The sequence below is a fragment of the Lithobates pipiens genome, unplaced genomic scaffold, assembly GCF_037356315.1.
Source record: "Lithobates pipiens isolate NorthernLeopardFrog02 unplaced genomic scaffold, aLitPip1_a1.2 Scaffold_19, whole genome shotgun sequence".
Lineage (NCBI taxonomy): Eukaryota > Metazoa > Chordata > Amphibia > Anura > Ranidae > Lithobates > Lithobates pipiens.
This window is the reverse complement of record NW_027507764.1, coordinates 340,503,176-340,791,533: the sequence shown is the minus strand read 5'-3', so window position 1 is coordinate 340,791,533 and position 288,358 is coordinate 340,503,176. Positions and strand designations below refer to the sequence as shown.

The 288,358-nt window shown below is 43.4% G+C and overlaps 1 protein-coding gene and 1 long non-coding RNA gene across 2 annotated transcripts; one reads left to right on the top strand and one right to left on the bottom strand.

The window, feature by feature from the left end:
• The first annotated feature begins 73,945 nt into the window (after window positions 1-73,945).
• On the top strand, window positions 73,946-185,939 carry PXDC1 (PX domain containing 1). The gene is made up of 5 exons (XM_077492121.1): window positions 73,946-75,766; window positions 124,246-124,337; window positions 141,861-141,978; window positions 159,435-159,546; window positions 184,427-185,939. Exons 1-5 carry the CDS (start codon window positions 75,511-75,513, stop codon window positions 184,542-184,544), a joined length of 696 nt encoding a protein of 231 aa, XP_077348247.1. The 5' UTR covers window positions 73,946-75,510; the 3' UTR covers window positions 184,545-185,939.
• A 30,491-nt stretch (window positions 185,940-216,430) lies between these two features.
• Window positions 216,431-250,494, bottom strand: LOC143998304 (uncharacterized). Its single transcript, XR_013277835.1, has 2 exons — window positions 250,168-250,494; window positions 216,431-216,810 (listed from the first exon to the last, which is right to left on the bottom strand). It is a non-coding gene; the product is annotated as an uncharacterized LOC143998304 (long non-coding RNA).
• Between the last annotated feature and the right edge of the window lie 37,864 nt (window positions 250,495-288,358).

The window sequence follows — 288,358 nt, the reverse complement described above, 5'->3', positions numbered from 1 at the left end:
GGTGAACAGCGGCACTTTGTAAAAGTGGTGCTATTAGGAGCTACCTGAATCTGCCACGCGTGTCGGGAAAACTACATGCCACTAACAAATTTATTTAAAAGGCCATATTACCAGAAAAGTGTGTTCTGCATGTAGATACATGTTAGATTTCACAAAAATAATTTTGAAAATGCATTCAAAGCCACACAGAGATTAGGGAATCTGAGTTCAGGATTCTGATGTATTGTGTTTGTCTCAGTTCAGATTAATCATGGACCTTGTACATAAATAACAGGTTGGAATGTGACAGCGCTGTGGGGATGATGTCATCACACATTCTGTAAATACGACTATGTAAACTATGCAGCTAGGCTGGATCTGCCTGTTTGTATAGAACACTGGAGCTGACTCTAGGTAGCCCAGCTCAAGTGATGACATATTTTTATATCCCTCTCTTGGCTATAAAAAATCTAACATATAACCCCAATAAAACATAGTAAAAACAAAATCTTGTGAATAACCACTCAATGTTTATGGTATCCCCTGTGGCTCCAAGAGATACTAACATGACAAATAAGGGAGAAATTGGGATCAATGTATTAGCGCGGTGGAAAAACATAACTACCAACTGGTTTAACAGGTAATAAATCTGTTACAGGGGGCACGAAATTACCCGTATATACTCGAGTATAGGCCGACCCGAATATAAGCCGAGGCCCCCAATTTACCCCCAAAAAAACTGGCAAACTTATTGACTCGTGTATAAGCCGAGGGTGAGACATGCCTGTCCATCCCTGTGTGTGTGTCCGTCCATCCCTGTGTGTCCGTCCATCCCTGTGTGTCCGTCCATCCCTGTGTGTCCGTCCATCCATCCCTGTGTGTGTGTGTGTCCATCCATCCATCCATCCCTGTGTGTGTGTGTGTCCATCCATCCATCCATCCCTGTGTGTGTGTGTGTCCATCCATCCATCCATCCCTGTGTGTGTGTGTCTCCATCCATCCATCCATCCCTGTGTGTGTGTGTCTCCATCCATCCATCCCTGTGTGTGTGTGTCTCCATCCATCCATCCATCCCTGTGTGTGTGTGTATCCATCCATCCCTGTGTGTGTGTGTCTCCATCCATCCATCCCTGTGTGTGTGTGTATCCATCCATCCCTGTGTGTGTGTGTCTCCATCCATCCATCCCTGTGTGTGTGTGTCTCCATCCATCCATCCATCCCTGTGTGTGTGTGTCCATGTGTGTGTGTGTGTGTGTGTGTGTGTGTGTGTGTGTGTGTGTGTGTCCAGCCTACCTGTGTCCCGAGCCTGTGTCCCGAGCCTCCGTCCCGTGCCTTGCCTCCTTGCCTCCGTCCCGTGCCGTGCCTTGCCTCCTTGCCTCCGTCCCGTGCCGTGCCTTGCCTCCGTCCCGTGTCGTGCCTTGCCTCCGTCCCGTCCCGTGCCGTGCCTTGCCTTGCCTCCGTCCCGTGCCTTGCCAGGATCGCCGCTCTTCGTCGGCGCCTCGGCGGCCATTCTAAAATTCAAAAGCCGCGCCTCCGCCTTCGCCTGTGATAGGCGGAACACTGAATTTCCCAGCAGCCTGTGTTCCGCCTATCACGGACATCGTCTCATCCTCGTCCGTAGTACGAGGATGAGACGATGTCCGTGATAGGCGGAACACAGGCTGCTGGGAAATTCAGTGTTCCGCCTATCACAGGCGAAGGCGGAGGCGGAGGCGCGGCGTTTGAAGGGTAGGGAATGTCCGCTGTCTGTCTGCTCGACACGCTGATCGAGCAGGCAGACAGCGATGACTCGAGTATAAGCCGAGGGGGGCACTTTCAGCCTCAAAAAAGAGGCTGAAAATCTCGGCTTATACTCGAGTATATACGGTATATTATTTTGAATTTAGTTTAGTTACATTTTAAAGCTTAACTCCACTTTATGATAACAACTTTTAAAATTGTCCTCCAGCAACCTTAAAATAAAAGAAGCAGCTCTGGCTCCAAAACTTACCTTCTCTCTGGTGCTGTCCTTTGCAAACTCACTTGCACTGCAATCAAGGATCTGCCCTCTGTCAGGCTGAATAATGCCCAGCATCTGTCCTTTTCTAGGCCGAATAATGCCCAACATCTGTCCTCTTCCAGGCTGAATAAGACCCAACATCTATCCTCTTCCAGGCTGAATAATGTCCAACATCTGTCTTCTTCCAGGCTGAATAAGACCTAATATCCTCTTCCAGGCTGAATAATGCCCAACATCTGTCCTCTTCCATGCTGAATAATGGCCAACATCTGTCCTCTTCCATGCCGAATAAGGTCCAACATCTGTCCTCTTCCAGGCTGAATAATGCCCAACATCTGTCCTCTTCCATGCTGAATAAGGTCCAACATCTGTCCTCTTCCAGGCTGAATAATGCCCAACATCTGTCCTCTTCCATGCTGAATAAGGTCCAACATCTGTCCTCTTCCAGGCTGAATAATGCCCAACATCTGTGCTCTTCCATGATGAATAAGGACCAACATCTGTCCTCTTCCAGGCTGAATAACGCCCAACATCTGTCCTCTTCCAGGCTGAATAATGCCCAACATCTGTCCCTTTCCTTGCTGAATAATGCCCAGCATCTGTCCTCTTCCAACCTGAATAATGCTCAACATCTGTCTTGTTTCAGGCTGAATATTGCCCAGCATCTGTCCTCTTCCAGGCTGAATAATGCCCAGCATCTGTCCTCTTTTTAGTCTGAATGATGCCCAACACCTGTCCTCTTTCAGGCTGAATATTGCCCAGCATATGTCCTCTTCCAGGCCGAATAATGCCCAACATCTGTCCACTTTTTAGACTGAATAATGCCCAACATTTGTCCTCCTCCAGGCTGAATAATACCCAGCATCTGTCCTCTTCCAGGCTGAATAATGCCCAACATCTGTCCTCTTCCAACCTGAATAATTCTCAACATCTGTCCTCTTCTAGGCTGAATAATGCCCAGCATCTGTCCTCTTCCAACCTGAATAATGCTCAACATCTGTCTTCTTTCAGGCTGAATATTGCCCAGCATCTGTCCTCTTCCAGGCTGAATAATGCCCAGCATCTGTCCTCTTTTTAGTCTGAATGATGCCCAACACCTGTCCTCTTTCAGGCTGAATATTGCCCAGCATATGTCCACTTCCAGGCTGAATAATGCCCAGCATCTGTCCACTTTTTAGACTGAATAATGCCCAACATCTGTCCTCTTCCAGGCTGAATAATGCCCAGCATCTGTCCTCTTCCAGGCTGAATAATGTCCATTGCCCAACATCTGTCCTTTTCCTGGCTGAATAATGGCCAGCATCTGTCCTCTTCCAACCTGAATAATGCTCAACATCTGTCCTCTTCCAGGCTGAATAATGCCCAACATCTGTCTTCTTTCAGGCTGAATAATGCCCATTGCCCAACATCTGTCCTTTTCCTGGCTGAATAATGCCCAGCATCTGTCCTCTTCCAACCTGAATAATGCTCAACATCTGTCCTCTTCCAGGCTGAATAATGCCCAACATCTGTCTTCTTTCAGGCTGAATATTGCCCAGCATATGTCCTCTTCCAGGCTGAATAATTCCCAGTATCTGTCCACTTTTTAGACTGAATAATGCCCAACATCTGTCCTCTTCCAGGCTGAATAATGCCCAGCTGAATAATGCCCAACATCTGTCCTTTTCCTGGCTGAATAATGTCCAACATCTGTCCTCTTCCAACCTGAATAATGCCCAACATCTGTCCTCTTCCAGGCTGAATAATGCCCAGCTGAATAATGCCCAACATCTGTCCTTTTCCAGGCTGAATAATGCCCAACATCTGTCTTCTTCCAGGCTGAATATTGCCCAGCATCTGTCCACTTTTTAAACTGAACAATGACCAACATCTGTCCTCTTCCAGGCTGAATAATGCCCAGCATCTGTCCTCTTCCAGGCTGAAAAATGCCCAACATCTGTCCTCTTCCAGGCTGAATAATGCCCAACATCTGTCCTTTTCCTGGCTGAATAATGCCCAGCATCTGTCCTCTTCCAACCTGAATAATGCCCAGCATCTGTCCTCTTCCAACCTGAATAATGCTCAACATCTGTCCTCTTCCAGGCTGAATAATGCCCAAACATCTGTCTTCTTTCAGGCTGAATATTGCCCAGCATCTGTCCTCTTCCAGGCTGAATAATGCCCAACATCTGTCCTCTTTTTAGTCTGAATGATGCCCAACATCTGTCCTCTTCCAGGCTAAATAATGCCCAGCATCTGTCCTCTTCCAGGCTGAATAATGCCCAACATCTGTCCTTTTCCTGGCTGAATAATGCCCAGCATCTGTCCTCTTCCAACCCGAATAATGCTCAACATCTGTCCTCTGCCAGGCTGAATAATGCCCAACATCTGTCTTCTTTCAGGCTGAATAATGAACAAACATCTGTCCTCTTCCATGCTGAATAAGGTCCAACATCTGTCCTCTTCCAGGCTGAATAATGCCCAACATCTGTCCTTTTCCTGACTGAATAATGCCCAGCATCTGTCCTCTTCCAACCTGAATAATGCTCAACATCTGTCCTCTTCCAGACTGAATAATGGCCAACATCTGTCTTCTTTCAGGCTGAATATTGCCCAGCATATGTCCTCTTCCAGGCTGAATAATGCCCAGCATCTGTCCTCTTCCAGGCTGAATAATGCCCAGCATCTGTCCTCTTCCAGGCTAAATAATGCCCAGCATCTGTCCTCTTCCAGGCTGAATAATGCCCAACATCTGTCCTTTTCCTGGCTGAATAATGCCCAGCATCTGTCCTCTTCCAACCCGAATAATGCTCAACATCTGTCCTCTGCCAGGCTGAATAATGCCCAACATCTGTCTTCTTTCAGGCTGAATAATGAACAAACATCTGTCCTCTTCCATGCTGAATAAGGTCCAACATCTGTCCTCTTCCAGGCTGAATAATGCCCAACATCTGTCCTTTTCCTGGCTGAATAATGCCCAGCATCTGTCCTCTTCCAACCTGAATAATGCTCAACATCTGTCCTCTTCCAGACTGAATAATGGCCAACATCTGTCTTCTTTCAGGCTGAATAATGGCCAACATCTGTCTTCTTTCAGGCTGAATAATGCCAACATCTGTCCTCTTCCATGCTGAATAAGGTCCAACATCTGTCCTTTTCCTGGCTGAATAATGCCCAGCATCTGTCCTCTTCCAACCTGAATAATGCTCAACATCTGTCCTCTTCCAACCTGAATAATTCTCAACATCTGTCCTCTTCCAGGCTGAATAATGCCCAACATCTGTCTTCTTTCAGGCTGAATATTGCCCAGCATCTGTCCTCTTCCAGGCTGAATAATGCCCAGCATCTGTCCTCTTTTTAGTCTGAATGATGCCCAACACCTGTCCTCTTTCAGGCTGAATATTGCCCAGCATATGTCCTCTTCCAGGCTGAATAATGCCCAGCATCTGTCCTCTTTTTAGTCTGAATGATGCCCAACACCTGTCCTCTTTCAGGCTGAATATTGCCCAACATCTGTCCTCTTCCAGGCTGAATAATGCCCAACATCTGTCCACTTCCAGGCTAAATAAGGCCCAGCATCTGTCCTGTTTTTTAGGCTGAATAATGCCCAACATCTGTCCTCTTCCAGGCTGAATAATGCCCAACATCTGTCCTCTTCCAGGCTGAATATTTCACACTTTTTATTTTGCGCTTTTCAATTTGTGCTTTTCAGTTTGTTTCTGAACGGCCGTTCGTCAACCGGACATGTGTCAGAAACCATGAACCAGACCGAGACAGAAGTATGATTAAATTACACTTGTTTATTAATAAAAAATAAAAAGGTAAATAGAGTAAGCGTAGTCAAAGCATAGCCAGAGTCCAGTAACTGGATGAAGTAGTCAGCCAGTCCAGAGTTCAATAACCAGATCGGGTAATCAGCCAGACCAGAAGTCAGGGATCCAAGTGGAGCAACAGCAAGCAGGATAAGGAGCCAGAAGGGATGTCAGCAAGCCAGTCTTTAAACAGAACCGCAGGAGATGGTTTCTTGTGATGTGACCAAGGCGAAGGCAGAGATGAAGTGAGCTGGACAGCTTTAAGTAGGCAGGTCAGACGAGCAGGATCAGGGACAGCTGGGTAACTGTGGAGAGAGATGAGAGCTGGCAATTAGCTGAACAGCTGAACAGCCAGCCCAGAGAAGGAAGGGCTAAGCCAGCCCTGACAACATGTTGTGGAATCAGAGGTGATAACGTGTATTATTGGCCTTAGAGTTATTGATTTGACCAGTTCAGCCCAGGAACAGGAGTAGGAGGATTTCTTGGACCAAAAATTGGTTGCTTTATTAATTGTAACCAATTATGTCATATGCCTTTGCTGCGGGAGCTCCAGGAGAATAATCCAGATGATTTTCGGAATTATCTCCGGATGACGGACCCCTGCTTTCACTAACTCTTGGCACTGGTAAACCCCTATATTAAGAAGCAGGACACGTGCATGAGGCTTTTATTTTATTTTTTGGTTGAATAATAACGATTTGATTTGTTATATTTTCTATATTTTTGGATGCATATTATGCACTTTTTGGTTAAGTTCTATTGTCAGATAGGATGTCTAATTTTATTAATGTAAAATTGACAAGGGACACCAACATAGTTTTATCTTTGATCTTAAAGACTACAGGATAATGGTGTTGTGGTAACTTCAACTTGCCCAAAAAAAAATTAAAAAATTAAAAAGCATAATAATATTATTCTTGATATCACTAGATAAAACAAGCCTTTGAAAATTTGTTTGCAATAACTCCAGTAGTATCGCCAGCAAAGCAGCTTCATTAATATCCCATTAAAGAAGAAGAGAATGTGCGCTGCATGTTGAGATTTCATAATTTGCCAAGTCACGAATGTTAATTCTCCATTACGAACGCTAGTTTACAAGACTGCTTCTGGCTCGTCCTTGCTTCAGAGCATGCGTGTTTGTACTTTGGACTTTTGTCCCACGGCCTTGTGTACACACGCTCGGAAAATCCGACAACAGACATTTGTCCGTGGAAAATTTTAAAGCCTGCCATCCAACAATTGTCCGCGGAAGAAACCGACAACAATTGTCCAATGGAGCGTACAATTCCCATCGGAAAATCCGATCGTGTGTATGAGGCTTTATAGTCGTTATTTCAATATTAGAAAATCTAATTCTGTATTCGTTCCCATAGAGTAAAACGTTAAAACGACAATATTTGGCTCCCTAAATGGAACTGTGCATCATAGATGAAGCAACCACTTGTTAAACTGAAAGAATTTATTAACCCTTTAAAGTCTACATTTTTCAATGAGTTAGTGTGACTCAAAATGTGCGCTACCAAACGGTGGAACAGAACATTAAAGGGTTAAAACACAGTAACACACTGCATAAAATCTGAATCTAAGCCTTCTAGCAATATAGCAATATGTCAAGAAGACAGCAGATCATATTTTAATATAGTGGTAGTAATATATTGAAAAAATACATATATGTATGTACCGTATGTGTTTTTTCGAATAAAGCATTACCCAATACAACTGGCCTATAAGTAACATATAGTAATTATATTTGTAAAGATAGTTTACACCCCAGGCGTATGGTGTTTTTTTTACAACTGATGTTTATCACTTCACTCATCTCACTCTATAAGTGTAAAAAGACTAAATCTTTTATTTGCAAATATATTTTTGTGGCAGAAAATACATTGTAAGTGTATTTCCTATGATTTGTAGGATATTTTCTGTAACAATCTCATTAACATTCTCAGCAATGTACAGTATATACCTAGATAAGAGATCAGTGAGATTGATTGTTTTGCCAATAATTAGATACAAATGTCAAATACATAATGCGAATGGAACAGATCAATTATCAGGGTTAGATATACAGTACTTGTTTGATTTGCCATCAGTGGTTCCACTTCATGGGAACAAGCTAGAAGCTTACCTTATTCAGGAAAAAGGCTATTAAAATGGAAATACTGAGCTCAGTTTTTTTTTTATAGCAGCTTCTGTCTGACGTGTTGCTGTTGGAAATAGATTTCTATATAGTTTACACCTAGTAAAGGCCAGAAAAAATTTAATCATAAAGCTTCAATTATGTGTTTTATTACCTCTTCTGGAATAAATGTACATTTACATGGTAAGCATAATAGTACAAGAAACAGACAAAAAAAAAAACAGGATGAAAAAGGGAGATGGCTGTTTGCAGCTTTGTTACCAGCACGCAGCAAACACTTGGAAAATAGATTTCTTAGCTATACCAATGTCACCTTTAATAGATTACTAGTGTAAATATAATAAGGGGGGGTTGCAATTTCTTACCTCCATCTGAAAATCCTAGTTGCCTGACTGTAATACTGGTTAGTTTGCTTTGGCACGTACACACAACCGTTTTTTCCGTCAAAGTAAACTCTGACGGTCTTTTGGACGGAGTTCTGCTGAAACGGACTTGCCTACACACGATCACACCAAAGTCCATTCGTTTAGAACGTGATGACGTATGACGGGACTAGAAAAAAGAAGTTCAATAGCCAGTAGCTGCCCTTGCGTCATTTTTGGTCGGAATAGCATACAGGCGAACGATAGGAATTGATAGGAATTGATTCCGTCGGAAAGATTTAAAACATGTTCTATTTCTAGGTCCATCAGAATTTTTTTTTTTTAAAGTCAGATGAAGACCACACACGATCGGAATATCCAATTAAATGATTCCGTCTGACCTTTTCTGCCAGAAAGTCCAGTCGTGTGTATGCGGCAAAAGTCTGCATACACATGCCAGACCAGCAATTCAATATTTTGAAGCAAAAGTGTTAGCACGACAGCCAGGCAACTTGTAGTTTCAAAAGGTGAGCTAACACATAGCACCCCACCCAATATTTCTCCTATGATATGTTTTATTTAAACTAGTACCTCTACATTTACTAAGCAGTGTTAAAAGAGAAGTATGAGATTTTTTTCATCCCATAATCATACTTACCTAGGTGGATGCAGCATTAGTGCAATGCTGCATTTGTCCCCTGCTGCCTCTTCACTGGGAACCGAGCCACCAAACACCGCCAGTGGATCGGTTCTCTGAGCTTCCTGAGCGGAGAGCTGCTGACTGTCAATCGGCAACTCTCCTGCTCTGCTCCTCCATGCTCACTGAAGCGCTGAGCTGTGGAGGGACAGGGATCGGCCATCTCATTGGCTCACTGAGAGGCTGAGACAGCCATCAGTCCAGGCATCTGGCAGATCCAGACTTCCAGGGTCGGGATGACACAGTGCCTGGACTTATCTTGGTGATGTCAGCAGAGAGCGGACTTCAGACCGCTCTCTGCTGAAAACGGGTCACAGGAGTGCAAAACCAATTGCACTCCTGTGCCCCCATAGGAGAAGCCCAGCCAAACAAGCTCAGGCTGGACTTCTCCTTTAATCCTTTTGCTGCCAGGCCCTGTGTTCCATTTTGTACACTCAGGTGGCCAGACCATTTTTGCAATTTTTCCTTTGCTTTTTTATTTTTCACTTATAGCTTACAGAGTTTGTCAAAGATCCCGCTAGCCATATATTTTCTGAAAGCACATTAACAGTAGAATAAAAAGAAGGTGCTATTGATTTTTTAGACCCAACGGTATTTGCGCAAATGTTTATCAAACCAATATATTTGCAAAAAAATACACTAAAACCATTATTAGCAAATGAAAACACAGTACATTTTACAAAACTCCTACTAAATATAAAAGCCTAACCTGTATTGAGTTAATAAATAACAAATATTTGTAACTTTTGTGAAATGGTGAAAATTGAACAGACGCAAAAGTGTAAATATCCACATTTCTCAAATTCTTTTTCCTCAAATTTCCCTTATTTTTCCTTTGCAGCTTTCAGAATTTGTGAAAGACCCCCAAAACCATATATTTTATGAAAGCATATGACCTCTAGAATAAAAACAAGGTGCTACTGTTTTTTTTTAGACCCACAGTATTTGCGCAAATGTTTATCAAACCAATGTATTTGCATAAAATATACTAAAACATTATTAGCAGATAAAGACACTGCTAATTACAAAATTCCTGCTAAATCCCTACTAAATATAAAAGCTTAACCTGTATGAAGTTAATAAATAACAAAACAATTTAATTTCTACATTGTGTCCATTGGCAAAATGGGGAAATTATGAAATCAAATGTACGCAAAAAATTTAAATATCCAAAATTCTCTAAAAATCTGAAGGTTTTCATTTTTCCCTTACAGCTTTCAGAATTTGTTAAAAAAAAGGCCACAAAACCATATATTTTCTGAATGCATATGACCTCTAGAATAAAAAGAGGGTGTTACTGATTTTTTAGACCCAGCGGTATTTGCGCAAATGTTTATCATACCAATATATTCACAAAAAATACACTAAAACTATTATTAGCACATAAAAACTAATTTTACAAAATTCCTGCTAAATCCCTACTAAATATAAAAGCTTAACCTGTATTGAGTTAATAAATAACAAATGTTTGTAAATTTTAAATTGCGCCTTTTTGAGAAATAGGGAAAAACGGAAAACGGAAAATCAGGAAAGCAAAATTACGGTAAGTATTTGACATAAATTTTCAGTTTTCCTGACAGATTCCATGGCAGCCTACGTGTGGGAAATACCTCGCCAAGACACACCCGGGTGGGCAAAAATGCTGCTTAACAAAGATTTATTTGACACCGTCAACTGACAAAACTTTAACTCCAAAGTCAACTGAGGATAGAGCCGCTGGCCCTGCATATCACGTCAGGAGCCACATGGCGAGAAGCTGCCCATGAGGTAGAAAGACTTCTGGTCGAATGCGCCGTCACCGCCTGAGGAGGAGCCAAGCCCTTTTCTCTGTATGCCCACTGGATTGCTTGAACTATCCATGACGGAATTGCCCTGACTGATGCTCTAGTGCCCTTGTTCTTCCCACAGAACAGAACAAACAGGAAGTCCGACTGCCGGAACGGAGCTGTAGCTTCCAAGTAGAGCCTAAATGAGCGTCCAACGTCAAGAGGATGAATTTCCGAAGAATCCGAGGATCTGAATAAGGGTAGAGAGATTTCCTGATTTTCATGAAAAACCGAAGTGACCTTAGGGTTTGACCCCAACATTGGAACTAGGACCACCCTGTCCGGAAAAAAAGTTAGAAAAGGCTCCTTGACTCCTAGAGCTTGAATCTCTGACACTCATTTCGCCAAGGTGACCGCCACCAGGAACGCTGTTTTCAAGGTGAGTTCTCTGATGGAAAGAGCCTTACTGAGCAGAGAAAATAAGTCCAGAACTAGAGGCAGATCCCATTTAGGGAATCTGGGTTTTTTCTGGCGTCTCAATCTCACTGCGCCCTTGAAAAACTGCTGGATAAGGGCATGCTTGGCCCACTGAACGCCTGTAAATGCAGAAATAGCCGAGACTTGAACCCGAAGGGAGCTAACTGACAAGGGTAAGTCCAAGCCTGATTGCAGGAACCCCAACACGTCTTGAACTGTGGGTGAAACGTAGGAACTGGTTCTGGAGGACACATAAGATACAAATTTGGCCCAGATCCGTTCATACACCTTATTAGTGCTTCTTCTCCTCGCACTTAAGAGGGTGGAAATGGCTTCCTTAGGACACCCTAGTGCTTCCAGCCTTCCCCTCTCAAGAACCAGACCTTCAACTGAAGGTGAGCCGGACATGGATGGAGAACCGACCCCTGGGAGAGCAGGTCCCGTCTGGATGGAAGAGGAACTGGGTCCCGAAAGCTGAGGAGGGATAGGAGAGGAAACCAGGGCCTGTTGGGCCAATACGGAATTATTGCCAATACTTCTTCTTCCCATCTGAGTCTCTTCAGGAACTGGAAGATAATTGGAGTTGGAGGGAAGGCGTATGCCTTGTGGAACCGCCACTGCTCTGTTAGGGCATCTATCCCGTAGGCCTGCGGATCCTTGAACCTTGAATAGAACCTCGTTAGCTTCCTGTTGAAACGAGAGGCGAATAGATCCACTTCTGGAGACATCCCCAGGGATAGAACCCACTGAAACTCATCTTCGTGAAGGGTCCACTCGTTGTTGTCCCAGTGGACTCGTGATAGAAAATCCGCTTGGACATTGAGGACTCCAGGCACATAGGCTGCTGTTAGGTTGGCCAGGTTCCTCTGGGCCCGACGCATTATTGGATCCACTTCCTTCAGCAGAGACCGACTTCTGGTGCCCCCTTGCTTCCTTACGTATGCGACCGCAGTCGTATTGTCCAGCCTGAGGACTACGGATGCACCCACTATCAGATGTGGAAATGCCAACAGCGCTAGGAAGGCTGCTCGTAGTTCCAACACATTTGACACTATTCCCTGAGAGGGAAAGTCCCAAATGCCCTGAGCCACTTCCGAAAGACAATGTGCCCCCCAGCCCTTGTTGCTGGCATCTGACGTTACTGAGATCCATTTGATTGGCAGAAGAGAGTGACAATTCAATAGGTTCTCCCGACGAAGCCACCAGAAGAGGGAACCTCTCATGGTCTGAGTAACCTCGATGGACTGGGCCTCTTCTCCCGACCATTGACGAAGAAACCCCATTTGAAAGGGGCGCATCCTCCATTGTGCCCACTTCACCATCGGTATAGTAGACACCATGGTGCCTATGATCTTTTTTTTTTTTTTTTTTTTTTAAATCTTTTTTTTATTGAATTTTCAGTGTCATCCAAAATCGCCCACGCAGGGGCCAAACATTTCCCACACAGGGGTAAACTTCCAAATGCGGCAACAGGCCACAACAAAGCACATTACAAAACATATACCCTGCCTCTGATGCGGCAACCGACCGCAACAGGGCAAATTAACACAAACATAAACTTGCCTATCTATACCCCACTGTGGGGAGAGGATATTGTAGGATAATTCGTGCTAAGTATTAAAATGACTGGATAAAGTGTCATAGGAGCAGGTGGGTCAGCCTATAACCATACTACATCCATACCGAACTATGGGTTATTTACTACATCTGTTGCCGTTGTGTTATCATCCAGCCAGCAGTTCCACACCTTCTCAAATTTCTTTGGGCAACCCCTGTTCAAGTAGGTGGCCCTATAGAGGGGTAAGCTAGCGTTCACCAGGTTTTTCCAGAATTTAATAGAGGGGGGAGACGATTGTTTCCAGGTCATGGTGATGGCCTTGCGTGCATAGTAGAGCAACAGGGATATGAGTGTTTTCCTAGCCCTGAGGATCGACATTTGTTCCACCAGCCCCAGCAGGCAATATTTAGGATCGCAAGGAATATTAACCTCAGTGGTCTTAACTATCACCAGGAGAACCTCTTTCCAAAAGCATACAATCGCTGGGCAAGCCCAGAAAATGTGAATGAAGTCTCCCGGCTGATAGGAGCAGCGCCAGCACTCCGGGGAGTGCGTCGGCGACATCTTGTGCAGTCTGTGGGGCGTGTAGTGGACTCTGTGTACAATTTTGTATTGGACCAATTTGTCCCTGGCTGAAACCAAAGGGGAGAACGGAAAATCCCAAATCTCCCTCCAGTCATCGTCATCCAACTCCGGTATGTCCACCACCCATTTCCTGCGGAGGGAGGACAGCTCGGGGACGGCAGCAACCAGTAGGGACCTGTAAATCTGAGACATGGGTTTCTCCAGGTCTTTTACCCGAAGGATGGACTCAAGCTCAGAGTACTCCAGTACGACCGGTTGTCCCAAAAATTGACAGCGATAAGCATGCGCGACTTGAAGATAACGGAAGTGGGCCCATGTAGGCACATTAAATTTGTCACGCAGGATATGAAAGGGAGCAAGTTCCCCGTTGAGAACGACATGTTCGAGCGTCAGTATCTTACACTTGGCCCAGGCCTGAGGGTCCGGGATGGTATTAAACTGCGGAAGGCCAGGATTCAGCCACAGGGGGGTGTGAGGAGACCAGGAGTTCGGCAGGGACGCCCTCAGTGCCTCTCCCGCCCTCCACGCCCTTAAAGTGGTGCGCATAGAAGGGGTGAGGCAGTGAGGCGTTTTTGGGCCCCTGAAAACCAACCCCCTTAAGGCCTCCAGAGACCCCACTATAGCTGCCTCCAAGACCGTCGCAGCATTGGTCAGGTCCGGCTGCAGCCACCAGTGGACGGTAACAAGCTGGGTAGCTAGGAAATATTTGTGACAGTCGGGAAGAGCTAACCCTCCACTGCCCACAGGCCTGGTGAGCGTGGTGTATTTGAATCTGGGGGACTTGGGTCCCCAGATGAAGGAGAGAAAAAGTTGTTTCAGAGAGTTAAAGAAGGCTTTAGTCAGCCATTGTGGGGAGTTCCTAAATATGTATGTAAGTTTGGGAAGGACCTTCATTTTAAGAAGGTTTATGCGGCCAATAAGAGAGAGGGGGAGATTGCCCCAAGCCTTTAATTTGGGCTTGATTTCTATCAGAACAGGTTCAAGATTGAGCCGGACAAAGTCCTTGGTCTCTCTTGAAATGACAATACCCAAATAGGTAAACCTATCCACCCATTGAAGCGTGGTGGAGGATGGTGAGGTCCTGGCCCCCTCGTCCACCGGAAAGAGCTGAGATTTATGCCAATTCACCCTCAACCCAGTGAAGGCAGAGAAGGCATCCATGATTCCAAGTGCGCCCCGCAGAGAGTCACCGGGATCATTTAAAAAAAGCAGAAGATCATCCGCATAGAGGGCCACTCTCTCCTCCAGCCAGCCCACCCGAAGACCACGGACCTCGACCGAACTCCGAAGAGCCTCAGCAATAGGTTCCATGGCTAGGGCGAACAAGGCCGGGGAGAGAGGGCACCCCTGCCTGGTGCCCCGCTGCAGGGGGAACGAGGGTGACAGGGAACCATTCAGTTTAATGCATGCCGTAGGACCGGTGTAAAGTGTACGTATCCAGGCAATAAACCGCAATGGAAAACCCATTCTTCTAAGGACCTCCCACAGATACACCCATTCCACTGTATCAAATGCTTTCTCCATATCAAGGGTGGCAATAGTCCTAGTACCTTGATTATCATGGGGGGCATGAATGTTAGAAAACAATCTGCGGATATTGATGTCAGTGGACCTACCTGGCATAAAGCCTGTTGTGCCTATGATCTTTAGGCAGTGAAGAGCACTGAGACGAGATGAGGAGAGAGCCAGGTGGATCCTGTCCCGTACTACTGCAATCTTCTCCTTGGGCAGAGAGAGGGTACCTTTTGCCGTATTGAACAGGGCGCCGAGGAACACGAGAGACTGTGTAGGAACCAACTGGCTTTTCTCTAAATTCAGGAGCCAACCGAATTCCTTGAGGGTTGCGATGACTTGATCCCTGTGATTCAAGAGACAATCCTTGTCCTGAGCGAGAAGAAGCAAATCGTCCAGATAATGATGAATCCGGATTTTTCTGACTCTCAACAATGCTATGACTGCTAGAAGGACCTTCGAGAAAGTGCGAGGGGAGGTTGACAGACCGAAAGGAAGGCAAGTAAACTGTAAATGAAGCTGGCCAATGGAAAAACAAAGAAACTGCTGGAACTCTGTGGCCACCGGGACGTGAAAATAGGCGTCTTTGAGGTCTATTGAGACAAGCCAGTCCCCTGGCTGCACTGATTGTTGAATCATGGACAGCGTTTCCATTTTGAATTTTTCCTTTCTTATGAAGCGATTCAGACGCGTCAAGTCTATTACGGGTCTCCATGTACCGTTCTTCTCCTGGACCAGGAAAAGAGGAGAATACATTCCCATGCCGCGCTGGACATCTGGAACAGGAATAGCGGCGCTTTGATCCAACAAAGATTTTATGTAAGTTAGAAGAATTTGTCTTTTTTCTTCTGACTTTGGAATGGATGTGGGAACACACTTGAGTTTGGGGACACTGCTGAACGTCCACGTGTGCCCGGAGGAAACCGTCTTGACGGTCCAAAAGTCCTGGATCAAGGCCGCCCAAACGTGCCGAAAGTGGAACAAACGTGCTCCTACCCGGACCGCCTGGACGGGCTCGATCTCAAAAGGACTTAGTAGGCTCCTTTTCCCCCATCGAACTGCCCTTTGCAGATTTTTTGAGAGATGTCTGTCTGGACCTCCAAGATCTGGAAAATTCCTGTCCAGGCCTGTAAGTGCGTGCCTCCCTGTCACGATCTTGATCCTGCTTCCTAGGGAACGATCTTCTTTGATTCTGCAGGTGTCTATCCTGGGGGAGAAACCCCGACTTACCCCCAGTGGCTCGAGTTATAGCACTATCCAGCTTATTGCCGAAAAGGGAAGAACCATCAAAAGGAATACGGCACCAAACCTGCTTAGAAGCGGGATCGGCTAGCCAAGGACGGAGCCATAGGGCACGCTTGGCAGTTACAGATGAGAGCATGACTCGAGCCACCAGACGGATAATGTCGATTGAGGCCTCTCCTAAGAAGGCTGAAGCCAGTCTCAGTTCCTGAATGGGAGAACTCTTGGCCAAATCTTCAGAAACATTCCTGAGTGTTTCATCAACACTAACGGACCAAACTTCCATTGCTCTAGACAGAGCCGCTAAAGCCAGGGCCGGCTTACAGGCCATGCCAGCCGTAAGATAGATCCTCTTAAGGTTAGAATCAATTCTCCTATCCAGAGCGTCCTTAAAAGAGACTGTGTCCTCAAGAGGAAGGGTCACATGTCTGACCAATCGCATTACCGCTGCGTCCACTAGAGGGAAGATTCCAAGTTTTTATCTTCTTCCTCCTTAAAAGGGTAAAGTCTCTGAATCTTAGATAGAAGAGAATTATTTTTCTCTACCTTACTCCACTCATCCGAGATCACTTCTCCCAGTTCTGAGAGGAAAGGGAAGTTAATACGCTCTTTCTTTAATTGCTTAAAAAACTTTCTTTGTTTTGCCGGGGCCACTACCGGCTCTTCCCAGTTCAGTGTTTCCTTAATGGCTTTGACCAAGGGAGGGAGTAGGGCAAAGTCAAAACCTGAACCAGACTCTTCTTCCTCAGACTCACTCTCTGAGAGGACAGCAGACGGGTGGCTAGGCAACGAGGAATCCCATGTGTCCTGGGCCTGAGCATCCCTCCCCGGAGACCTTGGAGACTCTATGGGAGACAACTGGGGGACTTCAAATTTCTTAAGACTGTCTTTAACCAATCTTTCCACCATAGACCTTAGCTGTTGGTCAGAGTCACTCCTTTCACCCGTCGCTTTAATATAACAGGTATCACAAAGGGACTTGTCAGCAGGAACCTGCGTCTTGCACCCCCAGCATACACCTTCAGCTACGTGACTTGGGCAAGCTGTTGAAGGGCGGGAAGATTCCCGGCTACGGAGACTGGTTCTTGCAGGAGAATCATGTCGTCTGGATCTGGAAGAGGAATGCCGGCGGTGGGACTTAGACGAGTCACTTCCTCGGTGAGAACTACGTCATTGAGTAGACCTAGAAGGGCTGAAAAGGTAGAAAAAACCAGCAGTGTTCGTGGAACATTCCCTAATGTTCCACTGCTCCCCCCCCCCCCCCCGGCAGGTAACCCAAAAAAGGTACCTTCTCGGGGGTGCATGCGCGGCGCGGAGCGAGCAGGACGCTAGACTCAGGAGCTCTGGGGACAGCGGAGATTCTACATCACTCCCCGGGACAATACTGCTCTCCTATCAACCCCAACCCCAAACTAACCCCTTCGTCCCGAGGGATCATTTGTGCATGCCGACATCTAAGGAGGGCAAGCGGAAAACCGCTCAACGCTCTCTTACGAACTATTTGCTCCGGGTCACTGAGAGACAAGAGATGTCCCAAGATGGCGCCCAGGCCTCCACAGACGCGGATGCCCCGCGCACAGCGAGCTCTCATGCAGGTACGGGGGATGCCCAGCTAACGAATGCAGACTTGGAAGACAGTCTAGCTAACATGTATGACAGGCTAGCTAGGAAATTCCAGGCGGAATTGCAGAAATCAACCAGTACACTGTCTCAAGAGTTAGCGGCCCTGGGAAACAGGACGGATCTCTTAGAAGTGAAACATGATGAGCTTCACTTAGCTTATGCGGACCTCCGAAGGGACCATGAGATGTTGGGAGACATGGTTGTCCAGCTCCAGAATCATTTGGAAGACCTGGACAACCGCAACATAAGGAACAATGTTAGGGTGCGGGGGATCCCTGAATCGGTGACCGATCTCCCAGCTACGATCACAAAGTTGTTCCAACTCCTCCTTCCTAACTAGCCAAAGGAATCATTTATTTGTGATCGCCTGCATAGGGCCTTGAGGCCTAAGCCTCCCCCGGAGAAACCCCCCCGGGACGTTGTTATGTGTCTTAAAGATTTCCTTATTAAGGAGGAAATCCTCAGAGCTTCCCGTAATACCCCGCGTATTCATCTGGATGGGATAGCTGTTCAAATCTTCCCTGACATAGCTCCCGCTACTCTGGAGAAGCGGCGACAAATGAGAGAAATCACCTCTGCGTTACAGACAGCTCAAATACGTTATCGCTGGGGGTTTCCATTTAAGCTTATCGTCCCACTTAATGGATCCACGCCACCACAGTTGCAGAGGGTAGAGAAGTTTTAATGAAACTAGGCCTATTGGAGAGACAACAAACGCCCAGGCACCCGCCAACACCTTGCCCGTCACCCATTTGGGCCACCCCATCGCCCCACAGGGATAGACGTTCCCGAAGGCTACAACCACTACCTGAAATATGATTACACAATGGACTGCCCGGACTTCTCGCTGATGTCCAGATTTCCACGCAGGGATTTCAGTAGTCATCATTGGGGCATCTGGCCGGATTTCTTCAGTTGACTTACCTGGATCCCTCCCTCCTTTTTTTTTTTTTTTCCTCCTCCCCCCCTCCCTCCCCCCTTTTGCTTTAGCCAATCGGGCATGTCTACAAAGCAACTCCAGAGTCTCCCTGTCCCCGGAGATGTTTTCTTTTTACCTGTACTTCCTTCTTTTTTTTTCCTTTTTTTTCTCGGCCTCGCGTCTCCCCCCCCTCCATAGTGGTCCTCCACTCCCTGCTCGGTCCTTTTTTTTTGACCGGTGAACTTCTTTTTATTTTTTCATTGTCTTTTGGTAGGGAGTGAATGGAGCAGGTGGATGTAGGGGCCATAGGGTCCTATGTGTATACTTTATTGGTCTGGATGGGTTCTCCTCCCCAACCCCAGAGTTATTTTATTTTTGTTGTTGTTTTATTTGTTTTTATGTTATACTGACCGTAATGATTGCCCTGGAATGTGGATAGATATGCTTACTGTTTTTGGCTTTTCTACCTGGTGGAGGTCCGGCTCTGACCACATCCTGATAATGCTTTGCCTTAACATGAGTAGGAGTAGTTCCCTGGGCACTGGACTTCTCTGGTCGTATTTTCAGAGTAGCATACCTACTTACTGGATAGCATGGGTCTACAAATTATTTCCCATAATGTGAGGGGTTTCAACTCCCCACAAAAGAGAAGGAAAGCTTTCCGCCAATATAAGCGAATAGGCGCGGATATTATTCTTTTACAAGAGACCCACTTCTCTTCCGCAGCTTGTCCTAAATTCTTTGATAAGTCCTATAAATTGCACTACTATACCACTTTTGAGTCCAGGGCCAGGGGAGTTGCGATCTTTATCCGTAATAATATACAGTTTGAACCTTCCCATGTATATAAGGACCCTGATAGCAGGTTCCTTATTCTCCAAGGCTTGATACAGGGTAAGGCTGTGACGGTAGCTAATCTGTACGCTCCAAATTCTGCGCAAGGTACTTTTTATAATCTGTTTTTACGAATTTTGGACAGATATATCTCCCTCCATCTGATTGTAGGGGGAGATTTTAACTTAGTGGCCAACCCTTCGCTAGACAGAAGTAAACCAACACACTGTGCTAAAGCGTTCCCAAAACAACTTAGCAGATCATTGGATAGATTACAACTTATTGATACCTGGAGGGCGCTGAATATTGGCGCCAGAGAATATACTCATTATTCCCATCCCTACGACAGCTACGCTAGATTAGATTACATATACACTTCCCCCATATTACTGGCTAACTCGGCTCTTGCGACTATCCACCCATGTCCCTGGTCTGATCACCATGTGGTTACCTTTCATACCTCTCACATTGGCCTTTCCACTGCAACGGCCTCTTGGAGGCTGAATGATTCATTATTGTCGGATCCTGAGATATACACCCGCGTTGCGGGCCTCCTAGAGGAATACTTCGACACTAATGACACGGGTGACGTCTCCCCCCAAGTACTTTGGACTGCTCATAAAGCAGTTCTCCGTGGCCATCTGATTGAAATCGCAGTCACCAAGAAAATTTAAGAAAAAGGGGAAATTGAAAAAAGGGACTGGAGGGTAACCAACCCCCGGGACTTTTTTAACGGCACCAAATATATTTGAACGATAAGTAAAATCAATGAAATTTTTATTTAGCGTACAAAAAACATTTTTTCAGACGAAATAGACAATTACATCCATTTACATACAAAGTAAAAGGTACGAGTATACAAAAGTTGGTATATGAGCCTACAAGACTCCATAAGTTACCACATTCATATACGATTTAAACTGCATTGTTTCTTTCCTACATGTTTCGCTCTTCAGAGCTTCCTCAGGACAATTGCAGCATACAGCAATCAATAGAAAACTGAAATTATACAAAAAGATTTATTTGAAAATACAAATACACAGATTATTCTATACACACAAAACCCCAAGGGGGCACAAGAGGTGTCTACCCACATAGGTTGACACATCTAATTAGGTTAATCTGGTGGTGGATTCATTCATATCCAACATATTGGTTGGAGAGGAGCGAAACCATCACCCTTAAAGTATTAAAACACAAGGGCATAATTTACACATCGATATTAGGTAACATATTGATTCTTAGAGAGGGAACAACCAAACCATTCCTATGAATGGCATCCCAGGATTAAGTACAAAGAATATGAAATATAATTCTCCTTCATGGAGATTGCAGATAGAATTGTGAGAGATCAAAACCCAAAAACAAAAAAAAACAAAAAATATGTATATAATAAAATAAAATGAAATAAAAACTAGAATATTTGGTAAACTGATTGCAAAAACTTACAGACAAGGAACCATTACGAAAAAAACTTGGGAATATTTACATGTTCCGAATCCCAAAACTCCAACAATGTATGCCCTTCCAAAGGTGCATAAACATCCTTCGAAACCCCCGGGCCGCCCCATTGTGTCAGGACGAGGTTGTCTGACTGAGCATGCAAGTGCTCTAGTCGACGACTTCTTACGTCCCTATGTGGAGGATTTAACATCATATCTACGAGACACCTCTGATTTGTTGCGGGCTCTGGATGGGATCTCGCTATCGGAGGGGACCTGGCTAGTGACCTTGGATGTAGAGGCCCTGTAAAATTCGATCCCCCATGATTTGGGGGTTCGGACGGTTGAAAGCTTTATTATGGAGGATGGGTGCATCCCTCCCAACTACAGGAAATTCATTCTAGACCTCCTTTATTTCATTCTCACCAACAACATTTTTATGTTCGGGCGCTCCCATTACCTCCAGGTGCAGGGGGTTGCTATGGGGACCAAGTGTGCTCCCTCATATGCCAACCTGTACCTGGGGGGCTGGGAGTGCCAGATCTTTCGCCAAGACAATCTACAACGATTCTTTGATTTGATACCAATGTGGCGAAGATTTATTGATGACATTTTTTTTTGTTTGGATGGGCGGTGAGGAAGATCTGGAGACTTTTGTGGACTTGCTGGGAATGAATTCCTTTAATTTAAAATTTACCATGGAAAAGAGTCTCTCCAGGATAACTTTCCTTGATGTGCAAATCTTTACCGATCTGGGGGGGGGGGGATTCAGTCCACTCTCCACCGAAAGGCGACTGCGGCAAACTCCCTTTTACATACATCGAGCTCACACCCGTCCCCTCTGATAGCGAGTATCCCATACAGACAATATCTCCATCTAAGACGGAATTGCAGCAATCATGAGGATTTTGTTTCAGAAGCTAGGGAATTAAGACTACGCCTCCGTCAAAGAGGTTACAGCAACAAAAGCCTTAAAAGGGCATACATACAAGCTAAGAAACAAAATAGGGCTTCTCTAATACATAGTCATAGACCATCTAAGACTATCGAAGAGGTTAGATTTATTACCACATTTAACGAACAACATTTGCAAGTTAAAGGAATCCTTCAGAGATATTGGTATCTCTTGAAAGGGGATCCCCTCCTAGCAAAACATCTCCCGGAATATCCGGGTATCACGTATAGGAGATCACGATCTCTAAAGGATTCTCTAGTACAAAGTCACTTTTCCCCTCCTTTAACCACTTTCAGACCGGACCATTTTGCTGGTAAATGACCAGAGGTCTTTTTACACTTTGGCACTGCGCTGCTTTAACTGGTAATTGCGCGGTCATGCAATGTTGTACCCAAACAAAATTTGCGTCCTTTTCTTCCCACAAATAGAGCTTTCTTTTGATGGTATTTGATTGCCTCTGCGATTTTTATTTTTTGCGATATAAACGTAAAAAGACCGCAAATTTTGAAAAAAAATGATATTTTCTACTTTTTGTTATTAGAAAAATCCAATAAACTCAATTTTAGTCATACATTTAGGACAAAATGTATTCAGCCACATGTCTTTGGTAAAAAAAAAGTCAATAATTGTATATTTATTGGTTTGCGCAAAAGTTGTCACATCTACAAACTAAGGTACGTTTTCTGGAATTTACGCAGCTTTTAGTTTACGACTGCCTATCTCATTTCTTGAGGTGCTAAAATGACAGGGCAGTACAAAACCCCCCCAAATGACCCCATTTTGGAAAGTAGACCCCCTAAGGAAATTGATAAGAGGCATGTTGAGCCCATTGAATATTTTATTTTTTTGCCTCAAGCGATTGAATAATGACAAAAAAAAAATTTTTTTTTTTTTTTTACACAAAGTTGTCACTAAATGATATATTGCTCACACATGCTATGGGCGTATGTGAAATGACACCCCAAAATAAATTCTGCTGCTTCTCCTGAGTACGGGGATACCACATATGTGGGACTTTTTGGGAGCCTAGCCGCGTACAGGGCCCCGAAAACCAAGCACCGCCTTCAGGCTTTCTAAGGGCGTCAATTTTTGATTTCACGCCTCACTACCTATTACAGTTTTGAAGGCCATAAAATGCCAAGATGGCACAAAACCCCCACAAATGACCCCATTTTAGAAAGTAGACACCCCAAGCTATTTGCTGAGAGGCATGTTGAGTCCATGGAATATTTTATATTTTGCCACAAGTTGCGGGAAAATTACAAACTTTTTTTTTTTTTTTTTTTTTTTCACAAAGTTGTCACTAAATGATATATTGCTCATGCATGCCATGGGCATATGTGAAATGACACCCCAAAATAAATTCTGCTGCTTCTCCTGAGTACGGGGATACCACATATGTGGGACTTTTTGGGAGCCTAGCCGCGTACGGGGCCCCGAAAACCAAGCACCGCCTTCAGGCTTTCTAAGGGCGTAATTTTTTGAGTTCACTTCTCACTACCTATTACAGTTTTGAAGGCCATAAAATGCCAAGATGGCACAAAACCCCCACAAATGACCCCATTTTAGAAAGTAGACACCCCAAGCTATTTGCTGAGAGGCATGTTGAGTCCATGGAATATTTTATATTTTGCCACAAGTTGCGGGAAAATTACAAACTTTTTTTTTTTTTCACAAAGTTGTCACTAAATGATATATTGCTCACGCATGCCATGGGCATATGTGAAATGACACCCCAAAATAAATTCTGCTGCTTCTCCTGAGTACGGGGATACCACATATGTGGGACTTTTTGGGAGCCTAGCCGCGTACGGGGCCCCAAAAACCAAGCACCGCCTTCAGGCTTTCTAAGGGCGTTACAGTTTTGAAGGCCATAAAATGCCAAGATGGCACAAACCCCCCCCCCCCAAATGACCCCATTTTAGAAAGTAGACACCCCTAAATTTAGGGGTACACTAGTGAGACTAGGTAATAAATGGCGGGTGCCCTGAAACTATAAAAAAATAACTAACCAACCAGCGTCACCTGTAACAGTTATATGGTGATCACTGGTGAAAGGGTTAACTAGGGGGCAATCAGGGGGCTTTATGCGGTAGTATATGGGGGTCCCTGGCGCTATAAAAAGCTGCGGCGAACCTAAATACCTACCTGCCTAACTAGCGTCACCTGTGACACTAATACAGCGATCAGAAAAACGATCGCTTATTAGGCTGGGTTCACACTGGAGCGATGCGGGAACGCCACGAATGCGCGGCGGGTTCCCGCATCGCATGCCTCCCGGCGGCAGTTCACACTGCCCTATGCGAACTGCTGGGAGTGTCAGTGAAATGTTAATGACACCCCCAGATCAGTTCGCATATCGCAGTGCGATCTGCAAACTTGGATCGCATGGTGTGAACACCCATGCGATCCGATTCTGCTGCGGACCAAAAAAAGGGTCCCGTGCGAGTTTGCGGCGGGTGCGACACGAATTCAGCCATACTATCTGTATAGCTGAACTCGAATCGCACAGAGATCGGATGTGATTTGCACTGCAGTGCGGTGCGAATCACATCCGTTCTCATAAACCGCTGCAATGTGAACCCAGCCTTAGTGACACTGGCGACGGGGGGTGATCACGGGGTTAAACCTTTATTGGGGGGGTTAGGGGGGTACCTTAGAACTAAAGGGGGCTAACCCTAACTGCCCTAACAGTTATTAGTCACAAATGACACCTGCCGGGTGATCAGGGGGTTAAACCTTTATTAGGTAATAAATGGCGGGTGCCCTGAAACTATAAAAAAATAACTAACCAACCAGCGTCACCTGTAACAGTTATATGGTGATCACTGGTGAAAGGGTTAACTAGGGGGCAATCAGGGGGCTTTATGCGGTAGTATATGGGGGTCCCTAGCGCTATAAAAAGCTGCGGCGAACCTAAATACCTACCTGCCTAACTAGCGTCACCTGTGACACTAATACGGCGATCAGAAAAATGATCGCTTATTAGGCTGGGTTCACACTGGAGCGATGCGGAAACGCCGCGAATCCGCGGCGGGTTCCCGCATCGCATGCCTCCCGGCGGCAGTTCACACTGCCCTATGCGAACTGCTGGGAGTGTCAGTGAAATGTTACTGACACCCCCAGATCAGTTCGCATATCGCAGTGCGATCTGCAAACTCGGATCGCATGGTGTGAACACCCATGCGATCCGATTCTGCTGCGGGCCAAAAAAAGGGTCCCGTGCGAATTTGCGGCGGGTGCGGCGGGTGTGGCGGGTGCGGCGGGTGCGGCGAATGGCTGAACTCGAATCGCACAGAGATCGGATGTGATTTGCACTGCAGTGCGGTGCGAATCACATTCGTTCTCATAAACCGCTGCAATGTGAACCCAGCCTTAGTGACACTGGCGACGGGGGGTGATCACGGGGTTAAACCTTTATTGGGGGGGTTAGGGGGGTACATTAGAACTAAAGGGGGCTAACCCTAACTGCCCTAACAGTTATTACAGTCACAAATGACACCAATGCAAAAAAAAAAAAAAAAAAAAAAAAAAATGACATTGGTGTCACTGTGACTGGGGGGCAGGGGTAATTGGGGGGGTGATCGGGGGGTAAAGGGGGGGTGTGAGTGTGCCTGGCATGTTCTACTGTGTGTGGGATGTGTTGGTGCAACTCACTGATCCGCTCTCCTCCGTGTCGGAACGAAAAATACCGACACGGAGGAGAGAATACATCACTTCCTCTCCTGTGTTTACATTACAGGAGAGGAAGTGATGTCACCGGGGATTTCCATTCGTCGGGAGCGATCGCGAGGGGGTGGCCATGAATGAATGGCCGTCCCCTCGTCCGGGATCGCTCCCGAACGAAAACCGACCGCCGCAGGCACCGGGCGGGGGCCCGATCGGGCCCCCGACCCGCGGGAGGCAAAGGACGTACATATATGTGCTTATGCCTGCCCGTGCCATTCTGATGACGTAGATCGGCGTGAGGCGGTCGGCAAGTGGTTAAAGGTGGGTCTCAAACAAACAGGATGTACCCCTTGCCACAAGTGTGGCTTTTGCAGATATTTATATGCGTCAAAATCTATACGTCTGCCAAATGGTCATTTATTTAAGCCCAAATTTGCTGTGACCTGTCAATCAGTGGGGGTGGTGTACATTATGATCTGTCAATGTAATGCTTTCTATGTTGGGAAGACAAAGCGTCCCTTCTTCCACCGCATCAGGGACCATGTGTCCCTGGTGCGGGGGAAGAAGATGGAAACTCCAATCAGCCGACATTTTGGTTTATATCATCAGTTCAATGATAATCTCATGCACTTCTTTCCTTTGGAACATGTTCCTCCGGGAGAGAGAGGGGGGGATTACAATCACACTCTTTTACAACGAGAGACTCGATGGATATATAATTTGGAGGCCACCCGATCTCCGGGACTCAATGATGCAATTAGTTTCAAACCTTTCCTTTAATAGAAAAGGAAAAAAGAGAAGGGAGGAAAAACTCATTTTTTTTTTTTCTTCTCTGTATTGATATATTGCAAATAAATACATTGTACCAAACAGGCAACATACTATTGTGGATGTTTGATAGCTGGCGGACTGTGGTGAGGGCTCCGTGTCTGAAAGGGACCCTCCAAATATCCTTTGCCCCCTTGGGTCTGTACGGGCACCCCGGGCGGGTCCGACCTATAACCCTTTCTAACCAGTTAGGGGTTTGATCAGCCCGCCCCGTTTCTAAATGTGAGGTTCCCCTTCCTTTTTTGCCGGTCTGTTGCAAATAATTCTTTTTTTCCATCTTTTGAAACCAGGGATACATGGGGATTGACTATTTTGTCGGCCCATTTTCATCCCTGTCTATTTGCACTTTGATCCATCTGAGAGGAAGACCAGGGCATATTGCCCTCAACCATCATGGTCGCCTGTCTCTGACTAAATGTCAGGCCATTGTCAGAGTACAGGCATCGATGGATCATTATTGGCAAATTTCCTGACTTTGGCCAGATTCCAAAATGGCCGACGCGCTGTATGGACGTGATTCACGTCCTCCGCGCATGCGCATTCGACATCTGTACACGCGCGAAGGGGATCCTCCCTATAGGTGTGCCCGCAGCCCGGCGGTGACGTCAGACGCCGCCGGCTGGAGGCACGAGTTATAACGTGGGTCCCGGTCAGTGTCATCCAAACAAGCGATGGAAGCTGACGCGTGGAGCTGCCAAACGGACGGAGAAGCACTTAAATCTTCCTGACTATATCACATTGCTCTATTTAACAGGTAGGAATGGAATGGTTCTGATGGGACTAGACGGATGTTCCTGAAGTTCAAGTTCAGAGCTATGCATTCTATACTTTTGGGATGGATATACAATACTGATGGAGATATGGCTTTTCTTTTTACTCTTTCGTTTCATAGACCAGCACAGAGAAATTTCTCGTGTTCAGAAACATATTTTGTTCAATTTCCATCTGACAATACATGGTATTCGTTGGTACCGGGCATGTTTAACTGGTTCTAGTTCAGTCACCGTCTTGGTATCACCAGGTATGTCTGTAACATTGATTGTGCCATTTTGAAATTATATTTAAATGGCCTAGATATATTATATATATGTTTCTCGTGCCTCTGCAGATCCTTGGGGGGAGGAATGGGGGGTCCCTAACGGTGCTCTCGCCGCGATCCGCCTGCTTGATGATAAAGGAGGAGAAGACAATTTGTCCTCACTTAAGCACTAATTGATGCATATAATATGTTAAAACAACGACAGATGATTATATTAACTTATCAGATATATGGGGTAAGATGTTTTTCTTGTTTTTGTTTGTTTCATTTTTCTATTCTAGTTTTTATTTCATTTTATTTTATTATATACATATTTTTTATTTTTTTTTGTTTTTGGGTTTTGATCTCTCACAATTCTATCTGCAATCTCCATGAAGGAGAATTATATTTCATATTCTTTGTACTTAATCCTGGGATGCCATTCATAGGAATGGTTTGGTTGTTCCCTCTCTAAGAATCAATATGTTACCTAATATCGATGTGTAAATTATGCCCTTGTGTTTTAATACTTTAAGGGTGATGGTTTCGCTCCTCTCCAACCAATATGTTGGATATGAATGAATCCACCACCAGATTAACCTAATTAGATGTGTCAACCTATGTGGGTAGACACCTCTTGTGCCCCCTTGGGGTTTTGTGTGTATAGAATAATCTGTGTATTTGTATTTTCAAATAAATCTTTTTGTATAATTTCAGTTTTCTATTGATTGCTGTATGCTGCAATTGTCCTGAGGAAGCTCTGAAGAGCGAAACATGTAGGAAAGAAACAATGCAGTTTAAATCGTATATGAATGTGGTAACTTATGGAGTCTTGTAGGCTCATATACCAACTTTTGTATACTCGTACCTTTTACTTTGTATGTAAATGGATGTAATTGTCTATTTCGTCTGAAAAAATGTTTTTTGTACACTAAATAAAAATTTCATTGATTTTACTTATCGTTCAAATATATTTGGTGCCGTTAAAAAAGTCCCGGGGGTTGGTTACCCTCCAGTCCCTTTTTTCAATTTCCCCTTTTTCTTAAATAATCTTTAACTGGGATGTGGCACCCCTCTATTATTTATACGAATATGACCATTAGCCTTTTTCTATACATATCTTTTGTCTAGTCACCAAGAAAAGGCAGAAAAGTGCACAGATTCGAACGCTCACCCGTGACTTGCAAAAATTATACCAGTCCCACTCATGTACACATTCGCCGGATACCATGCAGTTAATCAACCAAAAGAGAGCCGAGTTAGACACTATACTCTCAGAACATACAGAGAAAACAGTGGGCTGGTCTAAAGCTAAATTTCTTTTACATAGTAACACGGCCTCTAGTATGTTCTCTCGCAAACTTCATCAGTCTTTACAACCTTCCCACGTTTATAAATTAAGAAATAACTCAGGCCAAGTCTTGATCCTGGGATTGGACATACATAAAGCGTTTGATAGTATTTTATGGCCATATCTAGATAGAGTTTTAACTAAATTTGAGTTTATGGGAGAATTTGTAAACGGATTTAAGGCACTATATCATAGCCCTCAAACTAGAATAAAAATCCCTGGGTGTTCATCTGATTTCTTCCCTTTAGGCAGAGGTACCAGGCAGGGCTGTCCCTTGTCTCCCCTAGTCTTTGCCCTGGCCTTAGAGCCCCTTGCCAGGGCACTTATAACTAACCCGAATATAGGAGGGCACTTGAAGGAAGAAGGGGAATACAAGATTAGTCTCTATGCGGACGATGTCCTCCTGTTCTTACCCAATCCTCTAATATCATTACCCAACCTTATTGAGAACCTAGGTTCCTTCCAGAAGCTTTCAGGATTAGCAGTTAATTTATCTAAATGTTCAGCCCTCCCTATTAATTTTACCCGTCCGGAAATTTTAAATCTCCAAAACGCATTTGGTCTCCCCTTATCTAATCGTACATTGCATTACCTTGGTATTCACCTGGCCCCTACACTGAAAGACACATATAATGCTAATTTTCCAGTTGCCTTCTCTGCAGTTAGGAGATGGCTGAAATTGTGGTCCACATACCATATCCCCTTAATGGGTAGGGTGGTGGCCGTTAAAATGTCCATTTTGCCTAAATTACTTTATTTTTTTAGAGCCCTCCCCCTGTATATCCCGCGCCAATCCCTTACGTTGTTACACCGAGATATTAACGCCTTTATATGGCAAAATAAAAGGCCCAGGTTTGGGAAGCCCCTGTTGCATCGACCTCTGCCTCAGGGTGGACTGGGTTTACCAGATATTTGGATGTATTACCTGGCAGCTAGGTTAACCCAAACAGCTCAGTAGCATGCCCCTAATCTTGGGGTACCGTGGTTGAAATTTGAAACCCAGTCCATACGCCCGTACTTTCTCCCGGGCATCCTGTGGCAGGAGGGGATGAGGCCGGGGGACCTAGCCCCCCTAAATGCTATTGTCAGTCGCTCCTTTTTTCTTTGGTCACTCTACCATTCTAAATTTAAACTAAGCCCAAGTAGACCCCGTTTGGCTTCTTTTTTGGGGGATAAGAGGTTTCCCCTGGCCTTTGAGGCCCCCGGCTCCTTTAGCTGGTGGGTTCAAAAATCGTTGATCACCCTACAGGCTCTCTGCAATGATAGCATCCACTTTACCTCTTTCTCACAACTTCAGACAAGATACGAGATACCGAGGGGGGAGTTCTTTAAATTCCTCCAAATCCGCCATTTTTTTCAAACACACTATAGCGTAACTCGAGCCCACACTAATGCACAATTTGAAGCTATATGCTTTCGTCACTCTAGGGACAGAGGTATTATTTCCACTATATACAAATATCTCATTGAGACTCAACAACCAGAGAAATCTAGAGCTATGGGACTATGGGAAGCTGATCTGGCCACCGAATTCTCACTGGAGGAGTGGCGTGGTATGCTCCTGAATAGGCATAGATGTTCCCGTTCAATGGCTATTAAAGACACTGTGGTGAAATTACACACGCGATGGTACCTCACCCCAGTGAGGGTTTATAAGTTTTATCCTTCGGTCCCCGACCTGTGCTTTAGGGGCTGTCCTGAGCCTGGCACCTTGCTCCATACATTTTGGAGCTGTCCTCAACTTCAACCCATCTGGGATCAGGTTTCGGCCTTGGTGGCCACCATCATAGGGTCTAATGTTGAACTGACAGCTGCACACTGCTTACTATTTGCCTCAATCCCGGGGACTACCCGATCCTCCCAAAGGTTAATTAATACATTATTTAGCGCCATCCAATGGGCGGTGGCACTTCATTGGCGCACACCCTTGATTCCCTGGTCTCAGGTTCTCCGGAGGATGGATTCTATCCGCCTCATGGAGCGGATCCACCATACACTCCTGGATTCTATGCACATACATACCGCCAAATGGGCCAAGTGGCCTACAAGTGTACGGCCCGAGGGGATGATACTTCTTCCCCCCCTCCCTCGGGAGGACCACTGAGTGTAAGTCGGTCCTGGACACCTTTTTGGGACATAATAGTCTCCCTTGCCTTGATCTCGCAGCCTACTCCACCAGGCCATTTGACATTCTCCAACACCCGATGTTTAGCGTCTACTAGCTGCTACAGGGTTGAAAGATAACATTAATGGTTTTTCCTTTTTCCTTTTGATGATACGGTCAGTTATTAGAAAATTAGTTCATTGATTTGTTAACTTACACAGATAACTCCGATAACTTAGCACAGTGCCTTTGGATGTGTTAAGCACGAACTCAATGCAGAATGTCTATAACAGAGATTTTTTTTTTGGATACTGTATTGTCTCAACACGTCTGTAATATACTATTACATTGTACACTGATGCTGCAATATATATACGTGCATTACTGTGTATATTGTTCCTCACCCAATAAAAAGTTTGTATTAAAAAAAAAGGTACCTTCTCCGAGAGGGCTGGCCACTAGCAGGCGGTGAGGCATCCAAAGGATCCATCAGGGCTGGAGAAAAAACAGCCTAATTTAAATACAGAAAACAGCTAAGGAGGCAGAGAAAAACTGATCCCATCAAAGAAACATACCTAATACTGAAGAACCAGGGCTTAGGAATGGTGCTGCAGGCTTCACAAACATCCCAGAAACACTGCAAGCTGTTTTCCGTTTTTAAAATTGCCGCCTTAATGACGTCACGATTTTCGTCATGAAAAAGCTAGTGCGCATGCGCGAAGCCCGCATCGCGCATGCGCGAACCAAGCCTCGTCCTCGCGCCGGTCTCACGCATGCGCAGAACGACCGAGCGGCGAACGAGGAAGTAACTGGGCGGCTGGAATGAACGGAAACCAGCCGCCCAACAAGCCAGATACACCGCAGGGCGCTGTATGGGGAAACGAAAGGGGCACTGCACAAGAGGAAAAAACATACAGAAATGACACATAAAGGCTGCCATGGAAAAGAAACAGCTCACCACTCCTGTAGACGGACACCAGCCGAGGTAGGTCCCCACACATGCCGGACTTCTGGGAGGAGGGGGGGCAAAAGTCACCTGCTAGTAGCTAGGCTCACGACTAATCACGCGGCTTCACCTGTCAGTGACCAGGCATACACCTCTTCAGTGCCTCTTCCATATGCCCCTTTTCCATACTCCGCTAGTAGCTAGAGCTTATTGGAAATTTGCGATTCCAAGTCGCACGGCCGGTCCGTATCGCAGAAAAAAATACAAGTCTTCAGGGTAAAAAGACACATGTTAGGTCCTATGTAGGAGGACAAAAAAAGAACACGGCCTCTGGCAGGGAGCAAAGATTTATGGGAGTGTCGTCCTATAGGGTAATGGAGGCGGGACTAAACCCACACGTAGGCTGCCATGGAGTCTGTCAGGAAATCTGAGATACGCAAACGTTTTAGAAAATCTGGAGGTTTTCTTTTTTCAGTTACAGCTTTCAGAAAAGACCCCTCAAACCATACATTTTCTGAAAGCACATGGCCAGTAGAATAAAAAGAAGGTGCTACCGAATTTTAAGGCAGCACGATATTTGTGCAAATGTTTATCAAAACAATATTTTTGCTAAAAATACACTAAAATCATTAATAGTGCAGATAAACACAACATAACTTACCAAATTCCTGCTAAATTGCTACTAAAGCATCGTTCAGATGTGGCATACTAAAAGTGTATGCCCAAGGAGGGCCATGTTTACCTGAACAGGGGTGCACAGGTGCACAGGTGTTCCATGCATCGCCGTACAGGCAGTCCCATTTATGTCAATTGGGATGCAACGGCTGCACAGGCATTGCTGCTGTTCCAAATCTGACATCCGTGTGGGTACATGACCTCGAATGCTGACAGTGTGAGCTCAGGTACATGCATGCGCACCTACATAGATGTAAAATTGGGAGCAACAGCTCTGTTGGTGCAGTTGCTACATCCCAAATGACATTAATGGGACTGCCTGCACAGAGATGCACGGAACACCTGTGCATCACTGTAAATGTACGCTGTGTTTGCCCTTTGTGAACAAAGTCTTAGCCCACGTACACACGGTCGGAGATTTTGCCAACCAAATCCGTCGGATTTTGCCTGTCGGATTTAGTCTGACAGATTGTGTCTGAAACTGTTGCATACACACGGTCGGGCCAAGTTGGCGAAAAATCCGATCTTTCAGAACGTGATGACGTAATTTCGTTACGATGGGACTACATTCAGGCTAGTAGCCAATAGCTTTGATGTAGGAATTTGATCTGAGCATGCGTGGCACTTGGTCCGATCAAAATGCCCTACACATGATCGGATTAGGTCCGCCCGGCCCAGTTGGTCGGGAAATATTTCCAACATGTTGGAAATTTGGATCGGACGGAGATTCGGACAGATGCATACCACACACAGTCGGATTATCTGACGACGCGGTCCGATAAGACTCATTCCGACAGATTCTCCAACCGTGTGTACAAGGGCTTAGGCCCCTTTCACACAAGCACACCGATCAGACCTGCCTGTCCGTTTTTTAGGCAGGCCCAATTGGGCCACCCATTGTTCTCTATGGAGAGGCTGATGTAAATGGATATGTCCGTTTAATTTACACTTATGTGTAAATTACATGTGTCCGTTTACACTCTCCTGCATCCAATCAAGTCCAGTCCGCTAAAAACAGACAGATGGGGATTCCATTCCCCATACATCTAGCAGATCAGATGGTATCTGGTGGAACTGAAGATGCGGTCTGTTTCCATCTGATCACCCCATAGAAAATAGCGAGCTGTGTCCGTGTCCTCTCTGCATCAAGGGAGCGGACGCTTACCTGTCATCCGCCAGCTTAGCGGGGATCAGCAGACAGATCCCCTGCTGAGCAGGCAAATCTGCTTGACAGAGTCTGCTCCATCTGAAAGGGGCCTGTCATGGTTATGCAATAGAGTTCGTCTGCTTACCTGTCTCCATGTGTTCATTTCTAGAGACCAGCTGACCCTCACCTGACTGCTTTTATAATCCATCCTCTGGCATGGCTCCACCCTAGTTCCTATCAGAGAGCTCTATATTAACCTGTGCACTGCAGGCCAGCCCTGCTGATCAACCTTTGTGTGTTAGCTTTCTGTTACCTGACGTGTGCTCTGCTGTTATTCCGTTACCGACTTTGGCGTGTCCTTGACCATCCCTGTTTTCCTGTGATCCTGACCTTTTGGCGTGTCCCCGACTACTCCTGTCTGCTTGTGGCCCCGACCTTGGCTTTGTCCCTCACCATCCCTATCCTCCTGTTGCCTACTGTGGGTGTGAGCTGGGGGACCCTGGGGGTCGCGACCTGGAGCCAGTTGCAGCCAAGTCCATCCTCACTACTCGAGGCTCTGGTGAACACCTGCTGGCTCTTAGACTTTGCGCCCCAGGGAATCTTACGCTCTATCCCCAGTGGGATCCATCTTGGTGTTCTGGCGCCCTGCCTTCCTATCACCTTGACCTCCGTCAGCAGCAGTCAGCCATAGGGTCCACAACCTTGCGGTGCACTCCTAATCCCTATGGTGTGCATCTGTCACCTGGCCTCAAGGTGACCTGACAGGGCCTTACCAGGAGCGGCCGGTCCGTTAGGGGTGCTGGAGCGCCACTCCCCTGCAGGGTCCCGGACTCGTATACCTTTGCATGAGTTTTTTTTTTTCAAGCCACATGATTAGAACCTGAGGCTCTAATTGGATTGAAAAAGGTTGGGCTCGAGGCACAGAGCATTGCACCTGAACCCATCCACTTGTGAAAATAGCAAATTAATATTCGCTATTGTCTTCTGGCTTCTCCTCCTGGCCAATCAGGATGGATCGGATTGGCCGGGAGGAGAAGCTGAGGAAGCCATGGAAGGGTGGAGGCGTCACTGTGGAGGGGTGAGTGTGGGCGGACCTGGAGGGCCTTACTATGTTTTTTTTTTTTTTTAATATTTACTTTTTACATTTTTTTTTTACAGTTCTTTGGTGAGGTATCAGAGGTCTAAACAGACCCTCATATCTCTATTTCTGAGACAGAGAAAGGGACTGAAGATAGTGCCATTCTCTGTAGCTCTTTACTTGAATGAATGACGAATCTGTATAGAGATTCCATTCATTCAGAAAATTACACTCTGATACATAGTAACACTCGCGGATACAATGATCAGCCTTCAGTGAATATAGGAGCGATCGCTGCCTATATTCACTGTACTGCAGGGGGGGGCTTAGAAAACACGTTTACTAAGCCCCCCCAAGCCCCAACTTCACCCCCACCCGCACCGCTCCCCTCCCCCGCACCGCTTTCCAAGCTGGCAGATCACAGAGATCTGTGCAGGGAAACGCTGCAAGCGGTGGGAGGGGAAGGAGGGATGCGGAGTGGCCATGGATCAGTGGTGCAGGGGCACTTGGGGGGATGATCTGACCAGTGGGGGAGGACACATTTGGATCCTTTGTCACCCAAAGTTTGTGACATTTCATCATGGATCTGCTTCACACCTTTTCCTTGGAGATACAAGAACTTGATTATGGTCCTATGGTGTTCCACATTGATTTTTTCTGGAGCTACTGCCATGTTCAATTTGGACCTGAAAAATAAAGATAAGGTAAAATCATAGGTAGTTGATTTTTGCACCATTGAATATAGACAAATTAGCCAGTACATCCTGAAATTTATAATTTCCTTGCTCGATTTTTTTCTGGGTAAGGCTCAATACTTATCAGCACCCCTTCGTATTAACCCCCTACTCACATATTCAAACTGCTTACTCCTACACACATGCAAGACATCATCTCCCCTACTGCCCCCCACTTACAGATGCAGGTCCCCTGGTAATGGGGTACTGATCTGAACACATCTTTCTGTCCAACTCAATCCTTCCCCTGCACACACACCTCTTGTCCAGCCATGGGCTCAGAGACACAGGCACACAGACAGCTGCTTGGTGCAGCTCACAGTCTGTTCATCTTTTGGCATGCACCCCCACTGTTGCCATGGTACTCATTTCACTGGTCCACACACACTGCCACATGTACAGTAGCACACAGGTCACAGGCAGCCCCTGGTCCCAGCTCCCTATCTGCTGGCTCCTTTTATCCTGACACAGCTTACTGCCTCCACAAGCACCAACTAGGTGGTATCACCCCATTAGGATTAGGCAGTGCTCCAGATGAAGTGCTAAGTAACTTTATAAAGCAGGTGATGCTACACTTAAAATAGAGACAAACTCAGCAAAGCTTTGCAGGAGGGAAAAAATCCCTAAAATGCAGGACTGTCCCCAGAAGCTGGGCATGTCTGGTCACACTAATATAGAAGTATTTATTGCAACTAAAGGTGTGACGGGCCGCCTAGCACCCTGCTTGGGTGCTTCCACCAAGTTACAGCGTCCTTAACTCTGCAACCAGTAACCAGGTATTATAGCTGAGCATTGAACCCAAGAACTAGATGACATTAGTTTAGGTGCAAACTGAAACTCACGTAAGTTCACACAGAATATATACCATGCAAAATCAGGTTAGCGCTTGGTCACATTACCCAAAAAAAATGAAAACTGTAAACAGTACATCTAACAGTACATCTAATGAACAGCCAACATAAACATAAACAGTAATCTAATTAAATAGTAAGCTGATTAACAATTATTCACCTAGACCAGCCTAGGTGACTCAGTTCAGTGCCCACCCAAACAGTTTGGCACCATTTCCCCAGAAAGAAGACCCAGGCTGTCCAAATCTCATTATCCAGCTTTGTGTCATCTGTCCACTAAACAAGCCATCATAAGACAAAACTTGTACAATGTTCCAGCAATCTGAAAAACTGACACTTACAAAACTGAAAAACACATTTATCTTCATAGATTTATTGGGGGGAGATTGTTGATAAATATTTCTGTCCCATGTGGTGGAGCTTTTCCAACTCAGTCTGCAGGAGGACTACCATATTTCCTCTGATCATTAACCTGTACTAGATTAATATTACACCTTTCCATCCACTCCAGAATGGCAGCTTTATTGTCTTTATTCAGAGAATTAATCCAAGCCTCGCTCTCAGTGTTTGTCACTTTGTTGTTCATCATTAGAGAATGATCTGTTCTCTCCATGGGATCAGAGGCTGAACTGAGCTCTTTTCCATGCTCTGACCGGGAGAAGCAGGAAAAATCCCTGGTATCCTCCATGGGCCAATAATCAGTGGATAGAAGGTTAGCCCCTTATCCCCTATAATAGCCCCAGATGGGTTTGTCACAAAAGGTAAAACCCTTTGGATAGAGTGGAAAGGTATTAGAACACCTGTCATTTTTTTTGTTCCTGTCCGTGCCCCCATTAAGAAGATTCACCCTCTCTATTTATCCAGTTTACTGTTATCATCGAAAGTGAAAGTAAAAGAAAATCCCAAATTTTCAGTTGACATCACAAGACGAATATAGGGGGAAAATTCCAATAGACACACTAGTTCTGGTGACCTTCGTGTCACTTTGGAGGGTATTCCTCTCACTTCCTGTTTTTGAGACAGAAAGTGAAGGGAAATCTCCCCAATGGAACGCAGATGGCAAAAAATATCCAGTTTATTACTCTACTTGGCTCCTATTGCAATACCAAGTATTATACCTCAATACTACATTTACTCTTGGCCCGTTATTTGCATCAAGCACCTATCTGTGCTATGCTTAACTTATCATTGTTTCCATTTTTTCCTCTGTGCCAATATCATAGGTGCCTTACTATCTTACCCTGCGGCCCTTCACTTACCTCCGTCTTGTGCTTTATCGTGTTGCTCTTAATCCATAGGCTTTCAATCAGTCCACATTCTGCATCAATATATAATCTCCTGAGGAAGCACTAACCATGCAACATGTAGAGCAAATTATTACTTGAACAGCAATATACCGCCTACCCATTTGTGAACCACATCCTTGGATTTTTACATATTATGGAATGATTTCTACTCATCCTCTTGTTTTATTGTAGATATCATTGGTTCTATCAGTAGCATTACTATGTATCGTGTTATTAATGTGGATTTTTAGAGATCATGTATTTTTATGTGTTCATATTAAAATAAACTATTTTTGTATAAAATAATTGTTGACTGTGCCTAAAAAGTCCAAGTCCCATTCTCTTTTTTGTTATTCCAAATTTCAAGGACATGGCACTCTATACTGATGTTGTATCCACAGTACCACTCTGTGGCTTGATACAATTAACAATTTCATTACATGGCAAATGAGGTTCAATGTAGAAAAATGTGAAATAATGCATTTGGGTGGCAAAAATATCAATGCAATCTACTCACTGGGGGAGAACCTCTGGGGGAATCTAGGATGGAAAAGGACCTGGGGGTCCTTATAGATGATAGGCTCAGCAATGACATGCAATGCCAAGCTGCTGCTAACAAAGCAAACAGAATATTGGCATGCATTAAAAAGGGGATTAATTCCAGAGATAAAATGATAATTCTCCCGCTCTACAAGACTCTGATCTGGCCGCACCTAGAGTATGCTGTCCAGTTCTGGGCACCAGTCCTCAGCAAGGATGTACTGGAAATGGGGCGAGTACAAAGAAGGGCAAAAAAGCTAATAAAGAGCCTGGAGGATATTAGTTATGAGGAAAGGTTGGGAGCACTGAACTTATTCCCTCTGGAGAAGAGATGCTTGAGAGGGGATATGATTTCAATTTACAAATACCATACTGGTGACCCCACAATAGGGTTACAACTTTTTTGCAGAAGAGAGTTTAACAAGACTAGCGGCCACTCATTAAAAGTAGAAAAAAAGAGGTTTAAGTGACCACAACATACAGGGATATACAGTGTAATACTGACATATAATCACACACATAGGTTGAACTTGATGGACTTGTGTCTTTTTTCAACCTCACCTACTATGTAACTATGTATTCCACTTAAGAAGTTGCCCACTTCTAAGGAATTGGCTTCCATTTTTGCTCGGGAGATCTTTCACTTACATGTGCTACCCAAGGTGATTGTCTCGGACAGGGGTAGTCAGTTTATGTTCCGGTTCTGGTGAGCCTTTTGTGCAGAGTTATGAATTCAGCTTGCTTTCTCCTCTGCATATCACCCGCAGTCTAATAGAACCATAGAACGAGCCAATGAGTACTTTGCTATATTTCTGACCACTAACAACTGGTCAGACCTCTTACCGTGGGCAGAGTTTGCTCACAATATCACCTTAAATTCTGCTTCCTGATTGTCCCCATTTATGACGAACTATGGTTTCCAACCTTTCATGTTGCCTGACTCATTTGTTCCGCAGAGTATTCCTGCATTAGAGGAGCATCTCCGTGGTCTTCGTTCCACTTGGGCACAAGTCCAGGAGGCTTTGCGACATGCTAATAGGTACAGACTCCATGCTGACTGCAGACGCCTGCCTGAGCCTTCCTACCAGGTTGGGGACAGGGTTCGGCTGTCATCCCGCAACCTCCAACTTTATGTTCCCTCTCTGAAGTTTGCACCTTGGTTTATTGGGCCTTTCTGTATTCTTTTCAGGATTAACCTAGTGGCTTACGCATTAGACCTTCCTTCTAATATGTGTATTTCGATGTATTTCATGTCTCCTTATTAAAACCTTTGGTCTGCAACCACCTTGGTGCCTTGTCCTCACCCTGTACAGGTTGAGAACCATGAGGAGTATGAAGTACAGTCCATTGTTGACTTCCGTAGGTTCCGTGGGTGCATACAGTACCTGGTGCATTGGAAAGGGTACGGTTCGAAGGAACGCTCTTGGGTCTCATCCTCGGATGTACATGCCCCTGTCCTCCTCCATGATTTCCATAGATGTTTTCCCCTCAAGCCTGGTGGTCCTCCGAGGGGGAGAGGTCATTGAGGAGGGGGTACTGTTAGGGCTGGACTCAGCCCTTCCTTCTCAAAACTGGCCGCTCAGCTGTTGGCTAATTGTCAGCTCCTATCTCTCTACAGTGACTCACCTGTTGATCTCTGCCTTCACCTTGGTCACATCTCTAGAGAAGCTCTCCTGTGTTCCTGTTGCTTGGCTGACATTCCTTCTGGCTCCAGATCCTGCTTGTTGTTCTCCTACACAGTCTGCTCACATATTTTGTAATAAAAACATCTTTGCCATTCTGAAGCTTCCCTCCAACCACTTTGCATATTATTTTATATATACTGTGATTCTGTATTTGCCAAATATGCTCCAGAAATCTCCTTCCACTAAGTCTGGCTGCATCCATTTTAACTGTGGGCAGCTGAATCTACTGCCTGTTCACTTTCTGGATTTACACAGACACACAGAGGCAGACCTTCAGCTCTGCAGCCCTGCAGCTTTCATTGGCCCTCTTATTATTCATCCCCCTCCCTTCCTGGCAAACTTTCACAAGAGTGAGAGAGAGAGAGAGAGAACTGTGCATGATGTCATAAGCCTAGGCTAATGACCAGACAAGAAACAGAAAGTGGGCTGTATAAGGTATTTACTGGCAGAAAAAAAATGTTTTACTATCCAAAGTTAAAACAACAAGGGTAGAAGATTTAACCACTTGCCGACCAGCCGCCTTCAGTATACAGTGGCAGGTCAGCATGATCTTAGCTGTACATCGGTCCCTAGCAGGTGCGCGCGATACACAGCAGAGGTGCCGATGCTCATGACCAGTGGTCGCGACGACCACCAGCCACGAGCGATCGTGGGCATGAGAGGCAGAGCAGGGACGTACATCCCAGTTCTGTGAGGAGAGGAGAGAGAGATCATGAGTTCCTATGAGCTGGAAACCACGATCTCCTATAGTCAGTCCCAACCCCCACAGTTAGAAAACACACATAGGGAACACAATTAACCCCTTGATTGCCCCTAGTGTTAACTGCATTCCCTGCTAGTGACATTTATACCGTAATCAGTGCATTTTTATAGCACTGATTGCTGTATAATTGTCAATGAACTCAAAAGTGTCCAATGTGTCTGCCATAATCTCGCAGTCTAGATAAAAATCGCAGATTACCACCACTAGTAAATAAATAAATAAAAATGCCATAAGTCTATCCCCCATTTTGTAGATGCTATAACTTTTGTGCAAACCAATAAATATACGCTTTTTGTGATTTTTATTACCAAAAATATGTAGAAGAATACATATCGACCTAAACTGAGGAAAAAAATAGCTTTTTAAAAAAAAAATGGGGCTATTTGTTACAGCAAATAGTACAAAATAGTGTGCTTTTTTTTCTCAAAATGTAAGCTTTTTTTGTTTATAACGCAAAAAAATAAAAACCACAGATGATCAAATACCACCGAAAGAAGGCTCTATTTGTGGGGAAAAAAAGGACGTCAATTTTGTTTGGGTACTGCATCGCACGGCCGCGCAATTGCCAATTAAAGCGATACAGTGTCGTATCTCAAAAAATGGCCTGGTCATCGACCAGCCAATTCGTCTGGGGCAGAAGTGGTTAAAAGATTGAAAGTTTAAAAAATGACTGAAGGTCAGCTTTAAGCAGAAAAAGGTACTGCTAGGCTACATGTGATCTAAACTGTACTGAAAATAGAATACCACAATATGTCATGTCTGCAAAACTGCTGACTGAACACTTAAACATCAACCACATCCTACACAACTGTACTAGTAATCACTGAGTTTGTTTCTATGTTAACTTCCTTTTCAAGACACCAACATCAATACACAGTACCCACAACAATGTATGTAGGAGCTGTATAGGTTTAGGGCAAAACACCACTGTAGTTTTATGTCTCCATTTACAGTATACTTCAATGGATGTAACCAGGGCTAGCCACAGACATGAGATAAGTGTATATTGTCTGGTTAGAAATTCTGTCCTGATTGCTATTGTTCGTCTCTTCCATAATCTATGCTGACAACATTTGTCTGTGCTATTTCCTTTCCTCTCTGTTCATATAAACTGGCTGGGTCAGAAAAGATGACTTTGAAAGTTTATGAATTGCTGGGCTGCCCTTGAGGAATTGACCCTAATAGCGTTTAGATCATGCCAACACATCTATAGGAAGGCTTAGGTGTATGCAACTTTTGTAGCTACACAAGACACTGCACCTACCCTCCTATGGGTCTTTGGCACGTTCAGTCATACAAAGATTGTTCCTCTCACAATTCTATCCTTGCACAAACCCATACCTCCCAAAATTTTGAGATGGGAATGAGGGACACCTAACGCAAAGGTATGTAGGCATAAGACACCCCTCCTGCCACACCCCCTCAAAGGAGAATTAACCCAAAAAAAAGGTTAATTAAATCCACAAGGGCCTTTTTTTATCACTATTATTCCTTTATATTGGCTTTTAGAAATTACAAATGCAGCAATTTAGAATTTGGATGAAAGGTTTAGCACTGGGAAACACTTTTTGAGAAATAAAAATGGAATTTATATACAACTATATCGATCAGACCAAAATGAAGGGGAAAGAGGGACAGATGGACATTGCTCCAAATCAGACACATTCCCTCGAAATCAGGGACAGTTGGGAGCTATGCAAAGACTTGGGTTTGGTTTCTTACAACTTGCACTCCAAAACTCATTTTGGAGATAGGATCACCCCAGCACCCAGCCTAGCCCTCTTTCCAATTGTGATATGATTCCAATGCCCACTCCTGTTTTTTTGTGTAGCACCCAGCCTACTCCTCATCCTCAGCCAGGGTTTCTTATAGCACCCAATCCACTATCTATCCCAGATGGGGCAAGATGTGCAGGGCATCCTCTAATGCCTGCTCTACCCCTTGTCCTATGGGTGGGTTCCCAACAGCACCCAGCCAACCCCACATCCAGCAAAGTACAAGAAGTAGATGGGTCTTACTAGTAATGTTAAAAATGTTTCCCCACTCATCCAAATGGGCTCTCCAAAGTGCTAATGCCCACTCCTCATCCCACAAGGGACAGGACTAATAGATACTGTATGTACACTAAAATGATGCCTGCAGAAGGACAACCAAATGAAATGCTAATTAAATATGAAACAGAATGGCATACTATTGTAAATATTGTACTCGTGCTCAGTGCAAATCTCTAACTTTGTATTGGTGCTCAGTGCAAATATCTAGATATGCGTTGGTGCTTAGCGCAGAACTCTAACTTTGCACCAGTGCTAAGTGCAAAACACTAACGTTGCATGGCCACTCGGTGCAAAACTCTAAAGCTGGCCATTCACTAATCAAATTTTGGCTAATTTCTGCCAAATGGGCCAAAATTTGTTCCATGGGTGGCCCTATTGGCAGTAACTGGGTTGACAACAGTCAATTTTTGAATTGTTGAAAGAACAGAGCCAGCATCCAATCAGATATTCTGATAACTATGGGTGTCATTTGTCAGGATACAATAGCTAGTGTTTAGTAAATATGGGGAAATTAAGTGATTTTTCTCATTCAGTCCGTGAGGCTAAACTAGAGAAATCTAATCATGTATGGCCAGCTTAACTTTGCATTAGTGCTCCATGCAAAACTCAGCCTGCCTTGGTGTTTAGTGCATAAGACGTGACCACTGATCACAATTTTGAATGCAGCTTTGAGTCACAAAAAAAGCTATTTGCTATTTTTAATGCATTGCCATGGCAAGCTATTCACGTATTCAGATAAGAAAACCAAAGACAGACATACACAAAATCTCTCAGTTCTTTTTGGCTGGACTTTAAGGCACAGGAATAAGTCTTGTACAGAACATTCCATTAAGTCTGTAGCTTTAAATCTCTTGAGACCTGCCATATTTTTCAAACACATACACGTCTAAAGTCTTAGAGGGACTAAGATCTAACTCCTATCTCAGAATCCAAGTAAACACTCAACTCAGTAACACATTTAAGCAGTATTAAAGCGCAAACCTAAAATGTAATATATTGCTGCTTACCAATCATTAGATGTGTTGGCTGCATTCGTTTTCTTATTTAGGCATTTTCTCTCTGCTTTCACCGGGTGATCTGGCCAGTAACACACCTCCTGTATTAGACCACTTTCACACTGGGGCACTTTTCAGGCGTTTTAACGCTAAAACTGGCGCCTGTAAAGCGCCTGAAATGCACTTCTTAAGCCAACCCAGTGTGAAAGCCCAAGTGCTTTCACACTGGGGCTGTGCGCTTGCAGGACGGGAAAAAAGCCCTGCAAGCAGCATCTTTGGGGCGGTTTGAGAGCGGTGTATACACCACTCCCAAAATTTCCTGCCCATTGACATGAATGGACAGCGCTGCCGAAGCACCTGCAAAGTGCTTTGGCAGCACTGCAAAATGGGTGCTAGTAATCCTTTTTTCGGCTGCTAGCAGAGGTTAAAAGTGCCCCGCTAGTGGCCGAATAGCGCCGCTGCAACAGCGATAAAGTGCTGCTAAGATTAGTGGAGCTTTACCGCTAAGGCCTGCACTGCCCCAGTGTGAAAGGGGTCTTAGAGTGGCCCCACTCTGGGTGAAGGACCACAGGGGGCACATCAGCAGCATTGGCAGTCGGGGGGGGGGGGTGGATGTGCTAAACCTTGAGTTAAAATTGAAGCCAAACTCCAGCTACTACTTTATAAGGAGTTACAGCAAACTGTTTTTTCTTTTTCGGGGGGGCGGGGGGGGGGGGTAAAGGTTTACATAAATGAATAAAAGATAAACATTGTAAACACCCCTGTCAGTGGTAAATGGTTTATCTCATCAATGCAAACTGATACGTTTGTAGGAGAGCTTGTACTTTAAAAAAAAAAAACTTACTGGCCGGATCACCAGTTGAAAATAAAATAAAGAAAGACATTACACCTAAGAATTGGTAAGCTGCAATATAATGAATGCTTCCTTTTGGGTTTAATACTGCTTTATATGTGAATAACACCACTTGCCTTTAATCCCTACTATCCATACTAGCTCATTCCTCTCATCCTGTACAGCTCAGTGTGGTGACATCAGGATCTTGAACTCTAGTACCTTTGGGCTGATATCAATCCACCCCATGGTACTGAGAAATTCAGCAATAGCTGTGTAGAGGGATCCGTTACAAAAGTGGCCTGCGGTGGAATCTCTGGGGACTTCTCACTTCTCACTCTAGAGTTCTGCAGAACTACAAATGAGAAAGCCTGCTTTAGAAGGATTATATTCAGCAATGGATGCCTTTAAACAGACATAAACAGAGAATGATGATCGGTCTCCCTGGAAATCCTGATAATAATAACATTGTACAGCACACACCCATCTGCTGACTTGTCTAAAGCCTAAATTCCACTTTCTGAGTAACATTCCAGACATATCCCAGCTTTTCTACAACACCAAGCTAGTCACACTTGTTTTATTATAATCCTGGGAAAACTGCCTGTTCCCTGCTACGGGGGAATATTTTCGCTTTTGTAACCGTCAAACACTAATTACAATACAATGGTTCCTTGAGAAAGGGAAAATCAGGAATTCTAGCTCAGGAAAGAAAACTTCCTGTGCTGTTGGGGGACTAATGTCCTACTGTATATTGGGAAGAAAGAGTGTTATCCATAGGTAACAGTGGAAGCAACCATGCATAGCTCCCAACAGTCCCTGATTTGGCGGGACTGTCCCTGATTTGGAGGGACTGTCGCTGATTTGGAGCAATGTTCCTCTGTCCCTCATCCCTCCTCATTTGTCCCTCATTTTGGTCTCGTTTATATAGTTGTATATAAAATGCACTTTTTATTTATCAAAAAAGTGTTTTTCAGTACTAAACCTTCCATCTGATTTCTAAATTGCTGCATTTGTAAATTCCAAAAGCCAATATAAATAAATAGTAGTGGTTAATAAAGCAATTGTGGGTTTACCGTATATACTCGAGTATAGGTCGATCCGAATATAAGCCGAGGCCCCTAATTTACCACAAAAAAACTGGGAAAACTTATTGACTCGTGTATAAGCCGAGGGTGAGACATGCGTCCATCCCTGTGTCCATCCCTGTGTCCATCACTGTGTCCATCACTGTGTCCCATCCATCCCTGTGTCCCGTCCATCCCTGTGTCCCGTCCATCCCTGTGTCCCGTCCATCCCTGTGTCACGTCCATCCCTGTGTCCCGTCCATCCCTGTGTCCCATCCATCCCTGTGTCAAGTCCATCCCTGTGTCACGTCCATCCCTGTGTCACGTCCATCCCTGTGTCCATCGCAGCCTACCTGTCTCTTTGCCTTCTGCAGCCTCTGTGTGCCGTGCCGAGCCGTGCCGTGCCGAGCCATGCCAAGCCGTGCCATGCCGAGCCGTGCCATGCCATGCCGAGCCGTGCCATGCCGCACTTCTCCTCCTGGTCTGACAGACGGCGGCCATTCCACTGTTCAAAAGCCGCGCCTCTGTCTGTGATAGGCGGAACACTCAATTTCCCAGCAGTCAGTGTTCCGCCTATCACGGACATCCTCTCATCCTCGTCCATAGTATGAGAATGAGCGGATGTCCGTGATAGGCAGAACACTGACTGCTGGGAAATTGAGTGTTCCGCCTATCACAGACAGGGAGGCGCGGCTTTTGAATAGTGGAATGGCCGCCATCTGTCTGCATGACACGCTGATCGTGTAGGCAGACGGCGGTGACTCGAGTATAAGCCGAGGGGGGCACTTTCAGCCTAAAAAAAGAGGCTGAAAATCTCGGCTTATACTCGAGTATATACGGTAACCAATTTTTTTTTTTTTTTGTAGAATTCTCCTTTAAGGGGGCGTGGCAGGGTGTGTGTCCTATGCCTGCATACTTTTGCTGATAGGTATCCCTTATTCCCATCTCAAAAAGTTGGGAGGTATGCATTGTCATTATATTGTTTCATTTGGTACAATTCATCAATACTAGTTTCAGCATCCAAAATGTAAATACCCTTTAATACCTCTTTTTGACACTTGTGGTTTACAAGTTAAAATCATCATTTGCTAGAAAATAGCTTAGAACCCCTAAACATTATATATATATATATATATATATATTTATGGTTGGAGCCCTCCGCTGTAAGAGATATGAAAGAACACATAAATACGTCACAAGACTAACAACATAAAATAGACCTGAATTGTGCCCTTGGTCTGCTGTAAGGTAAGCCCTGGTGAGCTGGGCGGTGAGCCCTGCTCTGCTGGGCGATATGCCAAGAGAAGGCCGCATACCTTAAGAAAGTAAATGGATGTTTCTGTAGAGAAACGTGTTTTAAGTGAAGTACTCTAAGAAGGGAAATGGGTGGGTGGGTACCTTGCACTGGAACCGACACAGACCGTTGTGGGTGGTCTGATTATATACCCTCCGGGCTCCTCCCATAATTACGGGCCACCATACTGGCCCTCTTATTTATGGTTGGAGCCCTCCGCTGTAAGAGATATGAAAGAACACATAAATACGTCACAAGACTAACAACATAAAATAGACCTGAATTGTGCCCTTGGTCTGCTGTAAGGTAAGCCCTGGTGAGCTGGGCGGTGAGCCCTGCTCTGCTGGGCGATATGCCAAGAGAAGGCCGCAAAAGATTTGGTGTAGGGAGGTAATTATTAATTTATGTACAGCAAGACACTACGGGGCAAAGTTTCTGAAGGCTCAGGACATTTCTACTTGTGGATTGGAGATGTATCGAGTAAAGCAGGTGGATTCCCGCCTGCCCATCTTTGATTGCGTGGACTGGGACCCCGTTTCGTGAGGCTGCTGCTGCTGCTCCAATGCGAAAGAATGTCCAAGAAAATGACCAAGGTCCTGGCCTAATGTGCTCAAAAGGAACCTGACGTGACTAATGAACTGGTTGCTGCCTGGGGTACTAATCGAGAATGGTAGTAATGGGCTGTCCTGCGAGGGATCAAACATATGGGCCAAAAATTGATCTAGGATGGACACGGGGCACCAGGCTTTGAGAGTTTGGAAAGGTTTTAGGTCAACCCCTGGACCGGACTATTGTGTTTTGGACACGCTGAGGAGCAAGATGAAGTCTGATGGCGTGTGAGGTGGCGTCTATGTAACACTTTACAACTGGGATGGTGACAGTATTCACTGGGGCGTAAGAAGCTGTAGAAAGCCAGGTAGATGGCTGCTTGAAGGACCAGGCTGAATTTAGCCAAAAGGGGAATGTGACAGGATGAAAGACATGTCTCGGAATATGGCGCTGGTGACGGGTAGCCGTTTGATACTGATTTGGGGTCATTGCCTGTGAATACCACACAACATGGTCTTGACCGTATGGGCGGCGAACAAGACGGTTTGTTAGGATCTCATAAGGGGATGAAATACTGGATGTCAGCTGAGTGGGATCTAAGGTATTGTGTGACAATGCCAACTGTGTGCGGTGGCATAATATGAAGACCAGGATGTGATGGAGAACTCTTGGTATTGCTCTGGGGTTTGAGGCTAGTAACCTGACATAGAACCTCTAGGCTGCACGGTAGGCCTTCAGGGTGTTGTGAGATAGTGAAAGATTAATAAGGCAGGTAGCGTCGTGAAAGTGTTGTTTGAATCCGAGGTTAGCTACGACCAGTGTGGGATAAGAGACATGGTCGGGTCGGTTCCAGGTTCCTGTAAAAAATAACGAAGCAAAGTTAACGGGTAGTGCGTCGGCCAGATTATTGCATTTGTCTGGGATGTGGACGCATAGGACGTTAGATTGGTGCTGTGGGGATAGTGGCACCAGCCTGCACAGGAAGGCCACGATGGCCAGCTACTAGGACCTCCTTTATTGGTTTATTGGCTTGGTTGTCTGTGGCGAACGTCACTGTTTGTCCTGCCCAGTTGTTGCACCAGACTTGAGCTGCTGCGACAATGGGGTAGAGGTCGAACAAAGAGGAGGACTAACTGAACCCAGGAATCAAGAGGATTTCTGACGACCATGGCCCTATAAACCCAATTTGACCAAAATTGAGGCGAGGACCTGTGGAGGCTGCGGTGACCATGACTACCTGAGATGAAGAGAGAGATGCTGCGAGAATAAACATTGGCATGCCATTCCAATTTGTGAGAAATTCGACTCTCATGGGCAGATCTGCTATAGCTGGCACATCTTAATTTAAGGATTTAGTCAGGGTCTTTGCCTGGAAGAGAAACACTAAAAGATGGGAGGTAAAAGATCCCCTTGAGTCTGGCTGCTGCCTTGGTTGAAAATGAGCAGTGATAGTCAAAGGATGGGCACCCTGCGTACTTGTGACCTGCTGCGTGCAGATACTGGTCCAATTCTACCCTCCTGTTGGGGTTGCTCTGCCTAGCATGTCTCTGACTGTCCCCAAGGCCCGCACAAACTCTGTGACAGTGAGCTTGCGATTAAGTAAAGGGTCTCTGGTCTTCAGGATGACGGAGACATCTCCCTGCGAATATGATTTGTTCTAGGCCAAGTTGTGTACTGCTATGAGGAGGGATGCTAAGTTAACGTCGTTGTCATCCAAGATGTCCTCCTAGATGCCCTGCTAGGACAAGGTGTGCAGGGAAGACGATGGTGCAGAAGTTGGGTGTATCTGTAAGTGAAGGTACGGGAATGACGGTGGTGACTGGAGCTGGTAGGGGCATGGCTGGGCGTACCTCCAGGGCTGTCACTCTGCTTGGACTTCGGCGACTGCTGCTGACAGTGTGGTTACCCAGGAGTGCAGCTGAGTAGTCGCAAAGAAGATAGACTGAAGTGGTGCCTGGAAGGGCTGCCACTGGTGGTGGAAACAGTAGCCTAAAGGCTTGGTTTCCTGGCTGCAGCAGGGTAGGATTTACTCCTGCGACACCGTTCTGTTATGAGTTTATATATATATATATATATATATATTTTTTTTTTTTGTTTTTTTTGTTTTTTTTTTGTTTATTTGTTTTTTATTGGTCCAAGCTCTTGTGAGACTAAACCGCCGCTTGCTGAGCCTGTAAAGGGTGATGGCAGGGCTGAGGCAAAGTCCTCACTGTCTTCCTGCGACATGGCGTCAACTAAAAGCAAGGGGGGGTATGTTTGAGGTAAGTTGCAAAGGTAGGAGCGGATAGTTGCGTTGGGTAGATAAGATGAAAGGCGGAAGGAAACAAGAAGAATAGGACAAGGAACGACAGCCATAGTGACAGTTGGTTTGCGCTCGAGCGCTGTTGAGTGTGACTTTAGAAAACTCAAAAGAATGCGTAACAACCGAGGTGAGCCAGGAGGTGACTGGCTAGGTAACCGATAGCTCGGGTGTCAGTCTGTGCTCGGCACAGACTAATGAACCAGAGCGCCCCAGGGCGGACTGGGGTGGGTAGCTGAAGTCTGGTATACTAAGTAGGAATGTTGCGATCTGTAGTTAGTTGACGTGGGTTCGGTCTACTAATGCTTGCACTGCCAGCAAGTATGGAGATTAGGCGACCTTGTCTGCGTATTGAAGGCTTGTGCTTCGAAAACAGAGTGAAGTGCACAGAAGTATGTGACAGTTGCTAACGCCTCAGGAGCAGGTCAAATTCTGTATGTGAAGTAAAAATATGTAGTGAAAGAGTGTTTAAGAGAAAGGGGGAATCCCATTGAACTACACACCTGACTTTATGTCCTAGTTGTGAAGTCGACTGGTTGGTGGTCGAGAACTGAGTTGACCGGGAGCCTGTAGTAAGGTGACATGAGAATTTCGTTTTGACGATGGGGATTGCAAAGAGCTGTTTGGGGCAAAGCTGGCCCCCTGGTGAAGATGCAAGCCCTCGACAATGTTTTTTTTTTTTTTTTTTTTTTTTTTTTTGGGAGATACTGTCCAAACCTGGTGCAGGGTGGACTAACTGGTGTTCTAACTGGCCTAAAAGGGGAAAGCGACAGAGAAAACGATGAGCAGCCATGTTGCTACTGGAGACGATGAGTGGCAGTTTGAACCATTTGCTGAAATGCTTGCAGCGATTGCAAGGAAGCGGCCTTATTTGAATTATAAATTGAATTATGAGGTGAGAATGAATGAATGAATGAATGAGGTGAACAGCTGTGTTGCTACTGGAGACGATGAGTGGCCGTATTAAGCTATTGCAGAGATGCTTGCAGCGATTTGCAAGAAAGCAGCTTTATTTGAATCTATAAATTTAATTATAAGTGTGTAGGAATGAGGAGAGCAGCCGTTTTGCTACTAGAGATGAGATTTGAAAGGTGAAAGCAATGTTTTGCGGATTTATAAGTGTGTAGGTATGAGATGAACAGCAGTGTTGCTACTGGAGACGATTGGCAGTTTTGAGCCAAATGCAGAAAAGACTTGCAGCGATTGCAAGAACGCAGCTTTGTTGAAAGGCGAAAGAAAGGTTATAGAGGAAATGTGATTATGTAGGAATGACCGTGCGCAATACTGAGCAAATTGGTGGAGAGAATTGTGTACGATCATGTATGGATAGACTGAGAAGGTCAAATGTAAGTACTGCTGAATTCGTACAGTCGATGTGACTAGTTTGAACTGGGCTATAGCTATGGAATAGTCTGCGAAAGATTTGACTCATTTGAGTCGGTGATGCAACAGGATTCGGCTTGGTTGTTAGAGTTGCGTTTGGCAAGGACTGGAATCGTTGCGCCGACGCTGCGACTAGACTCGAATCCTCCGTAGATGCGACTGAGAGGCTCGTATATGGGATCCGACCGTATCGCTGAGGATATGGCTGGGTTCGGATTGATTGAATTGTGATGGTGGTTGAAGGGGCTGGTGATTGTCAATGATCCGAAACATAGAAGCGAAGTTGCGACTAGATTCAAAACAGCCGTAGATGCGAGGTGACTACAGGGCTCGTATGACAGATCTGCCCGTGTTGCAGATGATATGGCTGGGTTTGAATCGACTAAATGGTGATGGCGGTTGAAGGGGCTTGTGACTGCCAAGGATCCGAAACATAGAAGCGAAGTTGCGACTAGATTTCAAATCGGCCATAGATATGAGGTGACTACGGGGCTCATATGACAGATCTGACCGTATTGCCGATGATATGGCTGGGTTCGAATCAACTAAATGGTGATGACGGTTGAAGGGGCTTGTGATTGCCGAGGATCCGAAACATAGAAGCGAAGTTGCGACTAGATTTCAAATCGGCCGTAGATGTGAGGTGAGTAAGGGGCTTGAATGTCGGATTTGACCGCATCGACCGTGAAGTGATCGGCTCGAGTAAACCCGCGTTGGGTAGAAAGGATGAAATACATGAAAGATGACATAGACTTACGGTGGCGTAAGTGCGACTTTGCAAAACGAACATGATAAGGTAACTATTGGAGTTTAGAAGAGCGGTAACAACAAAGTCCTACCTGCGACAGCGAGTGTGTAGCGGTCCGAGCGTGGGACAATCGATGAAGATATACGACCGATCTCGAAGGTACAACTACGTGGACATGCAGTGAGTTGGCAGAGTCAGCCTCTGCAATGCATTTGACACGAATCAGCTCAAAAAATGTATGAGATGAATCTGATATAAATTGGCAGTAAGGAGTATCTGATACGAATTGGTTGTAGAGTGTATGCCCTTCCTTACTGTGAAACCAAACACCTATCAACCACCCATCCCCCCAGGCTAGTCAAGTGCAGGTAAGACATCAGGTGGGTTTAATTACACCTCAATCAGCCACAGAAACCCATACAAACAATACCTGTTTATCTCAAAAAAGGATGAGAACAGTGAATTTTATAACCAGTGAAGCCTATGGCGAGTGATAACGAGGAACAACTGATAGCGACTCGGCTGTGCCGAACAACGTCGGGACATGAGTGTCAACAACTCAGAGGTAGGTTTTGCAAAAGGGGTGCAGGATAGTAAGCATGATAAGCCGCAAGTTTGCACATGATATGAAAAGATTCGGATACTACTTATCTGCGACCATGAGCGGGAACCGCCGACGAAGACCACGAATGAAGAAGCCGAAGTGCACCTACGATTGGACACACAGATAGACGACCGTGAGGGAGCTGAGAAGAGTCGGCCCCTTGATGTGCAGTACCTTGCACTGGAACCGACACAGACCGTTGTGGGTGGTCTGATTATATACCCTCCGGGCTCCTCCCATAATTACGGGCCACCATACTGGCCCTCTTATATATATATATATATATATATATATATATATATATATATATATGTTTCAGACACCCTAAAGAATAAAATGGTGGTCATTGCAATACTTTATGTCACACCGTATTTGCGCAGCATTCTTACAAGAGCATTTCTTTTGGAAAAAAATACACTTTTTTTAGTTAAAAAATAAGACAACAGTAAAGTTAGACCAATTTTTTTCTACATTGTAAAAGATAATGCTACACTGAGTAAATTGATACCCAACATGGCACACTTAAAAATTGAGCCCGCTCGTGGAATGGGAACAAACTTTGACACTTAAAAATCTTCACGGGTGACATTTAAATGTTTCTACAGGTTACCAGTTTTAATTTACAGAGGAGGTCTAGTGATAGAATTATTGCTCTCGCTCTAACGATTGCAGTGATACCTCACATGTGTGGTTTCATATCGATTACACGATCAAAGGTATCCCAGCACGATCGAGTCCGTGGGTCCCGCGGGCATGGTCATGGAGCTCGGGGCAGGCTCGGTGGCGTGCACGGTGGGCAATTCAAAGTATCGTACAGGTACATTACTTTGCCCAGCCGTGCAATTCTGCTTACGTATATGTGCCGACAGCGGTTGGCAAGTTGGTAAATATGAGATCTGGGGTTAAAAAGATTTTAAAGTTTGAATTTAGTTCTTTAACCAGTATTTTAACCAGTCGTGGACATTGTACAAAAACTTACTTGAAGTACACAGGGTGTATAGTAGACCTTGTATTTCTCCCCAACTGCCACTTCTCCTATTGCATTTGCTAGCAATTCCTGGCTGTTGCTGTATAGATACAGCAACTAGTGCAGCAGCTGTTGTCAAAAATGTACTGCATGCATGAGCTCACACTAGTGCGATAGAACAATGGTATAAAAATAAAAAAAATAAAAATCACAATATTGTGATTTTGAAAATAACATGGAAATCACAATATTTTCAATGGTGCCTAATCACATCAATGATACTTAACACGGCGGGATTTTGGAAAAAGTCCCTGTACTACCTTGGTGCGATTTCAACATGATTTTGGGCCCATAGAATATGCAAACCACATCCAAGTTACACTACATCACACTGAAAATCAGATCAAAATTGGATCGCAGCACTGTGAACCTAGCCCAGGACCGATCCTAGGATCACAGATGCCTGGGTGCAGAAATATTTCTGGCGCCCCCACATGGGCATAGTCATCTTACTAACATCTTACTTATTTACAAATGTTAAAGGTTCAGGGAGGCTCCTCCAGTCTCGGGCCCATCACTCAGCCTTTTTCCCCCCACTCCACCCCCAGAAGTCCACCTCCCAGACACACACCAGATCAGGGGAAGGGGTGATGTGGCTCTACTCACCGGATCTATATTCTTAATTAACAGTTCCCCTTTAAGCGGCGGAGGCGGACACCCTCCCCTGTTATTTCTAAGATTCTCCTCCCTCACTCTTAATCGCCTCCTTCCGCAGGTCCCGCACCCCCAGAATGCGCTCATCATCCGCACACCCTCACTTCTACTTTATGATTACACAGGAGGCAGCAGTCAGCGTGTCCGCTCAGTGTGCCGGTGCTACCAATACCACCGGCCTCTTTGAGTGTGAGGGCCCCGGACAGGAAGTGACACCTGACTGGGATAAGGGTGGCACCCCCCTCCATGTAGAATGGGGATTTATTGTTAATGAAAGAGCAGAGTACTGCATGTCTTCATATACAGTATAATAAACTAGAACTATGTGCACACATTCCTGCCCATCTTGTACCTGATGAGGTTGTATACCTCCTTGGGGTAGCAAAGCGACCTCAGAAACTCCATAGCTGGGGAATTGGGATGATCCACTCTTTGCGGTCACCACATCCACACGTTCCTGTCGCTTTTATAGTAGCCCCGCCCTCACCTGTGACCATGGGCCAATCGATGTGTGCAGTAGTGCAGTAGTAAGCAAGTAGAGGTGTGGCCTGCTGCTTTCAGCAACAGCTGGTCAGGGCTCTGCAGGTTTAATGGCTGGCTGCAGCCATACACAGGGCCAATCCTGGGCATCACAGTGTGTGTGCCAGAGAAACGCGAAGTGCGACGGTGCCAGGCCCAGGGAGGCAGTGCTCGGCTGAATGTGAGTGACACTCACAGAGTGCCACTTGAGCTTCGGTGCCCCCTTCTGCCTCAGCTCATGGTGTACCCTGTTCACCCGTCCAGGATCGGCCCTAGCCTAGCCTAAAAGCAAAGCTCCAGTCAAGTAACCTTGCCTAGGCAAGGAAGAGAAGAGGAATCAGGCAAAGATGTCACTAGTTTGCTGCAGGCAGGAAGGATCACTTCCTCATTCTCTTTTCTCTGTCTTTGTGACAAGAAAATCAGATTAAGGCATTGTTTTAGGGGGAACTGTGATGTTTCTTCTATGGGAGGAAATGTAGACCAGTAAGTGTTACATTTACATGTTAACTAGCATGCATTCATTAACCATGAAAGTATATCTGATTTTAGGTCCAGCTGATTCTAGGTCCAACCACAAAATTGTAGTTTCCTTTACTTCTGCAGAATATGCCAAAAATCTTATCTGTGCACCAAAATCTGTCAGCTCTATGTATTTATATCAAACTCTGCAGCATATGCAGGACACACAAGATCCTAAATATCTGATTAAACTCTGTGCAAGAATAGACACTTGTTCATAAGTGCGATAAAAAGAATAGTGATGCTTTTGTTTTTTGAAAATTGAAAACATTTGGCCGTGCCCACAGCAAGATTAGGAAAATTCAATGCTTACAGTACACTACATTGGAGACAAACATTCTGAAGTGTTGAAAATGTTTTGCTTCCGTGTTATTGCTAGTTGGTAGACATCCTCCAAAATATATACCTTCTTCAGGTGTGGTTGATATTATTCACATATAGTGATGGCCGAACGGTTCGCCCGGCGGTCGTTTCGCGGCGAATTTCCGACTTTCGCCGTCCGCGGGTTCGAACGCCTTTTTCCGTCGTTCGCCCCGGCGGACTTACGTGTTTAATGTATACAAGAACTTTAACCTTTCGTGACACGTTTATCATGTGTTACAGGACAACCAATTGAGACATGACAGCTCATGGACACTTGGACATTCCCCCTAACCTATAAATACACCCGATCCGGTGGCCATTTTACATTCTTTCTTCTGTCACTGTAGGGAAAGGATCCTGTGTGGAGTAGGGACAGAGAAAACGCTAGCTATTTGGTACACAAAAGTTCTTTTCAGGACTGGTATAGGTGTTAGGTCAGCAGCCTGAGTTTCTTTTGTCAGTTTAGATAAAGGGACAGAGCGCTGTATGCTGCTATTTTAGGGACAGCTCAGCCAGATTAGTCTTTCTTCATCATCATCATCATCATCATCATTAGCTGTTACTATCAGGTCCACAAAAGAGCTGTTCCAGCTAATCGTTCCAGCCTACTCTTTTTTGCCAATTTGTATAGGGACAGGCAGGAAGCAGTGTGTCAGGCAGTGAGGATAATTTTAAAGACTTGCTGTTACTATTAGTTCCACAAAGGTTCTTTTCAGGACTGGTATCAGTGGTACGGTAATAGGCTTGTACACGTATAATATTCTTTCTTCCAAATATAGAAAGAATATTATACTTGACTGCTGCCCTTCTGCTGCAGTCTGCTAATCATTCACAACTCACTTGTTCCACAAAGCTCTTTATCAGGACTGGTAACTTGGTCTGTCTAGGGTGCTACGGTACATAGGCTTGGGTGCGGTACAGTCTGCTGTTCTGTAAGGACCGCTATCGGTCCACAATAGATAGGGTTGCCGTGCACTACTGCTGACCGCTGCCCTATACTGCAGCAGTCCTTCAGCGGTATAGGGACTGACGCACAGTCTGCTAAACACTAATACACAACCTGCTTGGTCCACAAAAGTTCTTATAAGGACTGGTAACTTGGTATAGGGTGCTACGGTACATAGGCCTGAGTGCGTTACAGTCTGCTGTTCTGTAAGGACCGCTATCGGTCCACAATACATAGGGTTGACGTGCACTACTGCTGACCGCTGCCCTATACTGCAGCAGTCCTTCAGCGGTATAGGGACTGACGCACAGTCTGCTAAACACTAACACACAACCTGCTTGGTCCACAAAAGTTCTTATAAGGACTGGTAACTTGGTATAGGGTGCTACGGTACATAGGCCTGAGTGCAGTACAGTCTGCTGTTCTGTAAGGACTGCTATCGGTCCACAATACATAGGGTTGCCGTGCACTACTGCTGACCGCTGCCCTATACTGCAGCAGTCCTTCAGCGGTATAGGGACTGACGCACAGTCTGCTAAACACTAATACACAACCTGCTTGGTCCACAAAAGTTCTTATAAGGACTGGTAACTTGGTATAGGGTGCTACGGTACATAGGCCTGAGTGCGTTACAGTCTGCTGTTCTGTAAGGACCGCTATCGGTCCACAATACATAGGGTTGCCGTGCACTACTGCTGACCGCTGCCCTATACTGCAGCAGTCCTTCATTGGTATAGGGACTGACGTACAGTCTGCTAATCACTAACACACAACCTGCTTGGTCCACAAAAGTTCTTATAAGGACTGGTAACTTGGTATAGGGTGCTACGGTACATAGGCCTGAGTGCGTTACAGTCTGCTGTTCTGTAAGGACCGCTATCGGTCCACAATACATAGGGTTGCCGTGCACTACTGCTGACCGCTGCCCTATACTGCAGCAGTCCTTCAGCGGTATAGGGACTGACGCACAGTCTGCTAAACACTAACACACAACCTGCTTGGTCCACAAAAGTTCTTATAAGGACTGGTAACTTGGTATAGGGTGCTACGGTACATAGGCCTGAGTGCAGTACAGTCTGCTGTTCTGTAAGGACCGCTATCGGTCCACAATACATAGGGTTGCCGTGCACTACTGCTGACCGCTGCCCTATACTGCAGCAGTCCTTCAGCGGTATAGGGACTGACGCACAGTCTGCTAAACACTAACACACAACCTGCTTGGTCCACAAAAGTTCTTATAAGGACTGGTAACTTGGTATAGGGTGCTACGGTACATAGGCCTGAGTGCAGTACAGTCTGCTGTTCTGTAAGGACCGCTATCGGTCCACAATACATAGGGTTGCCGTGCACTACTGCTGACCGCTGCCCTATACTGCAGCAGTCCTTCATTGGTATAGGGACTGACGTACAGTCTGCTAATCACTAACACACAACCTGCTTGGTCCACAAAAGTTCTTATAAGGACTGGTAACTTGGTATAGGGTGCTACGGTACATAGGCCTGAGTGCGTTACAGTCTGCTGTTCTGTAAGGACCGCTATCGGTCCACAATACATAGGGTTGCCGTGCACTACTGCTGACCGCTGCCCTATACTGCAGCAGTCCTTCATTGGTATAGGGACTGACGTACAGTCTGCTAATCACTAACACACAACCTGCTTGGTCCACAAAAGTTCTTATAAGGACTGGTAACTTGGTATAGGGTGCTACGGTACATAGGCCTGAGTGCGTTACAGTCTGCTGTTCTGTAAGGACCGCTATCGGTCCACAATACATAGGGTTGCCGTGCACTACTGCTGACCGCTGCCCTATACTGCAGCAGTCCTTCAGCGGTATAGGGACTGACGCACAGTCTGCTAAACACTAACACACAACCTGCTTGGTCCACAAAAGTTCTTATAAGGACTGGTAACTTGGTATAGGGTGCTACGGTACATAGGCCTGAGTGCAGTACAGTCTGCTGTTCTGTAAGGACCGCTATCGGTCCACAATACATAGGGTTGCCGTGCACTACTGCTGACCGCTGCCCTATACTGCAGCAGTCCTTCAGCGGTATAGGGACTGACGCACAGTCTGCTAAACACTAACACACAACCTGCTTGGTCCACAAAAGTTCTTATAAGGACTGGTAACTTGGTATAGGGTGCTACGGTACATAGGCCTGAGTGCAGTACAGTCTGCTGTTCTGTAAGGACCGCTATCGGTCCACAATACATAGGGTTGCCGTGCACTACTGCTGACCGCTGCCCTATACTGCAGCAGTCCTTCATTGGTATAGGGACTGACGTACAGTCTGCTAATCACTAACACACAACCTGCTTGGTCCACAAAAGTTTTTATAAGGACTGGTAACTTGGTATAGGGTGCTACGGTACATAGGCCTGAGTGCAGTACAGTCTGCTGTTCTGTAAGGACCGCTATCGGTCCACAATACATAGGGTTGACGTGCACTACTGCTGACCGCTGCCCTATACTGCAGCAGTCCTTCAGCGGTATAGGGACTGACGCACAGTCTGCTAAACACTAACACACAACCTGCTTGGTCCACAAAAGTTCTTATAAGGACTGGTAACTTGGTATAGGGTGCTACGGTACATAGGCCTGAGTGCAGTACAGTCTGCTGTTCTGTAAGGACCGCTATCGGTCCACAATACATAGGGTTGCCGTGCACTACTGCTGACCGCTGCCCTATACTGCAGCAGTCCTTCATTGGTATAGGGACTGACGTACAGTCTGCTAATCACTAACACACAACCTGCTTGGTCCACAAAAGTTCTTATAAGGACTGGTAACTTGGTATAGGGTGCTACGGTACATAGGCCTGAGTGCAGTACAGTCTGCTGTTCTGTAAGGACCGCTATCGGTCCACAATACATAGGGTTGCCGTGCACTACTGCTGACCGCTGCCCTATACTGCAGCAGTCCTTCATTGGTATAGGGACTGACGTACAGTCTGCTAATCACTAACACACAACCTGCTTGGTCCACAAAAGTTTTTATAAGGACTGGTAACTTGGTATAGGGTGCTACGGTACATAGGCCTGAGTGCAGTACAGTCTGCTGTTCTGTAAGGACCGCTATCGGTCCACAATACATAGGGTTGACGTGCACTACTGCTGACCGCTGCCCTATACTGCAGCAGTCCTTCAGCGGTATAGGGACTAAGAGTTTTGTCACAGGGTGATTTAAAAAATGACAGGCAGAGGAAGAGGCAGGCCCTTCCGCAGGGGTGGTAGGGGTAGGGCAGGAGCAACAGCCTTGAGCCAAAGTGGGAAGTTGCAGAAGGTGCGTTCAATTACTTTAAAGGACGCACCAGACTTGGTTGAGTGGCTCACTCAGCCTTATTCTTCTGCACCCTCCTCATCCTCTCGATCTGCACCCTCTTCTTCACTCTCTGCTATGTGCACCCCCAAAGACACTACCACCAACAACACCACCACCACCACATACCTTCCGCTTGAGTGCAAATGGGGGCCTTCATGCTCCAGTGTTTTAATAGGGACCCCCGTATAAAAAGCATGAGGGTCAAGGACCAGTACTGGGTGGCAACGTACTTAGATCCCCGGTACAAACACAAAATGGCGGAAATGTTACCGCCGTCGCAGAGGGCTGTCAGAATGCAGCACTTCCAGGCCTTGCTTCGAGAAATGCTGCATTCTGCTTTTGCGTGCGCTGGCAGAGGAGCAATTCCCACTCCCAGAGAAGGATTTGCGGGTACCAATCCAACAGCGCCTGCAAGAAGAGGCCGGTTTGAAGATGTGTTGGTGACTTCGGATATGAGGTCATTCTTTCAGCCGACCCATCGACAGGTGTCATCCGGATCCAGCATCAGGGAACGCCTAGACCGTCAGGTGTCCGACTACATTGGGTTAACGGCCGATGTGGACGCTCTGAGGAGTGATGAACCCCTAGACTACTGGGTGGGCAGGCTTGACCTCTGGCCAGAGCTTTCCCAATTTGCAATCGAACTGTTGGCTTGCCCCTCATCCAGTGTCCTGTCCGAAAGGACGTTCAGCGCAGCAGGGGGGATTGTGACCGATAAGCGTACTCGCCTAGCTCACGACAGTGTTAACTACCTCACATTTCTAAAAATGAATGAGGCATGGATCTCGGAGGAATTCAACACATGTGATCAGTAGACCATGTATATGTCTATAAACAATTTTTGGAATCAAGCACACAGACCTTCTTAATTCATTTGGCTCACTTCCCTGACCCAAAAAAGCACACCGTACTATATGCCCCTACCCTCCTCTTTGAAGAGGTTGAGCGGTGTCATATTTCTACTGGGGCTGCTTATTATGAGGGGTTCCCACCATCCCTGTGCTGTGCTGACTTCCTCCTGGGTGTTCTTATTATGAGGGGCTCCCACCATCCCTGTGCTGTGCTGACTTCCTCCTGGGGGTTCTTATTATGAGGGGCTCCCACCATCCCTGTGCTGTGCTGACTTCCTCCTGGGGGTTCTTATTATGAGGGGATCACACCATCCCTGTGCTGTGCTGACTTCCTCCTGGGGCTGCTTACGGTGCTGCTGTCAGCGCTGTATGTCACGGAGCTGCTGTCAGCGCTGTATGTCACGGAGCTGCTGTCAGCGCTGTATGTCACGGAGCTGCTGTCAGCGCTGTATGTCACGGAGCTGCTGTCAGCGCTGTATGTCACGGAGCTGCTGTCAGCGCTGTATGTCACGGAGCTGCTGTCAGCGCTGTATGTCACGGAGCTGCTGTCAGCGCTGTATGTCACGGAGCTGCTGTCAGCGCTGTATGTCACGGTGCTGCTGTCAGCGCTGTATGTCACGGAGCTGCTGTCAGCGCTGTATGTCACGGAGCTGCTGTCAGTGCTGTATGTCACGGAGCTGCTGTCAGCGCTGTATGTCACGGAGCTGCTGTCAGCGCTGTATGTCACGGAGCTGCTGTCAGCGCTGTATGTCACGGTGCTGCTGTCAGCGCTGTATGTCACGGAGCTGCTGTCAGCGCTGTATGTCACGGAGCTGCTGTCAGTGCTGTATGTCACGGAGCTGCTGTCAGCGCTGTATGTCACGGAGCTGCTGTCAGCGCTGTATGTCACGGAGCTGCTGTCAGCGCTGTATGTCACGGTGCTGCTGTCAGCGCTGTATGTCACGGAGCTGCTGTCAGCGCTGTATGTCACGGAGCTGCTGTCAGTGCTGTATGTCACGGAGCTGCTGTCAGCGCTGTATGTCACGGAGCTGCTGTCAGCGCTGTATGTCACGGTGCTGCTGTCAGCGCTGTATGTCACGGAGCTGCTGTCAGCGCTGTATGTCACGGAGCTGCTGTCAGTGCTGTATGTCACGGAGCTGCTGTCAGCGCTGTATGTCACGGAGCTGCTGTCAGCGCTGTATGTCACGGAGCTGCTGTCAGCGCTGTATGTCACGGTGCTGCTGTCAGCGCTGTATGTCACGGAGCTGCTGTCAGCGCTGTATGTCACGGAGCTGCTGTCAGCGCTGTATGTCACGGAGCTGCTGTCAGCGCTGTATGTCACGGAGCTGCTGTCAGCGCTGTATGTCACGGAGCTGCTGTCAGCGCTGTATGTCACGGTGCTGATGTCAGTGCTCTGTATTACGGTGCTGCTGTCAGTGCTCTGTATCTCCTGCACCCTCTTGTTTGCCTACCCTGGTCCCTGACCTTCCCTCTCCTCCATTGCCTTCATTAGCTCCATAGTCCTGAATTGTCAGAACAATTTCCCAAATAAAAAAAAAATGCTTGTAGTTATCGATCCCAAATTCACCTCATACATGTATTATGCTATTGTCCAGGTGGTGGGACTACGTGCTACCCCCTAATAATTACCCCGTGGCCGCAAATTCGACCTAAAGGTTTGCGAAATTCGCCTCCCATTGAAGTCAATGGAGCCCGCGGCGAACGGTCGTTTTCGCGAACGTTTGTGCCCGTTCGCGTTTCGCGTTCGCGAAACGTCCCGTCGGAAGTTCGTCCATCACTATTCACATACAGTATATCACAAAAGTGAGTACACCCCTCACATTTTTGTTAATATTTTATTCTGTCTTTTCTTGTCTTTTCAGCACTGAAGAAATTACACTTTGCTACAATGTAGTGAGTGTATAGCTTGTATAAAAGTTACAATTCGCTGTCCCCTCAAAATAATTCAACACACAGCCATTAAAGGGGTTGTAAAGGTAAAAGTTTTTTCACCTTATTGCATTCTTTGCATTAAGGTGAAAAAACATCTGACAATACCAGCCCCCCTAGCCCCCGTTTTACTTAGCTGACCTCTCGAAAGTCCCGTGCTCGCCCCTGACATCCTCTTCACCGCTCAGCCTGGCCGTTGATTGGTTACAGTGGATGGATTGAAAGCAGCACAGCCATTGCTGCTGTCAATCACATCCAGTGACGCGGTGCGCCAGGGGCAGGGCCGAATGATACAGTGAGCAGCTATGGCCACTGGCTGTATCACGGGAGTGAGCCCACAAGCACTCCTCACCATGCGAGGGAGCTTGCATGAAGGTGTGGAGTCCTTGTGGGGGGGAGCTGAAACAACCGCCGAGGGACCGCAGAAGACCAGGTTTGGGGTCACTCTGTGCAAAATGAGCTGCACAGTGGAGGTAAGTATAACATGTTTGTTATTTAAAAAAAAAATGTTTTCTTTAGTGATCCTTTAATGTCTAAACCACAGGCAACAAAAGCAAGTACACCCCAAGTGAAATGTCCAAATTGGGCCCAATTAGCCATTTTCCCTCGCCGGTGACTCGTTAGTATTACAAGGCCTCAGATGTCAATGGGGAGCAGGTATGTTAAATTTGGTGTTGTCGCTCTCACTCTCTCATACTGGTCACTGGAAGTTCAACATGGCACCTCATGGCAAAGAACTCTCTGAGGATCTGAAAAAAAGAATTGTTGCTGTACGTAAAGATGGCCTAGGCTATAAGAAGATTGCCAAGACCCTGAAACTGAGCTGTAGCACAGTGGTCAAGACCATAAAGTGGTTTAACAGGACAGGTTCCACTCAGAACAGGCCTGGCCATGGTCAACCAAAGAAGTTGAGTGCACATGCTCAGCGTCATATCCAGAGGTTATCTTTAAGAAATAGACTTATAAGTGCTGCCAGCATTGCTACAGAGTTTGAAGGAGGTCAGCCTGTCAGTGCTCAGACCATACGCCGCATCAAATTGGTCTGCATGACTGTCGTCCCAGATGATGCACAAGAATGCCCACAAACAGTTTGCTGAAGACAAGCAGACTAAGGACATGGATTACTGGAACCATGTCCTGTGGTCTGCTGAGACCAAGATAAACTTATTTGGTTCAGATGGTGTCAAGCATGTGTGGCGGCAACCAAGTGAGGAGTACAAAGACAAGTGTGTCTTGCCTACAGTCAAGCATGGTGGTGGGAGTGTCATGGTCTGGGGCTGCATGAGTGCTGCCTGAACTGGGGAGCTACAGTTCATTGAGGGAACCATGAATGCCAACATGTACTGTGACATACTGAAGCAGAGCATGATCCCCTCCCTTCCGAGATGGGGCATCAGGGCAGTATTCCAACATGATAACGACCCCAAACACACCTTCAAAACAACCACTGCCTTGCTAAAGAAGCTGAGGGTAAAGGTGATGGACTGGCCAAGCTTTTCTTCAGACCTAAACCCGATTAAGCATCTGTGGGGCATCCTTAAACGGAAGGTGGAGGAGCGCAAGGTCTCTAACATCCACCAGCTCTGTGATGTCGCCATGGAGGAGTGGAAGAGGACTCCACTGGCAACTTATGAAGCTCTAGTGAACTCAATTGCCAAGAGGGTTAAGGCAGTGCTGGAAAATAATGGTGGCCACACAAAATATTGACACTTTGGGCACAATTTGGGCATTTTCACTTAGGGGTGTACTCACTTGTGTTGCCAGCGGTTTAGACATTAATGGCTGTTTGTTGAGTTATTTTGAGGGGACAGCAAATTTACACTGTTATACAAGCTGTACACTCACTACTTTATATAATAAAATATATAATAAAATATTTACAAAAATGTGAGGGTTGTACTCACTTTTGTGAGATACTGTAAGTAATGTTAGTATGATGAATGAATTTAAAAACTTGGGGTTAGGCTACTGTCCTCCTAAAGTTTGTCACCTTAGGTCTGTGTTCAGGGACATTACTGTAAATCACATGGTCCTATTTCACAATTTTAAGGAGGCTTAGCACTCTGCATTATTAGAAATGGGTTTATATTATATCCCTGATAACAGCTCTCCTAAAATTGGTGGGCAATAAAAATGTCTGGTATTCAGGGCAGAAATTACCTTTATAGTCAGTGCAAGCATGCCATCTTTATACCTTACTGGTCAGGGTATATTCCTGTTATTCAATGGAACAAAGATTAAAGCAGAACACCGTGAACACTGGTTTTGTATTGTCATCATTACTCGCCATGGACTGTGCCAGAATTACCATAGTTACATTTTAAAATAAATTATAATCACATGTTCCTTAAAAATACATTTTCATTTCAGGTTATGTGACCTATGGGAGGAAAGTAATGGTACCCATACATCTCTTTCTACTGATATGACTATCACTTGGTACTACATTGCAGGAAGAGGACACCCCCTTTACCATGGCTGCCATGGTAACAGGGATCATTAATTAGCATCAAGGGGAAGCAGAAGAGGTTCAGTTGAGTGACTTTTTCCAGAGATTCACTGCACAAGATTTAATTAAAGACATGAAGCTGGATTTCAGATGTAAAATATAACTGAACTGCCCCCTGAAAGCCCACCATGATTTGTATCCTTACTCCATGCCTTCAAGCAGCCAAAGAGCCTATTATGGCAGTAGTTATATGTCCATCTGTTTTCCCTTTCCACAAGTCTGCGCCTGTATGAAGGCTTTGTATTTTTGCAAATGAGCTGTTTAGTTTCCAAACAATTATTAAAATATTTCAAATTAATTATTTTCTGACCACAAATGCATACTTTGGAAAGGGATGCATTGTTAAAGTTGAAAGTATAGAGAATAATAACTGGTTTTACGCTCTTGAACCTACAGGTATTTATAACAACATTTTTTCTTATACCGAAAGTGTCTTTTGGTTTCAACTGAAAAACATGTTAAGCAGGAGAAAAAAAATAATATTTTGTTCCTTTTTAGGTTGCCAGAAGGAGTTTTTAGAAATGTTTTCTCTCCTGAAAGCTGAACTTTGAGCACAAACTAAACACACATATATGCAAACCTTCCTCACTAAAATATTCAATAATCCTGTTTAGCCAGTCTTTTAAGTTTCCCCCATTAGACAGCAAAGTAAGGTCAAGGACCTCACTTATCATGATTGCACATTATCAGCACAACTTGGTCACTGACCTGCCCCTAATTTGCTGACTGTACAGTAAAGTATCCCCACCACACTAAGGTCACCATCGGTGTGCTGTCCTTTCCCCAGGTTTTCAGTTCTCATAGCTACACATAAAATTATTGATTTAGAGTAGGGGTGCTCAACCTTTTTGAGACATCTGCCTGGTAAATTCCTCTGCAAACTTCCATGCCCCAAGATAAAAGAATAAAGTACATTTTTTTTATTAAAAAAAATAAAATTAAAAAAGAATAAAGTTTATACTCAAACAATCCAAGTATGGTAATGCCAAACATGGTCTGAAATGCTGGAAGGGGTTGGGTGTCACTGTTTGTGTGGGATTTGTTTTGTGGATGTCAGGGCTGGGCTCAGCCCTTCCTTCTCTGAGCTGACTGCTCAGCTGTAAGCTAATTGCCAGCTCCTATCTCTCCACAGTTGCTCAGCTGTTGATGATATCCTGCTCGTCTGTCCTGCCTACTTAAGCCGTCCAGTCCAGAGGATCTCTGCCTTTGCCTTGGTCAACATCACAGAAACTGTCTCCTGTGATCCCGTTCAAGACTTGCTTTGCTGACATCCCTTCTGGCCCCAGATCCTGCTTGCTGTTCCACTACATTGATCCCTGACTTCTGGCTTGGCTAACTATCCATTCCGGTTATTGAACTTTGGCTATGTTTTGACTACGCTTGTTCTTTTTACTTTTATAATTAAACAGGTGTGATTTAACTGTACTTCTGTCTCGGCCTGATTTCATGGTTTCTGACAGTGGAGTAGGTTATTGGACTTAGTTGACTCGGGGCCCTGTATGTAGGGGATGAGGTTTCTAGAAGGGGCTAGGGAGAATTGAGGGAGGTTTAAGGGTTCTATGGGACACTGTTGGAAGTTGGGGGAACTATGGAGCTCTAGAGGCTCTGCAGCAGGCTGGGGAACACTGGTCAGTGCCGAGGAAGGTTAGGGGGCACTCTGGAGTTTGAAGTCTCTCAGGGTCTAGGGTTGCAATATAGGCCACTATGGGAGGTTGGGGCCACTAAAGTAACTGGGAGGTAAGGTGGGTAGTCAAGGGATCTGCAGACAGGCTGGAGATCCAGGAGAGGGAAGACTGCAGACCATTAGATGAGAACCACTGTTTTAGAGAGCTATTGGGGTTATACACAGTTCAATACAGAAGGCATAGGAGGGCCCTGCTTATGGAGCTTACAATTTAAAGGGAAGGGAAGGTGGTACAAGCAAACAGCTACAGGGGGGGATCTGATGGAGATGACTCAAGTACAGTTTTTTAGGTGAAGTAGGCATCCCTGAATAAATTTGTTTTCAAGGATCACCTAAAGGCAGACAGGGTAGAAGCTGACCAGACATAATGGGGTAATTCCAGAGTATGGGAGAGGTTCTGGAAAAATTGAGAGGTGAGCATTGGAGCTGGTAACAAGGGAGCTAGAGAGCAAGGTGTCTTGGGAGGAACGGAGAGGAGGATTTGAACAATATCTGCAGGTTGAGGTTGGTGATTTAGGTTGGAGATTGTATATATTTGGCTAGTGGAAGCCAATGAAGGAATTGGCAGAGAGGGACAGAAGTCACGGATTGGTTGATAAGATGTATAAGTCTAGCAGTAGCATTCATAATAGACAGTGTTGGCATGTAACAAAGTTGTCTATTGTTAGATTCCTAAGCCTTCTGGGAAATCACCTTTTGAGGTGATTTACTGTATACAATTCCATGTATGCAAACTGTACATCCTTGGATAACTTTTGCATCATAAGGCTTACTAGACTAGAGAATGTATGAATAAAAGCATATCATAACTAGCAAGGCTGTACTTTAGGTACCTTAACTTATAATGATTCATAATTTTCTTTTGCCTAATGGCCTCACAAATCCTACAGTCCATTAAACTACAGATCTCCATTCTCATCTTTGGCTGTTGTCAGTCCATGTGGCAACAGGAAATTGGTCCTCAGGCTTGCCTGAAAAAATAGAACCATCTGGTGCATCAACAATAACCACTGTCTCAGCAGATTAACTGCGTTTCACTACAAGCTGGTAGCTCCTTTCTGCTGTTACAACACAGACACTTTCAAGCAGATATGGTTGCATGTACTATATCATCACATAAGTGAAAGTCATATAAAATCCACTGTCACTATTTAAACAAAACAATCTATAGAAACTAGTTAAATGCCCTGTGAAAAGCAAACAGTAAAAAAGGACTATAAGGCCATGCTATGGGATTGTTAACTTTCGAAAGCCCGTTGTTATGTGGCAACAGTGATGTACCGTTATATAGAATATTGAAGATTAAATCGGAAGGGTTAGAACATCTGTACGATTTTTATTGGTTTCAGTATCCCTTAAAATATCGCCAATGGAGACACAGTGATAAAAACACCTTATTTAGAGGATGGACAAGAGTTAGTGGCAATTTTATTTTGCTCTTTTCATATCCTTTTCATACTCTTTGCACACGTTTTATCTCACTCATTGGCCCACTGGCTATGCTTACCAGAACAGGAAGTAAGGAAAACATCCCGGGGGGGGACCCAGACAAGAGTAAATACAGGCATACCCCACTTTTAAGTACACAATGGGGTTTATTTACTAAAGCCGGAAAGTGCAAAATCAGGCTCACTTCTGTATAGAAACCAATGAGCTTCTAACCCCAGATTGTTCAATTAAGCTTTGGTAATAAAACCTGGAAACTCATTGGTTTCTATGTAGAAGTGAACCTGATTTTGCACTTCCCAGCTTTAGTAAATAAATCCCATTGTGTACTTAAAAGTGGGGTATGCCTGTACTAGACAAAGCTCCAAACTACTTTTCCATTTTATCCATAGGATAAGGAAAAAAAAAGATCTTGCCATATGCAATGTATACCTTAAAAAAATGATAAAATGGTATTGTTTTTCTCTATAAATACTTTTTTTGCCTTTTTTAATAACTCAATACTGCTGATCTTTTCCAGCGTTTTCTTGTCTACAGTACTTGCTACAGCATTGGTTGCACATCATTGCTCTGGGCTTGCTCCCTGATAGTGACAATAGTGGACCAAGAATGTGCAAAGTGTGTTGGCACATGTGTGTAGTCTTTAACAGAGAAGCATGTCACAGGGTGACAATGAAGGAACACAGTTGAGAGACAGTATACACCTTATAACTGGAAATACCTGAACAAGGTCCTTGATTGCAGGACCACCATGTCATTTTTAAATGAAAGCTGTAGATTAAAAAATATTGAAAACAACTTTTGAAATTACTTTAACATGTTAAAGCATAAATTACATTTTAGTGATTTATGTAATATGCACCGAACTCTAGGCTGGTCTAAAATTTGACCATACAGTGGTCTTTAACTTTTGATAAAAAATATAGCCACACGTATCAGTGATGTTCATGTTCATGTTCCAGGTAATAATTAATTTTGTCGGTATGGATTATTGTCTTACCCAACACACATATTTCTGAGAAGGTGAAGAGCAGAATGAAAATAGACTTTGTTCATATTATGCTTGGGCCTGCCAGCTAACTTGGCACCGTTGTTAGCTGCTGGCTTAGTTATCCCTATACTTTTAGGGACCTCAGTGTCATCAAGAATAATGCACCGCAGATATCATGGTCATAGAAGACATTATGATGTATAAGAACAACTTTAACAAAATTAGAAAATTGCCTTTGACTTACATTCACCGGCCGCTTTATTAGGTATACCTGTTCAATTGCTTGGTGATGCAGATTGCTAATCAGTAAATCACATGGCAGAAACTCAATACATTTAGCATCTAGACGTTGTGAAGCCGACTTTCTGAAGTTCAAACTGAGCATCAGAATGAGGAAGAAAGGGGATTTAAAGTGGCATGCTTGTTGGTGCTTGACGTGCTGGTCTGAGCATTTAAAAACTGCTGATCTACTGGGATTTTCACATACAACCACCTCTAGAGTTTACAGAGAATGTTTCGAAAAAAAAGAGAAAATATCCAGCGAGCGGCAGTTGTGTGAACGTAAAATCCCTTGTTGGTGTCAGAGGTCAGAGGAGAATGGTTCTAGATAATAGAAAGGCAACAGTAACTCAAATAACCACTTGTTACAATCAAGGTATGTCGAGTACCATCTCTGAAAGCACAACACATCGAACCTTGAAGCAGATGGTGCTACAGCAGCAGAAGACCACACCGGGTGCCAATCCTGTCAGCTAAGAACAGGAAACTGAGGCTATAATTCGTAATAGGCTTACCAAAATTGGACAATAGAAGATTGGAAAAACGTTGCCTGGTCTGATGAGTCTCGATTTCATCTGCAACATTCAGATGGCAGGGTCTGAATTTGGCATAAACAACATGAAAGCATGGATCCATCCTGCCTTGTATTAACAGTTCAGGCTGGTGGTGGCAATGTAGGGGATACTGTATTTTCTTGGCACACAATGGGTCCCTTAGTATCAATTAAGCATTATTTAAATGTCATGGCCTAACAGAGTTTTGTTACTGACCCTGTCCATCCCTTTATGACTACAGTGTACCCATCTTCTGATGGCTACTTCCAGTCAGATAATGCACCATGTCACAAAGCTCAAATCATCTCACAACTGTTTTCTTGAACATGACAATAAGTTCAATGTAATTCAACGGCTTCCGCAGTCACCAGATCTGACTCCAATAGAGCGCCTTTGGGATGTGGTCAAATGGGAGAATTTGCATCTCGAATCATGGATGTGCAGCCGACAAATCTGCAGCAACTACGTGATGCTATTATGTCAATAAGGACCAAAATCTCTGAGGAATGTTTCCAGCACCTGGTTGAATCTATGCCACGAAGAATTAAGGCAGTTATAAACAGGACTTCCATCAGGGGCTGACAGCCGATGCAACTGTAAGGGGCCCCGAGGCCCGCCTTGGCCAGGAGAAGGCAGGAACAGGTGAAGGGGAGCCGTGTTGTGCAATACAGAAACGATCTCTGCGGCTTCTACTGCTCTGTGTCATTGAGCATAGACATTGAGCTCTTTACTGCCACCTCTGGCTACTATATGCCCCTAAATGCCCCTTTTACATTGGTGGTCAGGGAAGAAAGCTCCCCTTATCTAGATGGCCAGGGACAAATGTCCCTTTTACAGTGGTGATCATGGAAGAATGATCCCTTCATCAGATGGCCAGGGACAAATGCCCCTTTTACATTGGTGGTCATGGAATAATGCTCCCCATATCTAAATGGTCAGGGATAAATGCTTCTTTTATAATGGTGGACAGGGAAGAATGCTCCCCTTATCTAGATGGCCAGGGACAAATGCCCCTTTTACAGTGGTGATTGGGGAAGAATGCTCCCCTTATCTAGATAGTCAGGGACGAATACCCCTTTTACATTGGGGATCAGGAAAGATTGCTGACCCTTGCATTGTTGATCAGGGAGGAATGCTCCCTTTATCTAGATGGTCAGGGATGAATGCCGCATTTACATTGGTGGTCAAGGAAGAATGCTCCCCTTATCCAGATGGTCAGGGACAAATGTCCCTTTTTACATTGGTAATCAGGGAAGAATTCTCCCTTTCTAGATGGTCAGGGACAAATGCTGCTTTTACATTGGTGGTCAAGGAAGAATGCTCCCCTTATCTAGATGGTCAGGGATGAATACCGCTTTTACATTGGTGGTCAAGGAAGAATGCTCCCCTTATCTAGATGGACAGGGATGAATACCGCTTTTACATTGGTGGTCAAGGAAGAATGCTCCCCTTATCTAGATGGTCAGGGATGAATGCCGCTTTTACATTGGTGATCACAGAAGAATTCTCCCCTTATCTAGATCGTCAAGGACAAATGTTCCTTTTTACATTGGTGATCAGGGAAGAATTCTCCCTTTCTAGATGTTCAGGGACGAATGCCGCTTTTACATTGGTGGTCAAGGAAGAATGCTCCCCTTATCTAGATGATCAGGGACGAATAGCACTTTTACATTGGTGGTCAAGGAAGAATGCTCCCCTTATCTAGATGGTCAGGGACGAATATCGCTTTTACATTGGTGGTCAAGGAAGAATGCTCCCCTTATCTAGATGGTCAGGGACAAATACCACTTTTACATTGGTGGTCAAGGAAGAATGCTCCCCTTATCTAGATGGTCAGGGACGAATAGCACTTTTACATTGGTGGTCAAGGAAGAATGCTCCCCCCATCTAGATGGTCAGGGACAAATACCACTTTTACATTGGTGGTCAAGGAAGAATGCTCCCCTTATCTAGATGGTCAGGGACGAATAGCACTTTTACATTGGTGGTCAAGGAAGAATGCTCCCCTTATCTAGATGGTCAGGGACAAATACCACTTTTACATTGGTGGTCAAGGAAGAATGCTCCCCTTATCAAGATGGTCAGGGACGAATATCGCTTTTACATTGGTGGTCAAGGAAGAATGCTCCCCTTATCTAGATGGTCAGGGACGAATATCGCTTTTACATTGGTGGTCAAGGAAGAATGCTCCCCTTATCTAGATGGTCAAGGACTAATACCGCTTTTACATTGGTGGTAAAGGAAGAATGCTCCCCTTATCTAGATAGTTAGGGACGAATGCCACTTTTACATTGGTGATCACAGAAGAATGCTCCCCTTATCTAGATGGTCAGGGACAAATGTCTTTTTTTACATTGGTGATCAGGGAAGAATGCTCCCTTTCTAGATGGTCAGGGACAAATGTCCCTTTTTACATTGGTGACCAGGGAAGAATGCTTCCCTTTTAGATGGTCAGGGAGAAATGTCCCTTTTTACATTGGTGATCAGGGAAGAATGCTCCCTTTCTAGATGGTCAGGGACAAATGTCCCTTTACATGGTGGGTCAGGAAAGAATACCGACCCTTGCATTGTTGATCAGGGAAGAATGCCCCCCTTACAGACATTTAACCCCCCGGTGGTATTCCCGAGTCTGGCTCGGGGTGGAGATTTTGTACCAAAAGCGGTAACCCCGAGCCAGACTCGGGACCGCATTGCTGACTGCAGGGAGAGGTTTACTTACCTTGTCCCCTGGATCCAGCGATGTCCTCGTACTGTACGAGCGAGCCGTGTCTTGCTCGATCTATCACGGAGCCAAGCTCCGTTCCCTGCGAGCGTTGCGACGCACGGGAATGGAGAACGAAGCCAAATTCAAAAAGTTAAACACACACATTACATACAGTATAATGTAATCTTACAGATTACATTGCTGTATGTAAATATTTCACATCCCCTTTGTCCCTAGTGTTCTGCCCAGTGTCCTGCATGCAGTTTTATCTTATAAAAACTCTTATTTATACCTGGAAACTGGAGATTGTCCATAGCAACCAAAACTGTCCCTTTACGTCAAAAATGATTTTAGACCAGCTAGAAAACAGCGATAATAAATTATAATCACTCACAGAATTGAGCGATAGCGATTGTGGGGAGATCCGTCATCAAATACTGAAAAGTAATGACAGTGACAATTCTGCAACTGAGCAAATTTCAGTGTTTTTGATTTGATTACATTATTGAATCATTTTTATTATTGTTATATTATTATTTGGTATAATTATTTATAGTTATTTATTATATTATAATTTATTATTTCATTTTTCAAACTTTATCATACCCGGGATGTCTGCTAGACTCTGGTGTGGACAGATTTAAGTGAGTTATTCCTAAGAATTACAGGACTACAATATAAAACGCCAAATTTTCATGCAAAATAACTGTACCGCTTTCAGCACCTAAAATCTGAAATAATCGTACCGCCAGGGAGGTTAAAAAAGAATATTAGTTTCTTTCTGCTGGCTCTGCAAATGATGTGAGCCCCAGAACTGTGTAGGCACTATCAAATAGGAGGTCTATCAGCCACAGTTTAAGGAACCCCCAACAACCTCTGGAGGAACCCTTGGGTGGGTGAGAATGAGTGCTGTAAATATATAATTAGCTGCCTTGGCATACAAAGACAGATCTATATACTATATAATCTCACTCACACATGAAAATAACATCATTTCCATGCACATTAGCTTACTCATCTCCTTTCAATCTGAGTCATTCATGCACAATGTATTTGCTATTGTTTCTTGCTTTCTTTGCATGATTTGAATGTAGAGGAAGGCTGGTGATGTGTTGGCTGGCATGTGCCAGTAGTGGTGGGTAGGGAGTGTGATGGGACTGAGTGTGATGGGACTGTGATGTGAGTGTGGAGTGATCAGCATTCCTGACATTGTAGAGCGGATACATAGCAGTGCCTGCCTCTGTCTTCCTGCCAGTGATCAGCATGTAGGAGAGGGAGGTCCAGTGACTGAGTAACACAAGACATCCACAGTCATCCAGGGGGTGGGAGTGAAGAAGTAGAAGCGGACACGTAGCTGCCTGCCATCGCCCTCATCTCCCAGCATCTTCCCCTTTGCTGCGCCTTCATCGGGCATCTTCTACCCACTCCGAGACACTTTATTCCGCCTGCCTGCAAACTTCACCTCGTCCTATGGAAAGTACGATTGGTCGGGACTCGTAATATAACGGATCGAAGAGTGGATGTGTCTGGATGCGGTGCTGGGAGAAGCCCCTGCAGATGGAACTTCTCAGACAAGTTAGAAAGTAACAGAACAATAGCTGATCGGGTGGCACCGCTACTGCACATGTAACCGATACGGATCTAGTTACATGACGATCTAATGAACCCTGGCACTGTGGACATCAGACATCTGGGCACGTCAGGGGTAAACTTAAACCCTGGCACTGTGGAGATCAGACATCTGGGCACATCAAGGGGTAATCTTAAACCCTGGCACTGTGGAGATCAGACATCTGGGCACATCAAGGGGTAATCCTAAACCCTGGCACTGTGGAGATCAGACATCTGGGCAAATCAAGGGCAATCTAAAGCCCTGGCACTGTGGAGATCTGACATCTAGGCACATCAAGGGGTAATCTTAAACCCTGGCACAGTGGAGATCTGACATCTAGGCACATCAAGGGGTAATTTTAAACCGTGGCACTGTGGAGATCTGACATCTGGGCACATCAAGGGCGATCTAAAGCCCTGGCACTGTGGACCTCTGACATCTGGGCACTCCAGGGGTAATCTTAAGCTTTGGCACTGTGGAGATCTGACATCAGTACACATCAGGGGCAATCTAAAGTCCTTGCATTTTGAAGATCAGACATCTGGGCACATTAGGGTCATTCTAAAGACGTGGCACTGTGGAGTTTTGACATCTGGGTACATCATAGGCCACCTAAAGCCCTGGCACTGTAGAGATTGGACATCTGGGCACATCAGCTGCAATCTAAAGCCCTGGCACTGTAGATATCAGGCATCTTGGCACATCAGAGGCCATCTAAAGCCCTGGCATTGTGGAAATCAGACATTTGGGCACAACAGGGACTATTAAAGCCCTTGAACTGGCGAGATCAGACATCTGGGCACATCAGAAGCAATCTAAATCCATAGCACTGTAGAGATCAGACAGCAGGCCAATCTAAAGCCCAGGCACTGTAGAGATTAGATATTTGGACACATCAAAGGCCATCTAAAGCCTTGACACTGTGGAGAGCAGACATCTGGCCCTGGCACTGTATAGACCAATCATCTTGGCACATCAGGGTCCATTTAAAGCCCTGCCACTGTAGAAATTAGGCATCTGGCCTTGACACTGTGTAGATCAAACATCTTGGCACACCAGTGACCATCTAAAATATTGAAACTGTAAAAATCAGACATCTGGGCACATCAAGGACCAATTAAAGCATTGGCTCTGTAGTGATCAGACATCTGGACACATCAGGGACCATCTTGAGAAATCCTGTTGGGATGTGGGTGCCAGGGTCTGCAGGGGGCTGAGGATGGCATCGGTTGTGTTTGAGGGCACCTCCCTGGTGAACATGTTTGTGAAGGACTGCTGGGTTAATGGGATCAGGAGACTTATTATAAACCGGAAAGGTGACGAGGAGGAATTCTTCGAGATCAGGACTGAGTGGTCCGACAGGAATATTTTGTATTTGCACAGGAGTTACTCAGACTTGGGGAGGCTCTTTAAGAAGTTGCTTGAATCATTTCCTGAAGATCATGGGGAGCTGTCACAGTCGACTCTGCTGGAAGGTTGGTCATTTGTCAGGAAGGCCACACAGTAGGACACAGTCTTATCTGTGGCCGGTTAGTTATTTGTAAAAAGCTCATTGAGCAATGGTGAAGGCAGCTTGTTATTAGTCACAGTAACTGGAAAGCTACAGGTTTTTTTTCCAGAAAAAAATAATAATAATTTGTGTTCTTTGCAGTATAAAATAAAACAATGCAATTTAAAAGTATTTGTTACAGTTGAAGCATTGCCAGGCTACTTTTCCTGCACACAGCTGTACAATAATTAATACTGTTGGCGCTATATAAATCGTGTATAATAATAATTAATATCTCATGGTTGCGTGATCATGTGCAATTTTCCACAGTTTATGTTCTGTTGATCTGTTGCAGTTTTTTTTTTTCTGGACTCTTCAGTACTCAAAACCACACGATATTTGACTACTTGCAGTTTCCCTTTTAAGAGATTGCTACTACTAGGCCTCATATACACGTATGGGGAACTTACTAAAACTGAAGCAGACAAAATCTCAAGCAGCTGTGCACAGTAACCAATCAGCTTCTTTCTACGGCTTGTTCAGTTTCCCTTTAACAATGAAAGCTAAAAGCTGATTGGTTTCTGCGCACAGCTGCTCCAATTTTAGTAAATTCCCCTCGTGGTATTTTAGTGCCAGCTGCAGAAAGCATACAGCACATCTGGATTCACAGGTGGATGCAGAAAGTTGGAAACCTTTGACAGGCTGAATACGGCCGCAGCTGTCTATGGGCGTACAGATATGACAACGCAAAGCTATTATTTCCGGTTAAGGACAGATTGCCCCTGGATCCAAGCTGCTTGCGTCCCGGGTTATCATCTGTCTCTGACCACAGGTAACAGCTCCATGTGCAATTGCACTGGCAAACACTGGCAGACATCTTGATTAGCTGTCGCCCTGTCATTGCTTTGTACACCACCCACCTCTGAATCCAGCTGCAGCAATCCACTGAATTCTTGCCGCAGCTGGCAGAATCCAGCATATTTCTGCACCCAGGAGTCCACAGGAAGTACAAATCAATGACAGGCTGCCAGACCCTGCAGCTGTACGTTTGTAACCACACAAGTTAATGGTTATATACATGCAGTGACTAATGACGTGGACACGTGGCTGCTGAGGCTGTATGCGTCACCTGTGGACTCCTGGGCATGGAAATGCTCTGGTTTCTGGTGCTGTAAGTGCAAATGCAGCCATATGTATGAACCCATACTTCTAAGAACTGGCTTTAAATTTTGATACATAGGGGGTTATTTATGAAAGGCAAATCTACTTTTCACTACAAGTGCAAAGTGCACTTGAAATTGCACTGAAAGTGCACATGGAAGTGCAGTCACTGTAAATCTAAGGGGTAGATCTGAAATGAGGGGAAGCTCTGCTTATTTTATTATCCAATCATGTGCAATCTAAAATGCAGTTTTTTATTTTTCTTGCATGTCCCCCTCAGATCTACAGCAACTGCACTTCCAAGTGCACTTTCAGCACAATTTCAAATGTACTTTGCACTTGTAGTGCAAAGTGGAGTTACCTTTAGTAAATAACCCCCATAATGTATGTAGACAGGAAGTGACTGGAGAAGATCAGCAGCACTGAGATTGAAAAAAAGATGCCAGTGGCCCTTTATGGAAAAAAAAAAACATGGAAATTGTTTATATTACACAGTGCTTTCGGAAACAAAATGTCACTCTGATTTACATTATTAAATGTTAAAAAAATAACTGTTAAAAAGAACACAATGTTGAAACTTGAACATTCACAATTGTTCACAGGAACAATTCAGTGAATAAACACACATCTTTAGTGTTGATGACCAAGATTCAGACATAAGACCAAACTCTGTAGCTCAGCCATGATAGTTTTGATATACATATGAACCAACCATCACCAATCAGAATTGCTTGCAACCCTGGGGTCCTCCAGTGGTTGCTGAGGGTTCCTTGAGCTTTAGCCGATGGACCTACCAGCTGCATGATACCAGTGTTCTATTTGGCTGTCAATAAGGCACTTGAATGGGTCACTTTCGGTGGCAGTACCACCCATCGAATGTGGCATGCTATTTAATTTTGCCCTGGCCACGAAGCAAAGCATCACAGCTGTAATTGATACTGTCAAGGGAATGTAAAACCACAACGTAACCACCTGCTTAGTGTAGCATTCTGACCACCCATGTGCGGGGCATTCCTCTTACTGGCCACCACTGTAAGGAGAATTTCTCCCACTGACCAAAAAGACTTGGGTTTACTAAGGGTTCCCCAAGACCTGAAAATTATTTTAGGGTTCATCAGGTAAAAGAAGATTGAGAAAGGCTAATGTAAATGAAGGAAATACTATTTTAGTGGACCGGAACATGTCACAATGGATATGGGCAGTGAAAGCTAATAGAGTTGGTGACAGTCAATTACGCTGTCAGATTGTCCAGTAATGCTTGTTTATTGGACATGAACTAATTCAGATGTGGATCAATATCCAGTGAGGAAGACTAATGAAAGCGTTTCTTAACCCAAAAAAAATAAATAAATTGATCATGCTCCTTTAAAGCATGATATATGACACAGTGCTTATCCTGTGTCATTTGTCCCCCTGTAACACCTAAAAACCTGGCTGATCCTGCCAGTTTCTCCCCATCCCTCTGTAAACTGACCACGGTGAATCATGGCTGCTGAGACCAGACACCGTGGTCGGTTTACGTGCCTCTGTCATCAGCAGCATGCTATCTGCTCTCCTTTCTGTTCCTGTGTCCTCCTCCCCCCTCCCCTTTGTCTGTGTGTGAGCCGCCCCTCCTGCTGCTCTCATAACATTAACCTGTATACACCATCAGCACTGCTTCCTTTTGCAGTGTCCCCATCTGTGAATGATTTATAAATATAAATGCTGTAAATACCTAATTTAAGAGCCGAGATTGCGATCACATGACCAGCCAGCTCTCCTCCTCTCCTCCTCCCCCCTCCAGACTGACATCAGCAGAGGAATCTCAGCCCCACCCACCACCTCTCTCAGTGGAGAAAAGGAGAAAGCTGGCCAGTCATGGGATCGCATTCTCGGCAGTGAAAGTAGGTATTTGCAGCATTTATTTTTTATAAATCATACACAGATGGGGTTACTACAATAGGAGGCAGTGCTGATGATGTATACAGGTTTTTTTTTTTACTGAATTTAACTGCTAGAATAGAAGATGAGCTACTTCTTTTTTTTTCCAAAATTTTTTGTATTGAAATTTTTATTACAAAGGCATATAAAATAAACACCAAATAGTTAAACAATATAAAATTATCATTGGAATGTTACATGCACATGGATATATAAAATCAGGTTCTAGTATTGACTGTTCTTTCAAGGAAAAACAAAATGTACTGAGTCTCATCTCAGAAGATGAGTTACTTCTATTTTGCACAGATCACAAGTTTAGTCTGTGGGGCTGGTGCACACCAGAATGCTGTGCGAGAAAGGTGCTTTCCGGTCCTTTTTCTCACACTGCGCTCAAAACGCACTGCCTTTGTGATCTTTTGCAGGTACCAATATATTCTTAACGACACACCAAGCACAGATCGCAAAAGCAGTGCGTTTTGGCCACCAAATCGCACGGTACCATCGTACCATGCAATTTTGTGCTGTGTGTCTTTTAAAGGTGGTGCTTGCACTACTTTTTGTGCAGTCTCTGCACGGGAACATGCAGGAATCACACAAGAACACAGACCGCGTTCCTGCGTGCTTCAGGTGTGAACTGGTCCTAAAATCATGATACATCGTGATCGTGATAAAGCCTAACAAAGATCTAATGGCAAAACCAAATGTATGGTGTATGAAAAGCCTTCTATTTGCATCCTTCAGTGGATACCTACAGGCATACCCCACTTTTAAGTAGACAATGGGGTTTATTTACTAAAGCTGGAACGTGCAAAATCAGGCTCACTTCTGTATAGAAACCAATGAGCTTCTAACCCCAGCTTGTTCAGTTAAGCTTTGGTAATAAAACCTGGAAGCTGATTGGTTTCTATGCAGAAGTGAGCCTGATTATGCACTTTCCAGCTTTAGTAAATAAACCCCATTGTGTACTTAAAAGTGGGGTATGCCTGTACAGTGTTCATAAATAATGGGTGCATCTTTAGTTTTTTTTTTTTTATATGAAATTATGCTATGCTAGTTTGCCAAAGCATTGCATTTGACTTGTAAAGGCTATTAATGAGGGTAAAACTAAAGTAATTAATGGAAATAAAAGTGTACAGTAGTTGTTGCCCTTATGAACCAATCCTGTTCTAGCAATCGTTGCTAGAAAATATAGAAAACATGTAAAACACAATTTGATTGCTGTGTACTGTATATAAAAATTGCTTTATCTTTAAAAATGATTGTGAAAAGAATACCTGGCTACTCCAGATGGAGTAAATCATAGTTAAGTATTTACAGATGTGCTCTTCCATCTAGTTAAAGTAACAGACTTGCTTCAACAATATATCACTTCCTGCTTTGTAGGCAGCAGCACTGTATAGTCTTCTATGTTAATTGCTGTGTCTTAACTATTGCTTTTTCCTGAAACCTTCTGAAAACAAAAACTAAATGGCCTATATGGGCTTTGTGGGACATGTTAAAAGGAAATAAAATCAAATACAATAAACAGAGTGCGGTACAAAAGTGCAGTTTATGCTTTAGGCCTGGATTACAGTGGACATTTAGCCTCAGTGCATGAGTCTCTGGTGTTTAGCACAGATACATGGGGCTCTGGAGTTTATTAGTGGGTGGAAGGTACAGTCACACTGTAAAGATTTTTGGTAAATACCGCGCTGTCACTGTAATAAAAAACAGCTGCCAGCACCACAAATGACAATTGTAAATAACAGAAGATATGTGACAGGGGGGTTTATTTACTAAAGGCAAATCCACTTTGCACTACAAGTGTACTTGGAAGTGCAGTCGCTGTAGATCTGAGGGGGACATGCAAGGAAAATAAAAACAGCATTTTTTGCTTGTACATGATTGGATTATAAAATCAGCAGAGCTTCCCCTCATTTCACATCTTCCCTTCAGATCTACAGCGACTGCACTTCCAAGTGCACTTGCAGTTCAAAGTGGATTTGCCTTTAGTAAATCAACCCCAATGTGTGGCGCTAAATACAAATGGTGTTAAGCCAAATGAAAATAACGAATATTTAGACATTAAAAACATATGCAAAATATACTTGAATGTATAGAACAGGGATATGCAATTAGCGGACTTCCAGCTGTTGCAGAACTACAACTCCCATGAGGCATAGCAAGACTGACAGCCACAAGCATGACACCCAGAGGCAGAGGCATGATGGGACTTGTAGTTTTGCAACAGCTGGAGGTCCATTAATTGCATATCCCTGGTGTAGAAACATATCTTTATATGTAAATATAAAGTGCAAAGTTATCCACGTTATAAGTACACACTAAGAAAAGTGGTTAAAAGACCACTCTAAAAGGAGTGGTTAAAACCATGAAATGTAGTCCAAGACAGTAAAAAAGATAAATTGGTGACAAAAACGTGTTGTTGAAGTATTGATCTCGATGAACTGGAAATCAACATCCAAATATGAACATAATAGTGCGTTAAGATAGATAAAGGAAGCCACCACCGATAAAACAGCGACTTACCCAGATGTGTAGACTCAATAATGGATGTTGAAACACTGGAAGTTAGTAATCCTACTTTCCTCCAGGGGACACAGGTCTTGAGAAACGGGACTTCAGAAATGTAGTCCGTAGCATGAGTTTGCAGATGTGTGACCATAAATTAAATAGAAAATCCCACATAGTGTGATTCTGCTTAACAGGGAATTTATTAAAAAAGGTAAATGGAAACACTCACATTTAAGTAGAACAACAAGCGCTTGTATAACAGGACTGGTAAAGCAATGGGAACATTGGGTCGAGCCTACAGTTTCTCGAGACCTGTGTCCCCTGAAGGAAAGTGGGATTACTAAGTTCCGGTGTTTCAACATCCACACACGCTGACATTTCCAACCATTGGTGTATTGTCACCGCAAAGCTCCGATGACTCATTTGGCATATGCCTTATTGAGTCCACACATTCTGGTAAGTCTCGGTTTTATCGGTGGTGGCTTCCTTTATCACTCTTCACGCACTATTATGTTCATATTTGGATGTTGATTTCCAGTTCATCGAGATCAATATTTCAACGACACTTTTTTGTCACCAATTTTTTTTTTTTTTTTACTGTCTTAGCCCTTGTACACACGGTCGGCCATTCCAACAACAAAATCCGTCGGATTTTGTCTGACGGATTTTGTCCGAAACTGGTGTTGCATACACACGGTCGGACAAAGTTGCCGGAAAATCCGATCGTTCGTAACGTGATGATGTTATTTAGTTATGACGGGACTACGTTTAGGCTAGTAGCCAATAGCTTTGGTCTAGGAATTTGATCTGAGCATGTGTGGCACTTTGTCTGATCGTAATTCTCTACAAACGATCGGACAAAGTCCTATCGGATCATGTTGTCGGAAAATTTTATAGCCCAGCTCTAAAACTTTGTCGGTCGGATATTCCGACGGAAACAGTCCGATGGAGCCCACACATGGTCGGATTATCCGACAACACGGTCCGATCAGACATTTTCCGTTGGAATGTCCGACTGTGCGTACAAGGGCTTAGACTATATTTCATGCATTTAACCACGTCTTTTAGGGTGGACTATTAACCACTTTTCTCTTTTCTTAGCGTGGACTTATAACGTGGATAACTTTGCATTTTATATTTACACACACACACACACACACGTGTGTGTTTCTACACATTCAAGTATATTTTGCACATGTTTTTAATGTCTAAATATTAGTTATTTTCATTTGGCTTAATGCCATTTGTACTTAGTGCCGCACCTTTTCACATATCCTTAGGTACAGTCACACTGCCAGCAGCCTGTAAAAGAGACTGACAGCTGCAATGGCTGGTTAGAGCACCAACCAGTACTTACATTTATGGCATTATGTGCACAGACACGAATACCAATCTGCACACAGCCATAGCGGCTTTCAGTCTCTCGTAGACTTTTACAGGCTGACGCTAATGGGGCTGGATGGTAGTACCTTCCATCCACATATAAACCCTAGAGCCCCAAGTATCTTGGCTAAATGCCAAAGCCTCATGCACTAAGGTTAAATGCCAAGAGTGCTAGAGGCCTTATTGGTTACTGTGGTATAGTGTGGCAATATACATTGTTGGATTGTTAGGTGGGGTTAGAAGTGAAGGGATGTTTGTCTGAATCCAGGCATATGGAGGATTTTAAGGCCCTGTTAAAGTGTTTGTTAACCCAAAAGAAAAAAAGAAAATGCAGATCCTGGTCCCCTAAAGCAGTTTAAACAACACAGTGCTTGTGCTGTGTAATGTGCCCCCTCTAAACTGTAAAAAAAAAAACCTCCCTGAACCTGCCACTTCCTTTATCCCCTCTCTGTACTGACCATGAAAATCAGGGCTGCTGAGCCCTGAATACCGTGGTCAGAGTGCGTCCCTCTGTCATACACAGCTGTCCTCTCTGCTCTCCTCTCTCCCCCTCACCTCCCCCTCTCTCTCTGTGTATCTGGCTAAGCTCCCCCCCACGCCGCTATTATTAAAAATAACAAACCTACAATGGTCACTGCCAGCCCCTATATTAGAGCCTGTCATACCACACTATGTAAGTCATTGCTAAAAACAAGCATTGTAATTACCTATTTAGCAATATCTTCAGGTTGGTAACGTGACTCGCCGCAGCTTTACAACTCCGAGACAGGGCTTCTGCGGGAGGCCACTTGATCTCCCCAGCTGACAACAGAGGGAGACATCATTGTACCTGCATACAGAGATTTAAAAAGCATTTCTAGGCAATAGTTGAAATATTCAGTTTTCTTCTAAGGCCGCGTACACACGAGAGGATTGTCCGTCCAACTTAGTCCGCTGAAACGTGTAATTTTGTCCGTCCAAACTTGGTTTCAGCGGACAGTCCGCTCGTGTGTAGGCAAGTTGGACGGACTAAGTATGGCGCATGCTCAGAAAGGATTTACACGCCGAAGGTTGCATTGCAGTGTATTGGACGTCGTATTTCTAGTCCCGTCGTACGTGCTGTACACGTCATCGCGCAAGCTTTCAGCGGACTGTCTGTTCATCGTGTGTGGTCAAGTCCGTTCATTCAAAAGTTGGACGGACTGTCTGTCGGATTGTCTGACGAATTTAGTTGGGCAGACAATCCACCCGTGTGTACGAGGCCTAAGGCTATACATTAAACACTGTTTCTGGACTGGGTTGTGCCAGGGACATTGGCGGCCCAGGCCGCAATATTTGGTTGCTAGGTTACTGGTGGCCTGGGCCACACAGTGGTTTGGCTGCTAGGATGCAGGTGGCTGGGTTGCACAGCCTTATTGATTGTTGTGGTGCAGATGGCCAGGGCCATTGCCTCCATGATTGAGACCTGAGACGGCCATGCTCTGGCTGTACCAAAGTCAGTTAGTTGACTTTGTTTACTTACGATTAGTAGGAATTCCAGCATCTCATTTACCTCCAGACTTCCAGGACATGTTTTCCTGATCAATGGCTGTGACGAATTTCATAATATTGATGTTTTTTTACATCTGGCTATCTGAATGTGAAAGTCAGGAAGGATGGGTGCGATGGGTGTTTCACCATTACAGCTGGCAAATTCTAGGATTACTAGGTCACAAACAAAATGGAGTAGAATGAATGGGTGCAGAACAATAATGTCTGAATAAAAACAAAATTGAAGTACTGTGCAGGTAGGCTATGATGTGAGATATCAGGCCATTGCAATGCTTGTGCAAGTATCAAGTGGATTAGGAATACCAAAGGGGACAATACAATAGTAAGCACTCTCTTCTGTAGAAATCACATAGGTTTTCCAGGACAATAGGAGCCAATCACTGAAATAAGTGGAGGACAGAAAACACATTTTCCTTATTGAAGGAGTTGAAAAATACTGTAAATGCCTGGAGCCACCTCAAGTAGCTGATAGAGCAAGGCCAGATGTCTTCCTGTATATTGTTTACATAGTCAGTCTGGTTGAAAAAAGACACTAGTCGATCCAGTTCAACCATTAGGACATGGGGACATCAGCTTGTCTGTGGCTAGCCTACGTTTTAAAAACAGCAGCAGTATTTAATTTTGGATGCACTGTGGCAAAAGCTTTTTATTCTCATCACTAGCCACTACAGAATGTGTGATTGAAGGCGAAAAGTAGTCTCACCAACAGACCCATGCCAGAGGTGGATGCTGCCTGAGGCGGCCATGTTTTCTGCCCCCCTTCTATAATTAGTTGCTAGGATGCTGTGTTATATGGCCTCATTGGCTACTAGGGTGCAGGTGGCCAGACTGCACGGCAACACTGGTTGCTAGGATGCAGGCGGCTGTACCGCAGAGTTTTGTTGGTTGTTACGGCTCTGTCTCTCTCTCTCTCACTTGCAGGGAGATCATTGGTCGGCATCTGTGCATAGATGTGGATCGCAGTGTAGCTTACAACTTGATGCCCCATTCCACACTGTACCAGCATCTCTTTTGTCCCCACCATGAGTGCAGGGCAGGCGGGGATCTGTGAGAGCCTCCAAGAGGAAAGCTGTCCTTGTAAACACAGAAGGCTTTTGTGTTTACAAGTGACAGCGGTGAGTAAGGAGCGGAGGGTGAGAGCCAGAGGTGGCAGAACAGATGCCACATTCCGGTTAAAAAAAGTCCTGGGTGCGAGGGCCATATGAAATGGCCTGGTGGGCCAGATTTGGCCTGCGTGCCTTGTGTTTGACACAGGTGTTCTAAATGAACAGATGCAGAGTGACTGGACTGAAAGTATACATTACTATGTTCCAACAACAAAATGTACAAACTGTGCAGGGACAGTAACAGCGAGGGCCTGGCTAGACTGTAATGGTAGTCAGGAAGGCAGTCTTGAACCTTTTATGGCACATAATATGTTGCCCCTAGTAAAATAATTTGTGGTCACCTGTATGCAGCTCCCGGTTAAAAATACTGCCCTAGACTATGGACCATGTTGACCTTAAAGAAGACTTTTTTTTAAAATCAAAACAGGGCATTAAATACCTAATATTCGCATGTTTTACAATTTGAAAAATAAACACATTTTTGTAGGTGAGATGCTATTTCCAAAAAAAAAAAAAAACGAACTTCAAAAGCCCAGAAGATTTTAATAACTGTCATAACAGTTGATGGCTTCTTGCACTGCATAATTACTGTCCTGGGACCCGCAGCCACCACTCAATCGCCAATTAAGATGAATTCCAAGATGCAGCTGTATATGGTTGTGTGCTGGGGGTTTGCTTAAAGTACTAATACAGATTTATGTTCCGAACGCAGATAGCGTGCTTTTGGCAGAATACGCCACAGAGCATATTTTGAGCCTGGCAGCATTTAAAGTATGTGTGTTGCATAATAACTGGCACCATTTTTTTGTTATTCTGATGGTATAAATTCTGCCTGTCCCTCAGCAAGTTTTGTATTTAAAGTCTTGTGTGCATTTTGTTTTGTTTTTTTGCATTTGAAGTGGACACCTAGAATAAACATGGGAAGATGTTTTTGATGGTTACATAAGCAGTTCTTAACTTGGTCATTAAGTGACAAATTACAACTGTGTTGGTCTTTGGGAGCTGCTTGGTGTGGGAGAGTGATTCTTCAGCAGGTTTTTATCAAAAGGAAATAAAAAAAACTAACTGCTGATTGCTTAGATTGGAGGCTTGCTTTCAAGGCTGACAAGATGTAACTCTACTCTGTCAGCGATATGATGTTCAGTTGCAGGGGAGTCTGGTTCACTTTCACTAGGCCACCGCCGCTAGGGTTGCCACCTCATCCCTTTAAACCCGAACACATGTGAATTACACAGGTTCTAAGGCTAATTTAATGCACATACGGCACTTAGTGAGTTGAATTACCAGCTTAATTAGCCACAGAACCTGTGTAATTCATATGTGTTCGGTTTTAAAGGGATGAGGGGGCAACCCTAACCGCTGTACGCCTGTGTGAGTGGTGAATTTAGGTGTAAGGCATTTGTCACCCCCCCCCCCCCCCCCGTAATGTCCTGTGTGAGAGTAGCCATAGTGCCAGTTGTTTATGAGAGAAGCGGGAGAGATTAGGGCTCATTTATGCAAGCATTGCCCTGTGCAGAGCAATCCGTGTTGAATTGCTTTTTGGAGGGCATTTGACAGGTAGTGAGGAGGCGATATGGGCTTTGGGCAGGGATAATTTTTGCTGTGCGCAATGCATTGCAGCCACAGCATGTATAAACCCCAAACGCCTTACTTTGCCTCTTGGGGCTGGTAAAAACATGTCTCAACTGCATGTTTTTGCCCCCCTCCCCCAACCACAAATGTAAACTTAGCCTAAGTTGGTAAACTGTGCTTTACTTTTGTGAATTGTAGCTGTGGGGTACAGTACATTTTTTATGTGTACCCCCCCCGTGTTCTTAGGTCTTAACTAAACTTAGAAGTCCTTGTTAGCTCCACTATCTGTGTCAGCAACACGTTTGATTGTTAGCTCTTGGGCAGTCACCCCCTGTGCTGCTTTCTTGTGTTATTATTTTTGAGGGTTTTATTTTGTTGATTTGATGGCCCTTTTTTGCTGTTGACCCATCTGTAACACCCCTCCCACCTTTTTGCTGTAATGATTTTCTTTGGTAGTGATGGTGGTGGGGGACATTGTATAGTTTTCATCCCTTGTGGGTACATTGGTTTTCCTTTTGTGTTTACGTTGACTTTTTTTTCAAGTTTGGGGTGCCCAAAGTGCAGCATTTACTTGCTGCATCCTTTATAAGAAAAAGAAAAGTGCCCCAAAGCAACCTCACACTATCACCCACACTCCCTGCAAAAAGCAACAGGAGGCAACAGTGGTGCACTTGGGGCAGATAGAGGGTGATCAATTCCACAAGGTGTTCCCTCTGCAGATATTACGACTAATAAATTAACTTATGATGTGTTTTCTGAAAGGACTGAACACTTTTTTCTCTTATACTTGCTCCTGCCACTGCTGCTTATGCCAGTATAGGGAATAATGGTTCTGCTAAGTACCAACATTGCCTCCTCCTGGCATCTCCCCTTCTCCTTCTTCCCTTTACCAAAAATACAATAAAAACCCTAAAATCTATTTATTTTTAAAGACTCTTTTACTTTTTTCTCTGCATTTGGCCCTGTTCTCACTGATACAAAACAGTCCTGTCACTGGCAAATTTTTACGCGCCTGTATCTAAGTGCAGAAACTATACATTTTGTAAGAAAAAAAAAACGCTGCTTAAGTATTGTGTCTCCCCATTCAGGCTTGATCTGTCTGCTGAAAAACTGTCCTTCCTCCAGCCAATTTCTTCCTAACCCTACATGAGGGATGTAGTTCAAATATTTGGGAAAAAATATTATTGAGGAGATGGTGGTGTGAACTTTTTTTTGCACTCTTTTTTACACATTTTTAAACCTTTTTATATGATGCACTGCAGTGCTGCAAAAAAGGGAGCCGCCTAACTGTGCCATCAATCTGTGGTGTCACTGATTAAAGTGGTACTAAGACCCCTTTCACACTGGGGCCATGGCCCCATTAGCATTAATGTGCAGCTCGTTTTAGCGGCGCTTTAGAGCTGTTTAAGTGGCGCTTTTTCGGCTACTAGCGGGGAGCTTTTAACCCCAAAGAAGGTGTTAAAAACTCCTTTGTTGCGACGCTTTGGAAGCACTTTTCAGGCTGCACATTCATTTCAATGGGCAGGGCGTTTTGGAAGAGCTAAATATAGCGCTCCCAAACCACCCCAAAGATGCTGCTTGTAGGACTTTTTGGAACGTCCCGCAAGCACACCGCTCCAGTGTGAAAAGTCACACTTGAATGAATAGGAGGCAGTTTTCAGGTGCTTAGCAGAGGCTATTTCCAGAGCTAAAGCGCCTGAAAACCACCCCAGTGTGAAAGGGGTCTAAAGGTAAAAAGTTTTTCTTACCTTAATGCATTCTCTGCATTAAAATAGTAGCTTGGGATTTAAAAAAAACAAACATTTATACCCTCCTAGATGGATGCAACATCTGTCCTCCATTGCCTCTGAGAACTGAGCTACCAAACACTGCTGATCGCTCAGTTCTCGGACTTCAGTGAGCAGAGAGACGGTGACTGTCATTTACCACTCTCTGCTTTGTATCTCCAGTGCTCACTCAGGCTCTCGAACAGCATGCTAAGAGGCTGAGGCAGATGCCGGTCCAGGCATCTGGCTTGATTACAGCATTAAAGTGGGGATTTTTACAGAGCTGAATGACGTCAGCCGACAGCAGACTTTAGCCTACTGTTGGCTAAAAACAGGTCACAGGAGTGCAGAATTAAGTGTACTCCAGTGACCTACAGGAGAAGTAGGGCCAAAAAAGATTTTGCCTGAGCGCGTTCTTGATCCAGTGATGTGCACATGAACAGTGGCTCCCTGGGCTCTCTCCCTCATCATTGGCTTAGAAACAGCAGTGGGAGCCAATGGCTCCTGCTACTGTCAATTACAGCCAGTGAAGAGGGAGCAGAGAGTGGGCCCAGCAGTGCTCTGTGTGTCACGGCTTACTATGGGGGGCACTCGACTGGGGTTAGGAGCCAGGAGCGCCAGTGGGGGTGCCCAAGAAGAAGAGGATCAAGGTTGCTTTATGCAAAGTCATTAGACAGAGCAGGTAGGTTTAACCTGTTTGTTATTTAAGAGAGCTCCCAAACCTGTAACTTAACATTTTTCTCATGTTGGTTAGTGCAGGAGCAAAGTTCAAACTTCACTTTTATTTAAGACACCTTTCACACTGGGGCGGTGCCAGCGATGGCAGTAAAGTGACGCTAGTTTTAGCGGTGCTTTTAACCCCCGCTAGCGGCCGAAGAAAGCACCATGTTGGCAGCGCTGCCCATTCATTTCAATTGGCAGGGCGTTTTCCTGCACCACCCCAAAGATGCTGCTTGCAGGACTTTTTTTCACGTCCTACAAGCGCACCGCCCCAGTGTAAAAGCACTCGGGCTTTCACACTGGGGAGGCATGAGAGATGCTTTACAGGCGCTTTACAGGCGCTAATTTTAGCGCTAAAACACCTGAAAAGCGCCCCAGTGTGAAAGGGGTCTTAAGGTTAACATTAGTCATTTTTTTTTTAAGAATAAGAAAGAGATTACATTTCTGTCTGTGACTCCAGTGCGGTGATTTTCCTTCATTTTCTGTCCCTGTGACACCAGGCCAAGATATAGTAGGGAATGAATGTCACCGATACAGGAAGGCACAGGTAGCATTAAAAACTTCGGAAGACATTCTACTTTAATTCTTCCCAAACTATACTAAACATATGTTGTGTCCCCTTCAGGGTGATTTCTCATCTCTGCTTTTTCAAGAGAGAGTTCTTGCACGTGGGGCTTTTACAGGCATCCTCTATGTCTAGTATAGTTTCCTGACGCTTTCTCCACCTGGGGGCCGTGCCTGCCACATACAGTGTGCCATACAAGTGAATGGCTGTATGTGGCCATGCTCTTGTAAATGGCTATGCTTATCTGCATCAGTGCTTACCTACGCATGTGCAGCAATGTGTTTTCCCAAACACAGAACTTTCACATTCGTAAAATACGTTGGACACACATGCAGGGGCAAATGCTGATGCAAAGAATCATGGCCAAATACAGCCATTCACTTGTATGGCAGGCTTTACACGCCAGGTGTGGCTCCCTGGGTGCAGATAGTGCACAAGGCATCGAAAATGGTCTGTGTGCATGAACCCTTAGGAAGGAGAAATCTCCCTAGACTGCAATATGAACCTGACAGAACCTTTCAACTTTGTCCAAAGCTAACGTAAATGTACTACAGGTATACAGTAACTATGAAAGCTTGACATTTCAATAAAAATTGATTGAAAATTGAAATATAGTTTCTGGGCCTTACCAGCACTGTTAAATAATGCAAAAGTCCTGAGTTTTATTTCTAACATATTATTGCACAAAATGGGAATATGCTGCTTGTTAAAGCGTATCTATGGTGAAAATGCAAAATCAAATATTCATTTGTATATTGTTTTTCAATTATTTCTAGCCTATCCTATTAATCTGAATGATTGTGAAGTATTTAAACTTATGCAGACCCTCACACATTTACATCCTTGAATTCACTATGTCCTGTGAGTAAGCGCTGCTGTGTCACACATTATACAGAGCCTGCCCTCTGAACGACAGAGGCGATGAGAAGAGGAGTTTCAGGAGGCGGAGTCAGTACAGGAATCACTGCTTGCAGGCAGCACAAAGGGAATCCAGGAAGCTGTGGAAAGAGATTGCCGGTGTTCTGTCAAAAGAGCCAACTCCAACCACGTCACTTCCGGTGACTCTCCAGCAGCTGTAATTGGAGATTTAGATGAATTGGCTCTTATCACAGAACACCGGCAGCGTATACACAGCGGTACATGACGAGTAGGCTGTTTTGACAGAACTCCGGGTAAGGAAAAAACATTGTCACTGCCTTTGAGGCAGCCTTGTTGTTGGTTATTGGCATGGGTGGACTAACAATGTTTACTATCGTCTACTGTACTGTATACGCTGCCGGTGTTCTGTCAAAACAGCCAAGTCTGCAAAATCTGCAATTACTGTTGCTGGAGAGTCACCAGAAGTGACGTAATTGGATATTTTGATGAGTTGGCTCTTTTGACAAAACCCCGGCCGACAGGCAGCGATCAAAGCATTAGGCCTCATGCACACTGCTGCTCCTAAACTCACATTTAGGAGAAAATGCGACCGTGTGTATGCTCCATTGGTCTTTTGCTGGAAGAATTCCAGCCAGCAAAAGATTGAGAGCATGCTCTCTATTTTTCAGTCGGGAAAAGTTCCTTTCCGAAAATGCGATCATTTGTATGCAATTCGGACGTGCAAAAAATCATTCATTCTCAGAAGCATTGAACTTAATTTTCTCGGCTCGTCGTAGTGTTGTACATCACGAAAAGTTCCGAGAACTTTTGTGTGATCATGTGTATGCAAGACAAGCTTGAGCGGAATTCCGTCGGAAAAACCATCCAAGATTTTTTGGATGGAAATTGCGCTTGTGCGTAAGCGGCTTAAGTGGTTGATTTACTAAAGGCAAATAGACTGTGCACTTTGCAGATGCAGTTGCTCTCTGCAAAGTGCAGTTCTTCCAGAGCTTAGTAAAAGAGGCAAAGCTTCACTTTGCAAAGAATACCCAATCACGTGCAAGACAAATAAAAAAACGCATTTTTGCTTGCACATTATTGGATGATGGAAGTCAGCAGAGCTTCCCCTCAGTTACTAAGCTCTGGAGGAACTGTCTATTTGTGTTTAGTAAATCAACCCCATAGGCTTTTACCAGAGTTTAGAGGCAGCAGAGATTAGAGGCAGTCAAAGCTCCTCTCCTGAGAAGAAAAATTTTAAGGAGAGAAGCCTTTGGGCATAAGAAACGCCACACGTGCCTAAATGCTCATAAATGCACCTAAATGCTAGATGCTAGGCATGTTTAGCATTTCAGCATTTATTCATTTCAGTTTCCAGAATAAATGAAAATTCTGGCCAATGAAATAAAGAAACTGGCAGACACCAAATGCTGCTAAAGTCTGCTAAACTCACCTAAACTGGTTTTAAAAAATGCAGCTTAGGTGTGTTTTTAACGCTGATTTTGTCCAGTCAGAATAAACAGCGTTTACAGTAAACCAGTGTGAATGAAGCCTTAGGCTACTTTCACACTGGGGTGCTTTTCAGACGTTTTTGCCCTAAAAATAGCGCCTGTAAAGCACCTGAAAAGCGCCTCTCAAGCCACCCCAGTGTGAAAACCTGAGTGCTTTTACACTGGGGCGGTGCGCTTGCAGGACAAGAAAAAAAAAGCAGTGGATACACCACTCCTAAAATGCCCCTGCCATTGAAATCAATGGCCAGCATTAACCCTTTGTTCGCCCCCTAGAGGGGGTTAAACGCACCCCGCCAGCAGCTGAAAAAGCACTACAAAAATAGTAAAGCACCACTACAGCTAGCGGCTGCCAACATCCACCCTCCCCCCCCCCCCCCCCGCTCCAGTGTGGAAGTGCCCTTAGACCCATTTCACACCCAGGGTGTTTTCCTGGCCGCGATAGCATTAAAAACAGCGCCTGTAATCTGCCCTCAAACAGCTGCTCCATTGTCTCCAGTGTGAAAGCCAGAGGGCTTTCGCACTGGAGTGGTGCGCTGGAAAAAGTAAGGAAAAGGGGACGTCAGGAAAAGTCCTGCCAGCAGCTTCTTTGGAGCGGTGAAGGAGCGGTATGTTTACCGCTCCTCCACCGCTGCTCCCCATTGAAGTCGAAGGGCCAGCGCAGCAAAACGCCACTATTGCTGCACCTTACGGGCAGTTTTAACTCTTTCTCGGCAGCTAGCGGGGGGTTAAAAGTGTCCTGCTAGCGCCCAAAACGCGGCGCAAATCTGACGGTAAAACGCAGCTAAAAATAGGTGTGAAAGGGGTCTTAAAGTAAGCTTTTATTGCATAGTCTATATAACTATTGTTTGAAAGCGTGGTGTTGTGACCATAGAGTTCCTTTAAAATATGACATCCATCTATCCATACATAAAAATTGACTATTGCTCTACCTTGCTAAATTTGTCAGGATCAAGTCTAATGGTAACCTCTGACCTCCGCCTGAACCATCAACCAATGTATTTTAGAGGTAATACCTCCAGGATAGGCGATGAGCCCCTGATTTCCAGAATAAGGAGCAGCGCTGGGGTTGTCTGCTGAGCCCATAAGGATGTATGCTCATTGGATACAAGTGAGCATGGATTAAGACAGTCTTTATGGGGGACTGATTTATGAACAATTCATTTAAAAAAAAAACAACGTTATTGCTGTCTGTATCCTAGGTGTATTTAAGATCACTTCCTGTTAACAAGTGGTACAGTCACCAAAACAGGAAGTGGGGGGAATTGTTGTAGACAGTAACTTTTTTCCACTAAGAAAAATGTTTTGGCTAGACTTCTGTTTTCTTACTGTAACAAATGTGCCCTTATGCATCCTTAGATGACTTATTCTGGGCTCTGTACGAGGTTCTCAAATATAGATATTATCATTGTGTTCATTTGGTTTACTTACTCCCAGCGCCATGAATGCATATAATGTGGCATTGGCATAACTGCTCTCCCTACGTTTCCTTATGTTATTTTCAGTATATGTTGGTTTGCATTGGCTGAGCATGGTGCGTTAGATTAGCCTCATTGAAAGTGACACATTAGATTAGCCCTGGTGGTAAGGTTAGAACTAATGATCCTAATATACTAAACTGCTACAGAACAGTTTGCTCTGCTGTGATAATAAAGCATTTATTATCTTGTGAAATGTTACTATGCCACAGTAATGCACAATGATTATTTATCTGTTATGGATTCAACTTCTTTTAGTTCAGCATTTTGTGTCTTCATTCTTTTTACGGAGCTAGACAGAACGCAATGTATCTCTATGGCTGGGCAGCAATGTTGCCAGCCTAACAGATTGAAATTTACTGACATGACACCCAAAATTTACCAGTTTTTACTGGCATTTCCAAAAGTTACAAAAATTACAGTTTTAAGTACAAATTTCACTACTTAGGCTACAAACAATTACAATATGTAATTAGTAATGCGATTTAAGGTAGATAATAAGGCAAAAAACATATTTCTTATTTTATTTTCGATATAGTAATAGCTCAGGGATAGGAAAAATGCTCCAAGGTTGCCCAAAAAAAAAATCTAGCCAGTGGGTGGATCAAGCCTGCCTTTATTTGCACAGCAATAAAACCTTGGGCATCGTAAGGGCAAACCTTTAAAAATATGGCCCTCAATGGAGAAGACAGCCTTTTTTATTGAAGGTTTCGCAACACCCTGGGGTTCTCTGTGGATTCCTCAGGAATGTCGTGGCAAAATGCCTAAAAAATGCTCCAAAGCTGGCCAAAAATTGACAACTAACTGGTGGGTGGATAAAGCCTGCCTTATTTTTGCACAGCAATAAAACCTAAGACTCCGTAAGGGCCAACCGCTGGCCTCCTAACAACCGATGATGTCATCGATTCATAAGAAGCACCTTGTTATTTGCTCCTCCAACAGCACTGGTGTCACATTAGTTGTGTGAAGAAGAGAAATGCTGGATTGCTGGAATACAATCAGTAACAGCATGCAAAAGAATATCTGCATTGTAAAAATAAATCCCCTTCAATGCTGGGTGTCCTACATGTTTGGAACGCTGCTGCGTTATGCGTGATACATTTTAAAATGGATTGTGCATCATTTTTAATGGGAGCCTTGACAGAAACAAGGAGGACAGACATTGGTATAGCATGACCTCCCTGCAGGGAAATGGTGTCCTGCAGGGGCGGACTGACCATTTGGGCACTCAGGCACTGCCCGAGGGCCCCATGCCACCAAGGGGCCCCATCAGGGTTTCCAGCCTCAATAAAACCAGGGACTGTATGTAAAAATCTGTGTTTTTTTTTAAAATCTCAAGATTATAGCTGCCCCACCTCTCCAGTACCTTTTCAGTGTGTGTATGTGTATTCTGTGTGTGTATATTGTGTGTCTGTGTGTGTATACTGTATGTGTGTGTGTGTATATACTGTGTGGCCCCATAATCTATTGCCTGGGGGCCCTATAATCTCCTATTGCCTGGGGGCCCCATAATCTCCTATTGCCCAAGGTCCCCATAATCTTCTCTTATTACCCGGGGGCCCCATAATCTCCTATTGCCCGGGGGACCCATGAGTTGTCAGTCCGCCCCCGGCGTCCTGTAACTGTAGCCAGACTTTGGTCATGAGAAAAGTGTCACAATATTTTTTATTTAACGTCTAATGACCTCATCTCCTTTCTCCGGTAACCCTGAAATCCCTCAGTCTCCTTCTCTTCATTGCCGTTTTGGACTTTGATGAGCACATTTCTCTTGGTTTCTTTTTAACACAGTCCCAAATTGCTGTTGTTCCTCTTCTATCGCCCTGAAAGCGATCCGTATATTTGGCAGGGAAGCATCAGTGAGATGCCAGATGCTGACAGAGAAGCTCTGTGTGCGCCCCGTAGTGTGCCTGGGGATGCTCTTTACTCCTAACTTCAACTTTGCCCCATAAGTCTTTTCAGTACTGAAAGTTATTGTCTCTCTCCACCCAAGCAGATGTTGTGTGTAATATTTATAGCTAAATGGCATTAGATCTATCCAGCCTCATTGGATAAAGCGATCTGCTTCAATGGAGAAATGTCAGGGAATTTTATTCTGCATGCCCTTTATTCTAGTGGAAACAGGATCTGTTTTGCTGATTGTATTTTGATCCTGTGTTTTTTAAACAGGTCACATAGAAAGTAGTGTGCATGTCCCCTAGTGAGTATAATGTATACTGTGTGCCTTGTTAGCTAAATAGTGCGACTGGACAGACTGCCGGTTTCCAGTTCTGGAGATACAGCAACGAAACACGTTTGTTAGATATGGTCTGTATCAGAAAATCTAGAATATTTAGATTGAAGAACTGAGACTTCTTTCATCAGGGCCAGCGATAAGCATAAATTGCATTTGCAATGGACCCCAATGAAAAGATAAAGCATAAGCACTTATTCAATAGTTTATACAGGCATACCCCACTTTTAAGTACACAATGGGGTTTATTTACTAAAGCTGGAACGTGAAAAATCAGGCTCACTTCTGCATAGAAACCAATGAGCTTCTTACCCCAGCTTGTTCAATTGAGCTTTGATAATAAAACCTGGAAGCTGATTGGTTACTATGCAGAAATTAGCCTGATTTTGCACTTTCCGGCTTTGGTAAATAAACCCCATTGTGTACTTAAAAGTGGGGTATGCCTGTATTACCGTAAATATTATTATGTAAAAGTTTTTATGCACTTTCAGCAGTTAATATACTCACCTACTGAGTATGCAGCTTCTTCATCTTTATATCCTTGCCTAAGTTCCAGCTTAAGCTGGTGCTATAATCAATGCCCTAGGTCTCCTGTTTCAAGATGGCTCCTTTCTCTTGCAGCATTCAATATGGCAACCCTCGTATGCAAGGTGTTGGGTTTCCTTAAGCTATGTGCATCTACAGAAACACGCAGCTGCATAGCTTAGGATGGCAAGGCACTCCATTGCCCCTCCTTCTCTTCCCACTTTTCCAAGATAACAGACTGCGCTGTCCACTCGAGGGATACCACTTTAGGCCCAAGCCTTTTCTGGCCCTTTTTGTTTACAAGTAAAAACCAGTATTATTTCTTAGAACCTGCAAACATTATATCTTTTATTTAGCAGAGATTCTAGGGAATAAAATGGCGATTGTTGCAATTTTTTATGTCACATGCGCAGCATTTTTTTTTAATGCAATTTTTTGGGAAAAAATACACTGTAATTAATTTTAATACAAAATATATAACCTAATTTTAAAGTATAAAAGATGATGTTACGCCAAAGTAATTAAATACCTAACATGCCACACTTTAAAATTGCGCACACTTGCGCAATTGCAGTGGAATGGCGATAAATTATGATACTTAAAAATCTCCATAGACGCTTTAATATGTTTTACAGGTTACCAGTTTAGAGTTACAGAGGAGGTCCAGTGCTGAAATGATTGCTCCCGCTCTGATGTTCGTGACGATACCTCACATGTGTGTTGTGAACACCGTTTACTTATACATGTATTTGCTTCTGAGTGGGAGAACGGAGGGATGAGGGTGCTTTTAGTTTTTTTTTTTCTTATTTATTTATTCTTTTTTTACACTGTCCCTTTCATTTTTTTTATTACTTTTATTCCTATTACAAAGAATGTAAACAATGTAATAGAAATAAGGGATAAGTCATCCCCTCCTGGTGGCCAGCCTTTGCCAATGACGAATAAAGGCTGTTCACTTAGCAAAGTGAAAGTTCACTTACCTTAAAGCGGGAGTAAACCCGCTGACTTTTTTTTTTTACACCTGTAAGGGAAAAGGCATAATGAGCTAGTATGCATACTAGCTCATTATGAAATATTTACCTTAGAACGAGGCGCGGGCATCTCACACGGTCCATGCCGAGGTAGCTGACATGTTCCCTCGGCGTGTCTTCCGAGTATCGCGGCTCTGGCGCTGTGAGTGGCTGGAGCAGCGATGTCGTTGCGGGAGTTTTCTTCCCAGCGAGGTCTGGCTTCTGCCGGACTTTCAGCTGAGAATCCCCCGGTGCGCATGCGCCGCTGAAGTCAGCAGCTCATTGCGAGGGGAATATCTCCTAAACTGTGCAGGTTTAGGAGATATTCTTTTTATCTACAGGTAAGCCTTATTTGACTCTACAGGTAAGCCTTATTTGACTCTACAGGTAAGCCTTATTTGACTATACAAACGCTTTAAAGTGGAGGTCCACCCAAAAGTGGAAGCTATGCTTATTTGACTCTTCCCCCCCTCCGGTGCATCATTTGGCACCTTTCAAGGGAGTGGGTACCTGTCTTTGACAGGCACCTGTCCCAACTTCTGGGAGTTTTTCCCCTGCAGCCGGGCCATTCAGAAAGCGCAGCATGCTTCGCACATGCCCAGCAGGGGACTGGCTGTGAAGACACAAGGCTTCACTGCCGGTTTCCCTTACAGACAATGGTGGCGGCAGCACCCAAGAGCCAATGGAAACACCGGCTGGATTCCAGAACAGGTAAGTGTTCTAATATCAAAAGTCAACAGCTACTGTATGTGTAGCTGCTGGCTTTCAATTTTATGCTTGGGGCGGGGGGGGGGGGTGGGGGGGTGGAACTCCACTTAGTTGAATAAAGTAAGGCTATGGTCAATGTAATCATCCAGTCATATGTAAGCATGTTTTTAACTTGCACATGACTTAAGGGATGTTATGGTCAATGTAATTATCCAGTCATATGTAAGCATATGTTTAACTTGCACATGACTTAGTAATTAAAGTGAAAACCGTGGGGGAAGATTTACTAAAACTGGAGCCCTCAGAATCTGGGGTAGCTGTGCATGGTAGCTAATCAGCTTCTAACTTCAGCTTGTTCAATTAAGTTTTGAAAATCAATCCTGAAAGCTGAGTGGTTTCTATGCAAAGCTGCACCAGATTTTGCCCTCTCCAGTTTTAGTAAATACCCTCCCCCCCGTGGCTTATTGGTTAGCACTTCTGCGCTACAGCACTAGAATTCTCAGTTTAACCACTTGAGACCCGCGCTATAGCCGAATGACGGCTACAGCACGGATCTCCTTTGCCGGGACTACGGCGCGCTCTGTGATCGGAGAGTCTATGAGACTCGCCTGAGCACCGATCCGTGCAAGGGGTCGATCCCGACCCCTTATCACGTGATCAGCTGATATAACGGAGCCGGTAATCGGCTATTATTCCTCCTCGCGCTGACAGCGTGAGGAGAAAAAAAAAAAGCCGATCACCGGCGGCCGTGATCGGGACATCAGTCCCGATCACGGCCAGCCCTGCCAGTGCCCACCTGCCCCCTGCCAGTGCCCACCTGCCCCCTCATAACTATACATAATAAAAAATTAGTGCCCCCCGTCAGTGCCACCCAGCAGTGCCCATAGTGCCACCCAGCAGTGCCCACAGTGCCACTCAGCAGTGCCACCCAGCAGTGCCCACAGTGCCACCCAGCAGTGCCCACAATCTGCCTCAACAAAGGTGCTGCACCCCAGTGCCACATATCCGTGCCCATCAGTGCCGCCCATCAGTGCCTAGCAGTGCCACCTATCAGAGCCACCTATCAGTGCCACCTATCAGTGCCCATCAGTCTCATCTATCAGTGGTACCTATCAGTGCCCATCCGTGCCACCCATCCGTGCCACCCATCTGTGCCACCCATCCGTGCCATCTTATCTGTGCCCATCTTTGCCCATCAGTGCCGCCTTATCTGTGCCCATCGGTGCCACCTTATCTGTGCCTATTAGTGCCGCCTTAACTATGCCTATCAGTGCCCACCAGTGCAGCCTATCAGTGCCCACCAATGCAGCCTATCAGTGCCCACCAATGCAGCCCATCAGTGCCCACCAGTGCAGCCTATCAGTGCCGCCTCATCAGCGCACTTCAATGAAGGAGAAAAATGACCTGTTTGCAAAATTTTATAACAAACTATTAAACATGATTTTTTATTTTTTTGCATCTTTTTTTGTTTGTTTAGCAAAAAATAAAACTCCCAGCTGTGATTAAATACCACCAAAAGAAAGCTCTATTTGTGGGAAAAAAATGATAAAAATGTAATTTGGGTACAGTGTTGTATGCCCGCGCAATTGTCATTCAAAGTGCATCAGCGCTGAAAGCTGAAAATTGGTCTGGGACTGAGGGGGGTTTAAGTGCCCAGTAAGCAAGTGGTTAAATCCTAGCCACGATACTACCTATATGGGATTTAACTGTTCCACACATGGTTGCATAGGTTTCCTCTCCACACTCCAAAGACACACTGGTAAATTAAATGGCTCCTGTCAAATAAAATTCACCATAGTATGTGCATGTATACATTCAAGATTCAAGGTAGGGGCCTTCGATTGCAAACGGTATATGCCATATTATTATTATTTTTTTTTTTTTACAAAAGTAGAATTCCCATGAAATGCTGAATGTCAGGCAAACTGATAAATACACAGGTAGGATACATACAACAGTTGTGCCAAGAAATTTGTACTTCTATCTATCCTGTCCTGAGATTTATACAGCTTAGCCCTATCTAGCAAAAAAAAAGGGGAGGGGGTTGTGACCTGAGTCAGTTTCACTTTCACTTACAGGTTTCGTCCCAACCCCTACTCTGAAAGGAGAAGTAGCAGACTGATTAACTCATTTCTATTTAACTCTGCTCTCTAGTCTTATGAACACTTATAGCAGCCATTCTCAACCAGTGTTCTGTGGAAACCTGGGGTTCCTCCAGAGGTTTCTAGGGGGTTCCTTGAGCTGTGGCTTATGAACCACCTTTTTGATGGTGCCTACAGAGTTCAAGGTTCAACATCACTTAGCAAAGCCAGCAGCATGACACCAAATATATTTTTAGCTGTCTTTAACGGTGGCATTCTGAACACCACTTTCTATTGACCACCAGTATAAGAAACATTGTTCCTATTGACCCTTAATGAATTGGTTTTAGAAGGGTTCCTCGAGACCTGAACATTATTTCTGGGGTTCCTCTAGGGCTAAAAGGGTGAGAAATCCTGACTTAGAGGGTCAATAAAATATGGAATTTGACCAAATATTTGCCCATAATTGTATCAGTGTTTTAACTGTAAAGCCTATAGCCACGTATCATTTTTTATTTAGAAATTTAACAAGTTAAAATACTGGTAGAAGTTATAATATCCTGCTTATAATAGTTGATTTCATACTACATATTCTAACTTTTGCCCCAGTAAACCCTGTTGTGACTTTAGTACAGTTCTATAGCATGCAGTGTATAATTAACACATTGTGTTTTTTTGTCTGGAGGTCCTCACATGTGTCTGGTCAGTGAGTATGGCTCCATCAACAGCTTTGTAAAATAAATGAAATGGTGCAGAGAACTGTCTGCCACATGTATGTATGTTCCATTCATCCCTAGATATGAGATGCATTACAAACTGCTCTTTCATGTGAAAAGTCATTTTTTAGCTATATTATCTATAGGTCCAGGATAAAAGCCAGCCATCGCATATGCCTCAGGCAAACACACTTGGAGCAGCGACCGATTGTACACATCAGAGGCCAAGCTTGCTGTTTCCAGATGTGCTGCCTTTTTATTGCTTATTCATCAAGGAATAGTTTGTGTGGGATCAGAAAGCTCCAATAGCAGTAAAAACTCTTAAAGGAAAATGTAGTGTTTCTAGTATCAGGTTGATAAAGATTATATATATATAAAACCAAAAGTATTGGGACACCGTCCTTTACACACACATGAACTTTAATGATATCCCAGTCTTAGTCCGTAGGGTTGAATATTGCGTTGGCCCACCCTTTACAGCTATAACAGCTTCAACTGTTCTGGGAAGGCTGTCCACAAGGTTTAGGAGTGTGTTTATGGGAATGTTTGACCATTCTTCCAGAAGCGCTTTTGTGAGGTCACGCACTAATATGGACAAGAAGGCCCGGATCGCAGTCTCCGCTCAAATTCATCCCAAAGGTGTTCTATGGGGTTGAGGTGCACGCCAGTCAAGTTTCTCCACCTCCATGTCTTTATGGTCCTTGCTTTGTGCACTGGTCCAAATCATTTGGTGGACAGTGGATTATGGTGTTCAAACAGAAGACAAAAAACAGCGCCAACCTAAGTGCAGTATTTCAGATCACAGGTATTTATTCGTAAAGTAATACACTCACTCTCTGTCGGAATAGTTCAGGCACATCACGTTTACGTGGAAAAGAAGTTTGTGGGGGACATCACAGGGCTCCCGGGGAGAAGCGGTCCTCTTTTTTCTGTTGGTTCCCGTCCGGTGGCGCCGGTGGTTCCCAGCGTCTCCGGCTCGATGTTGCAGCGTCACGGAGGTCAGCTGATGGGTCGTACAGGGTCGCGCTGTGATGACGTTGTTGTATTGATTGCATTGATTATGGTGTTTTCTGTTAAGTTTATAGACCCTAAAATTATTCTGTGTGCAGTATATCAATATGCAAAGTATCTTAAAGTAGATTTATACAGTTTAGGAAGTCTAAAAAATGTAACATTCTTAGACAGATATGCGACTTTAGGGTTCATTCAGTGCAAGTCATACTAACAGCGACACTAGTAGTATTGTTTTACACCAAAGTGATTTGCTATTGGGGGATGATATGTTGTGCTAATTTCTTGCCACTGGACACAGCATTAAATGGCTTAGGACCTGGTACATCAGGTGACCAACTGACCATAGACTTAGGTAAGTTTTGGGAGAATATATACAGTATCTCACAAAAGCGAGTACACCCCTCTCATTTTTGTATATATTTTATTATATATTTTCATGTGACAACACTGAAGAAATTCCACTTTGCTACAATGTAAAGTAGTGAGTGTACAGCTTGTATAACAGTGTAAATTTGCTGTCCCCTCAAAATAACTCAACACACAGCCATAAATGTCTTAACCGCTGGCAACAAAAGTACATACACCCCTAAGGTAAAATGTCCAAATTGGGTCCAAAGTGTCAATATTTTGTGTGGCCACCATTATTTTCCAGCACTGCCTTAACCCTCTTGGGCATGGAGTTCACAGGTTGCCACTGGAGTGCTCTTCCACTCCTCCATGATGACATCATGGAGATGGTGCGTTCCTCCATCTTTCGTTTGAGGATGCCCCGCATATGCTAAATAGAGTTTAGGTCTGGAGCCATGCTTAGCCAGTCCATCACTTTTACCCTCAGCTTCTTTAGCAAGGCAGTGGTCGTCTTGGAGGTGTGTTTGGGGTCGTTATCATGTTGGAATACTGCCCTGTGGCCCAGTCTCCAAAGGGGAAGGGATCATGCTCTGCTTCAGTATGTCACAGTATATGTTGGCATTTATTGTTCCCTCGATGAACTGTAGCTCCCCAGTTCCAGCACCCAGCCCGAGACCATGACACTCCCACCACCATGCTTGAATGTCTTTGTACTCCTCACCTGGTTGCGCCACACATACTTGACACCATCTGAACCAAATAAGTTTATCTTGGTCTCATCAGACCACGGGACATGGTTCCAGTAATCCATGCCTTTAGTCTGCTTGTCTTCAGCAAATAGTTTTCAGGCTTTCTTGTGCATCATCTTTAGAAGAGGCTTCCTTCTGGGACGGCATCCATGCAGCCCAATTTGATGCAGCGTGTGGCGTATGGCCTGAGCACTTACCACCGACCCCTTCAACCTCTGCAACAATGCTGGCAGCACCCATAGATCTATTTCCCAAAGACAACCTCCGGAAATGATGCTGAGCATTGTGCACTCAACTTCTTTGGTCGACCATGGAAAGGCCTGTTCTGAGTGGAACCTGTCCTGTTAAACTGCTGTATGGTCTTGGCCACCATGCTGCAGCTGAGTTTTAGAGTCTTGGAAATTTTCTTATAGCCTAGGGCAGTGATGGCGAACCTTGGCACCCCAGATGTTTTGGAACTACATTTCCCATCATGCTCAAGCACTCTGCAGTGTAGTTGAGCATCATGGGAAATGTAGTTCCAAAACATCTGGGGTGCCAAGGTTTGCCATCACTGGCCTAGGGCATCTTTATGTGCAGCATCAATTCTTTTTTTCAGATCCTCAGAGAGTTCTTTGTCATGAGGTGCCATGTTGAACGTCCAATGACCAGTATGAGAGAGTGAGAGCGATAACACCAAATTCAACACACCTGCTCCTCATTCACAACTGCGACCTTGTAACATCAACAAGTCACATGACACTGGTGAGGGAAAATGGCTAATTTGGCCCAATTTGGAAATTTTCACTTAGGGGTGTGCTCACGTTTGTTGCCAGCAGTGTAGACATTAATGGCTGTGTGTTGAGTTATTTTGAGGGAGCAGCAAATTTACACTGTTATACAAGCTATACAGCAAAGTGTTATTTCTTCAGTGTTGTCACATGAAAAGATATAATAAAATATTTGCAAAAAATGTGAGGGTTGTACTTTTGTGAGATACTGTATATATGCTCTATATATATGCTCTATATATATATATATATATATATATATATATATATATATATATATATATATATATATATATATATATATATATACAGTGCCTTGAAAAGGTATTCATACCCATTTTGTCATGTTACAACCAAAATCATAAATGTATTTTATTGGGATTTTATGTGATAGACCAACACAAAGTGGCACATAATTGTAAAGTGAAAGGAAAATTATAAATGGTTTTCAAATTTTTTTACAAATAAATATGTTAAAAGTGTGGGGTGCATTTGTATTCAGCCCACAGAGTCAATATTTTGTAGAACCCCCTTTCCCTACAACTACAGCTGCAAGTATTTTTGGGGATATCTCTACCAGCTTTGCACATCTAGAGAGTGACATTTTTACCCATTCTTCTTTGCAAAATGGCTCAAGCTCTGTCAGATTGGATGGAGAGTATCTGTGAACAGCAATTTTCAAGTCTTGCCACAGATTCTCAATTGGATTTAGAGCTGGACTTTGACTGGGCAATTCTAAAACATGAATATGCTTTGATCTAACCCATTCCATTTTAACCCTTTGACTGAAAGTTTAGGGTCATTGTCCTACTGGAAGGTCAACCTCCGTCCCAGGCTTATGTCTTTTGCAGACTCTAACAAGTTTTCTTTTAAGATTGCCCTGTATTTGGCTCCATCCATCTTCCCATCAACTCTGACCAGCTTCCCTGTCCCTACTGAAGAAAAGCATCCCCACAACATGATGCTCCCACCACCATGTTTCATTGGTGATGTGCAGTTCGTTTTCTGACACACACATAGCATTTTGCTTTTAGGCCAAAAAAGTTCAATTTTGGTCTCATCTGAACAGAGCATCTTCTTCCATATTTGCTCTGTCCCCCACATGGCTTCTTGCAAATTGCAAACGGGACCTTTTATGGCTTTCTTTTAACAATGGCTTTCTTCTTGCCACTCTTCCATAAAGGCCAGATTTGTGGAGTGCACGACTAATAGTTGTCCTGTGGACAGATTCACCCATGTGAGCTGTGGATCTCTGCAGCTTCTCCAGAGTTACCATGGGCCTCTTGGCTCCTTCTCCGATTAATGGTCTCCTTGCTCGGCCTGTCAGTTAAGGTGGACGGCCATGTCTTGGTAGGTTTGCAGTTGGGCCATTCTCTTTCCATTTTCAGATGATGGATTGAACAGTGCTCCGTGAGATGTTCAAAGCTTGGGATATTTTTATATAACCTAACCCTGCTTTAAACTTCTCCATAACTTTATCCCTGACCTGCCTGGTGTGTTCTTTGGCCTTCATGATACTGTGGGTTCTCTAACAAACCTATGAGGGCTTCAAAGAACAGCTGTATTTATACTGATATTAAATTACACACAGGTGGACTTTATTTACTAATTAGGTGACTTCTGAAGGCAATTGGTTTGACTAGATTTTAGTTAGGGGTGTCAGCAGGACTTTTTTTCTCAAAAAATAAGTGCTGGAACTCAACCACGACTCCCCAAAACCCCTCCACCCACACACACTCTCCAAATCACATCAAATAGTGGGTGTGGTCAGTCAAATTTAATGAACAGTAGAAGGGTCTCAAAGGGGCATTAAATACCAGCTTTGCATTACACACAGAGTACAGAGCTGCCACTTGTAAACACAGAAACTGGACTTCTGTGTTTACAAGTGATTGTGGTGAGCAGCCCCCCCCCCCCCCCGCGCCAAGGGTCTGAGACAGAGTTCCCTCAGGAAAAAAAAGCCTGGGGTAGCAGAGTAAAGGAGCTAAACACACTTTTCAGATATTTATTTGTAAAAAAAAATTGAAAATCATTTATCATTTTCCTTCCACATCACAATTATGTGCCACTTTGTGTTGGTCTATCACATAAAATCCCATTATAATACATTTATGTTTTTGGTTGTAACATGACAAAATGTGGAAAATTTCAAAGGGTATGAATACTTTTTCATGACACTGTAATAGTCTGTTTGGGCCTTGATCTGTGGTTCTGTAGTGTTATACTCTGAAGGACATTCTCCTCTCTGCTGCTAATAAAAGCTGTTTAATACTTATTACTAGCCATTGTGCTAGAGAAGAGAATTTGTGATTTTTGGTGACCATGTTGGTCCAAATTTATTGTAAGAAACCTTTGCTGAGGAAAATATAGGCACTGCCATTGCAAGAATACTACTGGTTGTCTATGGCTCCCATAATGGGCATTACTGTGGCTTAGTGGTTAGTTTATGCCTTGCAGCACTATGATCCCTGGTTTGAATTCTGGTTCGGAAATTACCTGCATCAAGATGTATAATCTCCCTGTGCTTGTGTGCGTTTCTTAGTTCCTGGCACACTCAGACATGCTGACAGGTTAATTGGCTCCTTTCCAAAGTCAGCTCTACTATGTATGTAAGATGTGGACCTTAGATTGTAAGCTCCTTCAGGGCAGGGACTAAATTGTTGATGCTTTTTAAAGTAGAAATCCAGCCTAAACCGCAGATTTGCTGCCACCCCCATTCTAAGCTGTATACTAACTATCCTGTAAGCCCCAGTTCCCACCGAATGCAGCTTTGAAATCGCGTTACTGCAGCACAATTTCAAAGCCGCCGATCAGTGCGATTTCATGTGTGGCTTGCCGGCATCTGTGCAATTTCATGCACATCATGTCAATGCAATTCACACATGAAATCGCTAAAAATAGTACGGAAACCTTTTTTTAACCACTTCAGATCCGCGCTATTGCCAAATGACGGCATTAGCGTGGACCTACATTTCCGGGACTACGTCTATTGACGTCGTCCCGGTTACGAGCGGCCTGCGCGCCCCCTGAGGGGCGCGCGCGGCGCGCTCTGTGATCGGCGAGTCCGTGAGACTCGCCTGATCACCGATCCGTGTAAGGGGTCGATCCCGACCCCTTATCACGTGATCAGCTGTCAGCCAATGACAGCTGATCATGTGATAAAACGGAGCCGGTAATCGGCTAGTATTCCTCCTCGCGCTGACAGCGCGAGGAGAAAAAAAAAAAGCCGATCGCCGACGGCCGTGTTCGGGACATCAGTCCCGATCACGGCCAGCAATTCAAGCGGACACCTGCCCCCTGCCAGTGCCCACCTGCCACCCGCAGTGCCATCCTGAAATAAAGTAAGTGCCCCCCTGTCAGTGCCACCCAGCAGTGCCCATAGTGCCCACAGTGCCACCCAGCAGTGCCCACAGTGCCACCCAGCAGTGCCACCCACAGTGCCACCCAAAATCTGCCTCAAAGGTGCTGCACCCCAGTGCCGCCCATCAGTGCCCAGCAGTGCCGCCCATCAGTGCCCAGCAGTGCCGCCCATCAGTGCCCAGCAGTGCTACCTATCAGAGCCACCTATCAGTGCCACCTATCAGTGCCCATCAGTCCCATCTATCTGTGGTACCTATCAGTGCCCATCCGTGCCACCCATCCGTGCCACTTATCCGTGCCACCCATCCGTGCCATCTTATCTGTGCCCATCTTTGCCCATCAGTGCCGCCTTATCTGTGCCCATCGGTGCCGCCTTATCTGTGCCTATTAGTGCCGCCTTAACTATGCCTATCAGTGCCCACCAGTGCAGCCTATCAGTGCCCACCAATGCAGCCCATCAGTGCCCACCAATGCAGCCCATCAGTGCCCACCAATGCAGCCTATCAGTGCCGCCTAATCAGCGCACTTCAATGAAGGAGAAAAATGACCCGTTTGCAAAATTTTATAACAAACTATTAAAACATGATTTATTTATTTATTTTTTTTGCATCTTTTTTTGTTTGTTTAGCAAAAAATAAAACTCCGAGCTGTAACTAAATACCACCAAAAGAAAGCTCTATTTGTGGGAAAAAAATGATAAAAATTTCATTTGGGTACAGTGTTGTATGACCGCGTAATTGTCACTCAAAGTGCATCAGCGCTGAAAGCTGAAAATTGGTCTGGGACTGAGGGGGGTTTAAGTGCCCAGTAAGCAAGTGGTTAAATTGGTGCAAGTCAGAGTCGCACCAATTTGACCAGCTCCATGGGCACAAATAGGGTGTGAAGTGTCATGCGATTTTGAACTGTCAAATTGCATGACAATTCGCACCGGTGTGAACAGGGGCTAACGGAAAGATGTGCATACTTGCCTAACCTAAAGGCGTACCAGTCCAGTCTGGTGTTGTGATCTCCTCAGCAGCCAGCTTCACGGTAGAGGAGAGAGCAGTGGGAACAGCTGCAGTGCCTGAGTGGTGAAGTCACCCATAGACTTACTATGGGGCATCTCTTTTCTACTATCTCTCTTCTCCCCTGAAGCTGGGACCCGATCACATGACAGGACCAGAATGCCCTTGGATTAGGAACAATACACATCTTTCCTATACAGGGTAATTAGTATAGGGCCTAGAATGGGGGAGGAGGCAGGTTTAAGCTTAGCTCGGTTTAGACTGGACTTCTACTTTAAATAGCTGTAATAAATAATCATTTCTCAGTAACTGACTTGGAGGGAGCATGGAAATTAGAATGAGAGAAATCAGAGCTCTTGTTATGTGACAGCCAGGTAACGAGCTTTTTTAGAAGCTGAAGTCAGCAGTTGCAGGCTTTTATATTTTCGTAGTACTGATTTCATTTAGGGCTCCTTCACATTTGTGCCTGTGTTTTTGTACCCATCTGCGTTTCATTTTCAGTAGGTCCTTAAGGGGTGTCCATAAACCAAAAAATGCACCTGTCTTATTTTGTTCAGTGCGTTAAATTATGTGTGAACTTATGTGGGGGTGGGGGAAAGAGAAAGCACAGCCTGCGCCTCCTTCCGACTCTCTCCTCCTCTCCTTGCTGCTTCCAGCACTGGGATGACAGAAGTAGTGATGCCTCTGTCACTACTCCTGTCAGCCTTATAATAGAAGGAACTTGTGGCTCCCCCATCCCTACAATACACGGTAATCCCAGGGCAGCTGTTCCCTTCGGCCCACCCCTTGTCCAGGCCCTGAATGCAGCACATGTGTTTCTTTTTGCACTGATGTCCAATGCAATTGTTTCATCAGTATATGCGTGTTGGGGTGCCATTGAAAATTAATGCAGCGCAGCTCAGCGCACATACACAGCATGAAAACGCACTGAAGTGTAAATGTGGCTGTAAAGATCAGGGTTTTCCATTGATTCATTCGGGACCTGAGATCTGACTGTGTATGACTACCTATCCTGGAATTACTTAGGTTCTCATTTTCTTCATCAACTTTCAGTAAAGGGAATTTTGCAGGGACTGGACAAGATACTATATTTATTTTCAGTGAAGCTATCTTTTTGTTTTCCTTTCAGCAGACCCATGCATCATTTAATGAGCTAGTGGCTTTCAGCTGTTGCCAAATGTATGATAACTGAACCTGCTTTATAGCTTACTTCAAAGGTAATGAATAATTTAAGTAAGCTAATCTACTCTTCAGTAAAAAGAGAGTTTGTGAAACTTACATAAAAAAACTGTTGCTTTTTTAAGTACGTTGTATATGAGAATTTATACAAAATTTAATTTTGTTGGAAACAAAACTTTATTTGTCTGAACGAAGACTTGCTTGTTCTGCCCATATCGACTTTGCCCTCCAGCTACTCTTGTTCAGTTTCCTGTATTGTACTGTTGTGTTTTATGTTTTGTCAAGCACTGAGATTTGGGTTATGTAATGGTCCTCACTGTTTTGTTAGACATATATGGACCCAAAGTATTCAGTAAACAATTGCATCTACTGACATCCCTATTACATATTCAAACTTTCAAATTCAAAATATTGGACTTTCAAGGGACCAAAAATGTCTCAAAACTTATAATTTATAAAACTAAAAGAGCTTTATTTATAAGCGACATAAAACACACTTCATGAGTGAAATAAAAGAAGTTTTGCCTCATATCTTATTAAACGCCATGTTGAAGCCCACATACACGATTTACAATTGAATATTTATTAGCTATACAATACCATTCCAAAGTATATCAACTTTATAATAACAACAATGATGGAAGACCAGCTGAGCAATAGACTTTACATGTTTGTTAAGGGGATATCAAGGGGTATCAGCTGGTGACCAATCTAACATATAATATTAACAAGTAAGATACATTTGTCATCAATACCCATACATATAATTTTTGGAGAACATTTCCCTTTGAATGAATTTCAGGGAAGATACTGTATATGTATTAGATGACAAATGCATCATTACTGTTATATCTTAGATTGATCACCAACTGATAGTCCTGAAGAAATTGAAATCTTCACAACGAAACACGTAGGGTCTACCATCATCATTGTTGTTGTAAAGTTAATATACTTAGAAATGGTATTGTCTAAATAATAATTGTAAATGGTGTATGTCAGGGCTTGAAAAATTTGCTTTGAATCTAGGAGCCAGCTAAAAAAGTTAGGAACCAGTTTTTTTTTTAACTAACAAATCTTAAGGGTGAAACATGTAACATGCTCCCAAAGGTGAACTTATCATTTAACTTTTCCTTTAACCACTTCGCACCCAGGCCAATTCTGACATTTCTCTCCTACATGTAAAATTCCTAATTTTTTTGCTAGAAAATTACATAGAACCCCCAAACATTATATATGTTTTTTAGCAAAGACCCTAGAGAATACAATGGCAGTCATTGCAACTTTTTATCTCGCACGGTATTTGCGCAGCAATTTTTCGAACGCGTTTTTTTCAGAAAAAATACTTTTTCATGCTTAAAAAAAAACAAAAACAGTAAAGTTAGCCCAATTCTTTTGCATAATGTGAAAGAGGAGGATACGCCGAGTAAATAGATACCCAACATGTCACGCTTCAAAATTGCACGCGCTCGTTTAATGGCGCCAAACTTTGGTATTTAAAAAATCCCTATAGGCGACGCTTTACATTTTTTTACTGGTTACATATTTTGGGTTACAGAGGAGGTCTAGGGCTAGAATTATTGCTCTCGCTCTAACGTTCGCGGCGATACCTCACATGTGTGGTTTGAACACCGTTTTCATATGTGGGCGGGACTTACGTATGCGTTCGCTTCTGTGTGCGAGCTCACGGGGACAGGGGCGCTTTAAAATTTTTTTTTTTATTATTGTTAATTTTATTTTTATTTTTTTAGTTTTACACTTAAAAAAAATAATAAAATTGATGACTTTTATTCCTATTACAAGGAATGTAAACATCCCTCGTAATAGGAATATGGCATGATCGGACCTATTTACAGTGAAATATGGGGTCAATAAGACCCCATATCTCACCTCTAGGCTGGGAAGAATAAAAAAAAAAAAAAAAACGATCCTGGCTTCCTAGCCAGATTGACGCCGTTAATTTGAATACAGAGGCCGGGCGTGACGTCATAACATCGCGCCCGGCCTCCGAACGATCATAGAGACTCCGGGGACAATCTAGTCCGCCGGAAATCTCTATGATTACTTGCTGGGGCCGGCGAATCCTGTGACTGACTCACCGATGGAAACGGTGAGTCGGTAGAAGCACGGGAGGGGGGGCGTCCCCTCCCGCCGCCCGTAATAACGATCAAGCGGTGGAACAGCCACTATGATCGTTCTTATGGTGCAGGGAATCGCCGGCTGAAAACGGCAATATCTGAATGATGTCTGTGGCCTCAGGCATCATTTAGATATAACCACCGAAACCCCATGACGTCAATAGACGTAGTGTGGGAACCAAGTGGTTAAACCATTTACAGCCAGAGGCATTTTTGCGTTTTGTCCACATGTTTAAAAAATCATTTTAGGCCTGAAGATTACATAAAACCCTCTACCCAGCATCACTGTGTCGGTCCTGGGCCTGCAGGTGGGCATGGGGACGGGGGGCTCACGCAGGGTGTGGGGAACATTCAGACAGCAGCCCAGGCGCCAGCACAAAACTTCTTGTCACCCTGGCGCCTGGGGTTTGTCGAAGCCCTGGTGTATGTGGACTTTAAAAGAAAAAGTTTGGGTTTAATAAAAAATAAAGATTAGATTTGTGTTCTCCTAGGTGGGTGCAGTATCAATCCAATGCTGCATCTGTCCCCCGCTAGCTTAAAGACTGCTGATTGCTCAGCTCATGGTATTCAGCCTGAAGAGAGTTGGGGACAGTCACCGGCTCTCTGCTTTGCTCCTCTAGCACTCACTGGAGCGCTGGGCTATAGGGGGGCCGAAGCGACCAGCTGCTGGCCCAGATATCTTGGTGGAACCTGGACCGGCTCTGTGAGGAACTGCACTCCTGTGATCCCCAGGATAAGATAAGCCAAAATAGCTATTCTTGTCCTTTACTATGGCATTTAATAAGACATGAGCAGGAAGTGTACCAAAATGTATTTTATTTCACTCATGGAGAATGTGTGTTTAAATTTATAAATAAAGTTTTTCTAATTTTATTAATTATACGTATTGAGATATTTTTGGTACCTGAAAGTCCAATTTTTTGAACTTGTAAGTTTGATCAACGGAGTTTATTGGGTAACTACCCAATTTCTGATCAAAGGGAGAATGGAAGTTGATGATGATGATCTACTAACTTGATGAGTATATCTGTCAGGAAGGTGTTGGCATTAGTATACTAGTATAGAGCAGTGCAGATCCAGTATTAAGATGTCAAATAGCCCAACCACTAACTGCATTGAGTTTGCATGTTTTCCCTGTGTGGATTTCCTCCAGGTAGTTTAGTTTCCTATCACACTCCAAAGACATGCTGGTAGGCTTATTTGCTTCTGTCTAAATTGGTGTGTATGTAAGAATGTGAGTTAGGGATCTTAGAGTGTAAGCTCCTTGAGGGCAGGGACTGATGTAAATGTACAATATATAATATGTAAAGCACTTCATAAATTGACAGCGCTATATATGTAACTGTAATAAATGAAATAAATAAATAGCCACAGAAAAGTGGATAGTGACAGAGGAAGATACATTTCATACCAGAAATGTTTTTTTTTTTTTTTTTTTTTAGGCATCATAGTTACAGTTGTGCTCATAAGTTTACATACCCTGGCATCATTCATGATTTCTTGGCCATTTTTTAGAGAATACGAATGATAACACAAAAACGTTTCTTTCACTCATGGTTAGTGTTTGGCTGAAGCCGTTTATTATGAATTAACTATGTTTAACTCTTTTTAAATCATAATCATAACAGATACTACCCAAATTACCCTGATCCAAAGTTTGCATAACCTGGTGATTTGGCCTGATAACAAGCACACAAGTTGACACAAAGGGGTCTGAATGGCTATTAAAGGTAACCATCCTCCCCTGTGATCTGTTTGCTTGTAATTAGTGTGTGTATAAAATGAGTTTCTGGACTCCTGACAGACCCTTGCATCTTTCATCCAGTGCTACACTGACGTTTCTGGATTCTGAGTCATGGGGAAAGCAAAAGGATTGTCTGCGGGAAAAGGTAGTTGTACTGTATAACTACCAACTACCTTATCTGCGGGAAAAGGTAGTTGAACTGTATAACTACCAACTACCTTATCTGCGGGAAAAGGTAGTTGAACTGTATAACTACCAACTACCTTATCTGCGGGAAAAGGTAGTTGAACTGTATAAAACAGGAAAGGGATATAAAAAGATATCCAAGGAATTGGGAATGCCAATCAGCGGTGTTCAGACGCTAATCAAAAAGTGGGAAATTAGGGATTCTGTTGAAACCAAACCACGGTCAGGTAGAGCAACTAAAATTTCAGCCACAACTGCCAGAAAAAATTGTTCGTGATGCAAAGGAAAACCCACAAATAACTTCAGATGAAACACAGGACTCTCTGAAACCATGTGGTATGGCTGTTTCAAGATGCACAATAAGGAGGCACTTGAAGAAAGATGGGCTGCATGGTTGAGTCTTTAGAAGAAAGACATTGCTACGCAAATGCCACAAAGTATCTCGCTTACAATATGCCAAACAGCACAAAGACAAGCCTCAAACCTTCTTGCACAAAGTAATTTGTAGCGATGAGACCAAAATTTAGCTTTTTGGCCACAACCATAAACGCTTCATTGGGAGGGGAGTCAACAAGGCCTATGATGAAAGGTACACCATCCCTACTGTAAAACACGGAGGTGGATGGCTGATGTTTTGAGGATGTGTGAGCTACAAAGGCACAGGAAATTTGGTCAAAATTGATGGCAAAACAAATGCAGTATGTGATCAAAAAATACTGGAGGAACATTTGCATTCATCAGCCAGGAAGCTGCGCATGGGACGCACTTGGACATTCCAACATGACAATGATCCAAAACACAAGGCCAAGTTGACCACAGCAGAATAAAATGAAGGTTCTGGAGTGGCCATCTCAGTCTGCTGACCTCAATATCATTGAGCCGCTCTGGGGAGATCTCAAACGTGCAATTCATGCAAGACAGCCCAAAAAATTACAGGAACTGGAGGCTTTTTGCCAAGAGAAATGGGCAGCTTTACCATCTGAGAAGATAAAGATCCTCATCCACAAATACCACAAAAGACTACACGGTACAGACGGTCCCTGGGTTACAAACAAGATAGGGTCTGTAGGTTTGTTCTTAAGTTGAATCTTTTTGTAAGTTGGAACATGCAAACTTTTTAAGTGTAGCTCGAGCCAAAAAAATTATTCTTAAGCTTTTTGGATAGCACAGGGAAAGGTTACTGTCCCAGTAACATTTGTTTTGCTGTCTGCCCCTGTGCAGAAGCACTTTCTGTCCCAATGACAATTGCATTTAGAAAATGTTGTTGTGGAAACAAGCCTTGGTGATAAAGCATCAATGAAGGTGCCTTTTTCCCATAATAACTCTTACATGAGTGAATGTCCTTTCCTAGGGGTAGATTTCCTCTCATTTCCTGTTGTCTCACTCCGTTTCTAAGTAGGAGTCGTTTGTAAGTCGCATGTTTGTAACTAGGGGACCGCCTGTATTAAAAAATGGGCTATGTAAACTTTTGATCAGGGTCATTTGGGTAATTTCTGTTGTGGCTATGATTTAAAAAGAGTAAACACAGTTGATTGATAATAAATGGCTTCAGCCAAACACTAACCATGAGTAAAAGAAACGTTTTTGTTTTATCATTCATATTCTCTGAAAAATGACCAAGAAATCATAAATTCTGCCAGGGTATGTAAACTGTATGTAAAGGCCCGTACACACGATTGGACTTTTTGACAACAAACATGCAAATTAACTGTTTTGGAGCAACATCCGACCGTGTGTACGCTCCATCGGACAAACTTTTTCGGTTTTCATCAGACTTTTGTTGGCTGGGCGAACTGACAAACTTTTTGACAACATAAGTCCGATGGAGCAAAGTCCGATCGTGTATACACAAAACCATCAGACTTTTGTACAAAGTACAAACACGCATGCTCAGAACCAATGCAAAAGATTAGACAACAATACAGAAGTTGACCAAAGGTGGCGCTGGAGTACTTGAATGTCCTCTTCTGAAGTGTCGTCAGTACGTTGAAACATCACTACGTTTGTGTTTGTTGCCTAAAAAGCCAGATCGTGTGTATGCAATACAAACTTACGGCCAACGCCCTTTGTACAAAAGTCCACGGGAAAGTTTGTACAAAGTCCGATCGTGTGTATGAGGCTTTAGATGACCTTTAATAGTGTAACTCCAGCCAAAACATTTTTTTTATTTTTTAAACATTTTATTTTTTATTTCTTTACGAATCCTCAATTTTCCTTCACTTCCTGCCCCGTGACAATGCTGCCAGCAGAAAGCTAATAAGAGCCAGTCAGCAGTAGGTACTTTTATAGCAATAGCAGTAGTTGAGACCTTCCCATAATGTATAAAAATAGTTTTTTTGCTGTTGTGTCCATGCTATAAATTTCCATTCCTGGCCTGGTGACAGCAGGATTGAGGAGAGGTCATCCTGGCGTAGCTCTGAATAGCAGTAAAAACCTGACAGAGGTTTGTACCCTTACACAGTGTATTGAAAAACTAAAAAATGTTTGGACTAGAGACATACAGTGAATGCATAGCCAATTTTGTTTTTAGATGCAATAGCGTAGGAAAGGGTTAAAACCAATGCCAATGCATTATTCCTTTGTCTCAATGGAAAGATTTGCCTTCAGTTTCTGCCCTGCAGATGAAACATGTAGTGCGAGCATGTCTGAAAAATGTTAGGGAAATTCTTTCTTTCCCCCCTGAAAGATTTATCTTCACGTTTTGTTCTAGTGAAATCTCTAAAATGTTGGATTTCCCATCATTTCCTGTGTCTGTGATAGTGTGTGTGTACCTATAGCCATAGCAGACTGCATGGCTGATATGGGTCCCAAGGGTAAGAAGGGGGCCCCATTAGGGAAGTTGTCTAATATCAGCTCCGTTCCGGGTTCATCCGAACATGATTTCAGATCGAATCTGTTGCCAAACCCAAGCCCATCCCTGCTAGTCACCGATTTCCTTTGCATTCCCCCTATCTGTGAGTATATTAATTGCCTGGTTATCTTGGCCAGCACTTTGATATTATCCTATATGCCTAACACAGTGCTCCCAAGGCTGTGATAGGCAAATTGATTGTCTTCTCAGCTAAAAAGCATAAAATATTTGACATTTACAATTATCACCAAAAAAACATAAAATTTAATTTTTTTTTGTTTGTTTAATTTATACGAAACCATGATGTCAAGCACTTTCTGGCTAAGGTGGTTAAAAGGGGGAGAGGTTTTGAATATACACCGAAGCCCTAAGATTTTATACTCTGACAAAGGTGCTGTAAAATACTGGTGAGCTACTGTGGACTTTGAGAATTTAGGTTAAAGGTTAATTCCTTGCAGTGCTGCGCCATCTTCTCTGGTTGCTCTATCCAAGGGATTGGTCTCTATTATACTGACTGTTAATAGCTCTCCTGTTTCCTGTCCTTGATGTAGAGCAGTGGTCTCCAAAATGTGGCCTGGGGCCAGATGCGCCCCTTTACTTGTTTTTATTAGGCCCTGGAGGCACTATTTCATTCACTGACACCAATGAAGGAGCACAATTCCTACCAATAACACAAACAATGGGGCACAGTTCCTCCCAATGTCACCAATAATGAGGCCCAAAGACACCAATGCTGGGGTACAATTTCTCCCAATAACACAAACAATTGAGCACAGTTGCTCTCAAAGATGGGGCATTGTTTACTGCTACTGATGCTGGGACATTTTCTGCTCACGCTGGCCACAGTCCAACCCCCTTAAAGTCTGCAAGACAGTAAACTGGCCCTTTTTTTTAGAAAGTTTGGAGACCTCTGATGTAGAGCATACTTATACTAGGCAAGGTTGCCATGTAAGTTGCCAAACTACGTTTTTCCCGCTCCTCACTTTCTCGCTGGTCTGTGATCACATTGTGTTGTGCCCGAGCATGCTCATGTCATCACTACTGCCAAGAAGAGCATAGTGATCCCTGCTTCACTGCTCTGTGAGTGCTCAGTGATCTATGAGAGTTACATGCTTGGGTATGGTTTAGCATCACACATAAGAATACTGTGCCACAGTGTATGTTAACCATGTTCCAGACCACCTCTTACAAGCGGGCAAGGGCACAGTACATTGGACCTTGTTTGAGCACAATACAATGCAAATACACTACTCAAATAAACTTCTCAGACATGGCATATTCAGCCTACTGTGAGTATGCCCTTAGAAATACATTATATTACCAAAAATATTGGGATGCCTGCCTTTACACACACATAAACTTTAATGGCATTTTAGTCCGTAGGGTTCAGTACTGAATTGGCCCATCCTTTGCAGCTATGACATCTTCAACTCTTCTGGGAAGGCTGTTCACAAAGTTTAGGAGTGTGTCTGTGGGAATGTTTGATCATTCTTCTAGAAGCCCATTTGGGAGGTTAGGCACTGAAGTGGATGAGAAGGCCTGGCTTTCAGTCTCTGCTCCAATTCTTCCCAAAGGTGTTGTTTCGGGTTGAGGTGCAGGCCAGTCAAGTTCCTCCACCGCAAACTTGCTCATCCATGTCTTTATGGAGCTTCCTTTGTGCACTGGTCCAAATGATTTGGTGGAGGGGGATTATGGTGTGGGGTGGTTTTTCAGGGGTTTGGCTTGGATTCTTAGTTCCAGTGAAGGGAACTCTTAAGGCATCAGCATACCAAGACATTGTGGACAATTTCATGCTCCCAACTTTGTGAGAACAGTTTGGGGATGGCGTACTGCGCACCAGAGCACAAACAAGGTCCATAAAGACATGGATGAGAGTGAGATTGGGGTGGAGGAACTTGACTGGCCTTTACAGAGTCCTGACCTCAACCTGATAGAACACCCATGGGATGAATTAGAGCAGAGACTCAAGCCAGGCCTTCTCGTCCACATTAGTGCCTGACCTCAGAAAAGCGCTCAAGGAAGAATGGTCAAACATTTCCATAGACACACTCCTACACCTTGTGGACAGTCTTTCCAGAAGAGTTGAAGCTGTTATAGCTACAAAGGGTGGGCCGTCTCAATATTGAACCCTATGGACTAAGACTGAGATGCCATTAAAGTTCATGTGTGTGTAAAGGCAGGTGTCACAATACTTTTAGTAATATAAAGAGGTCATGGGGGGGGGGGCGCCTTATCAAAATTTTGATAGGAAGCCAGATGAATTGTAGTTACGTTCTTGCTCTGTGACCATGGACAACAAGATAAACAAGGAGGGGGTAATCTACATAGCTGGAACACAGGCAGCAATAGTAACATGACAGGGATTTACCCTATCCCTGCGCTATTCAAAGCAAAAAAAACGTTTTGACTGTACATGTACGATGTGGTTACCATGTCGTGGGAAGCTTCCAATTACTTACAGAATACCTAGTGATCCTTTAAAGATTTTTCTTCTAAAATAATTGTTGGAAGCTCCTGTTACCACCATAACTGAGGCTGTCTTGCACACATTACCCTGCAAACTGTATTTACACACTGTCCTAGGTCAATAACCATGCATTACTGTGGATATATATGCAAATACTACTTGCTTTTTTCATATGTTAATAGCTTTAACAGCATGAGCCAATCATGTCCCCTGTTATGTTTGCACAGGAGTATGTTAAAGTAGAGCTACACTGCATCTGAGCACCACAAACCAAAAACACTATTTAATTAATTGTTAATATTCAAAGCAAGCCCCCCATCCCCATCTATATCTCTATTTCTAGCATTTCTGCCCGTGGCCATCTTGAATAATGGTAGATGATTCATGTAACACGAGAGGGTGTTCCTAGCTAAGAAAGCCCTTCCTCTCCTATTGAAGACTCCTGGGATGTATGACCTCATTTTCCTAGGCCAGGAAGTAACTGAAGAAATGTAAAAGAAGCAAAAATTATATACTTTCCGATGCATTTACTAATGCTAGGAGCATAAGAATTACTGTATTTATTGGCGTATAACACTCACTTTTTCACCATGAAAATTGGGTGCAAATAGTGTGTGCGTGTTATACGCCAATACTTCAATTTTAGCTGCCTTATTTAAAATGTATTTTTTTCCCTGAAACTTCCCTCTTAAAATTAATGTGCGTGTTATACGCCGTTAAATACAGTAAAAATAGTCAACGTTGGTTGAGAGAGTTTAGAGAGTGAAGTTCTGCTTTAAGATTCTGGTTTATAAACTTCTAAAATAATGGCATGTAATAATTTGTTTGTGGTCTTATGTATGCATGGGAAGACCCAGAACATGCTATTACAATTTGGTTATGCACAGTGGTTAGTATTTTTAATGAGGTATGTCAGAATTAGCATTATCTACAGGCCATCCTAAACCTTTACCTCCCGTTCTCCTACTTTAATCTCACCTGGACTCAAGGGACGGTTACACAGTGAAATTTGTTTTCACACGCTTAGGCATGGAAAACTCTGTACAATATTTTCCAAGGGAGTTAGATTACCATTTCGACAGAGCAAACATAAAAAGAAAGAGCTAAAGTTGTAGGAAAATATATGAATGCAAGCCTTATCATTATAGTCTTCTTTTTTTCATTTTCTTTGTTGGCTTGTGTACAGAAGCGTTGTTAACCTGAGTTTAACGAGAGTTTGAAAAGCTCATAAAATACAACTCAGCAGAGTCTTATTTCCCTTATGGTACAGTGGATGCCAGTCATGGTGGCTGCATTTGACCTACTTTGCATTGTGATCCTGCGATTTTCATCCTCTGTGGTGGATCCTACCGGAGATGTTGTTTGTATTGCAGGCAGTGCCTGTCAAATGCAGTCTTTTGCATATGAAAACAAATGCAATTGTTGTGCTACATTGTGCTACATTCAAATCTAAAAGTTGGCATTCAACAGCAATTCCATGGACAGCTTCCCCTACAGGGCTTGTACTTGCTAAGACACTGGAGGCCACCATAACCAGTGACTCTACTCTGGCCCCAGTGAGCTGCCAGCCGGGCAATTTCCTGGCCGAGAACTGAAAGTGAACAAATTGGTCCTTGGTATGGACACTCCAGCCTCAGTGCCACCCCAGATTAATGTCCCTGTACCCAACAGATATTTGAATCTGGAATAGGGGGAAAACACTGCGCTAGAATCAAATGTACATAAAAAGCACAGCAGCCAACACTTAAACAAACAAAGTTCAACAAACAAAAAGTAAAAAATAGTGTAGCGCTTCTAAAGTGATAAATGTAATCAACATGTGTTAAAAGAATGATCATATAACAAAGATCATATAAATATTGTAAATGAACAAAATAAAGTCCATAGAGTGGGTGTAAGCTTCCGTGGAAGAGCTGGCACAAAGATGGTCAGACCGTATCAAAATAAGAGACAAATCCTATTAAACGAATATGTCCATGTACATCAGCTTGTCTGGAAACAGATATTTGAATCTATCACCTGCTCTGACATTTGCGGTGTGGAGGAGCAAGGACATTCTAAAGAGTGCTTATGATATTTTATGAATATCCCAGATAGTATGTCTTCTGCAATAAAAAACTTCCTTCTCACAAAATTTTCAATCTATGCTAAAGTTCTGCTTTAAGTCAATCTATAAATGAATATAAGAGAAAGAACATTTGCGTTGCAACACGGAGTTTACCATAGTAAAACGATGTGATTGACTTGCTAACTATACCAGCAAATCCCAACCAAATATTGCAATGCACACACTGCGCTAACACACTAAGGATTTACAAGTCCTTAAGCTTAAGGCTTTTATAGTTTAATTAGTACAGTTCGTCATTGGCTTCAGGCCAAAGCATATGCTTTCAATTAGGTTAAACTGCATTAGATTGAAGTCAATTCAGTGCAGTACACTTATTTGTAACACGTGGTCACTCTTGGCTCCAGATTACTATGGTCAGTGCTGTGGTCTAACAAATTACACAACAAATGGCAATTACATTCTTTCAGCCTAAACAAATGATATTCATATTTTATATTACTTTTATATGAGAAAGTGGATAAGAAAGTGGATATGTATAACATGTGTGTTGCTGATTTGACTGACTGTAATGTTTATCATCAAGTCAAGCAAGATAAAGATCAAAGGGGTCTTCACACTTTAAAACAAAACTTAAGTTTTGCTATTGTTGTTATCATAACTTGAACTGTCAGATATAGGCTCGGCTCACACTGCAGCGATACAGGAACTTTGCGAATCCACTGTGGGTTCCCGCATTGCATGTCTCCAGGCGACAGTTCACACTGCCCTATGCAAACTGCTGGGAGTGTCAATTAAAAGTTAATGACACCCCCAAAATCAGTTCGCATATGGCAGTGCGAACTCCAAATTCGCACAGGAATCTGATCGCATGGGTTTGAACGATGCAATCCGATTCTGCAGACCAAAAGAAGGGTCATGTGCGAGTTTGGGCCGCATGCGATGCAAATTCAGTCATACTGTCTGTATGGCTGAAATCGCATTGCACATAGATCGCATGTGATTTGCACTGCAGTGCGGTGCGAATCACATCCGATGTCAGACATTGCACCAGTGGGAACAGGCCCTAAATAGCTAGAGTGTAAGGCAACATACAAGAAAATACAATCGATGGAACACTTATAAAAGAATATAAAATAATTTGTTTAGCCATTCTGTAGGTTTACATAACAATGCAATTCTATATAGCTACTATATTAATAACTAGAGAGGAGTAATGCACCAGTATTTACAGCCTCGAGGACCCTCTAGCTTCCTATGTGACTCCCACTTCTAGAGGTTCTCCTTGTGATCCACTACTTCCGATACTCAATTATCACTTGATAATGTTCTTTTGAACGAAACTAGTCAGGAGGAGCTACATCAGTGACTTTTATATGCAATTTTACCCCTGCCTTTTTGTAAGTAGTTTTAACCATCATTAAAATGTTTGGATTTTTAATTACTACATCATGAGTTCCTCATTTGTCTCTCCCTTTTGCTGAGCCCACTGTTGAATATCCTGGTTGTATGGTAACCCATCCTGGAATCTTGGCTCCTTATATCCATCCAACCCATGGGGATACTGGGATAAAGTGTAGCCAGACCCCCATCTTGGGGTCAGAGTAGCTGGTAAGCGACTTGAGAGGGGGGTGTGCACTTTTGGGTGTGAAGATTTTGCTATCCACACTGAAATATGGATTTTTGTTGATACACATCTTTTTTCTGATGGACATTACTGGATTATTATGAATGTTTTTAACACATTCTTATTTAAAGTTTGTGGGATATATGAATATATTACTTGATTGATTTATTGTTATGAATTTATGCCAAATCACCTCTTCCCTCACCGGCCAACGCTCTGCAGTATCTCACTTGTCTGCGAGGGAGCAGTTATGCATACACACCTTGCAGAATTGGATAGCAAGGGAACAGAAGAATATTCTCTTATGATTGCTAGCATTATGCAATACAATATACTATTATCTATATATTAAATGTTTCATCTGTAGATATGTCATCTGTTTTGCAGAAAAAAAAATATTGTTTTGTTTACAGAGCTCAATAGCTCAAATTCAGATTTACACACACAAGTGAATTAGAGAATTGACATCACTTTCTCACTTCTCTTCCATGCTTGCTTTGTTCATACAGCTCCTTACAGACTTCAAATTAGCGAGGGAAAGAGATATTAAGAAGTGCACAGATTCTGCTGTGCCCTAGATACAAAACACGATTTGAAAATGTAAAAACTTTAAAACAAAAATAAAAATTGACCCATAACCATAATAGTTTGCCTCTAAGCAAATGGTCATCCTTTTTTTAGAGTATTCCTTAAAATCTAACGCCATGTTTTAAGCAGATATTTTTCACATTCTGTGGTCCAGCCTCAGCCCTCTTCTGGGTTGAATGACACCTAGCTTCATTTAAACAACCGCCTGTGAGTCCAGGGCCAATTGAACCCTACTCCTAGGGGTTTATCATCACTGCACCCTGTGCTCACAGTACATTGCTGTAAAGAATCGCATTGGCATAATTACATCTATGCCATTGTCTTCAACAGTGAACACAGTGGCCTTAAAGTGATTCTAAACCATTACATATATCCAGTGAAGTGACTAGCCTTAGGGTATACACAGAGATGAAACACATCCTACATAAGTTATACCTGTTTATCTGCAGTCTTATTTTCTTTACAACCTTTCAAAGTCCAGAATTTACAAATCTTGTCTGAGTTGTCAGAATAAAAAAGGAGGGGAGTGAAAATACACTCGGCAGAGTTCAGTGAGGAGAGCTTTGAGAGCTGATTGGAGGGAAGGCATACACCTCCTTTCACACAACACACAGGAACAGAGCTGAGGCTGTCAATTAGCTGGAGGTCCCTCCTCTGTCACCTTTTTTGTCTTGGTTTCATGAAAACTTGTCAGAAGTGACTCATGCTGATAGCAGAGGAATGAGGCAGCAGACAGAAATGACACTAAGTGCTCTTAATTGAGATAAGTACACTATAGAGGGATATGCTTTATTCATATTTCATGTCTGAGGTTTTCATCCTCTTTAATGTACAGTGTAACCAATTAGTGTTTTCATGCTTACTTGATTCAACTGCTGTGAAGTTAAATACGGGTATTATTATGGGTTACTTTATTTAACACACCATATTTGCTTTTGCTTGCTTGCTTTTGCTTGCAATAAATTAAACTTTCTTAGAAATAAAAGAGAGACACATTTAACAACATTCTTAACTCTCACTCTCTCTTTTTCAGGACTCATCACAATAAAAGATGCCCATGAAATAGAGGCAAGACTGAACGAAGTTGAAAAACTGCTGAAGACTGTCATAAATATGGCTTGTAAAGTAAGTATGTCATATACAACATTTCAATTTATTAAAAAGTGATAACTGAGTGAAGGTATAGTATATTTTATGTGCTTATCCTGCTCTATTCATGAGGTATTTTCATTTTTAAGACACATTTTTGACCAAATACATTGTCAGGTAGGCAAAGGTGCCACATATTTCTAAAAAAAGCTTTACATATAACACTTGGCTTTTCCTTAGATTGGCATATTCTCTTTAAAAAAAGGGCTCCATAAAATGAAAAAACCTCCAAAAGTCAATGAGAATATCTTAGGGGTTGAGGATGACTGGGGGCTAAAAGGGGGGTCTATAGGTGGTTGATAAATGATGAAAGGTCAATTGGGGTAAAGTAATCCATGAAGGTCTTTGTAGCACTCGATGCTAGTCATTATTCTCAAGGTGAGGTGATTAGCCACAAGACAGTGTTACCCATACCTCTCAACTTTTTGAGATGGGAACGAGGGACACCTATTATCAAAAGTATGTAGGCATAGGACACACCTCTCTGCCACGCCCCCTTAACCTCCCTGGCGGTACGATTATTTCGGATTTTAGGTGCTAAAAGCGGTACCATTATTTTGCATGAAAATTTGGCGTTTTATATTGTAGTCCTGCAATTCTTAGGAATAACTCTCTTAAATCTGTCCAAACCAGAGTCTAGCAGACATCCCGGGTATGATAAAGTTTGAAAAATTAAATCATAAATTATAATATAATAAATAATTATAAATAATTGTACCAAATAATAATATAACAATAATAAAAATTATTCAATAATGTAATCAAATCAAAAACACTGAAATTTGCTCAGTTGCAGAATTGTCACTGTCATTACTTTTCAGTGTTTGATGACGGATCTCCCCACAAATCGCTATCGCTCAATTCTGCGAGTGATTCTAATTTATTATCGCTGTTTTCTAGCTGCTCTAAAATCATTTTTGATGTACAGTGACAGTTTTGGTTGCTATGGGCAATCTCCAGTTTCCAGGCATAAAGAACAGTTTTTATTATATAAAACTGCATGCAGGACACTGGGCAGACCACTAGGGACAACGGGGATGTGAAATATTTACATACAGCAATGTAATCTGTAAGATTACATTATACTGTATGTATACTGTTTGTTTCACTTTTTGAATTTGGCGCCGATCTCCGTGCCCGTGCGTCGCAACGCTCGCAGGGCACGGAGATCGGCGGTGTGATGCATCGAGCGAGACACGGCTCGCTCGTACAGCGGGGAGACAACGCTGGATCCGAGGGAGAAGGTAAGTAAACCTCCTCCTGGATCCAGCGACGCTGTCCCGAGTCTGGCTCGGGGATACCGCTTTTGGTATGAAAAATCCACCCCGAGTCAGACTCGGGAATACCGTCAGGGGGGTTAAAGGAGAATTCTACAAAAAAAATATTAGTTAAAGCCACAAGTGTTTTTTTTTTTTTTATTTATACCACTACTATATTCCTTTATACTGGCTTTTGAAATTTACAAATGCAGCAATTTAGAAACTGGATGGAAGGTTTAGCACTAACATCTTTTGAAAGATAAATAGTGCATTTTATCTAGAAATACAGTATATAGCTAATACCAAAATGATGGACAAGTGAGGAGGAAAGAGGGACAGAGGTATTTTGTTCCAAATCAGGGAGAGTCCCTCGAAATCAGGGACAGTTAGGTGCTATGGTATTACCCACACCTTTTCAGCAAGCTAGCATTGACGGCCTTGAGTGGTTCCTATTCATCATTTGTTGTTACTGTCCTAGCTATGTGTGTTTCTGACCTTCCACCCTTCACTTTTTGGGAAGGAAGTACATTCCATATACTTTCCTTTACTGAATGTACCCCCAACCTCGAACTCTGTTGGCGAGCCAGTGAGAACACCTATAGTGCTAGGAATGGTTCCAAAGATGTGATTGCTGTACATTTACAAATAATTCAGCATTGTAACAACCATATTGTCAGCTGCTGATACTAAGTGCAAATGTCAATGATATTAAATAATATTATTATTTAAAAAAAATTCATAGCACTAATATTTAAAGTGGTTGTAAACCCTCCCCCACAACTTTGTCCCATGTAAATCAGCATTAAAAACCTTAATGAACACTGCTTGTAGATATCTCCTTACTTGCTTAGTATTGTTGTAATCCTTTTTGTTCTTTAGAATGAAGTCACTGACCATGCCCAGATCTCCCCTGATTTACGGCACACTCTATGTCTTATCTATCTGTTATCAGGACTTCCTACGGCACACCATTGATATCCCAGCAGGCTGCAGAGTCATTCAGAGCTTCCTTCTACATACCATGTGACATGCCATGCAGTGTAAACTTGGCCGTTACTGCAGTCTTATCAGCTGAAGCTGATAAGACTGGCAAAGGCAGACATTAGACATCAGCACAAGTAAATACTATGAAATAAAACAAGTCAGCTATGAACAGGGAAGCAGGGTTGCCATAGAAACATTGGATTGAGAAGGAGGCTTGGTTAACAGTACAGGAAGTGCTCAATGTAAGGGAGGAAATACACTCCACTGTGGACTCAGAAAACAATACTTAAGATGGTGCTGCCTAACCCCTGGAAACAAGTTTTTTAAAGTTTCTTTAAACAGTAAGTAATATGCGATTTGAGCTGGATTACAGTGGCTATAGTTTGATAATTACTTATTATAATGGACTAAATGAAAAGAAGCATCAGAGTGGGAGAGTTTACTTCCTCTTTAAAGCAGCATTTATTAAATTAATTATATAAAAATGAATTCTTTTCATGTAAATGTTTGGGGGTTATCAAACAATGTAAAACTTTATGAAGGAGTTGATGTCCCAATGAGAACACAAATAGCGATAAAAAACTGAACGTGGCTTAAACCAATCCAAAACAAAAAAACAAAAATTGGTTGAACATCGCACATCACAGAACTACCTATGAAATTGTTTTTGGAAAGTTCCTGGGCCACAATTAAAAAGCTTAATTCCCAGAAGAGGATCTAACAACCTACTTTCACTTCATCCGATTCTTTTTAATGATTTCAACTTTGCACATTTCCTCTTGAAATGCTGCCTTGTTCAAACAAAATACATCTTTTGATGTGAAAAACTGCAAGGACATTAAGGCCTGGTTCACACATGTGCGGTGCGAATTGAAGCTCTGGTTTCCCTGTGAAGAGAAAAATCAGTTCAGCGTTTCACGTCAGTTTTTGATCAGGATCAGGTCAGGATTGCATCAGTATCAGGTCAGGTTTAGATCAGGATCAGGTCAGTATTTTATCCAGTTCACAACGGAATGCATCTGCGAATCAGATGCGTTCCCATAGAAGATAATGTGCTTGCAATTCGCACTGCAATGCCCAGAATACGCACATGTTTTTTAAGCAATGTAGAGTGTGAATGTAACACACATATGTGAACCAGCCTCATTCAAATGAACGTTGTAAGCTGTATCCAACCCGCATAGGTGTGAATCGAGCCTAAGGCCCCTTTCACACTAACGTCCCGTTCAGGCCCGCCTGTCAGTTTTTCAGGCGGACCTGAACGGGTGCTCCATAGAGCTCTATGGAGCGTCGGATGTCAGCGGTGACATGTCCGCTGACATCCGACCCGCTCCGATCCGAAAAAGTGTGACGGAGGAAAAAGCTATTTTTCCATCCGTCTGCGGATCGGATCGGATGACGACGGGCACTGCGGTCCGTCGTCATCCGATCTCCCATAGGGGAGAGCGGCGCTGTGACAGGTCCGTCCCTGCACAGTGTGCGGAGACAGACCTGTCATCTCCCTGCTCAGCGGGGATCGGCGGAGTGATCCCCGCTGAGCAAACGGACATCCACGGGGCGGATCAGAACTGATCCGCCCCGTGTGAAAGGACCCTTATACTTTTCAGCTTAACCACTTCAGCTCTGGAAGGTTATAACCCATTCCTGACTAGAGCATTTTTTGCAATTTGGCACTGCGCTACTTTAACTGATAATTGTGCGGTCATGCAACGCTGTAACCAAACAAAATTGATGTCCTTTTTCCCCTACAAAATAGAGCTTTCTTTTGGTGGTATTTGATCCCTGGGATTTATATTTTTTTTTGCATTATAAACAAAAAAAGATTTTTTTTTTAATTATATTTTCACATTTTTATTATAAAGAATAAACTAAATTTTTGTCATGCATTTAGGCCAAAATGTATTCAGCTACATGTCTTTGTAAAAAAATAAGTGTATATTTATTGGTTTGCGCAAAAGTTATAGCTTCTTCAAACTATGGTAAATACAGTATACTGGAATTTATGCAGCTTTTACTTTCTTACTGCCCATCTCATTTCTTAAAGTGCTAAAATGGCAGGGCAGTACAAAACTCCTCCATAATTACCTCTTTTTGGAAAGTAGACACTTCAAGGAATTTGCTGAGAGGCATATTGAGCCCATTGAATATTTTTTTTTTTTTTGTTTTAAAAAATTACAAAAAAAAGCCACACACAGGTGCCGAAAAGCAATCACCGCATTCAGGATTTCAAAGGGTGTAAATTTCTCATTTCACTTCCTCACTACCTATCACAGTTTTGGAGGCCCTGAAATGCCAAGATAACAGGATTGGGTTTTTTTTTTTTTTACACAAAGTTGTCACTAAATGATATATTGCCCACACATGCCATGAGTATATGTGGAATTGCACCCCAAAATACATTCTGGTGCTTCTCCTGAGTATGGGGATACAACATGTGAGACACTTTTTGTCAGTCTAGCAACATGCAGGACCCCAAAAACGAATCACCGCATTCAGGCTTTCTAAGGGCGTATATTGCTTATTTCACTTCTTAAAGCGGGAGTAAACCCGCTGACTTTTTTTTTTCTCTGACCTGTAAGGGAAAAGTCATAATGAGCTAGTATGCACCGCATACTAGCTCATTATGAAATACTTACCTTAGAACGAGGCCCCAACAGCTTGTCCGATCCACGCCAAGGGAGCTGACATGTTCCCTCGTCGTGTCTTCCGGGTATCGCGGCTCCGGCGCTGTGAGTGGCCGGAGCCGCGATATCGTCACTCCCGCGCTTGCACGCGGGAGATTTCTTTCCGGCAGAGGCTCTACTGAATAACTTTTTCTTTGTCACAGTGTTTGCGCAGCGATTTTATAAACGCAATTTTTGGGGGAAAATACACTTTTTTGAATTCTAATGCACAAAAACAAAATATATTAGCCAATTGTTTGGTAAAATATAAGAGATGCTCTTATGCTGAGTACATTGATACCAAACACGACATGCTTTAAAATTGCGCACGTCTTTGCAGTGGCGACAAACTATATACATTTTTTATATAAATTTTTAAAAGCCTTTACAGGTTACCACTTTAGATTTACAGAGCAGGTCTACTGCTAGAAATACTGCCCTCAATCTGATGTTTGTGATGATACCTCACATGCATGGTGCATTTTTTGTTTACATATGACACAAGACCGATGCTTGCGTTCGTCTTTGCATCAGCGTTTGCTACAGACACAACATCTTTTTTGGGGTGCTCTTTGGGTAGCGGTACCAGGGTGGACATCTGGAAAATGCCTCTCATGCAGTTACAACATTGCATCTGGATTGGAAAATTGGCCGCAGTACCTTTTGGACACAAAAGGGCTGTGATGATCTCTTCTTGGAATTTTAGAAAGCATCCACCTCTTCCTGACGCTTTGTATAGTACATAAGCATTGAACAGAGCCAATTGGAATAAATATACTGACACTTTCTTATAGTAGCGTCTGGCCTTACGGGCAACAAAGTACGACCCCATCACCTGGTAGTTGAAGTCCATGCCTCCCATGTTAAGGGTGTAGTCGTTGACACAAAGGGGCTTCTCAACAACACCAGTTGCTGTTGCAGTTTGGACTGTCGTATCTGCGTGAATTAAAGACAGAACGGAAACGTTCTGTTTGTCCTTCCACCTCACTGCAAGGAATTCATTACTTCTCAAGCAGGCTCTCTCCCCCTGTCTGATTTAGGAATTTACAAGCTGTTGGGGGTACCGCCCTGCAATTATGCCACACAGTGCCACATGCACCAATTCCAAATTCAATAAGGTGTCAAAAAAGTGGCACGCTTCTGAAAAAAATTGGCAGTACCCCTTTCCCAATAAGGGTGATACCAATTCCCAAACAATCTTGCCGCTGCTCCCTATGTAGTCTGGGCAATCACGGGGCTCCACGCTGCTCTTTTCTCTCAAAAAACAGAAAAGTCCATGTATAACCTGTTGCCCTGTCACAGAGCTTATATATTTTGCTTGCTGGGGAGAAACTGTTTAAAAGCAAGGGTGCCAGGAAACTTAATCAGGGACTAATCTACGCAGACAGCTTGTTGGGGCATATATAAGGCTGAAAATTTTTGTTTCAAGTGGTTTACAAGGGGAACCGATCATATTCATGGTCACCCCGAGGACAACAGAGTTCATTGTCATTGAAATGCATAAACCGCAAGATTTGCTCGTATCTAGTCCTGGCCATGGCAGCAGAGAACACGGGCATATGATGAATTGGGTCAGTGGACCGATATGACCGCAACTCATTCTTTATGGTAATGTAATATAAATTGCTTTGGTTGACAATGGATCCGTCCAGATCTTCCGTGAAAAACAGCTCAAATAAATCAAGGGGAGTTAAATCTGCTGTTTTTCACCTGAATTCCAGGTTGGCCAGTGAATGGAGGAAGTACGGGCATTGCAGAATCTGTGGGCTGCCAATCAGGATTTGCAAGCGCATAAGGAAGGGCACTATGGGCTCTACGAGACTGTGTTTGAATTCTTAGTGGCTGCGGGACACTATTCGTGCTAGCCACCGCACTAACTTAAACTGCACTTAAGGGACTCGCCGTGTCACCAAGTGTTACTGCAGCGCTGGTTTGGTGTTCGGCAGTTCACCAGAAAGTAGAGTGGCACTAGTACCAACACGCTGCTACATATGAGAATCATGCAATTGTAGCACCTCAGCAACATGGGAACAGGGTCCGCCTGATCTTAGCAGGGAACCCTACTCCATCATTAGAGCTACAGTGCCTTGCGAAAGTATTTGGCCCCTTGAACTTTTCAACCTTTTGCCACATTTCAGGCTTCAAACATAAAGATATAAAAATTTTATTTTTTGTGAAGAATCACCAACAAGTGGGACACAATTGTGAAGTGGAACGAAATCTATTGGATTTTTGAAACTTTTTTTAACTAATAAAGAAATGAAAAGTGGGGCATGCAAAATTATTCGGCCCCCTTGCGTTAATACTTTGTAGAGCCACCTTTTGCTGCGATTACAGCTGCAAGTCGCTTGGGGTATGTCTCTATCAGTTTTGCACATCGAGAGACTGAAATTCTTGCCCATTCTTCCTTGCAAAACAGCTCGAGCTCAGTGAGGTTGGATGGAGAGCGTTTGTGAACAGCAGTTTTCAGCTCTTTCCACAGATTCTCGATTGGATTCAGGTCTGGACTTTGACTTGGCCATTCTAACACCTGGATACGTTTATTTGTGAACCATTCCTTTGTAGATTTTGCTGTATGTTTGGGATCATTGTCTTGTTGGAAGATAAATCTCCGTCCCAGTTCTAGGTCTTTTTCAGACTCCAACAGGTTTTCATCCAGAATGGTCCTGTATTTGGCTGCATCCATCTTCCCCTCAATTTTACCATCTTCCCTGTCCCTGCTGAAGAAAAGCAGGCCCAAACCATGATTCTGCCACCACCATGTTTGACAGTGGAGATGGTGTGTTGAGGGTGATGAGCTGTGTTGCTTTTACGCCAAACATATCGTTTTGCATTGTGGGCAAAAAGTTTGATTTTGGTTTCATCTGACCAGAGCACCTTCTCCTGTTTGGTGTGTCTCCCAGGTGGCTTGTGGCAAACTTTAGACGAGACTTTTTATGGATATCTTTGAGAAATGGCTTTCTTCTTGCCACTCTTCCATAAAAAGGCCAGATTTGTGCAGTGTACGACTGATTGTTGTCCTATGGACAGACTCTCCCACCTCAGCTGTAGTTCTCTGCAGTTCATCCAGAGTGATCATGGGCCTCTTGGCTGCATCTCTGATCAGTCTTCTCCTTGTCTGAGCTGAAAGTTTAGAGGGACGGCCAGGTCTTGGTAGATTTGCAGTGGTCTGATACTCCTTCTATTTCAAAATGATCGCTTGCACAGTGCTCCTTGGGATGTTTAAAGCTTGGGAAATCTTTTTGTATCAAAATCCGACTTTAAACTTCTCCACAACAGTATTACGGACCTGCCTGGTGTGTTCCTTGGTCTTCATGATGCTCTCTGCGCTTTCAACAGAACCCTGAGTCTATCACAGAGCAGGTGCATTTATACAAAGACTTGATTACACACAGGTGGATTCTATTTATCACCATCAGTCATTTAGGACAACATTGGATCATTCAGAGATCCTCGCTGAACTTCTGGAGTGAGTTTGCTGCACTGAAAGTAAAGGGGCCGAATAATTTTGCACTCACCACTTTTCAGTTTTTTATTTGCTAAAAAAGTTTAAAATATCCAATAGATTTCGTTCCACTTCACAATTGTGTCCCACTTGTTGGTGATTCTTCACAAAAAATTAAAATTTTATATCTTTATGTTTGAAGCTTGTATAAAAATGAAGAAAACCGCGCTAAAACACCGGTGGGGGTTGGAAATCAAAAAGGATAGTGATAACAATGGCTACAGACAAATACTAATTGTATCACTAGGTTGCTGCCACCCACAAGGAGAGAAACTCCAATTGGGGTTTCCTCCAAAAAATAGAACAATATGGTAACCGGGGTAGTTGGCGCTACCTACAAATAAAACTCCTTACAAATAGAGTGAAGAAAAATCCTTCTGCCGGGATTCCTCAAATCCTATAAGATCCTAATTGTTTCCAATAGGATCAAGAAAAACGGCAACAGAAAACAGTTCCTACTAGAATCTATTACAATCATAAAGATAGTCTAATGTGTATCAGCCACACCCTACAGAGTAAGGTCGGTATATATAAAAAATATATATATAATCCCGAATAGATCATGTATTCATCCTAAAAAATATATATATAATAAAAAAAGGGGTATATGCCAAAAAGTGCTGCTATTATGCGATTTTCCAAGTTACAAGCTACTCAAATGTAAATATGTTTGAAGCTTGAAATGTGGCAAAAGGTTGAAAAGTTCAAGGGGGCCGAATACTTTTGCAAGGCACTGTATCTGTCAGGGTGCCACTGATCAAAGATATTGATCCGTTCAGACTATACTAGTAATGGAGGTGTATAGTGTGTGTGTGTTAGTGTAACTGGCAATCAAAGGGTTTTCATTTTTATTGAATATGTGGCGGGCAGTTTGATGCTGTCTGGGATTGACGCTAACTAGCGTCACCCGTGACATTAATACAGTGATCAGAAAAAAGGTCTGTACACTCTACTAATGACACTGTGACAGGGAGTGAAAAGGCTAACGGGGGTTGGCGATCAGGGGTTAAATGTGCCTAACTGTGTGTTCTGGTGTCAGTGTAGTGCTTTTACGCACAGTAGATGTTCTGTTCTCTCACTCTGGATCTGAAAAGGACTTCTGTGCCTGTGTTTACATTACACAGGCACAGGACGTTCTGCCATTCACCAGACCTGATCAACAGGTTCAGGCCATAAATCATTGTCCTGGACCGGATGCTTGATTGGTTCTGAATCAAATCCAATTACTGCGTGCCCCCCTACCCACTAGAGCAAATCAGGTACAGGTACCTGATTTCACGTAGACCGGCCGCCCTGCAGCAGTAAATGTATGTGAGGCGGTCTGGAACAGGTTAAAGTTACATTGCTAAGTATTAAAAAAATGTGTACAGCTGTGGTATTTTGGAGTAATAAAGTGTATGTAAACCTTAACAAGGAATGTCTCCTTTTTGCCGCTATTTGGTATTTTTGTTTTTTGTTAAGTTTTTTTAAGTTTTTTGTTTTATCTGTTTGATAAATACAAAAGGTAAATTTTAATTTTGGGCCAGAAACCTTGAGAACTGATAACTTCCTTTGCACAGGGTAGGGTTATGGAGATAAGTAGTTGGGGTGTGAGGAATTGAGGAGAGGTCTGTGTCCTCTGTAATGCATTAAAAAATTAAGTTGGCAGGTCTGACAACACGTGCTTTGGAATTCAATGTAAAAAATACATTGAGGGTTATTTTGGACTGGTATGGATTTTAAGGGGAACCCCCACGCCGGAAAAACCCTTATCTGAGCGCACAGCCCGGCAGGTCAGGAAAGGGGGTGGGGACAAGCGAGCACCCCCCCTCCTGAACCGTACCAGGCCACATGCCCTCAACATGGGGTGTTGGGGGATTTGGGGCAGGGGTGCCATGCGCCCCCCACCCCAAAGCACCTTGTCCCCATGTTGATGAGGACAAGGGCCTCTTCCCGACAACCCTGGTCGTTGGTTGTCGGGGTCTGCGGGCGGGGGGCTTATCGGAATCTGGAAGCCCCCTTTCTCAAAGGGGCCCCCAAATCCCAGCCCCCCACCCTACGTAAATGAGTACAGGGTACATTGTACCCTTACTCAGTCACCTAAAAAGAGTGTCAAATATAAAACGCAGTACACAGGTTTTTAAAGTAATTTATTAAAGCAGCTCTGGCGTCGCTTCTTATTTCTTCTCCCCTTAAGTTGTTCTGCCTCCTTCACTGATGTGTTCTGCCTCTGCCACTTCTTCTCCCCTGTCCGGGTCTTCTCCGCTCTCCGCTGATGTCTTCTAGCCCTCTCCATTTTTATTTTTGACACTTTTCTTAGGTGAATGGATAGGGGTACAATGTACCCCATACTTATTCACATAGGTTAAAGGAGGCTTCCAGATTATGATAAGCCCCCCGTCCACAGACCCCAACAACCAACATGGGGACAAGGTGCTTTGGGGTGGGCAGTGCACGGCCCCACCTGCCCCAAAGCATCCACCCCCCCATGTTGAGGGCGTGCGGCCTGGTACAGTTCAGGAAGGGGGGGGGTGCTCTCTTATCCCCACCCCCTTAAAATCCATGTCAGACCGAAGGGCCTGGTATGGTCTTGGAGGGGGAACCCATGCTATTTTTTTTTCATTTGGCGTGGAGTTCCCCCTAAGGCCCGGTTCACACCGCTGCGATGCGGGAATGCCGCGAATCCGCGGCGTTTTCCCGCATCGCACACCTCCCGCCGGCAGTTCACACTGCCCTATGCGGACGGCTGGGAGTGTCAATGTTATGTTAATGACACCCCCAGATCCGTCCGCATATCGCAGTGCGATCTGCCGACTCGCACAGGAATCGGATCGCATGGTGTGAACCACCATGCGATCCGATTCTGTTGCGGACCAAAAAAAGGGTCCCGCGCGAGTTTGCTGCGGGAGCGCTGCGAATTCAGCCATACTATCTGTATGGCTGAACTCGCATCGCTACGGAGATCGGATGTGATTTGCGGTGCGAATCACATCCGGATCTCCCCCCGCAGCAGTGTGAACCCAGCCTAAAGCTTCATACCAGACACAAAGTTCCTGCATGGTTGCGATCAAAGTCAGATCCCCATTCATTAAAGTCGGACTGATGTCGGACTTCAAGACGCAGGGCAAAGTCGGATCCACAGTCGTACGACTGTCGTGTCATACCAGTGTGAACCCGGCCTTTTTGTCTAAGCTTAATTGAAAAAGCTGTAGTAAGAAGCCGATTGTCTACCATGCACAGCTGCACCAGATTTTGCACTCTCCAGTTTTAGAAAATCAATCCCAATAAACATTTCCACTATTTCAACTTTGAATTATCTCTGTTTCAAGACATGTTAGTCTCTGATTTTTTGGGATTTGTATGAGGATACTTTACATGCAGAGCACCCTTGGGGCTATATATACAGTTTATATATTTCTATATTGTGAGACACTGGCTGTCAGGATTGTGGACAGTAACCTAGGTTTCTCACTGACACATGGTGAGGGTTATGGCCGATGTGTAGAAAACAAACATTTGGTTTTCTCAGAATCTTAATAAGTCCTGATCTGAGTCTTTGAGCTTGGGTCTTTGTAGAGCTTTTTGGTGGGAAAAAGAGTCCATTCCTATGTTCACGCCTTACCTGGTAGCCAGCCATCTTTATTATCTGAGCTGTCCATCGGCCTTTATGTATGCAAGTTGATTGATGCTTCTGGCTCTCTCTCATTTTCCCGTCTGTGGGAACCTGCTACCATGTGGAAAGTTGTTGACTAGACACTAAAAAGGAATGGAAACTACCTGACTGATTTGGGAAACCCAGTGGTGCCCTGTTAGTCTGGAGATTACCTGCGTTTAATTAGTGGCTTAGAAGAGCAGATGTTTTGTATGTTTTATGCTACAGATTTTCTGTACAAAGCCCGCCTACATTCAAACTGTGTTTGTTTGCTGCCTTGTAAAATAAAAGTGCAGGACAAAAGTATTTGGACTGTTTATGGATGTCCCGGTCTCATGCATGGTTTACTGCTGCCAGCACTGGTGAATAGTGATGGCCGAACGGTTCGCCCGGCGGTCGTTTCGCGGCGAATTTCCGACTTTCGCCGTCCGCGGGTTCGAACGCCTTTTTCCGTCGTTCGCCCCGGCGGACTTACGTGTTTAATGTATACAAGAACTTTAACCTTTCGTGACACGTTTATCATGTGTTACAGGACAACCAATTGAGACATGACAGCTCATGGACACTTGGACATTCCCCCTAACCTATAAATACACCCGATCCGGTGGCCATTTTACATTCTTTCTTCTGTCACTGTAGGGAAAGGATCCTGTGTGGAGTAGGGACAGAGAAAACGCTAGCTATTTGGTACACAAAAGTTCTTTTCAGGACTGGTATAGGTGTTAGGTCAGCAGCCTGAGTTTCTTTTGTCAGTTTAGATAAAGGGACAGAGCGCTGTATGCTGCTATTTTAGGGACAGCTCAGCCAGATTAGTCTTTCTTCATCATCATCATCATCATCATCATTAGCTGTTACTATCAGGTCCACAAAAGAGCTGTTCCAGCTAATCGTTCCAGCCTACTCTTTTTTGCCAATTTGTATAGGGACAGGCAGGAAGCAGTGTGTCAGGCAGTGAGGATAATTTTAAAGACTTGCTGTTACTATTAGTTCCACAAAGGTTCTTTTCAGGACTGGTATCAGTGGTACGGTAATAGGCTTGTACACGTATAATATTCTTTCTTCCAAATATAGAAAGAATATTATACTTGACTGCTGCCCTTCTGCTGCAGTCTGCTAATCATTCACAACTCACTTGTTCCACAAAGCTCTTTATCAGGACTGGTAACTTGGTCTGTCTAGGGTGCTACGGTACATAGGCTTGGGTGCGGTACAGTCTGCTGTTCTGTAAGGACCGCTATCGGTCCACAATAGATAGGGTTGCCGTGCACTACTGCTGACCGCTGCCCTATACTGCAGCAGTCCTTCAGCGGTATAGGGACTGACGCACAGTCTGCTAAACACTAATACACAACCTGCTTGGTCCACAAAAGTTCTTATAAGGACTGGTAACTTGGTATAGGGTGCTACGGTACATAGGCCTGAGTGCGTTACAGTCTGCTGTTCTGTAAGGACCGCTATCGGTCCACAATACATAGGGTTGCCGTGCACTACTGCTGACCGCTGCCCTATACTGCAGCAGTCCTTCATTGGTATAGGGACTGACGTACAGTCTGCTAATCACTAACACACAACCTGCTTGGTCCACAAAAGTTCTTATAAGGACTGGTAACTTGGTATAGGGTGCTACGGTACATAGGCCTGAGTGCAGTACAGTCTGCTGTTCTGTAAGGACCGCTATCGGTCCACAATACATAGGGTTGCCGTGCACTACTGCTGACCGCTGCCCTATACTGCAGCAGTCCTTCAGCGGTATAGGGACTGACGCACAGTCTGCTAAACACTAACACACAACCTGCTTGGTCCACAAAAGTTCTTATAAGGACTGGTAACTTGGTATAGGGTGCTACGGTACATAGGCCTGAGTGCAGTACAGTCTGCTGTTCTGTAAGGACCGCTATCGGTCCACAATACATAGGGTTGCCGTGCACTACTGCTGACCGCTGCCCTATACTGCAGCAGTCCTTCATTGGTATAGGGACTGACGTACAGTCTGCTAATCACTAACACACAACCTGCTTGGTCCACAAAAGTTCTTATAAGGACTGGTAACTTGGTATAGGGTGCTACGGTACATAGGCCTGAGTGCAGTACAGTCTGCTGTTCTGTAAGGACCGCTATCGGTCCACAATACATAGGGTTGCCGTGCACTACTGCTGACCGCTGCCCTATACTGCAGCAGTCCTTCATTGGTATAGGGACTGACGTACAGTCTGCTAATCACTAACACACAACCTGCTTGGTCCACAAAAGTTCTTATAAGGACTGGTAACTTGGTATAGGGTGCTACGGTACATAGGCCTGAGTGCGTTACAGTCTGCTGTTCTGTAAGGACCGCTATCGGTCCACAATACATAGGGTTGACGTGCACTACTGCTGACCGCTGCCCTATACTGCAGCAGTCCTTCAGCGGTATAGGGACTAAGAGTTTTGTCACAGGGTGATTTAAAAAATGACAGGCAGAGGAAGAGGCAGGCCCTTCCGCAGGGGTGGTAGGGGTAGGGCAGGAGCAACAGCCTTGAGCCAAAGTGGGAAGTTGCAGAAGGTGCGTTCAATTACTTTAAAGGACGCACCAGACTTGGTTGAGTGGCTCACTCAGCCTTATTCTTCTGCACCCTCCTCATCCTCTCGATCTGCACCCTCTTCTTCACTCTCTGCTATGTGCACCCCCAAAGACACTACCACCAACAACACCACCACCACCACATACCTTCCGCTTGAGTGCAAATGGGGGCCTTCATGCTCCAGTGTTTTAATAGGGACCCCCGTATAAAAAGCATGAGGGTCAAGGACCAGTACTGGGTGGCAACGTACTTAGATCCCCGGTACAAACACAAAATGGCGGAAATGTTACCGCCGTCGCAGAGGGCTGTCAGAATGCAGCACTTCCAGGCCTTGCTTCGAGAAATGCTGCATTCTGCTTTTGCGTGCGCTGGCAGAGGAGCAATTCCCACTCCCAGAGAAGGATTTGCGGGTACCAATCCAACAGCGCCTGCAAGAAGAGGCCGGTTTGAAGATGTGTTGGTGACTTCGGATATGAGGTCATTCTTTCAGCCGACCCATCGACAGGTGTCATCCGGATCCAGCATCAGGGAACGCCTAGACCGTCAGGTGTCCGACTACATTGGGTTAACGGCCGATGTGGACGCTCTGAGGAGTGATGAACCCCTAGACTACTGGGTGGGCAGGCTTGACCTCTGGCCAGAGCTTGCCCAATTTGCAATCGAACTGTTGGCTTGCCCCTCATCCAGTGTCCTGTCCGAAAGGACGTTCAGCGCAGCAGGGGGGATTGTGACCGATAAGCGTACTCGCCTAGCTCACGACAGTGTTAACTACCTCACATTTCTAAAAATGAATGAGGCATGGATCTCGGAGGAATTCAACACATGTGATCAGTAGACCATGTATATGTCTATAAACAATTTTTGGAATCAAGCACACAGACCTTCTTAATTCATTTGGCTCACTTCCCTGACCCAAAAAAGCACACCGTACTATATGCCCCTACCCTCCTCTTTGAAGAGGTTGAGCGGTGTCATATTTCTACTGGGGCTGCTTATTATGAGGGGTTCCCACCATCCCTGTGCTGTGCTGACTTCCTCCTGGGTGTTCTTATTATGAGGGGCTCCCACCATCCCTGTGCTGTGCTGACTTCCTCCTGGGGGTTCTTATTATGAGGGGATCACACCATCCCTGTGCTGTGCTGACTTCCTCCTGGGGCTGCTTACGGTGCTGCTGTCAGCGCTGTATGTCACGGAGCTGCTGTCAGCGCTGTATGTCACGGTGCTGCTGTCAGCGCTGTATGTCACGGAGCTGCTGTCAGCGCTGTATGTCACGGAGCTGCTGTCAGTGCTGTATGTCACGGAGCTGCTGTCAGCGCTGTATGTCACGGAGCTGCTGTCAGCGCTGTATGTCACGGAGCTGCTGTCAGCGCTGTATGTCACGGTGCTGCTGTCAGCGCTGTATGTCACGGAGCTGCTGTCAGCGCTGTATGTCACGGAGCTGCTGTCAGCGCTGTATGTCACGGAGCTGCTGTCAGCGCTGTATGTCACGGAGCTGCTGTCAGCGCTGTATGTCACGGAGCTGCTGTCAGCGCTGTATGTCACGGTGCTGATGTCAGTGCTCTGTATTACGGTGCTGCTGTCAGTGCTCTGTATCTCCTGCACCCTCTTGTTTGCCTACCCTGGTCCCTGACCTTCCCTCTCCTCCATTGCCTTCATTAGCTCCATAGTCCTGAATTGTCAGAACAATTTCCCAAATAAAAAAAAAATGCTTGTAGTTATCGATCCCAAATTCACCTCATACATGTATTATGCTATTGTCCAGGTGGTGGGACTACGTGCTACCCCCTAATAATTACCCCGTGGCCGCAAATTCGACCTAAAGGTTTGCGAAATTCGCCTCCCATTGAAGTCAATGGAGCCCGCGGCGAACGGTCGTTTTCGCGAACGTTTGTGTCCGTTCGCGTTTCGCGTTCGCGAAACGTCCCGTCGGAAGTTCGTCCATCACTACTGGTGAAGCATGTGGAATTACATTGACAACTATTTTACAGCCAATTACTTCAAAGATCAAATCCTAATTATACATCTTAGGTCAGAGATAAAGCATTAAATATGAATTTTACCCATATCATAAACATTACAACAAAGGCACCTTTAGGCCCCTTTCATGCGGGACGGAATCTGTCCAAGTGGATCCGCCTGCTCAGTGGGGGATCTCTCAGCTGATCCCCACTGAGCAGGCGGATGACAGGTCACTATGCAGAGTGGACGCGGACACAGCCTGCTGCTCTCTATGGGGCAGTTGGATGACGAATGTATCCCTATCCATCTGTTTTTAGCACACTGGATAGGATGCCAGCGGGTGACAACGTATGTGTCTGCTGACATCTGCCACCCCATAGAGAATAATGGGTGGTCCTTACAAATGTTTAGCTATGGCAATCGGCAAACAGATACTTATAGATAATTGCAGGCTTTTTATTCTTTGCCTATTAATTTTTTTCTTCCCATTCTACTTATGGTGGCCATCACTAAGGGCAGATGAGCCTCCCTTTACTTCCTGGATCTCTGTGTTTGTCTCCATCAAAATGTGACAGGAACTTTCCAAGTTGCAGCTGTGAGGCCAGGGTTGCATCACCAGTGCCTCACTCAACCTGGAAGTGGAAGGAGGCCTTCTCAAAAAGGGCCAATTTATAATTTAAAATAGTCATCATCTGACATTATCCATACTCGTTTTTACTCTTCAATGGGAGCTTTCCACACTTTCACAATGTTTTGTTTGGGGGGCTGTTAGAATAGACGTCATAATATCAGTATTTCATGATTTAACAAATTGCACATGCCGATGTAGCGGTATTCTGAAGCAGTACAGCAGTGTGTACAAACAATACCAGCTCTTCATTTATTTATTCAGTCATCTAATGCATACATATGTCTTTCTCTCTCTTATTTTTTACAGTATTCAAGATCAGAAGTTGTCCTCACTTTCTTTGAGAGGTCCCCTCTTGACCAAGTGTTAAAAAATGATAATGTTCACAAGATTCAGCCAAGTTTCCAGAGCCCTATTAAAATATCTGGTAAGAGGATTTGCAGTTTTGGATATTACTGTATTTTTCCAGAACTGCAGTACAAAGAGCTGTGATGAAATGCAAGGTGCAAGAACCTAACCAATCAGAATTTAAAGGATTGATTTTGATTTGATACTGTTGGTTACAAGACTTTCTTTTTGTTTTTTTGAATATACAGTACCTTTATATCTACAGTATGGTATTCATTTTAATGGTTTATTTTGCTGTACATGTATAAACTATACTAAGTAAACCTCAGTTCACTGTATATTGCATCCCCAAATTATAAAACTGAGTAATAAAGGTCAATTGGACTGTAATTGTTCAAATACCTCCCAAAATCAGAAAGTTCTATTAGAATAGTAAGTCTTTACCCTTCTTTGTTTTTCCTAAATTGATCAAGTTTAACTGTGCTCTTTATTTTTATATTTTTTTTGCTGCTGTCATTTTTTTTAGCTATGAAGAAAGTACCGTAATATTTAAGGATAGATTAACTTCCCTATTTCTCTTATTTTTAGTTTCAGCTTTTAACATGCCAGCACCCATAAATCATAATGAAGTATTCTAATGTTTGCATAGGTTTTGCTGCATGTGCTGTATTATGTTGTCGCATTTTAGGTACAGGCAAAAACATGTACAAGTTCAACTGAGTATTGTGATGACAAAAATGCACAAGCAGAGAATATCTTCAGTGACCACCACCTTTTGTCTTTTGCCAACACATAGATCTGGAGATATAGGCATCTAAAGGGTATATGCAAATTTGAGCTTGCTCCTGCACCTCCTACCTCCCAAGCCTCCTTATAGGTCCGTGAGACTCATCACACTAAGGGCCCATTGGTCCTGCCTTGAGGTGCGTTAAGCTAGGGTAGCACATTTAGTTAGAATGAGTTTTGACAAACCTCAATGCATTAAAAAAAAATCACCTGAACTATTTTTGTCAAACACATCACCCCACATTCTCATTGATGTAAGTTGTGGTGAACTAAAGGGCAATTGCATTTTTTTTATACTGTATATGACTATCAATGCACATAGTCCATAGGTGTAAATCAAGTCTAAAGCACCATAAAGCAAGAATATGTTTTGTGCATATTTGGTGCTGAAACTAGAAATATACAATCACTAATACCTCCTGGGGGTTTGGGTACAGAATGCTGTTTCTTAACAGTTCCCTTTCTATCGTTTTCACTTTTAGAACACAAACATTTATTAAAATGAATACCATATATCAGAGTTATTAACCTTTTCACATGGGATGAGGATGATGTTGACATTGGGTGGAGTGGTAGGAAGCTGGCAATGGGGTACCAGGAGGCATGAAGATGATGATGACAGTGGGTGGGGTGGTAGAAATGTTGGCAGTGGGGTACAGGCAGGATAATGTTGACAGGGGATGTTAGGAAGCTGGCAGTACAGGGGGTACAGGGGGATGATAAGGAGTATGATGACAGGAGGTAGGATGGTGGGATGCCAGGTACAGAGGGATAATGATGATGAGGATAATTATGATGACAGGGGGTCAGTAGTTGGCATCATCTTCTGGTGGAATTGCATACATATCGCCAGGGCTTTGTGTGCGAGGTCACGGGCAGCCAGCAGTGGAGATTTTTGGGGTGTCCTTGGTTAGTAGGTGATGTCATGGGTTGCTGTCAGTGTCAAGCGACAGACTGGTTTCTCAATGATCGTCAGGCTCTAGCTCAGGCAGGTCCTCCATTACAGACTGTCAATCCTGGAAAGCAGATTAGGGAGCTGCTCAGCTGCAGCAGGCATTATCCGGGCTCTTCACATGGCAGGAGACCTGCAGAGTGGGGGGGGGGGGCAAGGAGAGGACATGGAGCCTCATTGACCCTGGGCCCTCAGGCAGTGCTCGAGGGTTTGAATAGTCAGTCTGCCCCTGGCTGGGAAAACCAGTTGCGGGCAGCTGCTTTAGTCCCCACATCAATGACTGGGCCCAGGGCAGCTACCCCTTTTGCCCCACGTTAAAGATGGCCCAGTACATCCCTACACTCCATCTGCAAGATTATCAAAATCATCATCACCAATCCTGTAAGGTTCCAGCATGACTATAAAAATAACAAAGCCCGGTTCACATCTGTACGGGTCTGCATGCATCGTTTGCGGGGGCACGGAAGCCCATTCATTTGAATGGGCTGCTGTGCCTGTGTCTCCCACGGGGAAAAGGTCCCTGCACCTTTTTTTTAAATACCGTTGCACAGAAAAGCAGGAGACTGCATCATGTTTTTCAGTGCCTGAGGGTACCAGTGATGCCGCGTACACAAGATCGGACTATCCGGTGGACTTAGTACGGTGGACTTTGCAGCAGAGGTCCGCCGGACTTTCCAAACGAGCGGACCTGCCCACACACGACTGGACTTTTCCGGCGGACAAACCGCCGGACTATGGCGGGACTTTTGGAATTAACGGACTTGGCCACACATGAAGAAAAGTCCGTTCATTTTGAACGTGGCTCCAGGTAAACAGGACAAGTGCAGGAAGTCAATGTCGCTGCCTCCATCGGCGAGATTGACACCTCGCTGGCCCCGTCACCTGATATGGACTTAAAGTGGAAGCCCTACTCCGAAAAAAACGGCGTGGGGGTCCCCCCAGGGTCCATATCAGACCCTTATCCGAGCATGCAGCCCCCTCCTCCGTACCAGGCCGCGTGCCCTCAACATGGGGATGTGCTTTGGGGAAGAGGGGGCCCTGAGGCCCCCCACCCCAAAGCAACTTGTCTCCATGTTAATGAGGACAAGTGCCTCTTCCCGACAACCCTGGCCGTTGGTTGTCGGGGTCTCTGGGCAGGGGGCTTATCGGAATCCGGGAGCCCCCTTTAATAAGGGAGCCCCCAGATACCGGTGCCCCACCCTATGTGAATGAGTATTGGGGTACCATGTACCCCTATCCATTCACCTGGTGAAAAAAAGTGTAAAGAAAAAAACACAACACGTTTTAAAAATAATTTATTGGATAGCTCCAGTGGACTTCCGTCTTGGGGGGTCTTCTCGCTGGACACCTCTGCTATCTTCTGCTAGTTCTTTTACTAGCAGAGGAGCCCGGCTTTCTTATTCGTTGTCACCCTCGCCGTCCGGAGGTCTTCTTCCAAATTCGGGGTCTTGTCCCCCTCTTCGGTTCTTCTTGCCGGGCCTCCACTATCTTCTTATAGCTCCTTTACTAGCGGTGGCCCGGTCTTCTGTCGTCTCCGCCTTCTTGTCTTCTCTTCTTCTTCTCCTTACTTGAGATGTTGACTCGACGCTCTCTCTGGCCGCAATGACAGGGACGCGTTGTGCGGCGACTTATATAGGGACAAGGGGCAGGGTCACCGGGTGATCTTCCGGGACTGTGACATCATAAAGGGGCGGGGTCCAAGTCCGCCGAATAGTCTGATTGTGTGTACGCGGCATAAAAGTTAATAGCACCTCTGCATGTTTTCTTTATAGCACTGTGTTTTGTAGTGGGAATGCATGTGATTTACATGATGTCAACCTAGCAAAACAGCTTAAATTAAATTTGCATACAGATACTTAATTTTAACATTTAGATAGTTAGGAATAGAACAGCTGAAAGAAATTCATAATTTCAACATACTTTTAATTTAACAATCCCAAATGAAAAAGCTACCTACAACTTGCAAGTTTTTACAAGTGAAATTTTTTCTGGATCTATTGTGGTTATGGCTATTGTCGTGTTACTCATACATCATCTAACACAGTAAGTTGATTTCTCTACTTTGATTTCTTATTTAATAAAGCAGAGAATCCTTTTTTCAGTTTTGCTTTGGATCATTTAGAGATCCAGTCCTATATCCTTAAAGCGGACCTTCAGTCATTTTTTCAAATTTCCATATATCAAATCTTCTGCCCTTGTTATTTTAACTTAGGATAGTAAAACATTTTTTTCTGCCAGTAAATACCTTATACAGCCCACTTCCTGTTTCTTTTCTGGTAGTTAGCCTAGGCTTGTGACATTATTATTATTTTACATGATTTATATAGCGCCAACAGTTTACGCAGCGCTTTACAATGTAGGGGGGGGGGGGGACAACACAATTACAGTACAGTTCAATACAAAATGTACAGGAGGGCCCTGCTCGTAGAGCTTACATGCTAAAGGGAGGGGGTGGTGGTACAAAAGGTAATAGCTGCAGAGAATGATTTGATGGGAGTGGCTCAGGGACAGTTGTTAGGTGGGTGTGGGATAGGCTTCCCTGAATAAATGAGTTTTCAGGGATCTCCTAAAGTGGACAAGGTAGGGGCTGATACTGGGTCAGGGATTTCCAGAGGATGGGAGAGGCTCTGGAGAAGTCTTGAAGGCGAGCATGAGAGGAGGTTACAAGGGAGCTTGAGAGCAGGAGGTCCTGGGAGGAGCGGAGGGGACAATTCGGGCGATATCTGCAGATGAGGTTGGTGATGTAGCTGGGTGCGATGTTGTGGATGGCTTTGTATGTTATGGTTAGCATTTTGAATTTTACACGGTGGGGTAGGGGAAGCCAGTGAAGGGATTGTCAGAGAGGGGCAGCAGTCATGGATCGATTACTGAGGTGTATTAGTCTAGCAGCAGCATTCATAATAGATTGAAGGGGGGATAGCCTACGCAAGGGTAGGCCATTAAGGAGAGAGTTACAGTAGTCAAGGCGGGAAATAATCAAGGGGTGAATGAGATTGCTTTGTGGTGTCATTAGTCAGGAAGGGTCGAATCCTGAAGATATTGCGGAGATGAAGGTGGCAGGATTTAGCCAGTGATTGGATATGGGGGCTAGAGGAGAGGTCAGAGTCAAGGATTACACCCAGGTCCCAGGCATGTGTGGAGGGACCAATGGTTGTGTTGTTGATATTAATGGTGAAGTCACAGGGGGAATCGTGAAGGAGGAAATCTAAAAATCTCAGTTATAGAAAGATTGAGTTTGAGGAAGTGGTGTGACATCAATACTGATATGTCATTCAGTAAGTTTGAGATCTGTTAGGAGATCGAGGGGGTGAGTTGAGGAGTGGAGAGATAGATCTGGGTGTTGTCGGCATAGAGGTAGTATTGGAAACCATGGGAGGTTATCAACTGGCCCAAGGAAGAGGTATAGAGCGAGAATAGGAGGGGCCCAAGGACGGAACCTTAGGGTACCCCGACAGAAAGAGGAAGGTGAGCGGAGGAGATGGAGTTGTAAGTGACACTGAAAGTGCGCTGAGATAGATAGGAGGAGAACCAGGATAAAGCAGAATCACATAGGCCAAGGGAGTGCAATTTTCTGAGGAGCATCAGGTGGTCAACTGTGTCAAAGGCAGCAGAAAGGTCTAAAACTATGAGTATGGAGTAGTGGCCGTTGGTTTTAGAATTTATGCACAGCTCTCTTTCTCACTCTCCTGAAAGTTTGCCAGGAAGGGAAGAGGGCCAATGAGAGCTGCAGAGCTGGAGGTGTGCATCTGTGTGTTTATGTAAATCCAAGAAGTGAACAGGCAGCAGCTTCAGCTGCCCACGGTTAAAATGATTGCAGCCAGACTCAGTGGAAGAAGATTTCTGCAGCATATTTGGCAAGTACAGAATCACAGTATATATAAAATAATATGCAAAGTGGTTGGAGGGAAGCTTCAGAATGGCAAAGATGTTTTTATTACAAATTATGTGAGCAGACTGCAGTTCCTCTTTAAGCAGTCTCTTACCATAACCCCAAGGGGTTTGGATACCCCCAGTTAGGAATCTCTGCTGTGATAAAACAAAAAGTAAGCAGAAGATTCAGCAGTATAAAATTATAGAATCTTGCACATTGCCACTTCTGTACGTACCGCCTACTGGGCCCATTAATAATTTTGGAATAAGCTTTTTACTGAAGGTAATTAATCTTAGGTGCTAACGTCTTCATCAATTGTTCCATTAAATTTGCCCAGGTTTGCGACAAGGTTAGTATAAAGCAGAACTAAAGTCAAACTGTGCCCATCGCATCACAAAAACATACCTTATCTACAGTCTGGGCACAGAGCTGAGAAGAGGAAGGATCAGTGTGCAGACACAGTCAGCCAATCAGTGGCTCTGCCTGCAAAAAGATTTGGCACTAGGACATGCACCCCCATCTGCGGTTCTCTTCCAGATTTAGCAGTTACAGCCATTACAGCTGCTAAGTATTAGGCCCCTTTCACATGGGGCGGATCCATTTTGAGAGACTCTGCTTGCTCAGCGGGGACCGCTACGTCTCCGCTCACTGTGCAGAGAGATGGTCCTGTCAGAGTCCCATTCTCCTGTATGGGGAGATCGAAAGAAAACGGACAGTCTGTCTGTTTTCATCCAATCCCACCCACTGGACAGGTGCATACCTCCCATTTTGAGATGGGAATGAGGGACACCAAACTTATGTAGGCATAGGACACGCCCCTTGCCACACCCACTTAAAGGAAAATTAACAAAAAAAAAGGTTAATTAAATCCACAAGGACTTTTTTTTTACAACTACCATTCCTTTATATTGTCTTTTAAAATGTACAAATGCAGCAATTTCGAAAATTGGATGAAAGGTTTAGCACTGGGAAACACTTTTAGAAAGATAAAAAGTGCATTTTATATACAACTGTATGGATCAGACCAAAATGAGGGACAAATGAGGGGGAAGAGGGACAGTGCTCTAAATCGGGGACAGTCCCTCGAAATCAGGGACAGTTGGGAGCTATGTCACGTGTCCGCTGACATCTCCCTCCCCATAGAGGACAATGGGTGGCTCGATCGGGTCCTCCTGAAAAAACGAACAGGCCTGTGAAAGGGCCCTAGAATACTGCAATCACTGAGCAGCAAATGATATCACCTGTGATGTATTTCAGTTATCTTGCAAACCTGGCCTGTTAGGCCCCTTTCACATGTGCGGACCGTATGTTCGTATTTCATCCATCCGTTTTCGGATGAAATACGGACATACATGCATCCCTATGGGATAGCGGGTGTCAGCAGATGAAGATCCGCAGACACTCAATATCGTCCGTCTCCGCTATGGTCCGATTCTGCAGACGGAGGAAAATCCTATTTTTCTATCCGTCTGCAGAGCGGATCGGATGAACGCGGACAGACGGTCCGTGTTCATCCGATCCCCCATTGAGGAGAGTGGAGATCTAACAGGGCGGTCCCCGCACAGTGTGCCGGGACCGCCCTGTCATCCGCCAGCTCAGTGGGGATCAACCGAGCGATCCCCACTGAGAAAGTGGATGTTCACGGGGTGGATCATCACGGATCCGTCCTATGTGAAAGGTGCCTTAGTGGGCCCGAGGACAGGGTTGATGACCACTGCTGTAGAGGACAGCTGAGGTTGAGAAAAACTGGTGTTTAATTGTGATATTTAAAGTGACACTAAAGGATATTCTTATTCTCCAAAAAGAATCCATACATTATGGCTCTGTAATCTGTTTTTCATGAAATCATTGCTTACTGTGTTTTTCTACTTCCTTGTTATGGCCTCTGTGGTCTCCAGAACCTCTCCTTTTCCCTCCTCACTTCCTTTTTTTGGAACAAGCAGTGCATGTTAGTTGCAGTCACGTACATTGCTCTATACACACTATAAATCCCATAGCCCTTAGTCCCTACTCAGGAGCAAGAAAGAGAGGCTGTGGCTATGTCCCTACATACAGTGGCAGCATGGAGAACGGATGTGGCCACTCTGTAAGAGGAAGTTGGCTCACAGCACCAAAAAAAAAAAAAAAAGGTTTGGCGGAGGCTGAGAACAACAATCTGTACTTTGCTAAGTTAGGAACATTTAATTAACATTTTCTCTTTTTAGACCAGAGTTTAGTGTGACTTTAAGTGCCACTGCAAAGCAAAAAATATAGGAAAGCAGAACAGTAAAAGTTTTCTCTATCTAAGTATATTAGTAGTTCATTAGTTCTGCTTTAAGCAGTATGTTCTTATTTGCTGTAATAATTAGATGACCCTTTCACACTTAATTTAGAGTGAGCGTGTGCATTTGTGTTAGAAATTGTATCTCTTGTGTTATGTTGCCACCTAGAGGCAAAGTCATTTTTTTTCCATGCAAAATAAAAAATAGCCTTCGAACCTTTTTTATTATGGGATTTTTTTTTTTTATTGAAATACCGCATTAAATATTTTACAAATTTGCTTTTAAAACATTGATCATATTACACCTGTTTTTAAATTGGAATATCTTAAAATTGTGAGAAAACTCAATATTAATGGCCCTTCCTGAAAGATGAAATTTTTCTTGGGTTGGCATTCTTGCAGGATGCAGGTAGGATCTCCTTGGTGTTTGGGGTATCAGTGTATGAAGCTATACGACTCAGTATATAGATGATGAAGGCGTACTTGCTTAAGGATAGAATGATTGCAGACTGCAGCACTGGTTAGATGACACTGCAGTAATCATTCACTTCAGTGGTATCCCTGGATAAAATATTTATGTAGAGGTGGGTCTTTCCACGCTGGTCTGATGGCATATATGCATTCATTGTTATGCATCTCTTCCCTTACAGACGTGTTTCTCATATCCTTTAAGTGCCTGACTATTCAGGTTTTCCAGATTTTATAGTAATAGCATGTCTGTAATAAATAGTAACACAGAAGCTTCAGCTTGTACCTGCTGATCTAAAGAGCATTATGTAAAGCAGGAATTACAAAGCATTTTAGGAAGTTCACGTGTTTTTTTTTACAAGCCCTCAAAAGAAACCTGTATATGCCATGTCAAGCCATGAGTGGCCATACTACAGCACCCTTCTGCTCCAACCTGTGAGTGCTAAATATTTATCTTAATAGACAAGCTGCCTGAAGGTTTAAACAAGCTTTTAGCAGGTTAAAGCCTCGTACATACGGTACGATTGTTGGCCAAAGGAGCGTCAGATTGTTGTCAAAAGGGAGTGTACCAGGATCATGTCTTGCAGACTAACGTTACACAATTGTCGTGCCACGAACGTAGTGACGTACTACGAGGAATTTCAGCTCTTGAGCACCAACCTTTGGGCCCCTTCTGCTAATTTCGTCTTTGGTGAGCATTGATTCCGAGCATGCGTGTTTGTACTTTCGACTTTTGTGTGACGGATTTGTGTACTGATCATACGAAAATCAGACGTGGAGCTGTCGTCCGCTCAAAATTTACTAGCCTTCCGTCCAAAATTTGTTGGTCGAAAATTGCAAAACAATTGTTTACAGGAGCGTACTAATGCCCTGTACACACGGTCGGCCTTTCCGACGGAAAATGTGTGATCAGACTGTGTTGTCGGAAATTCCGATTGTGTGTGGGCTCCATCTGTCTTTTTCCGTCGGAATTTCCGACACACAAAGTTTGACATCTGGATCTAAAATCTGGATCTGGAACTAAAATTTTCCGACAATAAAATTTGTTTAAATTCTGATCGTGTGCATACAATTCTGACACACAAAGTGCCACGCATGTTCAGAATAAATTACAAAACAAAAGCTATTGGCTACTGGCCTCTTTATCGTCCCATCGTACGTGGTTTATGTCATCTCGTTCTGAACGATCAGATTTTCCAACAACTTTGTGCGACCGTGTATATGCAAGACAAGTTTGGGCCAAAATCCGTCTGAAAAAAATCAGACGGATTTTGTCGTCGGATTGTCCTACCATGTGTACAGGGCATAACAATAAGAATTTAGGACAACATTCTGTCAACAGATAATCCCCTGCCAACAAACGAACCGGCTTAACACTTGCTTTTAGTGGCTTTAGCATGTGCTTAATCTAGCACAAAACCTGGCATCAGTTCTGTTACTGACCCAAAGCAAGTTTGCAGATCCAAAAAGTTTAAAGGGTAACTCCACTTTTATGGAGTCAAAAAATTAGCATATTAAAAAATAATAATATAGCTTATACAATTGTGACTCAAGTCATACTGTAGTTGAATGTTATTAAAAATGACCTTTCCTTTTCAATCTGCAGTGTTGTCATTTTCTGTAAAATGTAACATGGCTACCTGGAGGCGTTCTGTACACACAACCCCAGTCCTCAAGTACCCCTAACAGGCCATGTTTTTGGAATTTATCTTAGATAAGATATCTGTCCAAAATACCAATCTATTAACTCTGATTTAAAGCACCTGTGCAAGATAAAGGAAAACCTGCAAACATGGCCTGTTGGGGGTACTTGAGGACAGGCTTGAGAACCACTGATGTACAGAACGCCCCCCAGAAATGTCATTTCCTGCTTGTGAGATTGACTTACTGATTTCCCCAGAAGTCTGCACTAAGATACAAATAAGATTTTTGGCATCCCCTGCAACAAAAAGGTCCTTTATGGTGTGATACTCCCAAGGGGAAACCATGTCTAAAGGGATGCAGACCCTGCCAATTTTATCATGGGTGCAGCAGCTGATAATTATAAAAGCACTCCCAGACAGGTTCACTCTGGACCTAGACACAGGCAAAGAAACAGTTATTCCTTCACAATAACAAAAGGTAGGAATCTACAACAAAGTTTGTTAAAATCCCTGTAATCACCCAGATAGAGGGGGATGTTTTTTACTCAACAAAAGTGGAGGTAATCTTTAAGATAAGTCAGTGACTCAGAGTACTGAAGCAATGGGCATAGAATGACAACCAACTAAAATGTCCACCTGCTTACTTGCAGGTGAAATAAGCATGCAGCTTAAAGAGGTGTTCCACCCGGGGAAAAAAAATGTAAAAGTCAGCAGCTACAAATATTGTAGCTGCTGACGTTTAATATATGGACACTTACCTGTCCAGGGAGCCCACAATATCGGCACCCCAGCCGATCTTTGGATCGGCTTTTGGGTGCTGCCTCCCCCATCTCCACTAAGACCCCTTTCACACGGGATTTCCAATCAGGTCCGCCTGTCAGATTTCCGGCGGACCTGATCAGACACTCCATTCACCTCTATGGGGCGGTGGATGTCAGCGCTGACATGCCCACTGACACCCGCTGCTATCCGCACTCGCTGCTGTTATAACCTTTTGTACCACCTGCCCCACGCTATTAGATTGTAAGCTCTTCTGAGCAGGGCCCTTTTAATCCTCTTGTATTTTATTGTATTGTAACTGTATTGTCTCCTTTTTATATTGTAAAGCGCTGCGTAAATTGCTGGCGCTATATAAATCCTGAATAATAATAATAATCTAATCCTATCCGTAAAACCCTATTTTCAATCTGTCTGGCGGATCGGATGAAAACGGACAGGCAGTCTGTTTTCATCCGATCCCCCCATAGAGGAGAGCGAGGTTTTATGCACAGTGAGTGGAAGCGGACCTGTCATCCGCCTTCTCAGCGGAGATCAGTGGATCGATCCCCCGCTGAGCAAAGCAGAGTCCACTGAGCGGAAAGCCCATGTGAAAGGACCCTTAGAAAAACCGTCAGTGGCCCGGCAGCGGAGGAAAGAGGAGGGGAGCTGAACTTCCGAAGGGGCAGCGCTGTTTCCCAGAAGGGGTTTAGGGTACCTGTCAAAAACATGTACCCGTTTCCACCTCCCCCCTGAAAGGTGCCATATGTGGCACCGGAGGGGGGTAGGAAGCAGATGAGTGGAGGTTCCACGTTTGGGTGGAACTCCGCTTTAAGAGTCAGATAGTGGCAGTCTCAGTCACAAGGGCTTTTTGGCTTACCAGCAGTTTACCTATGAAGAGCAAGAAAGCTATAGATTTTACCAAGCTATTTGCAGGTTTTGTGCAAGATTAAGCATGGCTTAAAGCTGCTCAAAGCAAGCGGAAACCTGCTAATAGCTTGCTTAAACCTTCAGACGGCATGTATATTACAATCCGTATTTAGCACTCCCAGACTGGAGAGGAAGGGTGCTTTAAAGACTTTAGTAAAGCCAATGAAGACTTGACATGGCATGTATAGTAAGCAGTATAAGGGACTATTCTCATTTGTCTGTTTTGATAGAACAGAACCCTTGCATTTTGCTGAATGATGATTCATGTCAGGCAGAAATCCAATTCTTTCCTGCAGGGCTGGTTCACATCTATATGTTGCAGTTTAGTGTGAAAGACAAAGGTAAACTCCATGGGCCCATTCATACCTATACATATGCATTCCCATGTGTGCTGCATGCACACAGAAATTGGGTGAAAGCCAGCATCAATATTTGCTGTAAATAAGACTCTTTAGAATAGCCATTGCAAACTGCATTTAGCAGATGTCATTGTCACCTATGTTTCTGCAAAGTGACAGTTTGACAAGGTTTGATTTGCAATTGTGAACTGTGTAATTTAGGATGTTCCAAAGAGGCATTTTAATATAAAAATCAGTTACCAAATAATGATAAACATGAAGGATATATTTATTTCTTGTCTCACTGAGAGGCTGCAGTTCATCCAGTACAAATATTAAAACATTTTTATTTTTAAGGGATCCAAGTATGGATAAACTCTTCATTACATTTTCATGCCACTAGGTGGCATGATAGGTTATTACAAGAATGATGTTCCACTGTAATTATTAGTTGTTGCTGGTTTAACCTGGTTATAAATAATGTTCCAGCATTTATTATATTAAGAGCTTCACCGGGGGAGATTTTATAGTTTGCAATGCAACAGAATTCATGGCGATAAATCCGCCAGGCAATGCTAGCTGCCTTTCCCCGCAACAGCTATAAATTGGCATTGGCATTTAAGTGTTATAGGCAGGTGCACGATGCAATAGTAGGTCAAATATAAAGAAAAAAAATACAACCCAAACTCTGCTGCGTAGAATTGAGTTTAGGTTGTAAAGCACTGGGAACTTCTTTCCTTTTAAACGTATGTTGAAATAAAAAAGATTTAATTTCTCATGCAATGGTATGATTGTTACATTTAACAGTCATCTTGATAGAAGGATTTCATTTTCAGAAACCGATTGCTCCAAGGGGTGGGCAACCTTGGCACTTCACCTGTGGTAAATCTAGAAGTCCCATCATGTCCCAGCCTTTAGGAATAATTCCTGTGGCTTTCAGATTCTTCCAGTTCATTCTGGGACTTACAGCTCTAAAACAGCTAGAATGGCAAGGTTGCATAACTCCAGTCATTTCAATCTACGGATGATCATTTTCATGGAGAAGAGACAAGCCTTCCTGGCATCCAATTAGATTTGATCTTTCTCTTAAAGCGATAGTAAACATAGGCATTGAAAACATTTTTTAAAAATCCACTGCATGGCAATAGCATAATGTGCTAGTATGCATCGCCTCCTTCGCTGGTCCCGGCTACCTGGAGCCACGCTCAAAATAAGCAGACTTTTCTCCGAGCGGGAAAAGTCTGTTCATTTCAAAAGTACGGCGGACTAGCACATACACGGCCATATTGTCTGCCGAAATGCGAGTCCGGTGGACATATTTAGGTGCAAAACTTCTTTCTTAGTCCGCCGGAGCCTACACACGGGCGGATTTTCCACCGGATTGTTTGATCGTGTGTACGCGGCTTTAGTCATAACCACATTACAGACATAAAACTTTGAAATAAATAGTAGCTCTAATGATCACAGGCTCCACCCATTGATTGTCTTAATTAACCACAGGCAATTATCCAAAAGAGAGAATCAGCTGCAATACATATGGGGTGATCCATGTGTATGCCACTAATTTTCACTCACCTTGTAGTGACAATATGCACATGTATGTACACACACGCATGTACACACATGCATACATTTATACACATATAGACATATGCATAAAGAAACACCCCATAAAATAAAATAAAAAAATAGAAATTAATAATCCAGGTATGTGAAAAAAAAAACCCAGAAGAGAGAAAGGAAGAGAGAGAGATAGGAGGCTCTGGGGAGAGGCATTCTAAATGTAAGTGCAAGTCCAGATCCCATCTCAGGTTTAATCCCTGGGGCGATCTAGTTTTTAATCTAAAAATCCACCATGCTTCTCTCCCCATTAGCCCTTTCTCCCTATCACCTCCTCTGGCCGAGTGAGACAACCGTTCTATTCCTCTGAAGCAGAGCCTCACCTGCCATGAATATAAAAAAAAAAAAATATTAAATGGAGCTTCGAGGGTCGTAGCTCGGCGACCTGAGGTCACAGATTTTGGGGCTCCTACCCTCTATGGTTCCGGAGATGTGGGACTCCTTGTGCGGTCTGTCAGAAGCTACATACAGAGTGACCAGTTTTAATACAAAATGACACACTTTGTTTGCAGTTTACTGAGAGGCTGAGCTCAAAGTGCCTCTCCTCACTTCTGGTCAGAGGCTCTGAGCTTAATGGGCAACTTGGAGTCTTGGGCCAATGGTAAAGTGCCATTAGCCCCAGCTGTCCAATAAAAATGCTGCAGTGGAGGCACACCTCTCACTGCAGTGTCATAGAAGGTGCATTTGTCTAAAAGACAAATACTCCCTTCCAAACCAACCCTCTTATCTACAAGGAAAAAAAATGTGTTTATGGGTGTAAGATTTACCCACAATCCCATGCTTCACTCACACAGTTAAGAGGGAGAATGAGAATCTGCTGCTGTTGAAAAGGTACTGTTATAATCAAGCTAAATCATATATTATTATGCTATATGATAATCATTTATTATTTATCTATTTACTGTGAAATTACTGGTTTAAAGTTATAACTTCAAACTTCAGTAATTTGTCCGTTAAGCTACCTGCTTGAGTACAGTTTTTGAAAATATAGTAAATTACCTTAAAAACAATATATAATAATTATTTTTATATTACTTATGATAATTAACCCCTTGCCACCCAGGCCAATCCTGACCCTTCTCTCATACATGTAAAAATCATAATTTTTTTGCAAGAAAATTACTCAGAACCCCCAAACATTATATATATATTGTCTTAGCAGACACCCTAGGGAATAAAATGGTGGTCTTGCAACTTTTTATGTTACACGGTATTTGCGCAGCAATTTTTCAAACGCATTTATTTGGGAAAAGAACTGTTTCATGAATGTAAAAAACAAAACAAAAAAAAAAACACTATAGTTAACCCAATTTTTTCATATAATGTGTAAGATGATGTTACACTAAGTAAATAGATACCTAACATGTCACACTCATGGAATGGCACCAAATTTCAGTACTTAAAAATCTCCATAGGCGACCCTTTTTAGAGTTTAGAGTTACAGAGGAGGTCTAGTGCTAGAATTATTGCTCTCGCTCCAACGATCGTGGCGTATGTAACATGTGTGTATCTGATACTCTGATACTAGCCAGTGCCTCACCAGCCACTAACTTCACCGTATGTCCCTGTTCTTTACTCTATCCAAAATGTAAAAAAAAAGTTTTACCTTTAATTACCTTTAGATTTACCTGCTAGCAAGAGGCCACATACTCTTCGTGGCCCTTGAGGACTAAAGTTGAACATAAAGATATTAAAAACTTTCTCCACAAAAAAATAAAACTAATGATAATGATCACTCCCTTTTATTGAACGAGCTTGCAACTACAGATAAGTGCAGTCATTTTCAGCAAAATTTATTTGGGCATAACATTTCCTCAAAGCGAGGTCTCTAAATTTCGCTCACTGTGTTATTTAGGCGAAAGTTACTTAAAAAACTTCCATTATGACAATTTTTTTTCATTTAGGGGGTGAGTTTTTTGGGGTATGTATTTGGGATAGTTAATTTAGTATTCTTTATATTTGTGGGTTTGTTTTCTTTTTGTTTGGTTTTTTTTGTGTGTATTTGGTCATTGTTTTGATGCTGTTGCTTTATGTTTTTTATCTTTTATTATATCTTATATATCTATATATATATATATCTATATCTATATCTTATATTTCTCCCAGTTTTTGTTTTTGTGAAAAAAATAAAGAGCCTAAATTGGGAGAGGTTTTTTTGGTACTTATATAAACAGGTTCAAAGTAGTTAAAGGAGCTTTTGTAACCCTGAGGAGTTACAGACATACCCCACTTTTAAGTACACAATGGGGTTTATTTACCAAAGCTGGAAAGTGAAAAATCAGGCTCCCTTCTTCATAGAAACCAATGAGCTTCTAACTTTGGCTTGTTCAATTAATTTGGTAATAAAACCTGGAAGCTGATTGGTTTCTATGCAGAAGTGAGCCTGATTTTGCACTTTCCAGCTTTAGTAAATAAATCCCATTGTGTACTTAAAAGTGGGGTATGCCTGTATTTAAAGATGATTGTCCCATGAGGCTAGGTTCACATTATTGTGATTGTAGAGATTGTGACCGGTTCTCTATGGAGCCGTTCACACATATCCGTGGCGGCTGTGGAGCAACTTGCACAGGGGTTCTGTATGTCTTTGGCTCCTTTTCAGGGTCAAATGCAGGCAAAAATTCAGTCCTGATTCATCCCTGAAACGGCTGCAAGCTGCATCCGGCATCAATGTGAACCCAGCCTTAAAGTGGAGCTCTAGTTGTTTTTGTGTTCATTAAAAGTCAACAGCTACAAAAAGTTTAGCCGCTAACTTTTAATAAGCACACACTCACACACATCTGTCCCAGGATCCAGCGATGTGGTCACCTGAAGCGTTGCTTCTCTCTGGCCCTTCTCCTCTGTGCAGGCACCTGGCCATGACAGCTTGTGGCTTCACAGCCGGGCGCACACTGCGCATGTACGAGTCGTGCTGTGCCTGCTGAATGGTCTGTCAATCTTCTGGAACCTGTGAGGTGTCCCAGAAGAGTACAGGGAGGAAGGAGGAGAGAAGAACTTCCGCTCAGACCGCATAGGCAATCCGAGCAGAATTTGGGAGCAGGTACCTATCAAAACTAGGTACCTGCTCCCCCCCCCCAAAAAAAAAACATTTACCCACCAAATGAAGGGGGGGGGGGGGGGACTCTGCTTTAACAACCACCTTCAATTTGCTTTCCTCATTAATTCCAACGCACTTTGTCAAAATCGTGAAGTTTTTCTGAAATCTGCTGATTTTCGCTGACCTTTATGTAAATTATAACACTCAATTTTGATCATTGTTATTTGTAAGTCTTTAGGCAAAAGAAGACTTTTGATTTCTCTTTTAGAATTGCAACACAAATGTTTCCAGTTGCAGGTTGCAGGGTTTAAAGTGGAAGTAAACCCATGGATTTAAACAGTTAAAAAAAAAGGCATGCCGGGAATGCTAACTGCACATTGGCTGTGCTCTCAGCCAAACTATCAAACCATCCAATGGCTGGTGTCATAACGAATCACATGTGCAGCACCATAGCAGTTGAAGATTAAACAGAGGCAAAGATGGCAGCTTCCTTGGCTGAAAACGATAGGGGAGTTTACTTCCACTTAAAATCAGAGGACCTGTTTTTCATGCAAAAACTAAATTGTACATGATAGTCCCTTTACTTAAAAATACCTTTATTATTCCATAATTCTTTGAAGTAGTTCCTTATCTGTTCTGATTTATGGCTAATCTATTTAATAGAGTTACCTATATACATATGGCAAGGGGCATATCTTTCACAAGTTCATGCAACATACTACTCACACACATGACAACATCGTGCATTAGTGCCTGACCGCGATTTTCACAGTCAGGCACAGAATAGATTGCATATTGCTTTGAGTAATTAAAGAACCAGAAAATTATCATTTTTATTCTTCAACATGTAATTTTGTCTCCTTCTTTGTCCTAATAGAAATCATGCGTTCCAATGGCTTCTGTTTAGCCAATACAGAAACGATAGTCATTGACCACAGCATTCCCCATGTAAAGGATCCTGACCTGGACATAGATTCAACAGATCCCTTGTGAGTATCTTGCTTGTACTGCAGTAAAATGAATTCCAGGGTTTGCTTGCTTGCCGGGATATCTTCTTACCAGACTAAACTCGTAGTAATGACCTTACCTTGTCATTTTACTTCCTGGTATATGAAAAGCAGTCACTCTACCTAGAATTTAACTATATTAAAATGACAACAGTCACATGTGGCCACAGATGAAACAAAACAAACTTTGCCGCTTAGATTTGAATAGGTGTTATTTTTTTTATAGCATACATAGAAAAAGAACATAGGGCTTTAGAGCAGTTAAACAATTTCTTTAAAGTTACTTAAAGTGGATGTAAACCTGATTCATGAAATGTGTCCTGGGCACATATATCTGCAGTGTTTTCTTATGTCTCTTCACAGCACCAGGTCCCGTGGCTTTCTCCTGCTCCGTTCTTCAGGAGCGACATCATGACGTCACTTCTGGTCCATGTTTTATATATATATATATATATATATATATATATATATATATATATATATAGCAAAAGATCACATTTTTTTTCTGTATCTTTTGCTTTTTAAAGGTAAAGGAGAGATCTGGGGTCTTTTTTGACCCCATATCTCTCCATAAAGAGGACCTTTCTACCTTATTTCTATTACAAGGGATGTTTACACTCCTTGTAATAGGAATAAAAGTGATCCAAAAAATAAATAATTAAAGGGACAGTGTAAAAATACGTTGGTCACGCACACATATGTAAAAGGTGTTTGCACCACACATATGAGGTATCGCTGCGAATGCCCATCGGGGGTGGAGATTCTGTTGCTGATGTCAAGCAGCTGCGCAATCCTGGGTCGGCAGTGGCTTTCCATGTGACTTATACTGGATTCACTGTTCTGGATTGTATGTTGTTTTTATATGTATGGGAAAAAAACTATTACATATTGGAATCTTCTCTGAGCTCTTGGTGAGCTTTATTTACCCTTACCTGGAGTACACCAGGAGGCGCCATTGAAGTTAACATACAGCACTGGTTCCTGGGAGATTTCCATGTATGTTCTAATGTTATACATAAATAAGCCAAAGGATGGTAATAATATAAAAGGCATTTCAAGGTTTTGGTAATAATGACATGCTGCTGTCAGTAGGGCAGAGGACTGTGTCAGTAGGACAGAGGAGGGTACAGTAGGGTAGAGGGCAGTGGATGGTGTCAGTAGGGCAGTGGATGGTGTCAGTAGGGCAGTGGACTGTGTCGATAGAGCAGTGGATGATGTCAGTAATTTTTTTATTTATTATTTTTTACAATTTGATGTTTTATTTACTTTTTACACTATAAACACAGTTTACTATGCTACAGCTATGAATGAACACAGTGAGCGATCGGCATCGATCACTCACTGTGTTCACTCAGAAAAGGAAGGGTTCAGTAAATTATATGTTTACCAACCCCTTTCCCTGCTCTACATCCTTAACACTTCCCCTGCAACAGCTGACGAGAGAGGAGAGGAGGAAAGTCAACAGTGCTGTGGTGGGGATGAAGGGGAGGGGGGGTGGTCAGGCAGCAAAAATACATAGAACCTGGACAAGAGGAGTGGTGGGGGCTCCATTTACTAGAACCGATCAGTTGTATTTTCCTCCTGAAAATACAACCGATCGGTTCTAGTAAATGCTGCCCTCCTGTGACGAGAGCATGGGGAGCCACAGTCCGGTTTTCACAATGGAGTTTCAGTTGGATTGGACACATGTTTCAAAACCCACACAAGTGTTAACCCTAGTGGCAGCACCCTTCTTAATGCAGCACCTGGGGGACACATGCCCACCTGCCCCCCATCCCCAAGTTTTGGCCCTGCTTGTGCTATAAATTGGGGTGGGAGGGTCAGATATGTGCTGGGGGGCTATTGTAGAGGGGAGAGAACTTGTGCTAGAAGGTGAGGTGGAGGAGGGGGCAGATATGTGCTGGGGGGGCACTTTGGGAATGGAATGGGCTTGTGGTAAAATATAGAGGGGGGGGCAGATGTGTGCTGGGGAGTGCTTTGGGAGGGGAGAGGACTTGTGCTAGAAGGTGGAGAGGATTTCAAATCCAACCCTCCCTCTTCTAGCCCAAGTCCCTTCCCTTTCCAAAGTATCCCTCAGCACACATCCGCCGCCTTCTCTCCACTGTCTTTCACATGTCTTACTTCTGTTGCTCTATTAAGCTGAAGCACCCAGTTGGCTCTAGTACTTTCCCCACACCGTAGTTGGCTCTGCCTCTCTCACGTGCTGGGAGATCATCCAGTGGGGGTGTCAGCATCTGCAGTGCACCCCGGGCACCTGCATCTCCCTTGCCCCTATCCTGCACTCAGTGGGAGCCACTTAGAAGATCGGATCTGTAGGAGACATTGGGAGACAAGCTGTCACTTGTAAACACAAAAGCGGGACGTCTGTGTTTACAAGTAATAATCTGGAGCAGGGAGCAGAGGGCCTGAGCCAGAGGTGGTGGAACTAAGTTCCAGCTGAAAAAAAAAGCCCTGATTCGCACTGTACCTATCCTGTCCTCCTGTCACTCAACTTAACCTCTGTCTTCATTAGTTGACACATGTTGATTATAACCATGGTGGATCATTTTATTCTTAAAATTTTGATTTGTTTTTAAATGGAACCGTGATTTACTATTTCTGGTCTATTTTTACAATTTTATTCTATGTGACAGACCATATGTAATAATTTATTGTTTGTATTTTTCAATAAAACCAGCTCTCAGTATGAACTGTATGTGATAGACACTGATGTTATTTCACAGATACAACACATTTTGTGAATTTTTTTGGCGTCTGGCACACCTCAGTCTATGAGCTTCCCCATTATCCAAAGCCGTGAAATATAACATTACTAGCTGAATATTATTTCTCACACCTGGCTGTTGTCTTATGATGACGTGAATTGATTAACTGCTGTCAGATCGGAACTGGTTAGCAAGATTACAAAGCAGGGTTATGGACATTTCACAGCAAGACACATGGCACTGGTCCGGGGCAGTTCTCCTACAGCTTTGGATCAGGTCACCTTTGTGATGCATCTGAATGTTCCTTAAATGTTACATGACTCCTTGATATCTCGCTGATTACTTCTGCCCTGACCACGCTGGGCTCTTGTAGGGTTGCTGAGAGGGAATTAGGAAGGAGAACTTTTATGAATTTGTTTACTTGGCTCTGGTACAAAATTAAACAATTTGATCATGTAGGTTTGGTGCCAAAATGTCTGCAGCATGCTGCTCTATTACACATTTTGACACTTGAACGGATGAACAAAATCATTTCCTAATTCACTTTGTTGTTTTGGCACTACAGCATATATTATTTAAGATCACATATCATAGCTGAAAAATAATATGGCTTTGATTCTTTGAAGATTATGTTCTTTCTTTCAAACCTTTTATGTTACTAAAGCTGTGATATTGTAAGTTATCACTTGATGTGATGTGACAGTAGAAGTAAATGTTTTTATATTGTGAATGTACTGTGGCCAGAGTGAAGTCACGAATATATTTGCATATGAATTCCATTATATAGCTGAAAACTTCAGTGGCAAGAGCTATTACACTAAAAAACATTTAATCATTCAGCGGTAGTATGAAGTCTGTTTTACAACTGAACTGAACAAGGCAAAGAAAAGCCCAATCTCCAATAATCCTTAACAACCAATTAAAATAAAGTATTTTTGCATTTAACTGGAATTTAAAGTAGAACTATAGGCAAAACGTTTTATTTTTTTTCATTTTGGATAGACTAATGCCGCGTACACACGATCGGAATTCCAGCCAGAAAAAGACAGATGAGAGCTTTTCATCGGAAAATGCGACCGTGTGTATGCTCCATCGGAATTTAGCTATCTGAATTTCCGCCAGCCAAAAATTGATGGCATGTTCTCAATTTTCCCGACAGAAAAACTTTCTATCGGTAATTCCGATCGTGTAATTCCGACACGCCAAAAATCACGCATGCTCAGATTCAACTACGAGACAGAAGCTATTGGCTACTGGCTATTGAACTTCCTTTTTCTAGTCCCATCGTACGTGTTGTACATCACCGCGTTATAAACGATCAGAATTTGATGTGACCGTGTGTAGGCAAGATAGCTTGAGCCGAATTCCGTCGGAATTCCATTGGGAAAACCATCAGAGCTTTTTCCGACGAGAATTCCGATCGTGTGTATGCAGCATAAGTGAGGGTTATAACCCCTGTAAAAAAAAATTTGGGGGGGGGGGGGAAATGCCATCTGTGTGCTATTGGGAACATGTACAGTTTCTTCCTGTCCCATAGTCAAAACAGGATGTGAGAGGAAATCCCTGCAAATCAATGGAATCCCTTGGGGGACCCCCCAGGCCACCAGAATTAGTTTCCCCATTTGAAGATGTCCCCTTATTTTTTGGGGGACAACCCAAAATTTTGTATTTTCTTTTACTTTCACTTTCAATGATAACAGACCCTAACGTGGACACAGACAGCAATAAAATCCTAATTGGTGTTCTAATTCATCTCCGCTATGTCTAAAACTGAAAATAAATAAATAAATCTTTAGTTATACTTTAAGTACAAACCCAATTCCAAAAAAAGTTGGGACGCTGTGTAAAATCTACATAAAAACAGAATGTTTTTTATTCGCAATAGAAAATATATCCAATGTTTAAACTGAGAAAATGTACAATTTTCAGAAAAAAATAAGGTCATTTTGAAATGGATGGCAGGAGCACATGTCAAAAAAGTTGGGAGCGAGCCCCCTGATGATGTCAATACAAGGAAAAGCCTAAGGGCGTTGTCGAGGCATAGCTTTGCAGCACTGAAAGAGAGCAAGCTGACACTGGAAGCTTACATTTAGGCCACTTTCACACTGATGTGGCGGGTGTGTTAGCAGTAAAGCACCGCTAGATTTAATGGTGCTTTACCGCTGTTATAGCAGTGCTTTTAACCCCTGCTAGCGGCTGAGAAAAGGGTTAATAGCATCTATTTTGCTGCACTACCGAAGCGCTTTGCATACACTTCGGCGGCACTGCCCATTCATTTCAATGGGCAGGGGCAGTGAAGGAGCCGTGTATACACCGCTCCCACACACCCCCTAAGATGCTGCACTATGCTAACACTATATAGGATTTTATTGTCTTTTAAAATGTAAATACACACTGAATCGCCCATCCATCCATCCACCTGAGCTGCTGAGGTGCTCCAAGAGCCAGAGTCCTTGTTGAGTAAGAAGGAAAGGAGTCTGTTTATTGTTGGAGTGCCTATATTGACCTTTGTCATGGGGGTCAATACAGTGAGGTGAAAATTTACAAATCATCACATTATGTAGAATGTAAATTTTACACAGCGTTCCAACTTTTTTGCAATTGCCGTTACTATCTTAAATCCATGTCCAGAAAAGGTCCTGTGGTACTCAAAGCCAAGATGCCAAAATGTATTTCCCCATTCCCAGAAGCTGATATTGATGATAATTGCATGTCCATAAAGTATATTGGCTTTGCCAGTGTGTAGAAGTGACTGCCCTAAGCTTATCATGTTTTGATGTGAAACCAAATTGAGGTGTTGCAATGTAATTAAATTATTGTGATTTAGTCAAAAAAAAGAAAAAGAAACAGAATTCCATGAACGCAATAACCAAAATGTGTTCTTCCACCTGTGAAAGTTATCCTACAAAACTCATCCAAAGGGAAATATTAACTTTACATATAAATATGAATGAAGATGTTTAAAAAAAAAACATAGAGCTAAGGGGGTTTTGGTTTACAATTCATACAGAACAATCATTTATAATTTATTAATTATAATTAACACAAATTTTTCGAATACTCGCAACAACAGTACGCAGACTTTCGCACTGCGGATTACACTGGGAGATCAGTTTTCCCAGTGTAATTAGTAGGGTTCTGCTGTCCATGTAAAAGCTATCTTCTGCACTTTGTTTTAAGGCGCTTCTCATTAAGTTTAGGGGCAGCTGTCACACTGACAACCAATCTCCCAGTAATGGGGCTTCTTTTGGAGAGCAGAAGACAGACAGAGAGCAGAGGCAAAAAAGACTGCTGCCCACTTGTGCCCTCTCTAACAGGTGGGTACATCTCCGCCCTGTGGGGCAGTCCAGCCCTGAATGCCATTATTATTTACACAGTATTTATTAAATAGGTTGTGGATCTTATTTCTAGTAGTTAGCATCAAGGTGGAGGACATCATTCAAAATGGTGCCCCATGAGGGACAAAGGAACAAAACTTTCCTGAATGGGTACCTACTGCACATGTTGAGAAACAGAAACAATCTTTTAGAGGGTCAGTTCACCCATAATTACGGTTTTATTTAAAGGTCTTGGATACTCTTACCAATGAGATATCCCTTCCATAGTTTAGGATTCTGTTCCCCTCACCTGTGAGTTAGGATGTTTCTGCCCACTTTCCATCCTGTTGCAGTCTCTGTAATAGAAATGAAATAAAGAGCCCAACAGGGAGAGCATGGGTCCTTTGCAATGGTCATCACAGGTGTTAAGCCTCAGGAACTGAAATGTTCTAAATCTCCCTGGTAGAAATTAGAAACTGTTGGGTAGGTTGATACTCTAGAATCCTTACTTACCGTATATGCTCGAGTATAGGCCGACCCGAATATAAGCCGAGGCCCCCAATTTACCCCCAAAAAAACTGGCAAACTTATTGACTCGTGTATAAGCCGAGGGTGAGACATGCCTGTCCATCCCTGTGTGTGTGTCCGTCCATCCCTGTGTGTCCGTCCATCCCTGTGTGTCCGTCCATCCCTGTGTGTCCGTCCATCCCTGTGTGTCCGTCCATCCCTGTGTGTCCGTCCATCCATCCCTGTGTGTGTGTGTGTCCATCCATCCATCCATCCCTGTGTGTGTGTGTCTCCATCCATCCATCCATCCATCCATCCCTGTGTGTGTGTGTCTCCATCCATCCATCCATCCATCCCTGTGTGTGTGTGTGTCTCCATCCATCCATCCATCCATCCCTGTGTGTGTCTCCATCCGTGTGTGTGTGTGTGTGTGTGTGTGTGTGTGTGTGTGTGTGTGTGTGTGTGTGTGTCCAGCCTACCTTTGTCCCGAGCCTCCGTCCCGTGCCTTGCCTCCTTGCCTCCGTCCCGTGCCGTGACTTGCCTCCTTGCATCCGTCCCGTGTCGTGCCGTGCCTTGCCGCCGCCGTCCCGTCCCGTCCCGTGCCGTGCCTTCCCTTGCCTCCGTCCCGTGCCCTCTTCGTCGGCGGCCATTGTAAAGTTCAAAAGCTGCGCCGCCGCCTTCGCCTGTGATAGGCGGAACACTGAATTTCCCAGCAGCCTGTGTTCCGCCTATCACAGACGTCGTATCATCCTCGTCCGTAGTACGAGGATGATACGATGTCCGTGATAGGCGGAACACAGGCTGCTGGGAAATTCAGTGTTCCGCCTATCACAGGCGAAGGCGGAGCCGGAGGCGCGGCTTTTGAATAGAATGGCCGCTGTCTGTCTGCTCGACACGCTGATCGAGCGGGCAGACAGCGATGACTCGAGTATAAGCCGAGGGGGGCACTTTCAGCCTCAAAAAAGAGGCTGAAAATCTCGGCTTATACTCGAGTATATACGGTAGTTTTTTTGTGGACTGGCCCTTGAAATGTCTAATCTTCTTGCCAATTGATAAATTGCATACAGACCTTATGTATTACCATGATTTCCAACACAACTTATATGTTGTGGAAAGAACGTATAAAAGTAATTTGTATTAGATAAAAAAAAAAAACAAGTAGGTTTATAACCCCCTTTACATCTAAGAACTGATATAAACAAAGGCTACTTTCACACTGGGACGTCGGCGGTAAAACGCCGCTGGGGCACTTTAACCCCCGCTAGCGGCTGAAAAAGTGTTAAAACCGCCAGCAAAGCACCGCAGCAGCGATTTGCCGGCGGATTGACGGCGCTGCCCATTGATTTCAATAGGCAGGGACGCTTTAGGTGCGGTGTATACACTGCTCCTACAGCGCTGCAAAGATGCTGCTTGCAGGACTTTTTTTTACCATCCTGCCTGCGCACTTCTCCAGTGTGAAATCACTCGGGCTTTCACATTGGAGTGAGAGGAGAGGCTCTTTGAAGGTGCTTTGCAGGCACTATTTTTAGTGTTATAGCGCCTGTAAAGCGCCTCAGTGTCTGCGGAGGTTTTCAGCCGCTAGCGGGGCACTTTTAACCCCCACTAGCGGCTGAAAAAAGAGTTAGATCCGCTGGCAAAGCACCGCAGCAGCTCTTTGCCGGCAGTTCAACGGCACTGCCCATTGATTTCAATGGGCAGGGACACTTTAGGAGCGGGGTATACGCCGCTCCTACAGAGCTGCAAAGACACGACTTGCAGGACTTTTTTTACCGTCCTGCCAGCGCACCGCTCCAGTGTGAAATCACTCAGGCTTTCACATTGGTGTGAGAGGAGAGGCTCTTTCAAGGTACTTTGCAGGCACTATTTTTAGCGTTGTAGCCCCTGTAAAGAGCCTCAGTGTGAAAGTAGCCTCAGTATAGGAAGAAAAAAACACTTTCCTGAAAAGCCAGAGAGGGAAATCTTCACAAATTGCCGTCTACCAGAAGAATCTAATCTTATCTGCACCAGGAAACCTAGGCTTTGTTCAGATTGCTGCTTTGATCCCAAACTCTTTATCTGCAGACGTGCTCAGAAATTTATTAGCAGGTTTCTGCTGTAAATGTCAAAGTGCTGATGAGCACAGATTGCAGAGAACTGATTGCCTTGCTGCTCAGATTATAGGAATCAGGTCTCCAAAATTTGGATGGCAACACATTATGCGCTGTCCAAAAGAATATAGGAAGAAGCCTTTTGTGGGGTGTAGCTCAGCGGGTTATAGGGACACTTCAGAATAATATTTTTTTTCAAAATAAAAAGAAATTCCATGTGTATAGCTATGCAGTCATGTAATGCTGAGATAACAAATTAAGTTTGTATGAAATAAAGTAGTGAGAACAATAACAGCAAATCTGATCTTACAATTCTACTTTATGAATAACAAACTACAAAAAAAGAAAATATAGTGAAACAGGGAGATATAAAAATGGGGTGGGGGGACTTGGATCACCTAATATTAAGGTATTACCAACCTACAGTTGGTATAGAAAAGAATCACCCCCTTTAAAATCTTTTTTTTTTTTTTTTTGCTTTGCAGCCTGAAATGAAGACAGACATGTTTTTGTTTTACACAGTTGTATTTATTAGTACAGCTTATAACATCCAAGGGAAAGATACAACACCAACATATCAGAGAATAAAAAAAATTAAAACAGGATCACTGAGTTGGAAAAAGGATCACCCAATTATGTCAGCATTTTGTTGGACTACCTTTTGTATTAATTTACAGCCTGTAGTCTGTTGGGATATGTCTCTACTAACTTTGCACATCTAGACTGCAATATTTGCACACTCTTCTTTGCAAAACTGCTCAATGTCAATTAAACCTGATAGTGACCGTTTGTGGCCTGCAGTCTTTAAATCATTCCACAGATTTTCAATTAGGTTTAAGTCTGGGCTGTGACTAAGCCATGCAAGGACATTCACCTTTTTCTCCTTCAACTAATATGTGGTCATTTTTGTTGTGTGTTTTGGGTCATTGTCATGTTTAAAGATAAAACTTCTTCCCACTGACAACTTACTCACAGGGGGCAGAAGATTTTCCTCAATAACAATATAATGATGGTATTTTGCCCCATCGATTTTTCCTTTTATCCCGACAAGTGCTCCAGTCCCTGCTGCAGAGAAACACCCCATAACAGTATATTACCACCTCCATGCTGTACTGTAGGAATGGTGTTATTTGGATGGTGAGCTGTATTGGATTTCTACCAGACATATGGTTGGGCGTTGAGGCCAAATAATTCAATTTTAGTCTTATCTGACCATAACACCTTTTTCCATGTGGCCTTAAATATTTAAGGTGGTCAGTTGAGGCTAAAATCATTTGAATTATTTGACCTCAACTCCAAAGCATATGTCTGCCGGAAATCCATTACAGCTCACCATCCAAATAACACCATTCCTACATTAAAGCATTGAGTTGGTAATATCCTGTTATGGGGGTGTTTCTGTGCAGCAGGGACTGGAGCACTTGTCAGGATAGAAGGAAAAATGGATGTGGAAAAATACCATAAAAATCTGCTGCCCTCTGCCAGAAAGTTGTCAATGGAAAGAAGGTTTACCTTTCAACATGACAGTGACCCAAATCACACAGCAAAAATGACCACACAGTGGTTGAAGGAGGAAAAAATTAATATCCTTTCATGGCTTAGTCAGAGCCCAGACCTAAACCCCATTAGAAATCCGTGTAATGATTTGACGACTGCAGTCCACAAACGGTCACCTTTCAATTGAACTGAATTTGAGCAGTTTTGCAAAGAAGAGTGTGCAAATATTGAAAAGTCTAGATGTGCAAAGTTAGTAGAGACATATCCCAACAGACTGTAATAAAAGCAAACCTTAGTTTAAAAAAAAAAAATACTGACACAAGGGGGTGATCCTTTCTCCAACTCAGTCATTCTGCTCTTAATTTTTTTTTCTGACATGTTAGTGTTATATCTCTCACTTGGATGTTATAAGTTGCACTAGTAAATACAGCTGGATAAAACAAAAACTGTGTATGTCATCATTTCAGGCTGCAAAGCAGCAAAATGTGATTATTTTAAAGGGAGGTGGTTATTTTCTATATACACTGTATATGAAGTACCAAAGTAACAAGAAACATTAACAAAGAAAAACAAAGAGATGGAGAGAGCATTGTATTGTTGGTAATGAACGCACATTGCATAACTGGAACAAAAACAAATTAAATAAGGGAGTTGAGTTTTCTAAAGTCCCCGTACCTTTGATTAACTGTCAGTATAAACCATGGGTCTTCATGGGATGTGTAGTTTCGCAACAGCTGGAGGTTTGAGGATACCTAGTATAAACAAACCAAACATGTTACAAAAAGTATGACTGGATATTGCCAGATATAGTGTTTTTTTTTTTTAATCTATAGCAGGGCTGCATAAATGAAGTTACAATAGTTTAAATGTTTTTTGTAATACATGTTGTCTTTCCATCTACTATAGTCATCTTCATCTGGACATTAGTTTGGTCTTTTGACAGCTATACTGTTACTGTTAGAAAATTACCCTTGCAAAGTGAAAATCCCCTTGCAGCATATTTGCCTTTAGTAAATACACTCCAGGGAATAAAACATTTTTAAAGCTGTTTAACTGCATTAGAGATGCCTAACCAATGAAGAAGCTACAGGGAATAACAGGACTCATGTGCTCCAGGGTCCAAGAGGCCAAGCTCAAGTGGCTACATGGCCGTTTCATTCTTAACCACTTAAGGACCAGGCCTCTTTTTCAGATTTGGTGTTTACATGTTTAAAACAGTTTTTTTTTTGCTAGAAAATGACTTAGAACCCCCAAACATTTTATATTGTTTTTTTTCTGACACCCCAGAGAATAAAATGGCAGTCATTGAAATACTTTTTTTCACACTGTGTTTGCGCAGCGGTCTTACAAGCGCACTTTTTTTGGAAAAAATTCACTTTTTTGAATAAAAAAATAAGACAACAGTAAAATTAGCCCAATTTTTTGTATATTGTGAAAGATAATGGTACACCGAGTAAATTGATACCCAACATGTCACGCTTCAAAATTGCGCCCGCTCGTGGAATGGCGTCAAACTTTTAGCCTCAAAAATCTCCATAAGCGACATTTAAAAAATTCTACAGGTTGCATTTTTTGCGTTGCAGAGGAGGTCTAGGGCTAGAATTATTGTTCTCTCTCTACCGATCGCGGCGATACCTCACATGTGTGGTTTGACCACCGTTTTCATATGCGGGCGCTACTCACGTATGCGCTCGCTTCTGTGCGCAAGCTCATCGCGACTGGGTGTTTTTAAAAACCTTTATTTTTTCTTATTTATTTTAATTGATTTTATTTATTTTTACACTGTTTAAAAATTCCTATTACAAGGAATGTAAACATCCCTTGTAATAGAAAAAAGCATGACAGGTCCTCTTAAATTTGAGATCTGGGGTCAAAATGTCCTCAGATTTCATAAAATGGACTAAAATGCAAAAAAAAAAATATATATATACCTTTAAGAGGTATGGGCGGAAGTGACGTTTTGATGGTATAGAGACGAGTGGGGGCCATCTTAGCCTCACTCGTCTCCATACCCAGCCATCGACAGGACCCGATCGCCTCCGCCTCTACCGACGGCTCCGGTAAGCGGCGGAAGGTGTGGGAGGGGGGGTGGCACCTCTCCCGCCACCGATAGCGGTGATCTTGCGGCGAATCCACCGCGGAGACTACCGTTATCGTACAGAGGACCGGCGCCTGAAGAGATGGATATCTCGGTTGTGGCAGCAGCTGCTGCCGTTACCGAGATATCCCTCTTCAAAAATAGGACGTACATCGGCGTGCGCTGGTCGTTAAGTGATCAAACTGGCCAATAAACACATTTCAGCCGTATCCTGATGAACCTGCCCATATTCATTCAGTGGCTGACCCTCTCAGCCCCCGCCTGCTTGACATCCTTTAACTGAAAAATCAAAAGAGCTGGCGGAAAATTGTAGGGCAGTGTTGCAAATTATACCAACAACCACAGTTGGGTTAGAGTTAAAGAAATGGATAAATGTGTTGATGTCTGTTGAAAACCGATAGATCTTTGCTTCAAGGAAGTTCTATGGCCACAGCAAACACTTTATTTCATAATATTACCATCTCTTCTGTATTCCATGCATGCTTTGCAGCTTCTTCTCTACTGGTTACTTTCTTTTTCTAAGGACTACATACCCCATGGTACCTCGCTGCCTGCAAGCAGTGATTCCTGTACTGACTCCATCGCCTGAAACTCCTCCTCTCATCACCTCTGTAGTTCCTTTGAAAAAGTATTCATACCCCTTGATATTTTTTTACATTTTGTCATGTTACAACCAAAAACGTACATGTATTTTATTGGAACTTTATGTGATAGACCAACACAAAGTGGCACATAATTGTGAAGTGGAAGAAAAATGATAAATGGTTTTCAACATTTTTTACAAATAAATATCAGAAAAGTGTGGCATGAATTTGTATTCAGCCATCTTTACTCTGATACCCCTAATTACAATCTAGTAGAACCAATTGCCTTTAGAAGTTACTTAATTAGTAAATAGAGTCCACCTGTGTGTATGTTCTGTGAAGCCCTCAGAGGTTTGTTGGAGAACCTTAGTGCACAAACAGCATCATGAAGGCCAAGGAACACACCGGACAGGTTAGGGATAAAGTTGTATAGAAGTTTAAAGCAGGGTTAGGTTAAAAAAAAATCCCAATCTTTGAACATCTTACGGAGCACTGTTCAATCCATCATCTGAAAATGGAAAGCGTATAGAACAGCTGCAAACCTACCAAGACATGGCTGTCCATCTAAACTGACAGGCCGAGCAAGGAGAGCATTATTCAGAGAAGCAGCCAAGCGGCCCGTGGTAACTCTGGAGGAGCTGCAGAGATCCACAGGTCAGGTGAGAGAATATGTCCACAGGACTCCACAAATCTGCCCTTTATGGAAGAGTGGCAAGAAGAAAGCCATTGTTGAAAGAAAGCCATAAGAATAGGGTGACTAGACATCCCCCGGTTTCCGGGGACAGTCCCCGGATTGAGGACACTGTCCCTGGACCAAGTCTGTCCCCGGTTTTGTCCTCGGATTGGATTTGAACAGGAGCTGGGGCAATTTCAAAGATAGTCAGTGCAGAATAAAAAAAAAATCTAAATTAAACCCCCCCCCCCCCCCCACTCTGCCTCTCTTACTCGCTTAGGGGAGTGTATTTTCTTCCATTATATATGCCCCTTTCTGATGATCATGTGCTGGTCAGAGCAGAGGGAATATTTCTTCAGTTTCGGAGGGATGCCCATTCAGCTCTGCTTGCATGTTCTTCTGCCTTGGCTCAAGTCCCGGCCAGCCACCTACCTGCTTATCTCCTTGCCTTCCCTGGCGGAGTGATTTTCCTCCGCTCCCCACCCAGTAGTAGCCTGGGCCCGGAGAGTAAGACTTGACAGTCTTTTAAGGCAGGCGGCAGCGGCGATGGGCAGAGAGCGCTGATTGCCACCATTACTAGTAAAAAAAAAATATGTCTCCAGATTTCATTTTAAAAATCTGGTCACCTTACATAAGAAGTCCTGTTTGCAGTTAGCGAGAAGCCCTATGGAGGACACAGCAAACATGTGGAAGAAGGTGCTCTGGTCAGATGAGACCAAAATTTAACTTTTTGGCCTAAAAGCAAAATGCTATGTGTGGTGGAAAACTAACACTGCAAATCCCCCTAAATCACCCTGGCAGCATCATGTTGTGGGGATGCTTTTCTTCAGCAGGGACAGGGAAGTTGGTCAGAGTTGATGGGAAGATGGATGAAGCCAAATACAGGGCAATTTTAAACGAAAACCTGTTAAGAGTCTGCAAAAGACTTGAGAGTGGGCCAGAGGTTCACCATCCATAAGGACAACAACCCTAAACATACAGCCAGAGCTACAATGGAATGGTTTAGATCAAAGCATATTCATGTGTTAGAATGGCACAGTCAAACTCCAGACCTAAATCCAATTGAGAATCTGTGGCAAGACTTGAAAATTGCCATTCACTAGTGGCATTGCTAAGGGGTGGCTATTGAGGCTGGAGCCCCAAATCTGGGGCCCATAGCCCCGAGTCCAGGGCTGGCCCTGTATATACACTAGCCTTTCTGTATACCCAACCTCTCTGTATATACACTAGTCTCTCTGTATACCCAGCCTCTCTGTATATACCCAACCTCTCTGTATATACCCAGCCTCTCTGTATGCCTAGCCTCTCTGTATATACCCAGCCTCTCTGTATATACACTAGCCTCTCTGTATATACCCAGCATCGCTGTATATACCCAGCCTCTCTGTATATACCCAGCCTCTCTGTATGCCTAGCCTATCTGTATATGCCCAGCCTCTATGTATATCTACCCTCTCTGTATATACACCAGCCTCTCTGTATATACACCAGCCTCACTGTATATACTCAGCCTCTCTTTATACCCAGGCTCTCTGTATATACCCAGCCTCTCTGTCTATACACCAGCCTATATGTTTACCTAGCCTCAGCCTCTCTGTGTATACACTAGCCTTTCTGTATACCCAGCCTCTCTGTATACCCAGCCTCTCTATTTACACTAGCCTCTCTTCTATATACCCTAGCCTCTCTGTATGTAACAATCCGCATCTGGTGGCAGGTGGCGTGACAAGCTGTCCTGGGACCCCGATGTAAGGGGGAGGCTCTCTGGGGATCCTGATGTAAGAGGGAGGCTCTCTGGGGACCTTGATGTAATGAGGATGGCTTTGGGGACCATTATGTATTATATATATATATTAGACCTAGCAACACCCCTGCCATTCACAGATGCTCTCCATCCAATCTGACAGAGCTTGAGCTATTTTGCAAAGAAGAATGGGCAAAAATGGCACTCTGTAGATGTGCAAAGCTGGAAGAGACATATCCAAAAAAGACTTGCAGTTGTAATTGGAGCGAACGGTGGTTCTACAAAGTATTGACTCAGGGGGGCTGAATACAAATCAATGTCACACTTTTCACATATTTATTTGTAAAAAAAATTGAAAACCATTTATCATTTTCCTTCTACTTCACACTTATGTGCCACTTTGTGCTGGTCTATCATATACAATCCTAATAAAATATATTTACATTTTTGGTTGTAACGTGACACAATATGCAAAATGTCAGGGGGTATGAATACTTTTTCAAGGCACTGTATGTTTTAGGGAACTCAAGAAAGTAAATTTGTGGAGATCTGCACAAATTAACATGACAAATTTCAAGATAATTCTGATTAATAGGAGTAGGCTAGAAGTAGGAATTAAATGCTGTAGACAGCAGCTTCACTCTCTGTTTATCCAAGTTTGATATTCAAACTGGCCTCTACATTATGTGTCATCACCTTTTGCTGAGAAAAATATAAACATGTATGGCTATCCTAAGAGTGGCTGAGTAGTTTAACAAAAGACAACTGAGCAGGGCTGACACCACACAATGCACAAAAGCTGTGTGTTGGCAGCCCAAAACAGGATTTTTAAGATGGTTGCATTTTTGGAAGATCTACTGCCTATTTTTTATTTATTTTTTTCTCTGACCAATGCTTTAAGAATACAGTTATATGACAGAGTCTGCACACCCTGTTGTAGTGTCTAGCTTCAACATATTTTTGCAACTTTAACGTCATAAGCAGGTTTTCGTGAGTTCATATTTGCAGACTAGCAAGGCTATGGGGGTTATTTACGAAAGGCAAATCCACTTTGCACTACAAGTGCACTTGGAAGCAAAGTCGCTGTAAATCTAAGGGGTAAATCTGAAATGAGGGGAAGCTCTGCTGATTTTATCATCCAATCATGTGCAAGCTAAAATGCTGTTTTATATTTTCCTTGCATGTCCCCCTTGGATTTACAGCGACTGCACTTCCAAATGCACTTGCAGTGCACTTGTAGTGCAAAGTGCATTTTACTTTTGTAAATAACCCCCTATGTGTTGAGGATTCTTTGTCTTTTGTTTTTATTTATATTTACAGGGAATTGCACCTCCCATGCTAGTTTCCCCCATTGTATCTAAGGCCAAATTTTTTTTTTTCTGTTTGGATAGAGTAAAACCACTGTCAGTTTTTTTGCAATCTGTCTCTTATTAGGAAATTTAGCTTCAATTCCTGTCATATAGACTAAACAGGATGTGAGAGGATATATTTCCAAAGTATGGAAAAGTTTCTCTTATGCCACCTACACACGATCGGAATTCTCGTTGGAAAAAGCTCTGATGGTTTTCCCGATGGAATTCCACAAAAGCTGTCTTGCCTACACACGGTCACACCAAATTCCGATCACTTAGAACGCGGTGACGTACAACACATACAACGGGACTAGAAATAGGAAGTTCAATAGCCAGCAGCCAATAGCTTCCGTCTCGTAGTTGAATCTGAGCATGCGTGATTTTTTGCGTGTCGGAATTGCATACACATGATCGTAATTTCCAATAGAACGTTTTTCCGTCTGGAAAATTGAGAACATGCTATCAATTTTTGACTGGCGGAAATTCGGACACCTAAATTTCCGATGGAGCATACACACAGTCACATTTTCCGATGAAAAGCTCTCATCTGTCTTTTTCTGGCCGTAATTCCGATCATGTGTACGCGGCATTAGAGAGTTGTCAGGGGAACGAGTGTCCTTAGTGGGGGACTTCCAAACTATTTCTGTTCTGATAGCGACTCAGAAATTTGAATCTACCCTCACTTTCTTTCCATTGACATTCCATTGATGTTGACATTAGTGATCAAGGCAATTAGAGAGAATTAATCTCAATATCAGGGACACAGTCAACAGTAGAGACCTGATAGTGGTTCTATCCCTTCACGTTTCTAAGTAAAGAAAAAATAGTTTTGCCTTTAGTTACTCTTTCTGGCCGGGTCTAAACCTGCATTTAAGAACTTGATGACAGCAGTTTATCGATTTCAGTGCACATGCTGAATGCACACCAATTGTCTTGAGATATACTAAACCTTCCTTGACAAAGGAGCTGGGCAGCTCCAAAATGCGTAGCCATGCCCCATTCACAGCTGACAGCTGAGTGTGACATCATTTCCAGTTTGGCCTTGCACTCCAAGATGGTTTCACTTCCTGGTTTCAGCCACTTCCTGGTTTCTCTCCATTACCCATCTGGCTGCAGGGATAAAGCTCTCTTTCCTGGAATAACAGACCCCTAGAGTACACCTGAGCTGGCGACTTGATAATATTCATAAGCACTGACTGTCATCCTTTTGAGTGAGTTGCCAATTGTCTCTTTTATCTAATAAAGGTTTCCTACTGCTACACTTAGTTTGGCGCCCTCTTGCGTTCCCTTAAACCTCCCATCTCACCTTTCATAGTTTTGCTTATGTTCATCAAAATGGTCAACTGTCCATGTACCCTGCAAGAGTTTAGAGTTTAACCCTTTCCCTGCAAACAGCATAATGCTTACATCAATAGCAGCACTCACCTATAGACAGATTCCTGGCTGTATTTCTTCAGCTGACTGTTGAATTTCTAGTGGAATTGATTCAGATGGCTTCCACATGTGCTGGAATCACTACGTATCATCTACTGCATAACTTCCACATACCCTGGAAAGTGTATATTGACAATTTTGGGTGGTCTAGTTTGTCATCATTTCATAGGCTTGACATGTTTGGTATCGGTTTACTCATCTTAAGCATGTCTTTTATGTTTCAGCAAAAATTGGTTAATATACTGTGTTTTTGTGCACTAAAATGTATTTACTTCAGTGTATAATTAATGAAAATATAGGTTAGAATAGATAAACAGTTGTACTAATATCATATGGCACAAAAAATTGCAATTGGCTCCAATTTATTTTACGGGGGCTCTGCTTTTAGAAAATATGTAATGTTTTGAAGGTTTTTAATCAATATTCAGGCATAAAATGTGCATTTTTAAAAAGTGTTCAAAAAAAATGAAAAATAAAAGGCTCTGGCAAGCAAACTGTTAAAGTGAAACAGTTTTGGATAGAAGGGGGAAAGCTTGCAAATCCTTTCTATATTTTCCTTGGGAAGATTTCCCCTCGCTTCTTGTTTTAGGGCTCACACAGGAAGTAATGAGAAATCTCTGTTGCAAAGAAAGTAACAAAAACCTGACAAAGGTTATTATTGTTTACTACTTTTTGCAAAAGCTTTCCCAGCTTTATATTGAAAGAATAGATTCTGTCAAAGGTGTGGTTAAGAACTGTGATGTGACTGTGACATTTATAAAAAGCTAGATTATATAAAATAAAAAAAAAATAGAACAAAGTAAGAAATTGATTTATATATATAGATTTGATATAAAAAATAATATGTTAAAGTAATGCAAGTAGGTCATACATATTTGTCTTTGGATTGTTCTCATGACAACCTCTGTGATGACAAAAGTCTGATATTTTTATCACTGCCCACAGAGTCACTAAAATTATGTTCAGCTCTTTTTTGCTTCCTGTTTCAAAGAAGAAATGAAAAAAGGATTTTCAATTTTCACAGTCAATTGTCTCCGCTCTCGGTTTAGGACTATGATATTTTCTGCTCATTATATAATGAAATAACATGTCAAAACAACGGTCCATTGTGTCAACAGTGACTAGAGAACTATAGATGGTGTAAAATTGTTTTTCTATAGAAGATGGCTATACAATTTTGCAAGATCCTCAATTTCATATTCCCAAATTTATCGGTGTATAATGCCGCATACACACGGTCAGATTTTCTGACGGAAAATGTTCGATGGGAGCTTTTTGTTGGAAATTCTGACCGTGTGTGGGCATTTTCCATCGGAATTTCCGACACACAAAATTTGAGATCTGGATCTCAAATTTTCCGACAACAAAATCTGTTTTCAGAAATTGCGATCTTGTGTACACAATTCCGATGCACAAAGTTCTATGCATGCTCGGAATCAAGCAGAAGAGCTGCACTGGCTATTGAACTTCAATTTTCTCTTCTTGTCGTACGTCACCGTGTTCTTGACCTTCGGAATTTCCGACAACATTGTGTGACCGTGTGTATGCAAGACAAGTTTGAGCCAACATCCGTTGGAAAAAATCCCATGGATTTTGATGTTGGAATATCCGATTGTGTGTACGTGGCATAACACGCACAGGCGTATAACATGCACCCCAATTTTAGGAGGGAAGTTTAAGGAAAAAAACTTACATTTTAAATTAAGAACTTTGAAGCAAAATTAGTCACAGCTCATCAATGCACCCTACTCAGTGCCCATCTGCACCCTCTAAATTGCCCATCAATGCAGCCTATGCTCAGTGCCCTTTTGCAGCGATTAAATTGCTCAACAATGCAGCCTATTTAGTGCCCATCTGCAGCCTATAAATTGACCAACAAATGCAGCCTGTTCAGTGCCCATCTGCAGCCTCACCTTTCCCATCATTGCAGCTTCGCCAGTGTTGAATTATCCCTGCTGTCTTCGAGGGTAGAGGAGGAGCATGCGCCGCTGAATTACAGACCCGTGATCTCCTGTGTACCCAGCACTCCGTCACTCACAGCCACACCCCCTGGCCCTGCTCATATGATAGACAGAGCAGTGGCCCAATGCGGGGCCAGGAGGCGTGGCTGTAAGTGACAAAGCACCGGTTACACAGGAGATCGTGGCTCTATGTAATTCAGCGGCACTCACTCCTCTACCCTGAGAGACAGCAGGGGTTGGTGTATAACACACACCCACGATTTTCCCCTGATTTTAAGGAGAAAAAAGTGCATGTTATACAATAAATATGTTACTTAAAAAGTGACTTTTCGAGGCACTGTAACGTTTCTTTGTTCTGTACCCTAACGATTGACTTTAATGTTTATGTTATGCACAAAATTTCAATAAAATGTCTTTAAACAAAAAGTGACCCTCTCTGGCCTTTCCCTTTCTGCAACAGCTTCCAAAACCCTGCCACTATGGTTCATTCTAGGCCTTTCTACTTGGCAGTGATCCAACACTTCACCATAGTGTCAAAACTTGCCATTCTATCCCACCCCCCACACGTTCATACTGAATTGTCTGTCTGGACAATAGCAAGAGATTTGGCTGCCAGAACAGCACAGAATTCAGCCACAGTGGCAGGGTTTTAAAGGCTAATGTGGGAATGTTTGTGCACAGCAGTTTTGATATTAACCAGAGTTGCTATTCCCATGATTTCCCCATTAACACGGATAGTACTGAGAGGGGAATCCCTCCTGCCATGCTATTGTCTGCTCCCAGGGGGTGGGAGAATCCATCCTCACCAGGAGAAGATGGCGATAGCAGCCACTAGTGATAATCGTAAGAGGATCCGGCAGGCTGAATGTACCTAAGTTGATCAATCGATCAATTTAGTACATTCAGCCTGCCCATTGACGTTTCCAGATTTGAACCAGGCCTTAAAGTGTCTGTAAACCCTAACATATACCCAATGAAGCAATTAAATAACTGGCCTAGGGTGAAACACAGAGGTGAAACAAACCTTCCTAAATAAGTTGTACCTGTTTATCTATAATGTCTGTCCCCTATATCTATTCAAAGTGCAGAATTTACACATGATCTCTCAACCTTAAAAAGCAGGGGGCAGGGAGCTGAAGTTATGAGAGCTCAGCTCTGAGAGCTGATTGGAGGAAACGGACATGCACCCTTCACACAGCACACAGGAACTAAGCTGAGGCTGTCAATCTGCTGGCTCTCTCTCCCCTGTCACCATTTTTCTCTTTTAATATATATATATAGTATATACAGTATCTCACAAAAGTGAATACACCCTTCACATTTTTGTAAATATGTTATTATATCTTTTCATGTGACAAAACTGAAGAAATGACACTTTACTACAATGTAAAGTCGTGAGTGTAGTTCTTATGTAACAGTGTAAATTTACTGTCCCCTCAAAATAACTCAACACACAGCCATTAATGTCTAAACGGCTGGCAACAAAAGTAAGTACACCCCTAAGTGAAAATGTCCAAATTGGGCCCAATTAGCCATTTCCCCTCCCCGGTGTCATGTGACTTGTTAGTGTTACAAGGTCTCAGGTGGGAATGGGGAGCATGTGTGTTAAACTTGGTTTTATCGCTCTCACTCTCTCATACTGGTCACTGGAAATTCAACATGGCACCTCATGGCAAAGAACTCTCTGAGGATCTGAAAAAAATAATTGTTGTTCCACATAAAGCTAGCCTAGGCTATAAAAAGATTGCCAAGTCCCTGAAACTGAGCTGCAGTATGGTGGCCAAAACCATACAGCGGTTTAACAGGACAGGTTCCACTCAGAACAGGCCTTGCCATGGTCGACCAAAGAAGTTGAGTGCACGTGCTCAGCGTCATATCCAGAGGTTGTCTTTGGGAAATAGACTTATGAGTGCTGCCAGCAATGCTACAGAGGTTGAAGGGGTGGGGGGTCAGCCTGTCAGTGTTTATACCATACGTCACATACTGCATAAAATTGGTCTGCATGGCTGTTGTCCCAAAAGGAAGCCTCTTCTAAAGATGTTGCACAAGAAAGTCTGCAAACAGTTTGCTAAAGACAAGCAGACTAAAGACATGGATTACTGGAACCAGGTCCTGTGGTCTGATTATACCAAGATAAACTTATTTGGTTCAGATGGTGTCAAGCGTGCGTGGCGGCCACCAGGTGAGGAGTACAAAGACAAGTGTGTCTTGCCTACAGTTAAGCATGGTGGGGGGAGTGACATGATCTGGGGCTGCATGAGTCCTGCCGCCACTGGGGAGCTACAGTTCATTGAGGGAACCATGAATGCCAACATGTACTGTGACATACTGAAGCCGAGCATGATCCCCTCCCTTTGGAAGACTGGGACACAGGGCAGTATTCCAACATAACAACCCCAAACACACCTCCAAGATGACCACTGCCTTGCTAAAGAAGCTGAGGGTAAAGGTGATGGACTGGCCAAGCATGTCTCCAGACCTAAACCCTACTGAGCATCTGTGGGGCATCCTCGAATGGAAGGAGGAGGGGCGCAAGGTCACTCACATCCACCAGCTCTGTGTTGTTGTCATGAAGAAGTGGAAGAGGACTCCAGAGGCAACCTGTGAAGCTCTGGTGAACTCCATGCCCAAGAGGTTTACGGCAGTGCTGGAAAATAATGGTTGCCATGCAAAATATTGACACTTTGGGCCCAATTTGGACATTTTCATTTAGGGGTGTACTCACTTTTGTTGCCAGTGGTTTAGACATTAATGGCTGCGTGTTGAGTTATTTTGAGGGGACAGCAAATTTACACCGCTGTACACTCACTACTTTACATTGTAGCAAAGTGTCATTTCTTCAGTGTTGTTACATGAAAAGGTATAATAAAATATTTACAAAAATGTGAGTGGGCACCTGTAAGGGTGGCAAAATTGTCTGTCTATGGCTGATAAAAAAGAAGTACTTGGTAAATAAATTTACATTTATTCACAATTTGTATGTAGTAAATATGAGGGAGAACACACAATGGATAACTATTGTGAAGAATATTGTGTTATTATAACTGTGGTTAATTCGTATAATGATAGTATTTTTATATATTTATTCATTCTTTTACTTCACTTGCCTTTGCTTAGTTTTTCTCCATATTTACATGCAGACCAAACTGTCTAACAAATTAGACAGTTACAAGGGCTGGGACAGGCTACACACTGTCAAAGCTACGTTCTGCTTATGACAGTCATCTTTAGATCCCATGACTTAGGTCTTTAAAAAAAATAAAAATGCTGTAGCTGAAACCACTGCAGAGCTAAAGTTTGCTCAATTCCTGTTTTTGTTATGTTTGCTGGACAAACACTGCAGAAAACCAGGGTGCTCTGATGAAGAAACATCAGCTAGCTCCTTAGCTGCTGACTGTAGCCCATCTCCTCCCACCTCCTGCACCTTCGTATTGGTTGGTTGAGGCGATTCATAAGTTATAGTATAATAGCGAGGCACCAGTTGTGAGAAAGTAGCAGTCCAGAGCTAGCGACTATGGGAGCTGCTGTTTCCCATCAAGTACTCTGCTTTTCTGGAGTTCAAGGGAATACAACGTATCAGAAAGGGAATGTAGGCACATTAATTCTGTATTGCCAAAAGTTACCTTTCAAAAGGCATTGTATAGGGCTTTGTATCTTTTTAGTATTGTAAATATGAAATATTGCATATACTGTAAATAAAATAATTTTTTTTTATCCAATCAGTCGGTGAAGCCCTAGGGTAATTTTTCATATGATGAATAGTTTGTGAGTTTAGAGACTCAGTTTCAGTCAGAAGGGGCTAGTTGGACAGAAGATAACTACTTCTATACTTTTAGTCTGCAGTGTTTCTGTGTGTGCTTGTTCTTCAACCAGTGACCAGTGTAAGGTACTATGGGTTGAAGAAAAACCTGACTGATAGCTCCTGCTAAAGAAATGTTTTTGTATACAATTTAGGGATGGAAGTGTTTCATGTCCAGGGGTCAGTAATCAGACTTTTTTTTTTCTTGCTGCTAAAGAAATGGAGAGAGACAGCAACACTGTGATCCTTTAAGAAATACTTTAAAAAATACTTCATTGGTTACATCAGAGTAACAGCAAAATTATAGCTTTGACGCCTTTCGGCAAAGAGCCTAATGCACACATGACTGAACTTTCCGGCAGACTAGGTCCGACGGACTTTCGGCTGAGTTCCGACTGACTTTCCGAATGAACGGACTTGCCCACACATGAACGGACTAAGTCCATTCATAAATCCATTCGTTATGAACGTGATGATGTAAATGAGACTAAACAAGGAAGTTCAATAGCCAGTAGCCAATAACTTCTCTTGAGTCGTATTTGGTCCAGCACACAGACGAACGGTTTTCCCAATTTTAGTCCATTGGAATTGAGTCCGTTGGATAGATTTGAAACATGTTCTATTTCTAGGTCCGTCTGATTTTTTTTTTTCAAAAAATGATCGGACTAGCCCACACACATGATCGGATTGTCTGGACTAATCCCTTCGGACCTAGTCTGCCGGAAAGTCCGGTCATGTGTACGCGGCATCAGTCATAGTTTCCACGCCTTCAGAATACAATCATCACTGCTGGTGCTTATAACTGTTGGAAGTGATCACATGAAAAATCCAGATAGATTGACTTCGGTACAACCAGTCTGCCCATAGATGGATTGAGAATTTGGACAAACCAGACAAATTTTGATCCCTCTATGGCCGGCCTAAGTTTTCATGTTTATGCACGAAGCAGCTTGGGTATTTTGTGTGAAGGAGGTCAGATCATGCCTATATATCTGTTTCCTAAAATGTGTACAAATCAAGTAGGCGGCATTATCACAGCACGTCTGAGACTCTTTTCTGTGGTTTTCACTTGTTTCGTTTACCTTTGTTTGTCCTTTCTTACAGATTTGGAAATGGAACAGATTTTCCTCAAGAGGCTGAGGATGCCGATGACCCAACAGCTTATGTTACTAATTTGTCCTATTACCATCTGGTTCCATTTGAAACAGATATTTTAGACTGAAGCTATCAAGAACCTGGAAGGATTTATTTACCATGAAGGTGAAACCTCCTGAGTGCTGCTATCCCTGTGGCCTTTTTAAAACTTTAAAATGCATTTCTCTTAGCAACTAGCGCACAGACTTTAGCAAAAGATGAGTCGACTTTTCAGAATGCCTTAATGTGAACGAGAGGCAGAAGATGCCCTGTAAAGCTTGAAATAAAGGTTTGCTTGTTCGAAATATCCATTCCATAATACTTATCTAGCCTTTAATTGCATGCACGGTTGCTTTTTCCAAACATAGTGCATGATCAGAATTGTTTGCCTAATTGTTGCTAGAAGATCTAAGCATCATACACCAGCAGCAACGTTATAATATTGCAGTAATTTATATTACAGACCCTGATGAGAAGGGGCTTTTGGTAGGAACAATAATCATTGTTTATTTTTTTTTGGATGAATTATCATCAACAACCAAACATAAGCTATCATTTTTCATTGCCTACAGTTGTCCAGAATGCATCCATAGTAGGTGCAATGAAGACAAAATGGAATGGATTTATTTGCCATTTTAGTATATTGTGATATGAGGGACATGAGAATGTTACGAAATATGCCAATAGTATGTGAGATAAAAACAAGTGATAGTTACATGCTTAGGAGCCCAAAAGGACTAGGTGGCCCATTAGAGGTGTGCAAGAGCCACACTATGGGCTTGGTGCTCAACACAGAGGAGGACACAACCTTCTAGTGAGTGACGATTATAAAGGCACCTCTGCGTGAGGACCAGGCCCAAGTGAGTATTGTTAAGTTAGTTTGAAGAAAAGTCAGGTTCACTAGTACTGATAACAGAGGAAGTGGCACCAGTAGCACTGTTGATGTTATGTTAAATCTGTAGTAAATAGAGGAGTAAATGGATGTTCATGGTAATGATTGAGGTACAATGGGCAGCTGCCTTTGCACGTACAACGTGCTGTACCACGGAGGAAGACTCTGGCCAGGTGGCATTCATGTCAAGAGATCATGCATGTAAGTAAACAGCTATTGGCCTTAAAGGAGGGTCTAAATAGTGTCCCTTCATAGGGATCCTCTTCTATACATGCCCACTAATGGGCTAGCTGTTTTTTGCACTTACATCATCTACATTCCAGTGTAAGGTCTTGTGCAATATTAACATTTTTAATTGTTTGTTTTGTATGGGGCTTTCTGCTGGGGTTAAATTTCCTGTGATGGGAAAGATATATTTGCTGGATGGAAATAAACAAGAGTATCAGTTCTGTATACTAACAGAAACAACATTATAATGTAAATAATAGTAAATTATTGAAAAAAAAGCCTAATTCTTTTATACAGTACATTTGAAAATCTATTTTATTGAAATTAAAAAATATTACCCTCAATAAATATATTTGAAATTTGCTTTCAGTGTTTTGATTTTTTTTTTACATTACCCATTTTGAGTTCATTTAGCCTGTTTTATAAATGATTAGATAAATTCAACATAAGAACTTTGTCATCTCTTAGTTATTATTACGTATTTAGCTTCTCCCTTTTGATTTACAATACATCATTTGGTTTGCCCTTTTGGCCAAAGCCGCTGCTTGGTTCTCATAGATGATATGGCAAAAAAATGAGGCTCCTATGTCAACAGACATATGACTGCAGGGTTGATCGTAACTTATTGTAACTACCAGCCATACATAGTCTACCATTGCTCAAACGGTGAGCTCTGCGGCACTTGCGATCTCTCCAAGGAGATACCTGAATAGATCACTCTTGCAATAAAGTATAGCCTCATAGGATTTTTCAGGTCTCACTGCAAGGGCTTTTTTTCAGCAGGAACGTGTGGTAACGCAGTTTCGGCACTTCCAGAACTGAATGTATGTAAAAGCAAGGGATGTGGGTTGTGTCGGAGGATCTATTGATGCTGGCTGCTGTAGGATCTATTGTCACTGGTGGGGAACTGTTTTTGTTCTTTTGCTTTTATTATTTATTTTTTACACTTGAGATCAGGTTGCTAAAATGCTTTCACAAGCTGGTAACGACTTGTTTAAATAAGACTGAAACCCAAAGTGACAAAATTCTCATCGCTTTCTTGTGTCACACAGTGGGAGGAACAACATCAGTTCCTCTCGCTGTGTCTGGGGTAACCGATAATGTCAGTCGCATCCTTATTGAGCTTACCAACTAAAAGTGGAGGAGACCCCCTTCTGCCACCTGTAAAAGTGATCCAGTGGCTGTATAGCCATGTGGATCACTTTTATGTTGAAGCAAAATCACCTGCAGTGAAAAACAATACCGGAATCAAGGCTTTTTTTTTCTGCTGGAACTTGATTGAACTCCCCCACTTCCACCACCTCTGGCTTAGACCCTTTGCTCCCTGCTCACCACTAATGCTTGTAATCACAGAAGTCCTGGTTCTGGGTTTATAAATGACAGTTTGTTTCCCAATGGCTCCCATTGATCTGATCTCTTGAGTGGCTTCCATCGAGTGCAGGATAGGGGCAAGGGAGATGCAGGTGCCAGGGGTGCAAGGCAGATGCCCACACCCCCACTGGATGATCTTCCAACATCCTGTCCCTTTAAGACCCTCCCTGTTAGTAAATTTGACCACACCCACAATTTAACTCGGTTTGGAGAGGGTGTGGGGGGGAGGGGGTTTCCGGGGGTTGTGTTAGAGTTCCTGTAAATATTTTCTGTGGGAAAAAAAGCTCTGCTCACTGCTATAATCTGTCTCAGATCCCAGTGCTTGTCACATTCCAAAACCCAAGCTAATTTAAAACTTTATTTTTATTTTGTTTGTGGATAGAGCAATTATAGGTTAGAACCACTGTGAGTTTTTTGTTTGCTGTTTATCTGTCAGTCCTATGTCCTGGTGACCATTGATATTGGTACTGAAAGTGAAAGAAAACAGAAATAGAGGAAAGTCTTCCAATGAGGTAACTTGTTCCGGTGACAATCATCAGATAGGAAGAAAGAATGAGGTATATCCCCTATCATGTAGCTGGAACCAGACATAAAGGAAAAATATTCCCAATGTGGGTCCGGTGGAAAAAAATGAACAGGGGTTTTAACCATTCTCTAATGTACCAAAATTAAAGAGTTTTTTTTGTTTTTTTTGTTTTAGCTTTACACATACATTACTTTATAATGTCACAAATTAGAAGATAGATGTCAGGAGTCACTTAAGATTCTCACTTTATTGCAATCCAAATTACAAATTAATCTGAAAAATGTACTGGTCAGATTTTAACCTTGTAGCTTTATTATTTGGATTGCAAAAAAGGGAAAAAGAAAAATGTGGATACCTCATGTAATCCAGGAGACCCCAGCACATGCGAATGAAAACATTTTCAGGGTGCCTAAGCATACATTACAAGTCAGTTTATGCAACTAAGGTTTGATGAACATCTCAGAAATATTGTGTTGTTAGGGAGCTTTTTCAAATGTGCAAAATAAAGCTGGTGATACTGTAATTTATAATTTATTACGGTGAGGCCATAAGTGTAAACTCTCATTCTATCATTATCTGGGCCTCAAAATAGAATAAATGACATTGCCTTATGATGCGTGGAACCCATTAAATTGGAATTTCAACTTACAGCAAACTAGTCCTAAAGCTATCCCCTCCCCTCTCCTAAAACCCATGCTGCTCTGCAGCTTTTGGGTATACATTTGGGTGTGCAGTTATGCCCTTTTTTTCTATTCTGCTACAGCTACGACTGGGTTCAAAGTGTGTGTGCCTATGCTAACTAACCTGTGTAAAAAAGATGTATATACCTACCTATTTTCAGGCCACGTTTGTCTGGTCACATTATCCGGCTTCTCAGGGTCAGCCAGCACTGCTGCAGGGAAGAGGAGGGATGGGTTATTGAAGCCTATGGGTGATGTCCCTGATTAAGGCTTTACTTCACTAACCATTGGAGTTGTTTCTCCTTTCCCCTGTAGTTGCTGCTGACTGGCACAGGGGAGATAGTGTAACTGGACTGTACTGAAAATAGGTAAGTACACAGGTTCTTACACAGGTTAGTTAGCATAGGTTCTGTAGGACTGTTTTAGTGCTGGTTAGATGTAAGCTGCAATTTTAGTGCTGGTTAGATGTAAGCTGGAATTCAGCGCAAAACCCTATTTTTGGATCCTAACTATACAACTCTGGTAAGAAATTTTTTCAAAACAAATCTGACATTCTCTCTAATAATCCCATATAAGGATTTTGCCAAGTGCCACATTTAATCCTTTCTAAAGTGTATGTAAGCCCTAAAAATGAACTTGTCCTTATTGTTTACTTTTGGTCAAGTAAATATACAATTGAAGCAAAGGACACTGAGCAAACCTGACACCACTCAGTCCACCAAAAATACTGTGTGTTGTCAGCTCAAATTTTCTTTCTTGTACATCACGGGTCACAGAGCAGCCATATACATTACTACCTGGGAAATCCCAGAGCAACAGCCTTGAGGGGAGGGAGACACACTGTAGACACACCATCAGATTTATACAGCAGCCTGTAAGATACTACAGCCAAAAGCCGAGTCCTCTGCTGCCCTAAAGTCCACCTGATAACACCTTGTGAATGTATGAACCGAAGACCAAGTAGCGGCCTTGCAAATCTGTGCCACCGACGCTTGATGGTAAAAAGCCAAGGAGGTTCCAACACCCCTGGTAGAATAACCTCCAACCCCAAAGGGATGACCTTAGGCCTAAGTAATTAACTGGCAAATACAAAGTGAAATGGACACCTTAGAAGCCACTTGACCCTTCTTGTGGACTTCTGGCAAAACAAAAACCGCATCAGAACTTCTGAGGCTTGTAGACCTTTCCAAATAGGTTCTGACTGCATGCACCACATCCAAAAGTTGCACCTCCTTCTCCTCTGGCAAGCCAGGCTTATAGAAAAAGGAAGGTAGAACAATGTCTTTTTTTTTTTCCACAAAATTTTATTGATGTAATATAAACATACATAAAACATTTTCCAATGAAGGTGTCATATCAAAGTTCTCATATCATTGTAGAAGATTACATGTAGGAGCGTACAGAATAAAACAGTAAGCTAAGCAATATTACAGATCGTGTAACCAATTCTTAAGAATACAATAAAGTACATTAGGACTGCTTTTCGAATCGGTGTTGGTTTACTAACAGGATGTGTTTGTCCAGTAGAAGGAGTTATTTGAATTTACCTAGAAAGGCCATGGACAATAAGTCAATGTAGGAAGGTTCACAGGTATGAAAAGGGGGCGGGAGGGGATGACCCAGTTGAGGTGGAAGGAATATACTGACAGAGAAATATATGGTCTTGTACGGGATACATTTAGTCAGAATGAGGAGAATAAGCGTCAGTGAGTTTGAAGCGTTGCCAATCGTGCCAGATTGCCGCAAATGTAGATACAGTTTCATTGGAGATGCTGATCAGTTCCTCAAAGGTTTCAATATTGTTCAGTCTGCGGAACCATTCCGCCAAAGTCGGGACGGACGAGGAGCGCCAGTGACACGGTATGCATTGTTTTGCTGCATTGATCATAATCATGTTAAGGGATTTAAGGTAGCGTCTTTTGGGGATCTTGGTATGGTGGAGTAGATAAGTGGCAGGGGAAAAGTCATTGTGACAAGCAGTTACTGCAGCAATGGTGTCATGGACCGACCTCCAAAAAATTTGGAGGGAAGGACACGACCACCATATTTGGAGCATGGTTCCCTCCTCCATGCCACAGCGCCAGCAACTGTCGGGGACAGTATTAGAAAATTTGTGTAGCAATGATGGGGTTCTGTACCATTTGGAGAGAATTTTGTATCCGCATTCTTGGATGGCTACATTAAGGGAGCCTTTGTGTATATAAGTACAGATAGTTTCCCATTCCGATTCAGAGAATTTGATACCTAAGTCCTTCTCCCAGGAGGAAAAAGTTTTACTGGAGAACGCTGAGTCGTCTTTGAAGAGAAATAAATAGAGTATAGAGATAAGGTGTCTTTGAGGTGAATGTTGTGAGCATAAGTCCTCTAGAGGATTCAAATTTCTCGAGTAGTGATGGGAAATGTTTTGTCCGATCAGGAAATGATGGAGTTGCCTATATGTCCAATGAGAGATGTGATTGGGCGTTGTCATAGTATTCAGGTCTGCAAGGGATTTGAAACTACCCCTATGGGTAAAAAATTGTTTGGCATATAGATCTTTGTGAGGCCAGATATCAAATAGGAATTTGTCACTAAGACCAGGGGGGAAGTCTGGGTTGCCTCGTAGTGGTGTGAGAGGGCTTCGCCATGGGTGCGGGTATATCGTCTTTAACGCATGATGAAGAACATGTAATGTGGGTCCTATTAGGGGATGTTGTCTGACGTGAGTATGCACATGGCGTGGATGTAGCCAAGGCATAGACCTTAGGGATAGGGAAGTGAAAGAGTGCTCCAGCGTGACCCAGTCTTTCACTTTTTGGTGGATATTCCAGTCCACAATTCTAGCTAGATGTGTTGCCCAGTAATATCGCCGTAAGTCGGGAAGTGCAATTCCACCTTTAGATTTTGGTAGGGTAAGCCGTGTGTATTGAATTCTTGGCCGTTTGTGCTGCCAGATGAAAGACGAACAGGCTTGTCTGAAGGATTGGAAAAAGGAAGCCGGAATGTTTATCGGGATGGTTTGCAATAAGTAGAGAAAGCGAGGTAGAATCGTCATTTTGAGAAGAGCGGCCCTGCCGAACCAAGCTATGTTTAGAGATCTCCATTTCTTAAAATCTGCTTTGGTTTCCTGCAAGGCCTGGATAAAGTTTTCCTTAAAGAGGTTCGAGAGGATTACTGGTATTTTAATCCCTAAATAGGTGATTGAATGTTTGGCCCAATTGAAGGGGAAGTTGGTTTGACATGGCGATACCGTCGCTGCAGGGAGGGTGATGTTCAGAGCATTAGACTTTGAATAATTTATTTTAAGGTTCGAGATGGTCTGGAATAGCTCTAAGTCACTTAGAAGGTTAGGAATAGAGATATGTGGGTTGGTTAGGAAGAGGAGGAGGTCGTCAGCGAATGCTGCTACTTTATATGTGTGGCTGTTGATAGTTATGCCATTAATGTCCGGATTAAGTCTGATTTTATTAAGAAGGGGTTCTAGAGTAAGGACAAAGAGTAAGGGTGAGAGTGGGCACCCCTGTCTGGTACCATTGTGGAGCCGGAAGGCGTTTGACAGATGGCCATTGACCCGGACCCTGGCCGTCGGCTGAGAATACAGTGCTCTTATATAAGATAGAAAGATATCCGGTAATCCAACAGCCAAGAGGACCGAGTCAATGTAATCCCAGGCCACCCTGTCAAACGCCTTCTCGGCATCCAATGACAAGAAAAATCCCTGTTTGCTGGTGGAGGTTAACCAATGATGAATATTCAATGCTTTAGTAGTGTTGTCCCTACCCTCTCTTCCTGGAATAAATCCAACCTGATCTAGGGATATCAGGGATGGGAGGAGGGGCAATAGTCGGTTTGCTAGAATTTTGGCATAAATCTTAACGTCTACGTTAATGAGCGATATGGGGCGGTAATTCATTACTAGGGAGGGGTCTTTGTCATCTTTCGGTATTACCGTGATATGAGCTTCAAACAATTGAGAGGGGGCTTGCGAGGTGGACGCAAAGGATCGGAAGGCTGAAAGAAAATGGGGCTTCAGTATGTCTGGAAATGTTTTGAAATATACTAATGAGAGACCGTCTGGGCCCGGGGCCTTACCAACTTTCATTTCCTTTACAGCTACGTCATATTCTTCTTCAGATAGGGAAACATTCAATTTTTGGGCAATTTCCTGCGAAATAGGGGAAGGACCATATTTGGAAAGGAAGTCCTTAATGAGACGTTGCCTCATGACCGGCTCAGGAGGATGGTTGGAGTTAGATGGTATATTATACAACATTTGATAATATTCTTCAAATTTTTGAGCTATAGCTTCGTTAGATGTGTGAGCTTTCCCATGTTTGTCAGTGATATGATGCACCGTAGTGCTATTTTTCTTTTTTTGGACCGCTCTGGCAAGAAGATTACCCACTTTATTACCTTTTTCATAGAAGAGTTTATGTCTCAAGACATACTGCCTCTTGGTTTTCAGGTTAAGTTCTTCCAGTAGGCTTTTCCTTGCTTGGGTTATTTCCTGGTAGGTTTGTAGGGCAAGAGTCCGTTTGTGCGTGGCCTCTAGTAGGCGTATTTGAGACGTGAGTCGGGCAACTTTGGTTTGATGTTCCCTTTTGGATAAAGAGGACAATTTAATAAATTCCCCTCGGATGACTGGTTTGTGAGCTTCCCATTGTGTTAAGGTGGGGATTTCAAGAGTGTTGTTAAATTTGAAATAGTCTGTAAGACAAGTGGCAATATTGGCAACATTAGCAGGATCTTTTAGTAATGAGGGGTTAAGTCTCCATGTCCTAGATTTGGTAGTCGTCTCAGGGAATACCAGAAGGATAGTGATCGGATGGTGGTCTGAGAAAGTCATAGGCTCTATCGTGGCTTTTGTTAAAAGAGGGAGATCAGGTTGCGAGATAAAAAAATAGTCAATTTGGGAGTATTTTTGGTGTAGAGGTGAGAAATAGGTGTAGTCTTTGCCTTGTGGGTTCAGCGTTCTCCAGGTATCATGCAATGACAGACTTTGGAGTTGAAGTTTGATTTGTTTTAAGGCTTTGTATGGCATGGCTGAGGTACCAGAAGAGGAGTCTAAGATTGGATTCAGGGGGGAATTAAAGTCCCCACCGAGTATGAGAATGCCCGCTGAGAAGGAGGATAAGAGGTCGCATACCGAGCGAAAAAATGTGACCTGTTTAGCGTTGGGAGAGTATATGTTAGCTATGGTGACAGGTTTAGAGTATATGGTCCCTTTAAGGAATAGGTATCTTCCTTCCGGGTCTTGCAACAAATCTAGCAATTGAAAGGGCGTATTTTTAGACATGAGAATCGACACACCTTTCGTTTTTGAATGGCTATTGGTTGAGTGAAAACTCGTGGGGAAATCTCTATCTGACAATTTTGGAATTTTGTCCGTCATGAAATGTGTTTCTTGTAAAAAGATTATGTTGGCTCTAAGTTTGCGGCATTCCCGGTAGGTTGAGACCTTTAGTGTTGATAGAGGCCAACTTCAGCGAGAGGGCCGTGGAGCGAGGGTTTGAATTGGAAGATGCCATGTCGGCCTGATGTAGATGGAGGATTTGGTAGGCGCTTAGGTACCAGTGGAACGAAAGTATGTACTAAGCACCTGGTAGCTGAGATTATGGATAAGATGAGAGGCTGGCACGTGGATTAGAATATGCAGATTATTAGCAAATGCGTGGGTCAGGGGTAAGGGCAGGGAGGGAGACAAATATGCGAGAGGGGGTAGTAATGTCTCGGTGTAACTAACCAGTGTTGAGTCAGAATGAGATGTCGTCGAGAGCAGCTAGTACAGTCACTAGTAGGTGGTTTATAGCGGGAACCTGCTCGCTGTGCCCTGTGCAGTATGTACTGGTCACAGGGTTAAACCACAAAAAGTCAGTGATATTATAATAAACCAGATTAACGAATATAGTAATGCGAATCGGGATACCACTGCGTGGGTCGCAGTCCAAAGCTGGGAGAGATGGGAACAATGAATGGCAGGACGCTAACAGCTGAACGGAGGGAAGCAAATGAGCATGTTAGTAAGAGGAGAAATATAGTAAAATAAAGGGGACACCAAACCATTGGCTGTAAGAAGTGGGGTGATATGTACCGAGCTTGACATGTAATTTGTGCCAGGTCACATATCTAAACGCTATGTCAAGGGGAACCCCGGAGGATCATGGTTAGTGGATGCAATCCTATTGAAACACAAGAGAGGTCAGAGTAGCATAGCAGTCATTTAACTGATAGTACCGTCCTACAAGTGAATCGTGACAAGCCATTGACGCAAAAGTAAAGCTGTAACAGTGTCAAACATTGAACAATGAACTATATAACCAAAAAGAAAGGCAAAAAAAACAATTAAACTTTAACAGACACAGTTGCCTAAGCTGGCCACCCCTAACATGAGTGTGAAACTCACTCCCCCCAGGACTTTGCGAGGCTGAGGTCGGGGACACGTCTAGTCAATCTCATTAAGATCTAGGCATCCACTGCTAGGGCAGAATGGTTGTACCTGACACATTAAAAAAAAAGAAAAAAAAGATTCTCAAGCGTGTCCTACCATGGGAGGGGACACAATTTAGTGAAGAAGGAGGTTGGCGTGCATTAAAGAAAAAACATATGCCGTGCGCCCTTGTTATCTCAGTAGGCAGGAAAACAGTCTCCTCCCAAAGCAGGACAAGCAACTCTGTAAATACTGAGCGTCAGCAGAGGGATTGGAGAGCGGATACTATCCCTGGTCAGGTCTATCCGGATGCAGTATAAAAGGCAGACATCTATACCAGTGTAATAGATATAGTAGTTGCTAACAATGTGCCCTTCAAAGATTGCTTTGTAGAGAGAGGATAGGATGATTCACAGGGACCCCTTCGTTAACTCACTGGATAGGAGGGGAGGCGGAAAACAGACCGCTAAACAGAGGAACATATATGAGCGAGCTATGGTTCTCAGGCACCATACGGTGTTTACTAAAATGGCTATGTGTGATCCCTGCATGGGGGATTAACATGTGGGGCAATGCTGAGGGTCCGTGTGTATCTCACTCTCATAGAATAATAACAGTGTGGACAGTAGGACACAAATTCGAGAATGATGCAATAATACTACAGACACAAAAAAGGGGGAAAAAGAGAGATCCCTATGTAAACGTCAGATGAGAGGCTGGTTACAGAACAACGGGCGTCTGACCTTTCTGGCATATGTTCATATGCAAGCCGCTCTAGTTAGTTAGAAGCTGGTAAACAAAATGAGTGATACAGCCATAAACACTCAATCCTAGCTAGAATGGAGGAGTGACAACAGAGAAGGAGAGAACAAAAAAAAAAAAAAAAACCAGGAAAGAAAAAGAACAAACCAACTCTGGAGGGCCAGCCTAGTCATAATAACCGAATGCAGCGGCATCCTGTAGTGCTGATTAACGGTCACGGCGTGCTCTTCTTGATTGTGGCACTTGCAAAGGACCAGGGCTGTGTGTAGAGCTGGTCAGAGACCCATGGAGATGATCTTCCGACGGCGATCGGCGTCTACGATGACGAAGGTCTTGGGTCTCCATGGGTTCACTTTCGTGCGAAGAACGTCGTGTGACTTGCGGGCGGAATTCCGCGTACCAGTCAGGCACATCAGTGTAAGGAATCTCTAGTGTGGAACAAAAGCGGCGTAGGTCTTCCGGGACTCGTAGCAGGGTGGATCGGCCCTGTGTGGAAGCTGAGAGAGCGAACGGATACTTCCACCTGTATTGAATCCCCTTGGCGCGAAGAACCTCCAGTAGAGGGCGTAGTTCCCTGCGGCGCTGCAATGTAATGGAGGAAAGATCCTGAAATAGGTGAACCTCTACATCTTTGTAAAGTAGCGGGTTCTTGGCCCGCGCTTGCCTGAGGATGTCCTCCTTGAGTTGGTAGTCGATAATACAACAGACTACATCACGGGGAGGGTCAGCTTCCTTGCCTCGCGGGCACAGGGCACGGTGGATGCGCTCCATTCCAATTGGAGTCGTGGGGGCCCGGTCCAGAATGGAGTTGAACAGGCCTGTCACTTCTGCCTGTAGGTGGTCTGCCTCGATCGCTTCTGGCATTCCGCGGAGACGCAAGTTGTGCCGTCTGCCGCGGTTGTCCAAATCCTCCATATGGCGGTTTAGATCTCTAAGCTGCAGAGAGTGAGTGTCAATGACCTGACAAGAGCGTCGAAGCACCGCAGAGTGTTGCGCCGTTCTTTGTTCAACTTCCTGCACTCTGCCAGCAATCGCCTGGATATCAATGCGGAGGTCCAAGATCGCTGCAGTCAGTGTATTTTTGATGTCATCGGCCACCGATTTCAGATCGTTGAGGCTGGGTTGTTGCTGTGGTGCGAGTATTATCTCGCCGTTGGCAGAGGAGGGCCGCTGAGATAAGGTTGTGCTGTGTGGTGGAGGCGAGCCTCGTGAGGACGCCATGTTGTTGGCCTGTGAGCGGAACATCTCCGGGATGTTTTGGCTCGTTCTGTGCGACAAGTCTCTTGGTGATCTGGACCGGGAAGCGGACGATCCGCGAGAGGACGTTCCCATGTCGATCGGTAAGGTGTTTGAGCAGTTTTACCTCCGATATCGCCTGTTTTCCCTCCGTATCAGCGGGAGCTAACAAGTTAAGCTGCCATTCTCCTCAGCGTCCAGGCCACGCCCCCAACAATGTCTTGATTTAAAAGAATATCAGAAACTACCTTAGGCAAAAAGGATGGAAGAGGACGCAGCACCACACTATCATGATGCAAAATTAACCACTTAAACACCTTTCTGCCCAGACCAATTTTGAGCTTTCAGCGCTGTAGCACTTTGAATGACAATTGCGCGGTCATGCTACACTGTATCCAAATTTTTATCATTTTTTTCCCACAAATAGAGCTTTTTTTTGGTGGTATTTGATCACTTCTATGGTTTTTATTTTTTGCTAAACAAATAAAAAAATACCGAAAAAAAAAAATGTTTTCTTTTGTTTCAGTTTCAAAACCTTGTAAATAAGTAAGTTTTCTCCTTCACTGATGGGCACTGATGGGGCTACACTGATGGGCACTGATAAGGCAGCATTGATGGGCACCTATGAGGTGGCACCAATGAAGTGGCACTGATGAGGTGGCATTGATGGACACTGATATGTGGCACTTATAGGCGGCACTGATAGGCGGCACTGATGGGCGACACGGATGGGCACTAATAGGTAGCACAAATTGACACTGATAGCTGGCATGGATTGGCATGGATAGGAAGTACGGATGGGCATGGATAGGCGGTACAGATGGGCATGGATAGGCAGTACGGATGGGCATGGATAGGCAGCACAGATGGGCATGGATAGGCAGCACAGATGGGCACTGATATTCGGCATGGATCGGCACTGATAGGCGGCACAGATGAGCACTGATAGGCGGCATTGTATTGTATTATACTGTACTAATGGATGCCAATCAGTGCCAAACAATAATGCATGCCAATCAGTGATGCTCATTGTGGGCACTGATTGGCATCCATTGTGGGCACTGATTGGCATCCATTGTGGGCACTGACTGGAATCCCTGGTGGTCTAGGGTGGCATACCTTGTGCTGAGCATCCCTGGTGGTCTGGTGGTCCAGTGTGAGCATCCTCGGGGCGGCTGCGCTGATAATCGATCAGCACAGACCCCCCCTGTCAGAGGAGCAGCCGATCGGCTCTCCTCTACTCGCGTCTGACAGACGCGAGTGTGGAAAAGCCGATCACCGGCTCTTCCTATTTACACTGTGATCAGCCATGATTGGACTCTCGTCGGAGACTCTTTACTGAGATCGTAGTTGCGGGGTGTCAGTCAACAACGATCGCCGCGATGCGCGCCCCCCGTTATATGACGTCCGGTCAGGATTTTGAAACCACTATACCGCCGTGTTTTTGTTATAGGGCAGGCGGCAAGTGGTTAAATAAGGCTCCTTACAGGAAAGGGCCACCCTTACAATCAAAGTAATTGCAAAAAGAGAAGCCAACTTCCATGTCAAAAGAACTAACGGAATCTCATTAAAGGCTTCTGAAAGTACACTAATAAGGACGAAACCTGCCCCTTAATTGTTGTCAAAGCTAATTTCTTGTCTAAGTCTGACTAAAAGAAAGGAGAGAATCCTTCCCACCAAGTACTTGCGAGGATGCCAACTTCTGGCCTCACACCAAGCAATGTAGGCCTTCCAAACCCTGTGATAGATATGACTGGTGATCACCTTTCTGGCATTTACCAATGTAGACATCATTGGTCCTGAGCTAGCATGATCTCCTAACACCCTGGCTTCAATAGCCACGCGGTCAAATTCAGCAAGTGTAAATTTGTCTGAAATATAGGCCCCTGTGACAGTTTATCGAACTGGAGCAGAAACAGCTACTGCTAATCTCACTATCTACCAGGCTCTCCTGGTGCAGGCCGGAACTACCAAGATGACTGATGTCATCTCCACTCGGATCCTGTGCAAAAGATGTGGCAGGAAAGGAATCGAGGGAATGCATAGATCAGAGAGAACTGAGCCCAGGGAACTACCAGTGCATCTATCCCAATCGCAAGGGATCTCTTGCTCTGGATACAAATTGCTAAATCTTGCACTTGAACCTGGATGCCATCAGATCTACGATGGCAAATCTGCATAAACACCTGTGGGTGCAGAGACCATTCTCCTGGATGTATCTGTTGGCAGCTGAGATAGTACGCCTTCCAAATCTCTACCACTGTAATGTTGACTGCATACAGCACTAGCACACTCTTTTCTGCCCAAGCCAGCACATGACTAACCTCCATGTGAGCCAGAAGACTCCTGGTGCCGTCCTGGTGGTTGACATAGGCCACAGTCATCACATTGTTGGTTTGCACCCTTCCTGGGTGACCCTGCAAGCTTGCTGTCCAATAATTCAGTGCAAGGCGTATTGCCTGCAGCTCTAGAATATTGATGGGCAATTCCTGTTACTTCAGAGTCCATCAATAAATATGTGAAAAGTGTGGTGTGCATTTGCCTTCAGCTCCCCTGAGTCAGTGCTTACATTTACAGCTGCAAGTCTTTTTGGGTATGTCTCTACCGGCTTTGCACATCTAGAGTGTGACATTTTTGCCATTCTTATTTGCAAAATAGCTCAAGCTCTGTCAGACTGGATGGAAAGCCTTTCAAGTCTTGCCACAGATTCTGAATTGGATTTAGTTCTGGACATTGACTGGGCCATTCTTACACATGCTTTGATCTAAACCATTCCATTGTAGCTCTGGCTGTATGCTTAGGGTAATTGTCCTGCTGGATGGTGAACCTTTCTTCTAATGCCGCGTACACACGACCAAACTTTCAGGCAGACTAGGTCCGACGTAATCAGTCCGATCGTGTGTGGGCTAATCCGATCATTTTTCATTAAAAAAATCTGATGGACCTAGAAATATAACATGTTTCAAATCTGTCCGACGGACTCAATTCCTATCGGGAAAACCATTCGTCTGTATGCTGGTCCAACGGACCAAATACAACACAAGGGAGCTATTGGCTATTGAACTTCCTTATTTAATCCTGTCTTACGTCATCACATACAGAACGAACTGACTTTCGAATGGACTTAGTCCGTTTGTGTGTGGCCAAGTCCGTTCATTCGGAAGTCTGTCGGAACTTTGCAGAAAGTCCGTTGGGAAGACCGTCGGACCTAGTCTGCTGGAAAGTCTGGTCGTGTGTACGCGGCATAAGATTGCCCTGTATTTGGCTCCATCCATCTTCCCAGGCATCCCAAGCATCCCCACAACATGATACTGCCAACACTATATTTCACAGTGGGGATGGTGTATTCAGGGTGATGCGCAGTGTTAGTTTTTCACCAAACATAGAGTTTTGCTTTTAGGCCAAAAAGTTACATTTTGGTCTCATCTGACCAGAGCACCTTCTTCCACATGTTTGCTGTGTCCCCCACATGGCTTCTCACAAACTGTAAACAGGACTTCTTATGGCTTTCTTTCAACAGTTGCTTTCTTCTTGCCACTCTTCCATAAAGGCCAAATTTGTGGAGTGCACAACTAATAGTTGTCCTATGGACAGATTCTCCCATCTGAGCTGTGGCTCTCTACAGCTCATCCAGAGTTATCATGGGCCTTTTGGCTGCTTCTCTGATTAATGCTATCCTTCAGTTTAGGTGGATGGCCATGTCTTAGTAGGTTTGCAGTTGTGCCATACTCTTTCTATTTTCCGATGATGGATTGAACAGTGCTCCATGAGATGTTCAAAGCTTGGGATAATTTTTATAACCTAACCCTGCTTTAAACATCTCCACAACTTTATTCCTGAATCATCTGGTGTGTTCCTTGGCCTTCATGATGCCGCTTTGCTGTTAAGGTTCTCTAAAAAAACCTCTGAGGACTTCACAGAATAGCTGTATTCATACTGAGATTAAATGACACACCAGGTGGACTCTATTTACTATTTAGGTGACTTCTGAAGGCAATTGGTTCCACTAGATTTTAGTTAGGGGTATCAGATTAATGGGGGCTGAATACAAATATGCATGCCACACTTTTCATATATATATATATATATATATATATATATATATATATATATATATATATATATATATATATATATATATATATATATTTGTAAAAAAAATTAAAAACCATTTATCATTTTCATTCCACTTCACAGTTATGTGCCTCTTTATGGTGGTCTATCACATAAAAATCCAATAAAATACATTTACGTTTTGACAGAATGTGGAAAATTTCAAGGAGGTATGAATACTTTTTCAAGTCACTGTACTCTTTAATTAAAGAATGGCAGCTTACATAGTACAGTAGGCTGCACAACACAGTTAAAAATAAAATTCAGTAAATCATTTTCTGTGCAAGTACAGCACTTTTCATATTTGAGAATACAATTCATAGTTGTTTAATGTTTGTTATATTTAGTTTACGAGCCAATTGAAAAAGAGTACAATTAAAAAGTATATTCTGTTTTTAAATCCCTTGTAATTTTAGGTTACTGTTGCGTTACAATGATGCAAAGTACTCATTCTTTTTCATCTCGATATTGCGGGCTTACGCCAGTCAGTAATTTAGTCTTCTGGTGACATTGTTGTGTCATCTACTGACCTCTATATTCACAGACTGAGAATTAGTGAGTAGGAGTTGGCTGGTGATGAACTACCCAAAATAGAAAACTCACTACATAAAAATGTACTTGTTGCTTTGATTTGCATTGGTAGCACGTAGCCTTGACAACAAGGCGAAATATGTCAGGGTTTTCTCAGCTGAAAATGAAAATCAGTTTATTCTCATGGATTAGATGTTTAGAAAGAATGTAACAAAATACGCCTTTCACAGGTTAGGTACTGAGTACAAAGACAAGAATGAAACCAAATCAACACTTCTCTTAGAGTCGGTGAGTATTACACAGTTCACAGTGTCTTGCATATGCCATTATATTTGATACCCTTGGAATGGTCTGCATTCTTCTCTTTTCATATCTCTGCTGAAATGTTTAAAAGTTACATTTCTGGCACTTCAAAATACATCATTTGCAGCCCACTGAATTGGACTCAGAACTACCTGACATGGTGAGAAAAGGATCAAAATCAAATGTGATATCAAACTTTAATGTGAGGCTGGCTGGACTGAATCCTTATAGAACTGTGCCAAAAATTACCGGAGCCGTGCTGTGAGCACTAGTGGCTAATGAGCTGAAAAAAATAAATGTTAGGTCAAATTAAGTGCATATTCATTGAGCATACCAACTAGTATTAAAAGACAAACTCCACATTCTCTACAAAAAGATTTAACATGTAGATACTAAATTGAAAAACTGATTCTGTTACTGCAAAATCTCTCCGAAGTTCAAGAGTCCCATGGCAAAAATAATGCTAGTGAACCAAAAGGCATAAGATCATTAGCCTTGAAAAATACATGGTTCCTTCAGGTGTGGGGGAAATATCCTATTACAATGTTCGGCGCTACTAACAATGCAAATAATGTAATGTGACATATATATATATATATATATATATATATATATATATACATATATATATCCTGGGAATCAAAAAAAATAAGAAAATAAAAATGTATAGTCCAAAAATAAAGTGAAAAGTGCTTTGTGTATTGCACACAATCCTTAGTGATGTATTTTTAGCAAACAATCACAGTCAATTATAATTGCATAAAATAGGTGATAATGGTTGATAATAGTGTCTTCATGCAGTGTGCACTCATCTCATCTTAAGGGCTTTATAAATAAGCCTGTAATGTATATCAGCAACTTGAAAGATCCCCCTGTGATTCCTTTCTTATATGGTGGCTATTTTACTCAAATACAGATCACAAATCACTTCCTCCTCCTGGTAACAGCACAGACCAAAGACCACTACTCCTGGTGTTTCAAGAAGCCTCCTCATGCATATCACATACGGAAAGCAATAGCGTGATATCATTTAAAAAGGTTTAATTGCAACTTAGACTCGAAGTGTCTAAGAAGAAGTGATTTTTGATCTGTATTTGGGTAAAATAGCCACCATATGAGAAAGGTATCACAGGAGGATCTTTCAAACTACTGATATACATTACAGGCTTATTTATAAAGCCCTTAAAGAGGAAGTAAACCCTGATGGGTTTACTTCCTCTTTTTTTCCCTGCAAAGGTAAAGCATAATGGACTACTATGCATCGCATAGTAGCTCATTATGTGTCACTTACCTGACACAGGAGCCAGCGAAGTCGCCGCTGATCCCTGTAGTCCGCCGCGTCCATCTTGCTGGTGGCGTCTCGCAGCTCCGACCAATGACAGCGGCGAAGCCGCGATGACGTCACTCCCGCGCATGCGCACGGGAGTCGCGCCTCGCAGCTCCGCCGCTGTCATACGGCGAGGCCGCGATGACGTCACTCCCGCGCATGCGCACGGGAGTCGACAAATTTGGCAAATCCATTCTTGGACTTGCCGCATTTAGTGCGCATGCGCGCCGCTGTCTACGGCGCATGCGCCGTAGACAGCGGTGCCCATTTTCGGGCAAATACATATATATATACCATATAGGTTTAGGAGATATTACTTGGACCTACAGGTAAGCCTTAATCTAGGCTTACCTGTAGGTCAAAGTTGTTTGGAAGGGTTTACTTCCATTTTAAGGTGAGGGTACACCTGGTGGAGGGTGTGTGTACACTGCATGAAGACACTATTATCAACCATTATCATCTATTTTATGCTATTATTATGGACTGTTATGGTTTGCTAAAAATACATCACTAAGGATTGTGTGCAATACACAGAGCACTTTGCACTTTATTTTTGAACTATACACCTTTATTTTATTTTTATTTTTTTGATTCCCAGGATATATACCGTATATATATATGTATTTATATATATATATATATATATATATATATATATATATATATATATATATATATATATATATATATATATTTGTCACTTTATATTTGCATTGCATATATTGATGAGCAATTCATTGTTAGTAGCGCCGCACATTGTGTTATTCAAATTTGTTATTATCACATTTGGAGAAGTGTGGGGAGTGTTGGCAGCTGTCTTTAGTTTAGTTCTATTTTGTATTATAGTTTTTAGCATGGCAGCTCACAAGGTTTTTACATAATTGGAAATATCCTATCACCCTTTCAAATATGTGTAGAGGGTGAGCGTGGGGAGAGGGGTAAGTGTCAACATCTCATAATGCCTCATGTTGAGAAAGCCTGTTACATTGGCTAGTATGAAAAAAGTACATGTTCCCTTAAAGCGTGATGGTGCAGGCTCTTAGGGGTTAAAACAGATGGCAAGGAGGCAGCAGATCGCTTCCTCACCACCTGTAAAATGCCTTGTGAAAAGTGATCCTCCATGGATCAGAGAAAAACATTTATGTAAACGAGCCCTAATATCCTAATAATTCCCTTTGTTTATGACGGTGCTGGGCACTTGTGTTTGCTATAATGTACTCTGTCTGTACTGTTCAGGCAGATAATCATTATTAGCTGTAAAGTAGATTTGAACATTGTTTGTCCTAACAAAGGGTTAAAGATTTAGAAGCTTGGCTTTTTGCATTTTATGTTAATAAGGAAGCAAATTCAACTTGTCCTTAGGAGAGACCTAAGGCCCTACACACAATCGGACTTTTTGACAACAAACATGCAAATTAGCTGTTCTAAGCCAACATCCGACCGTGTGTACACTCCATCGGACAAACTTTTTCGGTTTTCAATTGACTTTTGTTGGCTGTGCGAACGGACAAACTTTTTGACAACATAATTCCGATAGAGCAAAGTCTGATTGTGTGTACACAAAACCATCGGACTTTTGTACAAAGTACAAACACGCATGCTCAGAACCAATGCAAAAGATCAGACAACAATACAGAAGTTGACCAAAGGGTGACGCCAGAATAATTGAACGTCCTCTTTTGAAGTGTTGTCAGTACGTTAAAAGGTCACTACGTTCGTGTTTGTTGCCTAAAAAGTCTGATCGTGTGTATGCAATATAAATTTACAGCCAACGCCCTTTGTACAAAAGTCCACGGGAAAGTTTGTACAAAGTCCGATCGTGTGTATGAGGCTTTATGCCATGTACCGACGATTGGAATTTCTGACAACAAATGTTCGATGTGAGCTTTTTGTCGGAAATTCTGACCGTGTGTATGCTCCATCATTTGCTGTCGGAATTTCCGACAACAACTGTTGGAGAGCTGGTTCTCAAATTTTCATAGTTACCCCATAGTTAAGATATTTTTTTTATCGCCCTAACCTCACCCTCTTTAGCAGCACTGGCTAGGAATGTACACATGTCGCAGCCGGAGCAGGCGTTATACGCCCTGTTATGGTTGGTGGGTGTAGCATTTGCCAAGCTTTACCTATTCAAGTAAATGAGGCCACTCTGGTAGTGTCCTGCAACCTTGGGCAGTACTGTAAACAAGGGGTTAAAGCAGGCAGTGTTGTGTTGCTTTCTCACCACCTGCTTTAACTCCTTGGATCCCGCAGAAGCATACAGTTTTAGGCCACTTGTAGAGTGGCCCTATTTACTTGAATGGGTCACTATTGGCAGAGGGTAGTACCCACCAACAGCAACAGGGGTTTTAATTCCTGCATGTGTACACCATTGGCTACTGCCTCAGCAGCTAAAGAGGGTTACGGTAAAACTGGGGGTATTAAAACTGCAACTCAACTGCAGGGTTTTACCACCATCCCAACTTTATGTGTGAATGAGTCCTAAGGGTGCCACTACCGAATGCAACTAAAGACTCACTCCACATGTGCAGCAGGCACTGCTGCTCCTCTGAGCAGTGATCGTTTCTAGCAGCTATAGCAGCCACTAGTGATAATCCCAAGTGAATAGATCAACTTGGTACATTCAGCCTGACCACACACGGTTCCGTTTTCTGCTGAACCAGCCAAGATTCAAACCATCAGACTTACCAACACATGATATATTTCAAAGAATTTATTAGGCCAAATGAAGACTGAATGAAGAGAGGATTATCAAGTGTACTTATACAACAGGACAATAATGTTACTTGTACACAGGGTCGCACATTCCAGCAACAAAATCCATGTTTTTTTTTCAACGGATGTTGGCTCAGACTTGTCTTGCATACACACGGTCACACAAAGTTGGTCGGAATTTGCAAACGTCAAGAACACGATGACGTACAACGCGTATGACGCCACTAGAAAGAGGAAGTTCAATACCAAGTGTGCCACCCTTTGGGCTCCTTCCGCTAATCTCATGTTAGAGGAAGTTTGGTGGCAGACGATTTGCGCTTTTCAGCCTCCTGCTTTTCTGATCGTTACTGCTCTTCAGTTTGTGCTTGTGGGTACGTATTTCTATTATGTATTTGATTTTCAGTGCGTTCTTGTCTGCTCGTATCTGATTTTAAGCTCCGGCCTTTGTTTTTCAGTGCTGTCTGTTAGTTCTTTTGACCAGCCGACCATTTTGAAGACATGAGGACTCTCACCCCAGATCAGAGGTTTTATAACTACTGTCTGGCCAGAGCCAGAAGAGTGGTGGAGAAAGCTTTTGGGATAATGGCCAGCCAGTTCCACCTATTCCTTACGCCAATCAACATGGTGGAATATAAACCTAACGATATAATCCTTGCATGTTGCATTCTACACAACTATTTAAGGAAAAATTCAATGAACTGTGTTCATTTAGGCCAGACTTCAACAAGAAACCCAGACGGCACTTGAAGCAGGCCGTCCTGGCTTGCCCCCTCAAAGCACCCGTGAAGTAAGCCAGAAGTATGTCGAGTACTTTGTGGGTGGGGGGCCATTGATATGCCAGAAACTGTTTAAGAAACATTTTATCCTAAATTATTGAACTGTAACTGAAAGATTTCCTTTGATTTACTGCCTGGGTATCTTTTAGCTGTCTCCTAGGTTTTCCAATGGGCTTTTCTTTTTGGATATTTTCTTTAATAGTGCAAACGTCATTTATCTGATACATGAGGTGACAATTTCTTCTTCAGCAAACTATTATTATGTTGTGGGTCTGCTACACACACCTTGTTTTTGTTGTTAATGTATGTAATGCATTACTGACAAAAATATTCATCATTTTCAGCACCATGAATGAATTGCGTGATTGTGGCAAATTAGAAAACACCGTGGGAATTATTTACTAAAGGAAATCCTACTTTGCACTCCAAGTGCACTTAAAAGTGCACATGAAACTGCACTTGTAGTGCAAAGTGGATTTGCCTTTAGTACCTAACCCCCATTGTCACTGTAAATACCAACTTACTACAAAAATTGCTATTGAGCATTGAAAGAACAAGCCACACATTGTAGAGAAGAAAACATTTTACTCAAAGCACATTCACATATGCTTTAGAAAAGAGTTTTTGAACAAACCAACATCTTTGGTTTATATATGGTGTATATTTGTTTAAACAGGCATGTTTTAAAGCATGAAAGGAAATAAATACCGTGCTATAACTAAAAAAATATTAAAATGAAAATAAATAACTGCAGCTCAAATTTGTAAGATATATACAAACAAGGTGATCATAGAAAAAAGAAAAAAAGCTGCGCAAATACATTCAATTAAATAGTGACAAAATATATAGAACGTACTCCTGATTTTCATCCACATTTAAAACATCCTCCCGAATTGATTTGGCTTTTGTCAATGCTGCCCTCCTGGCCAACATCCAGGAGGCCAGTTACCTTCCCTCTGGCCTATCTGACCACCATCCTCTTAAACTCACCATTGGGACCACCAGGTCGAGGAGCAAAGCCCTCTGGAGGTTACAACCCCATTGGATCAACAATGAGACGGTTCATGGCAGGGTCTCTCCTTCCTTGTGGGACTACTGGGTGCACAATGCGGGGTCAGCCTCCCTGGAGATGACATGGGACGCTTCCAAGGCTCACAGCAGGGGTCAGTATATCTCAGCTGTGGTGGCGGTTAGGTGCGGAACTTGGCGACAAGGTCTCTGACCTGCAGCACAAAGTTGAGGAGGCTCTGAATCAATATTCTGCCTCGGCAACAGTTCCCAACTTCGAGCACCTCTCATCACTTAGGCGAGAACTACATCTCCATGTTTCAGACACCACCAGGCTTGGTATACAAAATAGCAGACAGGAATATTTTGAACATGGAGACAAGAATAGCAAACTACTAGTGATGTTGGCACAGCAGCATAGACCCTTAGCGGTTATATCAGAAATCCTCACGGCAGAGGGAGTATCAGTCACATCTCAGGAAGATATTATGTCTGCTTTCACCAAGTTGTATACCTCTCTGTATGTTTCCTCACTCCCTGACAGATTTGACCCTGCACCTATGACCTCTATGTTGGACACGCTAGCACTGTGGTGGCTCTCTGATGCGTAAAGACAACTCCTTGTCTCAGAGATTACACCAGAGGAGGTTACGGTGGCCATCAGGTCTTTCCCGGCAGGAAAGACCCCAGGGCCGGATTGACTTCCTATTATTATAGAGCCCACACAGAACTACTTGCCCCCAGGCTAGCTCAGATTTTTTCAGTCTGTCTCCAACAGGACTCCTTACCATCCTCTATGAGGAATTACTGGCCACTAGACTCAATAAAGTAATAAAATCTCTGATTGACTCTGATCAAATGGGCTTTATGCCAGGTAGGTCCACATACATCAACATACGTAGATTGTTCTCTAATATTCATGCCCCCCATACTAATCAAGGTACTAGGACCATTGCCACCCTTGATATGGAGAAGGCATTTGACACGGTGGAGTGGGTATATTTGTGGGAGGTGCTTAGAAGAATGGGTTTCCCACTGAAGTTTATTGCCTGGATGCGCACACTGTGCACCGGTCCCCTGGCATGCATAAAACTGAATGGCTTTCTGTCTCCTTCGTTCCCCCTGCAGAGGGGCACCAGACAGGGATGCCCTCTTTCCCCGGCTTTGTTCGCTCTGGCTATGGAACCTATTGCTGAGGCCCTCAGGGGCTCGGCTGAGGTCCGCGGTCTTAGGGTGGGCTGGCTGGAGGAGAGAGTGGCTTTTTACGTGGATGACCTACTGTTATTTTTAAACGATGCTGGTGACTCCTGTGGGGCACACTTGGAGTCATGGACGCCTTCACCGGGCTGAGGGTGAATTGGCACAAGTCCCAGCTTTTTCCACTGGATGAGGTGGGCCAGATCCTCCTCACCCTCCTCTATCCCGCTTCAATGGGTTGATAAGTTTACCTATTTAGGTATCATTGTCTCAAGAGAGAGCGGGGACTTTGGCTCAATCTTGAACCTGTCCTAGTAGTAATTAAATCCAAACTGAGGGCGTGGGGCAATCTCCCCCTTTCCCTCATTGGGCGCATCAACCTTCTTAAAATGATAGTCCTCCCCAACCTTACGTACATCTTTAGAAATTCCCCACAATAGCTGACCAAAACCTTCTTTAACTCTCTTAAACAACTCTTCCTCTGCTTTCTTTGGGGGTCTAAGTCACCTAGATTCAAATACACCACTCTGACCATGCCTGTGGACAGTTGGGGGCTGGCTCTCCCTGATTGCCAAAAATATTTCTTGGCCACTCAGCTTGTAATCGCCCATTGGTGGTTGCAGCCGGATCTGACCAATTCTGCGACTATGCTGGAGGCGGCTATAGTGGGGTCTCTGGAGGCCTTGAAGGGGTTGCTTTTCAGGGGGCCAAAAACACCTCACTGCCTCACCCCTTCTATGCGCACACTATGCGGGCATGGAGGGTGGGAGAGGTGCTGAGGGCACCCCAGCTGAATTCCTGGTCTCCTCACACCCCCTTGTGGCTGAACCCTAACCTATCACAGTTTAATACCATCCCGGACCCACAGGCTTGGTCCAAATACAACATACTGACCTTTGAGCATGTTATCACCAATGGAGAGCTCACTTCCTTTCATGTATTGCGTACCAAATTTAATGTACCGGCACGGGCCCATTTCAGGTATCTCCAAGTCGCTCATGCTTACAGGTTTCAATTCTTAGGCCAAACAATTATACTGGAATATTCGGAGCTCGAATCCACCCTTCGGGGGAAAGACTTGGAGAAGCCCATGTCTCAAATCGATGGGTTCCTGCTGGTTGCTGCCATCCCCGAGCTGTCCTCCCTCCGCAGGAAATGGGTGGGGGACATACTGGGGCTGGATGAGGATGATTGGAAGGAGATTTGGGATTTTCCATTCTCCCCTCTGGTTTCAGCCAGGGATAAACTGGTCCAATACAAAATTTTACACAGAGCTCGCTACACGCCCCACAGGCTGCACCAGATGTCACCGGTGCATTCTCCGGCGTGCTGGCGCTGCTCCTACTAGCCGGGGGACTTCTTTCACATTTTCTGGGCTTGCCCTGTAATTGTACATTATTGGTAAGAAGTACTCCAAGTAATCGCTAAGATCACTAAAATTAGTGTCCCGTATAATCCTAAACATTGTCTGCTGGGACTGGCAGAAAAAATGTCGATGCTCAGAGCTAAAAAAAATACTCATATCCCTGTTATTGTACTATGCACGTAAGGCCACCGCAATGAACTGGAAACACACATCTCCCCACTCTGTCAGATTTTGGAAGAACCTAGTGAACGCCAGTTTACCCCTTTATAAAGCCACCTACTTGGGCAGGGGTTGCCCACATAAATTCGAAAAGGTATGGACCTGTTGGTTAGAGGATAGCACAACGGCAACCGATGCAGTAACCAACCCCTAGATTAACATTATGGTTATAGTATGGCAGTAAATTGACCCACTTACTCCCATGTCACATTATCCTGTTTTCATAATATTGAGTACAGGGTCTCCTGAACCAAACCTCTGCCCTCATTGGGGTATAGATTAGTAAGGTTGTTTATGTTCTATGGTCTGTCCTGTTGCTGCATCAGTGGCAGTTTGTGTACATTAAATGATGTGCCCTGTTGTGGTCTGTTGCCGCATCAGAGGATATGCCCCTACGTGGGCAATGTTTGGCCCCTGCGTGGGCAATTTTGTATGCTAATGGTAACTCAATAAAAAAAGATTTTACAAAAAAAAAATTGTGACAAAATATAATGTGTTATACCAAATAATCAACCCCTATAAATAACGATGAATAATAAATGAATATTATAATAATTGAATAATGAGTGATTAAAGACAAGTCCTCAAAAAAGGGGAATTGAAGAATAAAAAGTCCAGTGAGGTGAGTGAAATTAGTGAAATCCTTCCGTGCAGACAAAACACCAATATTTTTGAGCCTCCACCACACAAAATATGCGCTTACCAGAAGGCAAGCAATATCGAGCCTGTATATTGGATCAGCATCCAGACATCAAACCAACAGCAGCAGCAAATTGCTATGAGTACGCTGAAGAGCCAGGAGAACACCGCTCAATAGGTAGACCAGCAAACAACGATCACGGTCCCAGCAGAATAAAAAGAAACTCACCATAATGTGAATCCATAAAACGTCAATTTATTGCAGATAAAAGATTGCGCTTACATTTGCAAAGGAGATAAAAGGCTCATAAGAGAAATGTCGGCCGGCTTGCAGACACCCATCCACACATATGCTACACCGCAATGACGTCAACACGTCTGTCTCCCATAATAATGGTGTTGTGGTAACTTGACACACAAAACGAGAAATAATATTATGGAGAGCACTAGAAAAAAAAATGTAGATCTTGATAAAAAAACAAACAAAAAAATGATAAAGATTATTATGGAGATCTGACGAAAAACAAAATTAATATTATTCATGGGATCACAAGAAATAATAAAGAAATAAGTTTGTGAGAACTCTGTGTGAATATGAGCAAAACAACTTCATTCTTCTAGCATTTTAAATAAGAAGAGAATGCGTTACATTAAACTATTTAAAAAATTGCAGCGTGACGAATGTCCTATCTCCATTACGAACTCTAGTTTTACCAGACTGAGCGCTTCCTCTCATAATTTATTCTGAGCATGCATGGCACTTTGTGCGTGGGAATTGTGTACACACGATCAGAATTTACGCAAACTGATTTTGTTGTTGGAAAATTTGAGAACCAGATCTCAAATTTTGTGCGACGGAAATTCCAATGGAAACTGGCCGATGGAGCCTACACATGGTCAAAATTTCCGACAAAAGGCTCCCATCGAACATTTTCCATCGGAAAAAAATGCGACCGTGTGTGCGAGGCAAAAGAGATGTGGTTATATACCTGCAGTATTCTATCAGTAATTAACAGATCTAAATAGCTTTTATACCTAGCAACACCATAGAAGGACAGTCCTATAAGATTCCCTGTTTTAAGAAAAAACATTGGCTGGCAAAACTGGGATGCTTGAAAATAGCACAACAGTTCCCAGTAGACAACAGATTACCTTGTGCAATGTAAATATCTTACCAGGGTGTCAGTCTTTGAGACAAGGTCCTGTGCATTGAGAAGTTTCTCTGAGGTTCACCTGATTTTGTTCAGCTATGGCAGGATTCTGTTCAGCCAGAAGTCCAGTCTCTCCATTCAGCCAGCAGTCCAGTCTCTCCATTCAGCCAGCAGTCCAGTCTCTCCACCCAGCCAGCAGTACAATCTCTCCATTCAGCCAGCAGTCCAGTCTCTCCATTCAGCCAGCAGTCCAGTCTCTCCATTCAGCCAGCAGTCCAGTCTCTCCACCCAGCCAGCAGTACAATCTCTCCATTCAGCCAGCAGTCCAGTCTCTCCATTCAGCCAGCAGTACAATCTCTCCATTCAGCCAGCAGTCCAGTCTCTCCATTCAGCCAGCAGTTCAATCTCTCCATTCAGCTAGCAGTCCAGTCTCTCCATTCAGCCAGCAGTTCAATCTCTCCGTTCAGCCAGCAGTACAGTCTCTCCATTCAGCCAGCAGTACAGTCTCTCCATTCAGCCTGCAGTACAGTCTTTCCATTCAGCCAGTAGTTCAATCTCTCCATTCAGCTAGCAGTCCAATCTCTTATTCAGCCAGCAGTCCAATCTCTCCATTCAGCCAGCAGTAAGTCTCTCCATTCAGCCAGCAGTCCAGTCTCTCCATTCGGCCAGCAGTACAGTCTCTCTATTCGGCCAGCAGTACAGTCTCTCCGTTCAGCCAGCAGTCCAGTCTCTCCATTCAGCCAGCAGTCCAGTCTCTCCATTCAGCCAGCAGTACAATCTCTCCACTCAGCCAGCAGTCCAGTCTCTCCATTCAGCCAGCAGTTCAATCTCTCCATTCAGCTAGCAGTCCAGTCTCTCTATTCAGCCAGCAGTTCAATCTCTCCGTTCAGCCAGCAGTACAGTCTCTCCATTCAGCCAGCAGTCCAGTCTCTCCATTCAGCCAGCAGTATAATCTCTACATTCAGCCAGCAGTCCAGTCTCTCCATTCAGCCAGTAGTCCAATCTCTCTATTCAGCCAGCAGTACAGCCTTTTCCCACCCCTATAATAAAAAATAGTGCAAAAAAATAAAATAAAGTGTAATGTGTGCTCCACAAATTAAATACACTAGGTGGTATGGGCGATTAGCTCCAAGTGAAGAGTTTTCAGAAAGGTAATCCAGCCATATGCAAGGTTAAGGGCTTCCTGCCCATGTTTATTTGGTCAGCAAATAAAGCAAACAGAATTACTTCCTGGGCAGGGGTAGAAAACATAGTCCAAAGCAAAAGTCCATCAAACTAATATAAGCATCCTGGCAAATAGATAGACCTCACTGGGTCTGCTTCAGTAGTGCAAACATGTTCTCTCAGAGCCTGCCCTCTCCTCTCTCAGCACCACCACTTATTACACTCAGGTAAATCAAAATTATAGCAAGGGAGCAAGGTGTGGGCAGTACTTAACCCCTTGCTGCCTACAGACCTCTTACTACTACCAATTTACCTTAAGAACTTCAAGATTTTTTAAAGCTTTATACCACAACCCACAAACACACATCAAACTACCCGGGTCCAACTCTGACTTCTTTCCCTTGAGCAAGGGCACAAGACAAGGATGCCCACTTTCCCCGCTCCTCTTTGCCCTTGCAATAGAGCCCCTTGCTTGTGCAATCAGAAACAATACAGATATCAAAGGGTACACTAAAGGATCCAAGGAATTCAAACTTAGCCTTTATGCTGACGACGTCCTCCTATATCTAACGGATCCATTCATCTCCTTACCTAATTTGACCAAAACACTGGATATTTTCTATGATTTGTCCGGCCTGGGTGTGAATTTGTCAAAATGTTCTTCCCTTCCTATCAATATCCCATCAAACATGATCACAATGCTTAAAGACAAATTCCCTTTCATCTGGTGTCTCAACTCATTTAAATACCTAGGTATCAATATCACACCCTCTTACAAATCACTATTTCATGCCAATTTCCCTCCAATATTTAACAACATTAAAAACCTAATGAAAACATGGTCATCATACCAAATTTCATTCTCTGGTAGAATAGTGGCTACAAAAATGGTTATACTACCCAAACTACTATTCCTTTTTAGAGCCCTTCCTCTCCCGGTGCCTAATAATACATTAGCCTCCCTCCAAAGAGAAATCAACAAATTTATATAGCTAAACAAAAAAACAAGATTTAGTTACTCCTTGATGTTTAGGCCCCCACTGAAAGGGGGTCTTGGCATACCTAATCTTTGGACATATTATCTGTCAGCCAGACTTACTCAACTTGCACAATGGTATGCTTCTTCCTCTCAAATCCCATGGCTCCTGTTCGAAGAACAATCGGTCCTCCCATACCATCTTCAAGGACTGCTATGGTACAAGACCATCTCGCCTCAGAAAATAAGACCATTGAATATTACGGTGTCACATACTTTACAACTATGGAATAGACAAAATACCAAATTCACCCTATCCTCTGTCACTCCACCACTAGCTTCCTTTCTGGGAGACCCTTGCTTCATTTTGTCAGATTATCTACATAATTCATTATCTATATGGAAACAACATAATCTAACGAACCTGAACGCTCTCATACATAACAATATATTTTACTCCTTCTCCGATCTTCAATTAAAATACAACCTTGCTCCTAAAGAACAAATGACTTATGAGAAGATAAAACAATTCTACCAAAAGTACTACTCCCTGACCTTTCACCCCCCCCCCCTCACAGTTTGAGCAGATTTGCATATCCTCCCCTGGAGCTAAAGGTTTAATATCCAAAATTTACAAAAATCTGAATGAATTTAATATGTCTGACAAATCTCACCCCATGCTCAAATGGGAATCAGACTTAAACATTTCATTCTCCACCGAACAATGGGACACTATATTTGTAAACTTACACAAATCTTCCAAAACTACCTCTATTAGAGAATCTGCCACTAAACTGCTCTATAGGTGGTATCTTACCCCCTCCAAACTTAATTCTTGTAATGTAACTTCCTTAACTTTCTCAAGCATTTACGTAAACCCTTTTCCTCCAACACCTTTATGACTCCTACTTCAATGTGTGAATTATGTCACTAAAAATATTATCAATTAAGCAATACTGTATGATCACCTTATATCTTTACTTGTACAATTCATTCTACTGTAAATTTTTGTATCTTGACCTTATCCATAATAAAAACCATTTGTAAACAAAAAAAAAGAACCTCAAGATTCTGTGTGGTAGATACAAACCATCTATCACTGACAGGGGTTTTCTATCACAGTGGATACAAAACATGAGTCTATTAAATTCCAATGGGCAGGGGTAGTTTAGGAGCGGTGTATACACTGCTCGCAAACCACTCCAAAGATGCAGCTTGCAGAACTTTTTCTAATGTCCTGCAAGCGCACCACCCCAGTTTGAAAGAACTCGGTCTCTCACACTGGAACTGCAGATGAGGAATTTTTCAGGGGCTTTACAGGCACTATTTTTAGCGCTAAAGTGCCTGAAAAACGCCCCAGTGTGAAAGGGGTCTAAAAGTAGCAGAGATAATCCAGACAGGAAGTATTAACTCTGCCGCAGGCCAGGTCTGCCTGAGATGTAGGAGACTCAATTGATGATGTCAGATCCGAGAGGCATAAGGAGGGTGTGGCTATATGCTCTGAAGCTGCCCAGCCTCTATGTCAAGCCTGCCCCATTCATTTCAATGATCAGCCTTTTATAGTTCATGAAACTACAAGGCTCAGCTACAACTAAAATAACATTAAGTACTACAAAACTATCAAACAAGCAAATACTGGATCTATGGTACATATATCTTCACAGTGAAATACAAATAATAAAGTAAAAAATAAGTAGTTAAATGAACATAAATATTAACGGACTTCATAATATTAAAAAGCAAGCTTGGTCATAAAAATGTGTATAAATTTAAAGAAAAAATATATACATATGTAAAAAAGAATATATAAACAATGCAATATGTATGCAAAAATGTACGTGTATGCAGGTTTGTGACAGATGAGAACACTAAACAGTGTCCCTAGGCATTTTGCTGATTTTCATGAAGAATCCTCTGAGGGTCTGAGAATATTGGTCATTGAGCCCATTTCTAGAAAATTATCACCTACTAAAGTTAAAATACCACCTGCTGAACATTGTAAAAGGTTAACACAATCATCTGATGATGTGCCTTTATTAGTCAGTAGGTTCCTGTACCATTGCTCCCTCTAGGGGATTTTTATTGTTATTACTATTATTGTTCTTTTATAACTACTATTATTATTTAGCCTTTTATTCCATTATTTTTCACTGTCAATATCTATCTATCTCTAGATATATATGTAACACTTTGCTCTTCAGTTTTATACAGATGATTTTTAATATTATGAATTCAGCAGTTTATTTTCATTTAACTACTTATTTTTAACTTTGTTGTTGGCTCACTGTGTATATATACTGTATATACCATAGCTCCAGTTCCTGCTAAGATAATTTGGTAGTGTTAAATCAGGTTAGGGAGTCTCCAAATCAAGACAGTGAGCCCAAATCGATAAAAAGGAAACGGTGCTTTTATTCCATACACTGCAGTGGAGAAACACAATACACAGTTCTCAATAAAGCAGTAAAGTGAAAGTGTTTCTGAGGTTACATCTACAGGCTATACAATGTTATATGTTTGAATATGCATAAGGTCTAGGCGTGTTAAAGGTGTGACCATATAGTTTAGTCCAATCAGCATTCATATCTTCTTAGTGACAAAGGAACAGTTAAATGGATCATCACATGACTGGCAAAAAAATTGAATTCAGCAGTATCTGGTCAGTTCAGACTAAAAGCCTAATTTGAGCAGCTTTCTGGGTTCTTGTCCGTAGTTTGTGTCATCACATATCCAACAGTTTCGATTTCACAGGAATTGAAACAAACCATCTAAGAAGGAAAAAACAATATATATAACAATATATTGTTATATATTATCAGACCCCTATAATTCTACTCAGTAGTGTGTAATGTTATTTTAGCTGTAGCTGAGCTTTGTAGTTCCATGAAAACTGCATTACTGTTTTAGCTGGCAACTTATTTGTTTTATTGGACAAATTCTTGGGCTGTACATACCTCTGCATGTCAGCAAGTTTACTCTGCTGCTTCCTGTTGGAAAGATGACATATGAAGTGTATGTTACCACAACAATAACGATTCTTAATATATTGTATGTATACTGTATGTGTCAGAAGTTCTCAAAGTGATTGTAAAGGCAGAAGTTTTTTTTTTTTTTAATCTTAATGCATCCCACTGCTGTTAATCAAAATCAGTCAGCCAATCAGGAGAGAGAGGGGACGGGGCTGGATCATGGCCCTGTGTCTGAACAGATACAGGGAGCTGTGACTCGGCACGGGGGGCACTTAACAGGAGGGAGGGGCCAGGAGAACAGAAGAGGGACCCAAGAAGAGGAGGATCCAGGCTACTCTGTACAAAAACAATTGCACAGAGCAAGTAAGTATAACATGTTTGTTATTTAAAAAAAAAAAAAGACTTTACAACTGACTTTAATGTAGAAATAATATTTTTTATTTAATTTTTGTAAAATACCAGGTGACCCTGCCTGTTTCTCTGGAGTCCTTTTTCAAACTAAGCACACCAAGCACAGAAGCAGATCAGTTTGCATCCCATGGATCAGTGTTAGGAGTTGCAGGATGCTGTACACATGCACGGCATGCCTGTATTCCCTGTAGTCAGTTTTATGGGCACGCCATACCCTGCCCTGCTGTATTGTAGGTGTAGCCTTTGGCAGATTAGCTCTGCCTTCTGGAATGCAGCACACAGACAGGGAACATATGTCCCTGCTCTGTGTTATATTAAATTGTGCCAGCCCACTTGCTGCAGAGGCACACCCCAGACTATGGGGATGCATAGCTCCCAACTGTCCCTGATTTCGACGGACTGTCCCTGATTTGGAGCAATATCCCTCTGTCCCTCATTCCTCCTCATTTATTCCTCATTTTGGTCTGATCTATATAGTTGTATATAAAATGTACATTTTATCTATCAAAAAGTGTTTTCCAGCACTAAACCTTTCATCTGACCTCTAAATTGCTGCATTTGTAAATTCCAAAAGCCAACATAAAGGAATAGTAATGGTAAAAAAAGGACTTGTGGGTTTAACCAATCGTGGTTTTTTGTACAAGTCTCCTTTAAGGGGGCGTGGCAAGGGGGGTGTGTCCTATGCCTGCATAGTTTTGCTGAAAGGTGTCCCTCATTCCCATCTCAAAAAAGTTGGGAGGTATGGGGATGAAGGAGATAAAGGAGGCTGGGCTGTCATGTGACCGTAGAATAAAAATTCAGTAATAGGTAAAAAAGCAAGTATTTTGGGTAAATGTACAGGCAATTTTAGCTAACCTGACATTTATTCCACTGTGTTCATAAATACTTAAAATTGCTGAACCAAGAGGATGAATTACAGAGTAAATCTGGGTAAAACTAACAAAATATATTCAGTACATCACTATAAAACAAGCATATTTTGCAATGTTTTGTATCTCTAAAAACATGGCACATGCAAATAAACTGCTGATCCTGCACAAAAGCAGCGAGCTCCTAAATTACTGTTCTGGGTTGACAATCCTGCCTTTGCAGCATTAATATCCCAATAAGTTTCTGTGAGTTATGTCCTGCTGGATTACCAAACACTTCTACTTATTTCTATAACATAAAGGTGTGTTCTGTAGTCAAGCCTTGGGTGGTGGGGTGGGGTTGCTAAGGTAGACCTAACACCATAGTTTGGGATTTTTAGTACAGCATGAGCACTGGGTGGTCAGTTTACAACAGAAAGTTAGAAGCTCCCTGCGTGAATTGCAGGATCGGCAGGTATTCGTTTTAGTACTTTTAACAGCATTTTTAAAGAGATAACACATTTATAAATTGTCCAAAGATTGCAGGGATGCAATGAATGTTATTTATTTTTTGTATTTGCCCACACATACATAAATTATTCAAATATTTATTAAAAAATTTAAATATTTAAATATTCACACCTTGCTGTGAAATTTGAACATTGACTGGAGTTGAGTTTTAACAATATTACTCTAAACTCTTATTTTTGGAGCATATGAGGCTTTAATTTGGTATAGCTGTTTTAATACCCTTGTGACCTTGTATATTTTTGTTTTACTGTCAATGGAGAAACAAAAAAGCAACACCACATTTGCTACTAATGTTACCAAATATGTGCACGCTTGATATATATATATATATATATATATATATATATATATATATTTATATATATATATATATATATATATATATATATATACTGGTATATGGTACATTTTCAAGGGGTTAGGCTTATGCCTATTCTATCCATGCTTCAAGATTAGGGATGAGCTTCGTGTTCGAATACCGAACGCTATGGGCCGTTCGTGCCAAATTCGTGTGGCGCTCACGACCCACAATGCACTGCGCCATCGCAGTGCATTGCTGGCTGATGATTGGCCAAGCATGCACTGTGACCCCACATGCTTGGCCAATCATGGCACCGGCAGCGAGGAGAGCAGGATGCCTGTGGCCAATCATAGCTCAGGCTGTGTAGTACACTCCCCACGCTATATAAGGCCGCCAGCCTTGTGTTGGCGTCTGTAGGAGTTAGTGGGTGTTCTCTGTGTACCTTCAACACAGTATACACCGTTCGTTATCGGCCGATTTTGCATTCTTGCTCTTCTGTAATTGAACTGTTAGCAATCTGCAGGAGTTTGTGGGTGTTGTCTGCGTGCCCTGACCACAGTATACACCATTATATCCACCTATATAGCTAGCTATATTGCTCTTTTGTAATAGAACTTTCAGTTAGTTGTAGGAGATTGTACCAGTTGTCTGCGTGCTCTGACCGCAGTATACACCATTATATCCACCTATATAGCTAGCTATATTGCTCTTTTGTAATAGAGCTTGCAGTCAGTTGTAGGAGAATGTGCGTGTTGTCTGCGTGCCCTGACCGCACTATACACCGTTATATCCACCTATATAGCTAGCTATATTGCTCTTCTGTAATAGAGCTTGCAGTCAGTTGTAGCTGTAAAATGTACCAGTTCAAAATTAAACACAGATTCTACTTAACACAACAAATCTACACAGTCCCTGTCTTGATATTACAAGCAGTTTGAAATGACTTTTTTTCCGTTAAATGTCATTTTGTGCAGGGACTGTTCTAAACACGGGAAACACGTGGCACTTCACAGGCATACTATAGCCACCCCCCAGGCACGATATTTAAAGAAATATTTCACTTTTTTTTCACTTTAATCGTCATTAAAATCAGTGCTCCCGCCAAAACAGCCATTTTTAAAAACATTTTAGGCATTGACCCATGTCCCCTAGGGCAGGAGCCAGGTCCCCAAACCCTTTTTAGCACAGTATCTTGCATATTATCCATTAAAATTAGCACTTTTTATTTCGAACGTTTGAGTCCCATAGACTTCAATGGGGTTCTAACGTTAGTATGAAGTTGCGGTCCGTTCGAAAGTTCTGGTGCGAACCGAACCGGGGGCGGGGGGGGGGGGGGGTTCGGCTCATCCCTATTCAAGATCAAAGGATTGAAATTGCTGTGGATCAAAAGATATTTAAAAAAAATCGCTGAAAGTAGATACCCCAGGATATTTAACAAACGGTCTATTGCAAAGCAGTTTCTTTCAAATTCTTTTTCTACAGGTTTTGCTAGGAGACAGGAAAAAATAGCCATCTCTCATTACAGTGTCTATTTACTATAGTGTAAAATATAGCATAGATAATGGTGGAGACAAGAGTTTAATGTATAACAAGTGGATGCAGTGCAGGGGTCAGGAGTATAATGTACAACATAGTATACAGTGGTGTGAAAATCCTCATTTCCTTTTCCTTTGCATGTTTGTCACACTTAAGTGTTTCGGAACATCAAACCAATTTAAACAATAGTCAAGGACAACACAAGTAAACACAAAATGCAATTTGTAAATGAAGGTGTTTATTATTAAAGGTGAAAAAAATCCAAACCATCATGGCCCTGTGTGAAAAAGTGATTGTCCCCTAAACCTAATAACTGGTTGGGCCACCCTTAGCAGCAACAACTGCAACCAAGCAATGAGGCTTTTACAGCGTCCTGGAGGAATTTTGGCCCACTCATCTTTGCAGAATTGTCCTAATTCAGTTACATTAGAGGGTTTTCGAGCATGAACGGCCTTTTTAAGGTCATACCACAACATCTCAATAGGATTCAGGTCAGGACTTTGGCTAGGCCACTCCAAAGTCTTCATTTTGTTTTTCTTCAGCCATTCGGTGGTGGACTTGCTGGTGTGTTTAGGATCATTGTCCTGCTGCAGAACCCAAGTTCGTTTCAGCTTGAGTACACGAACAGATGGTCGGACATTCTCCTTCAGGATCCCTTGGTAGACAGCAGAATTCATAGTTCCTTTTATCACGGCAAGTCTTCCAGGTCCTGAAGCAGCAAAACAGCCCCAGACCATCACACTACCACCACCATATTTTACTGTTGGTATAATGTTCTTTTTATGAAATGCAGTGTTCCTTCTACGCCAGATATACTTGGACACACACCTTCCAAAGAGTTCCACTTTTGTCTCATCGGTCCACAGAATGTTGTCCCAAAAGTCTTGGGGATCATTAAGATGTGTTGTGGAGAAATTGAGACGAGCTTTGATGTTCTTTTTGCTCAGCAGTGGTTTTCTCCTTGGAACTCTGCCATGCAGGCCATTTTTGCCCAGTCTTTTCCTGATAGTGGAGGCATGAACGCTGACCTTAACTGAGGCAAGTGAGGCCTGCAGTTCCTTGGACGTTGTTGTGGGGTCTTTTGTGACCTCTTGGATGAGTCGTCGCTGCGCTCTTGGGGTAATTTTGGGTGGCCGGCCACTCCTGGGAAGGTTCACCACTGTTCCATGTCTTCGCCATTTGTGGATAATGGCTCTCACTGTGGTTCGCTGGATTCCCAAAGCTTTGGAAATGGCTTTATAACCCTTTCCAGACTGATAGATCTCAATTACTTTCTTTCTCAATTGTTCGTGAATTTCTTTGGGTCTCGGCATGATGTGTAGCTTTTAGGGATCTTCTGGTGGACCTTACTGTGTCAAGCAGCTCCTATTTAAGTGATGCCTTGATTGTGAACAGGTGTGGCAATAATCAGGCCTGGGTGTGGCTAAAGAAATTGAACTCAGGTGTGGACAACCACAGTTATAGTATGTTTTAACAAGGGGGGCAATCACTTTTTCACACAGGGCCATGATGGTTTGGATTTTTTTTCACCTTTAATAATAAACACCTTCATTTACAAATTGCATTTTGTGTTTACTTGTGTTGTCCTTGACTATTGTTTAAATTGGTTTGATGTTCCGAAACACTTAAGTGTGACAAACATGCAAAGGAACAGGAAATGAGGAAGGGGGCAAACACTTTTTCACACCACTGTATACCAGGCAAGTCCAGCCCGCGTTCTGGTTTCAAAAAGCCCGCCTGGTAACTTGGACATGTATATATTTTTTTGCCTCCAATGAATCCCCCGATCACCAGGGGCCACAAAAGATATATATGCTGGCTGCCTTGTAGGGGGTGGGACGAGTGCTATACATACAGAAAAAATTTCTGTTTACACGGCGGCCTCTGTAATAGGAAGTCCCGTCACCTGCGCTGCCATTAGACAACTGTTCTGTCCATCATAGGAGGCGGGACTTTGTATTAAAGAGGCGCAGAGAAAACAGATTCTCCTATATGTAATGTGTTGGCGCTTGTCCTGCCCCCTCCCCATCCTCTCTGAGACTGCAGATGATCATGAATCAGGCTGCAATGATGGAAATGGTGAGTCTGCATTCATGGCAATGGTGAGGCTGCATTTATGTCGATGGTGGGGCTGCATTTATGTCGATGGTGGGGCTGCATTCATCGCGATGGTGGGGTTACATTCATAGTGATGGTGGGGCTGCAGATGGGCACTGATTAGGCTACATTGATGGTCACTGACCCTTATTTGTTATATGTCGATAAATATGGTATATCCAAATAACACAACAAAGCTCATCTCTTCATCACACACAGCCACAAAGGCAAGAGAATTATTGTTGGGCAGTGTATTAGTGCTAGGACAAACACACTTAAACCAAATTTTAATGGTGCAAATGTCAGAAACCATGAATCAGACTGAGACAGAAGTACAATCAAATCACACTTATTATTAAAAATAAATAGGTAAATAGAAAAAGCGTAGTCAAGCAAGCCAGAGTCCAGTAACCATATCGGGTAGTCAGCCAGGCCAGAAGTCAGGAATCCAAGTAGAGCAACAGCAAGCAGGATGAGGAGCCAGAAAGGATGTCAGCAAGCCTGTCCTTAAACAAACCACAGGAGATGGTTTCTAGTGATGTGACCAAGGCGAAGGCAAAGGTGAAGTAAGCTGGAAGGCTTTAGGTAGGCAGGTCAGACGAGCATCATCAGGAACAGCTGGTAAATGTGGAGAGAGAAGAGAGCTGGCAATTAGCTGACAGCTGAGTGGCCAGCCCAGAGAAGGAAGGGCTAAGCCAGCCCTGACAGCAAAGAATGTCAGGCAAAATGGTCAGCCCTCACATATGTTCACTTCATTAAATCTGGCTCTCTTTTAAAAACGTTTGGACACCCCTGCTATATACAGTGCAAGGGTCATGACTTTACTGCATACAATATAGTGTATACAGTGATGGGGCCATGGCTATAATGTACAGCAATATTGAAGCAATGCAGGGGTTAGGTATATAATGCACAACATCAGTACCGGGACAAGGTCCTCCAGCGCCCAGGGCAAAAATTCCAAACTGCTTCCCCCTTCCCCGCTCATGATGTGTAAGCTTAGGGGATCCTACACCAAGCAGTCACTTGGTTGTCAAAATCACTGCTGCTGTCACTACTCCTGTTGGCCTTGCAACAGAACAGGACAGCTTCCCTTCCACCCCTTGTCCCAGTCCTGAACAACAAATTCATTCACATTTGGATTTCGGACGCCGTGACTGACAGGTGGATAGATATAGTGCAAAGGAGCTGCCCTTGCATGCCAGTATTACCACCGTAATATCTGCTGCTTTTCAGGACTGACTGCTTTGCCCCAGTGCTCTCCCAGGGGGTTCGCTCCATCTGCCCACCTGCACTAGGGGGTTGGTCCTTTCTTAACATCTTGCGGCTTCTTCGGCCATTCCGGCCGGGGCGACCACACTAGGAGTTCCTAGAAGGGAAAATAACCATATCCACCCTGTTTTCCTGTCTTGTTTTTAATTACAAGTTTCTCAGAATGCCTATCTAACACACTGTTCTGAATATACCTTTTCTATACTTATACATACGCCTGAAGAAGGAGATTCAGTCTTTCCGAAATGCATAGAGTACTCTAAGCAATCAGTGTGTATGCAGATTATCAGTGTATTTATGTCTTTAACCTTCCTCACTTTCTTCTCTTTTTCTTTTTTCTCACTGTTCCTTTAACACTCTCTACATGTAACGCAAGTTATTCTCAGTTGACTGACATTCCTCTGGTTCAATGGACATGCACAGAACATGGAGTACAGCTAACACATTTAGGAGGCACACCCCCTTCCTCAGAGCTAAGAAAAATAACAGACCTACTGGTGGAATCACCAGGTGAAATTAAAAAGAAAGAAAGCCTAAAAAAAGAACACATATGCAGTCACCACATCTAAGAATTCGTAGGCTGGGCTTTGCATAGGATAGAGGGAGATCCATCAATTTTGATTGTTAGCTATATATTCTTGGATATAATGTTGTTTGGTAAAACAGGAGGATTTATAAATAAAGAATAAAGAATCATTCAGGAACTGAGTGGCTTTCATTTGCTTGTGAGTGAGGGAAGATTAAAAGTACAGAAACTAAAGCATGATCTGACCAGGAAATTGAATATATACTGTACACTGCACACTGTAAACCTGTACAATTGCTTGGTAACACAAATTGCTAATCAGCCAATCACATGACAGCAACTCAATGCATTTAGTCACCATTATTTTCTTGGAGTTCTTTGAGGGACACAGGTCCCAACCCTCTGTATTTACGGTTTTGCTCCCAGTGCTGCATGCTGCGTTCTACTAGGCTGGTCACAGATTTTTCGTGGTTTTCTAGTATCCAGATCCTCTTAAAGGTGAAGGTATAAATCAAATATATCTGAATCATGTGTGCCTTGATTAAGAATGCGAGTACAAAAATCCAAAAGTTTCCTTGGGTTTGCTTTAAAATTGCTTCTCCATTTTCCCAGGACATATTTGCAAGTATATGCCAAAGCCACACCTTTGAAGTAAATATTACGAGAGACTATGCACTTAAGACCATGTTAGAAAAGTGTTAACTAGGATAACCATGTACAGTATAAAATGTTAAGTGTTCCAGGCACTCTCAATGCGTATTGCTGGAAGCACTTTTTTTTTTATTTTTTTTATGCAGCCAATTAAACTTGTTTTCCTCACCTATGACTTGTCCAGTGTAAAGGGCATACAGTAAACTATACAAAACCGCCTGCACAATTCTGATCCAGACACTTCCTTTTTTATTTTCATGTTTGATTTAGTGCAAAACCCAAAAAGGCTACATTAGCTTTAGGCAGATCTTTCCTCTAAATCATAATCCCTGGTGGTCCTACTGTCAGATGGGTCAAAATAAAGTAGCTTTAGAATGCATTTATCAAACAGTACAAACAAGATGCTTGTACTGTGTAAACTAAATGGTGTTTTAATTCCAAAGTTTTTTGGAAAAAGATACTATGTTGAAACACCACTGAAAATATATGAATTATATATAATGTGAGGGGGTTCGCTCGGTAGCGGGTGTGTGTGACCCCCTGGATGGGTTCACAACACAAAGTCAGGCACAGCAGACAGCGGTGTAGGTGCAAAAAACAAAAGATCCGGTTTATTTAGGCTACATGCAGTGATACATATAACAGCCAAACAAAATAAAACAAGAAAATAAATCCTGGTCAGCTTGACCTCTAACTACACACGTAGACTCCCTGTCTAACAACTGGGTGCAGCCTTGTGCTGCCCCAGTCCCAGTCTCTATTGTAGGGGTTTGCCACACAGGCGTTAACTCACCGCACAGAACAGATCTCAGACTCCCCAGTCTATACACACAAAACTGGTTCCAGGATGGAGCATCTCCCTATGCATGCTGGGGTTTTTTGTAGAGGTCTTAATGAGCCCACTTACTACAGCTGGGCTCATTAACTCTTCCCCTCTAATTGTAAAAGTCTGCATAAAGCCTGAATCTAGGACACACATATTTCCCATCCTGAATACAACCAGGTGATTTTACCTGCGTGCTGCCACAATAATCTATAAACATTTGTCCACTTTAACGTGGCAAAAAACTCAAAAACTGCACTTTATGTTGCCTAATATCCATAAATGTAATGATTGCAGAAATTTTTTTTCAGCAGTCTCTGTCTGACCTGCTGAACACCTGCTACTTCCAAGGGTGTGTTCTATGTGAGAAGGAGGCATTGACTGCTTGTTTCTGCCTAAACAACCAATTGTCTGCATCACAGAGGACCCTTCATCAGCTATAATGAAGAGCTGAAAGTATTAATAGGCTGGTTGTACATTTTTGATGTACAAGAAGGTTCTTCTAAGTGCAGTAATCCAGCAATTGTAATGAAACAGAAGAGTTAAAAACACTTATATACTTGAGTAGTTAAATAGGCTCATCAATAGTTTTGGGTTCTCCTAGCTTGTTATTCCACGTCTCTGTGCTGACCAGCAGCCGCATGAGAAGAATTTCCATGGGAGCAGGATGGCTGCCGAACATCTGGAACCACTGTGGAACGCACAGGGGCCGTGTGTAACGCAATCACCGGATGTGACGTCAGAATGGGGGCGGTGATGCGTTTTGGAGTATGCTCAGAAGCTCCTTCTTCAAAAGCACCAGGAGCACCCAAAACTATTGATGGGCCTATTTAACTACACAAGTGTGTAAGTGTTTTTAACCATTGTGTTTCATGAAAATTGTTGGATTACTACACTTAGAAGCGCATTCTTGTACATTTTTCATTCCCCAGAGCCTGTTTCCATTGTTCCAAGTGCTGCTCTAGTGCCCCTCCAGCTTTCACCTTGGATGACCCTATTATTTATTACAGCACCTTTGAAGACCCCTCTAGCAGAAGCGCTCCTATCCTTTATTTGGTTGTACCAAAGTGAACTCCCAGAACTGATCTATAATTGTTCAAATCTAAAAACAATTTGTCCAAAAGTCATCAGTCAGGGTGATGGCTAAGCATTGTTAATGCTCTTATGACCCTTTCAGATTGTAGGCAACATGGGGGACAGGCAGGCTTAAAGTGGTTGTAAACCCTTACAACACACTTTGACCTACAGGTAAGCCTAGATTAAGGCTTACCTGTAGGTCCAATAAATATCTCCTAAACCTACACGGTTTAGGAGATATTTGCCAAAAGACAGGCACTGCTGTCTACGGCGCATGCGCACTGAGCACGGCATCGTCAACAACGAAGATGTCGCACATGTCATCTTCCGTGCGCATGCGCGGGAGTGACGTCATCGCGGCTTCGACGAATGACAGCGGCGGAGCAGCGAGACCCCACCGAGAAGATGGATGCGGCAGGCTACAGGGGACAGCGGTGACTTCGCTGGCTCCTGTGTCAGGTAAGTGACACATAATGGACTACTATGCGATGCATAGTAGTCCATTATGCTTTGCCTTTGCAGGGAATGAAAGAGGAAGTAAACTCATCAGGATTTACTTCCTCTTTAAGGTTAGTTATTTTGCTTCCGTTGTAATACATTAGGCTCCTATTTTGAAACATTTTATTTTCAGAGAAAAGGTTGAACTTGCTTAGTATGTGTATGTATGAATGTGGCTTAGGGACCTTAGATTGTAAGCTCCTTGGGAGAGGGGCTGATGTGAAAGTACAATATATGTAAATTGCTGCGTAAATTGATGGCAATATATCAGTACCTATAATAAATAAACTTTGATTGTATGTAAAGACAAACATTTTTTTTGTTTTGGATGGAGTGGGGGGCAGTTTTATTGCTGTTTGTGTCCCCTTCACCCTCTCAATTTGTACTAGTGATCATTGTGATCAGAGAGAGAATTTTAGACTTATCACTAGAACAAGAGGTAAGGAGAAGGCAAAGCATCATGAGTGTGGCATGTGCATGCCCAATGCTGTTGCATCTTAAGGGGGAGCAGTCAGGTGGGTTAAACAAGGGGTTTGACCCCATGTTTTCACTGTCCCCCAACCACAAGTGTAATTGAAGCCCAAGAGGAGATCTTACTTTGTGAGATTTTCTCTAGTTTCCTTGAGTCTTTGGAACAAGAAGTAAGGCTTCATCATATAGTTGTACAGGGGCCATACAGCGAGCAGAGTCTGTGTAGTAAAGTTCCCAGGACTTGTTGTTGCCGCATACAGTTGCCTATTGAGAAGAATTAGACGATGTGGCTTTAAGCGGTTATGCACTGGGCGTTGAAAAAGCACCCGTACACACATGGACATATGCTCCAAATGCAGATAGTATGCTTCCAAGTAGGGAATTTAAAGTCTTATGTTTCACCAAAGGGAAAGGAATATTAGTATATGTTATAAGTCCTTAAAAAGTTATCTGATTTTTATTAAACTTTTGTCTGACATTTTAGAATTAAGACGAAGCCGAGTTCAGGTTACTAAGCAAACTCAAGGAAAGCCTGTCCTACATTTCAAACTTTTGAAAGTGAATGTTCTTACTGAGAGCAGACATCAAAAGAAATTTGAGTATTAGCCAGAAAAGTCTATTCTGTGCCTCTTACTAAATTACTTTCCTTGACTTCATCGATAAGCACTGCCATCTGCATTTCCAATGTCCAGTAAGATTGCCTCAGTGACCAGTAAAGTCACTCTGATTGGGAAGGGGTGGCAGTTGTATGTATGTTTTTAGGGGGAACAACTATTTTTGAACCTATAAAATTGCGTTTTGGTAAATCTTAGTTGTAACCTCATTTGAAATGTTGGGTGTGTCTAATTTCTTTGGAACACTTTTGGAAGTCTGACAGCAAACAATCAATTTTTGAACTGAATTTATGAGCTTCAAAATATGTTCATGTAGACCTCATTTGGAAGGGCGGGGGGGTTATGAGAAATGACTTTTCAAAAAGAGGACAGTATATAATAAGAGAACTAAGAGAACCAGAACCTGAAAGTGGGTTTGATAATAACAATGGCAGTGCCTCCATCCAAGATGGGGCTTCTGTGAACAGATGGGGATTCCCTTTCTGTGCGATTCACATGCAGTTCCTAGTGTTAATTCCTAGTAGTCACTTCCTAGTAGTTTCTAGTCTAGTCTAGGCAACCGGACCTCTAACTTCTAGAAGTGGCCATCGGATGCCTAACCTGGCTCTAGAAGCCTATGCTGGTTACTAAGTCCTAAGGCCCTAAGCTAAAACTAGCTATAGAATCCCAGATCAGAAAGGACAGTATTAACCAAAATATCAGGAGCTGTATTTAAACTCTATTGCAATAAACAGGTTTATCTACCAATATACTGGAAGGTATACATACTACATATGTATACTACATACATATAGTAGCACAGAGCTGGCCTTCTGGCACTGTGCATGTGAAATAACAACAATGGGACAGAGATAGTCAGTCTGTCACAAAGATTCAGATATGCACTCAAGAAGCTATGGACAGTTGCAGTTAAACTAATAGAACATTGTGTGCCTCTCTCTCTACCCTTCCTCCTTCTGGGGGTTTAAAGTTAGCCTCCTAGGAGACGGGAAGTGCTAATACATAATTATATATAGAACAAAAAGGGTATAAGATAGGCCCACAGTACCCCACTCAGCGCCTATTTCAGCAGACCAAGCATTCAGAAAAATAGTAAACAGATATAATAATGACCTATCGAATTAGTCTCGAGGGTCTATAGGGCAGCAGCTGTTAAAGTAGAAAAAGTCATAAAGCAAATAGTACATGGATAAAAATCAGTTCATGTCCAGGGGCGGATCCAGGGGGGGGGCAACGGGTCAATTGCCCCCTCCGAGAATAGGAGTGGTAGGTGTCACCGCGGGTGAGAGTCGAGAGCCGGCGGGCGGCTCCATGGCAGAGAGCACAGGCGGCTCCGTCGGGGAGAGACAGCGGGTGGCTCCGCGGACGGCCCGGCTCAGTGTCAGTGTGTGAGTAGCTGCTGGCCTATCAGGGAGCCGGTGGGCGGGCAGAGAGATGACATCATCTCTCACTGCCCGGCGCCCGTCCTGCATCCCTGAAGTTCCGTGTAGTGTGCAGGCAGCCACGGCAGCAGAGAGATTACTTCATCTCTCTGCTGCTTTACTGGTAATCTGCTGCCTGGGACAATTATATAGCAATTATAACAAGAGACAATTATGGCAGGCAAGTGACAATCTCTGCATCATGTGGCATGGGACGTGGCAAGTGGCAATCTGCATTGTGCGGCATGGGATGTGGCAAGTGACAATCTGCATCGTGTGGCATGGGACATGGCAAGTGGCAATCTGCATTGTGCGGCATGGGACGTGACGAGTAACAATCTGCATCTGGTGACAGGTGACAATCTGCAACGTGTGGCACGAGACGTGGCAAGTGACACTCTGCATCGTGTGACATGGCAAGTGACAACCTGCATCTGGTGACAGGTGACGTGGCAAGTGACAATCTGCAACGTGTGGCATGGGACGTGGCAAATGGCAATATGCAACGTGTGGCATGGGACGGGGCAAGTGACAATCTGCATCTGGTGGCAGGTGACGTGGCAAGTGACAATCTGCATCGTGTGGCATGGGACGTGGCAAGTGACAATCTGCAACGTGTGGCATGGGAAGTGACAATCTGCAACATGTGGCATGGGATGTGGTAAGTGACAATCTGCATCTGGTGAAAGGCGACGTGGCAAGTGACAATCTGCAACGTGTGGCAGGTGACGCGCTCGGGGCTCCCACTGATGCTGCATTATGGTGAGTTGAACCATTTAATTTTTTATAACAATGTAATAATAGTAATGTGCTTCAATCATCCTGACACCATAACAACCATGGCGTCGTGATGATTGAAGTGCTAACACTAGCCATTTCCCTGATAAATTTACCCCAAAAAAAAAAACATATTTTCTGCAAGCGCCCCTCCCGAGACTAGGCTCTGGATCCGCCCCTGTTCATGTCCTGAAAATATCAGTACTAACACAGCGCTAAACAATAAATAAATTAAAGTCCCAAATAACAGCATAAAAATCCAAAAGGAGATTGTGCAGAAAGGGTGACAATGATGGTATAATCAACGCTGTAAGGTGATAATAATGTTCATCAAAAAGTGCTGTAACTACTCCATCCACCAGGATTGCACCAATATTTCACCGCGTGAAGTTCGTATCCCCTCAGGGGGTTAAACTCACCAGATATAAGAGTAATAAGCGCCTTTAAGGGAATAATCCCGTTTTTATATACCGCAGAGGACATTTGAATTGCGGTATATAAAAACAAAAATTTACATATATATCTGCAGTCTTTCCCTTTCTATATTCTTTAGAATGTGCACATCGTGTTACAAATCTTTCATCCTGTTTCAGCAGTGGGAGAGGGATCTGGACATACACTGTGTGTGAGCTGATTGGAGGAAAGGCACAACCCCCCCCTCCCCTTTTCCACATAGGCAGATAAATTAAGAAACATGCACTATGTACTGTGAATAGACCAGCTCTCTGCTAATCTATCTCTAAGTTCCCTCCCTGACACAAATTTACATCTGCTTTTATCTCCTGTGTCGGAGACCTTGTCAAAAGTTGTCATTCTGATAACAGGAATGGAGCAGCAGAAAGACACGGGACTTAGGGCTTTGGAGAGAGATAAGTAAACACTACAGATAGATGTGCCCAGGTCAGATTGCATGAATATGGTTTACATCCACTTTAAGCTTTGTATAACAGTTTTTTCTTCTTTTCGTTCAACCCACTGCACTAACAATACATTGTTAGTACAGCGATCTCCGCTGCTGTGCTATTGTGTTCTGACAGCGGGAGATCGCTGATTGGTAGTTGGTCAGCAGACCTTTTTCAGTCGTGAGCCATCGACAGCTTCCATTGAACTAGCTGCCATACACATGGGCCTATTGAACCGCCTGATGGCGGCCAACATTCCGGCCCGTGTGTGCTAGGCTTCTTCTCCCCCAGTTCTTTTCTCTTCTTCACTCCCTAATTTCACAGGTGACTGAGTGCAGTGGTAGCCATTGGCTTCTGCTGTCATCAGTCAAATAATGTGAGGAGGGACTGTGGGTGTGGCCAAGCCACACTGTGTGTTTATCTGGATGTATACAGCCTGGCACATGGCTTTCTGAGGGGGAACTCGGAGGAGCGAATAGCTCAGGCGGTGGGAATAGGTAAGAGATAGCGCTGTGCAATATAGCAGGTGAGTATACACTTTCCTATAGACTTTTTGATCTGTTTGCTGCTAGTTTCCCAGTCACTTTAAGCCTATTATCACTTATTAAAAAAATCAGGTGGCATACTAAAAAATACCTAAACAAGTTATTCGATAGATTGTAATAATTTTCATTGAGATGTTGCTGATGCTGTATTTACACCAAGCAATAATGTAAAAGTAAAAAAAACTTTACGCTATTTTATCTATTGCAAAATATGTGATGGCAGAATATGGTCACTCTGTCCGTAGAAGTCAAACTGTTCCTAAAAAACGCAAACAGTTTAAAGCATGTAATTGGAAGAATTGTTTTTTTTTTTCTTGTCATCCTTGAAGTTGCATAAAAAGGAATTCTTTTTTAAATACAGATCTGCATTCTACTGCATAGAGGGACTAAAGGCGGATGTTATAAAATGTCTTTTGTGTACTAACGGTAACTGCATTTAAACATTTGTTTATTAATGTATAGATAACTGCATCATTGTTTAAACTGCATATATACAGCCTATCTATGCTATAATTGTATTCGTTATGTGTAAGTCAGATCTAATTTGTTTTAAGAGTGGAATAAAATTACCTTTATAGATTTGATTATATGTTACTGTAAGGTAGTTAGGTATTTCAACTACTTCCTTTATACATGTTTTTAATATAAATCCTGATATCACTTAAAACTCTCAAAGGAGTTCATGGAGATTAGGAAGAGGAATGTGATTAAGGCTGGGTTCACACCATCCGTCGCACAGCAGGGGTCCAGTGCGTGCTGGGTTACCATTTCAGGTCCGATTTCAGCCCAAATTTTGGGCTGAGTTCGGACCTGAAATGGACTATAAAAGGCACACGTTTTTTGTGCGGACCTGCTGCGGATATCTGTGAACCGCCTCCATAGAGAGCCAGTTTCATTCTCGTGCTATGTGAATTGGATGGGGGAAAATCTGCATTCAATTTGCATAGGTGTGAACCCAGCCTAAGTGTGAGGACAATGATATCTGGGAATTGTAATACATTCAATTCTTTATGTTCCAAATGAGTGCTTCTAATTCCATGAGGTCATCTTATTACGAGAGTAGCAATGAGAGCAACAACGAGGGCATTGTTGGCCGTGGTGACAGAACTGTTTAGGAGTTTAAAAGAAATCTGCCAGAATAAAAATATGGAAACTGCTCATTGTTGAGGCAGCCAGAAGGCCAAAGATCACTGAAAGTCTTGCAGCTTTTGGCAACTTTCTGACTATACGCACTGGTTGCATCTTGTTATTGTGAGAAGTGTGTAAGGTCGGGCAACTCAAAGGCAGCTTCTATATTTGACATTTTCGGCTAAAGAGTCAGTTGTGGATAAAGAGAAAAACAAGCTAAATAAGGATTGGTGTAAATCTATCAAAAGCAAGTCTACACAACTGTCAGTACTGAAGAATGAATGTTTAAAATCCTGCATAAGCCCGGTTGTAACCCATTCTCTTTAACCATTTCAATACTGGACACTTTCACCCTCTTCCTGCCCAAGATAATTTTCAGATTTCAGTACTGTCACACTTTGACAATTATTCAGTCATGCAGCACTGTAGCCAATTCCAATTTTCACCAGTATTAGACAGAGCTTTTTTTTTTTTTTTTTGTGGTGGTATTTACCACTGGGTTTCTTTATTTTTTGCTATATAAATAAAAAAATACAGAACAATTTTGAAAAATTCTTCATAAATTTAGGCCAAAATGTATTCTGTTACTGTAAAAATAACCCATATCAGTGTATATTATTTAGTCTTTGTGAAAGTTATATGCCCTGTACACACGGTCGGAAATTCCGATGGAAAAGGTCCGATCGGATTCTACTGTCGGAAAATCCGATCGTGTGTGGGCTCTATTGGACTTTTTCCGTCGGAGATTCCGATGGAAAAAATTTGAGAGTAGGATCTCAAATTTTCCGACAAAAAAATCCAATCAGACTTTTTCCGATTGTTTGTAGAGAATTCCGATCGGACAAAGTGTCACGCATGCTCAGATCAAATTATAAGATCAAAGCTATTGGCTACTAGCCTGAATGTAGCCCCGTTATAACGAACAAACGTCATCACGTTCCGAACGATCGGATTTTCCGACAACTTTGTCCGACCGTGTGTATGCAATACCAGTTTCGGACAAAATCCGTCAGAAAAAATCTGACGGATTTTGCGGTCGGAATGTCTGCCATGTGTACAAGGCATTAGAGTCTACTCATTATGGCATTTATATTTTAAAATCAGTCCTGGTGTACTGACTGATTTCTTTTCTTGAGGACCTTAATTGCCAGGGCATTACAAATATCCCCCAAATTACCAATTTTTGGAAAGTAGACAGTCTAAGCTATTTAGTAAGAGGCATGGTGAGTTTCTTTTACACTGATACTCAGGGACACGAACTGGTGACAGCATGTAAAAAAAATATATACCATTTTTTTTCAAATTTTTTAACATTTATTTTATTTTTTACATAAAATGACCAGAGCAGTACAGTCTCGCCATAGTGACACTGTACCACTCTAGAGAGGTGATTGTTTTATTTTTACACTACAATTACTTATTACAGTGATGATCACAGTTAAAAGCAATCATTTTTATGAACGTGCTTGACCACAGCTATCATATGGTACAGGGACACTGTGATTGTCCCTATCACCTTTCCTCTCATTCTACTATTTGTATGAATTTAGTTGTTAAATACTCACTCTGCTTGTGTTTCCCCAATTTTTATATAGATGGTTATTGTTTTAAGTTTCCTGTCTGTATGCTTTGTCTTATTTGCACTAAAGTTGTAATTAAGTATCTCTTTGTGTAAGACACTAGATGACAGACACTAAATTAACTGTGGTTGTGACAAATAGTGATCAAAAATGCAGCTGTACCACTATAGTACGATATTATCACAAAACAAAAGGCAAAATAAAATGTGTTGCGCTAAATGAAAACAAAAACAATAAACAAAACATCAAAGCGAGTTCAAGAGTCATCAACGTGACATGAGATGTGAACAAATTCTTGACTGTTGTGTCACCAACTGCCTCCACCTCGTGCACAAACCACCACCAATGATAAAGATGTGCTCTTACCAGAGAGCGTTGACCCCCTATTATGGCAGGTCAACAAAAGGCTCTTGTGTATAGGATACTCCAAATTCATTAAGACATCCACTTAGGGTATGCAGGAGCAACATACCCTAATGCCGCGTACACACGATCAGAATTTTGGTCGGAAAAAGCTCTGATGGTTTTCCCGATGGAATTCCGACGGGATTTCGCTCAAGCTGTCTTGCATACACACGGTCACACCAAATTTCGACCGTCAAAAACGCGGTGACATACAACACGTATGACGGGACTAGAAAAAGGAAGTTCAATAGCTTCCGTCTCTTAGTTGAATTTGAGCATGTGTGAGTTTTTGCGTGTCAGAATTGCACACACACCATCAGAATTTCCGATAGAAACTTTTCCTTCTGAAAAATTGAGAACCTGCTCTCAATCTTTTGCTGGTGGAAATTCAGCCAGCAAAATTGCGATGGAGCATACACGGTCGCATTTTCTGATGAAAAGCTCTCATCTGTCTTTTGCTGTCCGAAATTCCGGCCGTGTGTACGTGGCATAAGGCCACATCTCATGTCACGTTGATGACTCTTGGACTCACTTTGATGTTTGTTTATTGTTTTTGTTTTCATTTAGCGCAACACATTTTATTTTGCATATACTAGATGACAGAACACCAACATTTAGCATCCTGACACACTGGTTAAAAGTAAACTATGATGGTTTTGAGATTATTTTCAAATTAGAGAGCATAAGAGGTGTTCATAAGATATATCCAGCGGGTCTCACGTTTGGAAATTTCACAGACTAGATTGGATCCCCTCCTATTAGGTTGGATACAATCTATTCCCCAAAATTTGAGGCCCGATGGATCTTGATTGTGGTGATTTTTAAAATGTAAGGAGACACTGTGGTATTTAAAGTCAATGGATATATTGTAGAGATGTTCAGATATACGCTTTTTTAAGTTCTTTTAGTACGTCCTACGTACATGAGATTGCACGGACGTAAACTACGTGAGTGGTATTACATGTTATAAATTCACTGATTTGAAAAGATTTATTGTTTCCAGTAGATATGAACTCAGTCAGTCCTCTAACTCAGTGGTCATCAACCCTGTCCACAGAGCCCACTAACAGGCCAGGTTTGCAAGATAACTGAAATGCATCACAGGTGATATCATTTGCTGCTCAGTGATTGCAGTATTCTAGTCTTCATCTCCCCAAGGTGATACATAAAACCTGGCCTATTAGTGGGCCCTGAGGACAGGGTTGATGACCACTGCTCTAACTGGACTACTAACCTGTAAACATGTACTACACCTCCTGCAGGAATAAAATCCTGCGCTATCCCAAAACATGGACAGCCTAATGGGTGCATCAAGTACCCTTTTAATCACTTTGTCCACAAAATTAGGTGCTTTCCTATAAATAAAGCATGGTCTTGGTGGAAGTGAATCCGTCATGTCTTGTCCATACATAGGACATGCCAATGACTTTTAAAAATACTTTCGATTACTTTATACTGACCATGAAAATTATAGATAAACCCCAAATTCTGCCTAGAGTCGTCTTGATGAACTTTATCCATCAAAACAACCTGTTGTGGGACCCTTGCCGCTTCTTGTACAGTCTCATCAAGGTGATGTTCGGTATACCCTTTTTGTAAAAATCTATCTTTGATGATATCTGATTGTTCATCCACGGTAGCCAAGATCTTAGTAAAGAAGTTCTTTGTGCACTATGGCCTGCCTCAATATACCCACTCTGATCAAGGGAGAAACTTTGAGAGCAGTCTCATAAAGAGACTTTTAGATGTGTTGGGCATCAAGAAGTCTAGAACCACCCTGTACCATCCTCAAGGAGATCCTCAACCAGAGAGATTCAACTGAACTCTCCTGGACATGCTCGGGACCCTAACTTCAGAACAAGAACAGCACTGAAGTAAGCATGTAGTGGCTATCGTGCATGCTTATACTAGCACTGCAAATTATGACACCGGATACTCTCCCTAACGGTTGATGTTTGGGCCGGAGGCCCAGCTGCCAGTAGACTTGGTTTTCGGCATGTCCCTGGACCATACTTCAGCAACATCCCACAGAGGGTTTGTGGACCTCCTGCGGAGAAGCCCGAAGGCCACCTATGATAAGGCTCAAGCTGCCTCAGATGCCCGAGGACAGAGGAACAAGAGAAACTTCGACCTCAGGGTACGAGCGCAGGATTAGCAACCAGGTGATGCTGTGGAATCTGGGTGTCTCTGGAAAGCACAAATTGGCTGATTGCTGAAAGTCACAGCCCTATGTCATTTGTAAGCAGCTGCCAGGGCTCCCAGTGTACCAGATCTGACCAGAGGGAAGTATAGGCCCTCTGAAGACTTGGCATCGTAATCACCTGTTGCCCCTGTCTGAAGCAGTTTGTGTGCCACTACAGCCAGATTTGCAGTCCACACTTACAGCTTCACAAAGATCTCATCCAGTGACTAGATCTCAGTCAGTGCCTCTTGGTGTAGAAGATGAGGACAGCGAGGATGAAGAGATGGGAGTAGATTGGCTGTGGTTCTCTCAAATGTCAGAGTCTGCTGCTCTCCCTTCTTCTCCTCCCAAGGTGACAGACACTAGGATTCTCAGGCCATAGGCCCCAGAATTTGTGCTTCAGAATCAGCCTTCAGAAGATCTGGAAGACTCTCAATCTCCTCTGTCATAAGCAGGCATTGAGGATTCTCACTTTCTTGCCAAGGAGGAAGAAGCTGAAATAGAAGGGGAGGAAGAAGAGGCTAATGAGCCTATAACATTTGAGCCTAAGGAGCAAAGAGAGAGAAGGGTTATTCACCCGCCCAAAAGAGTAACCTATGATATTTTGAAGTGCCTGATCTTTCCACCGCCAATCTGGTGGAGGACAACCCGACTCTCCCCCTGGCACATCTATGTAGGACACTCCAGTATCAGTGGCGCTTGGACAGAAATACCCCCCCTCCTATGATAATTGGTGGGAGGTTCCTCTGTCAACTTTGTGTCATGACATACGTTTTGGCTCTTCTTATGAAAAAGCCAATTGTTTGTTGTATTGTGTGCATTAACCTGTTTCCTCCCTACTGTATGACAAAAGCATGTAACAGGTCAAGGACTGGTATTTCTTTTGACGAACCAAAGGTTCTTTAGTGGGGGAGGATGTAGCAGGAGCTGGCTATCTTACCTGCAGTATCAGAAGACACTCTGCAACATTGCTGCAGTGAGACTATTTCCCTCTAGTGCCACAGTGCCAGATCAGACATCTTGCCAGCAGGGTGATTACCACCAGGGAGCGAAGCATACAAGGAATTGTAGTCCCAGGGCTCAAGTTACACATGCTATTGAACTGCTGGGTAACTACAACTACCAGCTGGCTGACAGAGAAGAACATATTTCTTGGAGAGCTCATAAAAAGGCTAGGCTAGGCCTAGATTGCTCTTGGGATGCCGGCCTGGATCTACAAGCAGGGGCTCTGTGTTGGAGAGTGCTGAGGGGGAGTTGCAGCCTGCACAAGAAGGAGCACCTGCGGACATCACTGCTTTACTGTCCAGCGGCAGCCTGGAGGCCGCTTCTGCTCCATCTGAATCACACATCAGCTGATCTGGGTAGGCCATGACCGAGATCCGATGCCATCCCCTGAGCCAGGAAAAGCTTGCAAAGTCATCATCATCATCATCACCATCATTCTCATTAGTCATTGTCGGATTGGTGAGCAGGCATCCTGCCCATTCTTTTGTAATAGACACGGCATACAGGCACCATTGTTTCTGTTCACTACCTGTTGCTTATAGTGCTGAAGGAAAAGACCATTCATCCACTTAGACACTGTATACAGACATCACTATCTTCATTCACACCACTGTTACTTGTAGTTCTACAGGATACAGCACTTTTAAACCAGCAGTCACTGTGATTTAATTTGCATCTTGCTAACACAATAAGAGTCTGTTCTTTAATTATTACATCCAAGTCAGTTAAGTTGCTTTTCTCTGCTATTCAGGAATTCTTCACTTGCAATTTCCACAAAGCTAGCTGAAGACTAGGGATGAGCCGAACACCCCCCGGTTCGGTTCGCAACCAGAACTTTCGAACGGACCCCAAATTCGAACGAACTTTAGAACCCCATTGAAGTCTATGGGACTCGAACGTTCGAAATGAAAAGTGCTAATTTTAACGGCTAATATGCAAGATACTGTCCTAAAAAGGGTGTGGGGACCTGGCTCCTGCCCCAGGGGACATGGGTCAATGCCTAAAATGTTTTTAAAAATGGCCGTTTTGGCGGGAGCACTGATTTTAATGACGATTAAAGTGAAAAAAAAAAGTGAAATATTCCTTTAAATATGGTGCCTGGGGGGTGTCTGTAGTATGCCTGTGAAGTGCCATGCGTTTCCCATGTTTAGAACAGTCCCTGCACAAAATGACATTAAACGGAAATAACACCATTTAAAACTGCTTGCGGTTTTAATGTTATATCTGGTTCCTGCAATATGGTTGAAAATCATTGAGAAAAATGGCATGGGTAGCCCTCCCTGCCCATTACCAGCCCCTTTAGGTCTTGTACGCATATTAAGGGGAACCCCGTACCCATATTAAAAAAAGGAAATGCGTGTGGCCCCCAGGCCCTATATACTCCGAACAGCAGTATACAGGCGGTGCAAACAAGACAGGGACTGTGTAGGTTTGTTGTGTTAAGTTGAATCTGTTTGTAATTTTCAACTGGTACATTTTTAAAGTGTAGCTCCAGTCAAAAAAACTATTTTTAAGCTTTTTGGAAAACATAGGGAAGGGTTATCACCCCTGTATAATTTGTTTTGTCGTCCATCTTTTTTCATCTCACTTGCTGTTGTCTCCTTCCGTTTGCAAGTAGGAGATGTTTGTAAATTGGATGTTTGAAAGTAGGCGCCTGCCCTATATGCTCTGCAGAAATGGCGGAACAAGGTGTTGGTTTTGCCACAACATTGTAAGCCCTCAAAGTGACTCTTGGTGGGCGCTGGAGCGCCCTGCTGTGAACGATTATATCAAGAATTGTAATTACATGCCATTGTTGAACAGTGGTAGAAAAATTGACCTTTGGTGGTTGTGGTGCTGGTGCCACAACACTATAAGTCCTCACCGTTACTCTTGGTGGGCACAGGAAGGGGCCCTCCTGTGAAATATTATATCAAGAATTGTAATTACATGTCCCTGTTAAACAGGGGCAGAAAAATTTGGCCTTAGGCACTGCTGCTGGTGCCACCACACTGCAACCTCTCCCATATACTCTAGTTTTATTGCAGGAATTAGCCCTGCTGCAAAGCATTGCATCAAAAATTGTAATTAAACGCCCCTGTTAACCACTTAAGGACCGCCGTATTGCCATTATACGTCATCAGAATGGCACAGGCAGGCACAAGCACATAGATGTACGTGCCTGCCTTCCAGCGGGTGGGGGGTCCGATCGGACCCCCTCCCGCTGGATACGGCGGTCCGTTTCCCTCCAGCAGCGATCCGTGATGAGGGGATGGCCGTTGGTTTCTGGCCACCCCCTCTGGATCGCTCCTGGCCAATGACGAACTTCCTCCCACTGTGTATTGTTTACACAGGAAGGAGGAAGTGATGTCATTCTCCTCGGGGCGGTCTTTTTGACCAGACTACGAGGAGAAAACTAATAGTAAGTGTGCACCAACACTACACTGACATGTAGGTACACACAGGCCACTGTCACTAAGCGGTCATTTTTCTGATCGCTGCATTAGTGTCGCTACTGTCGCTAGGTAGCTAGTTATTTTTTTAGGTTCACCGCCAGGTTTTTATATCGCTAGGTACCCCGATATACTACCCAATAATGGTTTTAACATCCTGATTGCCCCTAGTTAACCCTTTCACCCCCTTTTGCCAGTGTCACTAAGCGATCATTTTTCTGATCGCTGCATCAGTGTCGCTACTGTCGCTAGGTAGCTAGTTATTTTTTTAGGTTCACCGCCAGGTTTTTATAGCGCTAGGTACCCCGATATACTACCCAATAATGGTTTTAACATCCTGATTGCCCCTAGTTAACCCTTTCACCCCCTTTTGCCAGTGTCACTAAGCGATCATTTTTCTGATCGCTGCATCAGTGTCGCTACTGTCGCTAGGTAGCTAGTTATTTTTTTAGGTTCACCGCCAGGTTTTTATAGCGCTAGGTACCCCGATATACTACCCAATAATGGTTTTAACATCCTGATTGCCCCTAGTTAACCCTTTCACCCCCTTTTGCCAGTGTCACTAAGCGATCATTTTTCTGATCGCTGCATCAGTGTCGCTACTGTCGCTAGGTAGCTAGTTATTTTTTTAGGTTCACCGCCAGGTTTTTATATCGCTAGGTACCCCGATATACTACCCAATAATGGTTTTAACATCCTGATTGCCCCTAGTTAACCCTTTCACCCCCTTTTGCCAGTGTCACTAAGCGATAATTTTTCTGATCGCTGCATCAGTGTCGCTACTGTCGCTAGGTAGCTAGTTATTTTTTTAGGTTCACCGCCAGGTTTTTATAGCGCTAGGTACCCCGATATACTACCCAATAATGGTTTTAACCCCCTGATTGCCCCTAGTTAACCCTTTCACCAGCGATCACAGTATAAGTGTCACTGGTGACGCTGGTTAGCCAGTTAGTTATTTAGGTTCCCAGTCAGGTTTTTATATAGCGCCAGGGACCCCCATATACTACCTAATAAAAATTTGAACCCCCTGATTGCCCCTAGTTAACCCTTTCACCACTGATCACCGTATAAGTGTTACGGGTGACTCTGGTTAGTTTGCTTTTTATAGCATCAGGGCACCCACCATTTATTACCCAATAAAGGTTTAACTCCTTGATCACCCGGCGGGTGATATCAATTAGGTTTTAGGGTCAGGGTCTGCGTCGCCCCAGGCAGCGCTAGGTTAGTGCCAGTACCGCTAACACCCACGCGCAAAGCATACACCTCCCGTAGTGGTATAGAATCTGAACAGATCAATATCTGATCTGATCAGATCTATACTAGCGTCCCCAGCAGTTCAGGGTTCCAAAAAAACGCATTGTTAGCGGGATCAGCCCAGATACTTGCTAGCACCTGCGTTTTGCCCCTCTGCCCAGCCCACCCAAGTACAGTATCGATCGATCACTGTCACTTACAAAACACTAAACACATAACTGCAGCGATCGCAGAGTCAGGCCTGATCCCTGCGATCGCTAACAGTTTTTTTGGTAGCATTTTATATTTAAATCCGGAAGGCAGTGCTTGGTTTTCGGGGTCCCGTACGTGGCTAGGCTCCCAAAAAGTCCCACACATATGGTATCCCCATACTCGGGAGAAGTAGCGGAATATATTTTGGGGTGCAATTCCACATATAACCATGGCATGTGTGAGCAATATATCATTTAGTGACAACTTTTTGTAAAAAAATATTAATTTTTTTATTTTTTGTCATTATTCAATCCCTTGGGACAAAAAAAAATATTCAATGGCCTCAACATGGCCCTCAGCAAATAGCTTGGGGTGTCTACTTTCCAAAATGGGGTCATTTGGGGGGGTTTTGTGCCATCTTGGCATTTTATGGCCTTCAAAACTGTGATAGGTAGTGATAGGTAGTGAGGAGTAAAATAAAAAATGTATGCCCTTAGAAATCCTGAAGGCGGTGCTTGGATTTCGGGGTCCCGTACGCGGCTAGGCTCCCAAAAAGTCCCACACATGTGGTATCCCCGTACTCAGGAGAAGCAGCAGAATGTATTTTGGGGTGTCATTTCACATATGCCCATAGCATGTGTGAGCAATATATCATTTAGTGACAACTTTGTGCAAAAAAAAAAAAGTTTGTAATATTCCCGCAACTTGTGGCAAAATATAAAATATTCCATGGACTCAACATGCCTCTCAGTAAATAGCTTGGGGTGTCTTCTTTCCAAAATGGGGTCATTTTGGGGGGGTTTTGTGCTATTTTGGCATTTTATTGCCTTCGAAACTGTGATAGGTAGTGAGGAGTTAAATCAAAAATTTGCACCCTTAGAAATCCTGAAGGTGGTGATTGGATTTCGGGGTGCCGTGCGCGACTAGACTCCCAAAAAGTCCCACACATGTGGTATCCCCATACTCGGGAGAAGTAGCGGAATATATTTTGGGGTGCAATTCCACATATAACCATGGCATGTGTGAGCAATATATCATTTAGTGACAACTTTTTGTTAAAAAAATTTTTTTTTGTTATTATTCAATCCCTTAGGACAAAAAAAATAAATATTCAATGGGCTCAACATACCCATCAGCAATTTCCTTGGGGTGTCTACTTTCCAAAATGGGGTCATTTGGGGGGGGGGTTTGTACTGCCCTGCCATTTTAGCACCTCAAGAAATGAGATAGGCAGTCATAAATTAAAAGCTGTGTAAATTCCAGAAAATGTACTATAGTTTTTAGACGCTATAACTTTTGCGCAAACCAAAAAATATACGCTTATTGACATTTTTTTTACTAAAGACATGTGGCTGAATAAATTTTGCCCTCAATGTATGACTAAAATTTAGTTTATTCGATTTTTCTTATAACAAAAAGAAGAAAATATCATTTTTTTTCAAAATGTTCGCTCTTTTTCCATTTATATCGCAAAAAAAAATCGCAGAGGCAATCAAATACCATCAAAAGAAATCTCTATTTGTGGGAAGAAAAGGACGCAAATTTCGTTTGGGTGCAATATTGCATGACCGCGCAATTACCAGTTAAAGCAGCGCAGTGCGAAATTGGAAAAAGACCTCTGGTCCTTAAAGAGGAAGTAAACCCTTCCAAACAACTTGGACCTATAGGTAAGCCTAGATTAAGGCTTACCTGTAGGTCCAAGCAATATCTCCTAAACCTATATGGTTTAGGAGATATTTGCCCGAAAATGGGCACCGCTGTCTACGGCGCATGCGCCGTAGACAGCGGCGCGCAGGTGCACTAAATGCGGCAAATCCAAGAATGGATTTGCCTAATTTGTCGACTCCCGTGCGCATGCGCGGGAGTGACGTCATCGCGGCTTCGCCGTATGGCAGCGGCGGAGCTGCGAGACGCGACTCCCGTGCGCATGCGCGGGAGTGACGTCATCGCGGCTGCGCCGCTGTGATTCGTCGGAGCTGCGAGACGCCACCAGCAACATGGATGCGGCGGACTATAGGGGACAGCGGCGACTTCGCTGGCTCCTGTGTCAGGTAAGTGACACATAATGAGCTACTATGCGATGCATAGTAGTCCATTATGCTTTACCTTTGCAGGGAAAAAAAGAGGAAGTAAACCCATCAGGGTTTACTTCCTCTAAGGTGTTTATTGGTCCGGAGCTGAAGTGTTTAAACAGGGGCAGAAAAATTGGGCCTTAGGCACTGGTGCTGGTGCCACCACACTGCAACCTCTGCCATATACTCTAGTTTTATTGCAGGAATTAGCCCTGCTGCAAAGCATTGCATCAAAAATTTTAATTAAACGCCCCTGTTAAACAGGGGCAGAAAAATTGGGCCTTGGGCACTGGTGCTGGTGCCACCACACTGCAACCTCTGCCATATACTCTAGTTTTATTGCAGAAATTAGCCCTGCTGCAAAGCATTGCATCAAAAATTGTAATTAAACGCCCCTGTTAAACAGGGGCAGAAAAATTGGGCCTTAGGCACTGGTGCTGGTGCCACCACACTGCAACCTCTGCCATATACTCTAGTTTTATTGCAGGAATTAGCCCTGCTGCAAAGCATTGCATCAAAAATTGTACTTAAACGCCCCTGTTAAACAGGGGCAGAAAAATTGGGCCTTAGGCACTGGTGCTGGTGCCACCACACTGCAACCTCTCCCATATACTCTTGTTTGATTGCAGGAATTAGCCCTGCTGCAAAGCATTGCTTTAAAAATTGTACTTAAACGCCCCTGTTAAACAGGGGCAGAAAAATTGGGCCTTAGGCATCACCCAGAACCAGAAATGTTCTTCCAACATATCAGCGGAGGAGGAAGAGGATAGACAATCAACATAACAGGACAGTCACTCAGCATCAGCATAGGCAGTCTTGAAGGGATGTGATATTTCAAAAAAAATTATTCTGTTACATCAGCTTCAGGTGCTTGGTAGCTGTGGGTGATCCAAGACTGATTCATCTTGATGAAGGTCAGTCGATCAACTGATTCGGTGGACAGGCGCACCCTGTGATCGGTAACAAAGCCACCAGCAGCACTGAAGGTGCGTTCCGAAAGAACGCTGGATGCAGGACAGGCCAGTAGCTCAATTGCATACTGTGCAAGCTCTGGCCAGTGATCCATCCTCAAGACCCAGTAAGCCAGAGGATTTTCGGTGGGAAAGGTGTCCAAGTCTGACCTTGCCCCTAGGTATTCCTGCACCATGTAAATCAGACGCTGGCGATGGGTGCTGGAACCGATCATACCTTGGGGCTGCGGACTAAAAAATTGTCTGAAAGCATCAGTCAGACGGCCACCTTCTCCACCGCTCCTTCTGACCGATGCCTCAGCAACACGTTGTCCAGGACCAGGAGTTTGTAACCTCCCAGTCTCTGGGAACGCGTTGCACAGACCTTTCTGCAAGGCCTCCCGGAGATGTCTCATCCTCTGCTCCCTCTGCGATGGCAAGATAAGGTCGGCAACCTTACCCTTGTACCGTGGATCAAGGAGAGTGGCCAGCCAGTAATGGTCCCTCTCCTTGATCCGAAGAATACGAGGATCCTTCCGCAGGCTTTGCAGGATCAGGGAGGCCATGCAGCGTAGGTTAGCTGAGGCATTCGGTCCGGAGTCCTCTGGGTCACTACGGACAACATGATCCGCAGCTACCTCCTCCCAGTCACGTACAAGTCCACGTGTTTCTTGGGACTGTAAATCATCCCTACAAGACTGCTGCTGATGCTGAGTGCCAGCCTCCACCTCCATGCTGACACAATCATCCTCCTCCTCCTCTTCCTCCTCCTCATCCTCTTCCTGTGTGATGGGTGGCACAGCAGGAACACTGTCTGGATAAAGGGGGCCTTGAGAGGCAAGGAAGTCCTCCTCTTCCTGCCTCTGTTCTGCCTCAAGTGCCCTGTCCATTATTCCACGCAGCGTATGCTCCAAGAGGTGGACAAGAGGTACAGTGTCACTGATGCATGCACTGTCACTGCTCACCATCCTTGTGGCCTCCTCAAACGGTGACAGGACAGTGCATGCATCCCTGATCATGCCCCACTGGCGTGGTGAGAAAAAACCAAGCTCCCCTGACCCTATCCTGGTGCCGTAGTCGCACAGGTACTCATTGATGGCCCTCTGCTGCGTGTGCAGCCGCTGCAGCATGGCCAATGTTGAGTTCCATCTGGTGGGCATGTCACATATAAGGCGGTTCTTGGGCAGGTTCAACTCCTTTTGGAGCTCAGCCATCCGAGCACAGGCATTAAATGATCGGCGGAAATGCACACAGACTTTCCTGGCCTGCTTCAGGACATCCTGTAAGCCGGGGTACCTGCCCAAGAACCGCTGCACCACCAGGTTAAGGACGTGAGCTACACAGGGCACATGGGTCAGTTGTCCCTGTCGGAGGGCGGAGAGGAGGTTGGTGCCATTGTCGCAAACCACCATTCCTGGCTTAAACTGGCGTGGCGTCAACCACCTCACGGCCTGCCCCTGCAGAGCAGACAAAACATCCGCCCCAGTGTGGCTCCTGTCCCCCAAACAAACCAGCGCAAGCACGGCATGGCATCGTTTTGCCTGCGTACTTGCGTAGCCCCTGGAACGCCTACGGAGCACCGCTGGTTCTGAGGGCAGAGCACTGGAAGAGGCCATGGAGGAAGAAGAAGAGGAGGGGGTGGAGGAGAGAGGTGTGTCACAACCAATAGTAGCATTTTGGAGGCGTGGTGGCGGAACAACCTCCAACACTACTGCACCTTGTCCTGCATCCTTCCCAGCTGCCAGAAGAGTGACCCAATGGGCCGTGAAAGACAGGTAACGTCCCTGTCCATGCCTGCTGGACCATGAGTCAGCGGTAATATGCACCTTACCGCTGACCGCCCTGTTCAGCGAGGCAAGGACATTGCCTTCCACATGCCGGTAGAGAGCCGGAATCGCCTTCCGTGAGAAAAAGTGGCGTTTGGGGACCTGCCACTGAGGAACCGCACATTGTACAAACTCACGGAAGGGGGAAGAGTCTACCAACTGAAAAGGCAGCAGTTGAAGTGCTAGCAATTTAGCCAAGCTAGCATTCAACCGCTGGGCATGTGGATGGCTGGGAGTGAACTTCTTTCACCGGTCCAGCAGCTGGGGCAGGGACATTTGCCTGCTATAATCGGACGTGGGTGTACCGCTAGCAGAGTTCCCGGAAGCACTTGGCTGTGACACACCTAATTCTACACCTTCATTCCTCTCAGAGCAGGTTTCAGAGAGGACTGAAGGTCTAGTGGGGTTGGAGATGCCAGCTGATGAGGAGCAAGGAGAGGTCCGCTTTGTTCTTTGGTGTGGGTCTTTGAGGTACGCTTGCCAACGAGCTGCATGGCAGGTCAACATATGTCTGGTCAAGCATGTGGTGCCCAAGCGGCTGATGTTTTGGCCACGTGAGATACGCTTGAGACATATGTTGCAAATAGCAGCGGTGCGATCTGATGCACTCGTCTCAAAAAAGGCCCACACCAAAGAACTTTTAGAATAACGCGCAGAGGCAGCGCTCTGCACAGGCGGAGCTCTGCGGTGTGATTCAGTCGGTGTGCTGCCCCTAAGCTGGCCCCCGGAGGGCATCCTGCCTCGTTGGACATGTGCCTCCTCCTCCTCCTTCTCCTCCTCTCTCCTTCCAGGCACCCACGTGGAGTAAGTGCTCTCATCATCCCCTCCCTCTTCATCGCTGTAGCAAACCTGGCAGTATGCTGCAGCTTGTGGAACATGACTGCCAGATTGCTGTCCTTCTTGAGCATCCCCTCTCTCTGCGCTCACGCTACTGCCTTCCTCTAGCTGAGTTTCATCATCAGAGCCCACAAAACACTGGGCATCCTCCTGGAGCATGTACCCAACACTGTGCTCAAAGAGTTCAGGAGACTCCTCAGGAGGACGTGGTGGGTCTAGGGAAGGAGTCACTGATGATGACATTGAGAGGAGGGAAGACGATGCGTTGGCAGCTGCTTTGCTAGTACCCTGAGACTGGGTGAGAGAGGATGAGGAGGATGAAGAGGGCTTGGTCATCCACTCTACCAAGTCGTTGGCATGTTGCGGTTCAACATGTCCAGCTGCCGAAAAGAAGGACAAGCGTGTCCCATGGCCACGTGCTGATGACAATGCACCGCGTCCACGACCAGCACTGTTGTCTCTAGACACAGAGCCTGCTTGCCCTCTTTTATCGGCTCGCGCCTGTCTGCCTCTCCTTGCTGGCCTTCCAGACATGGTAATGGCCTGAAGGGAGTTGGGTAAAAAAGCAGTTGGGTAGTGTATATTGTGCTAGAGGCACACAACACCCACTAACTCCTGCAGATGCCTTTATTATAGAACACCAGAGATAAAGGGGTATATACAGATGTATACTGTGCTGTGCTGGAGGCACACACAACTTCCAATAACTCCTGCAGATGGCAAGTGGGCTCAAATAGAGAACAGCTATGTAGGTGGATATAGCGGTATGTACTGGGTACAGAGCACGCAGACAGCACGCACTATCTCCTAACACTACTGACTGCAAGCTCTATTATAAAAGATAGATCACTAGCTATATAGGTGAGGTGAATATAGCTGTGTATACTGCGGTCAGGGCACGCAGACAACAACCACTACACAACAGCAAGATCGAAAATCGTCCGAAAACGATCGGTGTGTACTGTGTTGAAGGTACACAGAACACCCACTAACTCCTGCACAGGGCTGCTGTTAGAAATTACAGGGCCCCATACAGCCTACCTGACAGGGCCCCCCCCCCCCCCAAAAAAAAAATATCAAATAAAATTTTTGCTAAAATGCGATGGTAGCAATGCCGTTTTGCAGCCATGGCAGAAATTATACCCTTGCTACTACTGCCTCCTGTTATAATTTTTTTTTAATTGCTGAATAGAAATTTTTCTTTGCGAGACTGGCTGCAACTGTGAGCCAAGTGTTTGGCTTGCAGTTGCAAAGTGGCCCCATTGAATTCAATGGGAAGTTTGATAGGTGGTGCTGCCTGTCAAACTCTGCAGCCTGTGTTAAAATGCCGCAGCTGTGTAGTAAAACATTGCAACTACATAATGTGTACAGCCCTGTCTGACGGTATTGTTAGGATTTGGGTGTGCAGCTAGGGGTGGTGATAAATTCACGGCTCAGCCAACCATGTGAAAGAGTTCTTAGGCTGCATTACCACTTTGTATTTCCTGACCGTGTGACAAAGGGTAAGGGAAACGCATGCTTTGCATGCATTTTAGAAATGCACTGCAATGTCGCATAGTGCTTGTGGTGCCGTTAATTGTTAATGGCACCCCAAAAACAGCTTGCATTTTGTCATGTGACAAACTTGCAAAGTTGCATGCCTGTAAATGTTCTAGAACTTTTATGGTGTGTTTATCAAAGTGAATGGGCTGCCCTATGTATAAACAATCAAAAAAAAAAAAAATGCAGGAATGTGTTCTCGCTATGCTAAGTGTGAATGGGGCCTCAGGAGTGGCATATAGAAATAGCTGGTGCATTGTTGCTGGTGGAGATGTTTGTCAGCTGGAATTCTGAACTTTCTGCAGCTTCACCCCCCTTCCTCAGTCACCCCTTTCCATTAGAAGCACTACAACATTCAAACCCTACAGCCACAATTCACACATAGCATGGAGTAGAGGTCAGGAGAGCAGAGCTCAGGACTCATCAGGGAGCAACAGGCAGAGAACTTCTTACCTTCAATCTTTCTTCTTTGCAAGATAACGCTGCAAAGGGGGAGGGGGAGTTTAAGGACCCACAGAACTCCGGCAGTGTAATGATTTCAAGGCAGAAGCAGAGAGACAGTGTGCAGCTGTCCCTGCTGCTCTAAAATCGGGATGCAGCCTGAGAATAAAGCCAGCATGGGACACCTTGCTAAACAAAGGGACTGTAGGCAAGTAAGTAGAACACAGGGATAAAGCACAGGAGTCACAAGGCAGAACAGCCAGCTCTCCTCTCCTGCAGTTGTCCGGGCCCCCTTTTGGACTGATGAGGCTCGGGCCCCCTACTGGAGGGCTGGCTGTACTGCCTTATCAGCGGCCCTGCTCCTGCAGATGCCTTTATTATAGAACACCAGAGATAAAGGGGTATATACAGATTTATACTGTGCTGTGCTGGAGGCACACACAACTGCCAATAACTCCTGCAGATGGCAAGTGGGCTCAAATAGAGAACAGCTATGTAGGTGGATATAGCGGTATGTACTGGGTACAGAGCACGCAGACAGCACGCACCATCTCCTAACACTACTGACTGCAAGTTCTATTATAAAAGATAGATCACTAGCTATATAGGTGAGGTGAATATAGCGGTGTATACTGCGGTCAGGGCACGCAGACAATAACCACTACACAACAGCAAGATCGAAAATCGTCCGAAAACGATCGGTGTGTACTGTGTTGAAGGTACACAGAACACCCACTGCTTCAGACGCCAACACACTACAGAAGGCCGCCACGCTGGCGGCCTTATATAGTGTGGGGCGTACACTACACAGCCTGAGCTATGATTGGCCACAGGCATCCTGCCTGTGGCCAATCATGGCTCTCCTCACTGCTGGCGCTGCGATTGGCCAAGCATGCGGGGTCACAGTGCATGCTTGGCCAATCATGAGCCAGCAATGCACTGCGCCATCGCAGTGCATTGTGGGCCGTGAGCGCCACACGAATTTGGCGCGAACGGACCAAAATGTTCGGACTTCGCCGAACGGACGAACAGCCAATGTTCGAGTCGAACGTATGTTCGACTCGAACACGAAGCTCATCCCTACTGAAGACCAAACTATTGCTTCTTTACATTACAGGACTACTTTAAACCTCCCTACCCACTGCAGGGATTATCTTTACTGTGCTCATTGAGCTTGAATTTACCTAGAACTCTCAGAAAGAACAGGTTAAATTCCACTATATTTCATTATTATTGAAGGTTTCTGATTTTTTGCGCCTTTGTGTTGATGAACAGAAGGGAGTGGTCTGACATAGCTGAAAGCCATTCCTCTGCCCTTCTGCTGACTGTTACCATAGGTCGTGTGTATATACATATGTGTGTGTAAGAGCTGTTTATGTTTAGGTATTTGTTATATTTGATCATTTGATATTCTTCTATGGTGGTTGCCATTTTACTATTGGTGACATTCAACCTGAAATATCATTCTAAAGTAGGGGTAGGCAACCTGGGGCCCTCTAGCTGTTGCTAGAACTACAAATCCCATCATGCCTCTGGGAGTAATTGTAACTGCCAGCCTTGTAATGCCTCATGGGAAATGTAGTTTCACTACAGCTATATATATTATATTTCAGTAATACTGACATATAATCACACACATAGGTTGGACTTGATGGACTTGTGTCTTTTTTTCAACCTCATCTACTATGTAACTATGTAACAGCTGGAGGGCCCCAGGTTGCCTACCCTGTTCTAAAGTGTAAGTTTATGTTGTTCACCTTTTAAGTGCCTTTATCATATGAGTAAACATACTTTATGATCTAGCACAGTTTGTGTTCTTTCTACTGCTGTGTTTTGCTCTAATCCTGCATATTAGGTGTGCCAGAGGGATTGGGACTGTTCTTGGGGTTGAGGCAGGGTACAGAACCAAACATACTTAAGCAGCTCCTTCGGAAGTAATGCTACATAAATAAAAGTGAAAATATATGCACATTCTTTTTAAGTCGGCAAAGGAGGTATCTTCAAACCACACCACAAGAAGATAACCAGGATCCACATCTAACATTCTAAAAAGTCTGTAGCGAGGTACAGTGACACAAAACACGTTAATCAGATGTCATCTTAAAGTATATCTGAAATCTTATATTTTTTTTATTCATTTTTTTTAGATTTAAATAGAGGGTGTCTGTCTCATTGGGGACAGTTTTCTTCACTTACATTATGGCTTTGTACATATTTCCATTGTTTATTATAGGATTTAAAAAAATAAATGATATTTTCTTTTCCTTTTAAGGAAAAATACAATATGATGTATCAATTATATTTAGCCTTCTATCTGGCCAGTGGGTAATTCTTGAATCTGTTAGGTAAATTACTTTTTAAGTATGCCTATGTTTACAGAACTAGAATGAGTTATCACAGCATGCTTATACATATAAGCCAAATAAATCCAAGGTTTTTAAATGGAGCACAAAGCAATGTGCTCTACTATGCTCTTTTTAGATAAACCATAGTGTTCTGGGAATCCTTTATTATGTAACACATGTTTATTTGTAAGACACAAAATGTAAAAATATAAATAAAACCAGATATAAGACAAAATTTTAAAAATGTTAACATATACAGTGCCTTACGAAAGTATTCGGCCCCCTTGAACTTTTCAACCTTTTGCCACATTTCAGGCTTCAAACATAAAGATATAAAATTTTAATTTTTTGTGAAGAATCACCAACAAGTGGGACATAATTGTGAAGTGGAACGAAATCTATTGGATTTTTGAAACTTTTTTAACTAATAAAAAAATGAAAAGTGGGGCGTGCAAAATTATTCGGCCCCCTTGCATTAATACTTTGTAGAGCCACCTTTTGCTGCGATTACAGCTGCAAGTCGCTTTGGGTATGTCTCTATCAGTTTTGCACATCGAAAGACTGAAATTCTTGCCCATTCCTCCTTGCAAAACAGCTCGAGCTCAGTGAGAGCGTTTGTGAACAGCAGTTTTCAGCTCTTTCCACAGATTCTCGATTGGATTCAGGTCTGGACTTTGACTTGGCCATTCTAACACCTGGATACGTTTATTTGTGAACCATTCCTTTGTAGATTTTGCTGTATGTTTGGGATCATTGTCTTGTTGGAAGATAAATCTCCGTCCCAGTTTAAGTCTTTTGCAGACTCCAACAGGTTTTCATCCAGAATGGTCCTGTATTTGGCTGCATCCATCTTCCCCTCAATTTTAACCATCTTCCCTGTCCCTGCTGAAGAAAAGCAGGCCTAAACCATGATGCTGCCACCACCACCATGTTTGACAGTGGGGATGGTGTGTTGAGGGTGATGAGCTGTGTTGCTTTTACACCAAACATATCGTTTTGCATTGTGGGCAGAAAGTTCGATTTTGGTTTCATCTGACCAGAGCACCTTCTTCCACATGTTTGGTGTGTCTCCCAGGTGGCTTGTGGCAAACTTTAGACGAGACTTTTTATGGATATCTTTGAGAAATGGTTTTCTTCTTGCCACTCTTCCATAAAGGCCAGATTTGTGCAGTGTACGACTGATTGTTGTCCTATGGACAGACTCTCCCACCTCAGCTGTAGTTCTCTACAGTTCATCCAGAGTGATCATGGGCCTCTTGGCTGCATCTCTGATCAGTCACTCCTTGTCTGAGCTGAAAGTTTAGAGGGATGGCCAGGTCTTAGTAGATTTGCAGTGGTCTGATACTCCTTCCATTTCAAAATGATCGCTTGCACAGTGCTCCTTGGGATGTTTAAAGCTTGGTAAATCTTTTTGTATCCAAATCCGGCTTTAAACTTCTCCACAACAGTATTACGGACCTGCCTGGTGTGTTCCTTGGTCTTCATGATGCTCTCTGCGCTTTCAACAGAACCCTGAGACTATCACAGAGCAGGTGCATTTATACAGAGACTTGATTACACACAGGTGGATTCTATTTATCACCATCAGTCATTTAGGACAACATTGGATCATTCAGAGATCCTCGCTGAACTTCTGGAGTGAGTTTGCTGCACTGAAAGTAAAGGGGCCGAATAATTTTGCACGCACCACTTTTCAGTTTTTTATTTGCTAAAAAAGTTAAAATTATCCAATGGATTACGTTCCACTTCACAATTGTGTCCCACTTGTTGGTGATTCTTCAGAAAAAATTAAAATTTTATATCTTTATGTTTGAAGCCTGAAATGTGGCAAAAGGTTGAAAAGTTCAAGTTGGCCGAATACTTTCGCAAGGCACTGTAATTGACCCAAAAGCATTTTATATTTTTCCTGTAAACCTTCAAATTAAATTTATTCTCTGCAGCCTCACAAAGATGGAAACAAAAACTAACTGGACTTCTTCAACTGCAGCTAGTGTTTTGTTTTGAAGTGAGCGCATGAATGTACATAGAATTATTAGCTAGAGGATAGATTATGTACCAATTTACAAATTGTAGATTCCAGTGAAATTGAAAGGTTAACATGCTGCCTAATATTGGGAAAAATGAACAAACTAGCAAACTGTTAAGGTCACATAGAGGTGTTAAGCTGTTTCTTACATTTTTCATGTCATAGTGAAAAGCCAGAAGTTACCTTTCTATTTTTATTATACATGAAAATATTTTTCTGAAAGAAAACCAAAGGTAAAGCTACAGCTCCTATTAAATAAAAAAAGTTGGGACTTTATATGAGACAACGACTACTGTAGAGTTTGTTTGTCTCCACTCCTGAATCATAATGAAGAGGGGGGATGGGGGAATGTTGGGACTTTGTGTGAAGCATACCACCAGAACCAAATTAATCAATTAGTACGTATTATTTAACGGTGCACATGGATGCATGTGGGACAGTAAATACATATATACAATATATAACATATACACACATATAAGTGATCCGACATGGTATATATTAAAATATATTACATATAATCCAAACTTGCATATAGACATGATTGATTGCACACATTCAGAGGCGGCTCTAGGATTTGTGAGGCCTTAGGTGAAACTTACACATGAGGCCCCAATCAGGCCCATAATGGGAAAAAAATTCAAGAAATAAAAATGGCTGCAAAAAGATGCACAGATCTAGCAAACAGTTCATCGGTACCACTTCCAGGGCACCCTCCTTACCCATCAGACATATGCAGCCATTAAAACATCTGGGGCCCACCAAGGTGACAACCCATCTAAGAATTTCCTGTGTCTTGGGAGAATGGGGAGGGGATGTCACTGAGCCATTCCACATCCACAGAGGAAGTAGAGTGGGGGGATCCCAGCACAGCACAGGGGGAGCAAGAGAGGGGAAGGGAGACAGAGAGGAGGGGAGAGAGAGGGGAGGGGGAGCGAGAGATTGTGAGAGATAGGGGGAGGGAAAGAGAGAGGGGGGGGAGGGGAGCAAGACATTGTGAGTGAGAGGGGGAGGAAGAGTGGGTGACTGAGAGGGAGGCAGAGAGGGGGGTGAGAGAGGGGTAGATAAAGGGTGCACAAAAGGGGGAGAAATAGGTGGAAAGAGGAGAGGAGGGGAGGGAGGGAGAGAGAGAGAGGGAAGGGTAGAGAAAGGGTGTGCAAAAGGGGGAGGGGAGAGAGGGGGAAAGAGGGAAGGTAGAAAGGGAGGGAAGGTAGAGAGGGAAGGGAGAGAGAGAGAAGGAAGGGAAGAGAGGAGAGAGAGGGAGGGAATGGAGGAGAGAGAGGGAGGGAATGGAGGAGAGAGAGGGAGGGAATGGAGGAGAGAGGGTGGAGAGAGGGAGGGAAGGGAAGAGAGGGAGGGAAGGGAAGAGAGGGAGGGAAGGGAAGAGAGGGAGGGAAGGGAAGAGAGGGGAGAGAGAAGGAAGGGAGGGGAGGGAGGAGAGAGGGGAGGAAAGGGAGGGGGAAGAGAGGAAAGGAAGAGAGAGAGGGAAGGAAGGGAGGAGAGAGGGAAAGAAGGGAGAAGAGAGGGAAGGAGGGAAGGGAGAAGGGAGGAGAGAGGAAGGGAAGAGAGGGAGGGAAGGGAGGAGAGAGATAAGGGAGGGAGGGAGGGAAGAAAGGGAGGGAGGGAGGGAAGGGAGGGAGGGAGGGAAGAAAGGGAGGGAGGGAGGAGAGAGGGAAGGGAGGGGAGGGAGGAGAGAGGGAAGGGAGGGGAGGGAGGAGAGAGGGAAGAAAGAGAGAGAGGGAAGGAAGGGAGGAGAGAGGGAAGGAAGGGAGGAGAGAAGAGGGGGAGAGAGGGTGGGGGAGGAGAGAGGGAAGGGAAGAGAGAGAGAGGGAAGAGAAGGGACAGAGAGAGGGAAGGAAGGGAGGGGAGAGAGGGAAGGAAGGGGAGAGAGAGGGAAGGAAGGGGAGAGAGAGAGAGGGAAGGAAGGGGAGAGTAAGAGAGAGGGAAGGAAGGGGAGAGTGATAGAGAGAGGGAAGGGAGAGGAGAGAGGGGGAAGGAAGGGAGGGGAGAGAGAGGGAAGGAAGAGAGAGGAGAGAGAGGGAAGGAAGGGAGGGGAGAGAGAGGGAAGGAAGAGAGGAGAGAGAGAGAGGGAAGGAAGAGAGAGGAGAGAGAGAGAGGGAAGGAAGGGAGGGGAGAGAGAGAGAGGGAAGGAAGGGAGGGGAGAGAGAGAGAGAGAGGGAAGGAAGGGAGGGGAGAGAGAGAGGGAAGGAAGGGAGGGGAGAGAGAGGGAAGGAAGGGAGGGGGGAGAGGGAAGGAAGGGAGGGGAGAGAGGGAAGGAAGGGAGGGGGAGAGAGGGAAGGAAGGGAGGGGGAGAGAGAGAGGGAAGGGATGGGGAGAGAGAGAGGGAAGGGAGGGGGAGAGAGAGAGGAAGGGAGAGGGGAGAGAGGAAGGGAGAGAGGGAAGGGAGGGGGGAGAGAGGGAGGGAAGGGAGGGGAGAGAGGGAGGAAGGGAGGGGGAGAGAGGGAGGGAGATAGAGAGGGAAGCAAGGGAGGGGGAGAGAGAGAGGGAAGGGAGGGGAGAGAGGAAGGGAGAGAGGGAAGGGAGGGGGAGAGAGGGAGGGAAGGGAGGGGGAGAGAGGGAGGGAAGGGAGGGGGAGGGGAGGGAGGGAAGGGGGGGATAGAGGGAAGGGAGAGAGGGAGGGAGAGAGGGGTGGGAAGGGGTAAGAGAGAGGAGTGTGGTGAGAGAGAGAGAGAGAGAGAGAGAGGGGGGGAGGGAGAGGGGGGTAAGAGAGAGAGGGGGTAGGGAGGGAGAGGGGGTGAGGGGGGAAAGAGAGAGAGGGAGGGAGGGAGAAAGATAGAGGGGGAGAGAGGGGGTAAGAGAGAGAGAGGGGGGAGGTGAGGAAAGAGGGCGAGAGAGATCTAGAGATCTGTCCCTGTCTGCAGCCCCTGGGGGGGGCAAAGAGCAGGGAGGAGCGTGTAGAGTGCTGGGGGGGTGGGGCCGGAGAGTACCTGGGGGTGGGCACCGGAGAGTGCTGGGGGGTGGGCACCGGAGAGTGCTGGGGGTGGGGGACTGGAGAGTGATGGGGACCGGAGAGTTCTGGGGGGTGGGGACTGGAGAGTGATGGGGGCCAGAGAATTCTGGGGGGTGGGGGGCGGAGAGTGCTGGGGGCCAGAGAATTCTGGGGGGTGGGGGGCGGAGAGTGCTGGGGGCCAGAGAATACTGGGAGGTGGGGGGCAGAGAGTGCTGGGGGCCAGAGAATACTGGAAGGTGGGGGGCAGAGAGTGCTGGGGGCCAGAGAGTGCTGGGGGTGGGGGGTGGAGAGTGCTGGGGGCCAGAGAGTACTGGGGGGTAGGGGGCGGAGAGTGCTGGGGGCCAGAGAGTGCTGGGGGTGGGGGGTGGAGAGTGCTGGGGGCCAGAGAGTACGGGGGGGTAGGGGGCGGAGAGTGCTGGGGGCCAGAGAGTGCTGGGGGTGGAAAGTGGAGAGTGCTGGGGGCAAGAGAGAGCTGCAGGGGGTGGAGGGTGCCGGGGGCCAGATAATGCTAAGGGTGGGGGGTAGAGAGTGCTGGGGGGAGCTTGAGAGGGGAGGCAGAAAGAATTGGAGAGCAGGGGGTGCTGGCGAAATGGGGGTGGAGCCAGGGAGGACAAGAATAGGCTGGAGAGTAGGAGGGGCGGAGCCAGGGAGCAAAGGGAGGGGCTGAAGAGCAGGAGGCGTGGAGAAAGGAAGTACAAGAAGGGGCAGAGCCAGGGAGCACAAGGAGGGGCTGGAGAGCAGGAGGGGTGCAGCCAATGAGCACACGGAGGGGCTGGAGAGCAGGAGGGGCGGGGCCAGGGAGCGCACGGAGGGGCGGAGCCAGGGAGAGTACGGGGGATGCAGAAAAAGTTAGATAGGAGGAGCGGCGGGGAGACTGCACATAGATAGTGGAATAGATTTTTCCATATTCCTCCATGCAACCGCTGAATGATCACTTCTCCTCCTCTCCTCCCTGCAGACATTCAGCGGCTGTATGGAGTAATATGGAAAAATCAATTCCACTATGTGCAGTCTCCCCACCGCTCCTCCTATTCAGGCACACAGGGAAGGCTGCGCGGCACGGGCACTCACCTTTGCTCTGGTCGGCAGCATAAGAGTTCCTCCCTCTTCACACTCATGGTGGGACTATCCAGCTGGGTGGTTTTTCAGCAACCCCCCGCCCCTCCAGAACCAAATAGGAGGCAGGTGCGGAGGAGAGGTCTGGTGAGCGGCACAAGAGAGAAGCTCAAGTGAGGGTCCCACATGGACATGCCGCCCTCATGCCGTCTGTCATCCAGCCGCTGCGCCACCTAGAGGCCTCTACTGTCCCGCTCCCCGCACTTGCTGCCACCGAATTGATCACAGGCAAATTAGTCGATTGCGAGGCCCCTGAGACTGCGGGGCCTTAGGCAATCGCCTAATTTGCCTAATTAGAGAGCCGCCTCTGCACACATTATATTATAAAATTAATTCAAAATTCTTCAAGGTTGTCACATAGTAGATGAAACAATACAACAATGGAAAGCTCAACTTCCACTCATCGGGAGCAAATGCGACATAGGTATGTCTGTAATGCAATATAAAAATGCAAATAGTATAGCAACTAAGATAACAGGGAGAGGGGGAACCACATCTTAATCCCAGCACTTAATCCCAGCACTCTTACCTATAAGTAAGCTAAAGTATTCAACAACATCGGTAGTATTGGTAGCTGGAGGCACTATGGGAACATCATCCCTGGAAACTGAGCTGGCGATAACTGCAGCAACATAGTGGTAAGCAGAGAACAAGAGATGAACATCAATAGTGGTTTTGTCCCCAATAAGTAACTGTGGTTGTAATAAGTGCTGAGTAAAGACCCATAGGGCTTTGGTGGAAAAATTGAAAATAAATAAAGTGTATCAGCAAAGTGACTACACAATAAATAATTGGGGAAGATATGAAAACCATTACCAAAGAGAAGAAAGACAGAGAACAGATCTAGAGTATAAACAGGTGAGTGCCTCACCATAGAATGAGTGGTAAGATCCCATTGTCACAGGACCCCACCAACTGCACGCTGATGGGAAGGCGGAACCAGTGTTCGAGCGACCATTGACTCCCAGCACTGGACACCACAACCTCTCTCATAAGTCATGCAGATGGATAAACAACATTGGCCCACGCGTCAACATTGACGTCAAAAGTACAGTGTGTAGGTGTGGCATTGCTGAGTAGTGAGTACCCTTCTGTCCCCCAATGTCAAAGGAATGAGTAAGGAAGGGAGGGCCCCAGTGTGTGTCGCAGTTTCCGGGAATGACGCAAACAAAATGCATGCCAGCACAATCGCAACCCTGGGTAGATGCATCCTTCTGTAATTAATATATATACTATTGGCAGATGTATGTCACAGATTAACCAATCTGAATACATTACAAAGGTGTGTGCTTCCATCCCTTAATTAGAGTTTATTAAATAAAACAAAAAGATGATGTTCCCATAGTGCCTCCAGCTACCAATACTACCCATGTTGTTGAATACTGTAGCTTACTCATATGTAAGAGTGCTAGGATTAAGATGTGGTTTCCCATCTTCCTGTTATCTTAGTTATTGTACTATTTGGCATTTTTAGATTTGATTACAGACATACCTATACCTATATCCTGATTGCTCCTAATAAGTGAAAGCTGAGCTTTCCATTGATGTATTGTCATAGCTACTGTGTGTCTACTATGAGACTACTGTAGTGCTGGTTTTTCTTTAAAACTTAAAGTTACACCTGAAATGCAGTTTGGTTTGAGTAAAATTGTCTAAATTTGAACCTCAGCATCAGTCTAACTGGACTATGGGATGTTCAGCCTGGCCACAGGGGGCACTGTCTCTTCTGGCAGGCATGGAACTACAGTTTGGTTGGGTGATTTAAGATTACTCTCTCTCAGAGCCGCCCAGTGGGAGTGGTGCTCTTGCTGTGCTTTCTAGGAGAGAGTACTTAAGATGCGGATGTCATGTGGTTCAGGGTTTCTGGTCCAGAAGGATGTGCTGACTTCATGGTCCTGGTCCTCCTGATCAGCCCCCAGGAAGGCTATGGCCTGGGGTGCGGATCCACCCGATTTGTTGTCTCGGGCCTGGCTAGCCTGAGGCGAGGAAACTAAAGGAGGATTCTGAGGTGTTTGGGTGCCGTCTCCGGTTTGGGGGAAACCCAGTGACTTCATAGCTATCCAGGGGAGGACTCTTCAGAAGAAGGCCATGTTCGGGTTGGTTTCTTAGCAAGAGCCTGGAGGAGCTGATTTACCTAAGAGAATCAGGTCTCGTGGACATCACCAAGCTGGCTGAAAGATCCAGGTATCACACGACTGTTCTAAAAGTTTAGTTTTCCTACGTGTTCTACAACAACGTCTGTGGCAGAGACTTATTCTTGTATGTTCTACAACAACGTCTGTGGCAGAGACTTGTTCCCAAGTTAAGCACCTTGTTGGCTGCTAGGCCTTGTGAGAGAGGGACTATCCAACCTGAGTGAACATCCAGTTGTGAATGGCTATTCCCTGGATTCAGTCAAAGTAAGCAAGTTCTTCATTATTGACATTGACATTAAGAGTACCTCAACTTGGTTCCTAACCCTCTGATCCCAATTTAAGAGACTGTTCATTGTCTACGTTTGTGCAAATAAAATCCCTTTATGCGGAAATTTCATCAGTCTCTCAAGTTACTGGGCCATCTACCACGGGACACCGCTAGAGGTGAATTGAGGGAAAGAAGGTAACGGTAAGCCCACTCAAACCAGCAGCTCCTTCGGGGGTTAGTGCTACACTACCTTGAAGAATTTTGAATAAATTTGATATCATGTGTGCAATCAATCATATCTATATGCAAGTTTGGGTTATATTTAATATATACCATGTACTATGTAGGAACTTATATATGTGTGTGTATATATAAATATATATATATATATATATATATATATATATATATATATATATATATATATATATATATATATATATATTATATGTATTTATTTTATGTTATCTTGTATATTGTATATACAGTATGTATTTATTGTCCCATATGCACTGTTAAATAATACATATAAATGGATTAATTTGGTTCTGGTGGTGTGCTTCACACAAAGTCCCAACATTCCCCCATTCCCCTCCCCCCCCCCCCCTCTCTCTTCAAAGCTACAGCTCCTGCAGAGGACTGATATGTTAAGAACAAAGGCGTCTGAAATAAAAAGAGAAACCTTTTTGATGACAAAGTGGTTTACTCCATGTATTCTACAGAACCTATACTCTGTAAACCTTTAAACAAAGAAACACAAAAAGATGGCATTTTAATTGCAAATACAAGCAACAAAAAGTGGTCTATTCAAACTTTACCAGTCTGTCAGCTTACAGGAATCTGGGCGTTCTTTAATTACAATTGCCAGTGATTTACTGATGTCAAAGAACAGAACTGGAATCCCAAAAGGTTAAAGTTTAAAGCCGTTAGACAGAGCTCTCCTTTAGTGAGCCACCAGTAGTTGCTCATCTCCTTCACCCTCTATTTCCCATCCTGACCACTGTATGGGTGAGCTCATCCTTATATAAAGATCTATTGGTAACCAAAACAAAGCAAGAAGTACACTTTCCGTTAAAAATATTCTATCCTTGAAATATTGCTCCTGGTAACAAAATTTACAAATCTTACTGGTCCAGCACAGAAATTTACAGACTTTGTGAGTAGTTGAGGATTAATATTTGGGGGTTATTACATCAACACCCTTTTCAGTGGGGCTCCCCTTCCTCTTCTCCCCTTCGTTGGGCTCATTCCTTTGGTGATTTGAGATGCATTTGCCAGTTTGGCAAATGAAAAAGGTTTTATGGTGTAACACTACTATTGCTGTTTGAAATATCATCTCTATATCTCTCCTGAAGAAGCGAGCCAGAGTGGCCAAGAAAAGAGTTGGGAAGTTCTTCCATCAGTCAATGTGATAAGAATTATAGAGTATATAGTGTGATGTTTCACTCATATGTGAACAAAGTTTAATGGTTCGGAAATATACACTAAAGGTTGTATGTTGTATAGCTTTAAGGAAAAAATGAATATGTAAACGTACAGCAATAAGATTTTATATATTTTTGCGGTTTTTAAAGAATGGATGGAATTTTATATAGTTTCTTGGTTGTGTCAGTAAACAAACTGCCTTTAGACCCCTTTCACACTGAACGTGCTTTACAGGCGTTTTAGTGCTAAAAATAGCGCCTGTAAAAATAGTGCCTGTAAACTGCCTCTCATGCCTCCCCAGTGTGAAAGCCTGAGTGCTTTCACACTGGGAGTGGTGCGCTTGCAGGATGGAAAAAAAAGTCCTGAAAGCAGGGTCTTTGGGGCAGTGTGAGAGTGGTGTATACACCGCTCTTAAATCGCCCCTGCCATTGAAATCAATGGGCAGCGCTGCCAAAGTACCTGCAAAGCGCTTCGGCAGAGGTGCTTTTAAACCCTTGTTAACCCCTTCTTTGGAGTTAAAAGCTCCCACTTCCGCACAGCGCCAGTAAAGCGCCATTAAAACGAGCAGTGCTTTACTGCTAGCATGGGACAGTCTTCAGTGTGGAACTGGTGTTAAAGTCCATTTGGATAACTTACGGAGTGAATCATACCACATAAATAATTATAGGGAGGATATGACAAACAATGACATCTTCATACGATAAACAATTCTTTTTTTTATATAAAATGTTTATTTTATCTTTTTTTATTCTTTGTTACACAACCTCGCAGCTGATCCCCTCTTTTGAAACCACTTCCGGTCTACAAGCCTGCCCTCCTGCAGCTGTTGAAAAAAAAGGCGATCACCAGCTTCTGTGCAAGGGACATTTCCTTATCTGTGCCAACCAGTACTGCCTGCCAGTGCCCACAGTGCCACAAATCAGTGCCCACCAGTGCATAACAGTGCCACCTATCAATGCCCACGAGTGCCACCTATCAATGCCCACCAGTGGTGCCAATCAGTGCCTCATCAGTGCCACCTAGCAGTGCTGCCTACTATCATCTATCAGTGCCCACCCGTGCAACCTCATCAGTGCCCACCAGTGTCGCCTTTTAATGCCCATCAGTGCGATCTTATTAGTTCCCATCAATGCAGCCTATCGCTGCCCATCAGTGCAGCCTATCAGTGACCATCAGTGCAACCTCATCACCGTACATCAAAGAAGGAGAAAAATTACCTGTTTGCAAAATTAATTAACAAAATATAAAACTTTTTTTAAAAACAAATTTGGTCTTTTTAATTTTGTTTTTAACAAAAAATAAAAAACCCACAAGTGATCAAATACCATCAAAAGAAAGCTCTATTCGTGGGCGGGGGAATGCTAAAAATGTAATTTGGGTACAGTGTTGTATGACCGCACAATTGTTCAAAGACTGACAAAATTGGTCTGGGCAGGAGGGGTTTAGGTGCCCAGTAAGCAAGTGGTTAAAACACTGAAATACCTTTTAAATGAGTTAATATGCAGTACTTTACAGTACTCCTTATATTTACATAACCTGAACCTGCCGTACTTTTTCCCACCCTCATGCACAGGTTCCTAAGTTACTGATTGTAAGATCTAAGTTTTCCTTTTAAATATCAGCCCTTTAGGGTTATCATTTGCATTAAGCAAAGGTATATCAACTGTTCAGCTGATTAATGGGGTTAGCTTATATTTTTGCTTTATTACTGCTTTTCTAATTACCCATTTAAAAAAAAAAAGAAATATAGTGCTATAATTCTTTTTTGCTACAGTAAAATCTACATTATTCTAGGCCTAGTTTTCCTTACAATGAATTCATCACTGAAAAGAAGGCTCATTGAGGTAATTACATTAAGAAAATGTTCACTACAATAATAATTAATTTCATCACTCTTTATTTCAGGCCAGTTTTATTTAGTACAGGCAATAATATATTGTATTACTGATTTTACTGTACCTCAAATTAGACACAGCTAAACACATAAATCTTCATATACTATCTGCCTTGGCATTTTTTTACCTTCTACAAATAGGCTGACATTAAAATCGTCCTGAATATGTAAACTTATCTCCCCCAAGAGAACATAGACAATATCCTGCTTTATCAGATAATGCTGACATTTATGACAACACACATGCCAGGACTATGACAGGTTATCAGTTCCATGATGCATACGTGATAATATGTCAGAGGAAGCATACTGTGCTGGAATCACATCAAGTTTTATAAAAAGTAAATGTTTATCCAATGCATAGCCTACCTTTCCCACAATAATAACCACCCATAAAAGTCACACAGTTTACTCATACCTGAACCTTCAGAAAATTGTTGTAGAAAAATTAAACAAACACAGTAGCAGTTTCTGTATGTATGTAAAACAGATACATGTATCTTTACAAGAACACTGCCAGAGTAATCTACTGATAATGTAAAAAAATAAAATCTTAAAGTGACCCTATACAAACACAAAATTGTGGCGCTAAATCTTATATGAATTAAAGTAAAAGCATATACATGCTAAAACTCTCAAGTGTACAAAAAACAATAACAAAAGCAAAAATAAATAAATATGAGGGGTAATTGCACTATTGTGCGACTACTCCCAAGACAGAATAGAGTGCCCCATAAAGTGCCAAGTGTTCAATGGATGACTATAGGAGTCTCGATGTAGTCAGGCGCCGACACTCAAACAGACTTGCCAGAAGTAGACTTCACAGATGATATCACAGTAAGCAAATAATGAGGTACACAGCCACCCTACAGCGGTGTGTCGTACAGGCTTAAAGCGCTCAACCTCCTGCACTAGGATAGGGTGGACTCCAGGACCGGAACCAAACATGAAGGATGACAACCCCCGTGCGGATCAGTGGACATCAGGACTGGAGACTCGCAGTTCCATTCAATGTATAAGGAAAAAAGGTACAAAAAAAAGTGCAGGTCAATTTATAAAATTGAATTTATTCACATCAAAATGTGACAATAAAAAAGAGATCTCGGTACAGTATCATGATATGCCCCAGTAGAAGACCCATTGAGTCGAAACGCGTCAGTTCAGCTTGTCTTATGCTTTTTACATTGCCTTTTTATGTACCGAGATCTCTTTTTTATTGTCACATTTTGATGTGAATAAATTCAATTTTATAAATTGTCTTTGTCTTGGGAGTAGTCGCAGAGTAGTGCAATTACCCCTCATATTTATTTATTTTTGCTTTTGTTATTGTTTTTTGTACACTTGAGAGTTTTGGCATGTATATGCTTTTACTTTAATTCATATAAGATTTAGCGCCACAATTTTGTGTTTGTGTATGATTTAGGACTTTGTTAGTTTAATTGTAGGCAGCTTCCAGGTATTGTTTTGAGATATAGTGCAGTCTTTTTTCTTTTTTTCTTAAAGTGACCCTGCCTGCAGGTATACAATGAAGGTACCTAGGGTGTCTGCACATACCTGCATCTGCTTCAGTTGCAACCCCTGTTACAAATGCCATTTGGGCAATGCTTTAGCACTTTCCCATGTTGCCCAGAACCCCCCTCCCCCATCCAACACATGCTCATTCTTATTGGCCAGTAAGGCATTCCATCAAAAATAATGGGCAAATATGAATATATGGGGCCAGGTAGAGCTGGGATTTGGCCATTCAGGCTTAGAGGGGGCAATGAAAACTGCTTCAGGAATGTGCAAAACAACTCTAGGTTGCCTATTTCAGCTTGAAGGAGAGGGTGCCTTGTGTCAGAAGATGAGACATGAAGTCTACATAGGACAGAGTATTCTCTCCGTAACCCCATGTGACATCATTGACTACCAGTCATGTGGGAGGAAGTGAAGTAAATCACATCTTTCCCATGCCAGTTATTTTTCTTTGTTCTCCAGAAAGAGAACAAAGGAGAGGTTGGAAGTGGAAGTGAAGGAAAGATAAGTGTGTGCTGCTGGAGAGGGAAAATATAAAAACGTTAAAAAAGCAAAGGTTCCCCTTACGCAATATCAAATAAAGAGTAGAGTTACTTCATCAAAGGGTTCTTTGGACTTCAGCAGCGAGCCAACTACTCTTGAGTCTTCAGCTCAAATGTCCACCTACCAACTGGGTGTAAGGTCTCTACCCCATATCATAAGATATAGCTACAGAGTCATCCTATATAATATAAAAGCAAAGCCCTTTTCTGTTTTGTTAGTGGGGGAGTCTGCTTTCCAGTATAAATTTCTCCTTCAATAGGCATGTGCCATACAGAAATAATCAACTCTTATGCCCCATACACACGAGTGGTATTTACCATTCAAGATTTTTCTGACGGAATTCGGCTCAAGCTTGGCTTGCACACACACGGTCACACAGGTTCCCTGAATTTCGACCGTCAAGAATACGGTGACGTATAACACTACGAAGAGCCGAGAAAATTAAGTTAAATGCTTCAGAGCATGCGTCAAATTGTTTCCGACCACACGTAGGAATTTTGCGCGTTGGAACTGGTACAGACGATCGGAATTTCCAAACAGAACTTTTTCCGACCGAAAATTTGAGAACCTGCTCTCGGTCTTTTCTCTCTGATGAAGCATACACGCGGTCAGATTTTGCTGGCGGAATTTTTGATTGTGTGTACGGGGCATTCTTGTTTATCCCTACTGCTTTCACATACATACATAGTTACATAGTTAGTAAGGTTGAATAAAGACACCAGTCCATCCAGTTCAAACAGTCAAAACGATTGTTAACACTTCCACACCAATAGAAATTAACACCTTCCTCCACTAGATTTGCCACTTTCATATTCAAGCTTACTAGACCCCTTTGCTCCTGCACTCAGCGTTGACTTCACCACCGTCACAACAGGGCAGCTGCCTGCTCACTTACCCCCTCTCCTCTGGAAACCTCACCTTCACTACAATAGTGCAACTGGCCAATCACTCATCACCTCCCCACCCTTCCATTTCAAGAGAACACACTTACCCCTTGATTGCCCCCTAGTGTTTAACCCCCTTCCCTGCCAGTAACATTTATATAGTGATCCGTGGCTATTTTTAGCTCTGATCGCTGTATAAATGTCAATGGTCCCAAAATAGTGTCAAAAGTGTCCACTCTGTCCACCGCAATGTCGCAGTCACGTTAAAAATCGCCGCCATTACTAGTAAAAAAATAATAATAAAAATGCCATAAAACTATCCCTTATCTTGTAGACGCTATAACTTTTGAGCAAACCAATCAATATACACTTATTGCGATTTTTATTTTATTTTTATTTTTTATTTAAAAATATGTAGAAGAATACATATCAGCCTAAACTAGTTTTTTTATATAATTTTTGGGGATATTTATTATAGCAAAAAGCAAAAATATTGTTTGTTTGTTTTTTTAATTGTCACTCTTTTTTTGTTTATAGCGCAAAAAATAAATACCACAGAGGTGATCAAATACCCCCAAAAGAAAGCTATATTTGTGAGAAAAAAAGGACATCAATTTTATTTGGGTACAATGTCGCATGACTGCACAATTGTCAGTTAAAGTGACGCAGTGCAGAATTGCAAAAAATGCTCTGGTTAGGAAGGGGGTAAATCCTTCCAGGGTTGAAGCGGTTAAAGTACCTTTTAAACCCTAGAAGAAACATGTTATACATCGCAGTTTAAGTCATTTCATCTGAAGGCTGCTTTAGTTTTCATTTTCAGGGTAAAAAGTTATTCAGCAAATATAGAAAAATATCTGTTGATTCTGCCAGTAATCCAGTGTGATTGCAACTCTCCAATGCACAAAACTAAAATGTTAAACAATGTTAACAGCCCTCACCAAGTCTCATATGGGAACCACAGAACTGGTAAGGTGTGTCAGACTTCTGCAGAGAGACTACTGCTTCCACATAAAGAGCAAGAGTCCCTCTCTGCAGGATTCTGGCAGGAGATGGCCTTTCTACTCATGTTGTAGAAAGACTGCTTTCCAAAGAAAAAAAAAATGTAAGACTTACCTCACCTTTTTGTTTTTTGATGACTTAGCTGACCTTTTATTTTAAACTTTGAATTGAATTAGCTTATTTTAAAGCAGTATTAAACCCAGAAGCAAACATGTATTATATTGCAGATTACCAATTCTTAGATGTAATGAGTGCATTCTTTCCTTTATATTATTATATTATATTAAGGATTCATGTACACTACTGCTGGTAAACTGATGTTTAGGAGCAGTTGGGCGTTTTTCTTCCAGCTGCCCCTGAACTCTACTTGTTATCTTATCATTACATGTACACAGGGTCATTTACAGTCGTTTCTAGGCAGTTGAGTTTAGAAGCATATTTTTGCAGGTACAACCCTGATAACTAATAACATCAATTACTGACAAAAAATTTATGTGAATAAAGTGCTCAAAGTGCAAATAGTGCAAAAGAACAAAGTATAGTCAGTTTCTTGAAAAGATGTTCAAGCAAACTTTAAAATAAAATATAATAAATCAGCAAAAAGTCATAATTCATAGATCCATATAAATGATCATCTTCAAAAAAGTGGCTGGTGCTTGAGTGAATATCGCAATAAGTAAAGATTGGTGACTCTTCACACGTGGTCCCCCCTCAGGTCCGCACTCACCAAAGAGATGTACCCCTGCAGGCGTGAAAAAAATCACGCTGGAATCAATTCTTTGTCCTGTATTTCCTCCTCCTCACCCACGATTAATGGGTGCAATCACCTAGGAATAGATAAAGAAAAAAGGGCATCTCATTGTATAAATCTAGATAATCAAATTTATTAGATAAAAGTAAGTAAAAAGCACTCTCAGTAGTGCTACAAGATAGTATACAGCTATATTGCAGTTTGTCTGGGGCGCCTTGCGTTCCACAGACCAGAAACGACGTAATGATGCTGTAAGCTCCGCCCTACATGGTTTGTCCTGCAGATGTCATCAGGAGCAGCACCATCTTCGTACTCCTCACGTCTTTTATACCGCGTGGTTGTCCAGCTAAGGTACCTAAACCATATTTAGATTGGATCAAGTCTACAGCAGAGTGTATCAGACACCCGATAGCACTATCCTTGATGATTAGGTTAATTAATAACATACACCCGACTAAGGCCCTTGTTTTCTGCAGTACTTATGCATAGGCCCCCTAGTGGTCAGGTGAAAATATGTAAAGATCTGAAATTATGTCAGGCAAATCAAACGTTGTAAAGGGTTAATTCAACTCAGGTATTGCATTGCAGTATTATGTAAAACTTAATATTAAAAAACATGTTCAAATTGTGAATGTTAATTAAACAAGGGTATAAGGAAGACATTCAGAAATGAAACCAAGAAGAGATATACACATATCTACTGTATATATTACCAATAAAATATATACAGTATAAAGCATATAAAAATAGGGACAAACAAGGGCCTAGTGGTTCTACCTACATATTGTAAACAGCATGGACATTCAATAATATAGGTAACATCATAGCCCCCAACTGTCCCTGATTTCGAGGGACTGTCCCTGATTTGGAGCAATGTCCCTCTGTCCCTCATTCCACCTCATGTGTCCCTCATTTTGGTCTGATCTATATAGTTGTATATAAAATGCACTTTTTATCTTTCAAAACGTGGCTCCCAGTGCTAAACCTTTCATCCAATTTCTAAATTGCTGCATTTGTACATTTTAAAAGCCAATATAAAGGATGAGTTGTGGTAAAAAAAAGTCCTTGTGGATTTAATTAACCTTATATTCTTTTGGTTAATTCTCCTTTAAGGGGTGTGGCAGGGGGGGCGTGTCATATGCCTACATACATTTGTTAGTAGGTGTCCCTCGTTCCCATCTTAAAATGTTGGGAAATGGGTAAGGGTAAGAGGTATGGGTAACATGTGTACTAGTCCAATAATCAATTCCTTGATTTTATACTCCTGGTTTGTAACTGTAGATCTAAAGGATTCTTTCTTTAGGTTGTTTTTTTTTTTTTTTATTGAGAGTGTTTAGGTTTGACCTCATATTTTATGGTTTTGGTAAATCTAAAGGAAAACTGTACAAGAAACTTGTATATTGTACAAGAGTGTTGTAGAGTGTTGAGACAAAACCACTGACACAAACCACTGACGGGTGCTTATCCCAAAAGAAAAAAAGCTGTTGCTTTAACTGCTTGTGTACATGTAGTGTGGGAGAAAAGCAAGGTGTGTCAAAAAGTGCAGCATAAATGCAAGGAATGGTATATTTGATTAAAATCAGCCAAATGGCTACTCACACTTATATAAAGATAAATAAGCATATAGCAGTATAATACTGTGGTCACTCAGCGGATGCCCGGTGGATGGTGGTGTGTAGATATCAACACAAGAGGAGAGGAGAGGAGAGGAGAGGAATAACCGGCTGGACATCCATCTCATTGTCTCAGAACCAGCAGGGAACGCACTCGGAGTCACATCGGAAGTGACATCAGAACATGGAGATAACGTTTAAAGCATCCGTTTCTTCGTCAGATCTAAATGTCTATTGATCTTAATATAAGTGTGAGTAGCCATTTGACTGATTTTAATTAAATATACTATTTATTGCATCTTCTGCTGCACTTCATTTTTTGGCGCACCTTGCTTTTCTCCCATTGTTCTTCTCCCATTGTTTTTCCAGAGCAATGTTTCTCCAGTCCTCAAGGCGCCCCAACAGGTCATGTTTTCAGGATTTCCCTCAGATGAAAATGGCTGTGGTAATTACTAAGGAGGTGAAACTGATCAAATCACCTGTACAAAATAATGGAAATCTTGAAAACATGACCTGTTGGGGTGCCTTGAGGACTGGAGTTGAGAAACGCTGTTCCAGAGAATGCTTCGCTCTCAAGGGAGCTGCCACTAATGCTGCATACGTATACTCCCTGGACTTTATAGACTTTTATCAGTGTGTTTCGGTACCCTCTCATGCGCCATTCTGTTTTGTCTTGTTGTACCTGCAGTGTGAGCTGGGGTTCAGCTTCCATTTGTTAGTGAATCTAAATCTCCTAGTACATTCAACACTCCCCTCCACTAGACTGACATTGCTGCTGTTCAAAGGTGCCCCTGTGCCCCTTCATTTAGAGTGGGGGTACTCTAATATAGGAGCTGTTTTACTGGCTAGATCACTAGGTAACATAGGGGAAAAAAACAATAAACAGAAAAAGGAAAAACTAAAAAAGAAAACAAATGCAGCCACCACATCCAAGGATTGGTAAGGTGCGCTCTACACGTTGTATAGATTTTTGGTTTTGGGTTTAATACTGCTTTAATGGAAAGCTCAACTGGGGTATAAAAGACAACTTAAATTAAAGCACAGAGTTTAGCAATAAATATAACAACAACACATGAAAGCAAGAATTGGTAGATCACTAGTCTGGAGTCACATTGGAGGAAATAACAGTTCTCCATTGTCTGGATGTTATGTGACTATATGGGTAAAAAATCTGGTATTACTCGCCCTTCTATAGTGGCCATGAGAAAGTGTTTCTGAAACATTTTGAAAACAAAGAACACTGATCTCTCCCTTTACGTAGCAATATAAAGATTAGCATGATTTAAACTGAGCTCATTGATATGGTAATGACAAATACCACTGCTCATTCAAAAACATGCAATGCATGGGAAAGGAATACTAACGTACCATTAGAGCTTTGTCATAGTCGTGAGAGACTAAAATGTGTTGTGCGATGTCATTTGTCATTTCACTGGGACATTCTGTAGAAAGGTAGGTATTTAGTTAAAATTTGAATGAAAGCAAATGTTAGGGTGAATGTACCAGGCGTGTCTTGTAATGACAGCAAAAAATTGGTAGGAGAAAATAGAACGAAACGAAAAAAGATGACCCCCCCCCCCCCCCACCCACTGTTTAACTACTTCAGCCCCTGAAGATTTGGCTGCTCAATGACCAGGCCATTATTTGCGAAATGGCACTGCGTCATTTTAACTGACAATTGCGCGATTGTGCGACATTGTACCCAAACAAATAGAGATTTCTTTTGGTGGTATTTGATTGCCTCTGTGGTTTTTATTTTTTGCACTATAAACAAAAGAAGAGTGACAATTTTTTTAAAAACACAATATTTTTTACTTTTTGCTATAATAAACATCCCAAATTTTTTATAAAAAAAAAACTAATTTTTTCCTCAGTTTAGGCCGAAATGTATTCTTCTACATATTTTTAGTAAAAAAATCGCAATAAGAGTATATTGATTGGTTTGCGCAAATGTTATAGCATCTACAAAATAGGGGATAGATTTATGGCATTTTTATTATTATTATTTTTTTTACTAGTAATGGCGGCGATCTGCACTTGGACACTTTTGACACATTTTTGGAACCATTGACAATTATACAGCGATCAGTGCTATAAAAATGCACTGATTACTGTATAAATGTCACTGGCAGAAAACAGGTTAACAAAACAAGGGGTTAACTGTGTTCTCTAGGTGTGTTCTAACTGTAGGGGGGATGGGACTGTCTAGGAGGAGAGAAAGAGATCGGTGTTCATACATAGTATATGTATATGTATAAATTAAAAATGAATGATGAAGTGGAAAAATAAAATACAAATTAAAATACAAATAAAAAAAAAGAAATTTCTCCCCCGCCTGGGGTATGAGGCATTCACAGTATTTGCCACTGTGTAGCACCCTTAGGCTTAGCCGATCCGGGATGTTTTATTGGTGTTCCGAGAAATAAAACCAGTTGTCAGCATGTAAAAATCAGGACTGAAGCAAAGATCCTCGGATGGTGTCCTCACACACATCTAATGCTTACCATCAAATTTCCTGTGCCTTTTGTAGCTCACACATCCCCAAAAAATCTGCGATTCACCTTGTTGACTCCTTTCCAAATGTAACATTTATGGTTGTGGCCAAAAAGCTCAATTTTGGTCTGGTCACTCCAAATTACTTTGTGCCAGAAGGTTTAAGGCTTGTCTCTGTGCTGTTTAGCATATTGTAAGCGGGATACTTTGTGGCATTTGCATAGTAATGGCTTTCTTCTGGCGACGCAACCATGCAGCCCATCTTTCTTCAAGTTCCTCCTTATTGTGCATCTTGAAAAAGCCACACCACATGTTTTCAGAGAGTCCTGTATTTAAGTTATTTGTGGGTTTTTCTTTGCATCCCGAACAATTTTCCTTGCAGTTGTCGCTGAAATTTTAGGTGGTCTACCTGACTGTGGTTTGGTTTCAACAGAACCTCTCAATTCCCACTTCTTGATTGGAGTTTGAACACTGCTGATTGTCATTCTTAATTCTTTGGATATCTTTTTATATCCCTTTCCCATTTTATACAGTTCAACTACCTTTTCCTGCAGATTCTTTGACAATTCTTTTGCTTTCCCCATGACTCAGAATCCAGAAACGTCAGTGCAGCACTGGATGAAAGATGCAAGGGTCTGTCTGGAGTCTAGAAATTCATTGACCTTTTATACACACACACTAATTGCAAGCAAACAGATCACAGGTGAGGATGGTTACCTTTAATAGACATTCAAACTCCTTTGTGTCCATGTTATCAGGCCAAAATCACCAGGGTATGTAAACTTTTGATTAGGGTCATTTGGGTAGTTTCTGTTGTCATTATGATTTAAAAAGGGTAAACACAGTTAACTGATAATAAATGGCTTCAGCCAAACACTAACCATGAGTGAAAGAAATGTTTTTTGTGTTATCATTCATATTCTCTGAAAAATGGCCAAGAAATCATAAATTCTGCCAGGGTATTTAAACTTATGAGCACAACTGTATATCGTAACCAATGATTTAACTGTTGTCAGATGATTTTAGTTAGGTTTGGTTGCAGTGGACTACTGCAGGGGAGTAACTCACTGAAAAAGCATGCTAGTTTTTGAGTATGTAATTGTTTCTATAGGGAGTCTCAACTCTGCTGCCTGTACTAACATGGAACAAAACAGAATAAAAGGCTGAAAATCAAATTCATCTGGTGTTATTCAACTTCTGCTTCCTGCCAGGGTTGACAGTGCTTTAAGATTACTTGTTTTAGCACCAGAGTATTTCTAGCACTTAAGCTTTGGCTCCAGAAGCCCAAGTAATATCTCAGCTAAAGACCCAGGCAAGTACAGAACCCCAGCTCCAGAACGTCAGACACAACTGCTACAGCCACAAAAATTGAGTTTGGGCAACTCTGCTAAGCTACAACCGACAAAAAATAAAATAAAAAATACAAATGTTCTCAATTAGTTTGAATGGTATTGCCATTTTGGTTTTGCACAAAGAGTAATGTTGTTGCTTACGTTTATGGCTTAATAAATATGTGACTTATTAACTCAAAAAAAGCTGTAGCTTTGACCATTCCTGCAATGGACAACAATAGCAGGCTTGTCCAATTGGGGTTGATTTACTAAAGGCATCTAGGCTTCTCAGTAAAAGGGAATTTGTTTATTTTGGGCAGTTTAGGAAAATCCCACATTTTCCCACAGTAATCTGATAGAACTTCAAAGTAAGTAGAGCACAACAAATTGTAACCATTCACTTTAAAGTGGTATTAAACCCAATGGATGAGCAAACATTTATTATATTACAGCTTACAAATTCTTAGGTGATGGTTACATTAGTTTTCTTTTTTAGGCTTTCTTTCTTGTATTTTCAACTAGTGATCTGTCCAGTAAGTCTGTTTTTCATCAGAACAAGCTATCCTGCAAGAGCTCCAGTCTTCCCACCATAAAAATTACAAATACTGTAGCTGCTGACGTTTAATATTAGGACCCTTACCTGTCCAGGGATCCTGCAATGTCGGCACCCCACCATTGCCACCATTCCTTGTAAGGGAAACCGGCAGTGAAGCCTTGCCGCTTCACAGCCGGTTCCCTTCTGCACACGGGCAAAGCGCACTGAGCTTTGTGAATGGCTTGGTGGTGGGGGAAGGAGGAAGGGGGCTAAACTTCTGGGGGACCTCGCTGTGGCAAGGTCCCCCAGAAGTAGGGTCAGGTACCTGTAAAAACAGGTAACCATTCCCCCTGAAGAGTGCCAAATGTGGCAGTGGAGGGGGGAGCAAACAAGTGGGTGGAGCTTCATTTTAAGAGTGTTGAGACAAACAATGTACCACGGACAGGGGTGCATACAATGATCAGCTTCTATTTATTCATAAATCTTTATCCCAAAGGAATAAAAAAAAAAAAACTTGCTGTAACTGCTTGTGTGACTGCAGTGTGAGCTGGAGTTTGGCTTCAATTTGTTAGTATTCTTTATAAATAGAACATAATATATGCATTCCAGTGCTTTCAATAGCAATCATTTGTAAAGTGTACAGTTACATAATTATCACAAATAGACAGAATAAAAAAATTGGAACATTGTATGTTTCCAGTGAATGTTACCCAGCATATCCTACGATATGCTGGGAATACACTGTTCAGCTATGGCCTCTGATGGAGGTTGTCATTTTACCATAATGGCTCATCTATGGCATTTCTCCCAGCATTTTTCTATTAGCTTTTAATTATTCACTGACTAGAAAATAAAATATTTCTCTGGCTTTATTTCTCTGAGGATTTCTCTGTGTGCTATCCCAGCAATCATCCCTTAAGCAAAGTTAATTTACAGTCTAAAATTCTAAGCAATACTTAACAACATGGATCTCTGGAGACTTTTCAAGCAGCTAAAAGCAAATTACATGTATTGCCCTCAGTGTATCAGTGCAAGCTTCTGGTATTTAGGCTATTATACAAATATGCCTTAGTTAAATTAATATTGGGTAGTCTGAGACATCTAATATTTATTAAGATCTCTTGTCCATCAAACAGCTTTTTGAGATGGTAAGAATTCTGGAACAGATTTAGTCCGATAAACAAGCCAGGCCTAGAAATTGTTTTATTGCTATGTTATATTCCTTTGAAAATAGTAATTAGAGGAAATACTTTTATACATCATGTAACCTTCCAAAATGGGTAAGTAAAACTATATTATAATGGGTAAGTAAAACTATATTATAATGGGTAAGTAAAACTATATTATAATGGGTAAGTAAAACTATATTATACAGGCATACCCCACTTTTAACCACTTTCAGACAGGACCAATTTGCTGGTCAAAGACCAGACCACTTTTTGCGATTCGGCACTGCGTCGCTTTAACTGACAATTGCGCGGTCGTGCGACGTGGCTCACAAACAAAATTGACGTCCTTTTTTTCCCACAAATAGAGCTTTCTTTTGGTGGTATTTGATCACCCCTGCGGTTTTTATTTTTTGCGCTATAAACAAAAATAGAGCGACAATTTTGAAAAAAACGCATTATTTTTTACTTTTTGTTATAATAAATATCCCCCAAAAATATATAAAAAAACATTTTTTTCCCTCAGTTTAGGCCGATACGTATTCTTCTACATATTTTTGGTAAAAAAAATCGCAATAAGCGATTATTGATTGGTTTGCGCAAACGTTATAGCGTTTACAAAATAGGGATAGTTTTATAGCATTTTTATTAATAATTTTTTATTATTTTTTTTTTACTAGTAATGGCGGTGATCAGCGATTTTTATTGTGACTGCGACATTGTGGGGGACCCATCGGACATTTTTGACACAATTTTGGGACCATTGTCATTTATACAGTAATCACTGCTATATAAATGCAGTGATTCCTGTGTAAATGACACTGGCATTGAAGGGGTTAACCAGTGGGTGGCAGTGTAGGGGTTAAGTGTTCCTAGGGGTGTGTTACTAACTGTGGGGGGGTTGGGCTTTCATTTAGTGAACACTGATCTCTGCTCCAATCACATGGAGCAGAGATCAGCGTCACTAGTTGCTAGGCAGAATGGAGCAATGCTGTTTACAACGGCATTTCTTCATTTGGCCGCTCCGTGAGACGATCGCGGGTATGCCCACGGCAATCGAGTCCGCGGGTCCCGCGACTGGACTCACGGAGGTCCCGACCAGCCGGCGGCGCGCTCCCAATGGCAGGGCGTCAAATTTAAAGGGACGTACATGTACGCCCATTTGCCTGCCCGTGCCATTCTGTCGACGTACATCGTCGTGCGCTGGTCGGCAAGTGGTTAAGTACACAATGGGGTTTATTTACTAAAGCTGGAAAGTGCAAAATCAGGCTCACTTCTGCATAGAAACCAATGAGCTTCTAACCTCGGCTTGTTCAATTAAGCTTTGGTAATAAAACCTGGAAGCTGATTGGTTTCTATGCAGAAGTGAGCCTGATTTTGCACTTTCCAGCTTTAGTAAATAAACCCCATTGTGTACTTAAAAGTGGGGTATGCCTGTATCATGCAAATTGTTATTTTTGTGCTGCAAACTGTTGCAATTTCCTATCTGTGAGGAAATAGTTCTAACTTTTAAAGAGTCATTGGATGAACTCAGCAGGGAAGATGAGACTTCATGGCAGAAATGAAAGAATCTAAAACTTCAGAACCCCAGAAAAGAAAAAAGAAACTGGCTTAGACCACAGCCACTATTGGCAGGTGAAATACACAGTCTTCAATATTCATGTGTGGTTATGACTTTTTAAAGATAAAAAACATTAAACCCTTCCACTTAGATGTTTGCAGATTCAAAAGTAGCTGTCTATTTAGGTTCCATGCACACTGGGCTTAAAAAAAACGTTGATTCTACAGGCGTTTGACGTTTTTTTTCTCCTGCCTCTAGAAGCACTTCTATTGTGTTCTATGTGTCTTTGCACATTATGACTACTACAGGCGTTTTCTGTCAGAGACATTCAGAGGCAGGAAAAAAAAACCTTGTCTAGCATGTTTTCTGGAGAAGTTTAGGAGCTGTAAAAAGTCAGTGTCTCGTAAACTCCTCTTATCTCTTCTGAACGTCAAGTTTAAACGTTTTTTTTTTGTAAAAGGAAAGGTGTGTTGTCACTGTACATCATTTCCTGGCTTTTGCAGAGGGGCGTGTAGTGCAAAAAACACCTATAAACGAAATGCTCTTAACCTCTCATAGACTCGCCTAAACTTTTTACAATATGCTTTCAATTTGTGTATTTTATGCCACGTTTTTAAGCTAAAAACGTTGAAGTTTTTTCTGCTCCTGGTGTGCATGGAGCCTTAAAGTAGTTAAAGGCCCTGGCAAGAATTCTCAGTATCCTTTTCACTTCACTTCACTTTTCACTTTTGCTCAGTTCACTTTTGTAACTCCTTCCATTCAAAGCAGAGGGTCTATACCAGGGGTCTCAAACTGGTGGCCCTCCAGATGTTGCGAAACTACAAGTCCAATCATACCATTGCCTTTGGGAGTCTTGCTCTTAACTGTCAGCCTTGCAATGCCTCATGGGACTTGTAGTTTTTCAACAGCTGGAGGGCCACTGGTCTATACCTTGCCAATTCTTGCCATTCTTCTTCCAACATACAATCACTTACATGCAAATACGGTATTTTTCAGGTATTTTTTAACAGGTGTGACCAGGGCTATCTTTAATATCGATTGGACCCCGGGCAAACATTTTATTTTCTTGGGACCCCCGCCTCCCCCATGCAATTTTGCTCTGAACTCCAACATCCTTAAAAACAAACACACACATATAGACTCTAGAAAAAAACAAAAACATAATTTTACAGAACCTCCTCCTCTTTACCACCCTCAACATTACACAGGACCACCCTCCTTCATCATTACACAGGACCCCTCCCACCATACTACCCCCATCATTACACAGAACCCCCCCATACTACCTCTATCATTACACAGGATCCCCTCCCCCATACTACTCCCATCGGACCCTCTTTTCTCCCTCTATAGACTCCTGCATTGACCCCCCCCCCATCCCCTGTGGTCTCATCTTGATAGTGTCCAGAGAATGTCAGGCAAACACTAGGCACAACCTGCCAAACCCTACAGCAAGGAAGTTCTTCAGAGGGCCAGTGGTCTGCGGCTTTTTGGACATTGTGAGGGAGAGGGGTCAGTATGACTGTGCCAGAGACTGACAGCCATTCGCCCTGGACAAGGTTTACTTTACTGAGCTGTCCCCATTCTCTCTTTTTATTAACCTCCCTGGCGGTACGATTATTTCGGATTTTAGGTGCTAAAAGCGGTACCATTATTTTGCATGAAAATTTGGCGTTTTATATTGTAGTCCTGCAATTCTTAGGAATAACTCTCTTAAATCTGTCCAAACCAGAGTCTAGCAGACATCCCGGGTATGATAAAGTTTGAAAAATTAAATCATAAATTATAATATAATAAATAATTATAAATAATTGTACCAAATAATAATATAACAATAATAAAAATTATTCAATAATGTAATCAAATCAAAAACACTGAAATTTGCTGAGTTGCAGAATTGTCACTGTCATTACTTTTCAGTATTTTATGACGGATCTCCCCACAAATCGCTATCGCTCAATTCTGCGAGTGATTCTAATTTATTATCGCTGTTTTCTAGCTGGTCTAAAATCATTTTTGATGTAAAGGGACAGTTTTGGTTGCTATGGGCAATCTCCAGTTTCCAGGCATAAAGAACAGTTTTTATTATATAAAACTGCATGCAGGACACTGGGCAGACCACTAGGGACAACGGGGATGTGAAATATTTACATACAGCAATGTAATCTGTAAGATTACATTATACTGTATGTTTACTGTTTGTTTCACTTTTTGAATTTGGCGCAGATCTCCGTGCCCGTGCGTCGCAACGCTCGCAGGGCACGGAGATCGGCGATGTAATGCATCGAGCGAGACACGGCTCGCTCGTACAGCGGGGAGACAACGCTGGATCCGAAGGAGAAGGTAAGTAAACCTCCTCCTGGATCCAGCGACGCTGTCCCGAGTCTGACTCGGGGATACCACTTTTGGTATGAAAAATCCACCCCGAGTCAGACTCGGGAATACCGTCAGGGGGGTTAAGGCTGCATTCACACTGCAGCCATGGCCACATTGGTGGTAAAGTGCCGCTCATTTTAGCAGTGCTTTACTGATGTTTTAGCGGTACATTTCGGCCACTAGCGGGCCACATTTTAACCCCCACTAGCAGCCGAAGCAAGGGTTAAAACCACCCGCGTTGTGCCCTACTGAAGCGCTCTTCAAGTGCTTCAGAAGTGCTGGCCATTCATTCAAATGGGCAGGGGCTGTTTGGGAGCACTGTATACTTTTTTCCCATCCCGCAAGCGCACTGCACCAGTGTGAAAGCATTCAGGCTTTTAAACTGGGGAGGCATGAGAGGCAGTTTTCAGGCACTTTACAGGCGGTATTTTTAGCACTAAAACGCCTGAAAACCTCCTCAGTGTGTAAGGGTCTAAATGTTTATAGGCAGCAGATGGTACAGCAGTGTAAAAGTAGCCAGCAGTGGGGCCATTTTCATGAGAGAGAATTGCCTGAAATCTACTTAAGAAAAAGAATACATGTTGGTGTTTTACTACAAAACTGCAGTTGACAAGCAGTGTAAAAATTGTGGGAAATTTGTGAGGATTATGTAGTGTAAAATTGGCCAGCAGCAGGAAAGTTTTAACCAGTTATAATAGACCTAACTGGTGTATGTCTAACTTTTATTTTGTCTATGGAAAAGGGGGGTGCAGTGAATGTGACTGAGGTGGGGTGGTTTAGGTGCACACTACTCGCTTCTTTTTTTTTCAAATATAGAGGTGTGCTGTTAACAATAGGCAGCTTGACGAACAGATGAAAGTTCCAAGTGTACAAGTAACTGCTCTGCATTGAATAATCCAGAAAAAGACCCTATACCATAGTATAAAAAAAAAACACTCAACAAAAGAAATGAAAACTCCTAAGATACCACCCCTCAAACAAAAGCTCGCTTTTCTTCAAATATTTTACTACTGCTATCCTTTTTAAAACTTTCAATTGGTGAACTATTGTTTACCCAATGCTATTTATAAACGGCACTGGATAAAGCACTGTTGGATGTGCTATGTAATATCGGTGAACCTTGTCATACTTGGGCGACTCCATTTATAGATACCGTGTTATGTGCAGAGCCAATCGAAGCAGCTCTGTATCTTCATATTTCTATAGTTGGTCATAGAGAGACCAATCACAGCGATCACATAATGTACTGTGAACGGTGTATGTTTACATCTGTGAGCCCTCCCTTTCCTTATACTTAGGAGGGAGGGGAGGGAACCGGAACTAATGAATGACGAGTCATAAATTAGCTTCTAAACCCATACAATGATAGCTGCAGCTGCAAATAAAGTGTTTAATAGAAGGAAACTGCCTATAAAATATGAATGTTTTGGTATAGGACTCCCGAATTCTTAGCAGCCCACAAACTCTCACCCCACAGTTATTGCTGGAGATGTGGTTCCTCCCTGGGCACCCACTACCACATATTCTGGGAATGTCCCACTATCATCCCCTTCTGGTCACAAGTACATGTCCTTTTGGAAAAAGTGTTGGGAAACCCCATCCCCTTTCAACCTATACATCGCTTGCTGGTCTACCCCTCAAGAAAATCACTAAGGCCTCTTTCACACGGGGCGGATCAGTAAAGATCCGCCCCGTGATGATCCGCTCGCTCAGCGGGGATCGCTCCGTTGTCCCCGCTGAGCCGGCTGCGGACAGGGCGGTCTCCGCACACTGTGCGGGGACCGCCTTGTCAGCTCTCTGCTCTCCTCTATGGGGATCAGACGAGCACAGACCGTGTGCCCGTGTTCATCCGATCCGCTCTGCAGACGGACAGAAAAATAGGATTTTCCTCCGTCTGCAGAATCGGACAGTTGCGGAGGCGGACAATAGCGGGTGTCTGCGGATGCTCATCCGCAGACACCCGCTATCCCATAGGGATGCATGTATGGCCCGTATTTCATCCGCAAACGGATGGATGAAATACGGACATACCATCCGCATGTGTGAAAGGGGCCAAAGTCACTTAATAAATTGATGGCATATATTTTACTGGCAGCTAAACGCGTCATACCACAATGCTGGCGGACTACCACTCTTCCTACCTTTGCGCAATTTCTTTTGGCCATTGCAGATATCCGTAGGATGGAACACCTTACGGTGGTCATAGAGGATTCCTTGCCAAGATTTGATATTATTTGGGGGAAGTGGAACTCTTCTGAATATAATACGGAGGTACAACTTCCCATAGCGTGATAAATATAAGTCACTGATATTCCAGCAGATATTTGTGAATAGACCACTAAACTGATCTGTTGTTAAATTCTGATATACATTCAGTTTTCATATAATACCATTATGTGATACCAAAACCTTTCTTTCTCTATTCTGTATACTGTAATTTAGATAACTTGAACACCATGATTATTCTAAATATTCTGTTATTACTAATGATTGTAACTTTTATCCTATACTATGTTTGGAATATTACGTTTGCTTGTAATCCTTGAAAAACATCTATAAATAAACAATTAAAAAAAATAATAGAAAAGTGTTTAACCCTTTCTCCCTCCCTCTTTAAATCTAATCTCCATACTGTCTCCATACTGACTCTCTGTGTATTAACCCTTCACCCCCTTTAGCTTGCATGTCTACACAATAACCCCTTCATCCTCAGCCTCCCACCACCTCTCCTTTTGTGTATGACCTGTATGTGCTGTATCTACTGTACCAAGCTCCATGTTTTAACCCCATAATACAAGCATGATTCTGCATTTACAAAAAATGTATAAACAATTAGGTCTACTTTACAAAAAGGGATCATTCTGATGATCTTTGCATTGTAATTTTTTTAACAAAAAAGTAAGCGAAACAAATTTTTGTAAAATTATTTAATTATATATAGTGGGGAATACAAGTATTTGATACACTGCCGATTTTGTGGGTTTTCCTACTTACAAAGCATGTAGAGGTCTGTAATTTTTATCATAGGTACCCTTCAACTGTGAGAGACTGAATCTAAAACAAAAATCCAGAAAATCATATTGTATGATTTTTAAATAATGAATTTAAATTTTATTGCATGACATAAGTATTTGATAAATCCGAAAAGCAGAATTTGATATTTGGTACAGAAACCTTTGTTTGCAATTACAGAGATCATACGTTTCCTGTAGTTCTTGACCAGGTTTGTACACACTGCAGCATGGATTTTGGCCCACTCCTCCATACAGACCTTCTCCAGATACTTCAGGTTTCGGGGCTGTCGCTGGGCAATACAGACTTTCAGCTCCCTCCAAAGATTTTCTATTGGGTTTCAGGTCTGGAGACTGACTAAGCCACTCCAGGACCTTGAGATGCTTCTTACAGAGCCACTCCTTAGTTGCCCTGGCTGTGTGTTTCAGGTCGTTATCATGCTGGAAGACCCAGCCACAACCCATCTTCAATGCTCTTACTGAGGGAAGGAGGTTGTTGGCCAAGATCTTGCGATAAATGACCCCATCCATCCTCCCCTCAATACAGTGCAGTCGTCCTGTCCTCTTTGCAGAAAATCATCCCCAAAGAATGATATTTCCACCTCCATGCTTGATGGTTGGGATGGTGTTCTTGGAGTTGTACTCATCCTTCTTCCTCCAAACACCAGTGGAGTATAGATTAAAAAGCTCTATTTTTGTCTCATTAGACCACATGACCTTCTCCCATTCCGCCTCTGGATCATCCAGATGGTCATTGGTAAACTTCTGACGGGTCTGGACATGCTCTGGCTTGAGCAGGGGGACCTTGTGTGCGCTGCAGGAGTTTAATCCATGACGGCGTAGTGTGCTACTAATGGTTTCCTTTGAGACTGTTGTCCCAGCTCTCTTCAGGTCATTGACCAGGTCCTGCAGTGTAGTTCTGGGCTGATCCCTCACCTTCCTCATGATCATTGATGCCCCACGAGGTGAGATCTTGCATGGAGCCACAGACCGAGGGAGATTGTCTGTCATCTTGAACTTCTTCCATTTTCTAATAACAGTTGCCTTTTCACCAAGCTGCTTGCCTATTGTCCTGTAGCCCATCCCAGCCTTGTGCAGGTCTACAATTTGATCCCCAATGTCCTTACACAGCTCTCTGGTCTTGGCCATTTTGGAGAGGTTGGAGTCTGAGTGTGTGGACAGGTGTCTTTTATACAGGTAACGAGTTAAAACAGGTGCAGTTAATACAGGTAATGAGTAGAGAACAGGAGGGCTTATTAAAGAAAAAATAACAGGTCTGTGAGAGCCGGAATTGTTACTGGTTGGTAGGTGAACAAATACTTATGTCAAGCAATAAAATGCAAATTATTTATTTTTAAAAATCATACAATTTAAAATTGTAATTTTCTGGATTTTTGTTTTAGATTCCGTCTCTCACAGATGAAGAGTACCTATGATAAAAATTACAGACCTCTACATGCTTTGTAAGTAGGAAAACCTGCAAAATAGGCAGTGTATCAAATACTTGTTCTCCCCACTATATATATATTACCTAAGAGGATGTAAACTATTACACCGTGAACCCTAAAAAATCGGATCACGTTCAAGACCCTTTGCCTCACCCACAAATGCGTGCATAGAGAAGCTCCGCAATACCTAATGGAGAAAATAAATCATTACACACCAAACCGCAGTCTTCGATCAGCCAACAAAAACCTCCTCCTCGTGCCCAAAGCCCGGTATAAATCCAAGGGTGATCGGAGATTCGCTGTCCAAGGGCCTCTGCTATGGAATGCTCTACCAATCAACATCCGCCTGGAAGAAAATCACCTGGCTTTTAGGAAAAAACTCAAGACCTTCCTCTTTTAGCAGATGATCAAAGCTCGCCACAGCGCCTAGAGGCGATTCAGTTCGCATTGTGCGCTATATAAGTATTTCATTTATTCATTCATTCACACTGTGTGCCAACAATCACCCAACTGTAAGAGGTACAAGATGGAGCCCCCAAGCAAGCTAAATTGAAGCCTTTCCCCTGCAGTGCCCCCTATTGGCTGAAATGCATATTTATCTTGTTTTCTTGTTTGAGAGCTGCATTGAGAAGTAAAGTGTTACTTGAATTGAATTCCAGGATTTGCTTGTCTTCAGCTGAGAGAACTTGCAATCATTTAAGATTTTACATAAAGTCTCAGAAATCTTTTATTAAGCTCTTCATGTTATATAGTTTGAATATCATGTCATAGATATATTATTTATCATTGTAAAAAAACATATTTCACACGTTTTTATTTCTTGCAATATTTCTGGAAAAAACAAATAGCTTTTTTCCCCAGGCCTTGCCATCTCTATTCCTAACTGACCCTAATCTCTCCGTATGCAGTTTTTCAGCTATTCCTATGCTTTCCTTAAAAAAAAAGCTTCCGAGTTACTGACACTATGGGAGTTATTTACGAAAGGCAAAATCACTTTGCACTACAAGTGCACTGCAAGTGCACTTAGAAGTGCAGTCACTGTAAATCCGAGGGGGACATGCAAGGAAAATAAAAAACAGCATATTAGCTTGCACATGATTGGATGATAAAATCAGCAGAGCTTCCCCTCATTTCAGATCTACCCCTCAGATTTACAGCGACTGTAGTTCCAAGTGCACTTGCAGTGCACTTGTAGTGCAAAGTGGATTTGCCTTTCGTAAATAACCCCCTATGGCTGCTGTGAGCCAAAAAAAATAACTAATTAACCTTATGTCTGCTGGCCATAGTTCAAAGCCATACGGTGCATTATTCTCGAAGGTGAATCTGCACATAAACTCACTGGGACTATGAATCTCAAACCCACAGGATTCACTTCAATTCCATGGTATTGGTGAACCTGAACCTCATCCCTGATCCTATTCATTACTTGTTACAGTGCAAAACATTGCATCTGGCTGTATCTGTATGCAAACTCCCTTTCTCTCAACCCTGACAAACATGTACTCTTGTGAAGCTTAAACCCAGTGTACAAATACTCTCCCCCATGGGAGTCATTGGGCATCCAGGGCATGTAGCCCACATCTCCAGCTCAGCGCCCAAGGTCCCAGATGCTAAGTCAGGGATAACTAATATGGGTGCAGGTGGAGAGAGGATTAATGCTGGGAGGGGGGATTTGGGAGGAGGGATTTGGGCGAGGACAGGATTTGTGCTAGGAGGGTACATTGGAGGAAGGGGGTCGTGGATGTGTGCTAGAAGGGTGCATTTTGAGGGAGGGCAATTTGTGATACAAGGGGAAGGGGAATTGGAGGGCAAGATGATTTGTGGTGGGGGTAGACCAGAATGTGCCAAGAGGGTGATTTAATGACAGGGAGTATTTGTGCTGGGGAGGGGGTTTGGGCTCAGATGGGTTTGAGAAAAGAGGAGGGATTTGGGGAAAGATTATATGATTCAAAGGAGAATTTGGAAGGGGGAGAAGATTTGTGCTGAGGGAGGATTTGTGTTGAGAGAGGCTGGGTGGAGATTTGAGGAATTTGGGGGGTGTTGCTGGGGATTGTGCTGTGGGGAGAATTGGGGTGAAAGAGTGTCAGAAACCATGAATCAGACTGAGGCAGAAGTACAATTAAATCTCACTTGTTTAATAATAATAAAAAAGGTAAACAGAGTAAACGTAGTCAAAACATAGCCAGAGTTCAGGAACCGGAAAAGATAGTCAGACAAACCAAAATGTCAGGGAGCCAGAGATGAGCATAGTAGAACAGCAAGCAGGATCTGGAGTCAGAAGGAATGTCAGCCAAGCAAGTCTTTAACAGGAACACAAGAGAGCGTCTTTAGAGATGTGACCAAGGCAAAGGCAGAGATCATCTGGGCTGGACGGTCACGACTTAAGTAGGCAGGACTGATGACCAGGATATCATCAACAGGTGAGTCACTGTGGATAGATAGGAGCTGGCAATTAGCCGACAGTTGAGCAGCCAGCTCAGACAAGGAAGGGCTGAGCCCAGCCCTGACAAAGTTTGTGTTGGGAGAGTTGTGTTGGGGGGGGGGGGGTTGTGCTCAGGGGTAATTTGGGAGGGGTAAAGTATTAGAGCTAGGGGAGACTTTAGGGATGGAGAAAATTTGTTCTCAGTAGAAGGATTTGATTTGTGCTGGGTAAGGGAGAATTTTGGGGAGAGGATTTTTACTTGGAGGGGGATTCCTGCTAGAAGGATTTGGTGGAGGAGAGGATTTTTTCTGGAGATGGGGATTTCGAGGGGAGAGGATTTGTGCTTAAGACGGATTGGGGGGAGAGGATTAGTGCTTGGAGGAGTATATTGGGGAGGAGATTATTTGCTCTGGGGGGGGATTTGTGCTGGGATCAGGAAAAAAGGGAGAGGGGATTTGTGGCAGGAGTGAGAATTTGAGGGAAGGGGGAGAGAAATTGTGCTAGAAGGTGGTATTGGGGGGAGGATTAGTGCTGGGAGGGGAGATTGAGGGTAAAGTGGATTATTGCTGGGGGGTGGATAACTAAAGCAACATTTTATTTTTTGCTTTTGGACAGAGTGGACTAGAATGCCTGTTAGGTGTAAGATTTGCACTGCGTTCTGTGCCCCCATTAGGGAAATTCATCCTCTCTATTTGTCCTGTTTACCCTTATCATTGAAAGTGAAAATAAAAGAAAATCCCAAATTCTGGGTTGCCCCCAAAAAAAATAATTGCAGGGAAATCTCCTGATGGGGACACTAGTTCTGTTGACCAGGGGGCATCAAGGGATTACCTTATATTCAGGGATTTCCTCTCCCTTCCTGTTTTGGATCTGGAACAGGAAATGAAGGTAAATCTCCCCAATGGGACACAGATAACATAAATAAAACCTGACAGGGGTCTTACTGTATCCAAAAAGAAAATGAAGTGTTGTCTATAGTTCCACTTTAAGCCTGGAAAATGTCAGCCAACACACTCCATGTATAAGAATTACATTTAAATGAATGTTTACACTTTAAATTGGTAGAGATGCCATATAGTCAAGAATGTTTATGTACATAAACTTCTTATTACCTTACATACATACATAAAAAGTAAGTGTAAAGTATACACTTGTGCTCATAAGTTTACACACCCTGGAAGAAAAAAAAGAAAAATTTATGATTTTTTGGCCATCTTTCAGAGAATATGAATGATAACAAAAAAACATTTCTTTCACTCATGGTTAGAGTTTGGCTGAAGCCATTTATTATCAATCAACTCTGTTTTCTCTTTTTAAATCATAATGGCAACAGAAACTACCCAAATGACCCTGATCAAAAGTTTACATACCCTGG

Excerpts from the sequence above, each read along its gene's own strand:
- PXDC1 (XM_077492121.1), top strand. The coding sequence starts at position 75,511 with ATGGCATCGGTTGTGTTTGAGGGCACCTCCCTGGTGAACATGTTTGTG. Across the intron at positions 124,338-141,860 it reads TCATAAATATGGCTTGTAAA|TATTCAAGATCAGAAGTTGT; the intron begins GTAAGTATGTCA and ends TATTTTTTACAG. Across the intron at positions 141,979-159,434 it reads GAGCCCTATTAAAATATCTG|AAATCATGCGTTCCAATGGC; the intron begins GTAAGAGGATTT and ends TTGTCCTAATAG.